The sequence below is a fragment of the Lithobates pipiens genome, unplaced genomic scaffold, assembly GCF_037356315.1.
Source record: "Lithobates pipiens isolate NorthernLeopardFrog02 unplaced genomic scaffold, aLitPip1_a1.2 Scaffold_27, whole genome shotgun sequence".
Taxonomy (NCBI): Eukaryota; Metazoa; Chordata; class Amphibia; order Anura; family Ranidae; genus Lithobates; species Lithobates pipiens.
In genome coordinates, this window is record NW_027507788.1 from 41,189,949 (window position 1) to 41,459,948 (window position 270,000).

The 270,000-nt window shown below is 42.4% G+C and overlaps 2 protein-coding genes across 5 annotated transcripts; both read right to left on the reverse strand.

Moving 5' to 3' along the window:
- Positions 1 to 26,574: 26,574 nt before the first annotated feature.
- On the reverse strand, positions 26,575 to 153,930 carry SCN4B (sodium voltage-gated channel beta subunit 4). 3 transcript variants are annotated; one of them, XM_077456870.1, is made up of 6 exons: positions 153,908 to 153,930; positions 151,689 to 151,785; positions 67,772 to 67,950; positions 53,754 to 53,997; positions 47,875 to 48,004; positions 26,575 to 27,271 (listed from the first exon to the last, which is right to left on the reverse strand). In XM_077456870.1, the coding sequence occupies exons 2-6, from the start codon at positions 151,780 to 151,782 to the stop codon at positions 27,196 to 27,198; spliced, it is 723 nt and encodes a 240-aa protein (XP_077312996.1). In that variant the 5' UTR covers positions 151,783 to 151,785; positions 153,908 to 153,930; the 3' UTR covers positions 26,575 to 27,195. The 3 variants fall into 3 exon arrangements, with proteins under 3 accessions (XP_077312996.1, XP_077312994.1, XP_077312995.1); XM_077456868.1 differs by lacking the exon at positions 153,908 to 153,930 and adding an exon at positions 152,933 to 153,095; XM_077456869.1 differs by lacking the exon at positions 153,908 to 153,930 and adding an exon at positions 152,874 to 152,991.
- A 39,488-nt stretch (positions 153,931 to 193,418) lies between these two features.
- Positions 193,419 to 245,380, reverse strand: SCN2B (sodium voltage-gated channel beta subunit 2). 2 transcript variants are annotated; one of them, XM_077456871.1, is made up of 5 exons: positions 245,181 to 245,380; positions 232,459 to 232,622; positions 205,852 to 206,062; positions 205,451 to 205,647; positions 193,419 to 197,623 (listed from the first exon to the last, which is right to left on the reverse strand). In XM_077456871.1, the coding sequence occupies exons 1-5, from the start codon at positions 245,245 to 245,247 to the stop codon at positions 197,600 to 197,602; spliced, it is 663 nt and encodes a 220-aa protein (XP_077312997.1). In that variant the 5' UTR covers positions 245,248 to 245,380; the 3' UTR covers positions 193,419 to 197,599. The 2 variants fall into 2 exon arrangements, with proteins under 2 accessions (XP_077312997.1, XP_077312998.1); XM_077456872.1 differs by having other exon boundaries at positions 205,411 to 205,647.
- Between the last annotated feature and the right edge of the window lie 24,620 nt (positions 245,381 to 270,000).

Sequence of the window (270,000 nt, forward strand, 5' to 3'; positions counted from 1 at the left end):
CATTTTATCCAAAAATGAGTCCAAAATGACCAAAATATCAGCCCCGGCCCTTTTATTCCAAAATAGGCTAGAAATGACCAAAATTCCACCCAAGGCCCTTTTATCTAAAAATGAGTCCAAAATGACCAAAATTGCACCCCCGGCCCTTTTATCCAAAAATGAGTCCAAAATTACCAAAATTGCACCCCCGGCCCTTTTATCCAAAAAATGGGTCCAAAATTACCAAAATTGCACCCCCGGCCCTTTTATCCAAAAAGGGGTCCAAAATTACCAAAATTGCACCCCCGGCCCTTTTATCCAAAAAGGGGTCCAAAATGACCAAAATTGCACCCCCGGCCCTTTTATCCAAAAATGAGTCCAAAATGACCAAAATATCAGCCCCGGCCCTGTTATTCCAAAATAGGCTAAAAATTACCAAAATTGCACCCATGCCCTTTTATGCAAAAAGGGGTCCAAAATTACCAAAATTGCACCCCCCGGCCCTTTTATCCAAAAAGTGGTCCAAAATGACCAAAATTGCACCCCCGGCCCTTTTATCCAAAAATGAGTCCAAAATGACCAAAATATCAGCCCCGGCCCTTTTATTCCAAAATAGGCTAAAAATTACCAAAATTGCACCCATGCCCTTTTATGCAAAAAGGGGTCCAAAATTACCAAAATTGCACCCCCCCCGGCCCTTTTATCCAAATAGTGGTCCAAAATGACCAAAATTGCACCCCCGGCCCTTTTATCCAAAAATGAGTCCAAAATGACCAAAATATCAGCCCCGGCCCTTTTATTCCAAAATAGGCTAGAAATGACCAAAATTGCACCCCCGGCCCTTTTATTCAAAAATGAGTCCAAAATTACCAAAATTGCACCCCCGGCCCTTTTATTCCAAAATAGGCTAAAAATGACCAAAATTGAACCCCCGGCCCTTTTCTCCAAAAATGAGTCCAAAATGACCAAAATATCAGCCCCGGCCCTTTTATTCCAAAATAGGCTAGAAATTACCAAAATTGCACCCCCGGCCCTTTTATTCAAAAATGAGTCCAAAATTACCAAAATTGCACCCCCGGCCCTTTTATCCAAAAAGGGGTCCAAAATTACCAAAATTGCACCCCCGGCCCTTTTATCCAAAAAGGGGTCCAAAATGACCAAAATTGAACCCCCGGCCCTTTTATCCAAAAATGAGTCCAAAATGACCAAAATATCAGCCCGGCCCTTTTATTCCAAAATAGGCTAAAAATGACCAAAATTGCACTTCCGGTCCTTTTATCCAAAAATGAGTTCGAAAAGACCAAAATATCAGCCCTGGACCTTTTATCCAAAAATGGGTCCAAAATGACCAAAATTGCACGGGGGGTGCAATTTTGGTCATTTTGGACCCATTTTTGGATGGACCCAATTTTGGTCATTTTGGACTCATTTTTGGATAAAAGGGCCGGGGGGGCCCTTTTATCCAAAAATGAGTCCAAAATGACCAAAATTGCCCCCCCGGCCCTTTTATCCAAAAAGGGGTCCAAAATGACCAAAATTGCACCCCCGGCCCTTTTATCCAAAATAGGCTAAAAATGACCAAAATTGAACCCCCGGCCCTTTTATTCCAAAATAGGCTAGAAATGACCAAAATTGCACCCCCGGCCCTTTTATTCAAAAATGAGTCCAAAATGACCAAAATTGCACCCCCGGCCCTTTTATCCAAAAAGGGGTCCAAAATTACCAAAATTGCACCCCCGGCCCTTTTATCCAAAAATGAGTCCAAAATGACCAAAATATCAGCCCCGGCCCTTTTATTCCAAAATAGGCTAAAAATGACCAAAATTGCACTTCCGGCCCTTTTATCCAAAAATGAGTCCAAAATGACCAAGATATCAGCCCCGGCCCTTTTATTCCAAAATAGGCTAGAAATGACCAAAATTGCACCCCCGGCTCTTTTATTCAAAAATGAGTCCAAAATGACCAAAATTGCACCCCCGGCCCTTTTATCCAAAAAGGGGTCCAAAATTACCAAAATTGCACCCCCGGCCCTTTTATCCAAAAATGAGTCCAAAATGACCAAAATATCAGCCCCGGCCCTTTTATTCCAAAATAGGCTAAAAATGACCAAAATTGCACTTCCGGCCCCTTTATCCAAAAAATGAGTCAAAAATGACCAAAATTGCACCCCACCGGCCCTTTTATCCAAAAAGGGTCCAAATGACCAAAATTGCACCCCCGGCCCTTTTATCTAAAAATGAGTCCAAAATGACCAAAATTGCACCCCGGCCGTTTTTTCCAAAAATGATTCCAAAATTACCAAAATTGCACCCCCAGCCCTTTTATCGAAAAAGGGGTCCAAAATGACCAAATTGCACCCCCGGCCCTTTTATCCAAAAATGAGTCCAAAATTACCAAAATTGCACCCTTTTATCGAAAAAGGGGTCCAAAATGACCAAAATTGCACCCCGGCCCTTTTATCCAAAAATGGACTAAATATGATCAAAATTGCACCCCAGCCCTTTTATCCAAAAATGAGTCCAAAATGACCAAAATATCAGCCCCGGCCCTTTTATTCCAAAATAGGCTAGAAATGACCAAAATTGCACCCCCGGCCCTTTTATCTAAAAATGAGTCCAAAATGACCAAAATTGCACCCCCGGCCGTTTTTTCCAAAAATGATTCCAAAATTACCAAAATTGCACCTCCGACCCTTTTATCCAAAAAGGGGTCCAAAATGACCAAAATTGCACCCCCGGCCCTTTTATCCAAAAATGAGTCCAAAATTACCAAAATTGCACCCTTTTATCCAAAAAGGGGTCCAAATTTACCAAAATTGCACCCCGGCCCTTTGATCCAAAAATGGACTAAATATGATCAAAATTGCACCCTGGCCATTTTATCCAAAAATGAGTCCAAAATGACCAAAATATCAGCCCCGGCCCTTTTATTCCAAAATAGGCTAGAAATGACCAAAATTCCACCCAAGGCCCTTTTATCTAAAAATGAGTCCAAAATGACCAAAATTGCACCCCCGGCCCTTTTATCCAAAAATGAGTCCAAAATTACCAAAATTGCACCCCCGGCCCTTTTATCCAAAAAATGGGTCCAAAATTACCAAAATTGCACCCCCGGCCCTTTTATCCAAAAAGGGGTCCAAAATTACCAAAATTGCACCCCCGGCCCTTTTATCCAAAAAGGGGTCCAAAATTACCAAAATTGCACCCCCGGCCCTTTTATCCAAAAAGGGGTCCAAAATTACCAAAATTGCACCCCCGGCCCTTTTATCCAAAAATGAGTCCAAAATGACCAAAATATCAGCCCCGGCCCTTTTATTCCAAAATAGGCTAAAAATGACCAAAATTGCACTTCCGGCCCCTTTATCCAAAAATGAGTCCAAAATGACCAAAATTGCACCCACCGGCCCTTTTATCCAAAAAGGGTCCAAATGACCAAAATTGCACCCCCGGCCCTTTTATCTAAAAATGAGTCCAAAATGACCAAAATTGCACCCCGGCCGTTTTTTCCAAAAATGATTCCAAAATTACCAAAATTGCACCCCCAGCCCTTTTATCGAAAAAGGGGTCCAAAATGACCAAAATTGCACCCCAGGCCCTTTTATCCAAAAATGAGTCCAAAATTACCAAAATTGCACCCTTTTATCGAAAAAGGGGTCCAAAATGACCAAAATTGCACCCCGGCCCTTTTATCCAAAAATGGACTAAATATGATCAAAATTGCACCCCAGCCCTTTTATCCAAAAATGAGTCCAAAATGACCAAAATATCAGCCCCGGCCCTTTTATTCCAAAATAGGCTAGAAATGACCAAAATTGCACCCCCGGCCCTTTTATCTAAAAATGAGTCCAAAAATGACCAAAATTGCACCCCCGGCCGTTTTTTCCAAAAATGATTCCAAAATTACCAAAATTGCACCTCCGACCCTTTTATCCAAAAAGGGGTCCAAAATGACCAAAATTGCACCCCCGGCCCTTTTATCCAAAAATGAGTCCAAAATTACCAATATTGCACCCTTTTATCCAAAAAGGGGTCCAAATTTACCAAAATTGCACCCCGGCCCTTTGATCCAAAAATGGACTAAATATGATCAAAATTGCACCCTGGCCATTTTATCCAAAATGAGTCCAAAATGACCAAAATATCAGCCCCGGCCCTTTTATTCCAAAATAGGCTAGAAATGACCAAAATTCCACCCAAGGCCCTTTTATCTAAGAATGAGTCCAAAATGACCAAAATTGCACCCCCGGCCCTTTTATCCAAAAATGAGTCCAAAATTACCAAAATTGCACCCCCGGCCCTTTTATCCAAAAAATGGGTCCAAAATTACCAAAATTGCACCCCCGGCCCTTTTATCCAAAAAGGGGTCCAAAATTACCAAAATTGCACCCCCGGCCCTTTTATCCAAAAAGGGGTCCAAAATGACCAAAATTGCACCCCCGGCCCTTTTATCCAAAAATGAGTCCAAAATGACCAAAATATCAGCCCCGGCCCTGTTATTCCAAAAATAGGCTAAAAATTACCAAAATTGCACCCATGCCCTTTTATGCAAAAAGGGGTCCAAAATTACCAAAATTGCACCCCCCGGCCCTTTTATCCAAAAAGTGGTCCAAAATGACCAAAATTGCACCCCCGGCCCTTTTATCCAAAAATGAGTCCAAAATGACCAAAATATCAGCCCCGGCCTTTTATTCCAAAATAGGCTAGAAATGACCAAAATTGCACCCCCGGCCCTTTTATTCAAAAATGAGTCCAAAATTACCAAAATTGCACCCCCGGCCCTTTTATTCCAAAATAGGCTAAAAATGACCAAAATTGAACCCCCGGCCCTTTTCTCCAAAAATGAGTCCAAAATGACCAAAATATCAGCCCCGGCCCTTTTATTCCAAAATAGGCTAGAAATTACCAAAATTGCACCCCCGGCCCTTTTATTCAAAAATGAGTCCAAAATTACCAAAATTGCACCCCCGGCCCTTTTATCCAAAAAGGGGTCCAAAATTACCAAAATTGCACCCCCGGCCCTATTATCCAAAAAGGGGTCCAAAATGACCAAAATTGAACCCCCGGCCCTTTTATCCAAAAATGAGTCCAAAATGACCAAAATATCAGCCCCGGCCCTTTTATTCCAAAAAAGGCTAAAAATGACCAAAATTGCACTTCCGGTCCTTTTATCCAAAAATGGGTCCAAAATGACCAAAATTGCACCCCCGGCCCTTTTATTCAAAAATGAGTCCAAAATGACCAAAATTGCACCCCCGGCCCTTTTATCCAAAAAGGGGTCCAAAATTACCAAAATTGCACCCCCGGCCCTTTTATCCAAAAATGAGTCCAAAATGACCAAAATATCAGCCCCGGCCCTTTTATTCCAAAATAGGCTAAAAATGACCAAAATTGCACTTCCGGCCCCTTTATCCAAAAAATGAGTCCAAAATGACCAAAATTGCACCCACCGGCCCTTTTATCCAAAAAGGGTCCAAATGACCAAAATTGCACCCCCGGCCCTTTTATCTAAAAATGAGTCCAAAATGACCAAAATTGCACCCCGGCCGTTTTTTCCAAAAATGATTCCAAAATTACCAAAATTGCACCCCCAGCCCTTTTATCGAAAAAGGGGTCCAAAATGACCAAAATTGCACCCCCGGCCCTTTTATCCAAAAATGAGTCCAAAATTACCAAAATTGCACCCTTTTATCGAAAAAGGGGTCCAAAATGACCAAAATTGCACCCCGGCCCTTTTATCCAAAAATGGACTAAATATGATCAAAATTGCACCCCGGCCCTTTTATCCAAAAATGAGTCCAAAATGACCAAAATATCAGCCCCCGGCCCTTTTATTCCAAAATAGGCTAGAAATGACCAAAATTGCACCCCCGGCCCTTTTATGCAAAAATTAGTCCAAAATTACCAAAATTGCACCCCGGCCCTTTTATCCAAAAAGGGTCCAAAATTACCAAAATTGCACCTCCGACCCTTTTATCCAAAAATGAGTCCAAAATTACCAAAATTGCACCCCCGCCCCTTTTATCCAAAAAGGGGTCCAAAATGACCAAAATTGCACCCCGGCCCTTTTATCCAAAAATGGACTAAATATGATCAAAATTGCACCCCGGCCCTTTTATCCAAAAATCAGTCCAAAATGACCAAAATTGCACCCCCGGCCCTTTTATCCAAAAAGGGGTCCAAAATGACCAAAATTGCACCCCCGGCCCTTTTATCCAAAAATGAGTCCAAAATTACCAAAATTGCACCCTTTTATCCAAAAAGGGGTCCAAATTTACCAAAATTGCACCCCGGCCCTTTGATCCAAAAATGGACTAAATATGATCAAAATTGCACCCTGGCCATTTTATCCAAAAATGAGTCCAAAATGACCAAAATATCAGCCCCGGCCCTTTTATTCCAAAATAGGCTAGAAATGACCAAAATTCCACCCAAGGCCCTTTTATCTAAAAATGAGTCCAAAATGACCAAAATTGCACCCCCGGCCCTTTTATCCAAAAATGAGTCCAAAATTACCAAAATTGCACCCCCGGCCCTTTTATCCAAAAAATGGGTCCAAAATTACCAAAATTGCACCCCCGGCCCTTTTATCCAAAAAGGGGTCCAAAATTACCAAAATTGCACCCCCGGCCCTTTTATCCAAAAAGGGGTCCAAAATGACCAAAAATTGCACCCCCGGCCCTTTTATCCAAAAATGAGTCCAAAATGACCAAAATATCAGCCCCGGCCCTGTTATTCCAAAATAGGCTAAAAATTACCAAAATTGCACCCATGCCCTTTTATGCAAAAAGGGGTCCAAAATTACCAAAATTGCACCCCCCGGCCCTTTTATCCAAAAAGTGGTCCAAAATGACCAAAATTGCACCCCCGGCCCTTTTATCCAAAAATGAGTCCAAAATGACCAAAATATCAGCCCCGGCCCTTTTATTCCAAAATAGGCTAGAAATGACCAAAAATTGCACCCCCGGCCCTTTTATTCAAAATGAGTCCAAAATTACCAAAATTGCACCCCCGGCCCTTTTATTCCAAAATAGGCTAAAAATGACCAAAATTGAACCCCCGGCCCTTTTCTCCAAAAATGAGTCCAAAATGACCAAAATATCAGCCCCGGCCCTTTTATTCCAAAATAGGCTAGAAATTACCAAAATTGCACCCCCGGCCCTTTTATTCAAAAATGAGTCCAAAATTACCAAAATTGCACCCCCGGCCCTTTTATCCAAAAAGGGGTCCAAAATTACCAAAATTGCACCCCCGGCCCTTTTATCCAAAAAGGGGTCCAAAATGACCAAAATTGAACCCCCGGCCCTTTTATCCAAAAATGAGTCCAAAATGACCAAAATATCAGCCCCGCCCTTTTATTCCAAAAAAGGCTAAAAATGACCAAAATTGCACTTCCGGTCCTTTTATCCAAAAATGGGTCCAAAATGACCAAAATTGCACCCCCGGCCCTTTTATCCAAAAATGAGTCCAAAATGACCAAAATTGCCCCCCCGGCCCTTTTATCCAAAAAGGGGTCCAAAATGACCAAAATTGCACCCCCAGCCCTTTTATCCAAAATAGGCTAAAAATGACCAAAATTGAACCCCCGGCCCTTTTATTCCAAAATAGGCTAGAAATGACCAAAATTGCACCCCCAGCCCTTTTATTCAAAATTGAGTCCAAAATGACCAAAATTGCACCCCCGGCCCTTTTATTCCAAAATAGGCTAAAAATGACCAAAATTGAACCCCCGGCCCTTTTCTCCAAAAATGAGTCCAAAATGACCAAAATATCAGCCCCGGCCCTTTTATTCCAAAATAGGCTAGAAATGACCAAAATTGCACCCCCGGCCCTTTTATTCAAAAATGAGTCCAAAATTACCAAAATTGCACCCCCGGCCCTTTTATCCAAAAAGGGGTCCAAAATTACCAAAATTGCACCCCCGGCCCTTTTATCCAAAAATGAGTCCAAAATGACCAAAATATCAGCCCCGGCCCTTTTATTCCAAAATAGGCTAAAAATGACCAAAATTGCACTTCTGGCCCTTTTATCCAAAAATGAGTCCAAAATGACCAAGATATCAGCCCCGGCCCTTTTATTCCAAAATATGCTAGAAATTACCAAAATTGCACCCCCGGCCCCTTTATCCAAAAATGAGTCCAAAATGACCAAAATTGCACCCACCGGCCCTTTTATCCAAAAAGGGGTCCAAATGACCAAAATTGCACCCCCGGCCCTTTTATCTAAAAATGTGTCCAAAATGACCAAAATTGCACCCCCGGCCGTTTTTTCCAAAAATGATTCCAAAATGACCAAAATTGCACCCCCAGCCCTTTTATCGAAAAAGGGGTCCAAAATGACCAAAATTGCACCCCCGGCCCTTTTATCCAAAAATGGACTAAATATGATCAAAATTGCACCCCGGCCCTTTTATCCAAAAATGAGTCCAAAATGACCAAAATATCAGCCCCGGCCCTTTTATTCCAAAATAGGCTAGAAATGACCAAAATTGCACCCCCGGCCCTTTTATCCAAAAAGGGGTCCAAAATGACCAAAATTGCACCTCCGACCCTTTTATCCAAAAATGAGTCCAAAATTACCAAAATTGCACCCCCGCCCCTTTTATCCAAAAAGGGGTCCAAAATGACCAAAATTGCACCCCGGCCCTTTTATCCAAAAATGGACTAAATATGATCAAAATTGCACCCCGGCCCTTTTATCCAAAAATGAGTCCAAAATGACCAAAATATCAGCCCCGGCCCTTTTATTCCAAAATAGGCTAGAAATGACCAAAATTCCACCCCCGGCCCTTTTATCTAAAAATGAGTCCAAAATGACCAAAATTGCACCCCCGGCCGTTTTGTCCAAAAATGATTTCAAAATTACCAAAATTGCACCCCCAGCCCTTTTATCCAAAAAGGGGTCCAAAATGACCAAAATTGCACCCCCGGCCCTTTTATCCAAAAATGAGTCCAAAATTACCAAAATTGCACCCTTTTATCCAAAAAGGGGTCCAAAATGACCAAAATTGCACCCCGGCCCTTTTATCCAAAAATGGACTAAATATGATCAAAATTGCACCCTGGCCCTTTTATCCAAAAATGAGTCCAAAATGACCAAAATATCAGCCCCGGCCCTTTTATTCCAAAATAGGCTAGAAATGACCAAAATTCCACCCAAGGCCCTTTTATCTAAAAATGAGTCCAAAATGACCAAAATTGCACCCCCGGCCCTTTTATCCAAAAAATGGGTCCAAAATTACCAAAATTGCACCCCCGGCCCTTTTATCCAAAAAGGGGTCCAAAATGACCAAAATTGCACCCCGGCCCTTTTATCCAAAAAGGGGTCCAAAATGACCAAAATTGCACCCCCGGCCCTTTTATCCAAAAATGAGTCCAAAATGACCAAAATATCAGCCCCGGCCCTGTTATTCCAAAATAGGCTAAAAATTACCAAAATTGCACCCATGCCCTTTTATGCAAAAAGGGGTCCAAAATGACCAAAATTGCACCCCCGGCCCTTTTATCCAAAAATGAGTCCAAAATGACCAAAATATCAGCCCCGGCCCTTTTATTCCAAAATAGGCTAGAAATGACCACAATTGCACCTTTTTATCCAAAAATGAGTCCAGAATTAACAAAATTGCACCCCCGGCCCTTTTATCCAAAAAGGGGTCCAAAATGACCAAAATTGCACCCCCGGCCCTTTTATCCAAAAATGAGTCCAAAATTACCAAAATTGCACCCCTGGCCCTTTTATCCAAAAATGAGTCCAAAATGACCAAAATATCAGCCCCGGCCCTTTTATTCCAAAATAGGCTAGAAATGACCAAAATTGCACCCCCGGCCCTTTTATTCAAAAATGAGTCCAAAATGACCAAAATTGCACCCCCGGCCCTTTTATTCCAAAATAGGCTAAAAATGACCAAAATTGAACCCCCGGCCCTTTTCTCCAAAAATGAGTCCAAAATGACCAAAATATCAGCCCCGGCCCTTTTATTCCAAAATAGGCTAGAAATTACCAAAATTGCACCCCCGGCCCTTTTATCCAAAAATGAGTCCAAAATGACCAAAATATCAGCCCCGGCCCTTTTATTCCAAAATAGGCTAAAAATGACCAAAATTGCACTTCCGGTCCTTTTATCCAAAAATGGGTCCAAAATGACCAAAATTGCACCCCCGGCCCTTTTATCCAAAAATGAGTCCAAAATGACCAAAATTGCCCCCCCGGCCCTTTTATCCAAAAAGGGGTCCAAAATGACCAAAATTGCACCCCCAGCCCTTTTATCCAAAATAGGCTAAAAATGACCAAAATTGAACCCCCGGCCCTTTTATTCCAAAATAGGCTAGAAATGACCAAAATTGCACCCCCGGCCCTTTTATTCAAAAATGAGTCCAAAATGACCAAAATTGCACCCCCGGCCCTTTTATTCCAAAATAGGCTAAAAATGACCAAAATTGAACCCCCGGCCCTTTTCTCCAAAAATGAGTCCAAAATGACCAAAATATCAGCCCCGGCCCTTTTATTCCAAAATAGGCTAGAAATGACCAAAATTGCACCCCCGGCCCTTTTATTCAAAAATGAGTCCAAAATTACCAAAATTGCACCCCCGGCCCTTTTATCCAAAAAGGGGTCCAAAATTACCAAAATTGCACCCCCCGGCCCTTTTATCCAAAAAGGGGTCCAAAATGACCAAAATTGAACCCCCGGCCCTTTTATCCAAAAATGAGTCCAAAATGACCAAAATATTAGCCCCGGCCCTTTTATTCCAAAATAGGCTAAAAATGACCAAAATTGCACTTCCGGCCCTTTTATCCAAAAATGAGTTCGAAATGACCAAAATATCAGCCCTGCACCTTTTATCCAAAAATGGGTCCAAAATGACCAAAATTGCACCCCCGGCCCTTTTATCCAAAAATGAGTCCAAAATGACCAAGATATCAGCCCCGGCCCTTTAATTCCAAAATATGCTAGAAATTACCAAAATTGCACCCCCGGCCCCTTTATCCAAAAATGAGTCCAAAATGACCAAAATTGCACCCCCGGCCCTTTTATCCAAAAAGGGGTCCAAAATGACCAAAATTGCACCCCTGGCCCTTTTATCTAAAAATGAGTCCAAAATGACCAAAATTGCACCCCCGGCCATTTTTTCCAAAAATGATTCCAAAATTACCAAAATTGCACCCCCAGCCCTTTTATCCAAAAAGGGGTCCAAAATGACCAAAATTGCACCCCGGCCCTTTTATCCAAAAAGGGGTCCAAAATTACCAAAATTGCACCCCCTCCCTTTTATTCCAAAATAGGCTAAAAATGACCAAAATTGCACCCCCGGCCCTTTTATCCAAAAATGAGTTCAAAATGACCAAAATATCAGCCCCGGACCTTTTATCCAAAAATGGGTCCAAAATGACCAAAATTGCACCCCCGACCTTTTATCCAAAAAGGGGTCCAAAATTACCAAAATTGCACCCCCCGGCCCTTTTATCCAAAAAGGGGTCCAAAATGACCAAAATTGCAACCCCGGCCCTTTTATCTAAAAATGAGTCAAAAATGACCAAAATTGCACCCCCGGCCCTTTTATCCAAAAATGATTACAAAATTACCAAAATTGCACCCCCGGCCCTTTTATCCAAAAATGAGTCCAAAATGACCAAAATATCAGCCCCGGCCCTTTTATTCCAAAATAGGCTAGAAATGACCAAAATTGCACCCCCGGCCCTTTTATTCAAAAATGAGTCCAAAATTACCAAAATTGCACCCCCGGCCCTTTTATCCAAAAAGGCGTCCAAAATGACCAGTATTGCACCCCCGGCCCTTTTATCCAAAATAGGCTAAAAATGACCAAAATTGAACCCCCGGCCCTTTTATTCCAAAATAGGCTAGAAATGACCAAAATTGCACCCCCGGCCCTTTTATTCAAAAATGAGTCCAAAATGACAAAAATTGCACCCCCGGCCCTTTTATTCCAAAATAGGCTAAAAATTACCAAAATTGAACCCCCGGCCCTTTTCTCCAAAAATGAGTCCAAAGTGACCAAAATATCAGCCCCGGCCCTTTTATTCCAAAATAGGCTAGAAATGACCAAAATTGCACCCCCGGCCCTTTTATTCAAAAATGAGTCCAAAATTACCAAAATTGCACCCCCGGCCCTTTTATCCAAAAAGGGGTCCAAAATTACCAAAATTGCACCCCCGGCCCTTTTATCCAAAAAGGGGTCCAAAATGACCAAAATTGCACCCCCGGCCCTTTTATCCAAAAATGAGTCCAAAATTACCAAAATTGCACCCTTTTATCCAAAAAGGGGTCCAAAATTACCAAAATTGCACCCCCGGCCCTTTTATCCAAAAATGGACTAAATATGATCAAAATTGCACCCCGGCCCTTTTATCCAAAAATGAGTCCAAAATGACCAAAATATCAGCCCCAGCCCTTTTATTCCAAAATAGGCTAGAAATGACCAAACTTCCACCCCCTGCCCTTTTATCTAAAAATGAGTCCAAAATGACCAAAATTGCACCCCCGGCCCTTTTATCCAAAAATGAGTCCAAAATTACCAAAATTGCACCCCCGGCCCTTTTATCCAAAAAATGGGTCCAAAATTACCAAAATTGCACCCCCAGCCCTTTTATCCAAAAAGGGGTCCAAAATGACCAAAATTGCACCCCCCGGCCCTTTTATCCAAAAAGGGGTCCAAAATGACCAAAATTGCACCCCCGGCCCTTTTATCCAAAAATGAGTCCAAAATGACCTTTTATTCCAAAATAGGCTAAAAATTACCAAAATTGCACCCCTGCCCTTTTATGCAAAAAGGGGTCCAAAATTACCAAAATTGCACCCCCCGGCCCTTTTATCCAAAAAGTGGTCCAAAATGACCAAAATTGCACCCCCCGGCCCTTTTATCCAAAAATGAGTCCAAAATTACCAAAATTGCACCCTTTTATCCAAAAAGGGTCCAAAATTACCAAAATTGCACCCCGGCCCTTTTATCCAAAAATGGACTAAATATGATCAAAATTGCACCCCGGCCCTTTTATCCAAAAATGAGTCCAAAATGACCAAAATATCAGCCCCAGCCCTTTTATTCCAAAATAGGCTAGAAATGACCAAAATTGCACCCCCGGCCCTTTTATGCAAAAATTAGTCCAAAATTACCAAAATTGCACCCCGGCCCTTTTATCCAAAAAGGGGTCCAAATGACCAAAATTGCACCCCTGGCCCTTTTATCCAAAAATGAGTCCATAATTACCAAAATTGCACCCCCGACCCTTTTATCCAAAAATGAGTCCAAAATTACCAAAATTGCACCCCCGTCCCTTTTATCCAAAAAGGGGTCCAAAATTACCAAAATTGCACCCCGGCCCTTTTATCCCAAAATGGGCTAAATATGATCAAAATTGCACCCCCGGCCCTTTTATCCCAAAAAGGGGTTCAAAATGACCAAAATTGCACCCCCGGCCCTTTTATTCCAAAATAGGCTAAAAATGAGCAAAATTGATCCCCCGGCTCTTTTCTCCCAAAAATGGGTCCAAAATGACCAAAATTGCACCCCCGGCCCTTTTATCCAAAAATGAGTCCAAAATGACCAAAATTGCACCCCCGGCCCTTTTATCCAGAAATGAGTCCAAAATGACCAAAATATCAGCCCCGGCCCTTTTATTCCAAAATAGACTAGAAATTACCAAAATTGCACCCCCGGCCCTTTTATCCAAAAATGAGTCCAAAATTACCAAAATTGCACCCCCGGCCCTTTTATCCAAAAAGGGGTCCAAAATGACCAAAATTGCACCCCCGGCCCTTTTATCCAAAAATGGGTCCAAAATGACCAAAATTGAACCCCCGGCCCTTTTATCCAAAAATGAGTCCAAAATGACCAAAATTGAACCCCCGGCCCTTTTATCCAAAAATGAGTCCAAAATGACCAAAATTGCACCCCCGGCTCTTTTATTCCAAAATAGGCTAAAAATGACCAAAATTGCACCCCGGCCCTTTTATCCAGAAATGAGTCCAAAATGACCAAAATATCAGCCCCGGCCCTTTTATTCCAAAATAGACTAGAAATTACCAAAATTGCACCCCCGGCCCTTTTATCCAAAAATGAGTCCAAAATTACCAAAATTGCACCCCCGGCCCTTTTATCCAAAAAGGGGTCCAAAATGACCAAAATTGCACCCCCGGCCCTTTTATCCAAAAATGGGTCCAAAATGACCAAAATTGCACCCCCGGCCCTTTTATCCTGAAAATGGGTTTAAAATTACCAAAATTGCACCCCCGGCCCTTTTATCCTGAAAATGGGTTTAAAATTACCAAAATTGCACCCCCGGCCCTTTTATTCCAAAATAGGCTAAAAATGACCAAAATTGCACCCCGACCCTTTTCTCCAAAAATGGGCCCAAAATGACCAAAATTGCACCCCCGGCCCTTTTATCCAAAAATGAGTCCAAAATTACTAAAATTGCACCCCGCCCCTTTTATCCCAAAAAGGGGTTCAAAATGACCAAAATTGCACCCCCGGACCTTTTATCCCAAAATGGGCTAAAAATGACCAAAATTGCACCCCCGGCCCTTTTATCCCAAAATAGGCGAAATATGACCAAAATTGCACCCCCGGCCCTTTTATCCCAAAAAGGGGTTCAAAAGGACCAAAATTGAACCCCTGGCCCTTTTATGGAAAAATGGGCCCAAAATGACCAAAATTGCACCCCCGGCTCCTTTATCCCAAAATGGGTCCAAAATTACCAAAATTGCAACCCTGGACCTTTTATCCCAAAATGGGCTAAAAATGACCAAAATTTAAGCCCGGCCCTTTTATCCCAAAATGGGCTAAAAATTACCAAAATCGCAACCTTGGCCCTTTTATCCCAAACTGAGCTAAAAATGACCCAAACTGCACCCCCGGTCCTTTTATCCCAAAAAGGGGTTCAAAATGACCAAAATTGCACCCCAGTCCTTTTATCCCAAAAAGGGTTTCAAAATCACCAAAATTGCAACCCCGGCCCTTTTATCTCAAAATGGGCCCAAAATGACCAAAATTTCACCCCCGGCCCTTTTATTCCAAAATAGGCTAAAAATGACCAAAATTGAACCCCCAGCCCTTTTCTCCAAAAATGGGTCCAAAATGACCAAAATTGCACCCCCGGCCCTTTTATCCAAAAATGGGTCCAAAATGACCAAAATTGCACCCCCGGCCCTTTTATCCAAAAATGAGTCCAAAATATCAGCCCCGGCCCTTTTATTCCAAAATCGGCTAAAAATGACCAAAATTGCACCCCCGGCCCTTTTATCCAAAAATGAGTCCAAAATTACAAAAATTTCACCCCCAGGCCCTTTTATCCAAAAATAAGTCCAAAATGACCAAAATATCAGCCCCGGCCCTTTTATTCCAAAATAGGCTAAAAATGACCAAAATTGCACCCCCGGCCCTTTTATCCAAAAATGAGTCCAAAATGACCAAAATTGCACCCCCGGCCCTTTTATCCAAAAATTGGGTCCAAAATTACCAAAATTGCACCCCTGGCCCTTTTATCCAAAAAGGGGTCCAAAATTACCAAAAAAATTGCACCCCCGGACCTTTTATCCCAAATTGGGGTTCAAAATGACCAAAATTGCACCCCCGGACCTTTTATCCCAAAATGGGCTTAAAATGACCAGAATTGCACCCCCGGCCCTTTTATCCGAAAATGGGTCCAAAATGACCAAAATTGCACCCCCAGCCCTTTTTATCCCAAAATGGGTCCAAAATGACCAAAATTGCACCCCCGGCCCTTTTATCCCAAAATGGTTCCAAAAGGACCAAAATTGCACCCCCGGCCCTTTTATCCCAAAATGGTTCCAAAAGGACCAAAATTGCACCCCCGGCCCATTTGTCCCAAAATGGGCTAAAAATGACCAAAATTGCACCCAGGCCCCTTTATCCCAAAATGGGCTAAAAATGACCAAAATTGCATCCCCGGCCCTTTTATCTCAAAATGGGCCCAAAATGACCAAAATTGGACCCCCAGGCCCTTTTATCCCAAAATGGGCTAACAATGACCAAAATTGCACCCCCGGCCCTTTTATCCCAAAATGGTTCCAAAAGGACCAAAATTGCACCCCCGGCCCTTTTATCCCAAAAGGTTTCAAAATGACCAAAATTGCACCCCCGGCCCTTTTATCCCGAAATGGGTCCAAAATGACCAAAATTGCACCCCCGGCCCTTTTATCCCAAATTGGGGTTCAAAATGACCAAAATTGCACCCCCGGACCTTTTATCCGAAAATGGGCTTAAAATGACCAGAATTGCACCCCCGGCCCGTTTATCCGAAAATGGGTCCAAAATGACCAAAATTGCACCCCCAGCCCTTTTTATCCCAAAATGGGTCCAAAATGACCAAAATTGCACTCCCGTCCCTTTTATCCCAAAATGGTTCCAAAAGGACCAAAATTGCACCCCCGGCCCTTTTATCCCAAAATGGGCTAAAAATGACCAAAATTGCACCCCCGGCCCTTTTATCCCAAAATGGGTCCAAAATGACCAAAATTGCACCCCGGCCCTTTTATCCGAAAATGGGCTTAAAATGACCAGAATTGCACCCCCGGCCCTTTTATCCGAAAATGGGTCCAAAATGACCAAAATTGCACCCCCGGCCCTTTTATCCCAAAATGGTTCCAAAAGGACCAAAATTGCACCCCCGGCCCTTTTATCCCAAAATGGGCTAAAAATGACCAAAATTGCACCCCCGGCCCTTTTATCCCAAAATGGGTCCAAAATGACCAAAATTGCACCCCGGCCCTTTTATCCCAAAATGGGCTAAAAATGACCAAAATTGCACCCCCGGCCCTTTTATCCCAAAATGGTTCCAAAAGGACCAAAATTGCACCCCCGGCCCATTTGTCCCAAAATGGGCTAAAAATTACCAAAATTGCACCCAGGCCCCTTTATCCCAAAATGGGCTAAAATTACCAAAATTGCACCCCCGGCCCTTTTATCTCAAAATGGGCCCAAAATGACCAAAATTGGACCCCCAGGCCCTTTTATCCCAAAATGGGCTAACAATGACCAAAATTGCACCCCCGGCCCTTTTACCCCAAAATGGTTCCAAAATGACCAAAATTGCACCCCCGACCCTTTTATCCCAAAATGGGCTAAAAATGACCAAAATTGCACCCCCGGCCCTTTTATCCCAAAATGGGGTTCAAAATGACCAAAATTTCACCCCCGGACCTTTTATCCCAAAATGGGCTTAAAATGACCAGAATTGCTCCCCCGGACCCTTTATCCCAAAATGGGTCCAAAATGACCAAAATTGCACCCACGGCCCTTTTATCCCAAAATGAGCTAAAAATTACCAAAATGGCACCCCGGCCCTTTTATCCCAAAATGGGCTAAAAATGACCAAAATTGCACCCCCGGCCCTTTTATCCCAAAATTGGTCGAAAATCACCAAAATTGCACATTGCAATTTTGGTCATTTTTAGCCCATTTTGGGATAAAAGGTCCGGGGTGCAATTTTGGTCATTTTGGACCCATTTTGGAATAAAAGGGCCAAAATGTGCTAAAAATTACCAAAATTGCCCTTTTATCCCAAAATGGGTCCAAAATGACCAAAATTGCACTCCCGGCTCTATTATCTCAAAATGGGCTAAAAATTACCAAAATGGCACCCCCGGCCCTTTTATCCCAAAATGGGTCCAAAATGACCAAAATTGCACCCCCGGCCCTTTTATCCCAAAATGGGTCCAAAATGACCAAAATTGCTCCCCCGAACCCTTTATCCCAAAATGGGTCCAAAATGACCAAAATTGCACCCACGGCCCTTTTATCCCAAAATGAGCTAAAAATTACCAAAATGGCACCCCGGCCCTTTTATCCCAAAATGGGCTAAAAATGACCAAAATTGCACCCCTGCCCTTTTATCCCAAAATGGGTCCAAAATGACTAAAATTGCTCCCCCGTCCCTTTTATCCCAAAATGGGTCCAAAATGACCAAAATTGCACCCCCGGCCCTTTTATCCCAAAATGGGTCCAAAATGACCAAATTGCACCCCCAGACTTTTTATCCCAAAAAGGGTTAAAATGACCAAAATTGCACCCCCCGACCTTTTATCCCGAAATGGGTCCAAAATGACCAAAATTGCACCCCGGCCCTTTTATCCCAAAATGGGTCCAAAATGACCAAAACTGCACCCCGGCCCTTTTATCCCAAAATGGGCTAAAAATGACCAAAATTGCACCCCTGCCCTTTTATCCCAAAATGGGTCCAAAATTACAAAAATTGCACCCTGGCCCTTTTTTCCCAAAATGGGTCCAAAATGACCAAAATTGCACCCCCCGGCCCTTTTATCCCAAAATGGATTAAAAATTACTAAAATAGCACCCCCTGCCTTTTTATCCCAAAATGGGCTAAAAATGACCAAATTTGCACCCCTGGCTCTTTTATTCCAAAATGGGTTAAAAATGACCAAAATTGCACCCCTGGACCTTTTGTCCCAAAATGGGTTAAAAATGACCAAAATTGCACCCCCGGCGCTTTTACTCCGAAATGGGTCCCAAATGACCAAAATTTCACCCCTGTCCCTTTTACCCCGACATGGGTCCAAAATTACCAAAATTGCACCCCCCGGACCTTTTATCCCGAAATGGGTCCAAAATGACCAAAATTGCACCCCTGGCCCTTTTATCCCAAAATGGGTCCAAATTGACCAAAATTGCAAAATTGGCTAAAAATGACCAAAATTGCACCCCCGGATCTTTTATACCAAAATGGGTCCAAAATGACCAAAATTGCACCCCCAACACTTTTATTCCAAAATGGGTCCAAAATGACCAAAATTGCACCCCCAGACCTTTTATCCCAAAATGGGTTAAAAATGACCAAAATTGCACCCCCGGCCCCTTTATCCCAAAATGGGTCCAAAATTACCAAAATTGCACCCCCGGCCCTTTTATCCCAAAATGGGTCCAAAATTACCAAAATTGCACACTGTCATGGTTATGCAGTGATCTTCCTCTGGTTGCTTACCTCCCCTCATGTGTTCTGACTAAGAGGCCAGACACTTCCACCTGGTGGTTTTTATAACCTCTCCTCTAAGCATGGCTCCACCCCAGGCCCTATCAGGGAACCCTATATTAACCTGTGCAGTGCAAGCCAACAGTGCTGATCAACCATTGTGTATTTATTGTGTGTTTGGCTTCCTGGTTCCTGCTTGCCATGTGCTCTATGTTTGACTCTGTTTCCGACCTTGGCGTGTTCTCAATGATTCCTGTCTGCTTGTGACCTTGACCTTTTTGCCTGTCCCTGACCATCCCTGTCTGCCTGTGACCCTGAACCTTTGGCGTGTACTCTGTTGTTCCTGTCTGCTAGTTGCCCTGACCTCTACCGTATCCCCTTACTATCCTTGTCGTTCCAGCCTGCTGCTTCCTTCTCCTGTAGTCTACTGTGAGCATGAGCTGTGAGACCCTAGGGGCCGCGACCTGGAGCTAGACTGCAGCAAAGTCCATCCTCACCACTGGAGGCTCTGGCGAACACCCACTGGCTCTTAGACTCCGAGCCCTGCGGAATCTATGCTTCAGCTCCCATTGGGATCTGTGTTAGTGATTCTGTAGACCTGTGTCCTGAATCTCCCTGGGTACAATCCGCAGCAGTCAGTCCTAAGGTCCACTACCTAGCGGTGTACTTCTGACTCCTACGGAGTGCATATGTCACCTGGTCTCAGGTGACCTGACAGTTTGATCAGCCATGGACCCAGCTGATGTGCCGCTACCCGCAGATGATCCATTGCAGGGCTTAGTTCGCAGACTTGAGACCCAAGAATCGCATCAAACCCAGGTGATGCAATTCCTTCAGGATTTGGCATCCCGTGTTGAACAGGTTCAGGCCTCATTAGGACCCCCGGTTCAACAACCTCAACCGCTATCTGCTGCTGCACCTATCTCATCAGTCATGCCCACACATTCATTACAACTACCAGCTCCGGCCCCTTTCTCTGGGGACTCCAAGGCTTGCAGGGGGTTCCTTAGCCAGTGCACAATTCATTTTGAACTTTAGCCCCAACACTTCCTGTCCCATCAGCTGCCCCTCTGTGGGAACTAAATGATCCAGTGGTTTCTAGCCTGTTTGATTTCTTGAAACTTTTTCGGAATATCTTCAAGGAACCGGGTTGTGTCTCCTCAGTGGCTATCGCTCTTTTACATCACAGTGAAGAGTCCGCTTCTGTGGGACAGTATGCTCCTCAGTTCCGTATCCGCACAGCTGAATTGAGCTGGAATAAGGAGGCCCTAGTTGCAACCTTTTTACATGGCCTCTCTGATAGAGTGAAGGATGAATTAGCAGGAAGATCCCTTCCTTCTGATCTGGACAGTGTCATCATCTTGTGTAACCAGATCGATATTCGCTTTCAGGAGAGGGCCATGGAAAAGACACCAGCACTCCCCATTCTTTAGGCAGCCTGAGCTCCCAGTCCCTTCTCTTCGATCCGAGGAGCACCCCCTGCCTGCTGAGGAACCTATGCAGTTGGGCTGGACAAAGTTATCTCCCGAAGAACGCGCTAGGCGCAGAACTCTGGGCCTATGCCTCTATTGTGGGGCCAAAGGTCATTTCCGTGACACTTGTTCTCTTCGTCTGGAAAAATGCTCAGGGCAAATACATCTGGAAGGTGGAGTATTAGACCCTGAAATATCACCTTCACCTTCTTGTTTTCTCCTTTCTGCGTTGCTTCATGTCGGTGCTTCCTCTCGTTCGGTCTCAGCACATCTGGATTCTGGAGCCACTGCCAATTTCATGGATTGGGAAACTGCATCCTCCATGAGACTTACCCTTTTGCCCCTTACAACGCCATTGGTGGTCTTGGCGATTGATGGCACTGTTCTCCCAGGGGGCCCTATCCGCTTCCAGACCCTTCCTGTTAAGATGTCAGTAGGGACACTCCACCAGGAGTGGATATCCTTCCGTGTCTTACCTAAGGCTTCATCTCCTATCATATTAGGTCTTCCTTGGTTACGGCTCCATTCTCCACACGTTGACTGGTCTGCTGGACAGATCCTGGCTTGGGGTTCCTCCTGTTCCTCTTCCTGCCTACTCAAGGGTACCCCAAAAGAGAAACTTCCTGTTTCCACCATCCTAGTATCTTCTGCTTTTCCCGCTGTATATAGCGATCTCTGGGATGTGTCCTGCAATAGTCGGACTGGTGCACTCTCTGGGTCATGTGGTACTCTGGATGAGGGGCTCACCTGTGAACCTGAGTCGATCTTTCACTCCAGTTTGCATGGCCATTTACCTTTGCCTGTCCCTAATCTCCCTTGGATGCACAGCCAGGCTAACTTGTCTGCAAGTTCCAGAGTCGCTATGCCTTGTGATGCGATTGAGATGGTCGCTACACCTGACAATACTATTCAGTCGGCCCCTTGCACCAGTTATGCCAGTTCAGCCCATGCCCAATGAGCTTCCTGCTTCTTGTTCAGGACCTTCTGTAACCTGGCCTCACCCTACTGCTACTATGTCCATTCAAACCCGTTTAAGAGGCTCAATCCATCCTTTGGATAGACTGCCTCATTTGGCCAGGCGGGGTTTTCAATCTTTTTCTCAGGGCTCTCTGCATTCTGTTTGTGTTTCAGCTATCCAGCTTGACTCTTGTGACATGTCACCTTCTAACCAACCTGACCTCAGGGATCCACTGACCCCTGCCCAGTCTGGTGGTCCTGTGCTGGATGTTCAGCTCATCTTTAAGGGTCTGAGGGACCCTGCTCAGACTCCTGATCTTCTCATGCCCTTACCCCTTCCTAAAAAGCCTTTAGTCTTCAAGTCCTCTCGTCCTCTCCCTACCTCGGTTCCGGTCTCTGAGGATAATCTAAAATATGAGGTTAGTCAAGTTTTGGATTCCCGGCTCCGTAAAGGCATTCTTCAGTACCTCGTACATTGGAAAGGGTTTGGCCCTGAGGAGAAGTCTTGGATCGCTGCATCTGAGGTCTTTGCTCCTCGTCTGTTGAGGAGGTTCCATCTGGAGTTTCCCTTTAAGCCTGGACCCAGGCGGGGGAGGGGGAGGCCTCGTAAGAGGGAGGGTACTGTCATGGTTATGCAGTGATCTTCTTCTGGTTGCTTACCTCCCCTCATGTGTTCTGACTAAGAGGCCAGCCACTTCCACCTGGTGGTTTTTATAACCTCTCCTCTAAGCATGGCTCCACCCCAGGCCCTATCAGGGAACCCTATATTAACCTGTGCACTGCAAGCCAACAGTGCTGATCAACCATTGTGTATTCATTGTGTGTTTGGCTTCCTGGTTCCTGCTTGCCGTGTGCTCTATGTTTGACTCTGTTACCGACCTTGGCGTGTTCTCAACGATTCCTGTCTGCTTGTGACCTTGACCTTTTTGCATGTCCCTGACCATCCCTGTCTGCCTGTGACCCTGAACCTTTGGTGTGTACTCTGTTGTTCCTGTCTGGTAGTTGCCCTGACCTCTACCGTATCCCCTTACTATCCTTGTCATTCCAGCCTGCTGCTTCCTTCTCCTGTAGTCTACTGTGAGCGTGAGATGTGAGACCCTAGGGGCCGCGACCTGGAGCCAGACTGCAGCGAAGTCCATCCTCACCTCTGGAGGCTCTGGTGAACACCCGCTGGCTCTTAGACTCCGCGCCCTGGGGAATCTACGCTCCAGCTTCCATTGGGATCTGTGTTAGTGATCCTGTAGACCTGTGTCCTGACTCTCCCTGGGTACAATCCGCAGCAGTCAGTCCTAAGGTCCACTACCTAGCGGTGCACTTCCGACTCCTACGGAGTGCATCTGTCACCTGGTCTCAGGTGACTTGACACACACCCGGCCCTTTTATCCCAAAATGGGTCCAAAATTACCAAAATTGCACACCTGGCCCTTTTATCCCAAAATGGGCTACAATGACCAAAATTGCACTCCCGGCCCTTTTATCCCAAAACGGGTCCAAAATGACCAAAATTGCACACCCGGCCCTTTTATCCTAAAATGAGTCCAAAATGACCAAGATTGCACCCCCAGCCCTTTTATCCCGAAATGGGTTAAAAAATTACCAAAGATTGCACCCCTGGCCCTTTTATCCCGAAATGGGTCCAAAATGACCAAAATTGCACCCCCGGCCCTTTTATCCCTATCATTTTGTAAGCTGCAATTAAAGTGTTACTAAACCCAGAACCCTGCATTCACTATATCTGCTCTCCCACAGTACAGCTAAAAACTGCAAAATACCCTTTCTCATCAGCAGTCTTGTGACTTTTATCAGTGTCTGGTTAAAGCTTGTAGGGGGAGTTTTCATTCCCCCTGATTGTCCTATGAGGCTGAAGGACCCCTGAACCTCCGTTCAGACAGAGCTGATTGGCCCTGTGCTGATCACACGCACTCTCCCAAGAAAATTAAGCATCTTCAGTGTGACTCCAAAGGCTTTGTCTTATCAGGAGATGGATTGGGGACAGTGGAAGAAGGGGAAGATCATAGAAGACAGGATTAAACAACTTTTCTTTTCTTTTTCTTACGGTGTATTAACCCCTTGGGTCCCACTGTGAGCATAACAAGCATGCTTTACTACATATACAGACTGATTTTACTGCTGTGGGTTTAGTAACACTTCAAATATTCAACTGCTGCAAGTATGTATGGAATCTAGTTGGTCCTGGATGTGAACCTAAAGTAAAACTAAAAGCAAAACCTTCTTTTCATTTTGGCTAAAGTATGGAAGGATTATAACCTCTGTTAGATCTTCTTTTGCCATTGGTGTCCCATTGGGGACATTCCTCTTCACATCCTTTCCCATAACCAAAACAGGAAGAAGTGAGTGGGAATCCTTTCAAATGGAGGGAATCCCTGGTATTCACCAGAACTAGTGTCCCCATATGAAAATTTCCCCTCTACTCCTGTTCAGGTAAAACCCAACATTTAGAATTTTCTTTTACTTTTACTCTTAGTGACAATAGTAAACATAACTACTACGAGAGGGCAAATACAGTACTGGGAATGCAGCAATAAAATAAGTGACCAGTTTTCTAAACCCTCCACACTCTTTCCAAAACTAAAGAAACGTTTTTGTAACTGATTTGTAATTCCTCAACCACAGGCACACACTATAAAGAGGAGGAAGGAGAATGGAGAAGGAGAATCTGGAGACTTTAGGTTAATCATTCAGCTTTCTTTCTGATTTCTTTCACAAAATTACTTATTATCAGGACTGGAAATCTGAGGTGGCTCTAGGCTTTGTGAGGCCTTAGGCAAAACGTAGGCATGAGGCCCTACTCACACCAATAATGGGAAAAGCAAGCTCCAGAGCTCTAGAAGTCTTGGATTATGTGAGAGGTGAGTGTGACGGGGCTCTTAATGCTACCTGAACATAGCAGCGTTAAGGTCCCCTGTCCCTCAAAACTGGGGTAATGCGTTAGGTGACCACGAGGCCCCAGGCGACCGTCTAAAGAGCCACCTTTGCTGGAATAGTAGAAAGTTTTAATTATGCAATGTAATACAATCATGTCAACCAAATAATAAGGTTTCTGATATAAATATTTTCAAGTATCATTGCAGTGTTTTATGACTACACCTTTGGTGCCAGATCATTACTGTTGATTATGCACTGTTGGTACATCATCTGTCCAAAGACGCTACAATGACAGCAACCAATCGTGAAAACCACTTCATCTAGGTTTATCTGTTCTGATTCTTAACCGCTCGACCTCTGGAAGGTTTTACCCTCTTCATGACCAGGGCATTTTTTAGCTATTTAACACTGCTCAGTCTTGCAACACTGTACTCAAATTAAATGTATATATATTTTTTCACATGAATAGTGCTTTTTTTGGTGGTATTTAATCACCAGTGGCTTTTTTTATTTGTTGCTATTGCTATGCTGTTTCTGTTATAACATTTTTCAAATAATCTTTCTTCATAAATTTATGCCAAAAAGTGGTCTGCTACATTTTTTTGGTAAAAATGACAAATCAGGTTCAGACTATTTTATTAATCCCTCAAGAGATTATTTAGTCTGTGTGAAGGTTATAGAGTCTATAAACTATGGTATATGTACCGTATTTGAAAATTGAACAGTCCTGATATACTGAAGACCTATCATTTCTTGAGGCCCTAAAAAGGCCAGGACAGAACAAAAACCAACCAAATGACTCATTTTTTGTAAAACAGTGATATTTAGTAAGATGCATGGAAGGTTTTTTGAAGATGTAATTTCTTGTCACAAGAAATTTCATTAAGAAATTAAATAAAAAATGTTTTCCCACTATTTTTTTCTGTGCTGTCACCAGTGCAGTACAGTGTTGTCATATGACTGGTGCGGTGGTGATCTGAGATACCGACTGGTGACATTATGTAAAGAAAAGGAAAAAGCTTTTAACTTTTTTTTTTTTTACATACTCTCATCACATCTCACCATAGTGACACTGTACTACTCTGAGAGGAGTGATCAGAGATTTTTTATTTTTTTTACACTGTGATTACTTGTTACAGTGATCACTGTAACAGCAATTGTTTGAACTGTCATGGATGGCTTTCTTTCATGGCTCATTGTTTACTATTGTGATGCTATCACATGGTACAGGGTGCTGTGATTGGCGCAAGTACCATGTGATCACTGGTGACCAATCACACTTAGTAGTAAACAATGATGTCATTAATGGATTCACATGGTATCTGAGCAATCATAGCGGCCAGACACCAAGCACCACAATCCCGGTTGCAGAGTGCAATTCTGCATGCCCCAGGGGAGGCGCATGTGCACTGAGACATACTTGTGAGCCACCTATGAGCTGTAAATGTTCTGCTGGCGGTCACCAAGTGGTTAATGACCATACTTCCTGTTCTAGTTAATGCACATCATACTACTTAAGTGGTTCTTTAGGTTAAAGGATAGGTTCATATTTACCAACATGTTACACTCATATTTAGGACTGAACCCCCTCAGCCTCAGAGACCCTCCCTCCCTCCATGTGACACCACGTGGCGGTTCCTCCCTGTTGCAGCTGCTGTCATATTTAAAATTGGACTGGATGTGCAGGGCTCAATGCATGTAGCTGTATCATTCATTTTGAGATTTGTGAATGAATAAACTACAAGCCCATCTTCCACAGCAGCACACAGCTTGTAGTTCTCAATGGGCTATGAGTGTGCTTGATCAGTGCATCCATGCTCTATTGAATATTCTTCCAGCTTTCTAACAGCCCATATGGAGGTATGAGCATAAAGCTAGAGGGAGAGTGTGCAGGTGCCTGACACTGCACCTGCAAAACACTGATCATGGGTGCAATACTCTTGTGTAACAAAAAAAGAAATGCACTTTTTACCTGCAAAAATATGCTTTTTTTCTACTTAAAGGTGAGCTTAAAACAAAGTCCCTGAGACACTGAGTCCAGTACCTCCATTGAGAACAATGAAAATGAACTAATATTACACCTTTAACCAGCAGCACTAAATCGTGAATGAGCTGCAAAACCAGATTTCATCTCTCAGATTAAATGGCACTCTAAATATTTCTAAAGTGAAAGGCAATAGCCCACTAACGAACTTCCCATCAAACCGAGAAGACCTAGCGTGATTTCTTATTATTCTCAGGGGGGCGTTAAAAATCAGTCAGGAGATTTTAGTTTACAAATGACCATAATTACATGCAATTAATAAATACAGCAACAACTTTTAGTAAAGGCTAAGCCTTTATTACATTCATAGAGAAAGCAGCAATAATGCCCAGGCAGTTACTGCAGTGTAGACAGTCATTAGTTATAAGGCCAAGACAATTTTAAAGGCTTTCTGTTGCATGGGAAAGTATTATATGGGAGGTGGCAAGTGCCAACTGAGCGGTCCAAGAGTGCAGGAGGCTTGTTCATCATAAATGCTATATATATAAATGCTCTTATTTTCATGTTTTGTGCACACATGTGCTTAAGATAGAAATGTACATATATATTTACACTTGTCCCCAATCCCCCATGCATAGAAAAAAGTAGAGATTTGTTTTGTTTTTTTACACACTGCACCTTTTGCTTTGGATTTTCAGGAAACAACATGCCTCTATTTAGCAATACATTTACATATAACCAATTAAACTGCTTATTTTCTCATGACCTAAGAGGAGGCAATATTTTATTGTGCTATGCAAGTTAAAATAATTACTATGCAATGGAGAAAGTGCTCATCCTCGTTATATATTGTGACCTCTCTGTCAAATTCCTGTACTTTCAGGGCTCTGTGCTGTGGGCTCCATGGTCCATTCATTCAGCCAGTTCTGTGATTTTCCAGGAAATAGTGTAGAGTGTCATGCTTTTGGCTTTTCTGGCTTTGAGGCATTGTCTGTGTTATCATTCACTGAAGAACTCACAAGGCAGTCTTTCCTGAAGACACAAAAAGGTTTAAAACATGAAAACACATATCCAAACACCTACTTTGAATTTAGCCGATACCAAACATAGAATGAACCAAACTCTGTTACATGCAAAGATGGAAGCTTTAGATGAAAACAGTCTAAAAAAGTTTATTAATCTATTGAAACCATGAATTAAACATTGCTACTAGACTTTGAAGACCAAGTACTTTTACCATGGTAGATGAGTATTTAATGTGTTGATGTATCATTACTCTCTGGGAGTAACCTACCTTCGGGGACCTCCTATCCCTCTCTCTTCCTACTTGCTTTCTTTCTGTAAACCCCTTCCCCACCTTATTTTTCATAGTACCTTTTTTTTTAATTCAGGTAAACTCCACTATAGTTGGTTGACATACTATAACGGTGATGGCGAACCTTGGCACCCCAGATGTTTTGCAACTACATTTCCCATGATGCTCATGCACTCTGCAGTACAGTGGAGCATCATGGGAAATGTAGTTCCAAAACATCTGGAGTGCCAAGGTTCGCCATCACTGTACTATAATATTATGCTGATATTAGGCCACAAATCAGCGGCATATTAACCATAATGTTCCACTATTGAAAAGAGCATCAAACATACTGGTGACTCTACATACATTTTTATTTTATGTAGAGTCATAAAAAGTATGCAAAAAAGTATTTAGCCAGCCACCAATTGTGCAAGTTCTCCCACTTAAAAAAATGAGAGAGGCCTGTAATTGTCATCATAGGTATACCTCAACTATGAGAGACAAAATGTGGAAACAAATCCAGACAATCACATTGTCTGATCTTTGAAATAATTTATTTGCAAATTATGGTGGAAAATAAGTATTTGGTCACCTACAAACAAGCAAGATTTCTGGCTCTAACAGACCTGTATCTTCTTTAGGAGGCTCCTCTGTCCTCCACTAATTACCTGTATTAATGGCACCTGTTTGAACTTATCAGTATAAAAGACACCTGTCCACAACCTCAAACAGTCACACTCCAAACTCCACTATGGTGAAGACCAAAGAGCTGTCAAAGGAAACCAGAAACAAAATTGTAGACCTGCACCAGGCTGGGAAGACTGAATCTGCAATAGGCAAGCCGCTTGGTGTGAAGAAATCAACTGTGGGAGCAATAATTAGAAAATGGAAGACATACAAGACCACTGATAATCTCCCTCAATCTGGGGCTCCACGCAAGATCTCCCCCCCGGGGTCAAAATGATCACAAGAACAGTGAGCAAAAATCCCAGAACCACACGGGGGACCTAGTGAATTACCTGCAGAGAGCTGGGACCAACGTAACAAAGGCTACAATCAGTAACACTCTATGCCGCCAGGGACTCAGATCCTGCAGTGCCAGACATGTCCCCATGTTTAAGCCAGTAAATGTCAGGGCCCATCTGAGGTTTGCTAGAGAGCATTTGGATGATCCAGAAGAGGATTGGGAGAATGTCATATGGTCAGATGAAACCAAAGAAGAACTGTTTGGTAGAAACACAACTCGTGTTTGGAGGAGATAGAATGCTGAGTTGCAACCAAAGACCACCATACCTACTGTGAAGCATTGGGGGTGGCAACATCATGCTTTGGGGCTGTTTCTCTGCAAAGGCTACAGGACGACTGATCTGTGTACATGAAAGAATGAATGGGGCCATGTATTGTGAGATTTTGAGTGAAAACCTGCTCCCATCAGCAAGGGCATTGAAGGTGAAACATGACTGGGTCTTTCAGCATGACAATGATCCCAAACACACCGCCCAGGCAACAAAGAAGTGGCTTTGTAAGAAGCATTTCAAGGTCCTGGGGTGACCTAGCCAGTCTCCAAATCTGAACCCCATAGAAAACCTTTGGAGGGAGTTGAAAGTCTGTGTTGCCCAGCGACAGCCCCAAAACATCACTGCTCTAGAGGAGATCTGCATGGAGGAATGGGCCAACATACCAGCAACAGTGTGTGACAACATTGTGAAGACTTACAGAAAACGTTTGACCTCTGTCATTGCCAACAAAGGATATATAACAAAGTATTGAGATGAACTTTTGATATTGACAAAATACTTATTTTCCACCATAATTTGCAAATAAATTCTTTCAAAAATCAGACAATGTGATTGTCTGGATTTGTTTCCACATTTTGTCTCTCATAGTTGAGGTATACCTATGATGACAATTACAGGCCTCTCTCATCTTTTTAAGTGGGAGAACTTGCACAATTGGTGGCTGACAAATACTTTTTTGCCCCACTGTATATAATGTTGTTTAAATAGCTAACTACTACTATTACTTTCCTGTAATAAGATTATCTTAATGTTATCATGTAATTTTTTTCTCTTTACTGATTACATTCAATGTTTTCTGATGATCTTTAATAAAACACTTGAACAAGGAAAATACATATCCAATAAAGAGAAACTCAACTCTAGGGCTGAAACAACGAATCGATTAACTAATAGATTATGAAAATAGTAATCGATTAATTTAATAATCGATTAATCAGTCAGTAATATAATGGGGTTAAAAAATAAAATAAAATGAGCTCTTTATAGTACAAAAATATAATCACTACTGTAAATATTACTTTCACTGTTGTACAGTAAACAAATGAACCCCTTACAGTAGTGATTATCTTCTTTTTTGTACTATAAAGGGCTAATTTTAGTCTTTTTAACCCCATTATGTTACTTAACGTCTTAGGCCTGGTTCACATCTATGTGTTTATTGGTGCTTTTTGCAGAAACGCACAACAGTTCATTTACATGGTTTCCTATAGGACACGTTCAGATCTGTGCTTTTTTCAGCATATTTGGAAAGGGTCAGGGACTTTTAACGCAAAATGGTGCTTTTTTGGTTCAATATGCTTCAATGGAGAAGCTGCAGAAAAGACCATAATGTGTTTTTGTGGCAATTTGTGTTTTTTAATCTGCCCAAAAAAACGCAAAAAACGCCAATTGCAGTAAAATCACGTGCGCAAAAATCAAAATGCACAGCAAAAAAAGCACAGCAGAAACAGATCATGGGGCAAAAACTGCATAGGTGTGTACCGAGCCTTATGCTGGCCTCACGGATCAATTTTTAGGTGAGAATATTCAGATGAAAAATCATTGTACATTCGCTGAATGAAAGAATTTTGTTTGAAATTTTCACTTCATTTCTGAACAAAATACACATATACTGTCTGAAAATTCCTTTGACCGAGAAGTTTTCTATTATTTCCAAACTTTCCCTTCACTGTGGTTGAAAATGAACATCAATTTGACCCACTTTTTTTTTTAAGGTTATTAACCGATTAATCGAAACAATAATCGGCCAACTAATCGATTATGAAAATAATCGTTAGTTGCAGCCCTACTCAACTCAAGCACCAGATAAAGTGGTTCTAAAGCCTTCAGGTGCTGAACCTTTATGCATTCTATGCATTAAGATAAAAATCCTTCTGTTGCATAGGGTCATTCCCCCAGCCCCCTTGTGCTTACCTCAGCCTGATCTTGATCCAGCGATGTGCATGAGAGCAGCGGCTATACTGGCTTTGTCCCTCCTTACTGGGCAGATTGATAACAGTGGGAGCCATTGGCTCTTGCTCCTGTCAATCAAATCCTATGACAAGAGAGCAAGGGGCAAGGCTGAGCCGTGCTGTCTGTGTCAATAGACACAGACAGCAGGGCTTGGCATGGAGCCTGCATGTGTGCCACTATAAGAAGCGGCTTCCTATGGTGGCACAAGAAGAGGAGGAGCCCAGAGGGCTGGCAGGAGATCCCAAAGAGGATGGCCAGGGCTGCTCTTCATAAGACCATTGCACAGAGCAGGTAAGTAGAACATGTTTATTTTAATTGTAAAAGATGAAAAGCTTTAATATCACCTTCAAGCCTAAAGCTGGGTACACAGCAGGTTGAATGAAAATAAAAAGACAGATCCCTATACCTTGCAACTAGCAATCGAATGCTAGTTTTTCAGCATGCCCAGTCAACAGACGCCAGACATTAGAAATAAGTTCAAGGGACATTACTTACCTTGTGTGACATGTCCCTTGTGCTGCTGTGTCCAACTTTAGCAAAAAACCTCCTCCTATGCACTCCCACCATCCAACCCCACTGCCGAAGTGTAACATGCTCCCCAAAAAATTTGGAGTCAGCAGCAGCCGGTGGCAGTCTCAGACCAAAATTAGGTCAGTGTATGATCTTAATGATGCCCATCATAAAAATAATTGGATATCAGGGTGCAGAAACACAAATATGATTAACAAGTCCTCATTACACTGTGCAATAGTTCAAAGAAAGAACCTGTATTAAGGTAAGTAGACATATACAACGGGTATAGAAAAGAATCAACCCCTCTTTAAAATAATTACATTTTGTTGCTTTGCAGACTGATATGAAGACAGACACCTGTGAAACATACAACATACAAGTAAAAAATATAACACCAACATGTAAACAAAAACAAAAAAGTCACTGAATTGGAAAAAGGATCACCTATCAAAAATGACTTGTAAACTCAATCAGGTCTAGCTAATCACCTTCTCAATGGCACACAAAGCCATCCGAATTTCAACTGTGATCATGAAAAGAGCATGAAAAGAGCTATCCTGGAGCAATTAAATCCTTGGTAGTGAAACCGAAGCAAACAATCAACTATTGGTGGCAGGGCACTGTCAAAAGTTCTCTGGAATAAAGTCATGGACAGGCACAAGTCAGGAGATGGATACAAAAACATTTCAAAGGCTTTATTAATGCCTACAAACACAGTGAAGTCTATTATTAAGAAGTGGACGGTATTTGATACAACACCGACCCTTCCTGGAGCAGGACATCACTCAATACTGAATGAAATAGCCAGGGGGAAACTGATCAGAGAAGCTACCAAGAGGCCTACAGCAACTCTGAAGTAGTTGCATGAATTTATGACAAAACAGTGATCATTGTGTGCATGTGACAACAATATCACAAATTCTCCACAAATGTGGCTTCTATGGGAGGGCTGCAAGAAAAAAGCCAATGCTCAAAAAAGGCCATATGCAGTCAAGACTGAACTTTGCCAAAATGTACCTTGAAGATTCTGAGGCCACATGGAAAAAGGTGTTCTGGTCAGATGAGATTAAAATTTAATTATTTGGCCTCAACAACAAACAATATGTTTGGCGGAAATCCAATACAGCTCACCATCCAAGTATCACCATTCCTAGAGTAAAGCATGGAGGTGGTCATATCCTGCTGTTATGGGGGTGTTTCCCTGCAGCAGGGACTGGAGCACTTGTCAGGATAGAAAGAAAAATGGATGGGGCAAAATACCATCAAATTCTTGTGGAAAAGCTGCTGTCCTCTGCCAAAAAGTTGTCAATGGGATGGTTTACCTTTCAACATGACAATGACCGAAAGCATACAACAAAAACGACCACACAGTGGTTGAAAGAGAAAAAAGGTGAATGTCCTAGCATGGCCAGTCAGAGCCCAGACTTAAACTCCATTGAAAATCTGTGGAATGACTTGAAGACTGCAGTCCACAAACAGTCACCATCAAATTTAACTATTTGCCCACTGCAAATAAGAGTGGGCAAATATTGCAGTATAGATGTGCAAAGTTAGTAGAGACATATCACAACAGACTAAAGGTTGGAATTAAAGCAAAAGGTGCTTCATCAAAATACTGACACAAGGGGGGGATCCTTTTTCCAACTTAGTGACTTTGTTTTTGAATTATTTTCTTTCCTGACATGTTGATGTTATATCTTTCACTTGAATAAAAGGTGGTACTCTCACACTGTCAGCTGGAACTTCATAACTAATAATAAAAACATACTGCAGCAGACACCGTTTGGCTGATCCGTAGAAGATAAATAGAAAATGTAAAAATTATGGTGCTGCACTGCAAAGATGATCAAATACCACCAAAAGAAAGCTCTATTTGTGGGAAAAAAAGGACGTCAATTTTGTTTGGGTACAGCGTCACATGGCCGCGCAGTTGAAGCGACGCAGTGCCATATTGCAAAAAATGCTCCGGTCATTGAACAGCCAAATCTTCCGGGGCTGAATTGGTTAAAAGAGAAGTAAAGGAAACATTTTTTTTCCTGATTAATACTTTCCTAGGTGGATGCAGAATCGGTCCGATGTCCCCCGGTGCTTTTACACTGAGAACCGAGCAATAGAACATCACAGATCACTCGGTTTTCAGAGCTCTGTGAGCACAGAGCTGCAGACTGTCAGTCACAGCTCTCTGTTCTTCTCTCTCCTCGCTCATTGGAGTGCTGGGCTGTGGAGGGGATGGAGCGGCTGTCTCAGGCTCTCAGCACTGCTGCACAGTGCATTGGAAGCCCTGACTGGCTGAAGAAATTAAAGCTTTGCCCAATTAAAGAACAGAGCACTGTCAAAGCCATGATTAGAGAAAGTAATGATGACTCTTTCCAATCATTGCTCATTGCTCTTAGTCCTGCCCCACACTAGTGGCCATTTGCAGTGTGATATTGGTGTGGAGTGAGATAAAACAGGGCTCTGTTCAGTGCTACTAGCGAGTTAGTGTGCTATAGTATGTTATTGTGCTCCTATTGTCAGTGTAGAATATCAGTTTAGTGTGAATCTAGTGATAGTTCAGTGTGAGTGTAGTATGACCATTCATTTTTTACTTTAGTGTCAGTTAAATTTGTCAGGGCAGGTTTCCTGCAGCATATATCAGTGTGTTACTGAACATTTAACGCAGTATATATCAGAACGTTACTGCACATTTAACGCAGTATATATATATCAGTTCCTTACTGCACTTGTAACGCAGTATATTTGAGTGCGTAACTGCACGTTTAACACAGTATATATCAGTGTATTACTGCATGTTTAACGCAGTATATATCAGTGCGTTACTGCATGTTTAATGCAGTATATATCAGTGCATTACTGTACGTTTAACACAGTATATATCAGTGTGTTACTGCACATTTTACCAGTATATATCAGTGCATTACTGCACTTTTAACGCAGTATATATCGGTGCGTTACTGCACATTTAATGCAGCATATTTGAGTGAGTTACTGCACGTTTAATGCAGTATATTTCAGAGTGTTACTACACGTTTAACGCAGTATATATCAGTGCATTACTGCACGTTTAATACAGTATATTTCAGTGCATTACTGCATGTTCAACACAGTATATTTCAGTGTGTTATTGCACGTTTAATGCAGTACATATCAGTTTGTTACTGCACATTTAACGCAGTATATATCGGTGCATTACTGCATGTTTAATGTGGTATATAATCGGTGCTTTACTGCACGTTTAACGCAGTATGTGCCGATGCGTTAGTGCAGGTTTAACACAGTATATATCAGTGCGTTACTGCATGTTTTACACAGTAAATTTCCGTGTGTTACTGCATGTTTTACACAGCATATATCAGAGCGTTACTGCACATGTAGCGCAGTATATAATAGTACATTAGTGCACGTTTAATACAGTATATTTCACTGCATTACTGCATGTTCAACACAGTATATTTCAGTGTGTTATTGCACGTTTAATGCAGTACATATCAGTTTGTTACTGCAAGTTTAACGTAGTATATATTGGTGCATTACTGCATGTTTAATGTGATATATAATCAGTGCTTTACCACACGTTTAACACAGTATGTGCAAATGCGTTACTTTGCGTTTAACGCAATATATATCAGTGCGTTACTGCACATTTAACGCAGAATATTTCAGTGCGTTACTGCATGTTTAATGCACTACATATCAGTGTGTTACTGCACGTTTAACACAGTATATTTGCGTGAGTTACTGTACGTTTAACACAGCATATATCAGTGTGTTACTGCACGTTTAACACAGTATATATCAGTGTGAAAGGACCCAAGAATGCGTGGCATCAAGGAGAAGGATCACAATTGGTTGGCAACCCACCTTGACCACCGTTACAAGGGGAAAGTCTCGCAGCGACACTTTGCGGGTGGTTTTAACTCTTTTTGGGCCACTAGCAGGGGTTAAAACTGCCCTGCTAGCAGCCGCAGACCGCCGCTAAAACGACGGTAAAGCTAAAAATAGCGGCGTTTTGCCGCAGACGCCCGCACCGCCCCAGTGTGAAAGGGGCCATGCTGCAGCTGCTGACTTTTAATAATAGGACACTTGTGCAGCGATGTTGGCACTGCAGCTGATATTTCCATCAGCTGTCAGGTGCCTTAGTTGCCACTGCGGGTAAAGGAACCTGTCACTGTAGCCTTACGGCTTCATGCTGGGAACCCTACTGTGCATGCGCGATCCTCCGCTACTCTCTCCTACTCACCCAGCGGCAGGGGAAGCAGGAGGGAGCTGAGCTGCTGGCGTAATTCACCGTGGTGAGATCTCCCAGAAGTGGGGATAGATACTTGTTTAAAGACAGGTATCCGCTCCCCCCGAAACAAATATGACACCGGACAGGGTGAGACAAATGAGCGGAACTCTGCTTGAAAGAAGAGTTTATGCAATGCCTTTCCCGACTTTGGTAGGGTAAAGTCTGGTGGAAAACTTAGTTTTGAGGCTCCTGTTGGTCAAGAGAAGAGCGGTGAAAAAGGGGGCCGCCTCAGTGATGCAAAATGCTAATTTTTTTAGTCCTCGGCGCCCAGGGCTGCCAGCTTCCACATACCATGGGCAGCCTCAGCATATGGTGGGAGATTATCTAGGGGTGAAAACAGATATGGAGAGCTTTCCAGGTAACAATCCACTGGGCTACTGGGTCATGAAAATAGACCACTGGCCAGAACTTGCCCAGTATGCAATAGAGCTGCTGGGCTGCCCTGCATCCAGTGTGCTTTCTGAACATGCATTTAGTGCTGCCGGAGGTTTTGTGACAGATAAGAGAGCGCATCTGTCCACAACTCCATGGACTGCCTGACATTTATCAAGATGAATCAGTCCTGGATTAGCAGAAGCTATAAAGCCCCTGATGCTGATTTTGTTGATTAAGTGCTTTCTAATCTTGAATCTCTGAAAGACTATCTAGGCTGCCTGTGGGTGTTGATTTCATCTGGAAGAAATTTTTTGGTGTAAGTTTCATGGGCACAATTAATACCCAAGGACCAATTTTTCACAATTAACACCCAATAAAATTTTTGACAGCAAGGTAAATTCTTGCTTTCATCAAGAGCACTTCTATAGGGTTATGGTGTGAAAGCACCACCAACACCCAAAGTCCAATTTTTCTGCACCTGTTTGCCCGGTGCATATCATTGCAATTTTTGACAGCAAGGCCAATTCTTGCTTTCATTAAGAGTACCTGTATAGCACTTGTCAAGCACAAAGCCTGCGGGCTGAATCCGGCCATCCAGGCCATTTCATGTGGCCCTCGCACCTCTCCTGCAGCCATGATACCCCCCTTATGCAGCCATGGAGAGGCTCGTCTCTGCCCTCCCGTCCAGAGGATTGAACTCCTCCTACAGATCCTGCTCCTCTAACTGCAGCTGCAGCACCTACTTTCCAATGCACCAGGTACTGTATGCAAGACAGAACCTATGTCAACAATGGACTGTACTTCATATTCCTCATGGTTCTCAACCAGTACGGGGTGAGGACCTGGCACCGAGGTGGTAAAGCGGTTGCAGACCAAAGGATTAAATAAGGAAACATGAAATACATTTCAGATATGCATATTAGAAGGAAGGTCTAACGTGTAACCCACTGGGTTAATTCTGTGGAAAATACGGAAAGGCCGAATAAACCAAGGTGCAAACTTCAGAGAGGGAACACGAAGTCAGAGGTTGCGAGATGACAGCCAGACCCTGTCCCCAGCCTGGTAGGAAGGTGTAGGCAGGTGTCAGCGGTCAGCATGGAGTCTGTACCTATCATTAGCATGTCACAAAGCCTGCTGGACTTGGGCCCAAGTGGAACGATACCACGGAGATGCTCCTCTAACACAGGAATACTCTGCAGAACAAAAGAGTCAGGCAACATGGCAGGTGCGAAGCCATAGTTCGCCATAACGGGGACAATTGGGAAGCAGAATTCAAGGCACTATTGTGAGCAAACTCTGTCCACGGTAAGAGGTCTGACCAGTTGTTAAGATGGGCAGAAATATAGCAATGCGGGAAATGCACCAAGTACTAAACTGTGCACAAAAGGCTCGCCAGAACTAGGACACAAACTACCCCTGTCCGAGATGATCACCTTGGGTAGCCCATGTAAGCGAAGGATCTCCCAAGCAAAAATGGAAGCCAGTTCCTTAGAAGTGGGCAACTTCTGAAGTGGAATACAATGAGACATTTTCGAGAACCGGTCAACCACCATAAGGATAACTGTGTTGCCCTGGGAGTTGGGTAACTCTACAATGAAATTCATAGACAGGTGTGTCCAGGGCCTCTCTCCATTGGGTAAGGGTTGTAGTAGGCCCACTGGAAAGTGTCGTGGAGTCTTACTGAGCAAACACAGAACAGGCAGAAAAGGCTGTTACATCAGCGCGTAGACTAGGCCAACAGAATTGTTGGAAAATGGCCCAAAAGAGTTGATTCTTCCCAGGGTGGCCAGCAACCTTGGGAGAATGGTAATTCTGGAGCACGGCAGTATGGAGACTCTCTGGGACAAAGCAGCGATCACAAGGTTTCTAAGGAGCAGCGTGGACCTGAGCGGCAAAAATGAGAAGTGAGACTGGTGTGAATCGTAACCAGAATACGATCAGGGGGAATCACAGGAACCGAAACCGATGCCATCTTGGAAGTGGAGGAAAATTGTCATGACAAAGTGCCAGCCCTTACATTCTTAGTACCGGGTAAGAATGAGACAATATAATTGAGACTTGACAAGAAAAGAGCCCATCGTGCTCTTCTGGGAGAGAGGTGTTTAGCCTCAGACAAGAATGTGAGATTCTTATGGTAAGTAATAATGAGAACCGGCACAGTGGTACCTTCGAGGAGATGTCTCCATTCTTTCAGGGCTAAAATGATTGCTAACAGCTATCTGTCTCCAATCTCGTAATTGCACTCCGCAGGTGACAATTTCTTGGAAAAGTAGTCAAAAGGATGCATAGTGCTCTCAGAGGTAGGACGTTGAGACAGAAGGGTGCCAACTCCAGTCTCAGGAGTATTAACCTCAAGGATAAAAGGTAAGGTAGGATCAGGATGTGCCAACACAGAAGCAGAAACAAAGCAGCCTTGAGACTCTCAAAGGCCTTAATGGACTCCAGAGACCAACTATGTGGGTTACCATCCTTTCTGGTTATATCAGTCAGGGGCTTGACCAGAGACAAGAAGTTACATATAAATTGCCGATAATAGTTGGCAAACCCATGAAAACTCTGCAGAGGACATAAATCCATGGGTCGGGGCCACTGTACGACTTCTAAAACTTTCTCTGGGTAACTCAGGACAATGGGTTTTTGCATCTCCCATAGTGGGTTTGCCCAGGCCAAAGCTCTCTCAGAGAGCAAAGATATCACGAAACTTAGTTTGCTTCTGTCCATGGCAAACGCTTAGGGCAGCATCACAAAGTATATCTCAACCTGGTTGACAAACCCTCTGCATTGGACTGGATCGCCCCCAAATCACTGGGGAAGCGCAACAGAACCAGACATAACTCTTAGAGGTAATACTCAAGGTGGGTGCCTGCACAGAGACTGGAGCAGCAGCAGGGATGGCCTGCAACACAGGTTTTACAGTAGCAGCCAGGTGAGCCATGCGACTCGCGATCATTGGTAACGCCATGGCAAACTGATCCTGCTCATCCAATCTGGAAAAAATATTACCAACCAGTGGATTGACTGCATCTTCTGAATTCATGGCCTTTGCCTACTGTCAGAAACTGAAACAGAAGTAGAGTTAAATCACACTTGTTTAATAATAAAAATAAATAGAACAAACGTAGTCAAAACATAGCCAAAGTTCGGTAACCGGAACGGATAGTCAGACCAGCCAGAAAGTCAGGAAGCCCGGAATCAGCGTAGTGGAACAGCAAGCAGGATCTGGAGTCAGAAGGAATGTCAGCCAAGCAAGTCTTTAACAGGAGTGCAGGTGAAAGTCTCTCTGATGTTGACCAAGGTGAAGGCAGAGATCATCTGGGCTGGACGGCTTAAGTAAGCAGGACTGACAAGCAGGATATCATCAACAGGTCAGTCACTGTGGAGAGATAGGAGCTGGCAATTAGCTGACAGCTGTGCGGCCAGCTCAGAGAAGGAAGGGCTGAGCCCAGCCCCTACAGGTGCAAGGGAGGGTCAAAACTCCTGATTTCTGATGTTGGGGGGCTCTTGACTCGTCCACATTAAGGATACACTAAGAAGGGGTAAAGCAGACATGTTGTTACACCCACCGGAGTTTTGCATTTTAGACGTATTTATAACATTAAAGTTAGTATATAGTGTAAGGGATCTTCCCGGGGTAGGGTGTGTTTGGACACAGTTCACAGCAGACTTGGAATTTGATAAAGCAGATCTTGGCGTTTATTCGTGGTACAAACAGTCCAGCAAACAAAATATACAGCAACACCGTGCTTTCTAAGTACAACAAAAATAAAAGTCCTAGCCCGGCTGGGCGCTTACTAACAGGTTCTGCTCACCTATCTGACACTTACAAACACAGCGTCTTTCGCCTGGATATCGCAGGGTGAGTTTTAGCTCCAGCAGTGGCTGTGCTTGCAGCTTCCTTCAACACACAGATTGTTCATTCCCTGGCTGAGAAGCAATCACCTGCAGACCCTACAGAGCCTTTAGCTTCCCAGGCTAATTAGGATCCAAGCTCACCTGATCCCAAACCCAGAACTGGATCGGGGGATGTGGAATGACAGGTCCCTCTACCAAACCTACCTGCCATTCCATATAAACCCAGGCCCGGCAAAATTTAAATAACAACTCAGCAGCATATCGCTGCTGAGAAACTGATCCATCCTGGATTTACCATCTCACACTGTGTAGCAACCTAGGTGAGATGTACACCCCCTCAACCACTTCTCCAGTGACATGTCTACATATCCCCCCCCTCTTTTTCAGACCGGAGGGCTGAGCCTTTTGTCCCCACAGACAACTTACCCTTGACAATGCGTCAGCATTTGCCTGTAATTTCCCTGGCCTGTGTTCCACAGTGAAATTAAAGTTTTGTAGGGAGAGAAACCATCTAGTCACTCTTGCATTTCTCTCCTTGTTTAACTTCATCCATGTTAGGGGGGCATGGTCTGTCACCAACTTGAATTTCCTGCCTAGCAAGTAATACTTTAACGATTCTAGGGCCCACTTTACTGCCAAACATTCTCGCTCCACAATGGCATAATTTTTCTCGGCCGGGGTTAGTTTTCTACTCAAGTACGTCACCGGATGCTCCTCACCATTCACTACTTGTGAGAGTACTGCACCTAAGCCTGTGCTAGAGGCATCTGTCTGGACCAGAAATTCTCGCCTGAAATCGGGGGTGACTAACACAGGTGGTTGGCACAAGGCAGACTTAAGGCTTTGGAAAGCCTCCTCGGCCTCTGGGGTCCACGTGACCATTGCTGTCTTTCCGCCCTTTGTCAAGTCAGTTAGCGGAGCAGCAACTGAGGCAAAGTTCGGCACAAATCTACGGTAATAACCCGTAATACCCAGGAAAGCTCTAACCTGTTTCCTTGTCAGGGGTCTAGGCCAATTCTGTATTGCCTCAATTTTATTTAGCTGTGGCCTAACCAATCCTCTTCCAACAATGTAGCCCAGATATTTGGCCTCTTCTAGGGCTAGAGCACACTTCTCGGCATTTATGGTCAACCCTGCATCACTTATGGCATCCAACACGGCCTGTACCTTACAGAGGTGACTTTCCCAATCAGGGCTAAAAATGACCACATCATCGAGGTAGGCAGCTGAGTAATCACGATGTGGTCGCAGAATCAAGTCCATCAACCTCTGGAAAGTTGCAGGCGCTCCATGTAACCCGAACGGCATCACTACATACTGGAATAGCCCATCAGGGGTGGAGAAAGCAGTTTTCTCTTTAGCCTCATCAGAAAGTGGAATCTGCCAATAGCCCTTTGTGAGATCGAGGGTGGTTATGTACCTGGCGTTACCCAACTTCTCAATCAACTCATCTACCCTGGGCATAGGATACGCATCGAACTTGGAGATCTCATTCAACTTTCTGAAATCGTTACAGAACCTCCAAGTTCCATTGGGCTTTGGGATTAGCACAATTGGGCTGGACCATTCACTCTGTGACACCTCAATTACCCCCAGAGCAAGCATACGTTTTACCTCGGCAGATACGGCTTCCCTACGTGCCTCGGGTATCCTATAGGGCTTAAGGTTTACTCTGCTTCTAGGCTCAGTTTCAATGTGATGATGGATGAGGTGTGTACGCCCTGGGAGGTCAGAGAACTTGTTTTTGTTTTTCTGTAAAAATTCCTGAGCCTCCTGTTTCTGTGACACTGATAGAGTATCACCTACCTTGACTGGAGGGATTGGTGGTGACAAATTATTAACAGTATTTGTCGCCACCAAGGATTCCCTGTCTTTCCAGGGCTTGATCAAGTTTATGTGATAAACTTGGAAAGGCTTCCTTCTACCTGGTTGGTGCACCTTGTAGTTCACCTCACTGACCTTTTCAACAATTTCATAGGGACCTTGCCACTTCGCCAAGAATTTACTCTCAACAGTGGGGACTAGTATAAGGACCCTATCGCCTGGGTTGAATGTCCTGATTCTTGCGGACCGGTTGTAAATTCTACTTTGGGCCTCTTGAGCCCTCTGGAGGTGTTCCCTTACCAGGGGCATTACAGTGGCTATACGGTCCTGCATTTGTGCTACATGCTCAATAACACTCTTGTATGGGGTGGACTCATTCTCCCATGTCTCTTTTGCAATGTCTAGTAGACCCCTAGGGTGATGACCATAGACCAACTCGAATGGTGAGAACCCTGTGGACGCTTGGGGCACCTCCCTAATAGCAAACATGAGGTAGGGTAATAAATGATCCCAGTCACGCCCATCTTTTGCCACCACTTTCTTCAACATATGTTTCAAAGTTTTATTAAATCTCTCCACCAATCCGTCCGTCTGGGGGTGGTACACAGAGGTACGGATGTGTGAGATTTTAAATAGTCTGCATAATTCCTTCATTACTTTCGACATAAACGGCGTACCTTGGTCAGTTAGGATTTCTTTGGGGATCCCAGTCCTAGAGAACATATAAAACAACTCACGTGCAATTGTTTTAGATGCAGTGTTTCTTAAGGGTACAGCCTCAGGATAGCGGGTCGCATAATCCAGGACTACCAAAATATACTGGTGTCCTCTAGCTGACTTTACAATGGGACCCACTAAATCCATGGCAATACGCTCAAAAGGCACCTCTATAATAGGGAGCGAAACCAAAGGACTGCGAAAATGTGACACTGGGGCACTAACCTGACATGTGGGGCACGACTCACAGTATTTTTTAATGTCATCATATATGGCCGGCCAAAAAAACCTCTGGAGAACCCTCTCTCGCGTTTTGTCAGTCCCCAAGTGTCCCCCAAGAACATGGTTATGTGCCATGTCAAGCACCTGACGCCGGTACGGCTTAGGTACCAGAAGCTGTTCCACAATCTCATCCTTAACCTTATTAACTCTATAGAAAAGATCATTAGTCACCGAAAAATGTGGAAATCTTTTTTCAGCATCTGGTTCCTGAGGTACCCCGTTCATAACAGCAACCTGCTCTCTCGCATTTTTGAGAGTGGGGTCCTGTAATTGTGCAGTCCCAAAATTATCGCTAGACACCTCTAAGTCTAGTATATTTTGCTCAGTGGGAGGAGCCTCCTCCTCCCCAGCCAGGACCTGCAAAGGAAAACAATCATTTTCATCCTGCACACTTTTATCATTCACAGTGGACAAGGCAACCACCTTAGAGGTATCCTCACTCCTTTTGGGGATTTTTCTTTTTTCCCAGAGAGCCCAGAATAAAGGAAAATCGCGCCCCAATATTACATTATGCATGAGGTTTTTAACCACACCCACTTCATATTGTACTGTGCCTTGTTCAGTCCCGACTTTAGCCAGCACTATAGGGTACACTTTTGTATCACCATGTATACACACAACGCTCATATGCTTTTTAGACTCTAAGTCCCCAGTCACCAGGCTAGCATGCACCAAGGTTACAAGGCTTCCTGAGTCCATTAACGCTTTAACAGGAAAGTCATTGATTGTAATATCGCAGATTTGCGGTTCAGTCTCTAGTCCAGGAACTGCAGCACAAGATGGTTCCGCAAATAGCGACTGACGCCGGCTAGCGTCACATTCCATGGGTTCAGAGGTAAGAGGGCAATGGGCCGACACGTGTCCCGCCTCATGGCATCTCCAACACTGGATAGGGCCTGGTCTCTTTGGCAAGGAGTCCTTTTCAGAGCCCCTTAGCCACCCGGGACCATCACCAGTCTTTTGTCCCTGAGACACCACTTGAGCCCTTTTCCCCCCATCAGCACCCCTCCACACTCCCCCAATAGATGGAAGTCTCTTACCAGCCGACGGCACAGATCTGGCGCTCCGGGGAGGTGAAGATGCTGCAGGAACATCACGGAGGTAGTCCTCAGTCGCCTGGAACCTCTCCACAAGGTTGACAAGTTCGTTTGCATTCTTAGGATCACCTTGTCCCACCCAGCGTTGCAAGTCAGTAGGAAGGGCTCGGAGGTAGCGATCCATCACGACCTTCTCTAGGATTTGTGCAGGAGTAGAAGTGTCTGGCTCCAACCACTTTCTTGCCAAATGGATTAGGTCATACATCTGGGACCTCGCTGATTTGTCCAGACTGTAGCTCCAGTTGCGTACCCTCCGGGCACGGACTGCAGTAGTAACTCCTAGTCGGGCAAGTATCTCCTCTTTTAGCCGAGTATAGTCCTTAACCTCTTGCTCACTGAGGTCATAGTAGGCCTTTTGGGGTTCACCTGTTAAATAGGGCGCAATTACCTCTGCCCACTCAGCGGCTGGTAACTTCTCTCGCTCAGCCACGCGCTCAAATACTGTTAGATAGGCCTCAACATCGTCCTCAGCAGTCATCTTTTGCAGCGCTTTCTGCACAGTCCTTCTCCCAGAAAAAATCTCTGGAGCGGCTCCCATCACCACAGGCGCCTCTCGATTTGCTATCAGGTGCTCAATAAGTTGTTGTTGTGCAGCCATGGACTGTTCATGTCGTCTATTGGCCTCTATCTGAGCCTGCTGTTGTGCAGCGATCATCTGCTGTTGTTCAGCCATGGACTGTTCATGTCGTCTATTGGCCTCTGTTTGAGCCTGCTGTTGTTGCAAACTCACTTGCATAAACTGCTTCAGCATCTCCTCCATGTTGCTGGACTGTTTTTGGAGTGTAGTTGCAGCTTTCACCCAGGACATCAGCAGCTGTAGCCAAGTCTGTCCACACCGTTGCCCCTAGCAACCGCGTTGCCCGCTACCTCCACCAATTGTAAGGGATCTTCCCGGGGTAGGGTGTGTTTGGACACAGTTCACAGCAGACTTGGAATTTGATAAAGCAGATCTTGGCGTTTATTCGTGGTACAAACAGTCCAGCAAACAAAATATACAGCAACACCGTGCTTTCTAAGTACAACAAAAATAAAAGTCCTAGCCCGGCTGGGCGCTTACTAACAGGTTCTGCTCACCTATCTGACACTTACAAACACAGCGTCTTTCGCCTGGATATCGCAGGGTGAGTTTTAGCTCCAGCAGTGGCTGTGCTTGCAGCTTCCTTCAACACACAGATTGTTCATTCCCTGGCTGAGAAGCAATCACCTGCAGACCCTACAGAGCCTTTAGCTTCCCAGGCTAATTAGGATCCAAGCTCACCTGATCCCAAACCCAGAACTGGATCGGGGGATGTGGAATGACAGGTCCCTCTACCAAACCTACCTGCCATTCCATATAAACCCAGGCCCGGCAAAATTTAAATAACAACTCAGCAGCATATCGCTGCTGAGAAACTGATCCATCCTGGATTTACCATCTCACACTGTGTAGCAACCTAGGTGAGATGTACACCCCCTCAACCACTTCTCCAGTGACATGTCTACAATAGTAAAATACAGGACTTACAACTCAGTCTGACTACTTAGATGTTGAATTTTAAAAGCAGCGAACTTCTGTCAGATTAGCAAACTTGTGAGATGAGCAGGGTTGCCGCTGCTTTTAAAATTCAAGATCTAAGTAGTCAGGAGTTGTAAGTCCTGTATTTCACTATATAAATTGACTTTACTGTTATAAATACATGTAAAATGAAAAACTCTGGTGGGTGTAACAACATGTCCGCTTTACCCCTTCTTAGTGTATCCTTACTGTGGACGAGTGTGGGGTGTGGAAAGATGGCGGCAACGGAACGCCCCTTCCATAGGGAACTGCGTTGGGTCACCAAATATGTCGTTACACTGCCGAGAGGACCCGACAGCCACCGAGATACACAGGACTCTGTATCTTGGCGGCACCATTTTTAAACTTCAAGACTGCAATGACAAGGCTGCAAATGACACTGGACAAGGCTGCAGAAGGATGGGCAAGGCTGCAGATGGACACTAATAAGGCTGCATTGATGGGCATTTAAATGTAAGTTTTTCCCTTAAACTTCTCTCCTAAAAGTTTTTTTTCCTTAAAATTCCCTCCTAAATTTGGGGTGCGTGTTATACGTCGGCACGTGTTATACGCTGATAAATACTGTAATGTATGGAAGGTAGGGCCCGAAAGTGACTCAAGCCCAGGGGCCCCCACCACCCTAAGTCCTGCCCTGGGTGCATATCATTGCAATTTTTGACAGCAAGGCCGATTCTTGCTTTCATCAAGAGTACCTGTATAGGGTTACAGTGTGAAGGCCCCACTGACACCCAAAGACCAATTTATTCGCACCTGTTACTTCTATCCAAAGTCTGCGAAAGACACACCAGAATCTGTCCAAAAAATCTCGAATCTTGCTCCGAGTGCACTAAATTGTGGCCTCATCATACAGACATTAAAATAACGAAAGCTTGAATGGAAAATTTAATTTTTTTGGTTTTATAAATGTCATTGTTGCTGCAGCAGGCTCTATACCAGTGATGGCGAACCTCGGCACCCCAGATGTTTTGGAACTACATTTCCCATGATGCTCATGCCTCTCTGCAGTGTTGTTGAGCATCATGGGAAATGTAGTTCCAAAACATCTGGGGTGTCAAGGTTCGCCATCACTGCTCTATACACTGTACAGATGTGCCACGTTACAGGCAGATTAAGGGGACCCCCCAGGCACTATATTTAAAGGAATTTTTCATTTTTATTGTTATTTCTCATTTTCATGGTTTCACTTTAAGCATCAGTAAATCACTGCTCATTTAAAAATGATATTTTCACAAACTTTGTTTTATTTATACATATCCCCCGGAGCAGTACCCGGACCCCCATAACCATTGTATGCCCAGTTACTTGCATATATGCCTTTAAAATGAGCACTTTATATTTTTCCAGTTTGGGTCCCAAAGATTTTAATGGGTTTCGTTATTTGGTTCCAAACTTTTACGATGTTCGAATGTTCTGCCGTGAACTGAATAGGGGGGTCATTCGGCCAATCTTTATTTTACATGAACATTAATGAACATGCTCACTAAAAAGATTGTTTGCTTGCAAAAGTATTGGTGTTGAATGACATTGCAATAATGCTTTCAGAAGCAAAAAGAGTTCCTCGTGTGGCTTATGATAGTTCCAATTTCTTAGATGGTAAAATAGACATGCAAATACATTATTTACCCGATAGGAAAGGGGTGCAATTTTTTTTTAGCTCTACATGCTGATTTTTATAGCAACATTTGTCTTTTAAATTAATATTTCATAGATGAAAATACTTTTAAAGCGGTGTTCCACCCCAAAAAAAAAAAAAAAAATGCTGGCTTTTAACAATAGGACACTTACCTGTCCTGGAGTCCAGTGATGTCGGCACTGCAGCTGATGTTTCCATCAACTGTCGGGTGCTGCCATTGCGGGTCAGGTAACCCGGCAGTGTAGCCTTACGGCTTCATGCCGGGAACCCTACTGCGCATACATGAGGCCCCTCCTCTCTCCTATTGGCCCGGCGACAGGGAGAGGAGGAGGGAGCCCCACCACTTCGGGACTCCTGGAAGTGGGAACAGGATATGTCCCCCTCCCCCTCGAAAGGTGCCAATTGTGGCACCGGAGGGGGAGAGGAGACAAATGAGCGGAAGTTCCACTTTTGGGTGGAACTCTGCTTTAACTCAAAGTCCTCCACTTTTTTTTTAGGTTGCTATGAAATGTCTAGCTGGACCTAAGGATAGCTATACCTGGGCACATGTCTTACTGAAAATGATAGAGAGTTACCTCTCCATCCTTCAGTGCACTGCTACAACAAAGGATTTTCTCTCCTAATTGGCAGATAGGTGTCAGAAGCACGCAAGTGGTAAAACAGACTTTAGGGACAACATTTGTGGACACCTGACACCCACCAGATGGAAAAACTTTGAATTATCCCATAAAGGGGACCATGAAGGCCTATTCATTGCCAAATGTTTGCAAGCCAAGCTCATAGATACCTTACAGGGACATGTATGGATACCATAAGAATTTAAAGTTTGTAAGTGGTGAGATGTTTTTATGATGTCACTCTTATAAAAGCTTAGCTGGAATCAGAAGAAACCCCTTTATTGCTACAGTTCAAAATGAGCCTCCCAACAATCTCCCCAGAGCGCACACTCACTTTTTGTCACGATTCCGGTTAATGATGAAACTAACTGTCTTCTTGATGATAAGGATTAATATGAGCAATCCAATCACACCCCCAACAACAGCCACAATAATCAGAGTCAAAGTGTTATCCACAACTTCAACTGTGGAGAAAAATAGTACCAATGTTAGAAAAAATACTGGTAGAAGAAACAGACATATGTAACAGCGCTTGTATTATAACACTCCCAATCCAAGCAAGTATTTTATTTGCATTTAAGAATAAAGCTGTCAAGAATAAAGAGTTATTGTAAATGGATACGCACTCATATTTTCATTCTTTCTGTCTTTGGAAAGAAAAATAAAAAGATAAACCTAAGGAAAAGCATATAAATCCCATTGTCCCTTTAGTAGCTCCAAATGCATTTAATCAGAGGTGTATATTGCATCCAGTTATTTTCAACTGCTCATATTAAGCAATTTTACTGATTGGCGTTTTGTAATAAAGTGTAATTAAACATCTGTGAATAAACTTAAGAGTTGGAATGAAGCATATCCAGTCTGCATATTCATTCTGAAATCTTACTTTAAAAAAAAAAAACTGTAATAATACAATTTTTTTAAGGATTATAGCTGCTTGGAAAATAATAAAGATATTTTTACTCTCATCTTTCACATTGTGTCTCCACTGTTCATAGTAGCAGATGGTGCCATAAGATGAGGTGAGTTTCTGGTTTCAACTCAGCACTAGAAGGCACAACTAAAAGATTGTCATCTTACCATGATCAATCCAAAACGTCCTCATTATTTCCAGGGCCAATCTTTTTGATGGGCATAAAGCAGGCAGGAGATCCTTTGTTACACCACTTTACAGGTGGACAGTATTACACTGTATATTAACTTATAACAAAACATGAGCTGACTGGCTTTAATAACATCTGTGAATGAGTGTCCATCTTGTGGCCATTGATAATAACATTTAGCCCAAGTTCACTAGGGTATTCTGCATAGGGACTGATCGGCGGGTCTAAATTTTAGATACCCTGCTACCTTTTGTTCTTTTCTAATTCATGAAATAAACATTTATTTATAATAAAATGTTGATTATGATTCTATTCAGGATAAATAACTAGTTTTTGAATGTGTACATAATACCCCTGCGTCTCATTCCCAGTGTTCTATGATCACATAAGACAAGGATTTCAATACAACACCATACTTCTTCTCTAAAGTTTTTTCCTGTGATCTGGATTGGTAGTTGACCATTTTAGCAAACCAACACAGTTCATTGCCCTCTGTAAATTACCCTCTGCTGATATATTGGCCTAGCTCTTTATAGCTCATATTTTTAAACTTCATGACTTTCCCAATAATGTGGCCTTAAACTGCAGAATACCATTTTTATTACAATTTGAGAGGGTTTTTTCCCAAGTTGGGAATATCTTTCTTCTATTGAAACTATCAGTTGTAAACGCATGTTCAAACAGTGCATTTATTAAAGTGTTTTGATTTTAGTAATTATACTGTGTAGACTTCTTTACCTTGCCCCCCATGGAATTTGCCAGTAATGATGCCACAACCTGGCTGTGCATTGAACCTCTCTGGCACAGCCTGTTGACGTGTCCCCCTCTGATGTGATTTTTAAAAGTGAATTTCCTGGTTCCACAGATCTTCAGCTCTTTCTACTGTATCCACCCACAAAACAGACTCACCTCCAGTATTAACTCTCGCAAGCATCCTGTCCACCTGCAGGGGTGTGGCAGAGCAAACCTGTATATCAATGGACAGTCCATCCGGAAAATATTCACAGCACTTTACTTTTTTCACATTTTGTAATTTTACAGCCTTATTCCAAAATGGATTAAATTCATTATTTTCCTCAAAATTCTACAAACAATACCCCATAATGACATGGAGAAAAAAGTTTTGTTTGAAAACTTTGCAAATTTCTTAAAAATAAAAAATAAAAAAAATAACATGTTCGCAAGTATTCACAGCCTCTGCCATGACACCCAAAACTGAGCTCAGGTGCATCCTGTTTCCACGGGTCATCCTACCTGTGGTAAATCCAGTTGATTGGATATGTTTTGGAAAAGCACACACCTGTCTATATAAGGCCCCACAGTTAACAGTGCATGTCAGAGCACAAACCAAGCCATGAAGTCCAAGGAATTGTGTGTAGACCTCCGAGACAGGATAGTATCGAAGGCACAGATCTGGGGAAGGGTACACAAAAATTTCTGCAGCATTGAAGGTCCCAATGAACACAGTGGCCTCCATCACCCGTAAATGAAAAAAGTTTGGAACCACCAGGACTCTTCCTAGAGGGCCGCCTGGCCAAATGGAGGGATTGGGTGGGAGAAGGACCTTAGTCAGGGAGGTGACCAAGAACCCAATGGTCACTCTGACAGAGCTCCAGCGTATCTCTGTGGAGAGAGGAGAACCTTCCAGAACAACAACCATTTCTGCAGAACTCCACCACTCAGGCCTGTATGGTACAGTGGCCAAATTGAAGCCACTCCTAAGTAAAAGGCACATGACAGCCCATCTGGAGTTTGCCAAAAGACACCTGAAGGACTCACAGACCACAAGAAACAAATATCTCTGGTGTCATGAAACAAAGATTGAACTCTTTGGCCTGAAAGGAAGGTGTCATGTCTGGAGGAAACCAGGCACTGCTCATCACTAGGCCAATACCATCCCTACAGTGAAGAATTGTGGGGGTGGAATCATGCTGTGGAGATATTTTTCAGTGGCAGGAACTGGGAGACTAGTCAGGACCGAGGGAAAGATGACTGCAGCAATGTACAGAGACATCCTTGATGAAAACCTGCTCTAGAGGGCTCTGGACCTCAGACTGGGGCTTCCAACAGGACAATGACCCTAAGCACACAGCCAAAATAACAAAGCAGTGGCTACAGGACAACTCATTGAGTGGCCCAGCCAGAACCCTGACTTGAACCGATTGAATATCTTGGGAAAGATCTGAAAGTGCACCGACGCTCCCCATCCAACCTGATGGAGCTTGAGAGGTCCTGCAAAGAAGAATGGGAGACACTGCCAAAAAATAGGTGTGCCAAGCTCATAGCATCCTACTCAAAAAGACTGGAGGCTGTAATTGATGCCAAAGGTGCTTCAACAAAGTATTGTGCAAAGGCTGTGAATACTTTACTGTACATGTGATTTTTTTTTTCATTTTTTATTTATTTATGGGGTATTGTTTGCAGAATTTTGCGTAAAATAATGAATTTAATCCATTTTGGAAAAAGGCTGTAACATAATAAATTGTGAAAAAAGTGAAGCGCTGTGAATACTTTCCAGATGCACTGTATCCTAATCAGTCCAGGTCTTGAAGAGAAGCCAGTGCCGCTTTTAAAGTTGCCAGTCTTAAGGTGTCTTGTTTTCCTGTCGATTAAACTCTTTTCTGCATCTCATCCCTTGCTGTGTTGTCTGGCTACATCTCTTCTTGTTCTGGTTTTAGGGTTTGTCTCTGGTTATCACTGGCCCTGTCATCAGCCTGTGCACTCTAGCAAAACACTCCTGTCTTAACTTTTAGCACCATCTTCACCTGGCTAGACATCTTTTGCCTAAAACCTGAATGTCTGTAATGCTGGTTATGGCCACCAACAAGCCCCACCTAAGGTTTCAACTGCATCACCAATGACTCCAGTAAAAACCAGATCCTCCCCATGCCTCCACCTTGGCAAGAGCCTATTATGATCCTGTTGGTGGCTCTCTGAATCCTTGCAAATTCTGACTAGTTTGCACATATCTTACCTGTCATCCAAAATCTTAAAAAGGACAGGAATGAGGCGGGTGTGTACAATGCACTGTACATTCGTACATTCACTGCAGCACTGTACACCAGAAAGTAAAAGGCTAGGTTGTTTGATAGAAGAAACATGTAAAGTCCCATTTGCAAAAAGCTCTAGCTTACTTCAAACTATAGTTCAGTTTTAACACTTCACCATCCCATAAAATTAACTCTTAACATTTAACTAACCCAAGTTAAAGAAAGCACCTTAATCGCTGACCGGGACAAGAAACCCAACAACCCATAAAATAACCACTTACACTAAATCTCCTTCTGCAGTATGATAGTATGATCTTCTTATCCCCTTCTAGGAGCAGCTGCGCTAAAACTACGTAGGTTCTGGGAGGAAAAATTCTTGCACCCTACTGCAGGAGCCAAGAATAACTGATGCATTTTATTACACTGATTCTGCAACCATGTTCATATATCTGCATTGAGTGGTGCATCCCCTGGATAGATTTACAATTCAAATTATTCTATTTTCCATCACCTTCAGCATGAGAAGGTGCTTTAAGACACCAACTGAAATAATGTTTTTTTCTTTCAAAGCATTAGCAAAGTAGTAGTGACCACTGGGATCGTCCTCATTTAGTGCACAATGCAGTGGTGTAGTGTAAGAATACAGTTGTTGAAGAATTCTTAGTCTGCTTACCTTTTGTGGTCTGAAGTCAAGAGACTCACTACCTCAGGCTTTTTCTTGGGGTATCTGCTGGACTGTACTTGTTCAATTTGGTGGCCGGCCCTACCATGACAGTCTGCACTGGTGGGCACTGATAAGTATATAATTATCATGATATAAAATAATGGATGTGGGGGCCTTTTGGTGGCATGATTTTTTTTATGGGGGGGCAGAATATCATTGTTGGACCCAGGCAGCACGTTGTCTTTGGCCAGCCCTGGCTTGGATTGTTAAAGTAAGTTGACAAATAACAGACTTACCAGCAGGATCAACAGGTGAAAATAAATGAAAGCCTAAAAAAGAAAATGGGTGGAGCCACCACATCTAAAATTTGGTAAGCTGCAATGTAGTGAATCATTTTTTGGATTGAGTACTGCTTTAATTCTAGTTTATGCTGTTAGCAACATGTCCTTCTCCTTGACTTGTTCACTATACTCACCTGCTACCTGCCCAGACCTCTGGTCAGACTCTGTCTCCTACTCCACTTTGGCATGGTCTGAATGGTCAAATCTTGCCTGCCCAAAAATTCCAAAGACCACAATCTGGGAAATGATGTGCTACTCATTTCCAATCCCACCAGGAGATGTTCTCAAGAGCACCAGATAGTTTCAGAGCCTGGAACTTGATCCTAGCCCTCTGCCATCTGACATGGTAGCCAAAGATTCTGGTGACATCACATTGTATGACAGCAACAAAATTACCCACTCAGCATGCAGAAAGCTAACTATGACTGCACTACCAAGTACTTGAAAGGCCCCATAATGCCTTATTCACACCTATGCATTCTAAGGTTGGATTCACACCTATGCAGTTTTAGTGCTTTTTTCATTTTGTGTCCCATATGAAACCATTTTAAATGGACTGTAGTGCAAATCTGCAAAATGCAAAAAACACTATAAATAAATAGATGTGAATCCAGCCTTAGAGGGAATTCACAAAAGCATTTTAAATTTTACCAGCTACTTTGCGCTCATTTCAAAAATGATGTTGGACAAATGTAATTTTTATTACCCCCTAACCTGATTCAATATTTCACACAAAGAGGTTTGCTGGTCCACAACATTACAAAATCTGCCCTCTAACTGAGCTAAGGCCAGTCACACACAGATCAAAATTCTGGCAGTTCAGCAAGGACCGGTCAAATTTTTATCCATGTATGGGTAGGCTGGTTGTACATAAGTTAATCTATTGATCATCTGATCTGTACAACTAGCCTATCAGGTTTTGCCCAAACAACTGATCAGTGTATTAATAAGTCTCCCTGCTATCAGAATACATTAACACAGCAGAAGTGATTCCCTCAGCCACATGGAATGTGTGAATGGGGGATCAGGTCATTTTTATTTATTTTTTTGTTTAACCTGCTGGTTAAATGAAAAAACAATTGCCCCACCATAAAGCACTATACTGTGACACTCACACTTGTCCACCACTGTGAGAAAAATTGTAGCATTGCTTTGTGTGTCTTTTTCCTTTTTATTTTTCACAATACAAGTGTATCTTCCTGCATCATCAAAATCCACATCGCTCAATCGCAGTGTTAAATTGTAATCTTTGGTTTCATTGCTGGGTACCAGAGTAACTCGAGATTGGCGAAAACTTTTGTCGGCTATCTCAATGATTTTAGGGGCTGACTTCTTGTTCTTCAGAGTTCCCTTTTGAAGCTATGAATAAAACAGAGAGAAAAGACTAAATGTAAAACAATTCAATGAGTAGAATATCATACATATCTAATACTGTAGGCCTAAATGTGGCATAGATAACCTGCAGTAGGTTGTAACTATATATAAAGAGACACTGTCACCAGATATTTCTTTCAACAAAAATCTTCCCATAAGATTATGTGCACATTTAACATTTTATGCTGACTATTTACCTGTACAAGCCTCCCTTGTGTAGACATGTAAGGAGGTTAGGACTGCTGCTAGGTGCCGCCATCTTGGATGTAAGTAGCCCCAGCAGACTCAAGTGACAATCAATATAATTCCCCTTTGCACCTCCCCCAGCAGCTGCATGAAAGTTATGTAGGGAGGTGAGGGTATAACCAGCACATTTACACACTACAAGAAGAGGAAAGGGCTATGATATACAAATGAAAGGGGGTTATGCTGGGGAATTGGCATTTCCAGGAGTAGTCATTTTTTTTAACACGTTCAAAGGCGCTTTGCAAGTGAATACAACATAGTTTATGGAAAGCTAAAACACTGCAAGTAGGCACTTAAAATAAAAATGTCTATGTGTGGAGGTATTAACCTGTGCAAATGACAAAAATATTCAATAATGATGATAATAGTGTTAATGATAATAGGAGCAGCTCATTGTAAATACATGAGTAAAAAGAAAGAATTAATTAAAAGTTAATGAATTAGAACTGCGCTCTCTCAAAAAATATATTTTTAAAGTGCAAGTGCTTAAAGTGCATCAACCAATGTCAGCAAACACAATCATATACATATAGTGTAACAATTATGTGTAACGTCCACAAAATATGTAATCGAGTGTCCAATCAAAGTGAATGACATTTTTTGATCATTCACTTTGATTGGACACTCAATTACATATTTTGTGGACATTAGACATAATTTTTACACTATATGTATACAGGGCTCAAGTCCTGCGGGAACGCATGGGAACGGAGTTCCTGTACTTTATCCACAACAGGAACTCTGTTCCCGTTAGCAGCCATGTCCTGCAAGACTTTGAAGTATGCAAGCTGTGTGGCAGGTGCTACACTAGCAGCCACCGACACAGCTCGCAATAGTAAGTGCCGCACACCAAGGGTGGACTGACCATTCAGGCATTGCCAGTAGGGGGCCCCATGACAGCATTCCGCTTTGATCTACCTGTCAATCACAGCCAACTGATGGGTAGATCAGGTCCCTGCTGCTAAGAGATTGTATTTAGTCAGACCTCTTGTGATGCGCTCCTCCCCGTCAGCTCCTCCTGATTTTCTGTTTCCTCATCCCCCCCCCCCAGTCTCCTGCATACTTGCTCTGTGTGTCCCGCTGAACCCCCCCCCCCCCCCCCTCCTCTATCTTCAGTGCCATATGATGAGAGAACCCAGAGGAGGAGCACATCTATTCTGCTCACAGGACATGCAGGGAGAGAGGTGAGCTGAGGGAGGAACATCAGTTTGGGGTGGTAAGCTGAGCACAATACCTTGCAAAGTTTAATGCCAGGAGGGAAGTTTATGTGGAAATATGTGAAGGTTTGGAATAGCAGCGAGTGTGTGTTGGAGCCCTGCAGAGTTTGCAGCCCCCCAAGGTAACATACATCTCCTAAGCAGGAACACATCACTATCTCCCCAAGCATTCTGTCCAGATAATGTGCAGTTAATTTATGACCTTTCGGTTTTAACCTATGTTATCCAAACTATGTTCAATGAAAAGTGTAAACTCACCACATAAACACTCAATATACAAAATAAAATTCCCCAATAAAGATCAGAACATGATGTTCACATTTGCATGGAAGCACAATTGAATGAATGCTGATTATTTGGAGAATTACCGTATTTATGTTTATCGAGGCTTGTTTTTCTTTATGTACTAACAGTTAAGCTTCATACACACAATACAAAAATTGGATGGAAAATGCCACTTTTGAAGTGTTTGTGCATATGAGCATATCATTTTTTTTTTTCATGGAGGAGTGGATCTTGGATGGGAGTTCCCACACTTTTTTCCCTAGGACTTGACCCCTGTATGTATATGATTGTGTTTGCTGACATTGGTTTAGGCATTTAAAATACTTGATGTTTCTGTGCTTTTACCTGCAGTTTTTTACGTTAGTGACAGGGTCCATTTAACAGGGCCCAACATCAACATTTTTATAGGATCCTTTTGCTTCATAAGCCTGATTGTCAATTCACACTGTGGCATTTAATAATAATTACAACACAGCCTACTAGCAGCTTTGACATCAAAATGATAGAGATACTTGGACTTTATATGCATTTACTATAACCTAATTATATCTCAAACATTATTCTGCCTGAATACTGGTCTCTCTACAATGCTTGAATCCACAGTGATCATCAAGTTTGCTAGCAGATTGAGCTCTTGCTCACACTTTAGAGGTTCTCCCAGGCCGAATTAAACCCTGTTGTCCCCAGTGAATCAGAAACTCAGTGCAGAAATAAAATTCAAGTAATTAGCTTCATTCACATCACTACATATAAATGACATGTTTATTTTATAAAACCATCACTGTTGCATTTCAGTGTATTTTGTATTTGTGTGTTACTATCCCACAGGAAAGGATGGTGAGTTTTTTTTTTTGTTTTTGTTTTTTTTACCAAACCTGATCCCACAGGAATTAATAACTTTTTTTTACCAAACCTATATATTGGGAACGTTAACTCTTGAAAAAAACTCAACACTATATAATGAAGCGTTAAATTGCAGTAAATGGAATTTGATGTGAATAGGCCTGCAACCTATTAAAAGCAGAATGCCAGGCGCATATTATATAACAAAAAAAGTTATTGCAGTTATATGCTAAAAAATAAATAAATAGTGTGCTGTCCCTTTAAATAATTGAGTTAGAGTGTGACATCATCAAATAGTTGCGTTTTGGCTGGTTAATGCGGCCAAAATTTTTTTGTTGTACTGCTTGATTCCATTCACCTACATATAAGTGCAATACTTTTTTAATAAAGAATGTCTGATGGTACTGCACTGTGAGGTTTCTCCCTTTTTGTGCTTCACATATATGATTGCGGTTGAGTTGCATTTTGGAACAGGGGCTGTGACATGCTTTGTTCCATAAAAAGATTATACCAACACACTTCATTGATGAGATGATTTAGCCATCCGGGGGTCTGACAGTGAGAGTGCCCACCTTGCTCTTGGATATAATAAGCGCTTTTGATCTCTGTAGTTTGAGATCATCTTGGTTTGATAAAAGGCCCACTGGAGCACTTTTTTTAATGGAAGTTTATGAGCACAGAGCATTTTACTCTGATTTATCATGGACTATATGTTTATATGATTTTTTTTTTTTAAAAAGTACTATTTCACTTGGGTTATTTATTGTGCATATGAATTTTTTGAAATTGGGTTGTATTTATTATTTGTGTACGAGCACTGAGTTATGAATTAGTCAATTTCTTTGTATATGTATTATTTAAAGGGACAGCACACTTTTTTAATACCGTATAGCATGTGAACAGAGTCCAGTATTCAGGACATGTAAGTTACAGTGGTCCTGTTATCATCCTTGGAGCCAAACGCAGGGATCTATTTTATTTTTAGCATTGCAATTATATGTTCACATAAAATATTAAATATATTTTTAAGTGCATCTAGTGTAAGTACCTGTTTTTTTTTCTTATCAGCCTCATGTACTCCTCTCTACAGCAACATATAGGGAGAGAAAGGGTCAGTACTAAGGCCAGGTTCACAGAATGCACTTCAGTTTTTGTGCAATGCAATTATATGAACATTTTACAAATGTCTTTCCGGTGTGCTCCCATTGACTTCTATTAGACCATTTTCTGAAAGTGCATCAGAGATGCAGCACACAGGACTCTGAAGCCCTTTCATGAAAATGCATAATCTAATAGAAGACAATGGAAGCGTACCTAAAACTGTGTATAAAATGCAATACAAGTGTGCTTCACCCACACCACTGTGAACCTGGCCTTAAGGGCCAACCAGCAGTGCCATCTTAATAGCATCATGGGCCTCTGGGCAAAGTAATGCACTAGGGCCCCTCCAGCCTTCACCAGGTGTCCCCATCACGTACCCCCTTACATCAGGTTCCCCTATCAGAGTGCCCATATATATCAGGTTCCCCCATTACAGTGCCCATATACTGTACATTGACATGACATCTCCATGACAGTGTCCCCTTATACATCAGGTGTTCCCATGATAGTGCCCCCTTACCTCAGGTTCCCCCATCATAGTGTTCCCTTACATCAGGTCCCCCCCATCACAGTGTCCCCTACATCAGGTTCCCCTTGAGATTTTCCACATTTTGTCATGTTACAACCAAAAACATAAATGTATTTTATTGGGATTTTATGTGATAGACCAACACAAAGTGTCACATAATTGTGAATCGGAAGGAAAATTATAAATCGTTTTTAAAATGTTTACAAATAAATATCTGAAAAGTATGGCATCCATTTGTATTCAGCCCCCTTTAATATCCCTAAGGCTTCATGTACACTTGAACTACTTTGACCGCCGGACCTGGGATAATGCAAAATGCGGGAAAATCATGCCGGAATTTTACGTGTTTTGTGGCCGGTGGTCAAAACGTACCAATCCTGAGCGTGATCCTTCTGCGCTCAGGAGAGGGAGGTTAGGGGAGGTTGAACCTCCCTTAACTGCAGCAGCTCCTAAACAATCCCAAAAGCCTATGTGCACCTGGACACATAGGCTTTTTAGTAGTTGAGTTTAGAAGCTTTGGCAAAAAAAAAAACACCAAAAGCTCCAGCTGCTAGTGTACATGGATAGGAAAAAGAGGGCGCCAACCTGTAGTAACTGATAATGTAAAGTGGAAAATAGAAGTAGGGGGAGTGGGGGAAGGGAAAGTGAATATATAAAACCTAAAACACTAAAAACACAAATAAAATTCTAAAAAACAAACTCACTTTGGATGTGAAGGAGAGAGCAGCTAGTCATTCATGGGGAACGGTGGGTCTTGGACCGATGCAGTATAGAGCAGCTGGTGGAAGCCAAGTATGGTTGGTGAAGTTGCAGAAGGTTGGGATGAATGACTGCAGCTGGGGGGGGGGGTGGGTTTGAGACTAAGCTGGGGCTGATGGATAGTGTGAGCAGTGCGGTGGATGGCAGGCAACACCGATTGGACTTAGAGTAGGCTTAACGGTGGAGTATCAGGCTGAGTGATATGGTCGAGTGGTCAGGTAAGAGCCAGAGAGCTGTTTGTTTACCGGCTCTGTATGGAAAGGATGGTTCCAGACAGGAACGACAGTGCTCTGTAACAAGGTGGAGGCTGAGCAAGGCTGTGTATTGACAAAAATCAGGGGTGCCAGATACCTTGCATGCGAACGTGCAATAAAAAACAATGGAAAAATGTATTGAAACTTTGTTGGTCTATCATATAAAATCCCATACAAAATGGAAAATTTCAAGGGGTATGAATACTTTTTCAAGGCACTGTATTTTGAATATTTTGTGAATAATTAGGACTGTGGTTGTGAAGTGTTATTCTGTTCTCTGTATTGACATTATTTTAAACCCAATACACTGTGGTAATGTGAAAAAAAAGATCACAAAATATACTATTAAACTGGTATGTCACTGGCCACTTCAACCAGTGCAGCCTGCTTTAAATGAAGTTGAGGGCTTTAGCTTTATTTTAAAGAGTAAACTTTTTATAGCTTTTAGATCTGTTGTGGCTGCTATTTCCACCAATTCATGTGTATTACTGCTGCATAAGAAAAAAAAAAATCAGGCGCCAAGACACCAAAAAATGCCTGATTTAAGATTTAAGCCAAAATTAATTTAGTTAACTTAAAAAATCAAATACATTATTTCAAATTTTTACTAAAATATATTTCACATGCTACAAGTCACTTTTTGTATAAACGCTCAGTGGGGTTGATTTACTAAAACTGGAGAGTGCAAAATCTGGTGCAGCGCTGCATGCAAACCAATCAGTTTGAGCCCTGGTTCACATTGGTGTGATTTGACATGTGCAGAAACCTGCAGATGTTTGTGAAATCGCAGCCAAAATCTGGACAGACATGTAGGAGTGACATTTTTCAGCTGTACTCGCACGGCTTCATTCCCGCAGCTCAGTGTGAACCTGGGCTCCAGGTTGTTTTTTTTTTTTTGTCAAAGCTTAAAGTGGTTGTAAACCCTTACAAACCACTTTGACCTACAGGTAAGCCTAGATTAAGGCTTACCTGTAGGTCCAAGCAATATCTCCTAAACCTATATGGTTTAGGAGATATTTGTCCGAAAACGGGCACCGCTGTCTACGGCGCATGCGCCGTAGACAGCGGCGCGCAGGCGCACTGAGCGCGGCATTTCCAAGAATGGAGCTGCCGCGCGAGTCAACTCCCGTGCGCATGCGCGGGAGTGACGTCATCGCGGCTTCGCCGAATGACAGCGGCGGAGCTGCGAGACGCCACCAGCAAGATGGATGCGGCGGACTACAGGGGACAGCGGTGACTTCGCTGGCTCCTGTGTCAGGTAAGTGGCACATAATGGGCTACTATGCGATGCATAGTAGTCCATTATGCTTTGCCTTTGCAGGGAATGAAAGAGGAAGTAAACCCATCAGGGTTTACTTCCTCTTTAATTGAACAAGTTGACGTTAGAAGCTGATGGGCTACCATGCACAGCTGCATGACATCTTGCACTCTCCAGTTTTAGTAAATCAACCCCAGTGTGCCATAAAGACTTGTATTATCTATCAGCAGTTATAGAATATGCTTTCTCTTATATGGTTATTACATTATATCTATTGCATCCTTATCCATATGATGTAACATCTATGCAATCTGATACAGAGAACACTTACCCTTGTGACCTAAATTATCGCTTTAGTTATCAACTAACGTTGTTATACATACTGTACACTCACATGGGGATAGAGGTCTGATTTCTTTAATACTCAGTTTGGTGATCAATAATGTGAACAACAGTATGAGTGAAACCATGAGTGAGGTGAATTTTCGTTTTATCAAAGGACTGGGCTGGGATGAAAGACCTCTTGAAATATTATGCGCTCTCTTGTTAATACTTTGTATATGAAAATTTAAGACAAAAATAGCCTGTAATAACACAGAAAGACCAGGCAAAAACCATATAGTAGCCTCTGCAGATGTTCCTGGCTTTCAAATTATGACTATATCTGTGCCAAATACTAGCAGTTCTGGATGTACCAATGCTCAAAAGGGGTAAAAAGGAATGATTTGAAGTTCTCCACCCACTTACCTATAAGCAGAGACTGAACGCCTTGTTTTTGTTTTTTTATGCTGGAAGTGAAGATGTATAAATCTCTTCTATTGAAAGAAGGCAATGCTTTATCCCACAATATTTTATAAGTAGGCTTTACAGTTCTCCTGGACTCACAAGCATTATATCATAAAGCCAGTTTACACTGATGGGGGCTGTAAAATGATCTGGATACACTGATGGCCAAAAGCAAATGATCTACATGACTCCACTCCCTCATCCATAAACCGAGACCAAGCTCCTTAATTTTTGGGTCTGGTGCTGGAAGGTGCTGGTGCTATTTTTAAGATGGCAATGCTCTCAATCTTGTAGAAGTGGGCTTTTTGGTTCCTTTTGTACTGCCTCACAGTGATCTTAATCGTTGTACTGTTCCTCCATAAACAGTATATGAAAAAAACGAAAATACAAGTTTTGTAGGATTGATCCTCAATCTCTCCTAGTTCAGAAGCAGAACAGATGAGGTGGGGAAGTGTGGCGACTATGGGGTTTTCATGCACACGTTAAAGAGGAAATTCGCCTTTATCAAAAAAAATATAAAGGCACCTTTAACCACTTTCAGACCGGACCATTTTGCTGGCTTAAGACCAGACCACTTTTTGCGATTCGGCACTGTGTCGCTTTAACTGACAATTGCGCGGTTGTGCAACGTGGCTCCCAAACAAAATAGACGTCTTTTTTTTTTCCACAAATAGGGCTTTCGTTTGGTGGTATTTGATCACCCCTGCGGTTTTTATTTTTTACGCTATAAACAAAAAAGAGCGACAATTTTGAAAAAAACGCATTCTTTTTTACTTTTTGCAACAATAAATATTCCCTAAAAATATATAAAAAAACATTGTTTTTCCTCTGTTTAGGCCGATTCGTATTCTTCTACATATTTTTGGTAAAAAAAATACGCAATTATTGATTGGTTTGCGAAAATTTATAGCGTTTACAATATAGGGGATAATTTTATGGAATTTTTATTAATATTTTTTTTTATTAGTAATGGCGGCGATCAGCGATTTTTATTGTGACTGTGACTTTATGGTGGACACATCGGACATTTTTGACACATTTTTGGGACCATTGTCATTTATACAGAAATCAGTGCTATACAAATGCACTGATTCCTGTGTAAATGACACTGGCAGTGAAGGGGTTAACCAGGGTGTGGCAGTGTAGGGGTTAAGTGTGTCCTAGGGGCGTGTTACTAACTGTGGGGGGCGTGGCTGTGTGTTAGTGAACATTGATCTCTGCTCCAATCACCGGGAGCAGAGATCAGTGTCATTTGTTGCTAGGCAGAACGGGGAGATGCTGTTTACTTCCGCATCTCCCTGTTCAGCCTCCCCGTGAGACGATCGCGGGTATCCCTGTGGCGATCAAGTCTGCATGACCTGCGACCGGACCAGTGGCGCGCACACGATGGCACGGCAGCATTCTTAAAGGGATGTACCTGTACGCCCATATGCCTGCCCGTGCCATTCTGCTGACGTACATCGGCGTGTGCCGGTCGGGAAGTGGTTAAAAATGTTTACTAATGGCAATTTATAAACAGAAACTTTTGCAACCCCTGAAAAAAAGTATGGAATAATCATTATTGTAAAATGTTCATTCAATTGCTTAATTCTGTAGAAAAAATACTGATCAAAGACATGCCTCAAAACTATTTTCATTTAACATTCCAACCTTCTGGCTTTGAGAAACAGTTAAAAAAAAAGAAAGAAAACTCTAGTCAGTTGCAACTGTTTTTGCAAATCAAGCAGAGGAAAATAATATGAAATCACTCAATTATAAGGAAAATATTATGGAATCACCATATACCTTGCAGTTCTAAAACAAACATCTGCATCAGATTACATCCTGAAAAAATGACGTCATCACCAATCAACATTTCAATTGATGGAATAAGAAAAGTGTCCAAAATCTCAATATAAACTTGTGGATTTGTTGAATATTTAATGACCGTCATCTCCCCCATGCCTTTATCACGTGTCTAAATTTAAAGTCATCATTGAAGTATTGAAATATGGTATTTTGTAATAAGAACTTGTGGTAAAAATGTATTATCATCTGTATTTCCAATATATATTTGAAGTTATATATTTTTTTGTATTATCACCAAATACTGTATATCTGATATTATTTAACACTGAATTTTTATCTAATAAATATATATATATTTGGCACATCGTTGCAATCTCTTGTCTTCAAAATAGCACGGATAAACAAACTTGATTTGTTTGTTTTGTTGAAACATTTTAAAATTTCCAAAAATGTTTGCATAATTTCATAAATATAATACTGTTTTAATATTTGACAATACATTTTATTGAAACAGCACCAAACTAAAGTTCCAACATCATCACCCTGCACAATGCAGATTGGTGATTCATCGCTGAATATCACTTTTATCGAGTCATCCACAGTCCATTAATGCTTTTCTTTAGCCCACTGTAACCATTTTTTTTCTGCTTAGATGTTAATGATGGTTTTCGTTTGGCTTTTCTGTATGTAAATACCATTTACTTTAGGCAATGTCATAAAGTTCAGTCACAGACATTGACTCCAGTTTCTGACCATTTGTTCCTCATTTATTTAGCATTTTCTGTTTTTAAGGCATATTGCTTTAAGTTTTCTAACTTGATGCTTTGATGTCTTCCTTGGTCTACCAGTACACTTCCCTTTAACAACCTTTCCATTTAATTTGTACTAACAAAAACCTTCATCAACACCTAAACAGAAAAATGCAAGGTTACAGTGGGCTAAAGAAAAGTGACTGGATGAAAGTGTTATCCAGCGACGAATCACCAATCTGCATTGGCCAGGGTGATGATGCTGGGACTTTTGTTTGGTGCCGTTCCAATGAAATATATGAAGATGACTGCCTGAAGAAAACATGCAAATTTCCACAATCATTGATAATACCAGGTTACACGTAAGGTAAAGGCATGGGGGAGATGACAGTCATTAAATCTTCAATAAATGTAAAAGTTTATATTGTGATTTATATTGCGATTTTGGATATTTTTCTTATTTCATAATTTGAAAGGATGTTTGGTAATGATGACTACATCATTTTTCAGGATGTAATCTGGTACGGATCTTTGTTTTAGAACTGCAAAGCACATGGTGATTCCAGAATATTTTCCTCAGAAATTAGTGATTCCTTATTTTTGTCTTGTACTTGATCTGCAAAAAAAACTGGTGGCCATTTTCTCTAAGGGCAGATGAATTAATCTCCCTTTAGTTCCTGGAACAATGTATATAATTCTAGATCTGCCCCCTGGAAAATGTAACAGGAACTTCACAGGATAAAGTTGGGAAGCCATGGTTACATCATCAGTGCCTCACAGAATCAGGATAATAAGAAAAACTGTCATTGTAGGTAAAAGGAAAAAAAGTTCAACTGATGAATATAAGATAATTTCATATCAGCATGCAGAGCTGTATGGGATTTTTAGTGATATTGGGGAAAGTTGTCACAAAACTGTGTTGTGATAGGACCACCACTGGAAAGTCATTCTTACTTTGAAGAAGTGGAGAAAACCTTTTCCTCAACAGTAATCAGTACACAACGCTACTGTCACAGTTCTACTTTGTCTTTCAACTCTAATCTACTAGACACCATGCAATTTATACAAATGGGTTGTTGAATTAAGACAAGTGCCACAGATGTGACTTTGATCAACCCACTGCAAAGCATGTCTTCAGCCTTGACCTGTAATCAACATACACTGGCAGCAAATACACTCTGTACTTACTTCATAAAATGAACCTTATTATACTGCTTTATCTGGGAACATGCTACTTGCCATTATACAAGTAGATATACAAAGAACATGCTCACAAACATTACTGCTTTTGTTTATGACTGGGGAGAAATCCTGCCATGGTAAAAGACTGTGACGCCAACATTTTGACTATACACAGGGCTTTTTTCAGCAGGAATGCAGGGAACGCAGTTCCGGCACCTCCAGAGCTGAATGTACAGTATGTAATGGCAGGAGGTGTTCCGGTGTGCTGGAGGGTCTATTGATGCTGGCTGCTGGGGATTTAATGTCACTGGATGGGATACATTTTTGCAGGGTGGGTCTATTGTTGCGGGGGTGGAGATCTTATGTTGCTGAGGGGTCAATTGTTGCTGGGAGGGATCTACAGAAAAGGGAGAGATCTAATGATGCTGGAGGGTCTATTGATGCTGACTGTTGGAGGGTCTGTTGATGTTGGCTGCTGGGCGATCTGTTGCTGCTACTGGGGGTCTATTGCCTGTTGCTGGGGTTGTATTTTGTTGCAGGGGGTCCATTGTTGCTGGGGGGGTCTTATGTTGTGAGGAGGATCTGCTGATAGTGGAGAGAGGGGTGCCCATTGCTGCTGGAGGGGGGATATTGTTGCTGCAAGGTCTATAATTGCTGGGGGCATCTATTATTGCTGGCGGCAGGGGATCTATTTCACTGCCTTTCTAGCTATCAATAACAAACTCCATAAAAAATTTCTTAGCACCACAAAATGATATTTGGTTCTGTAGTCTCTAAAAGGGGCGGTACTGAGAGGTAGGTAGGGTGGAAACAAGGGACGGTGCTCCAAGGTGGGTAGGGGGCAGAGACAAGGGGTGACTCAGAATTCCTTTGAGAAAAAAGCCCTGACTATACATGTTTGTGGTCAACAATGTTATACCCAAATACAAACATAGATACATCAACCAGACATAACCCTCCAAATTTGATCATGTTTGGCACCCATCGCTGGATACATTAATGACCTTAATTTGTTCTACGCTTGAGTTTTGTTCTTTCTTTTAATTACTTACTGATGACAGCCACAAGCACCTCCTTGGCAGCTGATTCTGCTAAGGTGTGTAATAAATCTATCTCAGTGTAGCTGCATCACTTCTGCACACTGTGCTTATTTGGGAATTAAAGGCAATTCCACCTCAGAGGTAACAGGATTTTCTTTAAGATCCAAGCAGCCAACTTGGAGATGAGTTATCCTCTTCTGATTCCCCTCTTCTTGCTGATACCAGTAAGCAATACATCTCTAGTTGCAGAGGAGCATGGGAGAGGGGGTTGGATCAAATCTCTACAAACCTGTTCTCTTCCCTCCAGTGTGTAATGTAAATGGGGTCCAGAGGTGGGGGAGCTGTGTAAAGGGGTCTAGCAGTGCCGTTGTGGTACACAGTAGTGACAAAGAGATATTGGGGAGTGCAGAGGGGAGTTTTTACATTTTAAAGTTTGGGGGATGTCAGATATAGGATCCAGCTCAGGTGCCAAATGCTCTAGGTACGCCCTTGCATTCCTCCTTACGCATGATGGAATATGTCCTAATAAAAATAAGGGGGAACATTTAGTAATGCAATTGCATCTCAAATCAGCAGTTTGCATAAATATATTGCGTGCAAATGTGCAGCATTAACCATTAGACGCAATGGTTCTGCAACCAAAGGAACTATCCACCTATTTTCTCTGTTCTGATGCAACTTTGATGCATTATCTAGTGATGAAATTCAACCTCACAACTGTAGTAGAACGTAGAAGTGCTATGGAGCACTTTAGAGACAAGTATAGTTAAAGAGGAAGTAAACCCTGATGGGTTTATTTCCTCTTTGATTCCCTGCAAAGGTAAAGCATAATGGACTACTATGCATCGCATAGTAGTCCATTATGTGTCACTTACCTGACACAGGAGCCAGCGAAGTCACCGCTGTCCCCTGTATTTCCGAGCGTCCATCTTCTTGGTGGGTCTCCGTGGGTCTCGCTGCTCCGGCACTGTGATTCGCCGGAGCAGCGATGACATCACTCCCGCGCATGCACACGGGAACCGACACTCGCAGCATATCGCCGCGATCTGCGGCTTACCCAGTGCGCCTGCGCGCCGCTGTCTACGGCGCATGCGCCGTAGACAGCAGTGGCTGTCTTCAGGTAAATATCTCCTATACCGTATAGGTTTAGGAGATATTTCTTGGACCTACAGGTAAGCCTTAATCTAGGCTTACCTGTAGGTCAAAGTGGTTTGTAAGGGTTTACAACCACTTTAAGTTCATTTTCATAGCAGATAGTGTATTCTATGAAATGCATACAAAAAATAAGTCTGACTATAAATTGTGTTTAACATAAAAAGCAACAAATTCATAACTACAACAAAAAAGTCCTCCACTGTATGCTCTGCTATTGGCACCATTTCCAAAGGATAGAATAATAGAGCCTATTTTTAGTTACAATATAATATAATATAAGGGACCAGTACTCTTAATAATTTGTGTAAATGTAAAGCTCTGCATGCAACAGAAAATATTACTCTCCTTCATTCTATAATTCTAAACAGTTATTTTTAAACACCTAAATCTTTGTTTTTGTGTAAATTGAGAAAATTACAATTTGTAGTCAATACTGGTATTTCATGCTGTACTAAATGTGTAGTGATGCAAATAATAATATGCTATATGTATAAATCTCCTTACAAAATTTTTTTGAATGTGATTAGCAACATTAAAAGAAATATTCCTCTATTTTAGAATGCTCACTTCCTCTGGCTTTGACGATTCATTGAATCTGTATTCCCATTTGAAAGTCACATCCTCGAACCCGATGCAGGTGGTAAATATGCAAAGCAGGTTGATATCCGTTCCATTCCGAGCTTTAACGTGAGGGTTCTTGCCTACGGATACTTCTAGTGTGAAGCAGGTATGAGCAAGTAGAATAGCTGTGGGTAGACATTAAGTGTTAATTAACATCTTTTATACAATGTGTTTAAGTAACAATATATATGTATTCAATTGTGTTTTTTAATTATGATGTCAAAGGTATCAAATTAATAGGCATAGTTCTTTTTTTCAGTAAAATTCAGTATGTTAAAATGAAAATAGTCAGAAATCAATAACCATATAATACCTTGTATGCTCTTGTGCACCGATATACAAATTTTATTAGTGGCAAAAAGATATTAGCATTACATGATTTAAACTGGACGTGTTACAAAAATAGCCTTACCATTTATAACAGTGGTCTCCAACCTGCAGCCCGAGAACAGGATGCCTGCATTTATCCGGCCCATGGTGCACTACTCATTCAGCTGATACCACTGATGGGACATCCCAATGATGGGACACTGACAGCATCAAAGGGTCACTATTCCTCCCATTAAAACCAATGATGGAACATTGCTTCCACTGGCCACAGTCCGGCCCACTTAAAGCCTTAAAGGGGCTGTAAACACTCGTGTTTTTTCACCTTAATGTATCCTATGCACTAAGATGAAAAAACTATCACTGTTTTTACTCACTTGAGCCTGTTCGCTCCCATGCCGTAGACCAGTGATGGCGAACCTTGGCACTCCAGATGTTTTGTAACTACATTTCCCATGATGCTCTGGTACCTTGCATTGTAGTGGAGCATCATGGGAAATGTAGTTCCAAAACATCTGGGGTGCCAAGGTTCGCCATCACTGCCGTAGACACACAAACCCTCTCTGGCCGGGGTCTTGGCTCTTGATTGGGTAGATTGATAGCAGCACAGCCATTGGCTCCCACTACTGTCAATCAAATCCAATGACACGGGCACTGGTGGGCAGGGCCAAGTCCAGCAAATGCTGGACTTGAGAGCACACCCGCATGGTAACCCCTGGGGAGAGCGCTTCTCCTAGGGGGTTTTCCGCTGTGGGGAGGAGCCTCAAGAGCCGTTGGGGGACCCCAAAAGACAACGATTGGGCCCACTCTGTGCAAAACGAACTGCACAGTGGAAGTAAGTATATGTTTTTTCTTTTTTTTTTCTTTTAAACAAGGGTTTACAACCCCTTTAAGGACAGTAAAGCTTAGTACACACTATCAGTTTTTTTCATTCAACCCAGGGGATTGAACAAAAAAAACTGGCAGCTTAGGTCAGAGCTGCTGTACTAACTATCCACTGTTAGTACAGCAATCTCCTCTGCTAAGCTATTGTGTTCTCCTAGGGGGTGCCCCCTGTCAGAACACTCTGGTCAGCGCTTTCTGGTAAGATCGCTGATCAGGAGCCAATCAGCTGCTGGTTTTCCAGCATGCACGCTCATCAGAAACAATGTCTCCTGGTATTTGGCCCGTTACTAGGCTTTAGCTGGCCCTTAGCTTAGAAAGTTTGGAGACCCTTGATTTATAGTACAGGGTCAAGATACGTTTCTTTCAACGAGTGTAAAAACACTTTTATAAATGGTGGTGGGAAAAAACATTTTGCAACCTATTTACTGAAGGGAGATGAGGAGAGTGGCGAGATGAGGACTGAAAGTTCTAAAACATGAAGTTAGGAAGGGTGAAAAACATACCCTGCATTTCATGGTTGATTGAAATATCCCCTCACTTTCTGATGACAGTTTCCAGGACCGTGAAACTGAAAGTGCCACCCAGACAGAAATTTTGATGAAACCTCTCAACAGGAACATGGGCAACAATGAAAACAAAAAAAAACTAACAAAAGTTATGACTTCTCCCCACTCAAAAAGGTTTAAATGGATTTTTGTGTTTCTATTTGGGAGATCACATTTTCTTTTCACATTTTTAGGCCTATTGTTTTTTTTTCTAACAGGCTCCTATCTACAGATGAATCAGATGAATCAGTACACGGAAACCACTCTGTGCTGGATGTGAAAGACTATAAACACTGTTTAAATCATACTGAAATACCAATCCCTCTAGAATATTTCACTTCCTAAAAGCACTCCAAGCAAGGTCTTATTTACAGTGAGTCACCATTCCCTTGCTTAAAACTGTGCAAAGGTTGAGGGGTTTAACATGTTCAAGTGCAGACACCTCCTGGCCAGCTCTGCATAATTGTCATTAACCTAAACCCCCTTTAGCAAGATGTCTACATGGTCCAAGAGTGGACTTAAAGCATTTGTTACCCTACAAAAAGGGGATCCTGTCTCTTTAAGGCATGTTATACAGCACAGTGCTTGTGCTGTGTCATTTGGCCCCCTGTAAGGGCCGGTTCACACTGCAGGCGAGGCGAGGCGACTCCGACTTGCCTCGCCGCGACCTGCCGCGGCCTCAGCGGCGACTTGCAAATGACTTCTGTATAGAAGTCAATGCAAGTCGCCCCGAGGTCGCCCAAAAGTAGTACAGGAACCTTTTTTCTGAGTCGGAGCAACTCGAGTCGCTCCTCTCAGAACGGTTCCATTGTACAGAACGGGGGCGACTTGCGAGAGCGAGGCGAGGCGAGTCATGTCGCCTCGCATCGCCCGCTGTGTGAACCGGCTCTAACACCTGAAATACCTGGCTGATCTTGCCTGGTTCTGCCCTCCCCCCTGTAAACTGACCACGGTTTATCATGGCTGCTGAGCCCTGACACCGTGGTCAGTTTACGTGCCTCTATAATCCACAGCTCTCTGTCCTCTTCATCCCCTTCCCTCCCTGTCTGTCAGTTAGTGACAGTGCCTTCCAATCCCCTCCTGCTGCTAAAATAAGTTTTACATTTCCATAGAGTCCTCTGTGTTTTCTAATGTTAGGTGCCATGTGTGTGTGCTTTATAAAAAAAAAGTCATCTATACATTTCAGAGTGCTGCTCGCCGCTCATGTGCTCCGCTGCCTCTCTCCTCCTCTCCTCCCAACTGACATCAGCCGGGGATTCTTGGCCCCTCCCGCTGTAGCTGCCAGATTGAGAGAGGAGAGAGGCAGCTGGATGCGTGAGCGTCAAGCACCTCCCTGAAATAAGGTATAGATGGCATTTTTTTATAAAGCACACACACATGGGCATCTATCATTAGGAAACACAGAGGACTGTATGAAGAGGACACAGTGGCTTAACAACCACTTTAAGCACACTAGTGGGTCGTCGGTTAATATGCTATGTATGTCACTTTAAATCTGTCTATATACATAGTTGCTGCTGGAGAGTCACGTAATTGGAGATTTTGACGAGTTGGCTCTTTTGACAGAACATCGGCGGTACCTATAGGCAAGGTAAGTGCTGGCCTAGAGCACACATCAGTTACGGGCACCACGCCAGGGCCCCCCGCCCCCCGTGTGAAGCAGGGACAGCACTCATTTTCCCTGCTCGGTCTGCCAAAGAACTGCCAGCAGCGCTGACAAAGGGCAGGGTGAGGCAGGCTGCGGGTTGTCAAGAGTGTTTCTCCCGCTCACCCCCTCACTTTCTCCTGTTAGCAGTGCAGAAGAAGATAGAGCGGCTTGAATGTTGCACCAGTTTCCAAGAAAATCAATTACTACTCACTCTTTGACTGAACCTGGAGCTTCTGCTGCCCTTGTAATTGATTGTTGGATTGATAAGATGGTAGCAGTCATTAAAAGGGTGGGGTATACATGGGCAGGGCGAAGGGGGGACCAGGGGGGTGACCGAGGGAGGGGGCAAAATTAGGTTTTACCTAGGGTGTCAAAAATCCTTGCACCAGACCTGAGTAAAAGGTAACTATGTGATCTCACAAGAAAGAGAAACATGTGGTACAACGTGATTGCACAATTGCTCTACAAATGAATGAGATTGTTCAAGCAGATTACAATAACTGTAGCGAATACTAGAAGACCTAATAGCAAGCAGGTCAGTGGTTTAAATTCTGCAGAGTTGTGAATTATTAAGTGTTGTCATCTTTCCTTTGCCACGTAGGCAAGAGTACAGCAGGAATGGGTGGATTACAAGAGCATCTGCATTAATTTACAATTTGATTATAAAGTAAAAATAGTTCCAATATGTGTGTCATCTGTGCTTTTAGATGTTTTGGCTGAAATAGCCCTTAAATAATAAAAGGACAAATGTGCACCTGGCAAATGTGGCTGCCATTGAAAATCACTCAATTGTCACATTTAATTTGGTTGGTAAATGTGAAGGTTAGAGCCTTCCATAATGCTGACACAATGTTTTACACAGCTTCTGTAAAAGAAGGGCTCGTTAATTCCTTTTCCCCTTTTATTTTTATTTTTTTCCATTTCTTTTTTCATTTAAAGTGAAATAAATGTGTGACCCCCCTCCTTCCAGACTATACTATCCTGAAACTACAAACATGCAGCCCATGCCAGGTTGATACCTATCTGCATGTCCTTCACCAATGGGGGAGTGACTTGACAGGAATCCCTCAAAAAAGGTGGTACCTCCAGGGCCCAACAGAGAGTTCTGACAAAAGGTGGGTTTATGTGCCATGCGAATAATGAAGGCCTCTCCAGATGAAATGTGTTAAGAGTTTCAGTTTAGGGATATTAATTAACATTTACTTTCCTGGTTGCATCAGACTCTAAAAATGCTCCCTACAGGTCTCCTCCACAATGGTGCCAGTGGAGCCTGCATAGCTGAAAAAGCCAGCCCACAAATGTTCTGGGGTCGACGCCTGCGCAGTTGACTGGTTGGCACTTGCACAGTTGCAAAGCTGCCCCCCCCCCCCACCTGCTATACATTGGGGTGGTGCTTGCGCAGTTACAAAATTTTGTATTTTGCACAGGAAAGAGAAGGAGGGTGAGGGACAAACGCACATTGGCCATTTGGCACTAAAGAACCATGTCCGTTCAGGGGCAGGGGCAAGGAATATATAATTTATGTATTTATATGCAGGGTGTATGGGGATTCTGGAGGAATGGGGAGAGGGGGAATTCTTGTGGGTTCATGGTTTATGAGGGGATTCTGGAGGGTGTAGAGTGTATAGAGGGCGTGCAGGAGGGGGGGGAGTGGCCGGATGCGGAAGGTGTGGGAGGTGCGGAGACGGCGAGGTGATGTGAGGTGAATGACGCGCCGGCGGGTTCTCTCCCTGTGCTCCGACGTCTAGTGCACCCTGGCTGGGAAGGCAGAGCGGCGAGGCGGCCCTATACGAACGCTTGAGGAGCTCCGGAGAACTTATTAAGGTCTGAGATTTCCGAAGGTACCCGCATGCACCCGGAAATAGCCGGAGATTGCCGAGGTACGCCGAAGGCCGCCGAGAGAAGCCGAGGACTGTCGAAGAGCAGTGCAAAGACCGCGAGAATACAGCGAGACGCGGCACGGACGGAGGCGAATTGAATATCGTTTTGAGAGACGCCCCAGCAGCTGAGCCCGGAGGAAGCAAGAAGGCTCCCGAGGTATGTGAAGTGGAGGTGGGGGAGGCCTGACAGAAAGCAGAGCGCTGAGCAGCTGGGACCAGGACTGGAGTAAGCACTTATTCTCCCTCCTGGTAGGAAAACTTTTGCTTCTATCTGTGGAAATAAGCTGTCTATTTGAGGAGACTCTTAAAGGATACCCCAGGCTGGCTAATATCTCTGTAATCCTGACTGGGAGGTACAATGACTGTGTGAATATCAGTGTTTTGATACCCGGGCAAAAAGAATCCTGAAAGGACAGCTGCTTAAAGGTTAAATGTTATAAGCCCTCCGCAGGCGCGGTATAATAACAAGACACTTGACGTACGCTCTCGCTGAAGGAAAACTGACTGGTCTATATACACTTGGTTGACTCAGTACAGGGATTCACTCCTCCCCCCCCCCCCCCTCTTGTTATATTTTTTAGCTGCTTTGAGCTATTATTCTATTACTATTACTATCCCCCACTTTTTTTTTTTTGGGGTCAGGCCTAGACTCTTTGTACCATTCCTGAATAATAAAGATGTCAAGGAGGAGAGGAGAGGATCAGGCACTGGAGGAGAACGAAGGGACACAACACCTCCGCTCCTCAAAGGAAAAAAACGCTCAGGTTGCACGATCAGCTGCAGCAAAATTAGAGCGGTATACCCGTACATCGGGTCAGTCTCCAACAAAGGGGGAGCAAACGGAACAACAAGCCCAGCCTATTCAAGTAAAAATACAACAGGGGGGATCAGTGGATAGAAAAAGCCAAGGTCCTTCAGGCTCAAAAATTGCAGCAGCACCCAGCTCAAAGAATGCAAGCAAACATCAAGGGACAACCCAAAACGAGACCGAATTAGGTACCAAAGGTAATCCCCCTATTGAAGAGGAACCAACATTAAGAGAGGTCCTTCAAGCTGTTAATGCATGTAAAAACTCGCTGGGAGATCTATGCGGCCAATTTAAAAATATGAAGGAAGAGCTACTATTGATTAGACAGGACATACATAACGCAGCGGAAAGAACGGCAGCATTAGAAATAAGGATAAGTCAAATGGAAGATGTTTTACACCCACTACATCAGGAGGTTAACAGTTTGAGAAAACAACTAACCAGCCAAACCGCCAGAATGGATGAAGTAGAAAATAGACTTCGAAGAGACAATATTAGGGTGCTGGGACTGCCTGAGAGATGCGAAGGCTCTGACCCTATAAAATTTTTAGAGACATGGTTCATAGAACTATTTGGCAGAGAAAAATTTTCACCTTTTTTCTCAATAGAAAGGGCCCATCGGGTCCCTTTTAAAGCCCCGCCTCCTGGAGGTCGTCCTAGACCAATGATTTTGAAATTTTTTAATTATAATGATAAAGGGACGTTGATGCGTAAGGCTAGGGATATGGGGAGTGTTATGTATGATGGTGTAAAGATTTCTTTTTATTCAGATTACTCACCAGAACTGCAGAGGCGCAGGGCCGATTTCTTAGAGGTTAAACGTACCTTAAGAACCCATAAGATTACATATGCCCTTTTATACCCAGCACGCTTGCGAATAGCGACACTGGGGGGAATACGGGTGTTTGACGCCCCGGGAGATGTAACCTTATGGCTCGAGGCTAACAAGGAGTCATTAGAGACGCATTAAGGGGGTGGGAGAGGGGAATCGGGGTCTCTTTTTTTTTTTGAATAATTTTTTTTTTTTTTTTTTATATGGAGTACAGGGAGAGAGTTGCGGGAGATTTAAATGAGGTATGAAACAATGATAGTAGGGGAGATAGGGATTAAGGTTTCACTTTTTCTTCTTTATATCTGTTTTATTTTACCTGTGGTGTTTGTCTCCCCTAGGGTGGAAGTAGAGTGTAATAAGTGTGGGGAAGTGAAGGGAAGGAAGGATGGAAGGGAGGAGTGTGTAAGGGCCATGTATACCCCCTTAAGGGAGTACCTAGATAGGTGGCGGTGGGTTGGGGGGATGGGGAGGGAGGGGGTGGGTCGGGGGGATAGGGCGGGAGGGGGGGGGCTGGGAGGGGTTGGAAAAGGAGGGAGGGTAGAAGGGGACAAATAATTTTGAATACAGAAGATCACAGAAGGTTGAAAGCTGTATATTGTATATTTTGCACACAAACAGTAGCTCAACTGGAAGCTACTATTATAAAGATGACACACCTGCATGGATTTTGTAAATTAGGTGGATTTGGGGGAAATACGGGTAGAATGAGATATTATAGGATATTTTTCACAAAATTTGAAGTTCCACCCCCTTTTTGCTTATTTATTTTAATTTTGTTCCGTTATATGCTGAATAATGTTGGATAAGGTACTTAATGTTGCCTCTTGGAATGTAAGAGGCTTGGGGAGCCCGATTAAACGAGCAGCAGTTTTTTCGATGCTGGATAGACATGCGATTGGCCTGGCCTGTCTGCAGGAGACACATTTAACAAAATCAACTATTTCCCAATTTAAAAATAGGAGGTATCAAAATCAATACCACTCCACCCACACATCCTACTCGAGGGGAGTGTGTGTGATGATAGGAACAGGGGTGAGATTCATCTGCAGACAGGCCAGTTTAGACGAACTGGGCCGTTATATTTTTTTATATTGTGTTTTGGAGGATAGGCCATGTGTTCTGGCGTGTGTCTATGTGCCACCCCCGTTTAAGATGGAGGTGGTGTATAGACTAATGGATTTTCTGGCAGACAAAGAGGAGGTACCGGTAATAATTTTGGGGGATTTCAATGAAGTGCTTGATAGAGGGGCTGACAGGTTCCCCAGTAAACTCCAATCAGGAGAAACGGGGTTAACAAGATTAAGTTATTTCCTGAAGGAAGTAGGACTGCTGGATATGTGGAGGGTGAGGAATATGAATGTAAGGCAATATTCTTGTTTTTCAAGTTCTCACTCAACACTATCCAGAATAGACCTAGCCCTGGGCAATGAGGAAGCGCTGCAAGATGTAAGAAATATAGAGTACCTACCTAGGGGAATATCTGACCACTCATTTTTGAAAATAGTACTGAGAACAGGGGAAAAAAGAAAAATACCGGGGGGTTGGAGAATAAGCCCATTTTGGCTTGAACTAATGAAAGATGTAGAAGAAATTCCAAAAAGATGAAAAGAGTTTTTAGTATTCAATATAGACACTGCCCCAACTAATACAATATGGGATACATTAAAAGCATATACTAGAGGTATTCTGATCCACCAGGTGACTAAAATTAAACAAAAATCTAGGAGTTGGGAGGGGAAAATTAGGAAGGAAGTAATAGAAGCAGAGGAGAACTATGTCCAGGATCCCACCTATGAAAAACAAAGAATATGGTTAAATAAACAGCATGGGTATAGGTCGGCAATTATAAAAAGGGAAGAAAATAAGCGATTATTTCAGAAGCAACGCTATTTTGGGGAGGGAGAGAGTGTCGGGAGAACATTAGCCCAGCTAGTAAAAACTAATTCCCCCTCAGCTATAATCCCAGCGATTAAGTCCATGAATGGGACAGTTCTTACAAGTGAAAAGGAGATTGTAGAGGCCTTCAGGGTTTTCTATGAGGAACTATACAGAACTCGAGGCCAGAGGAACGAAGAAGGCATGGGCGCATTTTTGGAAAAAGTGAAACTTCCAACCCTCACTCAAGAGGAAAGGGATGACCTGGAAGCCCCTATAACCCTTAGCGAGATACAGCAGGCAGTGACTGGTATGGCTAACCAAAAGTCCCCTGGGCCAGATGGCCTACCGGTGGAACTATACAAGAAATACAGTGAAATTTTACTCCCAGAACTACTTAGGACTTTGAAAGGGGCAAAGGTAGAGGGGAAGCTGCCAGCATCTATGTTGGAGGCGACCATTATTGTAATACCTAAAGAAGGAAAAGATCCTCAAGAGGTAGCTTCGTATAGGCCGATATCACTTTTATGTTCTGATGCTAAAATTTTGGCGAAGGTATTGTCAAATAGGCTAAATAAAGTCATTAATAGGCTGATACACATAGATCAGACAGGTTTTATTGCCGGACGATCAACCAGTATGAATATAAGAAGGGCATTTTTAAACATTCAGACCCCCCCGATGAACGCGGGCTCGAGGGCCATCCTATCTTTGGACATGACAAAGGCTTTTGATAGTCTAGAATGGGGATATTTATGGCGTGTCCTGGAGGGGTGCGGGGTCGGCCCCGCGTTCATCGGATGGATTAAAATGATGTACAGTGACCCCAGCGCAAAAGTAAGAATAAATAAAGAACAATCTGAAAGAATAGAGATGAGCAGGGGGACAAGGCAGGGGTGCCCTCTTTCCCCTCTGCTCTTCGCTATTGCAATGGAGCCGTTGGCGATCGCTATTAGGTCAGACCCTGAGATATCTGGTTTTCAAAGGGAAGAGGACAGAGAGGAGAGAATTGCACTTTATGCAGATGATGTTCTTCTCTTTCTAGGAGACACTGGTCAATCTCTGGCAAAGGCAATTAAACTTGTTGAGGACTTTGGAGGTTTCACAGGTTTGACAATAAACTGGGGGAAGTCAGAGCTGCTTCAAGTGGATACCCCAGCCGCAGTGACTGCGACTGGGATACCGCAACTGGAAATGGTAGACTCAATGAAATACCTAGGTATATACCTAACAGTAAACTTAGAGCAATACGTTAATAAAAATATGCTTCCGCTACTGGTTAAATTCAAGCGAAGCTGCGACGTCTGGAGTCGACTCCCCTTGTCGGTAGCGGGTCGTTGCAGCTTGATAAAAATGATATGGCTGCCACAATTGTTGTATGTTCTGCACAATGCCCCGGTGTGGATAGGGAAAAAATGGTTTAAAAAATTTGAAACTCTCTTTCGGGAGTTAATCTGGAAAAAGGGACAAGCGAGAATTCGACTCCAGGCGTTACAGCAGCCAATGGATAGGGGGGGATTAGCCGTGCCCAACCCTAGGAATTATTACTTAGCAGCGCAACTGCAACATCTGGTGGGATGTAATCAGGAGGGGGAGGGTAACCCAAATGGCAGAGCAATGCTGATCGGAGCCCCACACAAAAAACTGGTAGATGCACTGGAAGCAAGTTCCTTTCAGCGCAAGGACCCCATAATAAATATGCTGAGTAAAGTATGGAGAACAGTAAAAAAGATGTTGGGATGTACAGGTTGGTCAGAATATACACCCCTGTGGGATAATAAGAACTTGCAGGAAATATTGTCAATTGGGAGAATTAACACATGGGAGAAGAAAGGAATAGTCAGGTTGGGTCAAATTTACGATGGTAGAATTTTGAAAACATTTACGGATTTAAAAAAGGAATATGACCTACCGCAACAGACATTCTTTCAATATCTACAGCTCCGGCATGCTCTGAAAGCGCAGTTTGGACCACAGATCCCTGAGTGGGATAAGATATCCATACCCCAGGAGATAATTAAAGTAGATAAATCTAGGGGAGCTATATCCACCCTTTATGGGTTACTAGGTAGGGGTCTCAAAATAGAACCTGGCTTAGCCAAGCAAAGGAAGAAGTGGGAAGAGGACATAGGAGAGATCACGGAGGAACAGTGGAAGAGAATACTGGAACTGGGGCCTCTATTATCAGTTTCTCCATCACAGAAAGTGTCACACTTGATGCTGTTATACAGGGCCTACTATACTCCCAAGAGACTGTTTTTGTTTGGAAGGAGGACGGACGCCAACTGTCCTAGATGCCGAGGCTATGGGGACCTTCTACATATGATGTGGAAGTGCCCAAAGCTGTTTCGATACTGGGAAGGAATAGCAGAAACTATAAATAAAACATTTGGGATTAATCTGGACCTAGATCCTAAAACCTGTATACTAGGACACAGGAAAATGCCGGGCGAACAGAAAAGTACTACGCTTGCAGTTACACGCTGCTTATTTCAAGCGCGGAAACTGATAGCACAGAAATGGCAGTCCGAGAGTGCACCTCTTGTGAGTGAGTGGTCCCGGGTTATCAACGATTTAATTTGGAAGGAGAAAACTGTATATATACGTAGAGGAAACCTTATAGGGTTTGAGAAAATCTGGAGACCGTGGCTGAATGAAATAGGGTACCCACCTAATCAACAATAGTGGTAGAAAGAAAAGAAGGGAGGAAGAAAAGGAAGGAAGGAAAAGAAGAAGGATAAGGGTAAATGAAGTACAAAGTAGCTTGAAAACCATGAAATACAGGCTTAAAAATTAGTCTAGAGATAACAAAGATAAATCTAGAAAAGAGGGATACTAGGAGAGGGAGGGTGAGGGGGAGGATGGGGTAAGGGAGGAGGGATGGGATGGGAGAAGAGGGGGGGGGGGGGGTAATAGAATGTGGGATAAATCGATATCAAAGGAAGTGTGAATATGTATAGTGGATAAGCTTAATTGTTGTGTATATAAGCTGTTTGTTATGATATTTTGTATAACGAGGAAAAAAAATAAATAAATAAAGAGGAAAAAAAAAAGAGTGTATAGAGGGATCCTTGAGGATGCAGGGTGTGTGGAGGAGGGATATTGACAGATGCAGAATGTATGGGAGGGGGTTCAAAAGGATGCAGGGTGTATGCAAATTGATTCTGGAAGATGCAGGGTAGATGGTAGGGATTGGGAAAGATGCAGAATGTGTGCGGTGAAAGGATTCTAGAAGATGCATGGGGAAGGGTGTTCTGGAAAATACATGGTGTATGTTGGAGAGGAAGGGCAATTCTGGAGGACATAGGGGTGCATGGTAGGGGTTCTTGAAGATGCAGAGTGTGCAGTGAAAAGAATTCTAGAGGATGTATTGGGGAAGGGGGTTCAGGAGGATACATGGTGTATGCAGGAGAGGAAGCGCAATTCTGGAGGATGCAGGGTGTATGGTGGGGGATTCTGGAGGGTTCAGGGTATATGGGGGGACACCAGAAAGAAAACATGAATGTTGCCAATGACGCTAATGATGGGATTTATTTCACTTCTGCACTACAAACCCATAACACCAACTTTATTGGCTATACTTCCAGGCCTGCAAAGAGGGAGCGCCACAATTATCTTCTACGTGGTTTTATAGTATTTCTCCAGTTTATTTGATATTTTTACCTTATATGTCTGCCTCTTGTTGCAAAAGTCAGTGACCAGCTGTTTGAGGGCATGTTAAAAAAATTGTGGGTGTGGCTAAAAGTGGGCATGGTTAGCAGAATTTACCCATATTTAATTTTGTAAAATCTGGTAACCTTGGGGAGATGCCCACAAAATGGTAATGTGCATGTAGCACCCACTAGTATGCTACTAGTGTGAGTGTGAGTGTAGGTAAATTAAAGTTTTTGGCTCATAGTTAAAAGTGTTAATTGGGTCATGGATTTACTGCAGGTTAGGTTGGATGACTCATATGGGCAGGTCTTTTCTGACACTCCCTGTTTCTGGAAGTTTGGAGAAATTTCTAGAAGCTAGATTGTGGGGGCCAGGAGGGTTGATCTGCATACTTAGGGGAGCTTGGCCAATGACAGGGTGGCTGAGCCAACCCTTAAATATGGTTGAGTCATGCCAGCAAGGGGGGTCTGGTGGAAGATGGGGTGCAGGGGAGACTATTGGCGATCCTGGAAGGGAGCCTCTAGTCTGGGGGGGGGCTCTACATCAGGCCATATTGGGAGGATCCTAATAGCAGTGTGGTTTGAAAGGAATCTTACCCAAGAAGCAGCGGGAGCAAGGAGGACGGTGTGAGTACATTAGCACGTTCAGGGACTTAGAAGGAAAGATATTGCCGCATGTAGCAAGTCTTTATGGAAGACAGACAGAGTTGTGCTTAATCTTTTCCTCCCTTTCCCTGGGAGATCTTCAGAACATCTGGGTGGGCTGGTGAACAAGCAGCTGGGTGGGCTGGTGAGGAAACAGCCAGGTGGGCTGGTATTTCCTGCAGTTAGTAGAGCTTGGATCAATGTCTACAGGGGAGTTGGAAATACTCTGGAATGCAGTCTACAACACTTTGTGCTACTTTCTAAGAGACTGAGAGTTCCTAGCCCTTAAGGGGCTTTTGCATCTTCAATAATCAGAGGCTGTCAGTGTTCGGGAGAAAGACAGTTCTGGAGTGTGTACATAGTGAAGAAGTTATCCCTGTTTCTTTTGCATTCAAGTTGGCCATCCCATAATTCCTATTACCCATCCAAGTTATTACCCCTAATAAAACAACAAAAACCAAGATCAAAAGAGGGTTCTTGTATCTGGAGAACGTGTGGAAAACGTTTTTTGCCTTGCTGTGCAGGTGTGTGGAACCCAATCATCTGCAACCCCTGCGGAAACCACTATGTCCATATTAGTTATTATCACATTTTGTCTAAAACCAAGCCAAGGGGAGACACTTTACCAGAGTCCCCTGAAAAATGTAACCACCACAGTGCCAGAATCCAGCGAACTTCTCAACTAAAGGTTAAGATATGAGGAGGGAGGAAACTTTTATTTTCTCTTTTGGGATCCTGGAAAGCAATAGAGCCAACAGAGAACTTTTTGGATATCTTTGGATTCTGTAAGGAAAGTATTATCTTAATAATATTAACATAAATTTATAATTGTCTCAATATGTCGTTACTGTTTACGTGCACAGTGCACTTGTTCATTTCCCCTTGACAGCCTTGCAATATGTAGATAGTAATTATGTCTGGGAGTTGACATCATGGTTTTTTAATTAAAAAAATGGCTCATCTCTGCCTGCAAAATTAAAACATGTCTGGTGAATGTGCAGAGAATGTACAATGTAACAAGTATTTTTCTTCATTAAACAGTCCATAGGTGGACTGTTGAGGAAATTTTTTCTCACTTGTGAATGTGGTTTATACAAACGGTACATTCTCCCAGGGAATTTTCTGCAATGGCGAAGTGAACGCACTTCCAAAATTTTGTAAATATAGTAAGTATGTCCCTTTGTGAAATGTTTCTGATTTACGGAAACAGAGGCGACTTCAAGCAAAAATAAGTTTTTTCCACACTATTCAATATTTGTGAATTGTCTCTTTTAGCTGAAGCATTACAAATTATTTTCTTTGGTGCAAACACATTGGTTCCATTGACTTTTTGGGCTCAAACAAAGTGATGTAACATATTGCAAAGAACTCCGTTATATGCATTATATAATTATAAATTCAGTGTGGTCACTTTGAGAGGTTCCTTTCTTTGCTCTCTGTCTGTAAACCTAGCGTGGTCAGCACAACATGTCAGCATATAATGTACCTTTGCCCTTAATGAGCTGGTTGTTAACAGGTCTATTCATTAATAATATAGTTTCCTGTAGCCTCAGGAAAGAAGCAAATGTAAGTAATTTCCATCCTCTTATAGGGAAAAGGGTCACTTTATGCCTTTCCAATGCTGCTGAAGCACAATATAGGATTAAAGAACAACATTAAAACAAAATATTATAGCCACCATGAACCGACTGAAGGTCAAGTGAAATTAGTGTTCACAGGCATAGTTTTCATCCAGTCATTCAATATATATAGTTATTATACCAAAATGAGATACTATTTCACAACCACATAATGTCTACAAAGGTTCTTATGTCTCCGGGTTATGGTGTAGCTAGTAGTAATTAGCCACATTCTACCAGACCTGCTACAATGTAAAGTAGTGAATGTACAGCTTGTATAAGTGTAAATGTGCTGTCCCTCAAAAAAACTCAACACACAGCTATTAATGTCTATACCGCTGACAACAAGAGTACACCCCTATGTGAAAATGTCCAAATTGGGCCCAATTAGCATGTCAAGTGATTCGTTAGTGTTACAGCATCTCACATGTGAATGGGGAGCAGGTGTGTTAAATTTAGTGTTATCGCTCTCACTCTCATACTGGTCACTGGATTTTCAGCACCTCATGGCAAAGAACTCTCTGGGGGTATAAAAAAAGAATTGTTGCTCTACATAAAGATGGCCTAGGCTATCTGAAGATTGCCAAGACCCTGAAACTGAACTGCAGCACGGTGGCCAAGACCATACATTGGTTTAACAGGACAGGTTCCACTCAGTACAGACCTTGTCAGCCGAAGAAGTTGAGTGCACATGCTCAGCGTCATATCCAGAGGTTGTCTTTGGGAAATAGACGTATGAGTGCTGCCAGCATTGCTGCAGAGGTTAAATGGGGTGGGGGGTCAGCCTGTCAATGCTCAGACCATACGCTGCACACTGCATCAAATTGGTCTGCATGGCTGCCTCCCCAGAAGGAAGCCTCTTCTAAAGATGATGCATAAAAATATCCACAGTTTGCTGAAGACAAGCAGACTAAGTACATGGATTACGGGAAATTGTCCTGTGGTCTAATGAGACCAAGATAAATGTATTTGGTTCAGATGGTGCCAAGCATGTGTGGTAGCAACCAGGTGAGGAGTACAGGCAAGCATGGTGGTGGGAGTGTCATGGTCTGGGGCTGCATGATTGCTAACAGCACTGGGGAGCTACAGTTCATTGAGGGAACCTAGAATACCAACATGTTCTGTGACATACTGAAGCAGAGCATGATCCACTCCCTTCAAAAACTGGGCCACAGGGCAGTATTCCAACATGATAATGACCTCAAACACACCTCCAAGAAGACCACTGCCTTGCTAAAGAAGTTTTGGGTTAAGGTGATGGACTGGCCAAGCATGTCTCCAGTTCATTGAGGGAACCTTGAATGCCAATATGTTCTGTGACATACTGAAGCAGAGCATGATCCACTCCCTTTAAAAACTGGGCCACAGGGCAGTATTCCGACATGATAATGACCTCAAACACACCTCCAAGAAGACCACTACCTTGCTAAAGAAGTTTTCGGTAAAGGTGATGGACTGGCCAAGCATGTCTCCAGACTTAAACCCTATTGAGCATCTGTGGGGCATCCTCAAACGGAAGGTGGAGGAGCGCAAGGTCTCTAACATCCAGCAGCTCCGTGATGTCATCATGGAGGAGTGGAAGAGGATGTCCAAGAGGGATAAGGCAGTGCTGGAAAATAATGTTGGCCACACAAAATATTGACACTTTGGGCCCAATTTGGACATTTTCACTTAGGCGTGTACTCACTTTTGTTGACAACAGTTCAGACATTAATGGGTGTGTGTTGAGTTATTTTAAAGGGGACAACAAATTTACACTGTTATACAAGCTGTACACTCACTACTTTACATTGTAGAAAAGTGTAATTTTTTCAGTGTTGTCACATGAAAAGATATAATAAAATATTTACAAAAATGTGAGGGGTGTACTCACTTTTGTGGGATACTGTATATGTTGTAAGTTAAATTGTACATAAAGACAAAGACAAAACTTTGGGTAGGGTTAGAACCCATGTCAAGCTTTTATTGTGTTATAAAAAAATAGATGCACTGTCCCTTTAAATCATTATCGTCCAAGAAATTAGGAATGAAATTGAATTCATAGTGACATATACACCCAGTGCAACATTAATCAACATACAAATAAATCAAATCATCAATATAGTCCGTGAACTACACATGCCCCCAGTCATAGTGCAGATCTAGTGCTCAAACTGCGCAGAAACATTCCACAGGTTTGCAGGAGAACTTGACCCCCAAAAAATAAGAGGTCAGTAGCGTTTATGTAAAGGACACTGCCTCACAGCTAGCCCCAAGAAGAAATGTGAGGTTCGCAATCTCCCAACCGCAGGCAAAGCCACAATAGCCGTGGATGAAAAATGCCTCAGGGTAACAACCAAAGCACATAAGTAATGGCTCCAGTAAATCCTCCGGTATAAAGAAGAGCAAAGAGACTATAGTGCATTACCTTAAAAAACATTCTTTATGTAGCAGGTATGTTGTAATGCAATTTCTCTTTTTGGCCACAAGATGGAGAAAGAGAGATGCTGACTGGTCCTTCCAGTAAAACTCAGACTGGGAAAAAGGGCAGTTTCAGGAAGTGCTGAGGGGATGGAAGAGAAGGAAGTACTGAGGTTTAAGGAAAGATAGAGTGCTGACAGGAGACAGAGGAGAGGAGATTGCTTAAAAGAGAGGAAGATACCAATGCTCAAAATGTCCTTTTCTGGGACACAGCGACACTTAACAGTGAGGAGAGGAGGAGTGTGTGAGGGGAAGGAACTGAGGTGCCAGAGTGAGGAGAGAGACACACTCTGACACCAGGGACTGTGTGTCCCAACAGAGAAGAAGGGATATCCTGAAGCCCAGGAAAGCTAAGATATGAGGAGAGTGAGAGAAAAACGCTGTGAGATGAATTTTTGGAGCTGAGGGGAGAGAGAGAGACACACACTGACACCAGAGAGTGTGTGACCTATTATTAAGGAGGGAGAGCTGTCTGAGGAGAGTGGGCCAAGGTACCAGCATCAGGCCAAAAGAGAAAGAGAGAGATCTAAAGGAGAGAGAGAGCAATCTAAAGGGGGGAGAGCTGTCTGAGGAGAGCAGGCTGAGGTATCAGCATCAGGCTAAAGGAGAGAGAGAGACACACGCTGACACCAGAGTGTGTGTGACCTATTATAGAGAGAGAAAGCCAAGCCTTTCCAGAGATTGCTAAGAGAGAGAGAGTGTGGTGAGGTGACTAGACTGTGTGGTGGACCTCCACCAGAGATTGAGAGACACATTTTTCCTGAGACGACCAGGATAGCGCTGCAAGAAGACAGAGGGGAGCCAGGATCGGTGTCACCCACACGTTCCGCCACCATTAAGCTCAAGAACCCTGATCGGTGAACCAAGCAGCACCCAGCTCAGCGGAGACGACCCGTTTCAGGGATCGCAATATCCATCCAGGTATCGGGTCGGCCACTGCCTCTTCACCTTGCGAGTTTTGCTACCAGTCATCTCGATTGGCCCTCAGAAGGGGATCTAGTGCCTTACAACATCGCTAGAAACATTAGGAGCCTGAACCAGCACCTGGGATTATTGCTGTGTCATCACACAGAGGATTGGTGACAGGATGCAAACCCAAAATCTTTCTTCACACTATACTGACACTGCATGTAGACACCAATTTCCCTTTTCAGTGTCACGTGATGCTTGTTTGGAGCTACCATCTCTAGCCGTTTGCCCTTTTAAATCTCTACCTAATGGAACATTCTAGAGGATTACTGCTCCATGCAAGCTTGTTTAAACCTACTCTTTTAAAACAAGGGCCCCAGTGTTTGCTAGCAGAAGACACTAGTATTCTTCACCTCAGGACCTGCAACATTACAGAACTGTGCTTACTGTACTTGTGTAACCCTTTACTTTTTGTCGTGTGTTTGCCTTTCAAAGGTGTTTGCGGCCCAAAAGGATCTGAGAAGTTGACAAGTCTTCTCTGCTCCCACTCAGTACCTGTGTTGAGGGCATATAGATTACTGCCCTTTCTATACCTGCAGTTGCTAAATATTGAAGGTTGTTTTTTCTAATGTATTAGTTATTTGTAGCAAGGTTTAACTGTGTTGTAAGTTTCCATATACTTTAAACCGTGCTAATATATTCAACTTGTTTATTACAACCAGGTGTGTGTCTATTTTTGGTGATAATCCACAGCCAAGATAACGGTATTTAACGCATGTGTCCTTAAATGTGTTTGCAGTAATTTTATTTAACCAGGTGTGTCGGAGGGACTGAGGTCATTCTTGGAGTTGAGGCGGAGATCAGAGAATCCAAATTCACCAAGCTGCTCCTTCGGGGGTGATGCTACATTTATTTAATACAATTATTCTCACAAAGGACTAAACTATGAACAGCATGAAAACAAAACGCTGCTCTACCAGGCGCGCGTGCGTGATGATGTCCGCCCCAGAGCTTACCTCGGTAGGCTAAAGAAACCCTGTCTAGTCTCTAATTTGCCTTATAAGTGCAGGTGAGTGTTCATGCTCACATACAGTATAAGGTGTACTTAGAAGAGAATGGTAGCTCCTAAAGTTGTGGGATGATGTGACAATAGTTATGAAGCCTGAGCTATTACCCACATCTTATACTATCATGGCCCATACATCATCACCATAACCACACAGAAATGTCTGGTTAAAATTTAGACCCTCCCTATTACTGTACAGTAGATGAGTCAGAAAAGTACAGTAGCTGCTCAGAAAAGCAATCTAGAAGGAATCAGCAGCCTTAAAGTGATTGTAAAGGCTAGTTTTGTTAAAAAAAATAAACATGTTATACTTACCTCTTCCATACAGTTGGTTTTGCACAGAGCAGACCAGATCCTCCTCTTCTCTGGTCTCTCTTTGCTGCTCCTGGCCCCTCCCTCCTATCTAGTGCCCCCACAGTCAGCAGATTCCTATTGGGACACTGGAGCTGAGTCACAGCTCTGTGTGTCCATTCAGCCATGGAGACCCGACCTGGCCCGGCCCCTCTCTTCCGATTGACTGACTGACTTTGATTGACAGCCGCAGGAATCAATGGCGCCGCTTCTGTGTCTCAGCCAATCAGGAGGAGTGTCCCGAACGGCTTAGACATTCATGGACATCGCTGGAGACTTCGCTGGAGAAAGAAGGGGCTCAGGTAAGTAATTAGGGGAGAATGCATTAAGATAAAAAAGAACTTCTGCCTTTGCAACTCCTTTAAGCCAGCCATACATGGATCAAAAATCGGACAGTTCAGCAGGAACCGGCCCAGATTTGAATAATGTATGGGCGGGCTGGTGGTTGAACTGTATGAACTATTTTCAATGAGATTGACTATGAAACTGTACAAAATTCAATCAACTTGGGTACAACAAGCCTGTTGGATTTTTTACATGCAATTACTGCCAGCGGCTAGCAGTAATCATTGGGGTTGATTTACTAAAGGCAAATATACTGTGCACTGCAAGTGCACTTGCGCCAGAGCTTGGTAAATGAGGTAAAGCTTCACTTTGCAAAGAATACCCAAGAATACCCAGATCTAGAGCAGTTGAAGTGCACTTGCAGCGCACAGTATATTGCCTTAAGTAAATCAACCTCCCTGCCGATAGAACACAATATCTCTGAAGGAGGCATTCCCCCATCAACACTGGTTATGTTGAAGGGAGAATGAAGTGATTTTATTTCTTTTCACCCGTGATGGAAGAAAAGAAAATCAAATCGCAGGCATGTCCAAAGTCCGGCCCACGGGCCAATCGCAGCCCATGTGATGGTTTCGGACGATCCGCCTGGTAATTTTGACAGGTATATCTTTTGTGGCCCCCAACGAATCCCCGATTGCCGGGGGCCACAAAAGATATATACACTGGCTGCCTTGGAGGGGATGGGGTGGGGGCGGGATGAGTGCCGTACATACAGGAGTATTTCCTGTTTACATGGTGGCCTCTGTAAAAGCAAGTCCCATCTCCTGCACTGCCATTGGACAACTGTCATGAATGGGACATTCTATTAAAGCAGCCACTGATAAAACAGGAGTTTCTCCTGTATGTCTGTTGGTGCTCGACCTGCCCCCTCCCTGTCCCCTCCAAGGCTGCAGATGGGCATGAATCAGGCTGCACTGATGGCAATGATGAGTCTACATTAATGTCAATTGGGGTGCTGGATTCAGGACAATGTGGGTGCTGCATTCAGGACAATGGGGATGCTGCATTCAGGACAACGGGGGTGCTGCATTCAGGGCAACGGGGGTGCTGCATTCAGGGCAACGGGGGTGCTGCATTCAGGGCAATGGGGGTGCTGCATTCAGGGCAATGGGGGTGCTGCATTCAGGGCAACGGGGGTGCTGCATTCAGGACAATGGGGGTGCTGCATTCAGGGCACCCAGGGTGCAGCATTCATGGCAATGGGGCTGCTGCCTTTATGGCAAGTGCCCATCAGTGCAGCCTTACCTGTGTCCAACAATGCAGTCTACTTGTGCCCATCAATGCAGCTTACCTGTGTCCAACAATGCAGCCTACCTGTGTCCAATAATGCAGCCTACCTGTGCCCATCAATGCAGCCTATCTGTGTCCATCAATGCAGCCTACCTTTGTCCAACAATGCAGCCTACCTGTGTCCAACAATGCAGTCTACCTGTGCCCATCAAAGCAGCCTACTTGTGTCCACCAATGCACCCTACCTGTGCCCAACAATGCAGCCTCGCATGTGCAGGGGAAGAGAGGAGAGGAAGAGGATTGCCGGCCAGATCATCAAAGAGTGGGGAACATCGCTGTAACAGCTTTATTTTAAATTGACGAGTGTTCCTGCAGCTCGCTGTCACATACAGCCCTGCCTCCGGGCCGGGGTACTTTGATATACATCACATGTCCCAGCATTGGAGGGGTGATCTGTCTATCAAAGTACCCCAGCCAGGAGGCTGGGCTGTATGCGACGGCAGGAACACACAACAATGCAAATAAAAGCTGTTGTTATAGCGATATTCCCCGCTCTCTGATAATCCGGCCGCCTGCTCTCCTCTCTCTTCCCCTCGGTGATTGAAGGAAGAAAGGCTCCATTCAAACCAGCTTGTCAGCGGTGCAAAACCCCCGCTCCCAGCCAGCCCACACTCGGCAGCCATCATTTTCCACTCACAAGTGAGTAGGTGAGTGAAAAATTTGAGGGCTGCCTTAAGCTGTACTTCTAAAAAAAAAGTCCTGTGGAAACACTTATCACTATAGCAGTTTTCAAGGATGCTTGCAGACAGTATCCTTGCCTAAGACAGGTACTAAAGAGGAGAAAGTGGGGATGATAATATCCTTTTGATGGTGAGGCTAAACGTAACCATTTCTTTTGCGTGAATAGTGAAAAGACTGGGGTTGATTTACTAAAGACAAATAGACTGTGCCCCATTTTGCAAGTGCAGTTGCACAAATTTTCCCCAGAGCATAGTGAATGTGATAAAGCTCTGCTGAGTTCCATCATCCAATCATGTGCAAGCAAAAATGCTGTGTTTTTTATTTATTTTTATTTTTCTTACACCTAGTTGGATATTCTTTACAAAGTGAAGCTTGACCACATTCACTAAACTTTGGAGAAAATGAGTGCAACTGCACTTGCAAAGTTACGAGATGACACTCCCAAAACTGTACTATATAATCCAGTTAGTGTTAAAATCTAAATGATAAAAAAGTGGCTGCAAGTGAAGCTTCACCACATTCACTAAGCTCTGAGGAAAATGAGTTAAACTGCACTTGCAAAGTGCACAGGCTATTTGCCTCTAGTAAATCAACCCCACTGCCTTACATGCAGAAAAAACAATCACATTTTCATATAAACTCTACTCATAAAAAATAAATACGCTTTCCAAATGGTCTGTGTTATACAGATGGCCACTAGGGGGAGTGTAGGGATGCAGATTCTGTGTACCAACACTGCAACTTTAGTGCCCATAAAATAAAAAAGCAGCCATGAGAGCTATGAGCATGCAGCTTAGACTTAGTAAAAATGACCTTGAGGTACCTTGGTGACAGACTATTAGCAACATCTCATTTTGTTTGTCTAGGTCAGGGGTCTCCAAACGTTTCACTTCGGTTGGCGAAAAATAAATAATTTTATAAATGAATCTGCAGCAGAATAAACTAGAATTTGACAGGCTGGCAGCAGTACAGCTTGATGAGGAGTATCCTCCGCCCGCACCTTAAAGCAGTAACCTCATGCACGGGGGCTAAACTTCCAGTGAGCACAGGGACTTACATCTGTGCTACCATCACACACACACCTCCATACATGTGGTGCTCATCAGACCCCTCGCTGCACATTTGTGTCCTCATCAGAGACCCCTGCATATTTGTGTCACCCTTAGAGCCCCATTCCATATTTGTGTCCCTCATCAGACCCCCCCCCCCCACATATTTCTGTTCCCATCAGAGTCCCCTGAAACATTTGTGTCCCCACCAGAGCCCCCTTCTATATTTGTGACCCCATCAGAGCCCCCCTGCATATTTGTGTTCCTATCAGAGCCACCCTGCATATTTGTGTTCCTATCAGAGCCACCCTGCATATTTGTGTTCCTATCAGAGCCACCCTGCATATTTGTGTCCCCATCAGAGCCACCCTGCATATTTGTGTGCTCATCAGAGCCACCCTGCATATCTGTGTGCTCATCAGAGGCCCCCCTGCATATCTGTATGCTCATCAGAGGCCCCCCTGCATATCTGTATGCTCATCTGAGCCCCCCTGCATATATATGTACCCATCAGAGCCCCCCCTGCATATTTATGTCCCCATCAGAGCCCTCCATGCATATTTGTGTCCCAATCAGAGCCCCCACCCCATGCATATTTGTGTCCCAATCAGAGCCCCCACCCCATGCATATTTGTGTCCCAATCAGAGCTTCCTATGCATATTTGTGTCCACATCAGAGCCCCCTTGCACATTTGTGCCCCCATTGAAGTCCCCCTATTTATACTATGTATAAATAGTTCAATCTCTGTGTTTGCTCACAATACGAAGCTAAGCAGGGTAATAACTTCACAGCAGGATATATAAACTTTACAAGAAGACCTCAACAAATTAGAGTGGTCCTTTCATACCATCAGTCACACCAGCAGGATGATTGTTTTTAGTGATCATCTTGATTGTATCCTCTAACGTCAGTACTGGCTGTGTATGCATAATCGAATACACAGTGTGTACATACTTTTTACTTGTCGGTGTATATTTTATACAGTCTTTCCCTACCACTTCCAAGTTTATGAGCTCCGCCTTTTGAGCTTTCCACCCCCTCAAGCCTCATCGCCGTCCACTTCATCTTATGATAAGCATTTGATTGGTGTGTACTATTCTATATGTACAGTATCTCACGAAAGTGAGTACACCCCTCACATTTTTGTAAATATTTAATTATATCTTTTCATGCGACAACTGAAGAAATTACACTTTGCTACAATGTAAAGTATTGCGTGTGCAGCTTGTATAACAGTGTAAATTTGCTGTGCCCTCAACATAGCTCAACACACAGCCATTAATGTCTAAACTGCTGGCAACAAAAGTGAGTACACCCCTAAGTGAAAATGTCCAAATTGGGCCCAAAGTGTCAATATTTTGTGTGGCCATCATTATTTTACAGCACTGCCTTAACCATCTTGGGCATGGAGTACATCAGAGCTTCACAGGTTGCCACATATTACTTTTTCATATCTTTATAAATGATATAGGGTCTGGGATTAAAAGTAAAAATGTTGTCTGACACTAAGCTATGCAGTGGAATAAGGTCCTTACAGAATGTCTCCAGTTTACAAGCTGACCTCAATGCACTGTCTAATTGGGCAACTAAGTGTCAAATGAGGTTTAATGTTGATAAATGTAAAGTTATGCACTTGGGGGCTAAGAATATGCATCATACATACTAGGGGGAGTATAACTGGGGGAATCAATGGTAGAGAAGGATCTGGGGGTTTTGGTAGACCACAATCTCAATAATAGCATGCAATGCCAAGCTGCTGTTTCCAAAGCGAGCAAAGTCTTTTCCTGTATTATGAGAGGTATGGACACCAGAGAGTGAGATATCAATTTGCCCCTGTACACATCATTAGTAAGATCTTATCTGGAATATGCAGTTCAGTTTTGGGCACCAGTTAACAAAAAGGATATCGGGGAACTGGAGAAAGTGCAGAGAAGGGCAACCAAACTGATAAGAAGCATGGAAGAGCTCAGCTATGAGGAAAGATTAGAGGAACTGAATATATTCCCTCTTAAAAAGAAGAGATTAAGGGGGGATATGATCAACATGTACAAATACATAAGTGGTCCATATAGTGAACTTTGTGTCGAGGTCATCACAGAGGACAAGGGGGCACTCTTTATGTCTGGAGGAATAAAGATTTCATCTCCAAATACGGAAAGGTTTCTTCACAGTAAGAGCTGTGAAAATGTGGAAAATCTGGCCAGCTCAGTAGATTGCTTTAAAAAAAGGCCTGGATTCTTTACATAATATAACTGAGTACTGACATTTATAGGTAAAGTTGATCCAGGGAAAATCGGATTGCCTCAGGATCAGGAAGGAATTTTTTTTCACTGCTGTAGCAAATTGGCTCATGCTTTGCTGGGGTTTTTCGCCTTCCTCTGGATCAACTGTGGGTGAAGGATTGTGTATATGGGATTGTTTTTTTGTTTTTTTTTTGGTTGAACTAGATGGACTTGTGTCTTTTTTCAACCTGACTAACTATGTAACCATCTTAGTGTAACCAATATACAGGAATAAATGCAAGAGACATAAATGCACACACATACACCCACACAGGTTGAACTGGATGTATTGATGTCTTTTTTCAACCTTACGAACTATGTAACTATGTAATGCAGCTACCACATCTAAGGACTGGGTAAGCTGGAATATATTACCTTTTTGTTGGATACACTGGTGGCTGTAATGTCCCATGCTGCCAGTGTTATATGCATTGTACTCGCCAATACACAGCCCCAGAGTTAATATTCATCATAATGCTCACAATGGCAAGCACTCATTGGTCAGTGTAACCACGTGACCACTGAGAGCGCTTCTCATTGGTCAGTGAGGTCATGCTAACCAATGTGCACATGCCATTGTGAGCTTTATGATGGATACTCACTCTTGGGCTGTGTATTGCAGTGTAGAGTGTATGGACCACTACACTGGCAGCACGGGGCACTACAGCTGCTATGTGCAGAGCAAGGCCTGGCAACACACTAATATGCATTGTGCTGCCAGAAGAGGAGCTGGCTAATGAGGTTGTTGGAATGTTGAGGTGCACTGCCAGCCCATTCATTTTGAATAAGCTGCCTAGCACAATAGACATTAACATGTAAAAACTGCCCAAACCTTAAGGCAGCGCACTTCAGTGGTTAGGTCTGAACTTTCCAGCAGGGTCAGCTCCACCAAACGTTTCACCATCAGAAAATCCATTACAGGGATTACGATTCAATTCCCTCTTTTTGTCAATGTAAAACGAAATGTGACCCTGATAGTTCAAGCTTTGGACACTAAATTAAAAGTTTGGTGACCCCTCCCCCTATGTTTAGTGGGATGCATACATAAAATGGTCTATCGCCCAAAATTGCTATTTGTCCTATGTCAGATATATTCCAAACAACAATTTTTCCTCTATTTTTTCTGTGGAATGGAAAGGTGCCACAAATCAACACAACCTGCCACCTCTATAAATAGCACTGGTTTCCTCTGAACCTGACAGATAACTCATCAACCATGATTTTTATAGATACCTTACTCTACAGTACAAAACAAGCATAATTTAGGTCACAGGCCTTGGATGCACAAGTGTATTCTCTTGAAAAACTACTATGCCCGACATCTGTTTCTAAACATGTGAAGACCATATATCATTTTCTACAATTGCAGATTCCTGCACCCTTTTCAAGAGCTTGGTCTCACAATTCAGCAGTCTGCTATAAAAGCTTCAAAGTATAAAGGACCTTGAATAAGTGGAAGATACCTTCTTACCTACGGTTTTTATGGTTGGTGGCTGTTTTGAACCTAGTTTAAGCTGTTTCAAATTGGTACTAACTTGTACTCAGGCCTTTTTTTCATCAGGAATGCAGGGAAACACAGTTCCAGTACCTCCAGCATTGAATTTATATAATGGCAAAGGGTGCTGGGGTATGTTGGAGGATCCACCGATGCTGCTGTTGGATCTATTGTTGCTGGGGGATCTATTGTTGAGGGAGCAGTCTATTGTTGCTGGGGCAGTTGCTGGAGGACCTATTGATGTTGGTTGCCAGGAGATCTATTATTGCTGGTGGGAGGTCAATTGTTTTTGGGATGGATCTAGTGTTGCTGGGGATGGAGGATACAGTATTTTGTTGCAGGGGCTCTATTGTTGGTGGGGGGAATCTCTTGTTGCTGAGGATGGCTAATATTGCTGGCTGCAGGAAATATTTTTTATTGCTTTTGTTATTAACAAATTACATACAAATTACTTTACACCAAAAAACGATCACTGGTTCTGTTTAAAATAGGAAGTACCGAGAGGTGGTAAGGGGTGGAACCAAGGAACAGTGCTTGGAGGTGGGTAGAGGGCAGATACAAGGGGGGGGCAGAAGGGGGGAGTACCTGCACCTATTCTCTGGAAAAAAGTCCTGCTTGTACTTTAATAGATGTAAATTCCTATACCTCTACCTCTGTAAAACTGAGGGTTACATTAGGAGTTTGCAAAATACTATTGTGTGAATGTGAGAGTGAAAGCAGAGAATAAATACAATGAAATGGGACTTAGAAGCAGCCGGCAGGAGAACGTGGGTAGGACAGATTGAAAGAAGGAGCGGACTCACTCTGTGAGCACTGGGGGTATCATTTGGAGTACTGGGAGTAATACCTGAAGTGACTCGGGGAGTAATACCTGAAGTGACTCGGGGAGTTATACCTGAAGTGACTCGGGGAGTAATACCTGAAGTGACTCGGGGAGTAATACCTGAAATGACTCTGGGAGTAATACCTGAAGTAACTTGGAGTACTGAGCGTAATATCTGAAGCAACTTGAAGTATTGGGGGGAACTGAGTAATTTAAAACAACATGGAACTTTAGCACAGGGCATAACCAAGACTAGAGTAGAGTACTTAGAGTAACCATTTCATTATCCCCATTAGAGTAGCAGGTAAAATGTCCAACAGGATTGGTGATGCGACCCAGTGAATATCCTGTTCCATGTATGCGTTCCTTGATGAGCCAATTGAGGGCGAATACTACTATGTGAGATGTCAGCTAGTTGTTTCTCTGGAAGCCCAGATCCTGGATCTAGAAAACAAGGTGGCAACACTGCACAGCATTCTCAACCTGGAAAGGAGTTTGGACATTACCCAGTAGGTGCTGGCAGGGGTCAGTGTAGACAAGGGTGGAGACATGGAGGCACAAGAGACAGAGGTAGGTAGCTGGGTGACAGCTAGAAGGAGGGGTAGAGGGAATAGTCCTAGGGAGACCAGTACTGAATCGGTAAACCCCAACAATTATGCCAAGCTGCATGATGTTGGGGATATCAGCTCAGGGGTGGCAGTCCCGGAGCAGGAGCCTTCCCCTAGCTGCCAGGGGAGCGACTGCTCCGGTAAGGAGGGGGCCAGGGATACAGGAAAGGCTAGGCAGGTACTGCTAGTAGGGGACTGAATTATTAGAAGGACAGAGAAGACAATCTGTCAAAAAGACAGAGGTTGCCGAACAGTATGTTGTTTAACGAACGTTTGGATTCAGCACATCGCGGATTGGGTGGACAGATTATTGGGTGGGGCTGGGGTGAACCCAGCCGTCATGGTACACATTAGCACCAATGACAAAGTAAGAGGAAGGTGGCAAGTCCTAAAAAAATATTTCAGGGACTTAGGGAAAAGATTGAAGAGAAGGACCTCCAAGGTGGTTTTCTCTGAAATACTACTTGTGCCTCGAGCCACACCAGAGAGGCAGCAGGTGCTTTAGGGAACTGAACAAGTGGGGATTTGGGTTCCTGGGGAACTGGGCTGACTTCTCAGTTGGTTACTGGCTATTTAGTTAGGATGGGCTACACCTTAATGGGGATGGTACAGCTCTATTGGGAAGAAAGATGACTACAAAGTTGGAGGGGCTTTTAAACTAGGTGTGGAGGGGAGAGGGTTTAGAGGTAGCGATAACCAGCAGTGAGCATAGGACAGAGGGGAATAGTGGAGACATTAGTGATATTATATCCATAACATTTAATCCCGGGGGTTAATGAGTTACCAAGTCAAAAATGAATCCTGAGAAATCATATGGAAAAAAATATGCACCAGTACAAAACTTAGGGAAATGTTCACAAATGCCAGGAGCATAGTCAATAATTGGAGGAACTGGAGCTGCTATTACACAAGGAGGATGTGGACTTCATGGGACTAACAGAAACTTGGTTTGACAGCTCACTGTCAGGGCTCTCACATGAAAACATCCAGGGGTATTCCTTGTATTGGAGGGACAGGGGGGAGAGAAGGGGGGGTGTGTCTATATGTCATGATTTACGAGTAGAAGAGCGGAATGACATCAGTGATGAGTCAAGGAGGGAGGTGGAGTCCATATGGGTGGAACCCAAAGGGTGGAAGTAAGTGGGAAATTACTAGTGGAGGCATGTTATAGGCCCCCTAACCTGAAGGAAGAGGTGGAGTTGGATCTCCTTTCACAGTTAGAAATGGCAGCAAGACTGGGAAATGTCATCATAATGGGGGACTTCAACTATCTTGACTTTGACTGGGCAGAAGGGACAGCCCACTCTTTAACCACTTACAGGCCGCCCGCCGTCGTTATAAGTCGGTACTTTATAGAGGGATATATCGTTGTTATGGCAGCAGCTAGCTACCATAACCCTGGTATCCTCTTCTTCAGCGGGCGGTCCACTTTTAGATAAAAGTGGTCTGTGCAGTGGATTCACTGCAAGATCAATTTTATCGGTGGCGGGAGAGGGCTCCCCCTCCTGCCATGCTCCGGTGCCCTCTGCTGCTTATCGGAGTCACCTGCAGCGATTGGGTCCTTCTTCCTATTAGGTATAGAGACGAGTGAGGGAAAGATGGCCACCACCCGTCTCCAAACTATTGCAGGGTAGAAGCTATGTCAAAACGTCACTTCCGCCCTTAGCTCTTAACCACTTTCCGCCCGGCCTTTGTCGAAGTTTGGCCGGGCGGTGGTTCAGTTATCCTGACTGGGCGTCATATGATGTCCAGAAGGATAACTGCTGCTGCGCCTGTGGGGTCACGCATAGCAGCGATTACATCCCTACACAGATCTCAGTAAAGAGCCTCTGACGGAGGTTCTTTACCACAGGATCAGCCATGTCCAATCACAGCTGATCACGATGTAAACAGAAAGAGACGTTGATCGGCTTTTCCTCACTCACATCTGACAGACGCGAGTAGAGGAGAGCCGATAGGCAGCACTCCTAATGGGGGGGGGGGTCTGCACTGATTGTCTATCAGTGCAGCCCCTCCACGGATGCCCACCCAGGACCACTAGGGATGCCGCCCGACCACCAGGAAGATGACAGTCAGTGCCCAGGCAGATGGCAATCAGTGCCCATCAGCAATGCCTGCCAGTGCCAGTGGCATCAGTAATGCCTATCAGTGCCATCTATCAGTGCTGCGTATCAGTGCCGATCAGTGCCACGTATTAGTGCCCATCAGTGCTGCCTATCAGTGCCCATCAGTGCCCCCTATCAGTGCCCATCAGTGCTGCCTATCAGTTCCACCCATAAGTACCCATCACTGCAGCCTTTTAGTGCCAATCAGTGTCGCCTATCAGTGCCCACCAATGCCACCCATGAGTGCCCATCAGTGCCGCCTATCAATGCTCATCAGTGCTGCATATCAGTGCCCATCATCGGTGCCCGTCAGTGCCACCTCATTGGTGCCAGATCATCGGTGCCGCCTTATCACTACCCATCAGTGCCTCCTTATCAGTCAAGGAGGAAACTTACTTATTTACAACATTTTAGAACAGAAACAAAAGAAAACGTATTTTTTTTCCAAAATTTTGGTCTTTTTTTAGCAAAAAATTAAAACCGCAGAGGTGATCAAATACCAAAAAAAGAAAGCTCTATTTGTGGGAACAAAATTTTGTTTGGTTACAGTATAGCATGACCACGCAATTGTCATTTAAACAGTGACAGCGCTGAAAGCTGGAAATTGGCTTGGGCATAAGTGTCTGGTATTGAAGTGGTTAAAGAGACATTTTCTTTTTTTTCTTTTTTTTTATTACTTTCTTTTTGACCCCAGATCTCATATTCAAGAGGTCCTGTCATGCTTTTTTTCTATTACAAGGGATGTTTACATTCCTTGTAATAGGAATAAAAGTGACATTTTCTTTTTTAAAGAACAGTGTAAAAATAAAATAAAAAGGTAAAATAAATAAAAAATAATAATAATTTTTTTAAACGCGCCCCATCCCACCAAGCTCACATCAGGTTATAGCCAGACCGCTATTCCTAATCTTTATGTACAGCATAGTGACAGGACTGGTACCAGCTGATTGACGAAAAGCCCTCTTGGTACCAATATTCAAAAAAGGGCAGAGATATATTCCTGCGAACTATAGGACTTTCAGTCTGAGGTCTAAAGTAGCCTGCTTTGTTATGAACTGTTACGCTTTTATCAGTGGACAGCTAGGTAAGCCTCCAGCTATTTTTATACTGTTACGAGTACTTGATGTAGCTCCACCAGCCCATGGTCCCTTCTATTGGATGTGGGTCCAGCACACCATATAATATACTTATCATGCCTTTCCTTCCTCTGCATTTCACAGAGCCCGTTTTTCAGTTTTTGGCTCCTGCACTAGTCCACAGATGCTCTGCTTGGCCTTGAAATTTGCAGAGGACCATATATACTGTCCACACTCCTGTTTTTCTGCCCCCTGGAGATTTGAAATTATATCTTGTGAATAAGGGTAGTTAGCAAGGTAGTTAACAAGGTACTACCCCCCCCCCCTTTTCTTTGTTTTTCAACTTATTCCCCCCCCTCCTCTTCCTCAACCTTCCCTTCCCCCTTTCTCTCCCTCCTTTTTCCCCCTTCTCCTCCCCCCGCCCCTTCTTCCCTTCCCTCTTTCCCCCTTTCTTTTTCCTTGTCCTTCATTTTCCTTCTGTGTCCCTTCTTTGATTTTTCTTTTACCTCATCCCTTATTTTGTTTCTAGGCCATTATCTCAACAATACTATCCATCCATTTGTATGCCACCTCCACATCCGCTGTAGGGAAACATTGGCGATGCTCCAACCACGGCTGTGTGAGGATTTATTTGTAAGTGGCAGGGTTTTTTTTCCCCTTTCTCCCCCCTATGTATTGGAATCAGTATTGTATACCATTGTATTTCATTGTTACCACCTTGATTACTATACACTTTATTAATTAATTTCAGATATTATTCCCCTGATGCAGAAACATGTTGAAGAATACATAATTTATGGGGGCCCATTATACCTCTGTTCACCCCAGTGGGGTACATCAAGTATTAGTGACACACATGTATTGTTTGTTTATAATCATTAGCAAATGTCTTGGTATGAATTGTGTTCAATATGCTATAGTGCATTGGGAAACCTATTTATCTTTTTTGTATAAATAAAAATTCTACTTTTTATATAACTGTAATGGAAATTTGTAAGTTCTGTATATACCGTAATTGTATTCTATTTTATATGTATTGCACAATGCCCTCACTGTGCACACGGCCCTAATAATGTTCAGTTGTTCAATTCAGGACATGTTTTGCATTCTTTCGAGTCCTGATTAGAATTAGCCTGCCTATGTAACGCCCCTTGTTACCATAAACGTACAATTGTAATATTAATGTGATACCTACGTAATCATGTGTATAAAAACCTTCAAACGTGTCATAATAAAGCAGAACAGTTATTTAGAAAGATGCTGAGCGTATCTTTTGTGTCTGTTCCCTACTGCAGTAGTTATTATTAATTTGGAACCACTAATCAATACGAGGATAGGAGTTGCCTATCTATAAAACATCTAAGTCAATAACCTTTCTGTGTATACTGTTTGAACTGGTACCGAGCTAGTCCATAGTTTTTTAGTCTATGGGGGACCAGTAGGGGTCTGGTCTCTCTTCTAAATTCTCTTTCAATATTTCCTGGATGATGGTACCCCCATTTTTTCTATGTAATTAAGCCTATTAGAGGCCAATTTTTGACACACCTACACAGGTTGAACTGGATGGACTGTTGTCTTTATTCAATCTTACCTACTATGTAACTATGAAAGCTTGTTGTTTCAGTATGTAATTTTTATTGTTTGTTTTGCATGACAATGTCAAAATTAATTCATAAAACACCTTTCAATAAAAAAACTATTTAATAAAGAATATACCAAAATATCAGTGTTTAGAAACAAAAGCTAAATTAAGTACTGTCTTTTTAAATAAACAGAGCAACAAACGAGGCTCTCTTTTTTGTATGAAGGTTAGACTACAAAGATAAAATAGAACAGTAAGTGAATAACACAATTGATTTAAGTGCATGATATGGGAACTAAAGGATATAAGTGGCAGTACTATATATTTAGAGACTATTGATTGATATGGAATGGAATGCTTTATCTTAGGCTTCACTCTTTCATGTTTTGCGCTTTAATTATTTACCAGAATCCCCTCATATAGAAAGCAATACACATTTTTTTTGCTGACAACATCAAACTATAAAAAGTAGGAAAAACAATCAACTGTTAGTTTTGACTAATGTGCCTGCCTAATACATACCCACCCACAACTGAAGGAATAAGCAAGTCGCTGGGGTTGATTTACTAAAGGCAACAAGACTGCACTTAGCAAAGGCATTTGCTCCAGAGCTTAGGTAGGTCATAGACAGTGCAAATTTCTGTGGTTGCAGGCAACAAATTTGCACGATCCCCCCCATGAACACAGACAGTGTTGACAGGGGAATCCTTCCTGCTGAGCAGTTGTCTGCTGCCAGTGGGGGAAAGCCATCCCCACTAAGAAGACCGTGAGTATTTCTAGTGGCTACAGCAGCCACTAGCGATAATCGCAAGTGAATCCGGCAGACTGGTTGTATTAATCAACTTGGTACAGGCATACCCCAGTTTTAAGTACACAATGGGGTTTATTTACTAAAGCTGGAAAGTGCAAAATCAGGCTCACTTCTGCATAGAAACCAATGAGCTCCTAACCCCAGCTTGTTCAATTAAGCTTTGGTAATAAAACCTGGAAGCTCATTGGTTTCTATGCAGAAATTAGCCTGATTTTGCACTTCCCAGCTTTAGTAAATAAACCCCATTGCGTACTTAAAAGTGGGGTATGCCTGCACATTTAGCCTGCCCACACACGTTTCAAAAGGTTCAACAGGAACCAGCCAAGATTTAAATCGTCTATGGCGGTTGTAAATGAGGTGAAGCTTTACTTTGTAAAGATGCAAGGAAAATTTAAAAAAAACAGCATTTTTGCTGGCAAATGCTTGTGATGGAAATCAGCAGTGCTCCCCCTCATTTACTAAGCTCTGGAGCAAATGCCCTTGCAGAGCGCAATTGCAATAAGCACATTGCCTTTGGTAAATTACTCCCTATATCTAATGTCCTAAAAAGCACAGTTGTATAGGTTGGGTCTTAGAGATGGGTCTTAGGTTGTTAAGATTGGCGGGGTCCAGTGAGGCCTTTTTTGGTATGTGAGTAACTAGCGCAGTCACTAGGGCCGGGGAAGATGCCAGTAGAGAGGGAGAAGTTGAAGATATATGTTAAAGAGTGTAAGATGGTGACCGTAGTATTTGAGAAGGAACAAGGTCCAGGGGGCAGGAGGTTAGGTGGGCATTAGAAAAAACTTTAGTGACTTCCTCCATAGTAGTTGGGTTAAAAGAGAGAACTATTGATTGTGCAGGAGGACAAGGAGTGTAAAATGAGGGAGATAACTGTAAAGTGGAGATCTTAAAACAAATTGTCTCAATCTTACTTTGGAAGTGATTAGCAATCTCCTGGGTAGTGAGTAAGTTAGTGGGTGGAGGCAATGGAGGATGAAGTAAAGTGGTAAAGGTAGAAAAGAGTTGATGGGGACTGCGTAAGAGGGTGTTAATGAAAGTTATAAAGCAGGGCCACCACGCTATAATGTGCAAGAGCACTGATATAAATATAAAGGGGACTGCAGTGTAATGATTACAGTGCCCCTTTACAGTGCAGTCCCCTTTATATTAGTATCCCTGCAATCATGCCCCCCCATTTTACTCTCTCTACTTACTGTGCAGATCTCCAGCTCCTCCCGCTCCCTGCTTCCTTACATTAGGGTCCGCACAAAGGTCCCTTACATCAGAGTCCGCACAGAGCCCCCTTACATCAGAGTCCGCGCAGAGCCCCCTTACATCAGAGTCCGCGCAGAGCCCCCTTACATCAGAGTCCGCGCAGAGCCCCCTTAAAACAGATTCCGCACAGAGCCCCCTTACATCAGAGTCCGCACAGAGGTCCCTTACATCAGAGTCCGCACAGAGCCCCCTTACATCAGAGTCCGCACAGAGCCCCCTTACACCAGAGTCCGCACAGAGACCCCTTACACCAGAGTCCGCACTGAGCCCTCTTACACCAGAGTCCGCACTGAGCCCCCCTTACACCAGAGTCCGCACTGAGCCCCCCTTACACCAGAGTCCGCACAGAGCCCTCTTACACCAGAGTTCGCACAGAGCCCCCTTACACCAGAGTCCGCACAGAGCACCCTTACATCAGAGTCCGCAGTGAGCCCCCTTACATCAGAGTCCGCAGTGAGCCCCCTTACATCAGAGTCCACACAGAGCCCCCTTACATCAGAGTCCGCACAGAGCCCCCTTACACCAGAGTCCGCACAGAGCCCCCTTACACCAGAGTCCGCACAGAGCCCCCTTACACCAGAGTCCGCAGTGAGCCCCCTTACACCAGAGTCCGCAGTGAGCCCCCTTACACCAGAGTCCGCAGTGAGCCCCCTTACATCAGAGTCCGCAGTGAGCCCCTTACATCAGAGTCCACACAGAGCCCCCTTACATCAGAGTCTGCACAGAGCCCCCTTACACCAGAGTCCGCACTGAGCCCCCTTACACCAGAGTCCGCACAGAGCCCCCTTACACCAGAGTCCGCACAGAGCCCCCTTACACCAGAGTCCGCAGTGAGCCCCCTTACATCAGAGTCCGCACAGAGGTCCCTTACATCAGAGTCCGCACAGAGGTCACTTACATCAGAGTCCACACAGAGGTCACTTACATCAGAGTCCACACAGAGGTCCCTTACATCAGAGTCCGCACAGAGCCACCTTACATCAGAGTCCGCACTGAGCCCCCTTACATCAGAGTCCGCACTGAGCCCCCACTTAAGGGGGAGCTCTGTGGACTCTAATGTAAAGGGGAACACTGATTTAAGGGGGTCTCTGCTCACCAAAGCCCCCTTCTTGCATCGGAGTCCACTGAACACCCCTTAAATTTGTTTTCTATACACACTAGAAGGCAGGAGAGAGGGTGAGCTTACTCACCCCAGGATGAGGCTCAGGAGCAGGCTGCCTGCAGCTTTTAAATCTTTCTTCCTTCACATCCCCCCGGGGATGTGTGGGCGGGGCAGACGCAGGGGGTGTGGGCGGGGCAGACAGAGTAGAGGGGCGGGAAGAAGAGGAGCAGTGGAACTGTCAGCGTTGGCTGAGCTGTGTGCGAGAGAGACACACAGCTCAGCCTATTGTAGTTGCGCCAGAGCGCTCCCTCTTCCTCCAGCATCTGAAGCTGACACAGGAGGGAGAGGGAGATGAGACTCTCCCCATCCCCTATCAGCGGCTCTGCAGTGCCAGCAGCAAGCAGCAGTGCTTGGCGCCACCGCCACCAGCCCACCTCTGCGCTACAGTGCTGAAGCCTGTGACTGTCCCTGCTGAAGTGATTGGGACAGTGCCACCCCTCGGCATGCGCCCCCGGCGGGCGCCGGTCTCGCCACCAGCACGGTACAGCCCTGCAAGAGCGCGGCTACAATTTTTGAGGCTTCTGGTATTGTCTGTCTGCCAGGGTTGTAGCGGTCAGGGCCTAATTCTGTGTGTAGTGAGGGGGGGCAAAGGTATCCCAGGGTGGATGACAGTGAACTTTTGTAGACAGGAGTGGCCAGGTTGGGGCAGGACAAGGATGAGATTTTGTCGTAGAGACAATCTGTAGCAGAAAAAAGAAGAGAAGGGTTAAGATGGCGAAGATTTCTACGGGTAATAGTTTGGTAGTTGGAAGGCAAGGAGGAGGAAGATAAGGAGAGAGTGGAACTTATAAGGTGGTGATCCTAGAGAGGAAAAGGAATGTTGGAGAGGTTGTGCATAGGTAGGAGAATATGAGGTCAAGGCAGTTGCCAACAGAGTAGAAGCGTGGGTCCATTGTTTTAGGTCAAAAGAGGAGGTTAGGCTCAGCAGCTTAGAAGCAGTGGGAGTGTTAAGATTAACAGGAATGTTGAAGTCACCAATAGAATGATTGTTGGAATTTCAGAAGAGAAGTCGTCAAGGGAGCTTGATACCAGCCCAGTTGGCCGATAGATCACAGCAATTCTCAATGAAACTGGAGAAAATAGACTAATACAGTGAGCTTCAAATGAGAGGGACAGAAAGGGGAGTGGATGAAGAACCTTAAAAGTGCTTTGAGGTGATATTAGGATTGCAGGACCACCTGCTTTCCGTCCACTAGGACTGGGAGAGTGAGTCCACAGTAGGCCAAAATAGGAGAGGGCAGCAGGAGAAGGAAAGTCAGATTCTTGAATCCAGGTCTCAGTAACTGCAAGTAGGTTCAGGGAGTTTGTGATAAATAGGTCATGGATGATAGTGAGTTTGTTACAGTTTGTTACAAAACAGAGCAGTTCTAGGCAGAAGAGGAATAGAAATGAGATTGTGTAGATTTCGGCTGCTATCAGAGGATGGGTGGGTGACAGGTATGTTGGCCGTAGGTAAATGATGGTGGTCCAGGATTTGGGGAAATATCTCCAGAAGTGAGGAGAAGCAGAAGGGTGAGAGAGGTTTTTTCCTCCTGCTCTTTCACTGCATATCCAAAATACATGTTCACTTTAACCACTTCAGCTCCTGAAGGTTTACCCCCCTTCATGACCAGGTCATTTTTTGCGATACAGCGCTGCGACACTGTACCCAAATAAAAAGTTTTATTTTTTTCCCACAAACAGAGCTTTCTCTTGGTGGTATTTAATCACCTCTGCGTTTTTTTTTTGTTTTTTTTTGCACTTTAACCACTTTCAGACCGGACCATTTTGCTGGCTTAAGACCAGACCACTTTTTGCGATTCGGCACTGCATCGCTTTAACTGACAATTGTGCGGTCGTGCGACGTGGCTCCCAAACAAAATTTACATCCTTTTTTTCCCACAAATAGGGCTTTACCGCTAACGCACGGGCGGCCCCAGTGTAAAAGAAAGATCTGTGTACAGACAGAAATATTCCCCACATTTTTTATGACAGGTTGCGTACCATTTCAATAGTTGACTAAACCCTACTCAGATGTTAATAAAACTATTCTACTATCTATTTTTGACTATTAATACCAAATTAACTGCACTATAAAGGGATCTTCTGTCTCTCTTCGCCTCTTTTGTTTTTTCCACCCTCATTTTGTTCTGAGTGACAATAATACAGTGAATACAGGCAAGGACAGAGAATTGTCCTCTATAATGGGTATTGCCTGAACAAAGACCATTATGGAAGAAGCTCAAGGTCAGCGATTGCGAACCTTGGCACCCCAGATGTTTTGGAACTACATTTCCCATGATGCTCATGCACTCTGCAGTGTAGCTGAGCATCCTGGAAAATGTAGTTCCAAAACATCTGGGGTGCCAAGGTTCGCCATCACTGCTCTAGGTATTATTAATGAAAGAGCTAAAAAAAATGAAAATTACTTTTGAGATTTTTGTGATACGTTTTACATCCACTTAAAGATAAATAAGAGAGGGAAAGCATGACAGCCAGGCACCTACCAATATCAGAACGAGACGTTAGCGATGGTAAGCTCCATTCATTTAAGCACTGGAAGGATAGTGGTTGAGATCAAGCTTGATACTGGAGCAGAGATTAATGCAATGCCAGTTGCACATAATCACTGTCCAATGCTGTGAAAGCTGATCCTGCTACTAGAGTGTTGGTGTCATATGATGATGCTAAGCTGAAATCCAAAGGATGTACAAAGTGGTGATTAAAGGTCAGAAATACAGCTTACGTTTTTTTATTACATGTGTGTAAACTACATCTATTCTATGGAGAATTTATGCTACAGAGGATTGATACAGTTAACTGAGATACCTGAAAACATGCCATGCAGCCTACTATTTATTTATTTATTTGCTATTTTTTTTTATATATAACGCCATCTTGCCACATGGTTCTCAACAAGGTAATAGATATAACAATGGAGTGCAATATGAGTAATGTAATATATAAAACACTTCAAAGAGAACCACATACGGCAGTAGACCCACTGACGTGCCTCTTGGGCAGTCTCAATGAGAATCTGTATACCCCTTTGGTGTGCATTGCGCGCACGAGACTCCTATATTTGGCCAGAAAATTGGTTGGCCGTCTGTGGCTCTCGACAAATGCACCAGGGTATACACAGTGGATCCAGCAGGTTAACAATACCCTTGTGAGGGAAAAAAATACATATCAGCACAGGAAATCACCCAATAAGTTTTATGGCATATGGCAGTGTTGGTTGGGATCGCCAGATGTGGCACCCCCACAACTGGCATTAGATAGATTGCTAATGGGCTGATTGGCCTTGCGCAAAGTACGGTAGGAAAAAGGCAAAGTACTTGGCGAGGTACGCCAGATAAGACCTACTATGTTACACATACCCTTCTCAATGACGGGATTGGCGGTGCGACTAGAGAGAGCTATTTTGTATTAGTTTACTTTAGTTTAGTTTTTTTTTTTCTTTGTTTTGTTTTTTTTCATCTGTTTTGGGGCATGTTTTAGCTTCCCTCAAACCTGATATGTTTGTTACCACGTTTGCGCCCTCCTTGGATAGGGGAGCAGTAAGAATGTCGGGTCCCTTGCAGTGATTCTTAATATATGGGTTGGAGGTCAATGGCTATACATTGTCAAATTTCTGTAAAATGTTGGAAATGTAACAAATATTACTGTTCATTGACTGTATACCCCTGTAACTACTCCATATGGTACCTTAAGTTCTCATCAATAAAAACTTTTGTTGATTAAAAAAAAAAAAAAGAGAACCACATACAGTTGCTTAGCAAACTGTAACAACAAAACACAAAAGAGAGGGTCCTGCCTAGCCTAAGGCCCCTTTTACACTGAGGCGCTTCTAAACTGCCAGTAAAATACTGAGCGCTTTTGAAGAGCTTTCCATTCATTTCAATGGAGAGGGCGTTTTTTCGCCCCAGTGTGGAAGCATTCACTGACTTCAACAGAAATAGGTTTTCGTGAGCTTATCAGGAGCTTTTTTTTAGCATGAAAGTGCCTGAAAAGCGCCTCAGTGTGAAAGGAGTCTAAATCTAGATAGAAAAGTTGTAGAAACAAGAGGTAATTAAGGCGAGTATGCTATTTAGGAGGTGACAGAATGTCCCCCGCCAGACAATAAAATGATGATAGATCAGTGATTTCAGAGAATAACAGTTATACACTGTCCGAAGAAGCAGGTTTTGAAGGTGCATGAACATAAGGAAATAACTTAATTAGGAATAGAAGAAAAAAAAGGTGCAAATGTGAAAACTCAGGTTTTTGTTTTTGGGATAGCATGGTTCACATTGATGCTACTTTGAAATCGCACTACTTCACTTGAAGTAGCACGATTTAAAACAAGCAAGGTCAGTGCGATTTCAGGTGCTACTTGATAGACATCTGTGTGGCTTCATGCACAGATGTCTATTGAAGTCGCAACCTGAAATCTGCAAAAGTAGCACAGGAACTACTTTTGAAAACCAGTAGGGAACCGCAAAATCTGTGTCGCATCAATTGGAACAGTGCCATTGCCTCCAATAGGCTGAGACTTGATCTCCCAAATTGCATGAAAATCGCTCCAATGTGAACCTAGGCTGAAATGTGAAGAGAAAATGTATGGAATAGCTAGATTGAAGAGACATGCAGCCTTCAGCTCTCAACACTTGCTAGGTTTTATTCAGCACTGCAGCTCAAGTCTTGCTGCAGAGCACACCTGCTCTAATCAAGAGTGCTTAAACAGACTGATGGATGCACAGCCTGCACCTGGCAAGCAGATTTCTGTTTGACTTCTGTCTTTCTGCATTGCTCAGGATCACCCCTGATTTGGACTGTACTGGAACCCTGTTTTGTATCTGTTCTGATCGTCTGCCTGTATGCCTTGGCTCTGCTGTTGACTGCTGAAGAGCAATGGCCTTAGGACTATGCTTCTTCTCATTGTATCTGTTGAGCATCTGTCCAGCCTGCTAGATAGCTGTGACTTCTTGTGTGTCCACTGAACTCTGTGACATTTGTAGATTAGTATTAGAAGACTAGCATTTAAGGAGAGAAAAGAAGATTGAATGAGTTGAGCAAATTCCAAAAAATAACCCTCCATGGAATCCCCTATCAGCTCCGAAGGCCTGTCCTCTTTTATTTTAAGCTGAACTCAAGGCAAAACCTATTAGCACAAAAACATTGTAAACATTTTTAAACAGTGAAGCAGCAGCCAGATATGAGGCAGACTGCATTAGGGGTAATTTATTGTTGAAGTGCAAATTTACAAAAATAGATTTTGGCTGGAGGTGACAGCTTTGTGATATTCCTATTGGAAAATCCCTTGGACCAAATACGTTCACTTTAACATACCATACAATATTTTTTCCCCAGTTGATATTTCAGTTTGTTAACCACTTGCTTACTGGGCACTTAAACCCCCCTCAGTCCCAGACCAATTTTCAGCTTTCAGCGCTGATGCACTTTGAATGACAATTGCGCGGGCATACAACACTGTACCCAAATGACATTTTTATCATTTTTTTCCCACAAATAGAGCTTTCTTTTGGTGGTATTTAATTACAGCTGGGAGTTTTATTTTTTGCTAAACAAACAAAAAAAGATGCAAAATAAAAATAAAAAATCATGTTTAATAGTTTGTTATAAAATTTTGCAAACAGGTCATTTTTCTCCTTCATTGAAATGCGCTGATGAGGCGGCACTGGTGGGCACTGATGGGCGGCACTGGTAGGCACTGATGGGCGGCACTGGTGGGCACTAATAGGCACAGTTAAGGCGACACTAATAGGCACAGATAAGGTGGCACCGATAGGCACAGATAAGGCAGTACTGATGGGCACAGATAAGGCGGCACTGATGGGCACTGATAGGTGGCACGGATGGGTGGGATGGGTGGCACGGATGGGTGACACTAAGGGGCACTGATAGGTACCACTGATAGATGGGACTGATGGGCACTGATAGGTGGCTCTGATAGGTGGCTCTGATAGGTGGCTCTGATAGGTGGCTCTGATAGGTGGCTCTGCTGGGCACTGATGGGCGGCACTGATGGGCACTGGTAGATGACACTGATGGGCACGGATATGTGGCACTGAGGTGCAGCAATGTTGTTGAGGCAGATTGTGGGCACTGATAGGTGGCACTGTGGGTACTGATGTATGGCACTGTGGGTACTAATGTATGGCACTGCGGGCACTGATTATGGCACTGTGGGCACTGATGTATGGCACTGCTGGGTGGCATTATGGGCACTGATGGGGGGCACTGCTGGGTGGCACTTTATTAAGGCTCTGGGGGTTACTGGCAGGGGGCAGGTCGGTCCTGATACACTGGCCGTGATCGGGACTGATGTCCCGATCACGGCCGGCGGTGATCGGCTTTTTTTTTCCTCCTCGCGCTGAGCCGATTACCGGCTCTGTTTTGGCACATGATCAGCTGTCATTGGCTGACAGCTGATCACGTGGTAAGGGGTCGGGATCGACCCCTTGCTCGGATCGGTGATCAGGCTAGTCTCATTGACTCGCCGATCACAGAGCGAGCCGCGCGCCGCAGGCCGCTCGTGCACGGGACGACGTCAATAAACGTAGTCCCGGCAAAGGAGGTCCGCGCTGTAGCCGTCATTCGGCTATAGCGCGGATCTCAAGAGGTTAAGGCATGCGTGACAGGTGACAACCACCAAGGCATATACACCACATTGCGGTATATGTTTTCACACTAGGATCTGAAACGATTCACAAAATCATTGGTCGCCCATACTATTTCCCATCTTCATACATTATGTATCAATAGGGCATAAGTCAACCACAGAGGCAAGGACCAACAATATTAGGTTAATTAAACTAAACTCAGCTTATCCAAAGGCCATGCTTTTTACTGCTCTCTACAGAAGCAAAGAAGGTTTTTGGTAGAGATCTTAAAGTGACTGTAAAGGCAGAATGTTTTTGTATCATAATATATTAAAATAAAAAGCCTTCTGTGTACAACAGCCCCCCTCATACATACCTGAGCCGCATCTCTATCCAGCGATGTCCACAAGTGCCTCGGCTATTCCAGGACTCTCCCTCCTAATTGGCTGAGACACAGCAATGACGTCATTGGCTCCTGCTGCTGTCAATCAAACTCAGTTAGCCAATCAAGAGAGGGGGCAAACCAAAACCGTGGCTCCATATCGGAATGGATACACAGAGCTGCAGCTCTTCTCGGGTGCCCCATAGCAAGCCGCTTGCTGTGGGGGCACTCAACAGGAGGGAGGGGCCAGGAGCTCCAGCCACAAATGGAATAATCCCAGTGCACACATTCCTGCACAAACGGCTGTATTTTAAATTGGGTGCTGAAATGACCACTGGCTGGAACCGAATGCAATCATGAAAAACGAAATGTCACCAGCACACCAGGACCTCCAAAAAACTTTAATCACATAGTATCAAAAAGTAAAAGCGAAGTTTCGGAGCCACGCAGGACCCCTTTGGTCACATGCCTGAAGTAGGGGTCCTGTGTGGCTCCAAAATGTCACTTTGACTTTTTGATAAAGTTTTGGACCTATTTTTGGAGATCCTGGTGTACTGGTAACATTTCTTTCTTCAGGAGCTGCAGTCAGGGACCCAAGAAGAGGAGGATTCGGGCTGCCCAGTGCAAAACCACTGCACAGAGCAGGTAAGTATAACACGTTTGTTATTTTAATAGAAAAAAAATGAGACTTTACAATCACTTTAAATTTACAGTATATTAAGTCTTGAAATGCAATCTACCCTTTCCCTTTTTAGAGAACTGTACAATTCCCCCACCAAGTGTCACAAAAGCAGAAACTATGGGGTTGATTTACTAAAGGCAAACAGACTGTTCACTGATGTTCTCCTCATTTATTTTCCCCACAGTAACACTCTGTCCTCTTTCTTTCATCAAGGGGAGAAGGAGCTTTAAATACCTGTTTCTTTGGAACAGATGGAAAAGATCCTATGCTTTATTCAAAATCTTCCATTAAAGGAGAATTACAGCCAAAGTTCAAAGAGCAGAGAGGGGTGACTGACAGTACGCTCAGGGAGCTGTAGGAACCGAGTGATCAGCAGTGTTTGATCGCTCAGTTCTCAGTCTTAGAGCCGCCAGGGGACAGATGCAGCATCGGACTTAAGTAAGAATGATTCTACAAAAAAAAAAAAAAAAAAAAAAACATACTTCTCTTGTAACCTCCCTGGCGGTATGATTATTTCAGATTTTAGGTGCTGAAAGCGGTACCATTATTTTGCATGGAAATTTGGCGTTTTATATTGTAGGCCTGTAATTCTTAGAAATAATTCACTTAAATCTGTCCAAACAAGAGTCTAATAGACATCCCGGGTATGATAAAATTTGAAATATGAAATCATAAATTATAATATATATATATATATATATATATATATATATATATATATAAAATAAAATAAATAACTATAAATAATTATAACAAATAATAATATAATAATAATAAAAATTATTCAATAATGTAATCAAATCAAAAACACTGAAATATGCTGAGTAGGGATGAGCTTTGTGTTCGAGTCGAACATACGTTCGACTCGAACATCGGCTGTTCACCCGTTCGGCGAATTCCGAACGTTATGGGCCGTTCGCGCCAAATTCGTGTGGCGCTCACGGCCCACAATGCACTGCGATGGCACAGTGCATTGCAGGCTCATGATTGGCCAAGCATGCACTGTGACCCCGCATGCTTGGCCAATCACCGCGCCAGCAGCGAGGAGAGCCATGATTGGCCACAGGCAGGATGCCTGTGGCCAATCATAGCTCAGGCTGTGTAGTACACACCCCACACTATATAAGGCCGCCAGCGCGGCGGCCTTGTGTAGTGTGTTGGCATCTGTAGCAGTTAGTGGGTGTTCTGTGTACCTTCAACACAGTATACACCGATCGTTATCGGCCGATTTTTCGTTCTTGCTCTTCTGTAGTTGTCTGCGTGCCCTGACCGCAGTATACACCGCTATAGTCACCTATATAGCTAGCGATATATCTATCTTTTATAATAGAGCTTGCAGTCAGTGTTAGGAGATTGTGCGTGCTGTTTGCGTGCTCTGAACCCAGTATACACCGCTATATACACCTACATAGCTAACTATCTTGCTCGTTTTATTTTTCTCAATGATTTTCAACCATATTGCAGGAACCAGATATAACATTAAAACCGCAAGCAGTTTTAAATGACGTTATTTCCGTTAAATGTAATTTTGTGCAGGGACTGTTCTAAACACGGGAAACACGTGGCACTTCACAGGCATACTACAGACACCCCCCAGGCACAATATTTAAAGGAATATTTCACTTTTTTTTTCACTTTAATCGTCATTAAAATCAGTGCTCCCGCCAAAACGGCAGTTTTTAAAAGTTTTTTTTACATTGACCCATGTCCCCAAACCCTTTTTAGGACAGTATCTTGCATATTAGCCGTTAAAATTAGCACTTTTAATTTAGAACGTTCGAGTACCATAGACTTCAATGGGGTTCTAACGTTCGTACGAATTTGGGGTCCGTTCGAAAGTTCTGGTGCGAACCGAACCGGGGGGTGTTCGGCTCATCCCTAATGCTGAGTTGCAGAATTGTCGCTGTCATTATTTTTAGTGTTTGATGATGAATTTCCCCACAAATTACTATTGCTCAATTCTGAAAGTGATTCTAATTTATTATCGCTGTTTTCTAGCTGGTCTATAACCACTTTTGATATAAACTGACATTTTAGGGTTGCTATGAGCAATCTCCAGTTTCCTGGCATAAAGAACAGTATTTATAATATAAAACTGTATGCAGGACACTGGACAAACCACTAAGAACAAAGGGGATGTGTAATTATTTGATACAGTACTGTAATCTGTAAGATTACAGTATACTGTATCTATACTGTGTATTTTACTTTTTGAATTTGGCGCCGAACTCTGTCCCCGTGCGTCGCAACGCTTGCAGGGAACGGAGCCTGGCGATGTGACAGATCGAGTGGAGGACGGCTCGCTGATCACAGCGGGGAGACATTGCTGGATCCAGGGGACAAGATAAGTAAACCCCTCCATGGATCCAGCGATGCGATCCTGAGTCTGGCTCTGGAATACCGCTTATTGTATTTAAATCTTACCCCAAAGCCAGACTCGGGAATACCGCCAGGGAAGCTACCAGCAAATATGAGGACAGTGGCTCTAGGGCTGCATTCTTACTTTTTTGCCCCAAAGTAGCTCCTGCACCTTTTTTGCCAGTGAGCCAAGTATGTTTTTGGATGTGCATTTCTCTTGCAACAGCTACCAGTGTTTAGGGTACCATTAGTAAATAATGGCATCACAAGAACGATACTCAATTTTGGCACATTTTTCGTGCATTTCAGGGAATGTGGTCATAAATCGCATTTCTCACTGCATTCTCGAAGACGAAGGTGTAAATGCAGCCTAAAATTGTACTCAATCATTCTGGACACTGGAGAATTTATGCTAGAGATGTGGCAGGAAGGAGAAAACAATCTTGCAAATATTCCAGAAAGTGATGGAAAATCAAAAATTTTCACCAGAACCAGAAGTGAGGGTAATGCCGCGTACACACGGTCGAATTGTATGACGTACTTAGTCCGTCATACAATCCGGCGGACAATCCGGCGTACTTTCTACCGAACGGACTTGGCCACACACGGATACACAAACAGTCCGCCGAAAGCTTGCGCGATGACGTACAGCACGTACGACGGGACTAGAAATAGGAAGTACAAGACACAGCAAAGCCCTGTAAATCCTTTCTGGGCATGCGCCATTCTTAGTCCGTCGGACTAGCATACTGACGACCGTATTGTCCGCTGAAACCAAAGTACGACGGAAAGATTGTTGTGCAAACCGAAATTCTTAGTACTCCGGACTGCACGCTGAAAAAGTCAGATGAAGCCCACACACGAGCGGATTGTCCGTTGAAATGTGTTTCAACGGACTAAGTACGTCATACAATTCGACCGTGTGTACGTGGCATAAGTCTACCAATGGGAACACCTGCACTGGTCTGGTGATAACTGTTTACTTGAGAGATTTACTCTGACTTGTTTTTTTTGTGCCCCCGTGTCAGAAAACAAAGGGAAAGCTTCCAAATGGGACACAGAAAGCAAAAAAATTAAAAATAACTGACAGGGGTTTATTTTTTTTCCTATTTTATCCAAAAGTATATATATATATATATATATATATATATATATATATATATATATATATATATATATATATATATATATATATATATATATATATATATATATATATATATATATATATATACATACAAACACACACACATACACACACACACTTTAATTTAGAAAGTAGGGGCAAGTTGTGGTATTTCCAGAATTTTTTTGGGGGGTTTTATTGGTTTAAAAAAGTTATCCACGGAATATTTAGATGTTCTTGTTGATAGAATGTACCAATCGATATAGAAGATGTTTCACTGAGGACCAGTGTCAGATTTACCATTCCTCCATAAAATATATTTTATGGCTTTAAATCTGTTATGGAAGAAATATTTATTTTATAAAGGAACATCACACAACAAAAACATAAACCTTTCTTGGAAATTCAAGGTTCTTTTTTAACCACGAGAAGACTGTCATGCTTATTTATATGACTGTGATCTATATAGCTAAGCTTCTGTATGCTTGTTCAATAAAGGGAGTGAAGTTTACAGAGGAGGCTAGGGGAAGGGTTTGGGTTGACACTTTCAGTACCAAGTAGGCATTTTGCATGTTGTCTATTCTTTTTTTTCCTTAATGAAATGTGTAACAAAGTCTTCAAATTATAAGCAAGTTATGATAAAAGGAGGCAGAAGGAGGAGGAAAAAAATTTAAGAAATTGAAAAGAAACAATGCCATATACTCTGTCCATTGGACAAGCTTAGTGGAGGATTCCTGCTCTTACATGGAGTGGACCATTTCCCTTAAATTGGTTTCCATTGGTCAAAGTAATTGACTCTCCTCTTGTTATGTATAAGGGCTGAATATTGTTGATTGTCTATCTGAGAAAACCTTGCTATTAAAATCACTCAAAAGGAGGACCACATGAATCAGAACCTTTAGTATATACACATAACTTACATCTGATCCCAGTCACTAAAATCTCATGTAAACTAATGGTTACAGTAAATTAAAATCTAATTTCAAAACCTGATTTATTTCAAATCTGCAGCATTCGTTAAATATTGACCCCGCCATGAATGAATGCTCCTAGTGGATACTTCAAACAACCATGCAAACACACATTGCGCAGGCATGGTCTACCATTAGACAGGATGTCTCCAATTTACAAGCCAACCTCAATGCACTGCACTGTTTATTTGGGCAACTATGTGGCAGATGAGGTTTAATGTTTGATAAATGTAAAGTTATGTACTTGGGGGCTAAGAATACACACGCATGTTACATGTTACTAGGAGTACAACTAGGGGACTCAATGGTGGCAAAGGATCTGGGTGTTTTGGTAGATCATGAACTTAATTGTAGCATGCAATGCCAAGCTGTGGTTTCCAAAGCGAGCAAAGTCCTTTCTTGTATTAACCTCCCTAGCGGTATTCCAGAGTCTGGCTCAGGCTGGGATTTCAGTACCACGAGCGGTAACCCCGAGCCAGACTAGGGATCGCATCGCTGGATACAGGGAGGATACAGGGAGAGTTACTTACCTTGTCCCCTGGATCCAGCCATGTCCTCCGCGATGTGTGATCGAGCCGTCCTCCGCTCGATTCACACAGTGCACGAGTGCCGCCGAGCTCCGTTCCCTGCGAAGTTCCGACGCACGGGAGCGGAGATTGGCGCCAAATTCAAAAAAGTAAAAACACACAAAACACATACAGAACTGTAATCTTACAGATTACAGTACTGTATAAAAAAAAATACACACCCCCCTTTGTCCCTAGTGGTCTGTCCAGTGCCCTGCATGCACTTTTATATTATAAATACTGTTTTTTTCTGCCTGGAATTTGGAGATTGTCCATAGCAACCAAAAACTGTCCCTTTATGTCAAAAGTGATTTTAGACCAACTAGAAAACAGCGATGATAAATTAGAATCACTTGCAGAATTGAGCGATAGCGATTTGTGGGAAAATTCGTCATCAAACACTAAATCGAATGACAGCGACATTCTAATGACATTCTGCAAATGAGCAAATTTCAGTGTTTTTGGATTTGATTACATTATTGAATAATTTGTATTATTATTTATTATCATTATTTATTATATTATAAATTTTATCATACCCGGGATGTCTGCTAGACTCTGGTTTGAACAGATTTAAGAGAGTTATTCCTAAGCATTGCAGGCCTACAATATAAAACGCCAAATTTCCATGCAAAATAATGGTACCGCTTTCAGCCCCTAAAATCAGAACTAATCATACCGCCAGGGAGGTTAAGAGAGGTATGGACTCCAGAGAGAGAGAGTGATAGAATTTTTCCCCCTGTACAAATCATTAGTAAGACCTCATCTGGAATATGCAGCTCAGTTTTGGGCACCAGTTCTCAAAAAGGATATCGGGGGAAATGGAGAAAGTGCAGACAAGAGCAGCCAAATTGATAAGAAGCATAGAGGAGCTCAGCTATGAGGAAAGATTAGAGGAACTGAATTTATTCCTTTTTAAGAAGAGGAGATTAAGGGGGGGATGTGATCAACCTGTAAAAATGTATAAGTGGTCCATATAGTGAACTTGGTGTAGAGTTATTCACTTTAAGGTCATCACAGAGGACAATAGGGACTCTTTAGGTCTAGAGGAAAAGAGATTTAATTTCCAAATATGGAAAGGCTTCTTCACAGTAAGAGCTGTGAAAAAGTGGAATAGACTCCCTCAAAAGCTGGTTCTGGTAGCTTGCCATAAAAAGGCCTGGATTTTTTCCTAAATGTACATAATAAAACTGGATACTAATTATAGGTAAAGCTGATCCATGGAATATCTGATTGCCTCTCGGGGGATCAGGAAGCAATTTTTTCCCCTGCTGGAGCAAATTGGTTCATGCTTTGCTGGGGTTTTTTGCCTTCCTCTGGATTAACTGTGGGTTTAGGATTGTGTATATAGGATTGTATGTTTCCCCCCCCCCTTTTATTGGCTGAACATGATAGACTTGTATCTTTTTGCAACCTGACTAACTATATGTAACTATTAGGAAGGTGGTCCAGAACAATAATGTACAGCCTTCCACTTCCGCTTTCCGGGAACGCCAGTGATTGCTTTCTAAATCCATTTATATATAGCAAGACTCTGCTATATATAAATCTCTACATATGTGATTAAATTTTTTGCCTCTTTCCTAATTTCTAAAAAGTTTTTTCTGTCCCCATAGCGCAAACCTTACCCCCCCCCCCTTTTTACTTGTATACGTGGCCAGGCCCCTGATGATGTCTGGTTATGACGAAACTCAGTGTGAGGAGTTGGGTTACGTGACATTGTCAAGCTCGACAGCTGGCCAGCACACTGGATTGAAACATTGATCGTTTTTATTGGCTTAAAATGCGCTTTTTACTGCACTTTATGTGAGTGTTCTGGCCTTTGTTGTATTCTTCATAAATGTACTTGTCAGTAATACTGTGCAATGAAGTTTTGTTTATACCTATTTACATTATGTCTTGATGTGATGAGAGTCTGTCTAAGGAGGATACTATTGGTGTTCATGCAATCTATCTCCCCATGTGTATTGGAAAATCTAAGTAGATGATTTTCATGCGTGTTTGACTGCTTTTGATTAAGTAGTCCACTCATTGGGGTAAGAGTCAGTGTGAACCTTTCCTTCTTGGTGACGGATTCTTCTCAGCACTTTCCTTTGTGTGGACCTACACCTATTGGACTGTTTTATTGAGATGTCATATTTTCTCAACATTGGGACTTTTTATTAATTCTTAGCACTGTTATTTTGTCTTTTTGCCAGGAGGATAGGGGCCGCAGCTGTGTTGTTATTATTAACACTATCATTCATTAGCACAGATATTTTTGTTTTTTATTTCTTATATATAACTATTAGGAAGGTGGTCCAGAACAATAATGTAACAGCCAGTGCTAAAGCAAGATATAGACAGACAGTAAGCAAAAAAGGTTGGAAGAATCATCAGCAGTGAGATGCATGCTGCTAAAGCACACTAAACATTATCGTTAGTTTTTATATCTACTTTAATTCTGTAGACATGTAACTAATTATATTTTCATTTAAATTCATGGCGCACTGTGATTGTGATTTGTACATACATTTGGTACATCTGCTGCTTGTCTTTATAAAAAAAAAATAGGAGTATTTAAAAATAACTGCTAATCAATTACTTTGTTCTTTGATGTGTATTTGGCCACATGGCAAAGCAGGATTACTAGTTAGGCCATCCATAATATTGATCTATTTTTGAAAACACTTACTCAGCAAAAAAAGCTGCGGCAAGTACACAGCGTATCACACAAAGTACTACCCACAGAATAGCACTAAGCATTTGAGACTTACAAGCAACTAACTTGCCTATTAACTTACTTACATATATGTTAAATTACTAACATCGTTACTGGAAATCTGTCTTTGTACAAACTTCCCATATATTTTTTGGAACATCAGGATGAGTCTGGGAGAGGAAAAGACGGCAATGTGTGATACAATTAGGGCTCCACGGCACTGCATTGCACAGGGCTGTCCGTCCAACACTGGGAACCTGCGTATTGCAGAAGAACAAACAAGGGTGATTGTATGAATGTCCTTGATGGCCATTTTTCAGCAAATTAAATACAAAATAAGGGGCTAAGTAATTCCACCCATGCAGATGTCATCCATGTATTTTGGGGTTGTATGGAGATACATCAATTTTGTTGAATAATGTGTCAATTCTGTTACAACATTAACCACTTCAGCCCCGGAAGATATGGCTGCTCAATTACTTTTTCCAATTTGGCACTGCGCTGCTTTAACTGGTAATTGCGTGGTCATGCAATGCTGTACCCACAAATAGAGTTTTCTTTTGATGGTATTTGATTGCCTCTGTGATTTTTATTTTTTGCGCTATAAATGGAAAAAAAACTAAAATTTTGAAAAAATATATATATATTTTCTACTTCTTGTTATAAAAAAAATCCAATAAAACGTAATTTTACTCCAAAATGGCCAAAGTATATTCAACCACATGTCTTTGGTAAAAAAAAATGTCAATAAGAGTATATTTATTGCTTTGCGCAAAAGTTCTAGCGTCTACAAACTAGGGTACATTTTTGGGAATTTACGCAGATTTTAGTCATTTCTTTAGGTGCTAAAATGGCAGGGCATTTGGAAAGTAGATACCCCAAGGAAATTGCTGAGGAGCATGTTCATTCCATTGAATATTTAATTTTTTTGTCACAAGTGATTGAAAAATGGTAAAAAAAAAATTACACAAAGTTGTCATTAAATGACATATTGCTCACACATGGCATGGTTATATGTGGAATTACACCCCAAAATACATTCTACTGCTTCTCCTGAGTATGGGGATACCTCATGTGTGGGATTTTTTTGGGAGCCTAGCCGCTTACAGGACCCCGAAAAACAATTTTTTTTGCACTTTTATATAAACTGTAAAGGTTCCAGATTAGGGTCCCTGTGTAAGTGTATCCTAGGACTGTGTAGTGCTGTACCCTACGCTAATACTTCACTAGTGTGTGGTAGCGTTTGAAACAGTCACTGATGCAGAGACCGGGTTGGTCAGGACAGGAGGGACAATAAAAGTGGATGTCATGCCTAAATCTGCATTTTCTGCAGACACAACATCTTCTTTGGGATGTTCTGTGGGCAGGGGTACCAGAGAGGACATACGGAAAGTGCCTCTCATGCAGCTGGTTCACTGTATTTGCGTTGGGAAGGTGGGCCATAGCACCGTCTGGAAACAGAAGGGCTGTGATTATCCCTTTCTGGAATTTAAGGAAGGATCCAATTTGTCCTGAAGCTTTGTATAGCACAAAAGCATTCAGAAAGCGAATTGGAATAAATATACAGACACTTTTTTATACCAGCGTCCGGCCATCTAGGTACGGCACCAACAACTGGTGATTGAGGTCCACCCCTCCCATGTTAAGGTTGTATTCGTGGACACAGAGTGATTTCTCCACAACACCAGTCGCCGTAGGAATTTGGACTGTCGTATCTGCTAACAAATTATTAAATTTCAAGCAGGCTCTCTCCAACGTCTAAGTCGGGACTCTACGAGCAGTTGGTGGAAGTCCCGGCGATTAGATCGCACAGTGCCACAAGCGTCAATTTCACAATCAAAAAGTTGACCAAAAAGTGGTACGCTTATGTAATAATTGTCCACGTACAATTGATACCCCTTTCCGAATAAGGGTGACACAATGTCCCACACAAGTGCTCCCTATGTAGTCTGGGCAGTTCCCCGGCTCCACGTTCCCTCGTAAACCATAAAACTATATGTATAGCCTGTTGCCCTGTCACAGAGCTTATACATCTTGACCCCATAGCTGGCACGCTTGCTGGGAAGATACTGTTTGATAGACAAGCGGCCAGAAAACGTAATCAGGGACTCATCAGCGCAGACAACTTGATCGGGAGTAAACAAGGCTGCAAACTGCTGGTTGAAGTGGATTACTAGGGGCCGAATTTTGTGGAGCCGATCGTATCCAGGGTCACCCGAGGACGACAGAGTTCATTGTAATCGAAATACATGAACTGCAAGATCTGCTCATAATGGTGTCCTGGTCATGGAGGATGAGAACACTGGCATATGGTGAATTGGGTCATTTTGTTTCCTAAATTGCCCAGTATTTCCACATCCGTGATCAGGTCTGTATTGTTGGTAATCAGTAGATCCAGTAATGCTTTATTTCCAGTTGGTGCATCTACCATCTGAACCATGAAATTGTTCTTCAAGACATTTAGGAACTGGGGAGCCTTAGCCCTTGTACACACGGTCGGAGATTCCGACAACCAAATCCGTCGGATTTTGTCCGTCAGATTTTGTCCGACGGATTATGTCCGAAACTGTTGTATACACATGGTCGGACGAAGTTGTCGGAAAATCCAATCGTTCAGAACGTGATGACGTTATTTCGTTACGACGGGACTATGTTCAGGCTAGTAGCCAATAGCTTTGATGTAGGAATTTGATCTGAGCATGCGTGGCACTTTGTCCGATCGGAATTCTCTACACATGATCGGAGTATGTCCGATCGGAGCATTTTGTCGGAAAATATTTCCGGCAAGTTGGAAAATTTGGTCCGACGGATATTCCGACGGAAACAGTCCGATGCAGACCACACACAGTCGGAATATCCGACAAAACGCTCTGATCAGACACATTCCGTCGGAATCTCCGATCGTGTGTACAAGGGCTAAGACGAACGCATGGTTCCCTCTGCCCAGTCTATGTCTGGATAATTAAAATCCCCCATTATGATAATACTTCCCATCCTTGCTGCTAATCCAACTTGTGATAGGAGATCCATCTCCCCCTTCTCCCTCAGGTTAGGGGGCCTATAGCATACTTCCAGTAATATTTCCCCCTTTTATCCCTTTGGAGCTCTCTACCCATAAGGATTCCGCCTCCCCCCTAGGCCCGTTAGTAATGTCATCTCTCACATTTACTTGTACATTATTCTTGATATACAGGCATACCTCTACTCCTATTTTTACCCTCTATCCCTGCGATAAAGGGTATACTCTTGAATGGTTGAAAGCCAATCATGAGCCTACCTGAGTATTGTTGCTGACCATGTCCATCCTTTTATGACTACAGTGTACCCATCTTCTGATGGCTACTTTCAGCAAGATAATGCAACATGTCACAAAGCTCAAATCATCTCAAACTGGTTTCTTGAACATGACAATGAGTTCCCTGTACTCCAATGGCCTCCATAGTCACCAGATCACAATCCACCCTGTTTCAAATTATTATGCCAATGATATTTTTCTCATTTACCTAAATAATTGATGTAAACAACAGTCAGCATAATTCTCATGTTATCAACTATTAAGAGTACAATTCAAATTTTATTGAACATACCTCCAGTGTGAAAGTGCCCTTTCAAGAATCACAGTAAGAACATTATTATTTTTGTTATTTCCTGCTGCGATTATTTGGACTATGATTATTTGCACCAGCACTTTATTTATGTTTTTTACTTTATGAATTCATTTGTTGGTATTAATTGGTGGTCACTTGTGTATTAAGCATATTACACCTGATATCAGCCCTATATATGGATCAGGTTTGATGAATTTTGTATGAAGTCATTAGGATTTTGTTTTGGTTTGACATTTTTGGTGTCACATACACATTTTTCAATCACTGGCAGCGCAATTTACCCTCCCGCAATTATAATCTTTACCACCGATTCGCCTTGTGGAGTTTCTCGGGGTAGGCAACAGCTACTTCTTTCCTAAGCGCGGAACTAAACAAAATGATATATTCATCGGCAATCAAAGCATCACTTTATAAATGTGACTGCAAGCTTTCTATACATAATATATATAAAATCCATCGATCTACTTTACTCCTTAAATTTTTATAATGATGGATTTACAATGATACAGATGTAACTTCCAATGTAAACAGCACTTTGTTATGATTCTATACATGCTCATAAGATATTAATATATAGTATAAATATATGGATCCAAGGCTGCAGTAAAACAAAAGACACATTAAAGGAGTGCGGCAGTCCAATCCAACCAAATGCTGCTCTGATGGTTTTCACTAGATGAAGTATATCTTGTGAAACTGGCAGATAGAGCCAAGTCCAGGCAGCATGATAATTGCAGCAGAAAATACATCTGACAGTGCGGTAACATAGGTCCAGAATCCTTATTCGTGTCTTTCCCTTATTGTACCTGCAGTCATCTTATTTCCTCTGTATCTGAATTTATGTTTTCCCTTCTATTTGGTAGCTCTAAAATGATGCAGCATTTTTCATAAAGCCAGGGTGACATATTAAACTGTGCAACTGGCTCACAAATGCAAGATTTCAATCATGCCTAGGAGTACAATGGCAAGGAAATATTTAGGAGCAATACACCCTTTGCTGAGAATGTGTATTTTCCACACTGAATCTCATTTCATTTTTATTTGGTTTACCCACAACACTAGTAGCCTTCAGCTTAGAATAATACAATCATCAGGCATGCAGTCATAACTATTAAGATCTTATTATGTTTGAATTCCTAAAAAAAATGCCATAATAGGTACAAATGCCACAAATACATTATATTGTCAAAAGTATTGAGACACCTGCCTTTACCTAAACTTTAAAGGCACCCCAGTCTTAGTCCATAGGGTTTGATAGTAGACACCCTTTGCAGCTATAACAGCTTCAACTCTTCTGGGAAGGTTGTCCACAGGGTTTAGGAGTGTGTCTATGGAAATGTTTGACCATTCTTCCAGAAGCGCATTTGTGAGGTCAGGCACTGATGTTGGACAAGAAGACCTGGCTCGCAGTCTCCACTCAAATTCATCCCAAATGTTTTCTAGCGGGTTGAAGTCAAGACTCTGTGCAGGCCTGTCAAGTTCCTCCACCCCAAACTCGCTCATCCATGTCTTTATGGACATTGCTATGGGCACTGTTCCAAATCATTTGGTGGAGGGGGGATTATGGTGTGGGGTTGTTTTTCATGGGTCTGGGCTTGGCCCCTTAGTTCCAGTGAAGGGTTCTCTTAAGGCATCAACATACCAAGACATTTTGGACAATTTCATGCTTCCAACTTGTGGGAACCGTTTTGGGTTGGCCCCTTCCTGTTCCAACATGACTGCGCACCAGTGCACAAAACAAGGTCTATATAGACATAGATGAGCAAGTTTGGGGTGGAGAAACTTGACTGGCCTGCACGGAGTCCTGACCTTAAAAGATAGAACACCTTTGGGAGGAATTAGAGCACATACTGCAAGCCAGGGCTTCTCGCCCAACATCGGTGCCTGACCTCACAAATACTCTTCTGGAAGAATGGTCAAACATTCCCATAGACACACTTCTAAACATTGTGGACAGCCTTCCTAGAAGAGCTGAAGCTGTTATAGATTCAAAGGGAGGGCCAACTTAATATTGAACCCTACAAACTAAGACTGGGATGCCATTAAAGTTCACGTGCCTATAAAGGCAGGTGTCCCAATAGTTGTGACAATATAGTGTATGTCTTTTTGGTCCAAAGAGCTCAACTGCCAAACACAGAAAAAAAAACATACTTTTTTTATGAGAGCAAGTTCTATTGTTATTGTTGCACATATAAGATTCTTCTAGTCGTGTGCTCTGGGTGGTTTTATCATCCAAAAGGAGATTCCAAACAATGTAAAATTCCATAAACATCGAAGAAATAGAAGACCAAATGTTTGAAACTTCATGAAATGCCTAAAAAATTCTCACTCAGCTCATAATTCTGTACTTTACTCATACCTTATGCCAGTCACCAGACATACATTCTATTTTGCTTAAAGATTAATGAAGGAAAAATCTGTTGAACAGTCTTTGATAAACATAGATCAGTTTGCTCGATCCTTCCTTGGAAACTCTTTCCTTTTCGCTAACACACTTGTCAACTCTATAAAGAGCTTTTAAATGCTATTTTTTTTTCCTTAAACCTGGCTGGGTATATTAATGGAACATGGGTCATGGTAAATGTTCCCCCAGTGTGTACAAGCATTCACAATCTTCCTAACAAAGCCACGTGGTTGTTGGCGTAACGCCTGGAGGTGTAACCAAGTGACGTCAAACGTGGACCAGAGTTATCGAGACAGACTATAGTAGGATTTTAACTGGATTCAGAGCTTTTTAATATATTGAGCATATTACACTATTTGCGCCCATTTCTCTTTTTTATATGCCATGGAGAGATGCCGCTACTCATAGTCAACTGTAATCAGAGATCGCATTGGGGTGAATGACTGATTCGGGTGAAGCATCGCACCATTGTTTTTTCAAGCGTGTTTGACCTATATTAAGTTATGGTCTGTTATTGAGGTGAGCGCAGGGATATGCAATTAGCGGACCTCCAGCTGTTGCAGAACTACAATTCCCATGAGGCATAGTAAGACTCTGACAGCCACAAGCATGACACCCAGAGGCAGAGGCATGATGGGACTTGTAGTTTTGCAACAGCTGGAGGTCCGCTAATTGCATATCCCTGGAATAGATGGACTGGTGGAGGATCACAGTCTGTGTGGTGGAGCACAAAATTTATGATGGTGAAGAAAGTTCACAAATTGAAGATCCTGTGTGTATTTTTTCTCATCACTACTAAATTAGAACTTTGGGAACTTTATACACTTGGAGGACTACCTTTATATATATATATATATATATATATATATATATATATATATATATATATATATATATATATATATATATATATATATATATATATATATATATATATATATATATATATATATATATATATATATATATATATATTGCATTATATATTTTATTGTGCAATACTTTTCATTTAAATCTCTGATATCACTGATCGAGGTTTCACAACATAATTATTTATGTTTATCATTAGCCTCATGGATTTATTGCAACATTTTATTTTATTTTTATGCTTGATACATTTCTTTTTCATTTTGTTTCACAGTGTTAAGGTTTCAAACATGCTTGGGATAATCATAAATCTATAGTCAGACAACGAGGTTAACGGAAAAAAAAAACACAAAACAACAAAGCAAACAAAATGGGCAAACTCGATGGACTACTCAGTCTTTTTCTACCATCACTTTTCTATGTTTCTATTATGCTTTACATGGATTGTCGGCTCTACATGTGACACTTTGATAGTAGAATTTAGCAGCGCAAGCACATATACTTTTTTTGTGGTTACATAGCTGTGGGAATACATTTAGTGGTTGCAGCAGCTAATAGGTATGGTTTTCATTTTTCATTTTGTTTCTGTTAAAGGGGCAGCACACAATTATTATCTGTTATGCCCCATACACACGGTCGGATTTTCTGAAGGAAAATGTGCGATCGGATCATATTGTCGGAAAATCTGACCATGTGTGGGCTCCATCTGACTTTTTCCATCGGATTTTCTGACGCACAAAGTTTGAGAGCAGGAATCTAAAATTTTACGACAACAAAATCCGATCGTGTGTAGACAATTCCGACGGACAAAGTGCCATGCATGCTCAGAATAGACTAGTGCCGCATACACACGATCGGAATTCTCGCCGGAAAAAGCTCTTATGGTTTTCCCGACGAAATTCCACTCAAGCTGTCTTGCCTACGCACGGTCACACCAAATTCTGATCGTTTATAACGTGGTGACGTACAATACGTACGACGCGACTAGAAAAAGGAAGTTCAAAAGCCAGTAGCCGATAGCTTCTGTCTTGTAGTTGAATCTGAGCATGCGTGATTTTTCGTAATTGCATACACACGATCGGAATTACTGATAGAAAGTTTTTCCGTCTGGAAAATTGAGAACATGCTATCAATTTTTGGCTGGCGGGAATTCGGACAGCTAAATTCCGATGGAGCATACACACGGTCACATTTTCCGATGAAAAGCTCTCATCTGTCTTTTTCTGGCTGGAATTCCGATCATGTGTATGCGGCATAAGAGACGAAAACTATTAGCTAGTGGCCTCTTTATAGTCCCGTTGTACGTGTTATACGTCATCGCGTTCAGAATGATTGTTTTTTTCCGACAACTTTGTGCGACCGTGTGTATGCAAGACAAGTTTGGGCCAACATCCTTTGGAAAAAAATCAGACAGATTTTGTTGTCGGAATGTCCTACCGTCTGTATGAGGCATTAGTAAATCACAATCTCACAGACCCTCTGCTGCCTGCTGTTCTTAGGCAAAACAGTAAAAAGGGCATATGAGGTAAGTATCTGACTAGCAAAAGATCAATGTGGCAAGAACATTACAAGTTCTTATTCCAACAAGTGAGGTCAGTATGGACACTGAACCTTCTACTGGACACAAACCATTGAGAAAATGAACCAGATAAAACAAAAGTACAATTTAAAGTGTGCCTGCACTCAGACTATGGACATTAACATTTTACAAATTCCTATACATCAGTAACGGACCTTTTAAACAAGCCCTCACCACTGTAGCCACCTGTATTGTGGAGCAAGTCATCCTCAAAAATCACATCAATGAAAGTTAGGTTTTAGTCTGGTTTCAAGTTTACACAGGCAGCAAATGGTGGTAAAAAAAGGGGTGGCTGATGTGTGTTTTTACCGCCCCTTACCATTTATATTCAAATTAACATGACAGCTGCTCATGTCTAGCAAATTAAACCCAACATGTCGCATTTGGCAGGTGGTACTGCTTGGCAAATGTGCTCATTGATGTAAGTAGAACCGAACAGCAAATGATTGACACACATTTTCAGCTTGGTATCTCAATGTAAACTCCTTATTGGGATTTAAAATGCATTCAGAAAGCAGCAGTAATGCCTCCTGATTACCTGTAAACAACGACTTATTTACCTTTTAAAAAGATCCACTGCAGATCGCTATTACGAGGGGCAGTAAAGTCCACCCATGGGAAGGGGCCTAAGGCTCCTATCACACCGGATGCAAAATGCCTTGTCTCCTGTGTGCCTGATTGCATTGCGGTGGCTGTTGTTAATGGACCCTTAAAGTTTACAGCACCTGCTGTTTGCTTACATTAGAGGGCTGGCGGGCTACTGAGTTTCTGCTGTGGTTTCAGTGCTTCTGTTCTGAAACTTAAAGATGATTTTCTCTACAATGCCTATAGCTACATGGGTGAATGAACGCTTTTTATTATCGTTACGGTTTGTATATAATATTTTTTATAATTATTTTATTTTATAATATGTAAATATTCTAATAAGCATTGTCAAGGCACTGGTTCACTTTACCAAACATTGAAATTGAGGGCTACGGTTCAAATCCAAAAATAAAACCGCATTGTTTGCATGATCGTCAGCATATTTTAGGAAATAAATAAATGTTCAGAGCATAAGAGATGTTTTAAATGAAAGTAAATATTTTTCAAATTAGATGAGTTTTTTCTTTCTATATATAACATTTGCTCTTGTACAAATTTCAGTCCTTTTCTGTACTGAGCCCACCTAAATATAACCTTGTTGAGTATTTTTAACTACAAAGTATATATATCCCATCTCTAATTGTACACATTCATCCATCATATCTCTCTTTGGACCCATTACTGAAACCTTGACCCCCAATTAAAATTCCTTCTCCTCAATGTTACACAAGGACTGGCCTCCAGCTTTCAAATCCCTTCCATTTTCTTCCCTAGCAGGCCGTGTTTACAGTTCTAAATTCACTTTGATGTTACCACTATACAAAAACGATGTAACCTTGTTAATAAGATTCAGACCATATCAATGTTACCGCGCCTCTGTGGGATTCTCTGTGTTCTGTTTGCCCTTGAAAGTCTCCCTGTTTTACCAACAGTCATATGTTCCTTAGCACTACCACCATGGGAAGTAGCATAAATAATGAGTCATAATATTCAGCAAATAACTATTATAAGGAATAGATTCAGTATCTCACAAAAGTGAGTACGCCCCTCACATTTTTGTAAATATTTTATTATATCTTTTCATGTGACAACTTTGAAGAAATGACACTTTGCTACAATGTAAAGTAGTGAGTTTACAGCTTGTATAACAGTGTAAATTTGCTGTACCCTCAAAATAACTCAACACACAGCTATTAAAGTGTTACTAAACCCGCAACAGTAAAATCTGTCTGTATATGCAGCATAGCATTCTTGTTCTACTCACTGCGGAATGTAAGGGGTTAATCCAATGCATTGTTTAAAGGCTGTTTTGCACAATGCAGATCCTTCCCCTCCTGCAGTGTCTATCTGGGGAAAGCCAGCTAACACAGGCAGGGTAGCCAACCTGCACATGCTCAGTTGTGTCTTTTATGCTGGAAAGAATAATTAATTGTTCTCAGAGATAGCCAGGTCACATGATATTGACATCACACATGTGGGCATGTATACAGGAGGAAGAGAAAATCACCTGCTACCTGAACTCTCTGCACTGGAGAAAATCTGTAGTTTATCACTCACGTGGTATACAGATCATGCAAAAAGGAATATAGTGACAATATGTTAATGTCAAAAGAAGATTTATAAGCTGTAGGCACTGTGGGAGGGGGGCAGATAAACTATTTTCATATTACTGGGTTTAGTAACACTTTTTAATGTCTAAACCGCTGGCAACAAAAGTGAGTACACCCCTAAGTGAAAGTGTCCAAACTGGGCCCAATTAGCCATTTCCCTCCCCGATGTCATGTGACTCGTTAGTGTTACAAGGTCTCAGGTGTGTTAAATTTGGTGTTATCGCTCATACTGGTCAATGAAAGTGCAACATGGCACCTCATGGCAAGGACCTCTCTGAGGATATGAAAAAAAGCATTGTTGCTCTACATAAAAATGGCCTAGGCCTGTAAGAAGATTGCCTAGACCCTGAAACTGAGTTACAGCATGGTGGCCAAGACCATACAGCGGTTTAACAGGACAGGCTCCACTCAGAAAAGGCCTTGCCATAGTCAACCAAAGAAGTTGAGTGCACGTGCTCAGTTTCATATCCAGAGGTTGTCTTTGGGAAATATGAGTCCTGCCAGCATTGCTGCAGAGAAGGGGTTGGTGATGGGTAAGCCTGTCAGTGCTCACACCAAACGCCACACACTACATTAAATTGGTCTGCATGGCTGTCCTCCCAGAAGGAAGCTTCTTCTGAAGATGATGCACAAGAAAGCCCCCAAACAGTTTGCTGAAGACAAGCAGACTAAGGACATGGATTACTGGAACCATGTCCTGTGGTCTGATGAGACCAAAATAAACGTATTTGGTTCAGATGGTGTCAAGCGTGTGTGGCGGCAACCAGGTGAGGAGTACAAAGACAAGTGTGCCTTGCCTACAGTCAAGCATGGTGGTGGGAGTGTTATGGTCTGGGGCTGTATGAGTCCTGCCGGCACTGGGGAGCTACAGATCATTGAGGGAACAATGAATGCCAACATGTACTGTGACATACTGAAGCAGAGCATGATCCCCTTCCTTTGGATACTAGGCCACAGGACAGTATTCCAACATGATAATGACCCCAAAACACACCTCCAAGATGACCACTGCCTTGCTAAAGAAGCTAAGGGTAAAAGTGATGGACTGGCCATGCATGTCTCCAGACCCAAACCCTATTGAGCATCTGTGGGGCATCCTCAAATGGAAGGTGGAGGAATGCAAGATCTCTAACATCGATGTCACCTTGGAGGAGTGGAAGAGGACTCCAGTGGCAACCTGTGAAGCTCTGAACTCCATGCACAAGAGGGTTAAGGAAGTGCTGGAAAATAATGGTGGCCACACAAAATATTGACACTTTGGGCCCAATTTGGACATTATCACTTAGGGGTGTACCTACTTTTGCAGTTTAGACATTAATGGCTGTGTGTTGAGTTATTTTGAGGAGACAGCAAATGTACACTGATATACAAGCTGTACACTCACTACTTTACATTGTAGCAAAGTGTAATTTCTTCAGTGTTGTCACATGAAAAGATATAATAAAATATTTACAAAAATGTGAGGGGCATACACACTTTTGTGAGATACTGTGTATATATAATTTTTTATTTTTTTATGTCAGATTTTTATAGCCTCTCTTCTCTTTACCAAACTGCAAATGTAACTTCTTGTTTGTCCTGTGTGAAACTATTTCCACCATATTATATCTCCATTTTATAACTTGCATCCTGCTTCGAAGTAACTATGAAATCAATCTGATAAATATGCCACTTAAAGTTATACACATCATCGTTACTCCTAAAACTCAACTATGTATGTATTATAAAGAAAAGAAAATGTACAGAGGAAACCTCTTAGGGCTCCCACTCAAAACCTTCCTGTGTTTATCAGCAATGGATATTATAGCAGACCTTGAATATAAATCATAGTCTTATTCATAACTATTCTTTGAATTATAAAGGAAAATATAAGTTGACAAAAGCAATATTAAAGCTCCTTCTCACCACCCCCTGACATTTAGCAGTAACGGATGCTATGTTCTGTTGTTTCCACCATAAAAACAAATGGCTTCTACTGTGCCGCAATGTTTACCACGGGCATTTGATTGTCACCTTTGCGGTGATGTGTTGCTTTATCACCGCCAGTGTTAACCACTGAAAGCCCACCATACTGTGTCTGCAACCACATGCTTTACACATTGTTGTATCACAGAGCGGTGTTGCGATGCAGTGCCATGAATAGTTGGTATCATTTTCACCATGCCACAATTGTGTCAATGTGTATTAACATGGCCACTCAACAAGAAACAAACAGAGGGCACCAATCTGGGTGTCGCATAAAATACAAATTTATTAATACTGTGTAAATGGCAACTCACATTTGGGAGAACTACACTATATTACCAAAAGTATTGGGACACCTGCCTTTACACACGAGAACTTTAATGGCATCCCATGGGACTGTTTGGCCATTCTTCCAGAAGCGCATTTGCGAGGTCAGGCACTGATGTTGGATAAGAAGGCCTGGCTCGCAGTCTCCGCTCGAATTCATCCCAGGTGTTCTATCTGGTTGAGGTTCCATAGGCACGCTCCTAAACTTGTGGACAGCCTTCCTAGAAGAGCTGAAGCTGTTATAGCTGCAAAGAGTGGGCCAACTCAATATTGAACCCTATGGATGAAGACTGGGATGCCATTAAAGTTCATGTGCTTGTAAAGGCAGGTGTCCCGATACTTTTTGGCAATATAGTATATGTGCTCACAGCATAATGGGGCCACTGTGGTATCCCTGCATCCCGGAGAGTGTGCACATATCTCCCCCAAATGTGAGTTGTCATTTGCACATAATTAATACATTTGTTTATAAAACTGCAATGAACTCCGCGCCAAAAAAAATAAAATAAATTCTACAACCTAAAAAATATTCTAATACTGCTCCTCTGTAAAAGAGAATGATATACTCCTCATTTATGATTTAAATAGCATGTAGGGGGCACTAGTTAGCAAAAAAAGATTATCAACGTGATTATTCCCCTCTCATTAACAATCAAAGTTTTGCCACTCTTCACCAAATATCATGTGTAAAACTACCCATGATAAATTCACCATATGTAAAAAATATACAACATCTCACACATAATATGTGATAACAGCCATGTTATAATCACGTTGATAATCATTTTTTTGCTAACTAGCGCCCCCTACATGCTATTTAAATAAATTTGTATATATCTATATATACACAAAGTATTGGGACACCTAAATTTACATGCACATGATCTTTATTGGCATCCCAGTTTTAGTCTGTAGGGTTCAATATTGAGTTGGCCCTCCCTTTACAGCTATAACAGCTTCAGCTCTTCTGGGAAGGCTGTCCACAAGGTTTAGGAGTGTGTCTATGGGAATGTTTGACCATTCTTCCAGAAGTGCTTGTGAGGTCAGGCACCAATGTTGGGCAAGAAGTCCTGGCTTGCGGTCTGCACTCCAATTCCTCCCAAAGGTGTTCTAGCGGGTTTATGGAGTCCAAACTCGCTCATATATGTCTTTATGGACGTTGCTTTGTGCACTGGTGCGCAGTCATGTTAGGACAGGAAGGGTCCATCCCTAAACTGTTCCTTCAAAGTTGAGAGCATGAAATTGTCCAAAATATCTTGGTATATTGACACCTTAAGAGTTCCCTTCACTGGAACTAAGGAACCAAGCCCAATCCCTAAAAAACAACCACACACCATAATCCCCATCCACCAAATGATTTGGACCAGTGCACATAGCAAGGTCTATAAAGACATGGATGAGCACATTTTGGGGTGGAGGAACTTGACTGGCCTGCATAGAGTACTGAACTCAACCCAATAGAACACCTTTGGGATGAATGAGATCGGGGACTGCGAGCCAGGCCTTCTCGTCCAACATCACTGCCTGACCTCACAAATGCGCTTCAGGAACAATAGTCAAACATTCCCATAGACACACTCCTAAACCTTGTGCACAGCTTTCCCAGAAGAGCAGAAGCTGTTATAGCTGCAAAGATTGGGCTAACTCTATATTGAACCCTACGGACTAAGACTGGGATGTCACTAAAGTTCATGTGCGTGTAAAGGCATATGTCCCAATACTTTTGACAATATAGTGTATGTGGGCATGAGAGCTGTGCGTGTGAACATAAAGGACACCAGCCCCTGGTCATATATGTTCAAATAGAAGTGCAACAAAAAAACTCCAAGCTGCCAAACAGCAGATTTGAGTTGCGGGGATGTAATAAGTGTCACTCAAAACAAAACATAAAAGTAAAAATAACTTTATTGATACAATAAAAAACTTGAAAAGGATGAAACCAAATCCATATTATGGATCCTGATGAAGCACTTTATCTATGCGAAACACGTTGATCCGCAAAGCTCTGTAATCTTAATACTTGTACAGTATAATCAGGATATGGTTTTTGGTTTTAACCTTTTTCAGAGTTTTTATTGTGTCAATAAAGTTATTTGTAATATTATGTTTTGTGTGGAGTGACACTTTTTACATCCTCCCATTCCAATTTCCTGTTTGGAAGCTTGGAGGTTTTTTGTTTCACTTCTACTATTAAATTTGTATTTTATGCTGAGAAGTTCATTCTTAAGGGATCTATTTAAAAACATTTCTTTGACAAATGTCACATACTTTGTGTAAGAGATAAAAGCGGGGTTCCACCCTAAAGTGGAACTTCCGCTCAACGGTACCCCCCTGGTGTCACAGTTGGCACCTTCCAGGGGGGAGGGGGGTGCAGATACCTATCTAGAACAGGTATTTGCACCCAATTCCGGGCATAGACTCCCACGGGAGTCTATGCTGTTTCCTGTCTCGGCGCGCTGTCTGCTGGGACACACACGGGTCCCAAAGACAGCGCTGACCACTCCTATTGCGCAGTAGGGAACTGGGAAGTGAAGCCGCAATGCTTCACTTCCTGATTCCCTCACAGAGAATGGCGGCGGCAGCAGCCGAGAGATCATCCGGTCTCGGCTGCTGACATCGCTGGACTCTGGGACAGGTGTGTGTCCATTTATTAAAAGTCAGCAGCTGCAGTATTTATAGCTGCTGGCTTTTAATATTTTTTTTGTAGGTGGAATCCCTCTTTAATTCCTATGATCGTCAGCTCCATCTAGTGCCCAGAATGCGCCATCGTTTTCTAAACTGCCTCAAGGGGAAAATATAATACATTATGGCCACTAGATGGAGCTGATGATCATAGGCATAAATCTATTACAGAAAATACAGGAAAAATTCATGCAGCCTGCACAAATGTGTGACATTCGTCCAACAAATGTGTTATAAATAGGCCCCATAAAGTTTACATTAACACACTGTTACACTGTTTTACTTTTTAACATCTTTATAAATGACATTGGGTCTGGCATCAAAAGTAATATTTCTGTCTTTGCAGATGACACCAAGATATGCAGTGGAATAACGTCTTTACAGGATGTCTCCAATTTACAAGCCGACCTCAATACACTGTCTAATTGGGCGACTATGTGGCAGATGAGGTTTAATGTTGATAAATGTAAAGTTATGCACTTGGGGCCTAAGAATATGCATGCATCATACATGCTAGGGGGAGTACAACTGGGGGAATCCATAGTGGAGAAGGATCTGGGGGTTTTGGTAGACCATAAGCTCAATAACAACATGCAATGCCAAGCTGCTGTTTGCAAAGCGAGCAAAGTCCTTTCTTGTATTAAGAGAGGTATGGACTCCAGAGAAAGAGATATCATTTTGCCCCTGTTCAAATCATTAGTAAGACCTCACCTGGAATATGCCGTTCAGTTTTGGGCACCAGTTCTCAAAAAGGACATCGGGGAACTGGAGAAAGTGCAGAGAAGGGCAACCAAACTGATAAGAGGCATGGAGGAACTCAGCTATGAGGAGAGATTAGAGGAACTAAATTTATTCACTCTTGAGAAGAGGAGATTAAGGGGGGATATGATTAACATGTTCAAATATATTAGGGGTCCATATAGTGAACTTGGTGTTGAGTTGTTCTCTGTACGGTCAACCCAGAGGACACGGGGGCACTCTTTACGTCTAGAGGAAAAGAGATTTCAGCTTCAAGTACGGAAAGGTTTCTTCACAGTTAGAGCAGTGAAAATGTGGAATAGACTCCCACCAGAGGTGGTTCTGGCCAGTTCAGTAGATTGCTTTAAGAAAGGCTTGGATACTTTCCTGATGGTACATAATATAACTAGGTACTAACATAGGTAAAGTTGATCCAGGGAAAATCCGATCGCCTATTGGGGGATCAGGAAGGAATTTTTTTCCCCTGCTGTAGTAAATTGGAGCATGCTCTGCTGGGTTTTTTTTTCGCCTTCCTCTGGATCAATTGTGGGCATAAAATTGGGTATCTGGATTGTACGATTATTTTTTATTTTATTTATTTGTTTTTAAGGTTGAACTGGATGGACTTGTGTCTTTTTTCAACCTGGCTAACTATGTAACTATATGTAACTATGTAACTATGTAACACTGCTTCCTGAGACAGCATGGTGTCCGAAAAGGAAATAGATAATACTTTAACAAGTACGCAGTTATATAAGTGAAATGAAAGCTGCAAACACTTAAGAGAAAGTATCACTTCCAATAAACATATACAAAAATAATAAAAATAAAAATAATTACTGCGCTAAGTGAGCAATAGAAATAAAAAAAAAAATTAAAAAAAAAAAAACAGCTCATTATGGGATACACATATAGAAAAGCAAAGATAGAAATGGAGCTGGGCTTAAAAATAATAATAAATATATTAACCAAAGATCGATAAAGCACACGAAAAATGCAAATGCTGTGCATATATGTTGAAATTGCTCCCAACACCACAAAAGACTGTAGATGAGTCCATGATCTTAAACATGTGAAATCATAATATAACTTGTGAGAACATCTGTTTTGCAGACCCTGTGTTTACATGTAAATAACCGGAATTCATATGTAAATAGCGGCGGCATTACTAAGTAAATAGCTGCGGCCGGCAGCATTGATATGTAAATAAAGGTGGCATTCATATGTATATCATGCTCTCCTGCAGTGAGGAGATGATGTGCTGTAATCTCTAATAATCAATCAGTGAGCAGTATTACTGTACAGTAATCTCTAGCAACCAATTAACAAGCAGAAATCATTTGCTGTAACCTCTAGCAACTAATCAGTGAGCCGTAATGTGTGCTGTAACCTCTAGCAACCAGTCAGTAAGCAGTAATGATATGCTGTAACCGCTGGCAACCAATCGCAATTGCTGCCTGATCTGATACAGTGAACTGATTTGGAGTCTAACTGCTATTTATTATATGTCTCAGAGCAGGCAGAGAGTGAAACTGCATGGGGGGAGGGGCCCAAGAAAATGTTTGCCCAGGGTCTAATCAATATTAAAGATGGGCCTGGACAGCTCATATATGCTTGATGTAATGAAGCAGGAACACACAGCAAACAGCCAAGGGGACTCCCAACTAAATGTTTGAAATACAATGAATTGTAATACCATTCATATGTTATTATTATTATTTCAGGTATTTATATAGCGACGTCAATTTACGCATCGCTTTTACATATACATTGTACATTCACATCAGTCCCTACCCTCAAGGAGCTTACAATCTAAGGTCCCTAACTCACATTCATACATACTAGGGACAATTTAGACAGGATCCAATTAACCTACCAGCATGTCTTTGGAGTATATGTTAAACACAAATGAAAATTCTAAACTATAGAAAGTCCACAAAAAGTGTATCTGTGATGTGGTGCTCCTCAGATAAAATTCAACACCAAAAACTGTCATCAGCAGCCAAAGCAAAGAAGCACCTCTCCATAGTGCAGTAAAAGACTAAAATCACATTCAATAAATAAGCAAATACACTCACAATGGTTAAAAATGTATGTGCATATACACACACATACAGACCGGCAGGGACCTCTGATTCCGGGTACGTGGTGACGTCGACACGGGCCTCTTGCCGGTGCGTTTCGTCATCTAAGAAAGTCCTCTACGGGCGAATTTCATTTGATTGGGACTTTTTGTGGACTTTATATTGTTTTGTCATTTCAATTTGTGCTTAACATATGAAAGGTGTTACAATTTATTGTATTTTCACACATTTAGTTACAGCACAGCACTATTTTAAATTAAGTATGGTGTCAGAGAACAGCCCTTGTGAAATTGTGCTGATCATACTGTAATAATGTGGTACATTTCCAGAACGCAAAGAAAAGCAAGCTTGTTTTTGAAATTGATTAATGGAACATGGTTTTGCTGCAATAATACATGGAACAGAATCACATATCAGCTTCTCAGTGGCTTCCCTTGTGTTTTGGAAAGTGTGTATGTTGCATAAAGCTGAGCTCTCGCTTTTTATTAGGGATGGCAAAGAACCTCATGTTGGTGATATGACAAAATCCAGTATGTCTTAAAATCCACAGGGCCTGCTCGGGTTTGCACTCTTTCTCTCTCAACAACAGGCTGCATTTGACCCGTTTTGCCTGCAGAGTAAATGCATCTCAATAGGACCTGCTGTGTCCAGTCATATAAAGCACGTCAAACCCAGCATGAGAACCATCGTCCATATTGCACCAATGAACAAAGCAGGAATCTGCTAATGTGTGCTTCAAATACATGTCAAAACAGGAAAACAACCAAGGCCTTCATTTCCTTCTAGTGTAAAACTGCCAAAATACTGTATATGCAGTAAGTGCGATGCAAGGTAAAATGATAAAATGTCTTCTTGGGTTGCTAACATTCTAGCTGTGTGCTTCTTGTGGACTCCTTCAGAAGAACAGAAAGTGTCAAACCCAATACCTGGGAGGTACCACTGCTGAACATGACCCATTCTATATCTGCCTGGAGTTTGCCTGTTCTCTGTGTGCCCTTGTGAGTTTCCTCTGGGTACTCCGGTCTCCTCCCACACTCCAAAGATATGCTAGTAGGTTAATTGGCTCCTGTCTAAATTGGCCGTTGTATGTTTATGTATGAATGTGAGTTAGGGACCTTAGATTGTAAGCTCTTTGAGGGCAGGGAGTGATGTGAATGTACAATATATATGTAAAGTGTTGCGTTACTTGACAGTGCTATATAGGTACCGGTAATAAAAATTAAAATTAAAAATTCAAGTGAGAGGGGCTGCGCCATCACTGCCCTGCAACCACATGCGATGCACCTAGTTGCAACATGGTGGGTTGGCATTTTCAGGCTTCAAGATAGGCAGTGAGAAGGCAAAATATTGTCTTCTCATCGCCTGTGAAACAACTCTGAAAAGTGATCCACTACGGAGGGTGACAAGGGCTGCCTTAAAGTGGGGTACCACCTAGAAAAAAAAAAATTAACAGTCAGCAGCTACAAATACTGCAGCTGCTGACTTTTAATAATTGGACACTTACCTGTCCCAGGGTCCTACGATGCGGGGGAACGATGCCCACCCTCATTCCCCGCTACGTCATGTGTACTGTGGGCACCCGGCTGTGGCTTCACAGCCGGGCACCCACTGCGCATGCGCAAGCGGCGCAGGGCGCCGTGATACGCCGTACAGTCACCTGGGACATGTGACAGGTCCCTGGTGAATGTGCGGCGCGAGGGGAAGTGATTTCACCAGCCCGGGCAAGGAAGGCAGACTACGAGGGACCCCCTAGCAACAGGTATTTAGAGGTGAGTAAAAAAAATATTTTTGCCAATTATTATTATTTTTTTAAACTAATTTTAAGCAGCTTTTTATTTTTTGGTGGCAACACCACTTTAAGTATGAATGATCCTCAAAATAGTAACTTTTACTACCTTGGACAAGTGAGTAACTTGTCTTGGAGAAGTAAATCTGTGTTTTATTCAAGCAAAGCGCGGACGTTGGTGTGCGTTGTGTAGGAGCGGTGGGGGCAGTGCACTGTGAAAACTTTTTTTTTTTTTCAAAAAAGGACTATTCATTCAAGTCTCTGCACAGCAGCATATTGAGATGTGCTCCGGTGCTGTGACATGCGATGCTATGCGATACGCTGTGATGAGACGATGACTACACTGTTTTATCACAGCACATTGATGTGAACAGGTCCTATTCAATGTAAGGCTTTGTAACTGCTCTATGCATTCTGCCTGCTTGAGTAACATGGCCCAAAACACCACAGCCATCCTAATGTGAACCTGCCCTAATTAGATATACAGTGCCTTGAAAAAGTGTTCATACCCCTTTTTCCACATTTTGCCATGTTACAACCAAAAATGTACCGTAAATGTATTTTATTGGGATTTTATGTGACAGACCAACACAAAGTGTAACATAATTGTGAAGTGTAAGGAAGATGATAAATGGTTTTCAAAATGTTTTACAAATAAATATCTCAAAAGTGTGGTGTTCATTTGTGTTCAGCCCCCTTTACTCTGATACCCCCTAACTAAAATCTAGTGGAACCTATTGCCTTCAGAAGTCACCTAATTAGTACATAGAGTCCACCTGTGTGTAATTTAATCTCAGTATAAATTCAGCTGTTCTCAGGTGTTTGTTAGAGAACCTTAAGGCTGGGTTCACACCGCTGCGGGGGGAGAACCGGATGTGATTCGCACAGCAAATCACATCCGATCTCCGTAGCGCTGCGAGTTCAGCCATACAGATAGTATGGCTGAACTCGCAGCGGTCCCGCAGCAAACTCGCACGGGACCCTTTTTTGGGTCCGCAACGGAATCGGATCGCATGGGGGTTCACACCATGCGATCCGATTCCTGTGCGAGTCGGCAGATCGCACTGCGATATGCCGACGGATCTGGGGGTGTCATTAACATAACATTGACACCTCCAGCCGTCCGCATAGGGCAGTGTGAACTGCCGGCGGGAGGTATGCGATGCGGGAAAACGCCGCGGATTCGCGGCGTTCCCGCATCGCAGCAATGTGAACCTAGCCTAAAGAACAGCATCATGAAGGCCAATGAAAGAACATGGCATAACTGTAAAGCTACCAAGACATGGCCGTCCACCTAAACTCAAAGGCCGGGCAAGGAGAGCATTAATCAGAGAAGCAGCCAAGATGCCCATGAGGTAACTCTGGAGGAGCTGTAGAGATCCATAGCTTAGGTGGGAGAATCTGTCCACAGGACAACTATTAGTCGTGCACTCCACAAATCTGGCCTTTACGGAAGAGGTGCAAGAAGAAAGCCATTGTTGAAAGAAAGCCATAAGAATTTCCATTTGCGGTTTTTGAGAAGCCATATGGGGGACACAACAATCATGTGTAAAAACTACTTCCTGTAATGTGAACAAGAGCCTCGGCTTTCTGGGGACCTTCCTCATTGGCTTAAACAGTAGCTCCCGCTGCCGTCAGCCAGCCAGCCAATGAAGAGAGAGAGGGGACAGGGCTGAGCCACGGCTCTGTTTGTGAATGGACCGTGGCTTGGGAAGGAGCCTGTTTGGGTGCCCCCCATAGCAAGCAGCTTGGGAGGAGGAGGGGGGGCAAAGAGTGCTGACGAGGGGGACCTGAGAAGAGGAGGACTGGGCTCGCTGTACAAAACCATTGCACAGTGCACGTGAGTATGACATGTTTTTTTTTTTTTAAAGAAAGTCTTTAATATTACTTTAAGCTTGTCTCCACCCCCTCCACACAACTCACAGGAACAGAACTGAAGCTGTCAATATGCTGGAGATCCCACCCGTCCCCATTTTTCTCTTGGTGTCAGGAAAACTTGTCATAAATGACTCATGCTGATAGCAGAGGAATGAAGCAGCAGACAGAAATGACACTTAGGGGTTGATTTACTAAAGGCAGAAAGACTGTGCACTTTGCAAAGTTGAGAGCAAGAGCAGTTGCTCCAGAGCTTAGTAAATGAGCAAAAGCTCTGCTGACTTTTTTTTCCTTGCACCTGATTGGGTACTTTACGCAAAGTGAAGCTTTTACCTAATTTACTAAGCTTTGGAGCAACTGCACTTGCAGAGTGCACAGTCTATTTGCCTTTAGTAAATCAACCCCTTAGTGCTTTAAATTGAGTCAAGTAGACACTATAGATGGATATGCTTTTTTCATATTTCATGTCTGAGGTTTACAACCAGCTATTGTAACACATCACATCTGAGGGAAATATAACTGGTGTATGGTCAAATTAATATCTTATGTGTTATCAACTAAAACCACAAAAAATACATTTGCATGTGTCATCATAGCTCTAAACACTATGAACATACTTCCCAAAATTTTCAGATGGGAATGAGGGACACCTACTAGCAAACGTATGTAGGCATAGGACACGCCCCCTGCCACACCCCCTTAAAGGAGAATTAACCCCAAAAAAATTCAATAAATCCACACAGCCTTTTTTTTTACTACTACTATTTCTTTATGTTGCGTTTTAAAATGTACAAATGCAGCAATTTAGAGTTTGGATGAAAGGTTTAGCACTGGGGAACACTTTTTGAAAGATAAAAAGTGCATTTTATATAAAACTATATAGATCAGACCAAAATGAGGGACAAATGAGGGGGGGGGGGGGGGGGAGAGGGACAGAGGAACATTGCTCCAAATCAGGGACAGTTGGGAGCCATGTATGAACACTATTTAAAGCGGAGTTCCACCCACTTTTTTATCTGCACATCATCTGCTTCTGAAATAACCATAATAACTGCATTGGTCAATTTTTTTTATTTTATCTTTGCTTATGTAGCAGGGAGCTGGCTATCTTACCTGCAGTATCAAAAGACACTCTGCAACATTGTTGCAATTACACCGTTTCCCTCTAGTGCCAGCTGAGACTCTGTGTCATCACATCCTGTCAGCAGAGTGATTAGCATCAGGGAGCAAAGCATACAGGGAATTGTAGTTCCAGGACTCAAATTTCACATTCAGATTTACATGTATGGAACTACAAAAGACCAGCATGCTCTGAGGGCAGAAACTCCATTTTGATTTCCTGAGGAGAATTCAGACAGCACAGGCCAGAGGAAGAGATCAGACCTAAGGGAGAGATGCTGTCTCTCAGGTGATTTCACAGCACGATTTAGGCCTCCACCACCATTCAGGACATCCAGCCTGAGTGAGGGGAATCCCAGGTGCACATCCAGACACACCTGTATCGACTGTGAAGCGTTCCAGTGTGAGGTGACTGGTCCGGTCACCAGGAGAGCCTGCTGTTCCAGGACATTTGTTTGGGCCTTGGCCGCAGGATTGGGTGAGGGGGCTTTTGCCCATTTGCAGGAAACAGGGACACTGCACCACAGAAGAAGTTAAATGGACACTTTATACAGACATCTTGCTGACACTTGTAGTTCCACAGGGCTAAACGATAAGGTTATCCATTCCCAGGGACACTGTATACAGACACCATTGTCCTCTCACCTTGCTGAGAGAGATCTTGCCTGCTTCATTTGATAATCTGGGCCAGTTGTGTTGTTTGGCCCTGCTATTCAGGAGTTTAAGTGCACCAACGAAAGTGGCTAGCTGAAGATACAAAGTTTTATCTTTTCTTCAAAAGGGCCGAGGCTACTAGTGCCATACGGGGTCTGTATATGCATTGGATGTGTGTGGACAGCTTATCTAGAAAGTTAAGCCATTACATATTTATTTGAATAAAGAATTTACAGTTGGGGCGTCTGGTGTCTGAGGACAGAAGAGACCTGACACAAAGAGGGCCCTTCCTCTGCTCTCCTCCTGCCTGGACTCATAGAGCCAACCTAAATGTCCGTGCAAAACACTGCAAAAAATATAAAGTGCAAACTTCTAGTGGCCCAATATAACACATATAAAGTGCTGGTGATAATAATTGCAATGATAATAATGTCAGTTCAAATGAATTGAAAATGTGCAAACTTAAAGTGACCAAGGATATCACAAATAAAGTGCTGGTGCTGATAGGTTTTTCTTGTAGCGCATTGCTGGTGATAGGTGATTTTCTTACCTTTTCCATAATTAAATGGATGGGTGTCCCCTTACCTTACTGCTGTAAGGTTACATCATGAAAATAGGTCTTGTGTGTCCCCAGAAGGGGCATCCCCAAAATGGTCTCACGGGTATCTGGTCATTTGGTGTCCCTTTAAGTTCACTTGGAGCGAGTATGTAGTCTCCCTTTTACAATCGCTGGAGTAGGTGAACCTCCTGTCAGTGTGTATTATAACCCTCTTACCAAGCTACTTGGGAAGAAAATCACCTATCACCAGCATTGCACTACAGAAAAACCTATCAGCACCAGCACTTTATTTGTGATATCCTTGGTCACTTTAAGTTTGCACATTTTCAAATTGTTTGCACGGACATTATTATCATTGCAATTATTATCACCAGCACTTTATATGTGTTATATTGGGCCACTAGAAGTTTGCACTTTATATTTTTTGCAATGTTTTGCACAGACATTTATGTTGATCTTTTTATGGAATTTTTTCATGATTTACTGTAATCAAATGCTCCTCAATAACATTTATAGAAAAGGGCAATAATATTTATTAGCACTTTATATATTTTGGAATAATATTTGAAAACATTTTTATGTTATTTTTGATCATCTCTGCACTAGAAGAGGTACTTTCATATAGATAGATCGGGACCTCTTTTATCCAATCTTCAGATATATTAGGAAATACTACAGTCATTTTATTCATTATTTATATACAGTGGTGTGAAAAAGTGTTTGCCCCCTTCCTCATTTCCTGTTCCTTTGCATGTTTGTCACACTTAAGTGTTTCGGAACATCAAACCAATTTAAACAATAGTCAAGGACAACACAAGTAAACACAAAATGCAATTTGTAAATGAAGGTGTTTATTATTAAAGGTGAAAAAAAATCCAAACCATCATGGCCCTGTGTGAAAAAGTGATTGCCCCCCTTGTTAAAACATACTATAACTGTGGTTGTCCACACCTGAGTTCAATTTCTCTAGCCACACCCAGGCCTGATTATTGCCACACCTGTTCACAATCAAGGCATCACTTAAATAGGAGCTGCTTGACACAGTAAGGTCCACCAGAAGATCCTTAAAAGCTACACATCATGCCGAGACCCAAAGAAATTCAGGAACAATTGAGAAAGAAAGTAATTGAGATCTATCAGTCCGGAAAGGGTTATAAAGCCATTTCCAAAGCTTTGGGAATCCAGCGAACCACAGTGAGTGCCATTATCCACAAATGGCGAAGACATGGAACAGTGGTGAACCTTCCCAGGAGTGGCCGGCCGCCCAAAATTACCCCAAGAGCGCAGCGACGACTCATCCAAGAGGTCACAAAAGACCCCACAACAACGTCCAAGGAACTGCAGGCCTCACTTGCCTCAGTTAAGGTCAGCGTTCATGCCTCCACCATCAGGAAAAGACTGGGCAAAAATGGCCTGCATGGCAGAGTTCCAAGGAGAAAACCACTGCTGAGCAAAAAGAACATCAAAGCTCGTCTCAATTTCTCCACAACACATCTTGATGATCCCCAAGACTTTTGGGACAACATTCTGTGGACCGATGAGACAAAAGTGGAACTCTTTGGAAGGTGTGTGTCCAAGTATATCTGGCGTAGAAGGAACACTGCATTTCATAAAAAGAACATTATACCAACAGTAAAATATGGTGGTGGTAGTGTGATGGTCTGGGGCTGTTTTACTGCTTCAGGACCTGGAAGACTTGCCGTGATAAAAGGAACTATGAATTCTGCTGTCTACCAAGAGATCCTGAAGGAGAATGTCCGACCATCTGTTCGTGTACTCAAGCTGAAACGAACTTGGGTTCTGCAGCAGGACAATGATCCTAAACACACCAGCAAGTCCACCACCGAATGGCTGAAGAAAAACAAAATGAAGACTTTGGAGTGGCCTAGCCAAAGTCCTGACCTGAATCCTATTGAGATGTTGTGGTATGACCTTAAAAAGGCCGTTCATGCTCGAAAACCCTCTAATGTAACTGAATTAGGACAATTCTGCAAAGATGAGTGGGCCAAAATTCCTCCAGGACGCTGTAAAAGCCTCATTGCACGTTATCGCAAACGCTTGGTTGCAGTTGTTGCTGCTAAGGGTGGCCCAACCAGTTATTAGGTTTAGGGGGCAATCACTTTTTCACACAGGGCCATGATGGTTTGGATTTTTTTTCACCTTTAATAATAAACACCTTCATTTACAAATTGCATTTTGTGTTTACTTGTGTTGTCCTTGACTATTGTTTAAATTGGTTTGATGTTCCGAAACACTTAAGTGTGACAAACATGCAAAGGAACAGGAAATGAGGAAGGGGGCAAACACTTTTTCACACCACTGTATACTTCTGCTTGTGTCAAATAGCCTCATATTTCCTCACTCCCACTTATATAGCGCAGCACTACTCTATTCATTGATCTAGTGCAGGGGTGCCCAATCAGTGGCCCGCGGAGCCCTCTGATGTGGCCCTCTGATGTGGCCCGCGACCTCCTGCTCTGGGATAGAAAAGAAAGAAGACTATTATTAAAGCTCAGTTTATTACTAAAATCACAGTGTATATATGGGCATATCATTTCTGCAGTGGTTACTGGGCTGCTTTCAAACTGATCCGCAGGTGCAGAGCCATAGACTTCTATTATTACCTACAAGTTTGGTGAGCTTTCTGAAAGTGCACCAAACCTGCAGAATATAATAAAAATCTATTGCAAACTGCAGGACAGCCAATAGGTACACTGCGTTGCACACGTGGTGTGGGTAAACCGCAGCGCATCAGTGTGAAAGCAGCCTTGGACCCCTTTCACACAGTCAGTCCGACAGTCCGACCAATTGGACCCTCCATTCACCTCTAACTAGTGGCAGACATAAACCGACTTGTGTTCTACCTCCAATACGATCTGCTGAAAAGTATCATGGGCTGCGCCTGTGTCCGCTCTGCAAATGCAGAGTGGACACTGACATGCCATCCACCCGCTCCGCTCATTGTGGCCTGCGACTGGTTACCAAGTCGCTTAAGTGGCCCTCGCTCTTCAAAAGGTTGGGCACCCCTGATCTAGTGCCTTATGTTATCTCCTGGATTCTCTCTCTTCTCTCCCTTATGGACAGCCTGTGAATTTCAGCACTACAGTTTCTGTCCTCTCTAGCTGAGCCAAGACATACAATTAGACTCCGTTCACATTAGCGCATCTCCAAAGTTGCACAATTTGCAGTGTGACTTTGATGCAGCTTTCGGTGCGGCTTCACTCCAACTTAAGACTCAATGGGATTGATTTACTAAAGGCAAATAGACTGTGCACTTTGTAAGTTGCTCCAGAGCTTAGTAAATTAAGTGAAGCTTCACTTTGCAAACAATATCCAATCACATGCAAGGAAAATAAAAAAACTGCTTGCACATGATTGGATGATGGAAGTCAGCAGAGCTCCCCCTCATTTACTAAGCACTGGAGCAACTGCAGAGATGCAACTGCACTTGCAAAGTGCACAGTCTATTTGCCTTTAGTAAATCAACCCCACTGGATCGAATTTGCCTAAAAAGTCACATCAAAGCAGTGCAGGTACCTTTTCAAAGTCACTTTAACTTTGAGTCACACTGATTGGAACAGTTGCCATTGAAAAAATGAAGTGTGACTTGTCATGCAACTTTTTTGCCCAGAATTGCATGACAATTCACACAAGTGTGAATGGAGCTTCAAGGCTGGAAATGTTCATATTTTAATAGCAGAAAGTGACATACACGGGTTGATTTTATAATACTGCAGAGTGCAAAATCTGGTGCAGTTGCGAATGGCAGCCAATCAGCTTCTAACTTCCGCTTGTTCAATTAAGCTTTGACCAAACAAAAAAAATGGAAGTTGATTGGTTTCTCTGCAGAGCTGCGCCAGATTTGTCACTCTCCCGTTTTAGTAAATGAACTTCATAGTGTTTGAGACCAAGGAGACGGGCAGAATTTCCAATACAGAAGTGACTGCTCTGGGCTTCAACAAAATGGCAGCCTCCAGCAAGAAGAAACAGGAGCGATGCTGGAGGCAATTTACAGCACACATTCATTTTGGTGGCATAATTATTAATGTGGAATGCTTTTTTTTTTTTTGTTAAAGGACATTAATTGTTATCAAACTGTTATGAGAAAAGTTCTACTTTAAAAAGAACAAACTTAGGTGGATCTGCAACATAATTAACAAGCAAAACTGACTGTTTTAGAGCTCATTTTTTATTTTTTTTTTAAGTTCATACACCTCTTCTGAGGCTGTAGCTGTGTAGCAGAAAAAAGACATTGCTGAATGTATAGATGAAGTATGTACAAAATCATTTCAACCATACTTCAGCAATATCAATTTTTCTTTCTCAGAAGAGGTGTATGGGCTATTTTTGAAGCTTCATGATGCAACTAAATGAACATTTTAGCTTTAAAGTGTTACTAAACCCAGGACCCTTCATTCACTATATCCGGTCTGCCACAGTACACAGAACATGGAAATGCAATTATTTTCATAAATATAAACTGCTAAATACCTTTTCTCATCAGCATTATACAGCAGTCTTGTGACTTCTATCAGTGTCTGGTTAAAGCTTGTAGGAGGAGTTTTCATTCTCTCCTGATTGTCCTATGAGGCTGCAGGACCCCTGACCCTCTGTCTGGTCAGTGCTAATTGGCCCTGTGCTGATCACATGCTCCCTCCAAAACAAAACAAACAAAAAAAAAACTCTCTAATGCCAAGTACACAGGACCGGACTTTCTGGCAGACTAGGTCCGACGTTTTTCCTGATGGACTTTCCGAACACACGAATGGACTAAGTCCGTTCGTTTTGAACGTGATGACGTAAGACGTGACTAAAAAAAGGAATTTCAATAGCCAGTAGCCAATAGCTTCCCTTGCGTCGTATTTGGTCCGTCGGACCAGCATACAGACAAACGGAAAGTCCGGTCGTGTGTACGCGGCATTACAATACACACCAGACTGAAGATAGTACAGAGCCTTTGAGAGCCTCAAGGGCTCTGTACTATCAAGAGATGGATTGGAGACTGTGGAAGAACGGGAGGATCAGAGAAGACAGGATAAAACAGACTTTTTACACAATGAACCCCTTAGGTTCCACAGTGAGTAGAACAAGCATGCTTTACTGTATATACACACTGATTTTACTGTTGTGGGTTTAGTTACACCTTAATGAGTTGAGCTGTAATGAAAGCAGGCCTGTATAGCTATGCAGAGTGAAATGCATACATGAGTACTAAAGTCCCATTCATTACATAAAATTTTATAAAAGAGCATTAACCCCCCTAGCGGTAATCCCGAGTCTGGCTCGGGTTGAGATTTTAATTACAGGAGCGGTAACCCCGAGCCAGACTCGGGATCGCTTCGCTCGATGCAAGGGAGGACACAGGGAGAGTTACTCACCTTGTCCCCTGGATCCAGCGATGTCCGCCGCGCTGTGTGATCGAGCCGTCCTGCGCTCGATTCACAGTGCCGAATGCCGCCGAGCTCCGTTCCCTGCGACGTTACGGCGCACGGGAGCGGAGAACGGCGGCAAATTCAAAAAAGTAAAAGTACACAAAACACACACAGCACTGTAATCTTACAGATTACAGTGCTGTATTAAAAAATACACACACCCTTTGTCCCTAGTGGTCTGTGCAATGCCCTGCATGCACTTTTATTTTATAAATACTGTTTTTTTCTGCCTGAAATTTGGAGATTGTCCATAGCAACCAAAAAGTGTCCCTTTTTCAGTGTTTTAGGATTTGATTACATTATTGAATATTTTTTATTATTCTTTATTATATTATAAACTTTATCATACCCGGGATGTCTGCTAGACTCTGGTTTGAACAGATTTAAGAGCGTTATTCCTAAGAATTACAGGACTACAAAATAAAACGCCAGATTTCCATGCAAAATAATTGTACCGCTTTCAGCACCTTATTCCACACTGAATCATACCGCCAGGGAGGTTAATCACTGACATAGAACATTGGATTAGTGTTATTAAAATATTCGTTCTTACTTTGAAAATGTGTGCACATCCTTAATTAGTAGCTGCAGCTGCTGTTTTTTGACTCTTCTTAACTGCCATAGGAGGGTGGGGGAGGGGTGTGAGTGTTACCTCAATTTTCTATGGATTCCAAAGTAAGAGAACACATCCCTGGACTCCCTTTAGACATACACTATATTACCAAAAGTATAGGGACATCTGTTTTTACACACACATGAACTTTAATGGTATCCCAGTCTTAATCCGTAGAGTTAAATATTGAGTTGGCCCACCCTTTGCAGCTATAACAGCTTCAATTCTTCTGGGAAGGCTGTCCACAAGGTTTAGGAGTGTGTCTATGGGAATGTTTGACCATTCTTCCAGAAGTGTATTGTGAGGTCAGGCACTGATGTTGGAGGAGAAGGCCTGGCTTGTGGTCTCCTCTCTAATTCATCCCAAAGGTGTTCTATCTGGTTAAGTTCAGGACTCTGTGCAGGCCAGTTAACTTCCTCCACCCCAAACTCGCTCACCCGTGTCTTTATGGACCTTGCTTGCCTTGCAAGTGCAGTTTCTCCAGAGTATAGTAAATGAGGTAAATCTTCACTTTGCAAAGAATACCAGATCATATGCAAGGAAAATTTCTAAAAATGCATTTTTGCTTGCACACGATTGGATTATGGAAGTCAGCTGAGATTTTGCTCATTTAAGTGGTAATAAACTCTGTTACACCACTTGTACCTACAGGTAAGCCTATAATAAGGCTTACCTGCAGGTACTGTGAATATCGCCTAAACTTGCACCGTTTAGGAGATATTCAGAGTTCATGCAGCCAATGACATCATCAGAAGCTGCGAACCTGGAAGGACAACCGGGGTAAGATGTCAGACCTCTAAGCAGTGACATCGCGGCACTGGAGGGCTCAATTCTAAGGAAAGTTTCTCATAGTGTACTAGTATGTGATGCATACTAGCACATTATGACATTGTCTTGAAGCTGTTTTTTTTTTTTTTAATCACATGCAGTTTACTACCGCTTTTAAGTTCTGGAGCAACTGCACTTGAAGATTGCAAAGTTCACAGTCTATTTGCCTTTAGTAAATCATCCCCTAAATGTGTTGATGGGGGAATCTAGCATTTTTCTTTCTGTGGTCGAAAGAGAGAAAATTGGTAATGTATGGCCTGTCTATCACTATCCCCCCCCCCCCCCCCCCCAAACCTGACAAAGCTTCCATCTAAAGGTATCTCATTTGCTCCTTCATGCAAAAAATTGGCACAGCTGATGTAATACTGGCCAGATCACCAGGTGAAAGCAGAGGGGGAAAAAGCCTACAAAAAGAAAACAAATTCAGCCACCACATCTAAGTGTTGATAAGCTGCAATGTATTACATATTTGGTTTTAGGTTTAATACAACTTTAATGGATGCAGTGCATGCAGGAAGAATCAAACTTCTAATTATTACTTTTGTGTGATTTGTGTATATAGCTCAACACCAGAAAATAGATTTTAGGATATTAGAAGGGCATGCAGTAGATGGAGCATGGTCGGGGGGGATTCATGTAGGGATCCCTATGATAAAGAACAGAAGTGGCCTGTTGCTGACTCAGCCTGCAGATACCGGTGCTGAGTCATGGACAGAGAATCCAATTTTGTGTTTTGTAGTAGTATATCTCTCATATGATCCAATGCATAGCCCTGTATCCTTATAGTTCTCACCACACCCTGGCTCTCTCTTATCCCTGCAGTACCTCTGCAGTCTTTTTGGCTGGCATTAAGTTTTCCTTGTGTGTGTAAGGCGGTGAAGGTGGTGGTGAAGGTGGTGGTGGTGGGGGGGTTACTATTGTCACGCTTCTCTAAATTTAGATTCCCAAAGTGCAGCTAATCACAGGATAGATAAAGCTAGAAGCGCACTCCTCATAGGAGAAATCCACTGAAACTGCAGAAGCATGCAACTTTCCTACCGTCTCCTCCGTCCACAGCAGATAGGGAATTGTTGCTAAGCAGTAGAGAAAGCTCATTTATCAGCTCACTCACCCAGGATGACGATGAAGAGCCATGAATGCCGGTGACACCGCGGGCCGCGGATATCAGAGGAGACGTCTCCGAGCCAAGGGGGTCCCAGCTGCATTTTCTGGAGGAGAGACATAAAGAGCACTGATTACCATGGAAGCTTTCTTCATAGGTGACCACAACAGAAGCCTTCTTCATAGGTGACCCCAACAGACGCTTTCCTTATAGGTGACCACTATAGAAACCTTCTTCATAGGTGACCACAATAGAAGCCTTCTTCATAGGTGACCCTAACAGAAGCTTTCTTCATAGTGACCACAATAAAAGCCTTCTTCATAGGTAACCTCAACAGAAGCTCTCTTCATAGGTGACCCCAATAGAAGCTTTCCGTAGATGTGACCCCAACAGAAGCTTTCCTTATAGGTGACCTCAATAGGAGCATACTTCATAGGTGACCACAACAGAAGCCTTCTTCATAGGTGACCCCAATAGAAGCTTTCCTTATATGTGACCCCAACAGAAGCTTTCCTTATAGGTGACCCCAATAGGAGCATTCTTCACAGGTGACCACAATAGAAGCCTTCTTAGTAGGTGACCACAATAGAAGCCTTCTTCATAGGTGACCCCAATAGAAGCCTTCTTCATAGGTGACCCCAACAGAAGCTTTCCTTTTAGGTGACCCCAAAAGAAGCTTTCCTTATAGGTGACCCCAACAGAAGCTTTCCTTATAGGTGACCCCCAACAGGAGCTTTCCTTATAGGTAACCACAACAGAAGATTTCCTTATAGGTGACCCCAATAGAAGCCTTCTTCATAGATGACCACAATAGAAGCCTTCTTCATAGGTGACCACAATAGAAGCCTTCTTCATAGGTAACCATAATAGAAGCATTCTTTATAGGTGACCACAATAGAAGCCTTCTTCATAGGTGACCCCAACAGAAGCTTTCCTTATAGGTGACCACAACAGAAGATTTCCTTATAGGTGACCCCAATAGAAGCCTTCTTCATAGGTAACCATAATAGAAGCTTTCCTTATAGGTGACCACAATAGAAGCCTTCTTCATAGGTGACCCCCAACAGAAGCTTTTCTTATAGGTGACCCCAATAGAAGCCTTCTTCATAGGTGACCCACCCCTAGACACTTTCAATGAGTGTTTGTGAGCCTGCCCTGAGGTGACCCCCCCCCCCCTATGTTTCTTCTCCCTACCTGTGTCCCCAGTCAGCAGCCTGTGCTGTGATGTTGTCCCCTCAGTGATCTCCTCTTACCTCTCCCCTCTGGTCTCCTTCCTTCCCATGTGCACACACTCACTTCTGCTGACTTCTCAGCACTGCAGTTCCAATGTGGGCGGGGCCAGCGGCAGACCCCGCCCCGTGGCAGCTGTCTGCAGATCGCCGGTGTGATGAGTGCAGGGAGCTCCCTCCATCATTACAAAGCGCAGGGTGACAGCATGCCGCACTTCTACTACAATGACACATGTGCGATCCCCAGCCCTGCACAGCCCCGCCTGTCACCATACTGATACATACTCAGCATGGGAGGAGGGATGGAATCAGATTGCACAGTCGGGATGGAGGGGGTTAACTGCTTCGTGTAAGATCGGCGATGTGTGTATGGAGAGAAGTTTTGTGAGATGAGATGTGGAGGGCAGAGGGGGGAGGAGGAGGGGGTAGAGGGACACATAGGGGGGGGGGGGGGGGGGAGTCCTGGAGTCAGATAAGGAAAGTGACACTAGAAAGGTTAGATGAAGAAAATCATATAGAGCAGAGATGACATCAGGGAGACTTTGGGAGGACTGTGCTGGAGGACTGCAGAGAGGACAGGATCCCTCCAGAGGGAGAGCCTGGGGAGGACAGATCTACAGACATATTGGAGGAAATGCAGCAGAGGAGAGATGAAGGATCACACCAGTGAGTACACAAGATCTATACTGCAAAATCTCATTCAGGGAAACTTTAAATTGCAGGCAGCACAGGAAAGATGAAGCAGCACACCCCTGCAGCAGGACTAGCCTGGGGAGGACAGATCCAGACAACTTCAAATTGGAGGTAGCACAGAAGAGTTGAAGGATCACACCAGTGCAGCAGGACTAGCCTGGGGAGGACAGATCCAGAGAACTTTGAATAGAAGGCAGCACAGAAGAGATTAAGGATCCTACCAGTGAGTGCAGCAGGACTAGCCTAGAAAAGCAGATCCAAAGAACTTTAAATTAGAGGCAGCCCAGGAAAGATGAAGGATCCTACCAGTGCAGCAGGACTAGCCTGGAAAAGCAGATCCAGAGAACTTTGGATGGAAGGCAGCACAGAAGAGATGAAGGATCCTACCAGTGAGTACAGCAGGACTAGCTTGGGGAGGACAGATCCAAAGAACTGAACTGAAATGCAGCACTGGAGACGTGAAGGATCACACAAGTAATTATAGCAGGGCTAGCCTGAAAAAAAAAAAACTGATCCAGAGAACTTTAAATTAGAGGCAGCACATGAGATGTAAATTATTCTACCAGTGCAGCAGGGCTAGTCTAGGGAGGACAGACCCAGGGAACTTTGGATGAATGACACCACAGGAGACATGAAGGATCCCACCAGTAAATACAGCAGGGATAGACTAAGCAAAGATGTGAATGACCCCACCAGTACAGCAGGGCTAGACTAAGAAAAGATGCGAATGATCCCACCAGTACAGCAATGCTAGACTAAGAAAAGATGTCAATGATCCCACCAGTACAGCAATGCTAGACTAAGAAAAGATGTGAATGATCCCACCAGTACAGCAATTCTAGACAAAGAAAAGATGTGAATGATCCCACCAGTACAGCAATTCTAGACAAAGAAAAGATGTGAATGATCCCACCAGTACAGCAGGGCTAGACTAAGAAAAGATGTGAATGATCCCACCAGTACAGCAATTCTAGACAAAGAAAAAGATGTGAATGATCCCACCAGTACAGCAGGGCTAGATTGGGGAGAACAGATCGGAGAAACTTTCAGTTAGATGCAGTACAGGAGATGTGAATGATTCCCGCAGTATGCAGCTAGCCCTGGGTGTACAGAACCAGGAGACTTTAAAAGCAGCACAGGGGAGATGAAGGATCTCACCAGCACAGGAGGGCTATCCTGGGATGGACATAACCAGAGAACTTTCTATTAATGGCACACAAGAGATGTGAAGGATCCCACCAGTACAGCAGGGTAAATCCCTGTACACACGATCAGAAAATCAAACACAAAATACTGCTTTCAAAACGATCGTACGCTAATCTTATCTGATCGTTAGTACACAGCTTTCTTTCAAATTATAAGAAAGGAAAAACGTGAAAACTGTTCTTATATGATACCAGATCATATGATTTTCATTTAATCAGTACAGTTCAGTTTTTGTCCAAAAATACAATACAAATACATTACCTCACTTCCAAGTTTTTATTCTGTTGTACAAGAATTTTCACACTTTAGTAACCTATTCATTTTCGATGTGGAGACTAGCATGCAAAATAAAAAGGACGATCATTCTTTCGATAATCTCATTGTGTGTACTAGGCTTTAGCCTGGGCGGAAAAAAAAATGGATCCAGGGAACTTTGTGTGAAAATCAGCACAGGGGATGTGAAGATCTTACCAATATAAAGCAGAATACCTGGGGAAAACAGATTCAGGGAATCTTTAAATTCAGGGCATCACAGGAGATGTGAAAGATTTTCCCATTATACAGCAGGGTAGCCTTGGGTGAACAGACTCAGGAAACTTTAGGGCATCAAAATAGATGCAGTAGGGTTAGGCTCCAGGGGACCAACCCTGAACACTTTTAATTAAAGGCAACACAGTAAATGTGAATTATCGTACCACAAGCCTGGGCTATCCTGGGGAAACACCAGATATAGGGAGCTTTGGGTGAAAGGCAGAACAGGAGAGATGAAGGTTGCCACCAAGCTAGCCCTGGGTGAGGAGACTCAGGGAACACTAAGGGCAGTAGAGGAGATGCAGAACAGCTAGTTTGTGGAGGACAGACCCAGAAAACTTTTAAGTAAAAGCAGCAGAAGAGATATGAAGTATCCTCCCAGAACAGCAGGACTAGTCTGGAAAAGAACAGATCCAGAGAACTTTAGATGAAAGGCAGCCTTGGAGAGGTGAAAGATCCCTCCAGTACAACAGGGCTATACTGGGCTGGATAGAGCTAAGAGATCTGGGGCCATAAGGGCAGCTCAGGATGTGTAAAGGATCCTACTAGTACAGAAAGGCAATCCTGAGATGAACAGACCCATGACGTTTTCAATGAAAGGACATTACAGAAAATGTAAAGATCTCACCAGTACAGCAGGGCTAGCTTTGTGTGAACAGACCCAGGAAGCTTTAAATTGAAAGCAGCAGAGGAGAAATTGAATTGATAGGCTGCAATGAACAAACCCAAGAAACATTAAATGAAATGCAGCAAACGTGATGCAGTAGGTCTAAGCTGCAATGGACGGACTCAGGAAACTTTAAATTAAAGGCAGCAGAGGAGAAGCAGCAGGCCTAGGCTGCAATGAACATACCCAGGAAACTTTAAAATTAAAGAATAACTAAAGTCAAAACTTTTCTTTTAGGTTTGGATAGAGTAGAGAGGGGTTAGTTCATCTGTCAGTTTTTATTGCTCTCTGTGTCCCCATTATGGAGATTCACCCTCTATATTTGTCCTGTTTACCATTATCATTGAAAGTAAAATGGCACATTTTAGGTTGTTCCCAGAGAAGTAATAAGGGGAAAATATTCCAATGGAGACACTAGTTCAGGTGACCTGGGGGTCCCAGAGGAATTACCTTAATTTGCAGGGATTTCTTCTCATTTACTGTTTGGCTATGGGGCAGGAAGTGAACGGAAATCTTCACAATAGGACAGATAGTGAAATAAATCTGACAGGGGTTATAACCCTCCTTTACGTGGGGCTGATATCTATTTCCCTCTGCCCTAGGTAAAGAATTGCTTCTAGGCCGGGTCAGCTCCCTACAGATGCCAGTTGTCCGATTCCCAGGGGGCCTAGGTTTGGCAAGCTGTGGGAGGGGGTCTGATGGAGGCCTCTCAGGCCCCCCCTCTCCCGCATGATCCAACAGGGTCACCGGGTAGCTGAGTTAGCTCTTCAGTCATACCTGCGGGGCCAGACTAGCCTAGGTTTATTTGTTTGAATACTCAAAAGTATTGGCCAGTATGTGTTACCCTCTTGGGCTTCCTTTATCCTGTTTTTGCGATTGCTCTAAGCCCCCGTTTTGTTATTTCTGGTATCGTTGTCTTTTTGTACAAGTTTTCATGTTTCTACTATTTTGCAAATATGACTGTGCTCAAATGTGCATATTGTGTTGCCTTAACCACTTCAATACTGGGCACATGCGCCCCTTTCCTTCCCAGGCCGAATTTCAGATGTCAGCGCTCTTGCAATTTCAATAAGAATTGGGCGGTCATGCCACACTGTAACCAAATGAAATTTTTATCATTTTGTTCACATAAATAGATAATTCTTTTGGTGGTATTTATTCACAAATCAGTTAATTTTTTGCGATATAAGCGAAAAAAAGAGCGGATATTAAAAAAAATATATATATATTTTCTACTTTCTGTTTTAAAAGAAATCCACTAAAATCTAATTTTGTCATAAATTTAAGCCAAAATGTATTCTGCTACATGTCTTTGGTAAAAAAAAAATTCCGTTAAGTGTATAATAATTGGTTTGTGTGATCACGGACATATGTGCGCAGATGATTATGTACAGATGTGCGCTGATGATCACGGACATATGTCTGCAGATGAATATTGGGACAGATGATTCAGCTGTTACATATGTGGGGGACAGGTGTTTTTACTGTGTGGGGACAGTGTTTTGGGGACACTATTTTGGGGACATTGTGATTTTACAATGTGTGGGGACACTGGGCCGGTGATCAGTGTGTAAAAAGCTGTAAAAAGAGCTCATACTCACTGATCACTGGCCGGATTCAGCGATCCGCTCTCCTCTCCTCTCTCTATTTACATAACATGACGGCTGTGATTGGACACAACTGTCATGTGATCAGCGGGGCCAGTCACAAATTCCTCCTGCCAATCAAAGATGTGGCGTGTCCGGGTGACACGAGCGCATTGGGATTGCCCCTCTGCACGATCCCCCTCCTTCTGAGGGACGTTCCTGAACATCCACTTAGAAGGAAGAAGCAAAGCACCCACCCGGCCATATATGTGCAGTGGCCTTACTCTATCTATAATTTTTAAAAAAAGTTTGTCCTATAGTTCTACTTTAAGGCAGCAGTGGAGATGCAGTAGGGTCAGTCTGCATTGAACAGACCAAAGAAACTTTTAACTAAAAACAGCAGATGCAGTAGGGCTAGGCTGCAATGTACAGGCCCAGGAATCTTTAAATTGAAGGAGGAAGAGGAGATGCAGTAGGGCTAGGCTGCAATAGACAGTCCCAGAAAACATTGTACTAAAAGAAAAGCAGGGGATACGAATGATCCCCTTTGCACAGACTTCTTGCAGTTCTAGTGGGATAAGAGGCGATTGCTGCTGCAGCTATTGGCAGTTTTGCAGAGGTTTCATGGCACTCTGCCCATCAGAGGTTTGATACTCAGAATCTGGAAGCTGCGGAGCTCATAGCAGCAGAGCACACACAGCACCTGGTAACCCTCTAATGTACAATCTCCCGGGAAGGCTGAGAACTTGAGAGAAGAAGAACTAGCAGGGTGTTTGCCTGTGTCCAGCCCTTCATGTATTTATTTGATAGCTCCAGTCCATGAATATATTAGGGAAACTAGCCTGTGGTCCTCTGAGATAAGCGTAGTCAGATATCTAAGGTAACCAAAAAGAAGCTGTGAGTTCATTAGTCACCAGAAGGAAATGGGATGCTGGAGCAGCAGGAGGTTGGCAATAGGGCATCAAGGTGCCCCAACGAGGATAGAAGAGGTAGGATTCCCCGACAGTGTGTTCCAGTGCCTGCAATGGGTGAGTCAATTGATTTTTCAAACTTTTCTAGTCATCAGAGATTATTTGTTGGGCAGAGTACAAAGTAACTTTTAATGTGTATATATTATACAATTTCAAGTATATTTAAAGTCAAAGGTTTTTTTTCTGTTTTGGATGGATAGGTGAAGGGTTAGACAGGTTTTATTGCTATCTTTAGCAGGGTGCTGGGGGGGGGGGGGTTAACTCTCCCTGTATGTCCTGGTAACCACTGTCACTGGGACTAAAGTGAAGGACGATGCAAAACTTAAAACTGCCATTGAAACAGAAAAAGAGGGAAAATTTGTCAATGGAGACACTTGCTCAAGTGACAACTGTCTAAAGTTGGCCATATTTTGTACGATTTCTCACGTTTAGCCCTGTGGATTGCACAAATAGAATCTGTCGATTCCCCCATACAAACTAAACAGCGTGGATGGAGGAATCTCCTCTGCCAGCTATTGTATTCTTACAGCTGCCACCCGTCAGAATACCCAAACAGTGGCTACATGTGATTGGATGCAGCCACTGTTTGGCCGACAATATTTTACCCAGCGCCTTTAACTTTCAGATTGAAGGATATCAGACAGGAGGGTGCCAGCAGAGCCACCTACAGCTTGAATCTTGGTAGGTTAATCAGGAACCAGCCAAACTTCTTCCCAGGTACGGCCAGCTTAACAGGCGATTACCCTTATTTTGGAGAGATTTGCCCTTATTTTCTGTTGGGTCTTTGGGACAGGAAGTAAATAAGTAAATATAATTCTCCAAAATGGCTGACTATTATCAGACAGGAAATGGCATATGGCATGAAATCCTAGATTTTGAGTTGTTACCAGAACAAGAACAGATTGGAAATCTTTTAATGGGAAAAGGGGTATTTACCTCATTATGAAGATATTTCATCTAACTTCCTGTTGTATCTACACAAATGCCAACAAACCCCCCCCCCCCCCTGAGATTTTAACCATTTCATACCAGATCCAAGGAGTTCAACGTTAAAGCCTTAAAGCCTTTTTGGACAGACTTCTCTTGTTTTGCCCTTAGTTATATTTTAAAGTCTATCTATAGCCAAAACTTTATTTCTAATACCCCTGGAAGTCATAAAGTTTTTTTGTTGCCATCTGTGTCCCTTTTGGGAGGATCCCCTTTCATTGCCTGTCCTGTGGCCACAGACCAAAATGAAATGAAAACTCTCCAAATTACATTTAGTTCTAAGAGAAGTATGGTTAAAGCTTTTTTTGGCCACTTACGTTTGTAGTCCTGTGACCCAGAATCAGCTGACAGAGGGCTAAAGCCTGCCACTCCAGGCTCCTGGAAGGATCCTAACCAAATTATCCCCTCACCAGACTGGCAGTCTAGTGTTTGAGGAGCAGAGCAGAGAGGGGTGACTGACAATCATTGGCAGTCAATTAACCACTTGACCACTGGGCACTTAAACACCCTTAATAACCAGACCAATTTTCAGCTTTCGGTGCTCTTGCATTTTGAATGACAATTACTCAGTCATGCAACACTGGACCTATATGAAATTTTAGTCCTTTTTTTCACACAAATAGAGCTTTCTTTTGGTGGTATTTAATCACCGCTGGTTTTTTTTTTTTTTTGTGCTATAAAAGAAAAAATACCGAAAATTCTGTAAAAAAACGAATTTTTCTTTGTTTCTGTTAGAAAATTTAGCAGATTAGTAATTTTTTCTTCATAAATTTTGGCCAAAATTTATACTACTACATATCTTTGGTAAAAATAAGTACAAATTGGTGGATATTATTTGGTCTTTGTGAAAGTTATAGAGTCCACAAGCTATGGTGCCAATATCTGAAAATTGATCACACCTGAAGGACTGACGGCCTATTTCAATTCTTGAGACCCTAACATGCCAGAAAAGTACAACTACCCCCCAAATGACCCCTTTTTGGAAAGAAGACATTCCAAGGTATTTAGTAAGAGGCATGATGAGTTTTTTGAAGTTGTCATTTTTTCCCACAATTCTTTGCAAAATCAAGATTCTTTTTACTTTTTTTTTTTTTTTCACAAAATTGTCATATTATCAGGTTATTTCTCACACACAGCATATGCATACCACAAATTACACCCCAAAACACATTCTGCTATTACTCCCGAGTACAGCGATACCACATGTGTGAGACTTTTACACAGCGTGGCCACATACAGAGGCCCAACATGCATGGAGCGCCATCAGGTGTTCTGGAGCACCCAGGACAATTCAGACATTTCTCTCCTACATGTAAAAATCATAATTTATTTGCTAGAAAATTACATAGAACTCCAAAACATTATATATGTTTTTTTAGCAAACACCCTGGAGAATACAATGGTGGTCTTTGCAACTTTTTATCTCGCACGGTATTTGCGCAGTAATTTTTCGAATGCTTTTTTTTTGGAAAAAAAACTGTTTTGTGCTTAAAAAAAAAAAAAACACAGTAAAGTTAGCCCAATTTTTGCATAATGTGAAAGATGAAGTTACGCTGAGTAAATAGATACCTAATATGTCACTCTTCAAAATTGCACACGCTCGTGGAATGGCGGCAAACGTCGCTACTTAAAAATCCCCATAGGCGACGATTTACATTTTTTTTACTGGTTATATGTTTTGAGTTACAGAGGAGGTCTAGGGCTAGAATTATTTCTCTCGCTCTAACGTTCGCAGCGATACCTCACATGTGTGGTTTGAACACCGTTTTCATATGTGGGCGGGACTTACGCATGCGTTCGCTTCTGCATGCGAGCACATGGGGACAGGGGCGCTTTAAAAAAAACATTTTTTTTTATTGTTCATTTTACTTTATTTATTTTAGTTTGACATTTTTTTCCCCAAAAATAATTTTTTTGTTCACTTTTATTCCTATTACAAGGAATGTAAACATCCCTTGTAATAGGAATATGGCATGACAGGTCCTCTTTACAGTGAGATGTGGGGTCAATAAGACCCACATCTCACCTCTAAGCTGGGAAGCCTGAAAAAAAAAAAAGATTCTGGCTTTGATCGTATTAGCGATTCGGTAGAAGCACCGGAGGGCGGAGGGCGGCGGGAGATGTCTATGGCTGGGTATTGCAGGGTATCACCGACTATGGCTGGGTATCTCAGAGCATGGTGTTGCAGAGTACTGCGTTGCAGAGCATTGCAGGGTATTGGCGGGTGTTGCAGAGCATTGCAGAGTGTTGCAGGGTATTGGCGGGTGTTGCAGAGCATTGCAGAGTGTTGCAGGGTATCGGCGGGGGTTGCAGAGCATTGCAGAGTGTTGCAGGGTATCGGCGGGGGTTACAGAGCATTGCAGAGTGTTGCAGAGCATTGCAGAGTGTTGCAGGGTATTGGCGGGTGTTGCAGAGTGTTGCAGGGTATTGCAGAGCGTTGCGGAGTGTTGCAGGGCATTGCGGAGTGTTGCAGGGCATTGCAGAGTGTTGCAGGGCATTGCGGAGTGTTGCAGGGCATTGCGGAGTGTTGCAGGGCATTGCGGAGTGTTGCAGGGCATTGCGGAGTGTTGCAGGGCATTGCAGAGTGTTGCAGGGCATTGCAGAGTGTTGCAGGGCATTGCAGAGTATTTGCAGGGAATTGCAGAGTAATGCAGAGTATTTGCAGGGAATTGCAGAGTATTTGCAGGGAATTGCAGAGTATTTGCAGGGCATTGCAGAGTATTTGCAGGGAATTGCAGAGTAATGCAGAGTATTTGCAGGGAATTGCAGAGTATTTGCAGGGAATTGCAGAGTATTTGCAGGGAATTGCAGAGTAATGCAGAGTATTTGCAGGGAATTGTAGAGTAATGCAGAGTATTTGCAGGGAATTGCAGAGTAATGCAGAGTATTTGCAGGGAATTGCGGAGTAATGCAGAGTATTTGCAGGGATTTGAGGGGTTAATTTTCAGTGAGCAGCGATGTGGGCACTGCAGATGCAGCCCACATCGCTGCTGACACCGATCTCTTCCCCCTCCGCTGTACCGATCGGTACAGAGAGGGGGAGGGAGGAACCGGCGTCATAACATGACGCCGGCTTGTTTACAAGTGATCACTCCGTCATTTGACGGAGCGATCACGTGGTAAACGGCCGCGATGAGCGGCCGTTTACCGTGATTCGTGATGCGCCGGGTCCACTGGACCCAGCGGTCACGGATGCTCTCGTGTGCGCGCCCCAGGGGGCGCGCGAGAGCAGAATTCTGGGAGGCCGTTAATTAACGGCCTCTTAGAGTTAAACAACCGCCCTGATGCCGTTAATCGGCAATGGGCGGTTGTTAAGTGGTTAAAAAAACGTAATGCCGGCTTTTCTTTTGTTTACATTCTGCTGTCAGCGGGATCCCCCATGGTTGTTAATAATTTGGTGGGTGCTGGCTCCTTAACAACTGGTTCTTAAGGACGCTGGCAAGTGTCATCATTAAAATAACACAAGTTTTCATAACTAATACCACACTACATAGTTAGTTTGAGACCGCAACCATATAATAGGGCTAATAGACTCCTTATAATACAAATCCCAATAGGAACTGTGCAGTAGAAGGAGTGGAGAGATGATTTTTTCATTAAACTACCCAGGAAAGCTCTTTCTCTTGGCACCAAGGCAATTAAAGAGAGAGGACCTCTGTCTGGATATTCACTTTCCAGCAGGAAACTATACCAGTGGAGATTCGAGCCTGAGACTGGGAGTGTAGATAACTGGGGGCAGTGCAACACTGCCCACATCATAGCACCTGCACCGCTGCAGCAGGGAGACTGGTTCACCCACTTACCCCCTGCTTCCCACCACTGATCACCAGAGGTTTTCGGAGAGAGACCAAGTCGGCCCTCCTAGAGCAAGAGGCAACCACAACATACCGGAAACTGATGAGAGGGCTTTTCACCCATTACTGATACTGCTAGCAGGAAATGGGCCACTGAGAGCAGACATACCAAGTGTACCCAATCCATACCACACCCATACTGATCTCTATACCACACTTATTCCACACCTAGACTGCACCTATACCAGCCCTATACAGCACTATACCGAATCTTTCCCACATCTGAACCACATCTACCTTGCAGCAATGCTGAGACTACATGGTACCTATACTGTACTGTACCTATACTGCATGCAGGTTAACTGGTACTATTGTTAAGTGCAAAGATGCTCTTAAAGGGCCCCAGCGATAGCCGGCAGAAGAACATCTGAAAGGATTGCCCCTCCCATAATTATTATTCTGTAAGCCCCCCTTTGTTCCCCTGTTCCTCCACTACTATCCTCCTTTTCTTTTGTACTGTTCATACCCAGTCGGCCTAGGAGGAGCATCGCTGCCATAAATTTGTATGGTAAATTGTGCTATTACCATTGTTAATCCATTTTATGCTTACCGAGTTACCCACCCTATTGAGTTTGGTGCCTGCTTTCTTTAATACAGCACAACTATTGGGTACTAAGTATTACTTTCAGTGATTTCCTGTGGTATTGCATGTTTGTACACTCAACCTGGTGTGTCAGAGGGACTGAGATTCCTGAGAAGGCTGAGACAAAGAACAGAGAACCCATCCTATCCAGCGCCTCCTACGAGGGGGTAGCACTACAAGCCTTTACAAGAAAGAGTTAACAATGAACAGTGCCGTTTCTAACCAGTCTATTAACTCGGGAAGCGAAGGAGCAAGGGACAGGGAAGTGCCATGCCATCCCAGGCTATGTGGTGTGTTTCTATTGATGCACACAGTGTACTAAGATACAACTCTAGTCCCTGCATGCGAGGGTGGCTTCATAGGATGCTGCAAGACAAAGGAGCCATCCAAAACTGTTTTGTTTTTTCTCTTGCCTGGAGTTCAGCTTCAATGTGTCCAGTGTATATAACAAGATATTTATTTTGTTCAAATGTACAAGTTTTTTAAAACGTCTTAGAGTCATGGGTTCCATACCTGCACTAATGAGTTTGAAAAAAAACTCTATGCAAGTTTCAACAAAGTGTTTGAAATTGTAATCTCTAATTGTGTGATAAATCATACAGTTGGCCACTATAGGCATAAATAATAAATTATATGGCTCCCCCCATGCCTTTACCTAATTTGCAATGTTTGCTGGATATTTTTTTTTACTCGCCATTTGGTTTAACATCCTGGTGTTCACAATGCAGCAGGGCAGCATCCGGCATGGTATCAAGAAGCTAGCAGCAATCGCTGTAGTAGCTGTGCCTACTTCAGTGATTTTTGGCTTACATTGGGATCCCACAGGTATGGCACATACTGTTCATATTACTTGCATTGAACCAAGTGGGACCAATGCAACCATACCTATCAACTTTCTAAAATGTTAAAGAGGAACACGTTTTAACACACAGTATTCAGGCAAAAAAAAGGTCTCTGCCATGGCCGCAGTTAAAAAGACCACAAAGATCTTATGTGCAGAAAATAAATGACTTAACCACACAAGTGCTTTTTTGACCTCTATTTTTCCTTTATATTGACATTTCAAAATAAAAAATGCAGTAATAAAGAGGTTGGATAAAAAGTTTAGTGCAGTATGACACTTTGGAAGTACATTTTGTATCGAGATGTACACATCAGACCAAAAAGAGAGACAATTGAGGCTGCACAAGGAACAGAGGGATTTCGTCTCAAAAGTAGTGGCAGCTGGTGCTCAATTTTTTTTGAGGGGGTAGCAAATCTGGACCCCTCACACCCCCCCTTCCACCCCATCACTTGATTGATTGCCACTTCGCTCACCCGTCACCCTCCAAGCCGCCCGCCAGCCCTGCACTTACCCCATCCAGGTCGCTTCCCCCCCCCCCCCCCCGAATCTCCACCAAGTCCCGGTGGTCGCTTCTCCTCCCAGCCAATTGGGTCTTAGCACTCCCGACCAATTGGGTCTCAGGACCCGCTTCCTGATTGGCCAAGAGGAGAAGCAAGAAGAAATTAGCAAATAATAATTCGCTAACTTCACACAAGTGGCTGGGCTCGGGGCGCAGTGAAGTCTCTAATTATGTGCTTCTAGGAAAAAACAAACAAACATTGAAATCCGTTTGTCCGGCGCCCTGCATGGAGATTAGCAGCCAGGGGTATGGATTAGGGGGGTGCGCCCCTGCACCCCTTGTGAACGGCTGCCACTGCTCAAAAGAGGGGCAGTCCTTCTAAATGGGGGATAGTTGGGAGCTATTATTTAACTTTATAAAAATCGCCATACCTGAAGTTCATGATTAACTATTTGTTACACAGCATATTTTTTTTAAATAATGTGGTTGTTTATTCGAGAAGAGTTCACATTTACAGAATATGGACATTGGTAACACAATCAAGAAGTAATATAAAAAAAAGGGGGGGGGGTAGGGGTCAGGTAGACAACATTTTCAGTAAGGCACATACAGGGGCGGACTGACTATTTGGCCACTCGGGCACTGCCCGAGGGCCCCGGGCCACTGGGGGGCCCCATCAGGGTTGCCAGCCTCAGTAAAACCAGGGACAGTATGTAAAACTCTGTGTTTTTTTCACATCTGTCTCTGAAATGTCCCTTACTGACATCCGTTTGATCAAAAAATCCTGAGATTATAGCTGCCCCACCTCTCCAGTACCTTCTCAGCCAATAGAAACGTGTATGTGTATACTGTGTGATTGTATACTGTGTGTGTGTATACTTTGTGGCCGTATAATCTCTGATTGCCTGGGGGGCCCATAATCTCATATTGCCCGGGGGCCCCATAATCTCCTATTGCCCGGGGGCCCCATGAGTTGTCAGTCCGCCCCTGGGCACATACATGCCTACACATATCATACAGGTACACGAATTACATCCAACTAATGGGTGTATTATATGGGGAGCTTGCCCGTTGAGTTAGATATTCAGTGTTCAGGGGCACATTCGGTTGTGTCATTGCATGTTGTGTCGTTGCATTTTATAACCAGGTGTTCCAAATTTTCCCATATTTGTAATATACTATAAGTAATCTGGCTGTGAACAGAGATTCTTGCAGGAATAGAATGTGGAATTTGTCTGAGTCTGGGTCAGGGAACACTCCCAGTAAGCATTGTTTGGGGCATAATGTCAGAGGGGACCCCATCTCATCAGTTACACAGCATATTTAAAAAAAAAAAATGCCTAAAGTACTCTTTTAATTTTGTGACAGGGTCTTTTTATTTATTTTATTAGTATCGTTTTTTTTAAAGCAGTATTTAAACCAAAAACAAACAAATTCTTAAATTTGCATGTATAACAGTGTAAATTTGCTGTCCCCTCAAAATAACGCAACACACAGCCATTAATATCTAAACCGCTGACAACAAAAGTGAGTACACCCCTAAGTGAAAATGGCCAAATTGGGCCCAAAGTGTCAATATTTTGTGTGGCCACCATTATTTTCCAGCATTGCCTTAACCCTCTTGGGCATGGAGTTCACCAGAGCTTCACAGGTTGCCACTGGAATCCTCTTCCACTCCTCCATGATGACATCACAAAGCTGGTGAATGTTAGAGACCTTGCGCTCCTCCACCTTCTGTTTGAGGATGCCCCACAGATGCTCAATAGGGTTTAGGTCTGGAGACATGCTTGGCCAGTCCATCACCTTTACCCTCAGCTTCTTTAGCAAGGCAGTGGTCGTCTTGGAGGTGTGTTTTTGGTGTCGTTATCATGTTGGAATACTGTCCTGCGGCCCAGTCTCTGAAAGGAGGGGATCATGCTCTGCTTCAGTGTGTCACATGTTGGCATTCATGGTTCCCTCAATGAACTGTAGCTCCCCAGTGCTGGTAGCACTCATGCAGCCTCAGACCATGACAATCCCACCACCCTGCTTGACTGTAGGCAAGACACACTTGTCTTTGTACTACTCACCTGGTTGCCACCACACACGCTTGACACCATCTGAACTAAATCATTTTATCTTGGTCTCATCAGACCACAGGACATGATTCCAGTAATCCATGTCCTTAGTCTGCTTGTCTTCAGAAAGCTTATTGCGGGCTTTCTTGTGCATCCTCTTTAGAAGAGGCTTCCTTCTGGGACGACAGCCATACAGACCAATTTGATGCATCATACGGCGTATGGTCTGAGCACTGACAGGCTGACCCCCACCCCTTCAACCTCTGCAGCAATGCTGGCAGCACTCATACATCTATTTCGCAAAGACAACCTCTAGATATGACACTGAGCACGTGCACTCAACTTCTTTGGCGAGGCCTGTTCTAAGTGGAACCTGTCCTGTTAAACCGCTGTATGGTCTTGGCCACCATACTGCAGCTCCATTTCAGGGTCTTGACAATCTTCTTATAGCCTAGGCCATCTTTATGTAGAGAAACAATTCTTTTTTTCAGATCCTCAGAGAGTTCTTTGCCATGAGGTGCCATGTGGAACTTCCAGTGACCAGTATGAGAGAGTGAGAGTGATAACACCAAATTTAACACATCTGCTCCCCTCTCACCCCTGAGACCTTGTAACACTTACTAGTCACATGAGATCGGGGGGGGGGGGGCTAATTGGGCCTAATTTGGACATTTTCACTTAGGGGTGTACTCACTTTTGTTGGCAACGGTTTAGACATTAATAGCTGTGTGTTGAATTATTTTGAGGGGCAGCAAATTTACACTGTTATACAAGCTGTACACTCACTACTTTACATTGTAGCAAAGTGTCATTTCTTCAGTGTTGTCACATGAAAAGATAGAATAAAATATTTACAGAAATGGGAGGGGTGTACTCACTTTTGTGAGATACTGTAACTGTTGTAACTGCTTATAAAGTGTTAGCTGGAGGTTGGCTTCAATTTGTTACTGTATATAAATCTGCTAGTACATTAAAAACTACCCTCCCCCAGAGTACCAAAGCCACTGTCCAAAGCTCCCCCCTGTGCTCTAATAAAGGAAGTGTGTTACTGGAAAGATCACAAAAAACAGGAAAAAAGGCAAAAAAAAATAAAATGAATGCAGCTACCACATCTAATGATTGGTAAGCTGTACTATATTACATTTTTGGCTTTGTGTTTAATACTACTTTAAACTTGTCTGATATTTCCTGAACATAAAGTAGCACGAGTTACAATCAGTACATGTGATTTCCTTATCATAAACACCAGTTTAGGTGACGTTTTATTCTTGCTTTTCTTTGACATTTTATCATGAGGATTTACTATACAAATCTTTTTTTTTTTTGGTTTCTCTGCTGTGCACAGTATTAGCATGAATGTGACGTATTATATCAGAAACATTAGATACAAACCTTTACATCACACTATCCATAATGCAGGATCTGTTATATGCTTTCCACAAATTCTGTAAAAAAAACATGCTCAAAGGGAGGATAGTGAGTATGTGTACTTACCTATTTGTGTACTATTCATTCTATGCATTACTGTTAAAGTGGTTGTAAACCCTTACAGACCACTTTGACCTACAGGTAAGCCTAGATTAAGGCTTACCCGTAGGTCCAAGAAATATCTCCTAAACCTACACGGTTTAGGAGATATTTGCAAAAAGATAGGCACTGCTGTCTACGGCACATGACAGTGGCGTGCAGGCGTACTGAGCATGCCGCAGCTAACGGCTATATGCCGTTAGTGGCGGCTCCCGTGCCCATGCGCGGGAGTGACATAATTGCGGCTCCGGCTAATCACAGCGCCAGAGCCATGATACCCGAAAAGATGGACGCTCCGTGGAAGAGGGGACATCGCTGACATCGCTGGCTCCTGTGTCAGGTAAGTGATGCATAGTAGTCCATTATGCTTTACCTTTGCGGGGAAACAAAGAGGAAGTAAAACCCGTCAGGGTTTACTTCCTCTTTAATGTGACACATGACAGCACTATAATGGTGCTCTGTGCCTTTATTTTGTGTATTCTAATAAAACCCTTCTGCCTGCTCAGGTTGCTTAAAGAGGAAGTAACCCCTGATGGGTTTACTTCCTCTTTGATTCCCTGCAAAGGTAAAGCATAATGGACTACTATGCATCGCATAATAGTCCATCATGTGTCACTTACCTGACACAGGAGCCAGCAAAGTCACCGCTGTCCCCTTGTGTACGGAGCTTACATCTTCTCGGTGGGTCTCGCTCCTCTGGCGCTGTCATTCGATGAAGCCACGATTACGTCACTCCCACGCATGCGCACGGGAGCCGCCACTCGCGGCATATCATCGTTGACAGCGGTGCGCCTGCGTGTAGACAGCGGTGCCTGTGTTTTGGCAAATAGGTTGGTTTAGGAGATATTTCTTGGACCTACAGGTAAGCCTTAATCTAGGCTTACCTGTAGGTCAAAGTGGTTTGTAAGGGTTTACAACCACTTTAAAAGGATAGTTCACCTTTACAAATAACCTGCCTATTCAGGTAAGGGATGTTTATAGTTTAATGTAAACTGTGCAGTTCTGACTAAAGATGAATAATACCCTTGCTATAGGTGTAGTACATTTACATACCTTATGAAGCCTGACTGGAACACTCTCAGGACGTTGCCAAGTACTCCCAGGACATTGCCAAGTGCTCCCAGGACGTTGCCAAGTGAGGCCTAGTCATCACTGCTCACCTCCACCATCACAGGGGTGAGCTCTTTCTGTGATTCAAACCCCCTCACATACTTTTCTCTCCCCAATGCAGTAGCTGTGAGCTCAGCATTTGAGCATAGGCAGTTTTGTGGTAAGGGTGAACTATCCCTTTAAACATGTTCTAATCTCCGTGGTCTGGTTTGTGTGTGTCGTCTGTTAATGTAATAGCTGGTCTGAGTTATATTAAGATTTCCAGGCTTCCTGTGAGAAGTGTGGATGCTAGCTTGTGGGAGCGATAGTATCCTGTGTAGGTGACAATCTGGGAATCCTGCCCAAGCACATGCTATTCCCTAAGCAAAGCCTTATCTGGTCACCTGGGGAGGTGGGAACCAAGCCAACCTGTTACTGAGATGCTTTGCTATATAACACCTCTGAGAGGTCACATAATACAGATAGTAAACAACATAACCCCTTCTCTTCCAAGACAAAAGTAGATGTCAATAACTGCCATGAAATGAAACGCATTTAACTAAGTATCTCTACAGCAGCTTCCGCAAGGCCAAATGCTGCTATGCTTATTACTAAGTACCGAAATTAATTAACCTGTGACTTTGCTTGCAAACAGAAAACACAAGAGCAATTAAGTTAAAAAAACGTTCCATGATGGCATTAACACTGGAATTTCCCAGTGGTAAAAATCAGGACATAGGCCCAGCAAACCTTTATAGAAACATGCTGGCCTCATGTACATTGCAGCTGATAAACGGACGTTAGTCTTAATGTACACAGGACGCTGAGGCAACCTCCTCTGAACGAATTTTTTGACAGCTTGAAACCGATGTTTAAAAACGCCTGTTTTGCCGCATTTACGTCTATGAGCGTTTATTTAAGATAACATCATAGGACCCTCCGAAAGCCCCAAAAAAGTATTATTTAACCACTTAAGGACAAGGCCTCTTTTTCAGACTCGGTGTTTACATGTTTAAAACAGGGTTTTTTTTGCTAGAAAATTACTTAGAACCCCCAAACATTTTATATTGTTTTTTTTCTAACACCCTAGAGAATAACATGGCGGTCATTGCAATACTTTTTTCTCACACCATATTTGCGCAGCGGTCTTACAAGTGCACTTTTTTTGGAAAAAATTCACTTTTTTGAATAAAAAAATAAGACAACAGTAAAATTAGCCCATTTTTTTTTATATTGTGAAAGATAATGTTACACCGAGTAAATTGATACCCAACATGTCACGCTTCAAAATTGCGCCCGCTCGTGGAATGGCGTCAAACTTTTAGCCTCAAAAATCTCCATAAGCGACATTTAAAAAATTCTACAGGTTGCATTTTTTGCGGTACAGAGGAGGTCTAGGGCTAGCATTATTGCTTTCGCTCTACCGATCGCGGCAATACCTCACATGTGTGGTTTGACTGCCATTTTCATATGCGGGCGCTACTCACGTATGTGCTCGCTTCTGCGCGCAAGCTCGTCAGGACAGGGTGTTTTTAAAAAACTGTTTTTTTCTTATTTATTTTAATTGATTTTATTTATTTTTACACTGTTTAAAAAAAAAAATTTGATCACTTTTATTCCTATTACAAGGAATGTAAACATCCCTTGTAATAGAAAAAAGCATGACAGGTCCTCTTAAATATGAGATCTGGGGTCAAAAAGTCCTCAGTTCTCATATTTGGACTTAAATGCATTAAACAAAAAAAAAGAAAAAAAAATGTGCCTTTAAGAGGCATTTTGACGTCGCTTCCGCCCTCCTATGGTATAGAGACGAGTGGGGGCCATCTTACCCTAACTCGTCTCTATACCCAGCACAGGAAAAGACCCAATCGCCTCCACCGCACCAACGGCTCCGGTAAGCGGCGGGAGGGGGGCGGCACCTATCCCGCCGCCGATAGCGGTGATCTCGCAGCGAACCCGCTGCAGAGACCTCCATTATTGCACACACGACCGGCACCTGAAGAGATGGATATCTCGGTTGTAGCAGCAGCTGCTCTTCAAAAAATGGACATACATCGGCGTGCGACAGTCGTAAAGTGGTTAACTATTTCAGACATGCTGTGAGACCAGAGTGAGTAGCAGCAGCTGAGTGAGCAGCAGTGTACTTGTATCTACCTCAATTTTGGTGCTTTTACTATAGATCCCATAATGAGCATATGTGAGAAAAAAATGCAATTGATTAGTATATTGTTTGTTTATTTTTTATTATAAGCTGTATATGTAATTTCATGTTTTTTATTTATTTAGTCTTTTTTATGCAAAATTTAATTGCATTTTTTAAATATATTAAATTTTTAAATTGCAATTGATCATTAGAATTTTTTGTTTCTTTTTTTTTTTTTTAAAGCTATATGTGTAATAACATTTTGTATTTATTTATTTATTTATCTTGTCTTTTCTATGCAAATTTTAATTGCAATTGTTAAAATATTTTTAATTAACCCTAGCCCTAACCCTTGGAGCAGTTGGACATTTTTTAGCAGCCCCCGAATTCTCCTCTATGTTATCTTATCTGTACATGTACACTCAGTCTTTTATAGGAGTTTAGAGGCAGTTGAGGTTAGTGGCATTTTTTGAAAGCCGATAAATCATGTTCAGGATGGTAGTTTACTGGCATTTCAAATGCTTGTACCTGCTTGTAAACTCGTGTAAAAGCTGTAACCCGAGTTTATCCAAGTTTTCGTTTAAAGGGAACATTTTACTAAAGGAGAGAAATGATTTAAAAAATATATATTTAAAGAATGTTACCCCTCTATTTCATATTCCTTATATATGTTTGTTGTACCATGTACTTGTACTAAACAATATCATGTTCTATTTGCATTCATTGTCTCCTTTGTGTAAAATACCTGGTGAGAAATTCAAGTTTTTTAAAAATTGTATTAGATTTTTTTTGTAGCAAAAAATGGCCTGGTCACAAAGGGAGTTGTGGATCGCCGTCTTCCCGTCCATCTCCCGGGGGTCGGAATCAACGCTTTCCCGTCCGTCTCCCACGGGGCGGAGGGGGAGATCGCCACCTTCCTGTCTGTCTCCTGGGGAGGGGATTGCCCCCTTCCAGTCTGTCTCTCACGGGGGGGGGGGTCGCCACCTTCCTGTCTGTCTCCTGGGGGGGATTGCCCCCTTCCAGTCCGCCTCCCACGGGGGGGGGGGGGAATCGCCACCTTCCTGTCTGTCTGGATTTCCCCCATCCAGTCCATCTCCCACAGGGGGGAGGTCACCACCCTCCCATTCGTCTACCACGGGGGGATCGCCACCTTCCGTCTGTCTCCTGAGGGGAGGATTGCCCCCTTCCAGCCCATCTCCCACGGGGGGGAGATCGCCACCTTCCTGTCTGTCTCCCACGGGGGGGATTGCCCCCTTCCAGTCCATCTCCCATGGGGGGGGGATCGCCACCTCCCTGTCCATCTCCCACAGGAGGGGGAGATCAGCATCTTCCCATCTGTCTCCCGGGGGGGGGGATTGATCCCTTCCACTCCTTCTCCCACAGGGGGGAGATCGCCACCTTCCCGTCTGTGTCCTTGGGGAGAGGGTATTGCCACCTTCCTGTCCATCTCCCACAGGGGGGTGGCATTAGTGCAAGTGAGGGTGGCAGGTTTTTTTACTGCCCCCCCCCCCCAAAATATTTAGCACCAGCTGCCACTGGTGCAGTGCATAGTAACATGCGAAGTTAGAAAAAGGTCTGTGCTTTTTGACACATTGCAGCTCAGTGCATGTTCAAACACACACCACAGTAATGCGTTATGCCGTGGTGTGAATGGGTCCTAAAAATAGTCATTCGCGATATTTTCTTGGACTCTATCTCAGTACTTAATATTTAGTAAAAGGCTTACAATATCTTTTGCAATTTACTACTGGGTCATACTTTTCTGGGGTTCCTGTGTATCAACTGTGGGTATAGGATTGTGTATATGGGATTGTATGGTTTTTATTTTATTTTATTTTATTTGTTACTTTTTATTGGTTGAACAGGATGGACTCGATTTCCCATCCACTGGTATTTGAGGTGGATGAGGGGTTCCTCCCTGCTAAGCTATTGGATTCTGACTGTGGGGAGACTTCCCCTCCATAAGAATACACTGGTCAGCACTTCCAGCTGTAGCACTTCTGTACAGCCACCCTGCCCATAAATGGATCGAAATTCAGCCAGTTCAGCAGGAACCAGCTGAATTTCAATCCATGTATGACTGGCTTAAAGTGGTTGTGAAAGCAGAAGGTTTTTTTTACCTTAATGCATTCTATGTCATGGGACTCTCCCTTCTCATTAGCTGAGACAGCAGCAGCTTTTTCTTTCAACCAGCTGGTTCAACGGAAAAAAATGACCGATCCCCACATTAATACAAATGATGTGTGATGCTGGGATCTCTTTCTCTGTGCCTTTATATTCTGATTGCTCCCCCATCAGAATACACAGATTAGCGTTGAGGCCATTGGCTGAAAGCACTGATCAAATGCTGGTTTTCCAGCATAACCATTCGACAGACCAGTCAGCTGTACACACAGATCCCTTTGAACTGGTCAGATTTTCGGTTCGTGTACACCCCGCTTAAGTGTTTTTTTACTTATGGGGAGGGTGAAGTTCCTCTTTAGGCAGCATAAAAAGTGTTGACATAGCGTACACCCTTGAGCAGTGTAGTGTCAATATGTAGAGAACATCATTTTTTAAAGTGGAACTCCACCCAACACTTTTTTTGTTCTAGATAATGTGGCAGGGTTAGATGTTCTGTCTGACATTTACTTACATATTAAAATACGTCCCTATTAAAAGTTATTAGTCTTAGAGCTGATGTGGGACAGCTGCAGCATAGAGATGAGTGAGTATAAGTGTTTGTTTTTTCATGACCCCATACTTCTCCTTTTTTAAAGTGGTTGTTTACCTTAGACATGAAATATGAACAAAGCATATCCCTCTATAGTGTGTACCTGTCTTAATTAAAAGCACTAAGTGCCATTTCTGTCTGCTGCTTTGTACCTCTGCTATCAGCATGACTCACTTTCCTGACACCAAGAGAAAAAAGATGACTGGGGAGGGACCTCCAGCAGATTGAATACCTCAGCTCTGTTCCTGTGGGCAGTGTGAAGGGGGATATGTCTCTTCCTTCCAATCAGCTCTCAGCTCTCTCCTCACTGAGCTCTGTAGTGTGTAACTTCAGCTCTCCACCCCCTGCTTACTGACAGCTCCAGCAAACTTTATAAATTCAGAACTTTGAATGGCTGTAGAGAAGAGATGACTGCAGATAAACAGGTACTTATGTAGGAGGATTTGTTTCATCCCTTTGTATCACTTGAGGATAAGCCAGTCACTGGGTATATGTAGGGGTCCAGGCTCCCCCCAAAAAAGCTAAAACTTAGCAGGTACTACGCTAGTTGCTGTGTTTAATATAAGGACATTTGCCTGTCCAGAGATGTCCTTCAATTGGCTTTGGTTGCAGGCACAGAAATATCTAGTAAGGGAAACAGGAAGTGAAGCCTTGCGGCTTCACAGCCAGTTTCCTATTGCACATGCTCAAGCTTTGTGAATGGTCTCTGTGATGTGTCCAAAAAAGACTGCTGGGGAAGGAGGGGCGGCCAGAACTTCCAGCTCAGATTTCCAAGGTCACTGTCACAGCCAGGCACCCGCACCCCCCTCCACCCCACCCAAAGAGTGCCAAATTTGGCAGTTCAGGGGCGGAGGGTGCAAACAAGCGAGCCTCTCCTTTTGGGTGGAGCTCCACTTTAAGCTCACCAGACACCTTACAATACAATTGTACAATCTGCTTTAGATCAACCAAGGGCCTGTCTGATTGGATACAGATGGATTGAATAGATTAGGTAGGTCCAAATATTACATAGTTTTGGCCAATCCAAAACTGATTGTACAGCCATATTGTAAGTTGTATGGTACCCATTAGGGAGATTTTTTGTTGTTGAGGCTAGTGCAATGGTGACCATTTTTTAAAGTGTACTTCTTATATAACTCGAGTTCACTTCAAAGACTAACAATGAGCAGCAAAGGAATAACATATCATGTACCGCTACGAATAATGTCCTGGAATTAAAAGCTATCTCCCCAGTTATTGGTGTTGTAATTTAATAGACATAAAGTGCACCTAAATTAACCCTTACATTTTTGCCACTTCCATTGACATATTCATCGGTTACCAGTTTATCATTTTATTTATATATGTATTTTATGCTTTACTGGGTAAACTTGGGGATATTATTTTGCCAATGTTTTGCCTTAGCATATTGTCAGATGCATGCTTTCTTTAGCACTTAAACCCCAGCTTCTCAGTCTTAAAAAGTTTACATTTTCTTTCTTTTTTGTCCATGAGGCGTAAAGCAGCATCTGAAGACGTGAATAACTTTGGTGTGTCTGATTTATGGACAGTGATATTTAAGAGATGATCTCAAGTTTCATTCTAACCTGATAGCCACTGGAGGATCTTAAAATTTGCACATCCGGAAGTAAAAACGAATACGAGCATCCCATGTGGTATAGCTATTTTTACAGGGTAAATCCAGATGATACCCAGATAGTGTTTCATAAGGTCACAGGGTCTTAGCATATACTGTACATACAATTTACTGTTAACATAAATGTAATTGAGACTTTTTTTTTCCTTTTCTTTTCCCTTCTTCCCTTACATTTTCTTTTCTTTATCCTCTTTCTTTCTTTTCTGTTTCTTTCTTTCTTTTCCTTTCCTTTCTTTCTTCTATCTATCTATCTATCTATCTATCTATCTATCTATCTATCTATCTATCTATCTATCTATCTATCTATCTATCTATCTATCTCCATCTATCTATCTATCTATCTATCTCTCTCTCTCTCTCTCTCTCTCTCTCTCTCTCTCTCTCTCTCTCTCTCTCTATATATATATATATATATATATATATATATATATAAATATATATATACAGTGGTGTGAAAAAGTGTTTGCCCCCTTCCTCATTTCCTGTTCCTTTGCATGTTTGTCACACTTAAGTGTTTCGGAACATCAAACCAATTTAAACAATAGTCAAGGACAACACAAGTAAACACAAAATGCAATTTGTAAATGAAGGTGTTTATTATTAAAGGTGAAAAAAAATCCAAACCATCATGGCCCTGTGTAAAAAAGTGATTGCCCCCTAAACCTAATAACTGGTTGGGCCACCCTTAGCAGCAACAACTGCAACCAAGCGTTTGCGATAACGTGCAATGAGGCTTTTACAGCATCCTGGAGGAATTTTGGCCCACTCATCTTTGCAGAATTGTCCTAATTCAGTTACATTAGAGGGTTTTCGAGCATTAACGGCCTTTTTAAGGTCATACCACAACATCTGGCTAGGCCACTCCAAAGTCTTCATTTTGTTTTTCTTCAGCCATTCGGTGGTGGACTTGCTGGTGTGTTTAGGATCATTGTCCTGCTGCAGAACCCAAGTTCGTTTCAGCTTGAGTACACGAACAGATGGTCGGACATTCTCCTTCAGGATCTCTTGGTAGACAGCAGAATTCATAGTTCCTTTTATCAAGGCAAGTCTTCCAGGTCCTGAAGCAGCAAAACAGCCCCAGACCATCACACTACCACCACCATATTTTACTGTTGGTATAATGTTCTTTTTATGAAATGCAGTGTTCCTTCTACGCCAGATATACTTGGACACACACCTTCCAAAGAGTTCCACTTTTGTCTCATCGGTCCACACAATGTTGTCCCAAAAGTCTTGGGGATCATCAAGATGTGTTGTGGAGAAATTGAGACGAGCTTTGATGTTCTTTTTGCTCAGCAGTGGTTTTCTCCTTGGAACTCTGCCATGCAGGCCATTTTTGCCCCGTCTTTTCCTGGTGGTGGAGGCATGAACGCTGACCTTAACTGAGGCAAGTGAGGCCTGCAGTTCCTTGGACGTTGTTGTGGGGTCTTTTGTGACCTCTTGGATGAGTCGTCGCTGCGCTCTTGGGGTAATTTTGGGCGGCCGGCCACTCCTGGGAAGGTTCACCACTGTTCCATGTCTTCGCCATTTGTGGATAATGGCTCTCACTGTGGTTCGCTGGATTCCCAAAGCTTTGGAAATGGCTTTATAACCCTTTCCAGACTGATAGATCTCAATTACTTTCTTTCTCAATTGTTCCTGAATTTCTTTGGGTCTCGGCATGATGTGTAGCTTTTAAGGATCTTCTGGTGGACCTTACTGTGTCAAGCAGCTCCTATTTAAGTGATGCCTTGATTGTGAACAGGTGTGGCAATAATCAGGCCTGGGTGTGGCTAGAGAAATTGAACTCAGGTGTGGACAACCACAGTTATAGTATGTTTTAACAAGGGGGGCAATCACTTTTTCACACAGGGCCATGATGGTTTGGATTTTTTTCACCTTTAATAATAAACACCTTCATTTACAAATTGCATTTTGTGTTTACTTGTGTTGTCCTTGACTATTGTTTAAATTGGTTTGATGTTCCGAAACACTTAAGTGTGACAAACATGCAAAGGAACAGGAAATGAGGAAGGGGGCAAACACTTTTTCACACCACTGTATATATATATATATATATATATATATATATATATATATATAATATATATATATACATATATATATATATATATATATATATATATATATATATATATATATATATATATATATATATATATATACATATATATATATATATATATATATATATACATATATACATATATATATATATATATATACATATATATATATATATAGTGTATATAGCATACTTTTTGGTTTACTGTTATTCACGGCGGCTGAATGGAGTGGTGGGGAGCAAGTGAAACTCCACGGAAGTCTGCTGTAGCCACCCTGGCGGTATCATTATGTCAGATTTTTTATTTTTATTTTTTCAAATTCTTTATTTATATAGAAAAGCATAGTCGTCACAACACATAGCAGCCAAAAGCACAAAGGTTGCCATTTCAAAACAGACATAGGTATAAGCTATCATAACATTGTCTGAGATTGAGTAGGTTGATAGTAGATTAGTGTAACAATTTTAGCAGTCAGGTAAGTTTCTCCCTTCAACAGATGAGGTGGTAATCCTTTACATTCCATTCGCGTTATGTGAGCGGACATTTCAGTTCCGTGTAGGGGAGAGCTGTATTGTAAAGACGTAGAGTTACCCATAAGGGTGTCAATGTGGGTAGTAGTGGAACTGGGGGAAGAGGAGAGAAAGGAGGGAACAGAGGGAAAAAAGGGGTGGGGAGAGAAGTGCCAGGGTGATGGAATGCACAGTTGTCGCAGTGCAAATGATGGGGAGACTTTACTTCTCAGAGCAATTCTCCAGGAGGGACTTCCCTTCGTCCGAATATACGAATATGTTCCAGCGTGTCCACGTCTTCGAATATCTTCCCTTTTATTTTGGGCAGTAAGTACCAGATCTTCCAAGGTATTGATACTCCTAACCCTATTAAGCCACAGGGCAATAGAAGGAGGATTTGGGTCTTTCCAACACAAAGCGACACAGGCTTTGGCGGCATTAGTTAAGTGTCGAAGGATTGATTTTTTTTGTATGTTCGAAATGCCATTATTGCACAGTGGAGTGGAAAGAAGGCAGGATCCCTTAGAATGGGGAAGTCCGTAAATTGCTGGGAAATCCTCTGTAACACTGACCAATATTGTTGGAGCTATGTCAGATTTTTGCATCTCAAAACAGTACATTGTTTTGCATAGAAATTTGGCGTTTTATATTGTAGGCCTGTAATCCTTAGCAATAACACACTTAAATCTGTCCAAACAAGAGTCTAGTAGACATCCCGGGTATGAGGATAAAGTTTGAAACACAAAACTATAAATTATAACATAATAAATAACTATAATTACAAAAAATATATATATATATATATATATATATATATATATATATATATATATATATATATATAATGAATTTCCCCACAATCAACTATTGCTCAATTCTGCAAGTGTTCTAATTTACTATCGCTGATTTGTAGCTGGTCTAAAACCATTTTTGACGTAAAAAGGGAGACTTTTTGGTTGCTAAGTTTCCAGACAGAAAGAACAGTATTGCAAAAAGAAGGCCGACAACTCGATTGCTTCTTCTTAAATCTTTATTGAGCACAAATAGCAGTGCGACATCAAAACGCTAACATGTTTCGGCAAAAGCCTTCCTCATAGCATACAGATTTACAATAAAATCAAGTTTATATAGGAAAAGGTGTCCATTCCTCAAAAAAAAGGGGGCGGTACAATCCAATTTAAAATAAATTAACAATGAAAATCATGTGAGGTTGGTAGAACCAGAGAAAAAGGGGGAAGGAAAGAATGGAAACACAGATTTATTATTTTAAAAACAAGTTCACATCCATTCTACTGTTCATTCCACTAGAAAATCGAGTATTCAATCTGTGTATCCACCACACCTCCCACTGAAGTAAGGTATGGTGTGTATCCCCGTCCCCAAAAAACTGTGAATGAATAACTATAACTATGTCCTGTGTACATCAGATACCTAGGGCCACCTTTTTATAAAGGGGACTTCCAGATTCACAGGGTGAGGGGATGATACCCTTTTTCCCTCAACTTGGAGACACGATTTCAAAGGGGAAAGGGTTTAATGCCCCCCTTGCAAGTTACCTGCCCAATGTGGAAAGCAGATGGCCCAGTAAGGTTCAGGAGGAGGGAGGTAGTTAAACAGCTGGTTGGTGCAGTAGTTATTCAGTCTGAATTTTTTTTTAAGCCATATTAAAGAGGAAGTAAACCCTGATGAGTTTACTTCCTCTTTCATTCCCTGCAAATGCAAAGCATAATGGACTACTATGCATCGCATAGTAGCCCATTATGTGTCACTTACCTGACACAGGAGCCAGCAAAGTCACCGCTGTCCCCTGTAGTCCGCCGCATCCATCTTGTTGGTGGGGTCTCGCAGCTCCGCCGCTGTCATTCGGCGAAGCCGCGATGACGTCACTCCCGTGCATGCGCACAGGAGCCGACATGCACGGCAGCTCTGTCGCTGAGAATGCCGCGCTCAGTGCGCCTGCGCGCCGCTGTCTACGGCGCATGCGCTGTAGACAGCGGTGCCCGTTTTCGGGCAAATATCTCCTAAACCATATAGGTTTAGGAGATATTGCTTGGACCTACAGGTAAGCCTTAATCTAGGCTTACCTGTAGGTCAAAGTGGTTTGTAAGGGTTTACAACCACTTTAAGTGTAGCAATAATAAATAAACAATGCCTCCTGATGAAAATCCAACATCAATCATGTTTTACCGCAGTGTACATCTTCGAAAAGCACAATGACCCACAAACTAGTGTTGATAATGTTCACATGTCGCACTACCGCCTCAAAATGACAGATCCCTGATTGGCTGCTGTATGTAAGCAAGCCAGCCAAGAATGATGGGTGACAATATTGATGAAATATGATCATGACCATATCTGGTCAATCACGTCACTCAGGATCCCCAACTGCCACAAAATTACACACTTTCAGCTGATGTTAGTTTTTGAAAACATGAGCAGGGGATTTAGATGGCAAATTGGCCTAATTTGAAAAGTCATATTCAGTCCAAACCCAAAGCTCATCTCTATATACCAGCTGTATCTTTCTGTGGGCAGCAATGTGAGGAAAAGGGATGATGGAATCAATGTGAGTGACACTGGGGGTTGATTTATTAAGAAGAAGGCACTGCACCAGTTCATACATTAATTGGTACGCCATAAAAGTCATTAATTGAACGTGCGAACCAGCACACATTGAAGCGCAAATAGAGATAATAAATACCTGCATATGTAGCTAGGGTAACTGCGGTTTTCTCATTGATAATAGCGCACACCCAATACAATTGGTCAATTTCATCTCATTGGATGTGTCTTTTTAGGGAATTAGTAGGAGTTCTCAGTTAATTAACCCTTTTGATGCTAATCTCATTCCTATCACTTCTAAAATATCTTTGAAGTGTTTTTTTTTTCTTTTTATACCCAAATCTTTCAATAAATTACAAAGAACAGAGAAGAGTTTCTAAACCCAATAAATTCATATTTTCAGATCTTGATCTTTAAAGGTAAACATTACACTGCAATCAGTAAGATCTTTAATAAATTAGATATAGTGCAAGAGCCTGATTGATTTCCTATAATTTTAATTAATTGTTCAAGTGCGTCTTACTATTACCTATTTTGCCTAAATATCGAGTTGTACAGAGATTGGCCAGTCAGATTGCATATTGCATGACCATCTTAAGTGCCTAATTTGGAATGTAGATGTGCCATGACTCACTTGTATTTTCCTATTGATAGCTCTTGGGCATTATACAAGATATACAAATTGGAAGCAGTGCAAGCAAGTTCCTGGAGGGGCGTGATGTAATTCCTGTGTGCTGGCCACCGCTTCCAGGTACCAGATATACATACCTCTGCGCACACAGCAGTTGTGCATCTCACATACACAGAGGTCACGCATCTAGATGCATTTGGCGCATCTAGCTGCAGGAACTTAATTTTGATGGAAATTAATAGTAAAGCAGATACAGATTTCCAGGACTGGACTAACAAATGTTTATAGTAAAAGGCAACTGGTGTTTTCTATTAACCGATTCCCGACCAGCGCACGCCGATGTACGTCGGCAGAATGGCACGGGCAGGCATATTGGCGTACAGGTACATCCAATATTCAATGCCGCCCTGCCATTGCCAGCGCGGCAGCGTGCTAGCGTGCCGGTCGGGAACCCCGTGAGTCCGGTCGCGGGTCCCGCGGACTCGATCGCCACGGGCATACCCGCGATCGTCTCACGGGACGGCTGAATGGAGGAAATGCTGTGTAAACAGCATTTCTCCATTCTGCCTAGCAACTAGTGACACTGATCTCTGCTCCATGTGATTGGAGCAGAGATCAGTGTTCACTAAATGAAAGCCCAACCGCCTCACAGTTAGTAACACACCCCTAGGAACACTTAAAGTGGTTGTATAATCTTTTTTTTTACTTTAACCTACAGGAAAGCCTATAATAAGGCTTACCTGTAGGTAAAAAAAAATCTCCTAAACCTGTATGGTTAAGGAGATATTCCCCTCGGTATGCGCTGCTGACTGCAGCGGCGCATGTGCACAAGGGGATTCTCAGCTGAAAATCCGGCAGTGGCCGACCGGCCGGAAAGAAATCTCCCGCGCGCATGCGTGGGAGTGACGATATCGCGGCTCTGGCCACTCACAGCGCCAGAGCCGCGATACCCGGAAGAAACGCAGAGAGAGCTGACATGGATCGGGCCAGATGTCGGGGCCTCGTTCTAAGGTAAGTATTTCATAATGAGCTAGTATGCGGTGTATACTAGCTCATTATGCCTTTTGCTTTGCAGGTGGTAAAAAAAAAAAACATTAGCGCGTTTACTACCGCTTTAACCCCTACACTGCCACCCACTGGTTAACCCCTTCACTGCCAGTGTCATTTACACAGGAATCACTGCATTTATATAGCAGTGATTACTGTATAAATGACAATGGTCCCAAAAATGTCCGATGTGTCCGCCACAATGTCGCAGTCACAATAAAAATCACTGATCGCCGCCATTACTAGTAAAAAAAAAATAATAATAAAAAATTATTAATAAAAAGGGCATAAAACTATCCCTATTTTGTAAACGCTATAACTTTTGCGCAAACCAATCAATAATCGCTTATTGCAATTTTTTTTTACCAAAAATATGTAGAAGAATACGTATCGGCCTAAACTGAGGGAAAAAAACGTTTTTTTATATATTTTTGGGGGATATTTATTATAACAAAAAGTAAAAAATGATTCTTTTTTTTCAAAATTGTCGCTCTATTTTTGTTTATAGCGCAAAAAATAAAAACCGCAGGGGTGATCAAATACCACCAAAAGAAAGCTCTATTTGTTGGAAAAAAAGGACGTCAATTTTGTTTGGGAGCCACGTCGCACAACCGCGCAATAGTCAGTTAAAGCGGCGCAGTGCCGAATCGCAAAAAGTGGTCTGGTCTTTGACCAGCAAAATGGTCCGGTCTGTAAGTGGTTAAACAAGGTCTAAATGGGCCATCGACAGGCATCACAGTTGAACTTAGGAATGTGTGTTTGTAAAGTTAAACTTTCTTATTTTTGCTTGGGGATAGAGTGCAGAGGGATTAGAAGTTTTGTCAGTTTTTGGGGATGTCTGCACCCCTGGTAGGGTGAAGACACCACAAATTTTGCCACTTTCTCCTTCAAATGTATTCACTTCCTGTCACATAGCCAAACAGGATGTGAGAGTAAAACCCTACCAATGACACACAGGTCAATCTAAATAGTTTCCCCATTAGGTAAATTGCACTCTAGCATTTTACTGTGTACACCTCAAATGTGAGGCCGCGTACACACGGGCGGACTGTTCGTCCAACTTTGTCCGCTGAACAGTGTTTCAGCGGACAGTCCGCTCGTGTGTGGGCTTCAGCGGACAGTTTCAGCGGACAGTCTGACGAACAAAGTTTTTCGGAATTTCCGTAAGACTGTCCGCTGAAACTTGGTTTGAGCGGACAGTCCGCTCGTGTGTAGGCTTGTTCGGCAAACTAAGTCTCGCGCATGCTCAGAAAGAATTTACACGGCGAAGGTTGCATTGCAGTGTATCGGACGCCGAATTTCTCGTCCCGTCGTACGTGCCGTTCACGTCATCGCGCAAGTTTTCAGCGGACTGTTCGTTCGTCGTGTGTGGTCAAGTCCGTTCATGCTAATTTTGAACGGACTGTTTGTCAAACTGTTTGACGAACCTAGTTGGGCGGACAGTCCGCCCGTGTGTACGCGGCCTCACAGGAAGTGAGGCCAATTTTCAGAAAATACCTAAAAACGACAAATAGGGGTTCTAACACTCACTTGGTTTCCCTCAAATGCCACAATTAGAATAGGATGTTCACTACATCAGTGGTTCTCAACCCTGTCCTCAAGTACCACCAACAGGCCATGTTTGCAGGTTTTCCTTCATCTTGCACAGGTGCTTTAAATCACAGTCAATGGCTTGGTATTTTGGACAGCTATTTTAGCTAAGATAAATTCCCAAAACCTGTCCTATCAGGGTACTTGAGGACTAAGGCTGAGAACCACTGTGCTAAAATAGAAAATTGAATACTTACCTCTCTGTTATTTTCCTTTCCTGGTGCCTTATCCATGGCAGCATATGCACAATCCATGCATATGCTACCATGAAGGCACCAGGAAAGTACATTTTAGACAAATCACACCTTTTTTGTTTTGCAAAGCCAATCAGCCTAGTTGCGGCTGGAAAATATGTTAAAATGCATTACTTGGATTGAGCGTGCATGTGCAAAACAAATTATTAACAAAACACATAAAACATAAAAATTTGCTACAAATTTTATTGGTCAGCAAACTAGGACTTTGAATAGAGCAAGGAAAGCAAAAACACATGTATGTTAAATTGAGACACTAAAAGAATATGGTTTTGAGGTCTGACCATTTTGCAGAGGAAATTAACAGGAGTTAAAAGGACTGCGCCCGCAAACGGACAGTCTCTTAAGGATTTAAACATTTAGTATTTACAACAGCTTGAGGAATATTTTGCAAAAAAAATGCATCATAGACAATTAAATGAAAGTAAAACAACACAGATTGACAACATCAAAAATATTTCAGTGGAAAAAAAAAAAAAAAATATATATATATATATATATATATATATATGCTCTAAAACAAAATACAAAGAGAAAATACATGTGTTATAAACTGTATAAAAACACTCAAATGTAACACACACACACACACAAAATAAGCCACCCCCCTGTCCAAAACTAAGCATATCATCCAGCATTCTACAAAATTACAGATGGGACAAACACCCCCCCCCCCCCCCCCTCGGTCCAGAGGGGCAAACAAAGAGCCTAACATGGCCAAAAGTTATACAACAAATACCATTGCAGTCTATGGGAACTGACTTGTTAGTTTTGCTAGTCCCCCACTTAGCTAGCAACTTGGGAGGGGGTTACTCTGCCTGTAAAGTGGTGCATCTGTAGCACATGTATCTTAAATGCTGCTTCAAAGATGTACGGCTTTAGAGAAAACTTTTAACCCAAAACAAAAAATAGCCTGCCCCTCAATAGATACAGGACCTTTTGTGTTTGTTAAGGCTTATAATGAAAACCCCCAAGTGAAAAATACCACCCCAAACTAAGCCAGCCTATGAAAGGGGGTGGATGCTTGGGGGCAGGAGGGGCTCGGGCACCCCAAAAGTCAACCACCTTGTTCCCATATTCAGGGGGACAAGGGTCTCTTCCACACAACCCTAGGCCAGAGTTTTGGGGGGCTGCAGACAGGGGGCTTTATGAAATGTGGAAAACCCTTTTAAACCAGTGGGTACAAGGTGCTCTGTGGTTGGTATTGGGCTGAGCCCAACATGCCCCAAAGGCAGCCAGCTATGTTGAGTGCATGTGGCCTTATATGGTTCAGGAGGGTGTTGGGAAATCGCTCTTCTTGCCCCTTTCCTAGCTGGCCCTGTTGCCTGTTGTATGCTCTGAAAAAGGATGTGGTTTGGATCGGTGAAGGCAGCTCACAGTCTTTGGAGTGTGGAGTTCACCTTTAAAAGCAAAAGCTAGCCCATGGAAATCATATGCATTAGAGGGGGATGGTTAAATGCCCTTTTGAGAGGAGCGAGAGTCTTTTTACATAATTTTAACAAGGTGCAGGTCACATGTTGGCAACGTAACATGCTCACATGACCTGTGTGCAAATCTCCAAAATACATAGAGGTGAACCAGCGTAAAAAAAAAAGTGTCAAGTTTAGAGTTGCGCCCGTTCAACCCATGCAATTGCATGTACGTTGCTTGACATTTACTAAGATTTTAGCCACGCAGTGAACAAAGGCATATGAACTAGTGCAACAGCTGCTTGTGCATGCGTAGTGCTTATATTGATCTCATGCAGTTCTAAACATACTTGCGGGAACAGCAGGCTTTACATCACCCCAAAATATTGGCACCTCCATCTTCTGTCTGTATTGATTTGGAGATGCCATGCACCATCTCCATAGTGGCGCACAGATTGCATTCTCCCGTGCGCTGAGATCACTATTAAATGGGGGATTCACACTCTGTTACCAGAGCACCATTTCGTAAATATGAATTTAGGAATGAATCTCTTTCCCTCCACTGACACCAACAACGATGCACTGTTTACTTATCCCTCTGACACCAGTGATAGAACACTTTTCATCCCCCTGCTACCAATGATGGGGCATTATTTCTCCTTCCACTAACCATAGCAACTAAGCAGTGGTGTAACTAGAACCTTCAGGGTCCCGATGCAAGAAACCATGAAGGACCCCCGGACAGGGCTCTTTTCTCCGAGCTCGGAGGCGGAACAACAGGGCTCGGTCGCGTGTGGCTGCATATAAAGGAACCGATTTCTCCATTTTCCCACTACTTTGCCTCCTCTCCCTCCCGCAGGAATTCAGCGGCTGCAGGAGGAAAATTAAGAGATCGGTTCCTCTATGCCAGTGTTTCTCAATCTTTTTCTGGTCAGGGCACCCTTGAAGTATACCCCTAGGTGAATGGGGCTGCACTATAACCACCCTGCAACTGTGTGCATTGCATGCAGTTGCAGCACAGTGATGATGCATTTAAGGGGTTAAAACAGGCGGTCAGGAGGCAACATATTGCCTCTTTACTGGTTGTCAAATGCCTCTGAAAAGCAATCTGAGCATGGAACGCTTTCCAAAGGAACACCATTTTTTTTCTGGTACTATGAACAAGCAAGAAAAAAAAATTGTTCTGATTGTAGACATATAGGGGGTCGGGATTAAACATGCATACATAAAATGTGCATATATACATGTAAACACACACACATATAAACAATATATACACACACATATATAACCACACACATATATATAAATGCACACACATATAAACACATGCATACACACATACATGCACACATACATGCATGCACATAGACATACACACATGTAAACACACATACATACAGATAGCCTTTTAAAAAACGCAAGTGCTTTACCTTACCTCTTCCTGCCGGGTACTGCACTGTAGGGGGAGACAAAGAGCACAGCACACGCTGCTTTCACTTTAGGTCTAATCAGTGTAAGGAGCTCCACGCAGTGCCGATTACAGTCCGGCTAAGGATCGGGGAGCTCAATCTGAGCCGCCCTTGTCGCTCCTCCTATCAAGGTATACAGGAGGCCCTTGTCATGCGACCTCAGCGACCCCTATACTTTCGCCACTGAAGCTAAACCAAAGTAGCATAAATGAAGGAAGAGGTAAAAATAGTATATTTTTCTGTGGAGATTCGAACTTAGTCACTAACACTAGGTTGGACAAGTTCAAATCACATTCTTAACCTTTGGACCATATGCAATTTTGTGATTTATTCACTAATCACATAGATACATGGCAAGAACGAAACCCTCGTCTTAGAGATTATATTTACTATCTCCACCACATGATCTTTATACTCATATTAACCATATTTGGGTCTCCTGCTTTCTTCTACTAGAAGTCAGTAAAACAATGATTTTGCCTATTCCTTGGTCGGACCATGACCCTGACAGTCATTTATTGTTGTTCTCCACAACTGAAATCTCAATGTCCCTCCTGATCCTTCAGTGACTCGATTGTCCATTCAACTCAGGTCCATCACCACTGAATACTTTCTAACTAATAAGGATTCTGTATCCTCCCTGGCCATGGTGTACCCTCACAACAAGCTGCAGACAATATACAATATGTTTTCAAATGATTACATCTCGCAAAATCCAGATCTCTTGAAACTACGTATTAGTCACTTGATGTATTAAAGGCTTTTTATTCGTTGTCTTGCCCATACTTATACTTTGTTCTCCACAAATGGGGGTTTGAAAATTAATTCATGGCATCGATACAGGCATTGTATGCCAATCCAACTGCCTCTATTAAATATGTGGGCCTTTCATCTACTTCCTTTGACATTCTTTGTGGCACCCATCAAAATTGCCCTTTATCCTCAATCTTTTTTATACTAGCCTTGGAACCCTTGAGGATTGCAATCCAATCCAACCATCTATTCGCGGTTGAGGTTTGTAGATACACATCATAAAGTACTGATGTTTGCCGACAATATCCTCTTATATTTAATCTCCTCGCATATTAATAATGAATCTTTTTGATACCTTATCAACATTTGCTGATATCTCTGGTTTGAAGGTAATGAAGAGAAATCTAAAGCGCTTAATATCACCTTGAATTTCCATACTTGTTCCCAATTAAAAAGTAATTACCATTTTTTTGCTCCCCCACTTTACCTTATTTGGGAATTTATATGTCATCTTCTCTTGACAAGATGTACAAAGCTTACTATCCAGTTTCATTTAAAGAACTTTACTTATTTCTACATGGCGTATGCACACCTTACAATGGTTTGGCAAAACTTGTGCCATTAAAATGACATATCTTCCTAAACTACTATATTTTTTAGGGCCCTATCTGTTCATATCCTCCGAAATTAACAATGTAAAATACTGAAATTCATATCAGGAGCCAAGAAATCATGTATAGTGGCCCATTTATTATATAAGAAAAAATTATTTGGTGGTCTTAATGTACCCAACATCACCAAATACTATCAAGCAGCTTAAATAGCACCCTTAGCAGTTCTTTATGCTATCACTGGAATTAACGATTTGGACCCATCTTAAAGCGGTGTTCCACCCACCGCTGCAAAAATTAAAAGCCAGCAGCTACACATATTGCAGCTGCTGGCTTTTAATAATAGGACACTTACCTGTCCTCGAGTCCAGTGATGTCAGCACTGCAGTTGATGTTTCCATCAGCTGTTGGGAACCCGGCAGTGTAGCCTTATGGCGCATGCGTGAGGCTCCGCTCCTCTTTCCCACTGGCCCTGCGGCAGGGGGAGAAGAAGGGAGCCGAGCGGTGACGTCATGGGCTGCGGCCCAGACTCCCGGAAGTGCGAACAGGATACCTGTCAAAGATACCGCTACTCCCCCCCCCCCCCCCCGAAAGATGCCAACTGTGGCAACTGAGGGGAGTAGGAGACAAATCAGTGGAAGTTCCACTTTTGGGTGGAACTCTGCTTTAACATTTTAAATTGCTCTCCCATACCAATCTACAATTTCATTTGACTACCCCCAAAACTTCACCCTCCTATTGCTGATTTTTCTTTACAATTATTTCTAAAACAATGGAACTCTACTAAATATTCCAGCCAACTAATATCCCCACATCTTTCACTCTTAGGCCTACTTTATAATCCTATGTTCCCTACTGTGTTTGAAGATCCCTCTGCTTTTAAATAGTGATCAAACAGAGGTATAAAGTATATATACACAAACTATTACATTTGGATTGAATTATATCATTTTCATGCCTTCAGAAACATTGGAAACTTCTTCTCATTTTGTTGTTACATCAGACTTTATCCACAAACTTCTTAACAACATTCAGGCTTGCCCTACCATCCTAACCCCCTTTGAAAATAAATGTCAAAATGCTCCACACTCCACTGGCCTGATTTCTTATTTATATTCAACTTAAGTCTGCCAGGCAACTATCTCTAATGCCGCATACACACAATTGGACTATCTGGTGGACTTAGTCCGGTGGACAAACCTCTGGACTTTGAAGCAGAGGTCCGCTGGACTTCAAAACAAATGGACCTGCCCACACATCACCGGACTTTTCCGGCAGACTAGGTGCGGCGGACAAACCGCCGGGACTATGGCCAGACTTTTGAAATGAACGGACTTGCCCACACACTGAGGAAAGTCCGTTCATTTTGAAAGCAGCTCCAGGTAGACGGGACTAGCGAAGGAAGTCAATGTCGCCACCTCCGGTGGCGAGATTGACACCTCGCTGTCCCTGTCACCTGGTATGGACTTAAAGGGGAAGCCCTACGCTGAAAAAACAGCATGGTTCCCCCCCAAAGTCAATATCAGCCCCTTATCCGAGCACGCAGCCCGGCCGGTCAGGAAAGGGGGTGGGGAAGAGTGAGCACCCCCCCTCCTGAGCCGTCCCAGGCCGGGACAAGGTGCTTTGGGGAAGGGGGGGGTCGCAGGGCCCCCCTTCCCCAGAGCACCTCCCCATGTTGAGGGCACGCGGCCTGGTACGGCTTGGGCGCTCGCTCGTCCCCACCCCCTTTCCTGACCGGCTGGGCTGCATGCTCGGATAAGGGTCTGATATGGGCTTTGGGGGGGACCCCCATGCTGTTTTTTCGGTGTAGGGCTTCCCCTTTAAGTCCATACCAGGTGACGGGGCTAGCGAGGTGTCAATCTCGCCGCCAAAGGCGGTGACATTGACCTCCTTCGCTAGTCCCGTCTACCTGGAGCCACGTTCAAAATGAACAGACTTTCCGTTCATTTAAAAAGTCTGGCGGACTAGCGCACATACGGCCGGATTGTCCGCCGACTGCCGAGTCCAGCGGACAATTTTGAGTCAAAACTTCTAAGTCCGCCGGACTTTTGGAAAGAAAAAGCCTGTCGGAGCCCACACACGGGCGGATTGTCCGGCGGACTCTGGTCCTCCGGACCAAGTCCGCCGGATAGTCTGATCGTGTGTACGTAGCATAAGCCTCAGTATGTTCTCAATTAGGAACTTGATTTAGGAGAATCTTTGGATATCTCTGAATGGAGAATTTGGGCCACAATAGCCCGTTATTTCATCAATGTCCTAGCCTAGGGAAATGCCTACAAAATATTATTCCACTCTTCTAGCTAAATTTACACTGTTTGTTTCCCCTTTGTGCTTCGGTGACTGCAGTTCTCGTGGTACACTAATTCATATATAGTAGCAATGCCCCATTGTTCAGTCATCATGGCTGTACACATATAATTTTGATAAATGCACTTTAAAAAAAAAAAAATGGATCCATTAACCACGGGATGCTCTTTTTCATAGACTGATTTCTGGTTTTACCAAATCGGAAAGGAAATTATTGTCCTTCATATTTTTGGCAACATTCCAGGTTATTGAGAAAGCTTGGAGGGAACCAAACTTGACGTGAAACAGCATATGGGAATCATAGTTCACGGAAAACGTACCTTTCTTGAATTAGATATAGACACCATTGTTGCAATATAATAATGCACTTAATCTTGATTCCGCATTATTTTATTAATGTTTACACATTTACAAGACTCCAATCTTCCTACCCCCCACCCCCCCCTTCTTCTCACTCTCCCCCTACCCCCTTTTTATTTTTTCTACCCCTTGATTTTAATTTATCTTTATTATTTGAAAACCCGCCTGTTTATGGGTAATCTTTACCTATAAATTCATTTTAATATAATTTACTGCCCCCTTTATTAAATTTTTAATTTCATTCTACTGAACACTTCTTTATATCATTATAAACTTTTTTTTTTTTTTGAACAATATGATCATTCAGGGCTGTTTTCTATTTTTCCTGGTGAAGTGCACATAGTATAACATTTCATTCAACATTTTGGATAGAGTATCTTGACATCAGCATAACCACCTGTTATATGACAGCCATAAATTCAAACCAAGCAGCGCAACCTTCAATGCTGACATTACTGCCGGTGACAAGGAAAAAATGAAACTGCTGTGATGTATGTAACCCGGTATTCTATGCTAAAAATTAGGTTAAACATCCAAAGAAAAGGGTTTTGGCAGTGCTGGATACAGTGATATGATATGGTGTCATTGTTAGATAAATCCTCTGATGTTTGATAGGTTGATGGGAGGCTGCTCTCTGGCATACTGGAGCAATTGGGGGCTCAGTGTTGGTTGCCAAACCCATGACTGGAGCAGATTTTTTTCTCTACAAATCTGTGTACTCAATAGATATACTTCCAAAGTCTAGCCTTGTAGAGCTCAAAAATACTTTGACTGCTATATAGAGAGTATTACTAAACTATGTTTGAACCTTTACACTTGTGTCACTCCCCTTTCTATCTTTCTGAAAAATTATACAGAGATGTGAGTTTAAAAGTGGAAGACTTCTAGATTGCAAAGAATTTTTTTTGTCTAGCTCATTCATACATTTTCTGTATTTAAATGATATTAAAAGTTAATTATTTTAATTTTAAAAGAAGTTATACTTACCTGCTCTGTGCAATGACATTGTGCAGAGCAGTCCCTTACCTCCTCTTTGGCAGTCCCTCTCCGGCACTGCCCACTTCTCTCTGCTCCTGGTGCCTCCTTAGCAAGCTGGGTGCTCGTGATCCTGAGGCTGTATGTCTCAATAGACACACACAGCACCAGAAAGACATGTCCGTTTGTTTTTTAGCTTAATGCATGGAATACATTAAGGTAAAAAAAAAATTGAGTTTATAACCACTTTAATGTAGACAGTATAGAACTGTTATTTATATAATTCATTATGTGGAGCTGTTTTCTGAAGTGCTTGGGATTAACTATGCAGCAATCTGCCAACAAATGAGAAAGCATACAAAACACATCAGGACAAAGTTTAGACTTAAATATTTTATTATCTCTGAAATAATGGTAATATTGTGAACAGCTAAGTACTGTGTCAAACAGTGCAAAGCTTAAAAGACGAGCAAACATAAGTTAATGTTTTAATTGGCATTGGCTTCTCATTGTCCTGTTTTGCATCAGCCATCTACAAGACACCCTTGCAGCTTTATCATAAATACACAGTGTAAACCCTTTTACCCATAGCTTAGGCATGCAGTACTTATATACGATGTGTTGCCAGACCCTTCTGCTGTGTATAACGTGTTATGGCTCGAACATAAATATCTTGGTCTGTATTTGTGATTAGTGCGTCTGTGACTGGCTTCAAATGTCCTATAGGAGTCTATGTTATTTGGTGCATTAGTGTTTAACATACTGTACCGAATACAAGCAAACTCATTTGACTATAGTTACAAAAACAGATATGGTGTCACACTTTATTTCATAGAATAATGAAGTGCAGTAACATACCAACCAAGCAGAAATGTTATATTGATAAAAGCTAACATTTGATTGGTTATGATAGGTTACATACAAATCACTGCTCTTGGCACCTTCTTTTTTAATAAATCTTCAAGGGTGTCATTTAATAACATGGGGCAAAGAGGAATAAAATATACTACTCCACAGCATCAAAATAAAATAGCATATAGCTAGTGTAGTCAGATTAAAGCAGACCTTGCATCTAAATAGCAAAGTCAATATGTTTTAGTGTGTGTCTCCCCCTCCACTTTCCGCAAATGCAGCATTAAATTTAGAAAAAAAAAACTTGTGGGGGAAAATTTTTAGATAAGATACTTACCTTCCCCCAGCTTCTGGCAAGGGTGATATCATCTTTCCAGCTGGATCCCTGGGAATGTTGAGTAGTCCATATCTCAGTGTGAAGGTTATTCTGCACTGTGCTTAGCATTCCCAGAGATCTGGTCAGCAGGATGGTGACTTCCCTGCGCTATGATAGCCAGCGAGAATGTGTATGTCAAGTAACTTTTTATTTTTTTATTTAATATAGCTTTGAAGTGCAAGGTCCACTTTAAAGAATACCGGCCTCTGAGTACTGCACAACATTACTCTTTACACTCTGGTATTGAATAAAGGCCACAGTGTACACGTCAACCCTCATGAACTCCTACTGACTCACACATATACATTAAACATGTGTGCTGATAATTGGCCATTATTGCACATACATAAGAGCTCAGTAAATCCCTATAAAAAGGTATAGAAGGTTTTCATTATTTAGTATTGCACATACAATAGGCATTTTTCTGTAGGAATGCCACTTTTGAAAATATCTTTAAAAAAAATGCTAAACTTGAGATACCCTTATTATCGTTATTGGCAGTGTATTTGCATTCATGGGACATGTACTTTAACATGTCGTAGAACATATTTTATTTATTAACAGTGCATCTTATTGTTAATGCAAGCAAACAATTGTTTTGTCCATACAGGAAGCAAATAGAAATACCCTGTACTTCCAGGGTATAGGGCAGAATGTGTATCTCTCCACTTTCTTCAATATGTGAGTGCTGGAGTTGGATGATTGGCCCAGCTCTATCATATGGTGATTGAGAGAGAGTCCTCATACATGTTTAAAGTGAAAGTAAACCCTTCTATAATTTTCAGTCAAGTTAGCTGCCATCTTAGCCTCTAATGATTCTTCAACTGCCATAATGCTGCACATGTGATCAGCCATTGGATGGTTTGAAAGTTTGGTTGAGATCACAACCAATGTGAAAGTTAGCATTTCCGGCATGCCGGGAATGTAAGTGTTTTTTGAAACTGGGTTTACTCCCGCTTTAAGCTCCAAGTTGTGAATTGGAGCATACGCAGGACTTCCTGTTTTCACCTTCAGCTGCTAAACAGAGGGGTAGGGCAAGGGAAGAGAAGGAAAGTATGTTCTGTTTGAAAGGGGGGAAGTAAGTGAACCTTTTGTTGTGCCCTGCACAAGCAAAGCACAGATTCTCTTTAGGCTTCTATGAGACAGATAAAAAAAACCTGGAATAATGATAAAGATATAAGCACCAAAGTAAAGTTGTTGCCAATGACAGCCAAATAGAATTCATGTTTTTTCTTTTCCATAAAATGGAAAACCTTATTGATTGCTGTTGGCAACAGTTTTCCCTGTGTTATCGTTTTCTTTTTCAGTGGAAATTAGAAAATATATATTTCAACAACAAATGCAGGCACGATCCAAAAATGAAATGTTTGAAATATAAAGAAAACGATCTTTTACTTTGTGTTAAATCAGGGAAGGCTGTTTTTGAATGTACTCAGTTCACACGTGCAGCCAGGGGAAGGAGGAGGTATCAGGTGATTGATCTACATTGTTACCAACCACCGACTGTGACATGACAGGCTCTTGGGTCTGTTCACTTTGCCATGGATGCGATGCTTCAATTTTAACTCAGTGTTAAATGTTTGGCAAGTGGCACCACTGCAAAACTTGCCAATTGAAGTCAATAGGACCATGGTTGAACCGCACACCAAATGCTTGGCACACAGTTGTGAGAAGGTATATCAATGTAAAAAACCCCCTTTGAATTGAAAAAGAAAAGGCATTAAGGTGGTGGAATAATTGTTTACTGAATGCCTGTAATCCGACTGAACAGTCTCTGGATTGGTTTTCAGAGGGGTGATAGAGCCCGCTGTCTATGTGACAGAGGCCTAAAGGAGGACCTAATGTCCACACTTAGGAAACCTATTTAACAACAGCTTTTGTGTAACTTACTAGAGGTTCCCTATTTTCAATGATTCTTGCATTACAGCAGGGGTGTCAAATTCAATTTTATTGCGGGCCGCATCAGCCTCATGATTGTCCTCAAAAGGGCCGGTTGTATCTGTAAGATTAGATGTCCAGTGCACCCCCTCCCCTTATATTAGATGTCAAGAGCCACCCCACCATCAGAAGTTGAGTCCCCTAATCTACCTAACATCTCAGTTCAGAAACTGGATGCATTGCTTGAAAGCAAAAAGTAGGGTTCTGGAGGAGGACCAGAGGAGGGCTGGAGCTCTCCTGCAGCTGCAGGAGAGGTGTAAGGGCCACATGAAATGGCCTGGAGGGCCGGATTCGGCCTGTGGGGCTTGTATTTGACACCTGTGCATTACAGGAAAACAGAATAACTGCTTTCACTGATAACACTGTTGAAATTCATTCATCTGTCAGCATCATGTACACATAATAAACCCGTACTGAGAGAAATACAGAGCCTGCCATTTCTGATCTTCTTATAAACATACCATTGCCTTGTTTCTGGCTCCAGTACTTTATGAGTCAGTTGGGTTGATTTACTAAAGATAAGTAGGCTGTTTGCTTTGCAAGAGAGTTTTCCCTTAGCTTGGTGAATATGGTTAAATTTCACTTTGTAAAGAATACCCATTCACATGCAAGGATAATAAAAGAAAACCAACAGTATTTTTGCTTGCATGTGAATGGATGTTGGAAGGTAGGAGAGCTTCAGCTCATTAACTAAGCTAAGGGAAAATTTGCTTGCAAAGTGAAACAGCTTATTTGCTTTTAGTACATGAACCTCAATGACTCTGAACAAGTAATTATTAATAATTCAGGCAAAAGTCAGGAGTCCTGAACTGCACAATTGTTCTAGGTCTGCGACAATTTTTACATTCAGTGGATCAGCTTGACAGCCAGGCAACAAGTACTTTCAAAAGGAGAGGTCAGAAATTATAGTCTACTTGGGGTTGATTTACTAAAACTGGAAAGTGCAAAATCTGATGCAGCTCCAATCAGCTTCCAGGTTTTATTGTCAAAGCTTGAACAAGCTGAGGTTAAAAGCTGATTGGCTACCATGCACAGCTGCACAAATTGTTGCACACTCCAGTTTTAGTAAATCAACTCCTATAGGATTTCTTATGACCTTATAGTGATTGCTATCAGTTCTGGCTTTCAATTAAGTTTCCACCTGGCAAGTAACCAAATATAGTGCATTCAAACCATCAGAGGTAAAAAAAAAAAGAGTGCTCCTGTGTATGTTGGGATCATACACAGGAGAAGGGTTCCCATAGTCTGTCTGGTAAAGGTGCAAATCATGTATTCCATATTCCCTGGAGCTGGATAATGTTCAGAATGAATTCCAGAGTAACAATTTTTTGAAGAATTCCAGAGTATTCTCAATGTTTTGTCTCTGGGAATCTGCTTCGGTGTGTATGACAGGTCATAGAACTTCAGGAATTGTCGCCTGTGGAGATAGGCAATAAACAGGGTCAGAAAGAAGAAGAGACAGAATATCAGTCATTAACTGTAATGCCCTGTACACACGGTCGGAAATTCAGATGGAAAAGGTCCGATCGGATTATATTGTCGGAAAATCCGATCGTGTGTGGGCTCTGACTTTTTCCGTCGGAAATTCTGAAGGAAAAAATTTGACAGCAGGATCTAAAATTTTCCGACAAAAAAATCCGATCTGACTTTTTCCGATCGTTTGTAGAGAATTCCGACGGACAAAGTGCCACGCGTGCTCAGATCAAATTACGAGACCAAAGCTATTGGCTACTAGCCTCTACATAGTCCCATAATATGCAATGAACGTCACCATGTTCCGAACGATCCGATTTTCAGACAACTTTGTCCGACCGTGTGTATGCAACACCAGTTTCGGACAAAATCCGTCGGAAAAAATCAGACGGATTTTGTGGTCGGAATTTTTGACCGTGTATACAAGGCATTAGAGATAGTATAGACAAATAAATGCCACATGCATGTATGGCAGTATGGTTATTGATAAGTACAGTTTATTGAGACACATACAGTACATTTAATTTTACTAGGTCAATGGTCAATGGCCAAGGTAAATGTTGCATTGCTTAGATTCAGCATGTCTGCAGTCTTCACTATAACAGTGAACCAGGGTTTAGAACAATGACACTAGGAAAGCTAGAATGAGGGTGCATAGTGCATTATTACCGCTATAAGCTCTGTATTAATAAAAAAGCAAAATGGACGTTTACTCACAAACAACTGTGTTTCACAAGCTAATTTAAAACAACTAAAGACTATGTAGCCCTATCCACTGCACATGTTCCTTATATAGGGAAGATGTTGTCTAGATCCAATTGGCATATGCATTTCAAGGGGGTTCCCCTCTTTCTCAGAGCCAAACTGTAACGTGTAAGCCAGTTGGATCTGGACCACATTTTCTGAGATAAGGAATGTGTGCAGTTGATCAGGCTGCATAGTCTTTGGTTGTTTTTCATGAGCTTGTGACACACAGTCATTTGTGAATATACTACCATTTTGTTTTTTATAATTGGGAAGGTATCCATTAACTTCCAATCCTGATGGCCGAGGTCAGAGGAAAGGAATTTCTCCTGTTAGAAGCTGATTGGTTACTATGAACAGATTCTATATGCACCAGTTTTAGTAAATCCCCCTATAATGTTGACATTCATGCATGTCATAATGTCCACCTTGGCCTCCAATTTTGTTTATTTTATAGAATTTTACACAGACCATTGTTTGTGTTTAATTATGATATTTAACACATTTAAAGCAAATGAAAGAAACCCCTGGTGAAGCTTACTTCACTTGGAAACCAATCTCCCTAGTTTGCATCATGGGGTCTAAAAGTAATCGGGTCTGTAGGAGTGTAGAAGGTACGTTGGACCAAAATTAATGTAAGTGGTCTTCATGACCAAATCATGCTCTAGCAACTAAGTATTGCACCTAGAAAAGGTAGAGATTGACCCCAAAAAACAATCGCATTATATTGGATAGATGAAACAAATGTATTTGTTATTTATGGCTGAATAAACTAATGTGTGAAACTTTCAGGACTTTACTTCACTTTAAATCTTGGAGCTATAAAACTAAATTTAGTAAGCCTGAAGTTTAAAGTAATGACAACGTGTTTGTGCCATGTGATTAAAATGCATTTTGCCATTCTCCCTTAGTAGTACTATATACCTGTTTTTTTCTAAATAATTTTCCCCAAATTAAAACATATTCTTTTAGTTGCTTATCAGCTCCAAATGTCTGATCATCTTAAGTAAACCTTTCTAATGATGTGTAAGAACCATGGGAGAGACTCTAAGATTATTATCTCTAATTATTATTATTATGCATTAAAGCTTACTACTTTCCCTTATTATTCTTGCCCCGTCATAGTGTCAGCTGATTTCTGAAAGCAGTTACTGCGTGCAAGCAATCACCTGCAATTTATTCTGCAAGCATTGCATTGTCAGCTTGGCTATTGTTGGAGTGAATAGTAGATCTTAAAGGGAGAGAACTTATGCCACGTACACACGATCGGAATTCCGGCCAGAAAAAGACAGATGAGAGCTTTTCATCGGAAAGTGCGACCGTGTGTATGCTCCATCGGAATTTAGCTGTCCGAATTCCCACCAGCCAAAAATTTATAGCATGTTCTCAATTTTCCCGACGGATAAACGTTCTTTCGGTAATTCCGATCGTGTGTATGCAATTCCGACAGGCCAAAAATCACGCATGCTCAGATTCAACTACGAGACAGAAGCAATTGGCTACTGGTTATTGAACTTCCTTTTTCTAGTCGCGTCATATGTGTTGTACGTCACCGCGTTATAAATGATTGGAATTTGGTGTGACTGTGTGTAGGCAAGACAGCTTGAGCCGAATTCCATCGGGAAAACCATCAGGGCTTTTTCCGACAAGAATTCCGATCGTGTGTACGCGGCATCAGACTTTCTTCCCTTCTTAGCACTACTGCCCCTGTAGCAATTCCCAAATCTGCTGATACCAACACTGTAGCCCATCCTTCTGAGGATCCATGTGCGCTGGGCTTAAAAAAAGCCAGTTCTTTTGGCTGAAAAAAAAAAACGCTCATATAGAGCTAATATATGATATCATCAGATCAGAAATACTAGGTAATCCTGAACCCAGCGCTCAAATTGGAAATAAAATTCACTGCACTTACAGCCGCTTTTATATGAATACAAACATAAACAATATATATGCCTAATTAAAACCAAGCATTAACAGCGCTTAAAATGAATAAAACATGATTATCCCCCAATATGATGTCTCATACAGTGCAAGAGTCAGAAATTCTCATATCCTACTGAATGTAGGAAAAATGAAAAATAAAAAATGAAGAAGAGTTCTAACTTCTATTGGGACTGTCCAACACCACACTCATATAGTGTATATCCAGTGATGAGAGGGAACAACTCCACCATTCGATAATTCATTTTAAGATAGATACATAAATCCAGGGGAAAAAACGCTTCTGTTCCACCAGTAATTGAAGTGCACGTGCCCTTGTGCCCCTGCTATACCATCAACGATCCACCTTGTGCACACCCCTTTGTGTAACTCCTTACCAGAAGTGATTCTTAACCAGGCCTGTATAATCAGTACACCTTGCTTCAGCAGATCTCTAAGTGGACACTTCAGTCCTCCATATAAGGTACGGCTCATGGGGGTAGATATTTACATGCAAGGATACAAGACGCCCTCTGAAGATGGATTTACGAAACGCGTCACGCGACTTACCCACGTGTCCACGTGACTTATCCTGGGACTCATCATGACGGACATTTCGTTTGGAATGCCAATCGGTGGTGAGAGTGATGCTGACCTGTGACATGCTGATATTTTATTTGTTTTTAGTAAGTGCAACTTGTATTAGAGGGCAAAGTTTTTTGTAATAAAAGGTATAACACTATGGATAGCATCCTCTTGCATCCTTGCATGTAAACATCTACCCCTATGAGCCATACCTTATATTGAGGACTGAAGTGACCAGTCAGAGATCTGCTGAAGCAAGGTGTACCGGTGGACCAGAAGCGTTTCTTCTTTTTTCCCCTGGATTTATGTATCTATCTTAAACTGAATTATCAAATGGTGGAGTTGTTTCCTCTCATCACTGGATATACACAATATGAGTGTAACAATGAAATAATGCTTCTAAACTCAATTGCCTAGAAATTACTATAAGGCCCCTTGCACACTGGGGTGGCCAGTGCATCGCTAAAAATAGCAACGCTTTACCGTCAATTTTGCGGCGCTGTTCGGCCGCTAGTGGGGCCCATTTACCCCCGCTAGTGGCTGAGAAAGCGTTAAAACCACCCGCAAAGCGCTGCTGTAGCAGCGCTTTGACGGCGGTATAGCCGCGCTGCCCATTGATTTCAATGGGCAGGAGAGGTGGAGGAGCAGTATACACACTGCTCCTTCACCGCTCCAAAGATGCTGCTAGCAGGACTTTTTTTAGCGTCCTGCCAGCGCAACGCACCAGTGTGAAAGCCCTCAGGCTTTCACATTGGAGACATAGGACCGGCTCTTTCAGGGCGCTTTACAGGCACTATTTTTAGCACTGTAGCGCCTGCAAAGTGCCCCAGTGTGAAAGGGGTCTAAATGACCCTGTGTACATGTACTGATTGGATAACATAGAGGAGAGTTCAGGGGCAGCTGAAATAAATGTCTGTTTACCAGCAGCAGTGTACATTAAGCCTTAGTCTTATTCAATTACACAGGATGTATCCACAAAGTTCTCAGTAACTACTTGTGCAAAGCATGCATCTGATTTCATCAGATCTATTAGTCAAGTAGAATGCATTATGCTTTGTAAGTTATGGTAAACCATGTATTGACCATGCAATATTTGTAACATTTTATTCTACCCTACTTTCTATTTCCTGTACATACAGTATCTCACAGAGTACACCCCTCACATTATTGTAAATATTTTATTATTTCTTTTCATGTGACAACACTGAAGAAATTACACTTTGCTTCAATGTAAAGTAGTGAGCGTCCAGCTTGTATAACAGTGTAAATGTGCTGTCCCTTAAAATAACAACACACAGCCAAGGTCTCAGGTGTGAATAGGAAGCAGGTGTGTTATGCCGTGTACACGCGACTGGACTTTTCGACGGGCTGAATTCCATCTGACTTTTCAAAGGAGTTTCGAGGGACTTCCATTGAATCGGACCTGTCTACACATAATCATACCAAATTCCAATTGGTTCTCAACTCCTGCCCTCAGGACCCACTAACAGGCCAGGTTTGCAAGATAACTGAAATACATCACAGGTGATATCATTTACTGCTGAGTGATTGCAGAATTCTAATCTGCATCTCCCCAAGGTAATACTTAAAATCTGGCCTGTTAGTGGGTCCTGGGGACAGGAGTTGAGAACCACTGGCCTAGGCTATAAGAAGATTGCCAAGACCCTGAAACTGAGCTGCAACATGGTGGCCAAAACCATACAGTCGGTTAACAGGACAGGTTCCACTCAGAACAGGCCTCGCCATGGTCGACCAAAAGAAGTTGAGTGCACATGCTCATCATCATAACCAGAGGTTGTCTTTGGGAAATAGACATATGAGTGCTGCCAGGATTGCTGCAAAGGTTGAAGGGGTGGGGGGGTCAGCCTGTCAGTGCTCAGACCATACACTGCACACTGCACTGTCGGTCTGCATGGCTGTCATCCCAGAAGGAAGCCTTTACTAAAGATGATGCATAAGAAAGCCCGCAGTTTGCTGAAGACAAGGAGACTAATGACATGGATTACTGGAACCATGTCCTGTGGTCTGATGAGACCAGGATAAACTTATTTGGTTCAGATGGTGTCAAGCGCATGTGGCAGCAACCAGGTGATGACTAGAAAGGCAAGTGTGTCTTGCGTAGAGTCAAGCATGGTGGTGGGAGTGTCATGGTCTGGGGCTGCATGAGTGCTGCCAGCACTGAGGAGCTACAGTTCATTGAGGGAAGCATGAATGCCAACATGTACTGTGACATACTGAAGCAGAGCATGATCCCCTCTCTTCAAGGACTGGGTCACAGGGTATTCCAACAGTATAATGGCCCCAAACACACCTCCAAGATGACTACTGTCTTGCTAAAGAAGCTAAGGGTAATGGACTGGCCAAGCATGTCTCCAGACCTAAACCCTATTGAGCATTTGTGGGGCATCCTTAAACAGAAGGTGGAAGAGTGCAAGGTCTCTAACATCCACCAGCTCCATTATGTCATCATGGAGGAGTGGAAGAGGACTCCAGTGGCAACCTGTGAAGCTCTGGTGAACTCTGTGCCCAAGAGGGTTAAGGCAGTGCTGGAAAATAATAGTGGTCATATCAAATATTGACACTTTGAGCCCAATCTGGACATTTTCACTTAGAGATGTACACACTTTTTTGCCAGTGGTTTAGACATTAATGGTTGTGTGTTGAATTATTTTGAGAGGACAGCAAATTTACACTGTTATACAAGCTGTGCACTCACTACTTTACATTGTAGCAAAGTGTGATTTATTCAGTGTTGTCACATGAAAAGACAGAATAAAATATTTTCAAAAATGTGAGGAGTGTACTCATTTTTGTGAGATACTGTAAAAGAGAAAGGTTTTAGTGGATGTCCGTAATTGCGGGGAGCTAACTGAGTTTAACTATCTGAAGTCTAATACAAGTACCATAAGCACTTTTAGACCAGGTTTAATGTAAGCTACTCACATAACTTAGAGGGATGGAAGCAGAAAATTAACAGCCTGAGAATTTCCACCACTTTTGAATGTACTCCACAACCTATCCAGTTGTAAAACTTAAAAAAAACGATAGTGCTGAAAAAGAAGATTCATTTTTTCTCCATGTTTAAGGGTCCATGCTTCCATAGAGAAATGTGTCTATTAGTTGCCACAAACGCTGCATTTACCTTTTTTGTTTCCACAGTGAAGCTGTAGTGTTAGAGGACTGTACTTCCCATCAGCTACTGTTATATTCCATACTATATCAGCTTCTTCTAATGAATGTACCCACAAGGAAAAACACAAATACAAAACACGCCACCCTGCCCTTCTACATGCTGATCTTTAAGTGTCTTATTATGTCATCTCATAAATATATCATTAAAAAAAATATATGTTATGTCTGTTTGACGAAATATACTGTGAAAATTGTGTGATGCCTCTATAAATTCTAATTTATTTTGTAAGGAAATTGACCCTGGGCTATAATTTTAGCCCAAAAAAAGATAATTAAAGACAAGTACTTGGTGATCGGATATGGTCTTAAACAAAATACGTGTACAAGCTACTGTATATTACATCAACCTTTGAATGCTGATTTGGTGGTATGTTTATTTCTATAAGAAATTAGTAAAGGAGGCTGTTTATAAAATACCCATTTACCGTCTATGGGAAGAATATCATATAGCCCTTTATTGATAAAGAATATAATATATATGTAATATATATTATTTCCTGGTACATACAATATAAAATCAGTGGAAAGTAAATGTAGAGCTATTGTTCATATTATCTTTAAGAAGCTTTTACTCTATATGAAGACATCCAAGGTTTTGTAGCAGGATGTGCCTTGACTTCCTAGTAAAGCCACTTGATTACATATCTTCACAATTCTGAACCTGCATCAGTCTTCAATAGATTGGCATACCAGCATCACTGACATATTGGTAGCTTGAACTTTCTCTCTGCCTATTAACCTCAATTAGGAAGTAAGTCCTACCTCCATGGCTGATATTCAGGATAATAAACTCTGCCATCTCTAGGGCTATATGTACAGTAATGTGGCTGTGTGCATGTTGAAAATAGTTTTCTCCTTTTTCATTGCAATTCAGATTTTATCACTGTGACAATGTAACTTGGATACAATTTCTGTTATTGTTGACCATCAAAGATACTACTCCCATTTACTTATGTTCCCTTCTCCTGTGACTAGCAAAGTAACACTGCTCAACCTAAATAAGGAATGGCAAATAACCATATATATTATTTTTAAATAGTAGATTTCCCACAAAAATATGCACCAAAAGACATTTTACTGTAAATATGTGATCGATGCTTGCCAGCTACTTTTTTTTCTCAGGCATGAAAGCAGCTACCAGTAGTCATGAGTCAACAGGGAAGCAATCACTGGCCTCTTGATCTCAGGAGGTGTATAATATGTCTAGTTAGAAATTTGTGTTCTACTTTTATATTCTTTTATGTTTCCTTGATCTCAATCTGTATATGAGACCCCCATCTCCTTACTCACCCTCTCCCTCCTTTCCCCAAGCTTCTCATTGTTCACATACTTTCAGTTCACCTTCGGGGTTTCCCTCCCCATCAGTTTTCACTTCTTCCTCTGTTTTTTGGTCCTCTGAGTTAAGATTTAGCATTTTCTTTTTTCGAACACATTTTAGGATGACCAGGAGTAGAATGACAAGGGCTAAGAAACCTCCAACTGAAGCTCCAACCAAAACGGCAACTGTTGAATCCCTTTCTGGAGGAACTGAAAGGGGAGAACACAGAAGAGGTAAAAACACACTAGTCATAAGGCGCAGAGGAAGGAGAAGACCTATCAGACTAAATAATTGAATGCTTATGGAGACTGGTATGTGCATGCAGCTAATTTTATAGAGCAACACAACTCTGTTTCTTTAGGTTTTCTAAGCCCAAAAGAATATAATGTCTATAAAAACTTAGACTGACGAACCTTCTGTTAGGACTTCTAGACGAATCTTTCCTGTGCCTTTGTGTCGGTCTGGGGGATTCAGTACATAACAATGATATTCCCCTTCATCTTGCAATTGAACATTGTGAATTGTCACAGTTAGGTCATTTTTGCTGGGGTTTCCTGTAAATTCCACTCGGTTCTGAAATCGCTCAAGACGCTGGCTGATAATCTTCTTATCATACTGAATGAACTGTTAGTGGAAATTGTTAGTGGAAAAAGGTTATCAAAAGAAAAGTCAATGAGGTACAAGGACACAGATAGAGGGGTATGTAGTAGTAAAAACAGTGGTAAATTTTACAGACAAATTGCCCACTCTTGGTTCTGGTAAATGCATTGGGGTTAAATTTTGTCCTCTTGAGGGTTTACAGTAATATGATGGCACAATTTATTTTTTTTGCATACATGCTTTTTGACACTAAATGTCTATAAATCACAATAATAATGTTTTTGTTTTTTTCTAGTAAGTTGAATGAGTAGACTTAAATTTGCAAGCCCCAGGGTTTGGAAAGGCCTCAAAGGATTGAAATACCAGCTTAGAAAAGATTTCTCCCAGCAGCTTGATCTTGTTGGTAACTAGGTGCCCTGGATAGTGAGTTATTAAACAGCGGAACTCGCTAGGTGCAGTAAATTGCTATTTTCTTAACACTGTATATCTGCAGAGGACAGCCAAGGCTTGTTTATAGAGACACTATCACCTTGTCTATGCAGGGTTAGCCACACAGATGCAAATCAGACTGTCAGTTAGCAAAGCCTGTTTTTTCTGTATAATTGCTACCTACTTGCCTCTAATCCTGGTAAGCGAACTTTGAGAGATCTAAGACAGACATTTCACTGGAGATGAGACACATTATTACTGTAAACAGATTCAAGCTGTAACTTTGTAGTAAATCAGTTGCATAATTGATCTCACTGGCTCTTGTTTAACATTGCCTAGCTGCAGAACTGATAAATGTCACTCAGTGCTTCTTTAAAGGCCATACACCCCCACTCACCCTGCCTACACTCCCTTGTCACTGCTTCCTCTGTCACAGCTGGCACTTTAATCAGCAGCATCAGCAAACTGGGGTTGTGGTGATTTAACTCCCTTGGTCATGTGTGAGTTCTTGGACTTAGCAATTGGCTGCTAGACGAAAACTGTCACAGGCGAGGTCAGGAGGTGCCTTTTCAGAGACACTTTTACTTTGGTGACATTGGGGGTTATTTACTAAAGGCAAATCCACTTTGCGATACAAATGCAAACTACAAGTGCAAAGTGAACTTGAAATTGCACTGAAAGTGCATGTGGAAGTGCATTTACTGTAGATCTGAGGGGGACATGCAAGGAAAATAAAAAACAGCATTTTAGCATGCACATGATGGGATAATAAAAACAGCAGTGCTTCCCCTGATTTCAGATCTACCCCTCAGATTTACAGCAACTGCACTTCAAAGTGCACTTTCAGTGCAATTTCAACTGCACTTTTCAATTGTAGTTTGCACTTGTAGTGCAAAGTGGATTTGCCTTTTAGTAAATAATCCCCATTGTCTCTTTAAAGTGCTTTAATTGCTTGTTCAGTATATGCAAATATGTTAATATGTATAGTCTGGGCACAAGAACACTTTAAGACCACTCAAACTGAGTATTAATTTTATATAAAAATAAAACATAGATGACCACCATTATTTTCTGTAAAACCAAAAGCTGGAGATTGTACTTGAAAGTGAACCTATGTTTGCTGTAACAGCTCTAAACTGAAGGTAGCCATGTATAGAAGACAACTAGAGCTGGCAAACTGCTTGCTAAGATATCCTGTAGAACATCCAGGAGCCCTAAAACCCAGGGGGGCTCTAATAATGGATTAATGGTTGCCTCACCTACTTCCCACTTCTTAGCCCTTGTACACATGATCGGACATTCCGACAACAAAATTAGTCGGATTTTATCCGACTGATTTTGTCCAAAACTGGTGTTGCATACACATGGTCGGACAAAGTTGTCGGAAAATCCGATCGTATGTAACGTGATGACGTTATTTAGTTACGACGGGACTACGTTCAGGCTAGTAGCCAATAGCTTTGGTCTAGGAATTTGATCTGAGCATGCATGGCACTTTGTCTGATCGGAATTCTCTACACATGATCGGACAAAGTCCGATCGGATCATGTTGTCGGAAAATTTTATAGCCCAGCTGGAAAACTTGGTCCGTCGGATACTCCGACGGAAACAGTCCGATGGAGCCCACACACTGTCGGATTATCCGACAACACGGTCCTATCGGACATTGTCCATCGGAATATCCGACCGTGTGTACAAGGGCTTACTGTTGGTCGATCTTTGTAATGCAGAAAAAAAGGGGGAAAACACTGCGCTATAATTTGTGAAGAAATGGCCACAACAGCCACAACAGCAGCCAACACCAAAAACAAACAAAGTTCAACAGATAAAATAATAAAAACAGTGTAGCGCTTCAATAATAATAAATGTGATGAACATAAATTGTAAAAATAATAATGTAATAGAAATCGCATAGATATAAATGCCTAGAGATAAAAGTCCAACATTAGGCGCTAGAGATAAAAGTCCAACATTAGGCGCTCATTCCACTATGTAGCTGGCATAGGAGTGACCAAGCCGTCACAAAGAAGGAAAATGGTGTACTAGGCGAAATGTATCCATATGGGTCTACTTGATTGTAAACATCAGAAAAAAGTAGATAAATACTTCTTACCGGAACAGTTGGACTCACACAGTCGTATGACGGTTGAGTCTAGAAGGCTTGAGGTCACAATCTGGGACCAAGGAGTGTGAGGAGAGAGGTCTGTTGAGCTGATAGAAGAGCTCCGGGCGGTTGAAGGCTCAGTGATGAATCCTTTCAGATGGAACGTCAAAGTAATCAAGCTCAAACGCAGCCCGTTGTACCAATACTCCAACCTCCCCCGGATGCGGAGGGGGGTGTTGTGAAGTTTTACACCAAAAAAATGGAGAAAAAGAAAGAAAGGCTCCACATGGTGCGGGTCAAACGATATAAAAAATGTAGGTTTATTGAAGTCAAAAGATAATTAATGACTTGGTGATCACATAAAAAACGAAATAAAATTAAAAGCAATGTGGGGTGCCAACAGCTCGCCAATGCTGTCTTTAATTGGCAGAAAAAAATTGGTTTAGAACCAGGTAACGATCCGGCATCAGACATTATGCAACCTGAGGCTATGGAGACGGAAAGAAGGTTAATATATGAACCTCCTCCACCCCCGCCGAGGCCTAGTGGACCTCCTAGAACAAATGACTATGTATATAGATCCCCTGCCCAAGTCCAATACCCCAACCACCAAGGGAAAGGCTCTAAACCCCGGTATAAGGGTAAAGGTAGAAACAATCAGAGTCACGGCCCAGATAGACACCATGGAAATAACAATGGTGGCTACCAACATACCCCCCGTGAACACAGTAGAACTCGGAGGGATGATAATTATAGTCGCAGTAGGGAGGATTACCCACATAGCACTCCAATTTGTACCTACAATCGTTACCTACCCCTTAGGGATGAGGATCATCATGATTTCCAACGCGACCCTCCCCCTTACATGACTTACAATGATGAGCCTCCATTCAGACCCCCATATAACCGTAACTATCCATCAGGGCCCCCCTATCATCAGGATTTTCACAGGGATACCCCCACACGTGGAGGAAACCAAAAACCAAACGAGGCACCAGAGGGGGGAGGCGCATCCAGCATAAAAAGAAAAAGGACACAGTAGGTGCGGGCATTTTTAATTTAAGCACAGCAACATTATCAGCGAGTGAAAAATGTATTCTAGATAAGGGTCTTAAATTTGTCCCACCTAGAAAACTTAACAAATTTAACACATTTATTGATGTGCATAAGTTCATTCGCAAGTTACATATTCAGAGACATTTTTTGTCTCTTCCGAGTACAACTAATAAGATCTCTAGCTCTACATCAGTTAGACACTCCGGTTTGAGCAATCCATCCTTGTTCAACCCAGGTATCTTACCTCCATCTATCAACGTTTTTAAAAATCTTGTTTTAAACAATTTAGACAAGCTACCCATAAAAAGGACACATCAAGACCCTTCTATAGCACAGGGCCTTAAATCTTTATGTGAAAGGAAAAATCTTATCATCCGCCCTGCAGACAAGGGGGGGGGTATAGTGGTTTTAGACAAATCTCGCTACATAGGGGAAATGAACAGATTATTGAGCGATGTCACCACCTATAGCCCCCTACCAGGGGACCCTACCCTCAAATACAAAAAAGCACTCATACAGATCTTAGACGAAGGTTTTTCTCTGAGTATTCTAAATAAGAAAGAAAGAGAATTTATGATCCCACTGGCTCCACGCATTCCGACAATATACCAACTCCCTAAGATACACAAGGACTCTGTGAATCCACCCGGCCGCCCTATTGTGAGCGGTATAAACTCCATCACCTCGCGAATAGGGAAATATATAGATTCCTATCTACAGCCCCTAGTAAGGAATATACCTTCCTACTTACAGGACACAGGTGATACAATCCGACTACTTGAAAATATAGAGTACCATGACGATCTTATTCTAGTCACAGCAGATGTTTCTGCACTATATACTTGTATCCCACAGGATTTAGGCCTGAGAGCTGCTGAACTGTTTCTTTCCAGGGATTCTACACTTTCCGTGATACATAGGAATTTCCTTATGCAATTATTAGAGTTCGCTATGTCTCACAATTATTTCTGGTTCCAGGGCACTTTTTATACCCAGAACAGAGGGGTTGCCATGGGGGCCAAATATGCACCCAGCTTGGCCAATTTGTTCATGACCCAGTGGGAGGAGGATGTCGTCTATGCCCTTAACAGGCCTGAATTGGTACTGTGGGCTAGGTATATAGACGACATCCTCCTCCTATGGAAGGGTAGCCGGCCTTCTCTTGACTCCTTCATGGCAACCCTTAACGCCAATGACCGAGGCATTCAGCTGACCTTTGAGGCCAGCACAACCAACATCCATTTTCTTGACTTAGAGGTCACGGTAGTGCAGAAACGCCTGGTCCTGAAAACTTTCTTTAAACCAACGGATCGGAACGGTTATATTCCTGTTGACAGCTGCCATCATCGCCAATGGCTCAATTCCATCCCACGCAGTCAGTTTCTCAGGCTCAGGCGCAACTGCACGAATGTCAGTGATTATATTTCCCAATCCTATACCATTCGCAAGAGGTTCCAGGACAAGGGCTATGATCTACACACCCTCGATGTTGAAATTCAAGCAGCTTTATACACCGACAGGGCCTCCCTTACACAAAAAAAAGTCAAAACAGGAACAAGTGACAAATACAAATGGTCCTTTTTCACAACTTTTTCTGCACAACACAATGACATAAAGAAAATTATTAATAGGCACTGGAAGGTACTACAAAGTGATAAAGTTTTGGGTGGGATTATTCCAGACAAAGCTGGAACCATCTACAGGGGAGCTCGATCTATACAAAATGATATCGCTCCTAATGTAATAGACATCCCCAAACCGATACAATTCTTCCCACAGAGCAAGGGTTATTTTCCCTGCAGAAAATGTAACGTCTGCCTACATAACATGCTGGGTAAGGGGAAAAGTGACTCCTTTACATCCTCAACCACTGCACGTAGATACCTTATGAAACACTTCACTACTTGTGTCACTAGATACATTGTCTATTTGATTACTTGTCCCTGCAACCAACAATATGTTGGTCGCACTATTCGCAATTTCTCCATTAGAGTCAACGAACATCTCAGTAAAATCAAAAAAGGGTGCGATAAACACCCAGTTCCGAGACATTATCTTGAAAAACACAATAGAGATCCCACGGGTACCCGCTTTCAAGTCATTGACAAATTTGTCCCAAGCTGGAGAGGTGATTCATGCCTGAGGGGGGTTTCGCGCCTCGAGACATTCTGGATTTATGAATTGAGGTGCTACTCCCCCTTTGGCATGAATACAGATTGGGACATCAACAGCTTTATTAATCAGGCCTAATTTATCTTACTATGGATCATTAGTGCCTTATATTATTTCTGTTATTTATTCGATTCATATTTTCATCATTTCTTTATTTCCTCATTTTGGTCTTTATACACCAACATACCCAATATTTATTTTTAGGTCACTTTAATTATATTTTTTATTCCATTCCCCAATCCGTGTTCCCTGTGACACTATGTTCAATTTTCCTTATACACTGCATTTCCAGCATAGTTTTCCTTTTCACATACCCACTTCTTAAATTTCTGTCCCTTGCCTGAATCTGGATACATGCATTTATTATGCATTTTTTCTAGAACACGTGGGATAGGGGACAGACATCCCTTCACATACTCACTCTACACTAATGTTTAGTCTTACTTTTGGCATTAGTTGTGAATATGCCATATTTATCTTATTTAAGCTCACCCCCGGGTTTCAGGTACCTCAAAATATTTTTTAGGTTTATACGTGCGTAATTTGTATGCACTACACCTGACCCATGTCACTATTCTTCATATATATTTTTTTACTATATATGACTTTTTCCTTATTAGTTGTAAAATCTCCTGAGTAAGATGTACAGTCTGATTGTGGAGCAATATTTGTTTTTCTTTTTAAATCTTTTCTGTTTTATTCTTGTATGTGCGTCCCTTTACTTGCGGCATCTTTTTGATTTCAAATGTCATGACGCCTTTGTGGTTGTCATGGTTGCGTCGGGTTGAGTATTGGACGTGACGTGATGTTGTCACATCTTTTATATTCCCCGTGATCACCTTGTTTCATTTGCCCTCGATCCACCACTGCGCATGACAGGATGTAATTACGTCACTGGTCGTGGCGCATGTGCGGAGGGACGCACTCTCGGATTGGCCCTTCCGCTGCCGGCCACGCCTCGTGGCGTGTGACGTTCACCATGCGCGAAATTGGCGCCAAGTTCAGAGGCCTTCACCTCTCCTACACTTTTGCGGAGAGACGTAGAGCGTGACGTTCACGCTTACACGCCCCCTTTACACTTCTGTATAACCACGCAACACGTGACGTTTATACATATACGCCCCACTTCGTCATCATGCACTTGGTATGCGCTCACGCTGCTCGTTTTGATCCGCAGCGTGGAGCGCATAGCAAGGAGAAATTGGCGCCAAGTTTTGAATGTCGCCTCCTCCTTTCATTCTTGCATAATGATGTGCAAATATATACGCCCCCACTCCATAGATGTGAGCTTCTTCCAACCACTCCCACATTTAGTCACATGACATACACACTGAGTGATTGGTGTAGTCTTCCCTGTGTCATTGTACGTCATGACACTTTAGATCATCTGATCTAAACTTAAAAAGACTGATCACCACGTACGAACTGTCACCATGGCTACTCATGCATACTTTCAGGTTATACACTGCCAGTACAACAAGTAAGAGATATCTACATTACATAATGATAGATCTCTATTGGACATCATTACTGAGACTCTTATAGCTCTATTTACGATATAATACAAATAAATTAGTCTGTTTATGGGTTAGTACAACGCAGCCTATGTACATTTGATAATGCATGTCTGATCTTGTGTTTTAGAACTAGATGTGCTTTTTGTACACGCTTTATATGTGCATTGAATCTTCCAGCATTTTTTGAGTCTGATGAGGCTATGAATAATGCAAATATAAACTGGAAGTTTCAGGTGAAGGTACAATGTAATTCATGTATAATTAACAACGCATGTCTGATCTTTTTGCATTGGTGCTGGATATGTTCTCTGTATATGCTTTATAGGTGAATTAAATCTTTCTGCATCTATATACCCGATCAGGCTATGAACAATGCAATCTATGTAGTGCTATCCACGCGTGAGCATGGTGGCATATTTTTTACATATTTTCTAGATTTTATTGTTATCAATACCCATCTAACAGCCTGTATGAGTGACATTTATAGACGTTATTTGTATTTGTTTATATGGTCTGAATAAGTATACTCTGATTTGACTAAACTGTTCACTGTAGCTTTAAGAGGTTGTCTGAGATTGGATTCCCCGCCTCCAGTTAGGTGGAACCTCTGTCTCATTCTCTATATATTTGTCAGCAATGTGGTGGGTTCCAACATGCCCCAGTTGAAGACACATATGTCGAAACGCGTCGGGCGAGCTGTTGGCACCCCACATTGCTTTTAATTTTATTTCGTTTTTTATGTGATCACCAAGTCATTAATTATCTTTTGACTTCAATAAACCTACATTTTTTATATCGTTTGACCCGCACCATGTGGAGCCTTTCTTTCTTTTTCTCCATTTTTTTGGTTTAAAACTTCACAACACCCCCCTCCGCATCCGGGGGAGGTTGGAGTATTGGTACAACGGGCTGCGTTTGAGCTTGATTACTTTGACGTTCCATCTGAAAGGATTCATCACTGAGCCTTCAACCGCCCGGAGCTCTTCTATCAGCTCAACAGACCTCTTTCCTCACACTCCTTGGTCCCAGATTGTGACCTCAAGCCTTCTAGACTCAACCGTCATACGACTGTGTGAGTCCAACTGTTCCGGTAAGAAGTATTTATCTACTTTTTTCTGATGTTTACAATCAAGTAGACCCATATGGATACATTTCGCCTAGTACACCATTTTCCTTCTTTGTGACGGCTTGGTCACTCCTATGCCAGCTATATAGTGGAATGAGCGCCTAATGTTGGACTTTTATCTCTAGCGCCTAATGTTGGACTTTTATCTCTAGGCATTTATATCTATGCGATTTCTATTACATTATTATTTTTACAATTTATGTTCATCACATTTATTATTATTGAAGCGCTACACTGTTTTTATTATTTGATCTTTGTAATGAACAGCCTGGCTAACCAATAGAGGGGAGCTTGTGTGTCCTCTGAAGTCATCGCTTACAGATCCCAGAACTTGCATTCTTTTTTTACTCAAATTAACTGGGGGTTGGGTCAGAGGTTAAATGTTTACTCAGAAAAAGTACATTAAACACTAACAATAGCCTTAAACATAAGTGTACAGACCGATTATGCTATCTGACGTGAAGGATGTAGGTTAATTGTGTTCATCTCACAGCTCTTCCCTTGTACATTATCCTTTCTTATTGTGACCCTGAAAGCAAACATTTTATATGATCAGATTCTGTTCGTTATGCCATTATTTTCTTTCACCCAGTAGTTCTCCTGTGTTTTCCATTTCATTTCCAGCTCTAGCGTCATTCACACCCACATCTACACTTCTGCACCTGCTCTGCTAATTGACTGAGGAGGCCATCTCACCCACCTGCTCCATGTCCTTGTGCTCTATAAAACTAAACATCATAGAAGAAATTTATGGTGTTATAGATGAATATGCCATGCTGACTAATTCAATACCCAATTCTTCCTTTCAGTGCTAGACACCATGCTAAGTTCCTTATGTTCCTTCCCACACTTTCATCTATTCTCTGCAGGTCTTTGTAGCCCACTCCAGTAACATGGTGCGTTCTACTTACTGATGTATTGTTATTCTTTCATTACTTTCTGCCCACCCTTTACTGAAAATGTTCCCTTTTTTTTTTTGTAAACTGTTGCCTCTATTTACTATAGCCTCATTAAATGTGTTTAAAGAAAACTTGACTTCTGTTGTAATCAAATAATTTCCATTTCCCACCTTTAAAATTTCAGCCACCAAAATAAATGTTTTTACTGTGAGGAAGAGGAAATAAAACATTTGTTCATGTAAACTGTACTGGATAAATAGCGTAAATGTGATACAGCATTACTCAAACATTTTAGGTATAGAGAATAAAATCAAATAGGAAGCCTTCATCATGTAGTTTATGTAATTATATTCTAATTAGGAAATGACCATGCCTGTGAATTCTCAAGATGCATCATCTGGAATCTTTCATGGTTATATTTATGAATCATATATGAGAAAAGCTGTACATTAGAGTTGGCTGGGTTTCACCTATTACATCAGAGTGGCTCTAGCAGATAAACTCCATTTCCAAGCTTTCTCTAGAGCAGTCATTCTTAACAGAGAATATACATGGCCCTTGGGGTATGGGAACCAAATGATGGGGGTAGGAGGCTGGATCTCTAAAAATTTAAACATTATTCTCTGTATTACTGAACCTAAAAAAATCTAAGTGGAGAAAGTGACTTGATGGGTCAGATGACATGCGACTAACATTATCAGTGGATGGACCTCAATTCCATGTTTTGATGCACAAAAATAACAGAAAAAATCTCACTAGTTGTATCCAGCTTTTGTAAAGTAGCTTTTGTATACATAAATATAACAGTTTATCATTTTCTTTCAGCTGTTCTGTTCCAAGCTATACATAGGTTATAGTCAGAAAAAATAAGTCCTGGACGGCCGCACACTGATGCAACACTTTTATCTTAAAAATATTAAAATCCAAAATCAATCCATATGGTACAGAGGCAACGCTGAATGGCTAACGCGTTTCACACCATATATTGGTGCTTAGTCATATACATAGGTAATACTGGAACCTAATAGGACCTATGATGATAATTTTTTTGACAGTTTGTTGATGGCGAGCCATTGGCAATCCAATATTGTAAAATGGTTAAGACCATGCTCTAGACTGAGCCTAAGCAAATAATCAGATCCATCAGCTCCTGGAACCCCTTTACTTCCCACATTGCAGCTCCATAAATCAATAGTCTATCTCCGCAATTGCTACAGAGTAGGTCTGCTCTGCTACACCAAATATTTGGTTCTCTAGCTGACAAAAGGAATCTGAGGTATACTAAAAAAATATTATCTTTTAGTGAGGTATAAAATACATTTAAGGTTGAATTTACATCTTAGCAGTTCCCATAGATATAGTGTAGTCAGTTAACAGAAGAAAACTACACGAATCATAGAATTATCATAAAAATTAATCAGACTCATTCACACATTTACGCTGCAGTGCAGGGCATTATGAAACTACAGCCTGCATGAAAGTTACTGCCCTCAACATTTTAGTGCCCATAAAATAGAAACGAGTGGTAATGCAATAAAATGTACATGTAGCATAATATTTCATGACAAGCAGTTTTTTTTTGCAGACAAAAATGTTCAAGACATATGCAGAAAAACACTTTAATATGCATGAATGCACAGAAATGTTTTTCATAATTTGCAATAAAAATACACAGAGCTACATGCATTTTCACAAGGGAAACGGTGAATCCAGACTTATACAATGTAGGACAATAAATCTACATGACCACAATTTACCATCTTCATATTTTCTATTTTTAAGCAGGCATGACAATGAACCAAATATGAGGATATAAGCAGAAATGCAATACCCTGATTGAATGAAAAAAGAAAATTCATTAATATATTACTTTTCTCTATAGACAAACAATGTTTATTTAGTTTGCATTTGTCTTGCTGCTTTCTACTGGACACCTGCAGCATACAGCTCCAGTTCTGCTCCAGGTGCTGGATTTATTTCATAATCTTCTGTGGCTCCAACCCATGGATCCAACTCAGAGCCCTGGAGAAGAATTTTTGGCAACTCTACTGCACAGTGGATGTGCAGATAAAACCACAAACAATGAGGGGTGTGATCTGGACATGGCCAAGTGAGGACGTGTGCATATTGAGCTCCCGGCCTTCATCTTCATCAGATAACACATGATTGTACCCGTTATGTACTCAGCAAAGAAGCAGACGGGTAAAGGAAGCAAGAAAACCACCTGTACTCCACAGACCGACGATGACATCCAGCGATACTTTATTCAGGTACAGGAGGCCTCTCTGCCCACGAAGATGGTGGACCCTGCTACCTCCCACAACGAGGGAATATATCTGCAAGACCCCTCTGCTTCACCAGCGGCATCCGATGCCTCGGAGGCATATTCAGATACCCCAGCAGTGTTCAATCCCGATCCACAACATTCCCAACAACAACCCCTCGCTTTGAAGGCAGACGCTGAGCTAAGGTTGCTGCTTCAGGCCCTCCCCACAAGAACAGACATTGAAGCCCTCATCAGCAAGCTGGAAGCCACTCACCTTAAAGAACTGCTAACGGTCAATATAGACATAAAAGCTCTCTCAGAACGTATGGACGTTGGTGAATCCTTGTTGGCTGATCTGGAGCGATGGATGTTAGTGGTGGAAACTCAGCAGGAATCCCACGTGGCTTCCACGATCACTCTACAACTCCAACTCGAGGAACTAGAAGACCGGGGCAGACGTAACGATTTGCAGATCCGAGGCCTCCCGGCCACGTGCAGCGAGGACTTGCCAGAATCCACCCTGGCCACCTTCTGTCATTTAGCAGGAGACACCTACTCCTCCACTCTGACTTTTGATCATATCCACTGGGTTCTGGGCACCCACTTCCCCAACCCAGATAAGCCTAGAGACGTGGTGTGTCGGATACACCACTATGCCCACAAAAAAATTATTCTACGGAAGGCCTGGGAGAAGGGTGACGCTGAGTTTGATGGCACCTAAATAAAGATACTACCAGATCTCTCAAGGGCGACACTACAATAAAGGGCAATGACCGATATTGGAAGCCGCCAGACAGACTTGAATCACGCACCGATGGGGCTTCCCCCTCTCTGCAACCTTCTGGAAAGCACAACGATCCTTTACCCTTCGCACAAAAGCAGACCTCCCTGCCCTATTTAACTTCATGGGGATAGCTCCTATTATGGTACAAGACTGGCTTCAACTGATCCCACAATCGACTGCCGGACCCTCCATTTCAGGACAACAGAGGAACTGGTCTCCTAGACTGCAATGGAGTCAACATCGTTCCCGCATTACTTCTCCTGAAGATCACAGGGAAGCCTGAACGGCTACCCCGGACAAAGGTTTGCTGTCAATACGTTTTTAGATTTTGTTTTCTCCCCATTTGAAACACCTGACTGAGCCAATTTGTCCAGTTGCCTACAGGTCTTTACAATCCTACTAAGCCTCCGGAGCTCTGTTTGATCCACAATATGCATATACTCTGAACTACAGAAACACACTTAGCCCTTGTACACATGATCGGAGATTCCGATGGAATGTGTCCGATCGGAGCGTTTTGTCGAATATTCCGACTGTGTGTGGTATGCATCGGATTGTTTCCGTCGGACCAAATTTTCCAACTTGCCGGAAATATTTTCCGACAAAATGCTCCGATCGGACATACTCCGATCATGTGTAGAGAATTCCAATCGGACAAAGTGCCACGCAAGCTCAGATCAAATTCCTACATCAAAGCTATTGGCTACTAGCCTGAACGTAGTCCCGTCATAACAAAATAACATCATCACGTTCTGAACGATCGGAGTATCCGACAACTTCGTCTGACCATGCGTATACAACAGTTTCGGACAAAATCCGTCGGACAAAATCCGTCGGATTTGGTTGTCGGAATCTCCGATCGTGTGTACAAGGGCTAAGCCTGTTATGCTCTGAACACCTGCAGATTAATCTGAGGACAGTGAGACAATATCAGGGTATTGGTCCCTTACATCTCTGGGACTCCGATGACAGGGACCCCTGGGTACGTACAATGTCTTAGAGCCTTAATTTTTCAGGACGTGCCTTCAGTACAAGGCTAATCTTTTCCTATGTATGTCTGTGGTGAAGCAGAAGCTACTCATCCTAGCCAGACAAGATGAGACGTACTGCTGCTGTGGGGGTAAACTATGTTAATTGCTATGGTGTATGTATCTATAGTGTTGGGGGCCTGGTGCAGACGGGAAGAGACGAACCAATGCATTTACAGGTTTTGATGCCTTCATTTTTTGTTCCAGCTAGGAAATCTATAGACCCTGCAGGGTGGCAGACATACTCATATGTCACTCTTGGTACTCGTCTCTACTCGCTGGTACCGTGATCCCTATTTTTTGTTTTGCATTTTATGTTTATATGCAATTATGAGGGGCTGAGGTTATACTATGGGGTCGGGCCTCTTTTCTGTCAGAGCATTGCATGATTGGCGGGGGTCGCCTTCCCTGCTCCCCACCCTCCATGAGTTATCTGAGAGGGGATGGGGGTGGGGAAGGGACCATACCGGATGGCCCCAGAGACCCGGGGTGGGGAATACAAGCCCTGTGGCTAAACTGTTGCCCTTTGTGGCTGCTTGGAGCTGGGCCCATGGTATATATTTTATAAAGGATATGGGGGTCACCTACACTTGCTCTGTGCTGTTCACGGAACGAAGATGCAAAAAGGCTTGTGGGCTGCGAGGAAACACCTGGCACTAAATAATCCAAAGAGTCCTCCCTTTGAGGGAAGAGATTCAAGGGGAATTTTCCACTGTGATGATCAAATGGATTCCTGTGGACCTCCATATATTTCCATACTGTAGGGGTTTTACCTAGTTAAATATTACTGAATTTAGTTATATACCTTTTTCTTGTTATACATGTTATCTATTGTGTTTTTTTGCTGTGGGGGCTGAGTGGAGCTGAGGATGCTCCCCTTGGCTCGGTCCAACCTCTCCCCCACATAGGTTGAAGCACTAACTTTCCGGCAATAGCCGAGGAGTGCTTTTGTACACATTGTTAATTTAGTTAAGTGCAGAGGCAGCATTATACTGCCTATTCTGTCTCTCTTTTTCTATTAATCTTTCTTCTTTTCTGTCCGCCTATTCTCCTTAAATTGGAAGCAGTGAGTGACTCTACTGTAGGTAATATTATGTGGTCAGAACACGCTCCCATTACCATCCGGTACACACTTTCAATGGTCTCAACCACCAGATCACAATTCTGTAGACTGAATGAAAGTCTTTTCCAAAAGTGGAAGTTTTGGCAGACGTTACCAACAAACTGAAACATTATTTTCATACGAATGACCAATCAGATTGTGAACCGGGTATCTGATGGGAAGCCCACAAGACAGTTATAAGGGATGTACTGATCAAGCACGGCGCACTAATTAAAAGAGAGAGGGAAAAACAGCTTCTCACAGTCCTTCACAAAATACAGGGAGTAGAATCACAACACAAAAAAAACCCACACCCTCCTTAGAAAATGACCTATTGTCTCTCAGAAGAAAAACAGGAGGACCTACTGCACTATAAAGCTATGAATCTGGCAATAAATGTGGGAAACCAGTAGCTAGAAAGGTTATAGATTATAAGGCTACCACATATATACCTTAAATTATATCTCCCTCGGGTCAAAAGATAGCTCTTCCTACTAAAATAGCACAGGAGTTAAGAGACTATTATGCCTTTATATACTGTATAACCTGAAAGAAGGGTCACCATCCGGGTTGGCGACAGAAGAGTACGTTGCTGCATCCTGACTTTCCCAGCTTTCTGCTGAGATTAGAGATGAACTAGAAGCCCCATCACTATGGAGAAGCTGCAGAGGGCAGTGGGGGAGATGAAACCGGGGAGAGAACAACCACCACTTGATCCATCTACATTACTGGTGAGTGTAAATTTACCGCTGCCGGATCCCCGCTCCTCCACCTGTCACCACCTAAATACATTTAAAAAAATACTACCTGGAATAGAAGGCTTTTCCTAATTATCTGCCCCATGGTCTGCACTGCTGATCTTCGCTTTCTTCAAGTGATGATGCTGCCAAAGAATCTTCTGCATGGGGCACACTTCTGGGTGCATCTGATGCCTTGTCTCCTACTGTGCACTGTGGTTCTATCCACCAGACCATACATCACTGCTGTGTCCTGGAGAGAAGTAGGGATCAGTGGCTGGAACCACAGAATACATAGGGAGACAGTAGACCAAGCACCCAGGTCTCCCAGAGTTGCCAGATGCTGAGGGAACTTCTGTAGTGGCATCCCTTGAAAGTAGGGAAAACTTGTGGTGCAAGCAGTGGGACAGGTAACTGTTAAATGCCAAATTTTTCTGTTAACTTTTTTTTATTTTTATAGGTAGCTAGCAGCTATAGTTAAAGCAACCCCATTCATTCCCTGGTGCCATAATGCTTCTACCAGCAGGAACTATGTGTGCACAGCAGCCCCACCGAAAACCCAGTCTTTCCACCAAACAAACCATTGCTGGAGCATGGACTAATGGTCACCTGCTCTAAACTTCCATGAGGTTTGCAACAAATAAAAATATATCTTCATCAATGAACAGCGTACAGCTATACTGCTGGATTGTAGCCATGATTGACTATACCAACCCACTGGGCATGGATCATTTATATCTATAAATACCAATGTCTACACTATTGACAACTCTTCTAACTACACATATCACCTACCCTCACAACCCCTTAGTTTGTAAACACCTATCTGTCTACCCCACTGGTGTACCTTTGATACTTCCTACACTCAACCCCACATATAAGCTACAATTCACCTCACTTTTGACTACTGTTGTTCCATTTGGCAAGCAGCCAGCAGCACCCTATCAAAACTTTGGATTGCTTGATATTGTATCATCTACACCTTGCATACATGAATTTCATGTCTTTGTGATCCACCTCCACAGTGTTTATTGTGATACTTGCTATTGGACCGTTTGTATTTCCCTTTCTTCCTTCCTTAAAAAACAATAAACTTCTTGTACAACGTAAAAAGAAGCCCAGTCTTTCCTGGTTATCCAACTGTAGTTTAAGCTAGTCTCTGAAATAGCTCCTGGATGAGTCAATCCGAATCAAGAGTCAGAGACAGTCTATTGACAGTTATCTCACTGCTGACAAATAGACAAGTCAATAGACCATTCCCCTGATTCAGATCAACTGATCCAGTAGTTATTTCCCAATCCACTTGATATTCAGAAATATGTTAAAGAAATTTGAGTTTTTTTGGCCCCTGAAATGTGTTGGCTGCCTGTTGTGTTCTTGAGGACATTTACAGAAACAATTAAATCTCCTAATGGACTCTAAGCACCCTTTTTCTTTGCGCTTTTGGTAAATTGAAATTGAAAACATGTATTGTCTGCTCATTTCAGGCCACCCCCTTTTTGCTATATACAGGGGAGTTTCTCTACTTGTGGAAAGCTGCCAAACACTAGCCATCTGGTGCCTTGAAGGACTTTCAATGTCATGAATCGGGATCATGTAAGCAGCTCCTTCTTTCCACTTTCCCCTAATCTGTAAAAATCCAACACTATTTCTAACTCCCTACCATTCTGTCTCATTTTCCATGTTTTGCTTTAAGTTATGCTTTAAGTGGGCAATTAACAGGCCTGTGGGCTTTTATATAGGGGAGATATCTAGAAGTATGTAGACAAATGTAGACCTTCAGTAAAGTTGATCTTTGCATAGTATCTTTGTGGGACTAGGGGCTGCTGCGTGAACCAAAGTGGGGGTCGCAAGCTATAACAATAAGTGCACAGAGTTTTTGCCAATAAGAACTGTAATGGCATAAACCTATTGTGCATTTTTTTTAATTAGGCAAGCCCCCACACTGGCAAATCTAACGAGATTGCATAATTACAGCATAACATACTGTATGTGGCCAGTTTAAATGCCAACCTAAAATCCAGCTCTTTTCCTTGACAGAATCATACATAGATAGACAGACAGACAGACAGGACAGCAGACAGATGGACGAATGGACAGATGGCAGACAATCGAATAGGTAGAAAGCTTGAGTGATTATTAATAGGTGAACTCTCTTTCTCTGACTGCTTAATTCATTTTGTCAAGCAAAATGTTCAATAGATAGAAGAAATTTACAAGAAGAGCACATTCATCAGCATTCAGTTTTGCAAGGTATAAAAAATGCAATTTAAAGAAAAATTGGAAGTCTTGGTTATATTCACAAGATATTTTTTGCATCTACAGGCTGCCGGTACCTTCTTCGGTATAACATACTGGAGAATTGTCCAGCTTGCAAGCAAACCTTAACAGAATGGTAAAATAACCATCCTGAAATGAACTACAACCCATGTGTAAACTAGTTCTACTGCTAGAAAAAATTCACAGTAAAAAAGTGGACTGCAAAATCAAAGACTTAAAAATATTGAAAAGGAAAGGACCCTGAGTCCACTGTTGGATCCTGGTGTCTGCAAATCTTAACAGCAGTTCCTGTTAAACAAGGGAAGTACAACCAAGCCAAATATTCAAAATGAAAACTTTTAATAGTATTTAAATTTTTTTTAACATTTTTATTTATTTTCGATTTGTGTGGTTTATAACTGCTGTATTTCTGTCTAGTTCAGCCCTTTGGGTCAATTTTATGCTCATTTATTTTTAGATAAGCTAAAGCTAAAGTATGACTTTGCTGACAGAATTTCTGAGACCAAAGGTGAAAAATATTACAAAGTACCTTTACATATAGCAACAATTAGGCAAATGTATCTGCATAATACAATGTGTATTTTATTAATTTACACGGGTAACTGTTTAACCACTTGCTTGAGTATACATTTTTGGAAGACTGCAAAAAACACACAGGAGGGCGAAAACTCCTTGTTTATTATTTTTATTGAATCCACCAAGTCAACTACATACTCACATGCATATGAAAACAGCAAGCATATAAATGGAGCTCTGAGGAAGGGGGCTTGTCCCTCGAAACACATCAGCCCTCCAATCGTTTGGTCCCAGGACAGGTTATACCACGTTCGGCTGAAGTACACCAGGTATATGCTTGCTTTTTTTATCTGCTTATGAGTATTGATATGTCTTGGTGGATTTAATACATTTGTCTATGGTAATGCACACTCCTATGTGTTTTTGCACTCGATTGAAGATTTCCCAGTCTGTGGATGGCTGCACCCAGAGAGGTATTGTGGACTCAAATTGTGTTGAAGAAAACCCCTGGATTTAGTGCTGGAGTCTTTTTGAAGAATACATTTTCGATAGCATAAGACCATGTGAAAACTCTGTTGTATTCTTCTAGAAATTAACAAAGGCCTTTGTGTTGCAATTTTCAGTTAGTGAAGCCTGGCTCCAAATGATATCGCCCATACTGAACTGGCTGTGAAGAATAAAAAAAAGCCAAGGTCCACAATTTTTAGGCTACATTCACACGGTCATAAAAATTTTATTACACATGTTTTTTTCTAGCACAAAAGTTCCTGCATAATGATCAACCAATACTTGTTTAAACCTGTCCTTTTTATTTTTCCCAATACTATCAGGGGTCAGAATTGCGACCCGGCCTCTGCAGCAGGGCTTCCCTGTCACATTAGGTTTTGTGGCAGGGCAGTTAGAGGAACCAATCCCCTGTATGCAGTAGCTGAAAGCTAGCTTCTCCTCCTCTCCCTCCAGCTGCTTTCAGCTGCTGCATACAGGGAATCAGTTCCTCTAATTGCCCCCCCGCCACACTGATCACACTCTCTGTGCCTGCTTCCCATTTGTGTGTCTCTGCCTGCTGTACAAATCTGCCACCCCACCATATGCCCCCCTACAGCTCCACTGGCTTTTCCCCTCCCCTATCCCACAAGCTGCTGCAGGGGATCTTTTCAGTCACTTACCGGTCCTTTTTTTTTTTTAACAACCGGGATTGTTCTTTATTGAGAAAATGGCATGTTACATTTACAGCAAGGTACATGTGTTTCGAGGGACATGTCAATGCAAACCAAAGTAGTAAGCAATCAAAAATTTAACATAATCTGCAGAGGGTTCAAAATGGGTAGCCTACAAAGTACACAGGTAAACAAACAAAAAAAGACATAGTGAAACAGGGAGACTGAAAATAGACAGAGCAACGAAAATACTAAGTTGATGCAGTAAGTAAATATAAGAAGTATATATAAATATATTTATATATTATATAAATAAATATATTTATATAAATATAAATATATATATAAAAAGAAAAATACTCATTGCGTCGTCCATGTCTGCCAAACCTTATCATATTTCCTAGGGCATCCCCTATTAATATAAGTCAGTTTGTACATGGGTAACACAGCATTAATGGAAGACTCCCATGAGGCCACCAAAAGAGGAATGGGGGCGGTTCATTTACTAAGTATTTCTTTTTTAGCATAATACAGTAAAAAGGAAACCAGTATTTTCCTGTAGTGAGGACTCTGTTTATCGTCCTGGATGCCCAACAATGCTAGCTCAGATGAGGGCGGGAGCGACAGCTGTAGACGGGTATCGACACATTCAAGCACCACCACCTAAAACTGCGCCACTCTAGGGTAGGACCAAAACATGTGATAATGGGTTCCAACACTGGAGTAACAGTGGGGACATTTGAGAAACCTTGTGGATAAATTATGTGCAGTCTCTCCCTTCCCTTTCTGAATGAGTACAGTGAGTAATCAGCATTGATCACTCACTGTGTTCATAACTGAAGCATAGTACACACCGTTTACTAGTGTTTAGCTTATGAATGAACAGGAAGGCTGTACAGATCTCTTCTTGTTCATTCATTCATTCTGCTCTCCGCTGACGTCACTGATATCCGTTCGAGGCAGCGTGTCATCCTGACTTCCTAAGTCTGGATCTGCCAGCTGCCTGGAACACTGAGCCAGCCGCTCCCCGCCCCTCCATAGCTCATCTCCCCAATGAGCTTGGAGAATCAGAGCAGGAGAGATGCTTACTGACAGGCAGCATCTCTCTGCTCAGGGAGGGGAGAGAACCAAGCCATCGGCAGTGTTCGGTGGCTCAGTTCTCACTGCAGAGATGCCGGGGGACAGCTGCAGCATCAGTCTGAATAAGTATGAATAAGAAAAAAAAACACCAGCAAAAAAAAAACCCATACTTCTCTTTTAACCAGCTCCCGACCGGCGCACGCCGATGTACGTCGGCAGAATGGCACGAGCAGGCATATTGGAGTACAGGTACGTCCATTTCTATATGCCGCCCTGCCATCGCGTGGCTCGCATGCCAGTCGGGACCCCCGTGAGTCCGGTCGCGGGTCCCGCGGACTCGATCGCCGCGGGGATACCCGCGATCATCTCACGGGAAGCTGAACGTCTAGCAACAAGTGACACTGATCTCTGCTCCATGTGATTGGAGCAGAGATCAGTGTTCACTAACACAAAGCCCAGCCCCCCACAGTTAGTAACATGCCCCTAGGAACACTTAACCCCTACACTGCCACCCCCTGGTTAACCCCTTCACTGCCAATGTCATTTACACAGAAATCAGTGCATTTGTATAGCACTGATTGCTGTATAAATGACAATGGTCCCAAAAATGTGTCAAAAATGTCTGATGTGTCCGCCATAATGTCGCACTCACAATAAAAATCGCTGATTGCCACCATTACTAGTAAAAAAAAAAAATTATAAAAATGCCATAAAACTATCCCCTATTTTGTAAACGCTATAACTTTTGTGCAAACCAATCAATAATCGCTTATTGTGATTTTTTTACCAAAAATATGTAGAAGAATACGTATCGGTCTAAACTGAGGGAAAAAAATGTTTTTTTATATATTTTTGGGGGATATTTATTATAACAAAAAGTAAAAAATAATGCTTTTTTTTTTTTAAATTGTCGCTCTATTTTTGTTTATAGCGCAAAAAACAAAAACCGTAGGCGTGATCAAATACCACCAAAAGAAAGCTCTATTTGTGGGGAAAAAAGGACGTCAATTTTGTTTCGGAGCCACATCGCACGACCGCGCAATTGTCAGTTAAAGCGACGCAGTGCCAAATCGCAAAAAGTGGTCTGGTCTTAAGCCAGCAAAATGGTCCGGTCTGAAAGTGGTTAAATAAACAACACAGACTAATAACATTAAAATATAACCTACAGCCCAACTTAAAACTCCACTCTGACCACCCTGTCTATTTGTTACAATAAATGGTAAAAAAAAGGTTTGTAATTCTTGTCTTATAGAAAATACTGAAGGTTGCCATACGTGAGCTTGTTCAGCTGAGATCCCATGACCTAGGATTCATTCATATGACTGGTCACTATGGCAGCTCAAACCTGAAATACAGGCAAGTATTGTTTTGTTCATTATTATAGGAGACTGGCCATGATGAGGAGTAGTTTGGCTATAGGTCCACTTAAATATTGCTTATTGCTTATTTGGTTTGAAAAAATGGTTGTGGAATGTACCTTAATTAACATTGTTCTGAATTCATACATTTGTTTCAGTGTCTGCAGCTGTTAAGCCTCGTACACACGATCGGATTGTTGGCCAACAAAACCGTGGACTTTTGTCCAAAGGGCGTTGACCCAAACTTGTCTTGCATACAAATGGCCACACAATTGTTTGCCAACAATCATGAACGTAGTGATGTATTAGAAGTACTACATGGTTTTTCAGCTCTTTAGCACCACCCTTTGGGCTCCTTCTGCTAATTTTGTGTTAGTAGATGTTTGGTGAGTGTTGATTTGCGCTTTTCATTTTGCTCTTTTCATTTCACACCTTTCAGTTAGTTTCTGAATAGCCGTTTGTCAACCAGACATGTTGCGAAATCGGAGGAGATAAAGCGTTATTTATTATTGGCCTTGGAGTTATGCTTTGACATAATTTTTTGGGTTGATTAATGATTTGATTTGGTATATTTTTTTTTATATTTTTGGATGCATAGAATGCACTCTTTGGTTAAGTTCTATTGGTAGATAGCATGTCTAATTTTAGTTGTTTTCTTTTTTTAATGCACAATAAAAAAATTGTGTAGAATAATACTTGGCTTTGTGTTTTACTTCAAATGACAGTTTGTATTTTTTTAAATGTAACTGCCTACTAGACTTGTGTACAACGGAAAATTTTGTTTAGTTTCGGTTCGTTGTCATTCGTAAAATACATAATTTCGTTCTGTTATATTCGTTATGTTACATTAGTACGTGTTCAGATAATTTGTTGAGTGTTGATATTCGTTATACTGAATCTCGAATCATGTCGAATTAATTTGTTATATGTGCTATAATTTCGTTCGTATTCGTTGAAATTCGATATTTATGTATGTATATACATTCGTGATAATGATTCGTAGTTTGGAAAGTCGTTTGTTTATTGAATCTTTTAACACACACAATGACAACGTCTCTTATTCTCGGCTCAAATACAATACAACACCCTTCTAACTCAGTTCTCAGGAATGCACTTTGCTAGTAATCCAACCTCCGGCACAAAATGAATGAGCTGATTGGACTATAAGATTTACTTTGAGCTGACCTTTTGTTTCAATGGATCTTTAAAGAATTACCGAATCATGTCTAATTAATTCGTTATATATCTTTCCTATTCCTTGTAATTCGTTATTTTTTTATTCGGACATTCGGATGCATCCGAATGTCCGAAAGATGCAAAACTCAGCCAAATTTTGATTCCTTACGAAACGAATTGCACAAGCCTACTGCCTACTCCCAATGTAAAATTGACAAGGAACACCAACATAGTTGTATCTTTGATCTTAAAAACTACGGGATAATGGTTTTGTGGTAACTTGCCCCCCAAAAGATGTATATGTGTATATATATGTATATATATATATATATATATATATATATATATATATACATTATTCTTGATATCACTAGAAAAAAAGCCTTTGAAAATTTGTTTGCAATGACTCCATCAGTATCACCAGCAAAGCAGCTTCATTATTATCCCATTAAAGAAGAAGAGAATGTGCGCTGCATTTCAAGATTTCATAATGTGCCACGTCACGAATGTTAATTCTCCATTACGAACACTAGTTTACAAGACCGACCGCTTCTGGCTCGTTCTTGCTACCGAGCATGTGTGTGTGTGTGTACTTTGGACTTTTGTCCGATGGACTTGTGTACACACGCTCGGAAAATCCAACAACAGATATTTGTCCACAGAAAATCCGACAACAATTGCCGGATGGAGCATACACACGTTGGATTTTCCACCAACAACCTATCATCAGACATTTCCCGTCGGAAAATCCAATCATGTGTATAACTCTCCTGCAAATCCCATCATACTTTTCTTAAATATGTTGCAATTTCTGAATTGATGCAGGAGCTACCCAATTCTTGATTGTTTTAATCATCATATGGGGCTCTAAACATCTCCAACATTTTTTTCAGCACATTTTATATTCCTACACTGCCAATGTAATATTGTTTATCATTTGTATTTTTTTTCACAACGCGCAGTCTTCCCTGCTTTTTTTTTATTTTTTATATTTGCCTGATTAGAAAAATTGCAACATTGTTCATGTTTACCTTTTCACATTTGTATTACTACACTACAAGTGCCTTTCCTCACTTCTTTGCCCTTTCTTTTCTTCCATACGTACGTTTTCGATATGCCTCATGACAAAATTGTGAAAAGTGTGCGCAGCGATGGATTTTCATAAGTCATAGACCAATTGTGAGGTAAGACCTGCAGGTAAGGTAACGCTGTTAAATAATTAAAATTTTTGATGTTAAAGAAGTAGAACAGGCCATTGTCATGCTTAAAGTGATACTAAAGTCTCGTTTTTTTTGTTTCTGTTTAAAAATAACAAACATGTTATACTTACCTGCTCTGTGCAGTGGTTTTGCACAGAGCAGCCCAGATCCTCTTCTTCTCGGGCCCCTTGTCGGCGCTCCTGGCCCCTCCACCCCCTGCCGAGGGCCCCCACAGCAAACGGCAAACAGCTATGGAGGGAATCCAAGCCGCTGCTCTATGTGTCCATTCAGACACGGAGCTGTGGCTCGGCCCTGCCCCTCTCTCTTCCTATTGTTTCAATGACTTTGATTAACAGCAGCCAGAGCCAATGGGGCCCCACCGCTGTCTCAGCCAATGAGGAGGGAGAGTCCCAGACAGCCGAGACTCTCGGCTCAGGTAAGTATGGGGGGAGCCGAGGGGGGCTGCTGCACACAGAAGGTTTTTTAAATTAATGCATTCTATGTATTAAGATAAAAACCTTCTGACTTTAGAATAAACTCTACATTCAAAATTGAATAACTCTAACTGGGTAGATACCAGAGGGTTACAGAAAAAGTATAACTTCAATGTAAAAATATTTATTTAAACCCCATAGGGAATCCAGTATACATTGTACTTGCCCTGTTCTGAATTTTGATGTGGTTCGGAAATATATTAACATATATTTTTCTGTTTATGATGGCTGTAGCTTCACCCCTGGCTGAAGCCCAAATTATGGCCATTCTTATGGGGGAGACACAGCTAGCACTGAACCCTTGCTCCCTCTCCTCTGTGTTTCCTATTCAGAGTATTGTGCCCCTAATCAGGTAGTCCAGAACAGTTCATTCTGGATTACCTAAACAAACATAGACACATTATTCTGTGCCTGTGATCAAGTAATTCAGATATATAGCATGTATACAGCCTCAGGAGCCTCCGGGCAGGGCTCTGAGGAAGAAGGTCATCCTTTGAAATGCATCAGCCAGCAGTGACTCCTGCAATCTCTTCTGTTACGATGGGGAGTCTGTTACCATCTTCAATAATTGCTGTCATCTGGAGACTACTTATACCATGAGTTTTTCCTTTATAAGTTTGTGAGTAATTTTCTATTTTATTTTTAAATAAAATATTTACCTAAGGATAATGCACAAGGTCAGTGCGCCCTTGTTTTCTTTCTTTTCCCTTTGACTGTTAGGATACCCTATCCTTGAGGGCAGAAAGACCAGAGACATTATCCATTACAAGATCTAGTCCATCTTGTACTCACGTGTGCGCAGGAGTGTTTTGTTTTCTGCTATGTATACAGCCTCACCTGAGTACTTTTCCTTTATCCTTTCGTCTCTCCTGCATTGCTCTGTGTCTCAGTACTGACTGCATGCACCTCCCCCTTCCTTCTGTCCCGCACAGCTCTGTATAACCTGGGTGACTTCACTCACACGCAGAGATCCTACCCCCAGCTCTGACATTACCCCTTAAACTGGACAAACAGACAGATTTTGTTTCCCAAAATTTACCAACCACTATGTTGTGTAAGGGTATTTATTAGCCATTCTCAACTAGGGTTCCTCCAGAGGTTGCTGGGGGTTCCTTACGCTGTATCCAAGTAACCTCTTATGTGATGTTGGCTGCATGATCCCAGGTCCAACCCACATGGCAGAACTTTTTAACTGTCTGAAAAGGTGGCATTTTGACCACCACTGACCACCAATATAAGAGGCATACTTCCTACTGACTCCCATGAGGGGTTCCAAGAGACCTGAAAAATGCTTCAAGGGTTCCTCTGAGGTGAAAACATTGAGAAAGGCTGGTCTACATACTTTTAGATATTTTACTTTTTATATGGCATACCAAAATCTGACTGTTTAGATACTTTACAGCTTAGTGGGAAGGTAAATCATTTTTTAGATTGTTTTCCTTTGTAAAATGTTAACTTTTTAACAAACAAGCATATTGCTTGAACCAGTGTGGCTTAGATATACATTTCAGCACAAAAGACACAAAGGCTGAGCATATAAATTGATTCTGTGATGCAAGTTTAGACCTGTATGTTGTTGGTGACACATTTTAATGATACACCAATGGTCAACAAGAGGACAAGATGAAACGACACCTATCCGTGGATGCATATTTTCTTTACTTGGGTTAAAAAAAATAAAAAAAATAAACAGAAATTAAAAGAATAATAGGACATTAATGAGGTTGTGAGGACCAGTGAAAGGCAAAATGTCAACATGGCGAAGACAAAATGAACAGGGAATCTGGGCCATGAATGTTTTCATAGAGGACTACAGATGTGAACTGACAAACACTTTGTACAGTGGTAGCTCAGAAATGGTATACTGGAACACACTGAATTGGTACAGTTCCATGACATCTAGATGGTGTAAGAAATATACAGGGATCAACATCTCTCACCATTTCTTCTGTACAGTTGTCACAGCCCCGGTATGTCCAGTTCATAGAAAACTGTTTAGTATCCATCTTATAACAGGAGTTGAAGTTGCAGGGTAGTCGTATGTCAGTTCCATTTAAAGCATAGACAACTGCAGGAACAGTGATCTCCATACCGGAAGCAGGAACTGGACACATAAATCATTAGTGGCATAAACCTATTTGTATCTGTACATTTATAGCATTATCACATAAAACAATAAATCCTATACAGGCTATGGAGTTTCTGCAGTGAAGATGTGCTATTACTTACTCTGCCTAAAAATACATTTACTGTCTAGTACTAAAGTATATCCAAAAATGAGATAAATGATTAATGCAATAATCTGCCAAGATAATATTCTGAATTAGTTATGAATTGAATTAACAGCATTTTAAAGGATTGGTCAACTTAGAACTGGCATATCAGTTTTGCACGTGTCAAGAGGTTAAAGCCCAACTCCAGAAAACTTAAAAATGATGCCTTGACATGGGGCTGCGCCAATGTAAAGACAAACAAATGAACAGTATAATTTGCTGAAATGCAGCATAACAGCCTGCACAGTAAAAACGGTTTTACTATGTGGGTTAGTGTGTGATTGTAGCAGTTGACTTGTACATATTTGCTACATGTAGCTGCTGAAATGGACACCATTGTAACAACTGTACAAAATTAGCTGGATATCAAGAACTGCATTCTGAAGAGAATCAACTGTAGCTGTTCTCAACCAGGGTCCCTACTGAGGTTGCTAGGGATTCCTTTTTAGCCCCCATTCACACTATAACCCACATGTGAATCACACAAGAACCGCTCCACATTCCTGTGCAATTCACATGCTATTCACTGTGGTGTGATTTGAGCCCATTCATTTTGTGATTGCTATGCGGTGCCAGAAACATGCATGGATTACTGCATTTCCCATACCGAATATGTGTGAACCTAGGCATAATAAAAATACCAAACATGTTATACTTACCTGCCCTCGTCTACTGGGGTCCCCTGCTGGCGATTGGCTTCTCCTCTTCTGTGTCTGCAAGCCGCTTGCTATGGGGGCAGATGTGTGGGCTCACTCCCGAACCGGGCTTTGTGTGCCCATTGTGTGCACACCGCTTGATCGTAAGAAGAGCCAGATAAGTATTTTGTGGGGAGGGGGAGCTAATAATGGGAGCTTATTTTACCTTATAAAAATAATAAACATCTTATACTTATCTGCTCTGTTGCAGTGGATTTGCTCTCTCCCCTGATTGGCTAGGTGACTTTGATTGACAGCAACCGGAGTCAATGGCGCCACTGCTGTGTCTCAGCCAATCAGGAAGGATAATCTCAGATGGCTGAGACACTTGTGGCCATCGCTGCACAGAGAGGGACCTCAGGTAAGTGTTAGGGGGGGCTGCTGCACAAAGACTTTTTATCATAATGCATTCTATAAAAAACCTTCTGCCTTTACAGCCTCTTTATTGCATACAGTATATTGCATTAAGGTAAAAAAAAAAAAAAAAAAAAAAAAACCTTAGGCCTTTAGAACTAGAGCTAAATTGTCGCAGTCTCAAAAAATTACACATTAACTATTTTTAATCCATATTATGCTAACATTAGTAAAAAGATAGGAAGGTATATTATATTTACTTGCTTTAAACTTCTTTTTTTTTTGGGCTTACACCAAAATGTCATACATCCCATGAATTTTCAGGAAGGAAGAAGTTTTCTCAGTTGAGCATGTTCTCATGTCTTAGCTTAGGGCAGCTGGATTCCAGGAAGTAAATTCTACATGAATCATCTCCCTTACTCAAGATGGCCATGGCTATAAATGCTAGGGGGTGTTTTTGAAAGTGATTTCTCAAATAAATAAAGCACATGAATGGAATGGAGGTGTGAGTTTGCGTTGACTATTAAAAATCAATTAAATATTGAGATCGTTTAATATAGTTGTATAGCGCAGGGGGTATTAAAAAATCATCTGCCCAGGGTGGTTCTAGATACACCACATTTTATATTCTTTTCTTTAAAGCCCAATGCTGGGCAGGAGACATTTTCTAGCTTTAGATCAGTTAATATGGCTTACCCTTAACTGTGAACCTCCATTCTTGCAAGCTCTCAAGCACTGCATGGGTTAATAGCTAATTTTGTCTGGGGAAGAGGAGAAACAGTATTACTTAGCTGATACTCCGCTACTCCGGCAGATGGCGCTCCCCATAATGCAGCAGTGGACTGTGGCTATAGACCCTGCTCTGGTCTTAATGATGTCAGAACTGCAAGGTGAACTAGAAGGTTGTGTAAATATATCTCCTGTTATTGTTCCCTTAGACAAAAATGAGAAATTAACAGGCACAGCCGCACTGCAAAAAAAATTTTTTAGTTGCCTGGAGTTGGGCTTTAAAAAACATAATATGTAGTCATGTTATAACTAAGTACTTCCTGAGTGAAATGCGTTAACATCTACTGCTGTCATCCTATACTTGGGAGTTGTGCTTGCTCTGTGCATAGATTTTTATCCAGTAAAGTTCATGTTTTCCATTACGTTGGAGTACAGTCAACCTACATTTTCTCCATATGTGGAGTGCCACAATCAAGGATTGGACCAGCACCTGCAAGCAAACAATATTTATTCCATAGCTTTGGGCTTTAAAAAGGAATTTCTTCACATGCATGATCAAGAGCTGTACTTTCAGGTAGCTCCAGTCCCAAGTGCTACAAGTCTTATAGACCCTAGCTCTGAACTTGCATCTATGATCCCCTCTACTCCTTGCCAGTCGCAAAGCAAATGGCCTCAGGTTATGTTTTGTGATTGACCATAAAATGGAAGGTATGGAAATACAACTGCAGCCCTGGGGTCTATGAGGCTTGCAATGCTTAGAGATGGAGCAACCAGTAAGTACATCAAGAGCTGTGCTAATGAGGAATGCGAGCAAACTTTTTTTTACAATGGAAATAAAGCCTTATGCTACCTATTCTGAAACAACCCCTCCCCCTTCTCCTACCTATCCTGCATACCCTGTGTAAAAAAAAAACGTTGTACTTACTTTTTCATCTACTTTGGTCCTGTGATCCCACAGCTCTTTCTCCGTTACAGTATGTTAGTGAGAAGCTTACTGCAAGGGCGAGTAAAGAACGCCCACAATGGCAGGGCCATGGAAGCCTATAGGTGACATCATGACTGCCAGAATTCACAGCCATTGTTGAGCACTCCCTTACACAGGAGAGACAGAGCTGAATTTTTTTTTCACTGGACCGTTCTAGATAAAGAAAAAAACCTACACAGATCTTTTTAACACAGGGTATGCAGGGTAGGTAGGAGGAAGGGGAGGGCAGTGTCGTCTTAATGATTGGGCACACCCAGGCACTGCCCAGGGACCCCAGGCACATGGGGACCCTATGATCAGGACGGAGACAAGGGGTGGTGGCAGGTGTAATTTTGGGGGGTTCACAGATGATTTGGATACTTGTGCCACTCTTCTTTGATAGGAGAAACTGCAATGTCACTCCTGTTAGAAGGAGCAGTGGCTAGCTTCTGCAGGAGAGAGGATTCAGGTTTTTCCTCCCTGCTGCAGGGAATGGAAGAGAGCCAGCACTGAGACTGAGAACTCATCAGGGGTAAGGGAGGGCAAAACTCTGATTTATGGGGGCACTATGATGAAGGAATCTGATGTATGGGGACACTATGATGGGGGAACCATGATGTATGGGGACATTGTGATTGGAACACCTGATATAAGGGGGCACTGTGATGGGGACACCAGATGTAGGGGGGCACTGTGATGGGGATACCTGATGTATGAGGACACTGTAATGGAGACAACTGATGTAAGGGGGCATGGTGATAGGGACACCTGCTGTATGGGGACACCTGATGTAGTAGGCCACTGTAATGGGGACACCTGATGTAAGAGGCCACTGTGATGGGGAAACCTAATGTATATGGCCACTGTGATAGGGGAACCTGATATATGGGGACACCTGATGCAAGCTGGTAAGGGCCCTAAGTGCATTACTTTGCCCAGGGGCCCATGATGCTATTAGGATGGCACTGGGGGAGGGAATATTTTTAAGAATAGATAGTGCTAGGCTTTTCTTCCACTTAAAGATACTGTAGCAAGCCTGCATAAATGGAGGTTTGCTGTTAAGGCTGAGGCATATTTACTGATCCAAAGTTGGAGAAAATCTGGGGCTTTGAACCGCGCAAAAATTTATTGATCACGCTAATGTACCATAAGCTGTAGGTTTATTCAGTTTCTTCCAAGGTAAAAAGGTTGAGAAAGGCTGCTCTATATCTATATAGTAAATGCTTTGGCCACTATATATTCAGAATTGTATGCCATTTCGTGTCTTAGGTGTAGAGGCACTATCTGTAAGAGCGGAGTGCAGTATGCAGGTGGCAAGGGAAAAAGAATGCGGGAGGCGAGTTACTTATGGAGTTGAGAGGGGGGACCTGAGGAAGGGTTTGCGAGAGTGGAGTACAGGGGTCAATGTAGAAAGGGGGGGCACTAATAGAAGAGAGAAAGTGTTTGTGAAGGCTGAGTGCGGTATGCAGGTGGCAGGGCACAGATGATACAATGGTTGATACTTTTGAAAGAGACATGCCTTTTGTGGTGGGTCCATGTATGGGTGAAAGGTGGAGATTTGGAGTAGTCAGTGTGTGAGTGGTTGTAAGCGTATGTACTCTGAAACATAGGGAGAGATTTACTAAAACTGGTGCACATAGAATCTGGTGCAGTTGTGCATGGTAGCCAATCAGCTTCTAACTTCAGGTTGCTCAATGAAGCTTTGACAATAAAACCTGGAAGCAAATTGGTTTCTATGCAGAGCCGCACCGGATTTTGTATCATGCCGTTTTAGTAAAATAAAATAAAAAACTCACTGAACCTGTGCTGTGATTCCAGTTAGTGGATGCATTTTCATTAACTTTCTTTTTATAACCAGAGGATTATAGAAAATGTATTGAGATAAGGATGACTCCCTCTCCTGTAGCAGTAAACCCTGGTGGGAAATTTCATTGCTGGAGTATTCAAGAAGCCTAAGATACCAGTGGCTGAGTGAGGTATTTACTAATGGAAAGGAGCAGCATGCATTGTGTACTAATCCACAGCAGTCACTGGGAAATCAATTTTGTTGCTATGGGCTTTTTCACATTGGTGCACCTGTGTAAGTAAAAATATCCCATAGTTTTACAATAAATGTACTTATTTAGCCCATCATTTTGCTAAATAAATCATGGACTACAGCAGTGTTTCTCAACCTTTTTTCAGTCAAGGCACCCTTTAAAAATGATGGACTGTCTAGAACAGGGATATGCAATTAGCGGACCTCCTGCTGTTGCAAAACTACAAGTCCCATCATGCTCTGCCTCTGGGTGTCATGCTTGTGGCTCTCAGAGTCTTGCTATGCCTCATGGGACTTGTAGTTTTGCAACAGCTGGAGGTCTGCTAATTGCATATCCCCAGTCTAGAAGCACCCATTCTAAAATATAAAAGCTATTCTAATAATTTTACATAATGCAGCAACATCTACAAGTCCAAGTAGGACACCCAACATTAGAGGTGATTTATTCTTCCAAAGCAAATATACTTTTGCAAACTGGAACTGACTAATACCCCAATGTTTCTCTTCTCCCTTTGTTTTTATCCATCACTCAGCTAATGTGACCCCAACACTGATGGAGAGGGGCAGCAGAGAGTCAAACAAGGATGCTACGCAGGCAACTGACATCCTCCTTGTGTAATGGTAACTGAAAAGCCAGCCTTCATACACACGCCGGCTTGTATAGAATTTTTGGGCAATTTTGCAGCATTTTGCCTAAGCACCTTGGTTGAAAAAGGCTCGGCTATAGTATCACACAATACTATAGGACTTCAGGACCATGGACAGCATAGGCATTCCTAACTGTTGAATGGTATTCTAGTAGTAGTAATAGTAGTAGTAGAGTACTTTAGTTTGGTACTCAACAATGGTGTTTTATATGTGGTGATTGTGTAGATGCCTAAAGTGAGCCTGTATGTTCCCCTTGCAGAGTAAAACAATATATTCACTTAAAGAGTTAGTTTACCTTTAGCAAAAGACTGCCTATGCAAATAAGGGATGTGTGTAAAGAAAAACAAGCTGTGTAGATTTGACAAAAGTTGAATAATAACCTTGCTATAGGTGTAGGCCATTTACATACCTCTTGGAGCCTGACTGGAAAACTCCTATAATGTTACTAAGGATATTGCTAAGAGACTAGCTGTTACTGTTCACCTTCACCATTACAGAATGTGAGCTCTTTCTCTACTTCATATTTCCTCACATGTACATTCTCTCCTTATGCAGTAGCTCTGAGCCCATTGTTTGAGAGCTCACTCCTGTGATGGTGGAGGTGACCAGTAACAGCAATGTCCTTATCAATGTCCAGTTTTCCAGTTAACATATGAGGTACATATGTACATGGTCTACACCTCTGACAAGTGCATTATCTAACTTTGGTCAAAGTTTGTTTTAATCTACAGACACCTCTTATCTGCATAGGCAGTTTTTGGTGAAGGCGAACTAACCCTTTAAAGCCCAAAGCATACAGAGATTTTTTTCCACCAACTCCAGAAAATTCTAGTGGTCGGAAGAATAGATTGGGAACCTAAAGTGTGCGACAAAGAGAGAACATACATGTATGCTGGGTGTTCACAGGGATGGTGCCCTTAGAGAAATGAAAGGATGGTTTCGCCTGTAAGTTAGGAAGTAACCTTTAAAGCCCAACTCCAGTCATTTCATTTTGGATAGAGCATGAATAGATTACAACTTCTGTCATGTCTTAGGCTGGGTTCACACTGCTGCGGTGACCAGATCGGATGTGATTCGCACCGCACTGCAGTGCAAATCACATCCGATCTCTGTGCGATGCGAGTTCAGCCATACAGATAGTATGGCTGAATTTGCATCGCATCCGGCCGAAACTCGCACAGGACCCTTTTTTTCGGTCCGCAGCAGAATTGGATCGCATGAGTGTTCACACCATGCGATCCGATTCCTGTCCGAGTTTGCAGATCGCACTGCAAAACTGACGTTAACGTTTCACTGACACTCCCAGCAGTTCGCATAGGGCAGTGTGAACTGCCGCCGGGAGGCATGCGATGTGGGAACCCGCAGCGGATTCGCAGCGTTCCCGCATCGCTGCAATGTGAACCCAGCCTTAAAGTGATTTTAAAGCGGAGGTCCACCCTAAAGTGGACCTTCCACTCATTGGAATCCTCCCCTCCTCCGGCGCCACAATTGGCACCTTTTAGGGGGGAGGGGGGTGCAGGTACCTGTACAGTACAGGTATTTGCACCCACTTCCGGGATAGCTCTCTGCGGAAAGGGGCGTAGATTACGCCCCTTTCCGAAAGTCCCCCGCTGCCTGCTGGGAAACACACAGATCCCAGAGGCAGCAGGTCCATCCTTATTGCGCAGCTCGACTCGCGCATGCGCAGTAGGGAACTGGGAAATGAAGCCGAAAGGCTCCACTTCCTGATTCCCATACCCAAGATGGCGGCGGCAGCACCCGAGAGACGATCGAGAGATCGGCTTCGGGTGCCGACATCGTGGGCGCGCTGGACAGGTAAGTCTCACTATTTTAAAAGTCAGCAGCTGCAGTATTTGTAGCTGCTGACTTTAAAAAAAAAAAAATGCGGACTCCCGGCGGACTCCCGCTTTAAAGTATATATATATATTGTTTTTTAAATAGCAAACATGTTATACTTACCTGTTCTGTGCAATAGAATACCACCGAGCGACCCCAATCCACCTCTTCTGGGGTCCCCCACTGGCACTCCTTGCTTCTCCTCTTCTCGTGTGCCGCCATAGGAAGCCGCTTCCTATTGTCGTACACCTGCGGACTTGATCCCAAGCCGCGCTGCCTGTGTTCATAGACACAGACAATGAGGCTTAGCCCTGCCCCTGTGTAACAGGATTTGACTGGCAGCAGCAGCAGCCAATGGCTCCCACTTCCTGTGAGGGCTTCTACAAGGGGTACAGCACTGGATTGAGTGAGGGCTCAGGTAAGAATAAGAGGGGGAAAGTGGGGGGTCATAATAATGCCCAAACATTTTATTTTTTACTTTACACAAACATTTTATTTTTTACTTTATTGCATTCCCTACATTAAGGTAAAAAATGTTTAGGCTTTAGAGCCACTTTAACTGCTATCTGTTTTCCCATTAGGGGGATTCTTTCCAATGGGGATGCTGACAAAAATAAAAACACGTTTAGCAGAATGAGCACGGCTTAGAAGCTCTGACAATGATTTATTGCTGTCCTTGATCTGCTGTCCTGGTGACAGCCCCGTCCTTCTACTGTATATTATGTATAGGTTTTGCAAGGACAGGAATTGAGGTGAAATCTCCAAAATGGGGACATAGACAGCAATAAAAAAGTACACAAATTATACCCACCCCCCCCCCCCCCCAACCCCGGAGCTAAAAGCTGAAGTTAGGCTGCCACCCTTCCCAGCTGTTTATACTCACCTTCCATTCACTCCCCATCAACCCCTTTAAGCAGCAGGGAGTGACAAAAAAATACCAGATATTTCCAGTGAATCTGGGTCAGAGTTTTGCTCTGATTTACCATTCTTCTGTGTTAATAAACAAGACCTTCTTTAGTTTTGCTATTGCAGTTTTTTTTTGTTTTTTTAATCCTTTTTTACAACTCAAAGGCACTAGTTTTATGCTTGTTTTCCACTCAATTTCTTTAATATTTTTTCCTTTCCTAAGTATTTTTTTCAGGCATAAAGCGGTATTAAGCAAAAAAGCAAACATTTATTATATTGCAGCTTAGCAATTCTTATGCCCTGTACACACGGTCAGAAATTCCAACAGAAGCGGTCCGATCGGATTATATTGTCAGAAAATCAGATCGTGTGTGGGCTCTATCTGACTTTTTTCGTCGGAATTTACGACGGAAAGAATTTGAGAGCAGGACCTCAAATTTTTCGACAACAAAATCCGATCTGACTTTTTCCGATCGTTTGTAGAGAATTCCGATCGGACAAAGTGCCACGCATGCTCAGATCAAATTACGAGACCAAAGCTATTGGCTACTAGCCGCAACGTAGTCCCGTCACAACGAACGAATGTCATCACGCTCCGAACGATCGGATTTCCTGACAACTTTGTCCAACCGCGTGTATGCAACACCAGTTTCGGACAAAATCCGTCAGAAAAAAATCAGACGGATTTAGTTGTCGGAATGTCCCATCGTGTGTATGGGGGCATAGATGTGGTGGCTGCATTCATTTTCTTTTTTAGGCTTACTTTCCTTTATTTTCACTGTGATCTGGCCAGTAAGTCCGATTTTCAACAAAACAAGCTCTCTTACACATGTAGCAGCTACAGGGTTGAGACAAACTGTTTATAACACACAGGGGTGCTTACAGTGATCAGCTTTTATTTATTTATGTAAAACCTTTATCCCAAAAGGAAAAAAACTGTAACTGTTTATAAAGTGTGAGCTGGATTTGGCTTCAGTTTGTTGGTGTAACTAAATCTGCTAGTCCATTGAACACTGTCCTACCCCCAGATTAACAATGCCGTGGTCCAAAGGAGCTCTCTGTGCTCTTTTATCCAGAGTGGGGGCACTCTAATACAGGAGGTGTGTTACTGGCCAGATCACCAGGTGAAAACTGAGGGGAAAAATGGCAAAAAAAAAAAGAAAACAAATGCAGCCACCATATCTAAAGATTGTTCAGCATTTTTGGTTTTGAGTTTAATACCGCTTGGCTGATATTTCCTGAACATAAAGTAACGCCAGTTCCAATCAGTACATTTGATTTCCGTATCTTAACCACTTGCCAACCGGCCACCGCCGTTTTACTGCAGCAGAATGGCACGGCTGGGCGAAACAACGTTATGTTACGTCGCTTCGCCCTGTGGCCACTATTATTTTATTAATAAAAATGCTATAAATCTATCCCCTATTTTGTAGACCAGTGATTCTCAACCAGGGTTCCGTGGAACCCTGGGGTTCCTCCAGAGGTTGCTAGGGGTTCCTTTAGCATTGGGCAATTTCTACCTCTCGGATAAGTTCCCACTGATACCATTGATCTTTTTAACTATCTGTAAGGAGGTAATTCTTTCCAATGACCATCATACTAATGTATCATGAGTTGTAGAGTTGTAGTTGTAGTTCAAATTTTTAGAAGGGGTTCCCTGAGACCGGAGAACTATTTCAAGGGTTCCTCTGTGTTGAAAAGGTTGAGAAAGGCTGTTGTAGATGTTGTAGACGCTATAACTTTTGTGCAAACTAATCAATATAAGCTTATTGCGATATTTTTTTACCACAAATTTGTAGAAGTATACATATTGGCCTAAACTGAGAAAAAATTAGCTTTTTTTTTTTTTAAAAAAAGGAAATATTTATTATAGCAAAATGTACAAAATATTGTGTTTTTTTTTTTTTTAATTGTTGCTCGTTTTTTGTTTATATCACAAAAAAATAAAAAAACGCAGAGATGATCAAATACCACCAAAAGAAAGCTCTATTTGTGGGAAAAAAAGGACGTCAATTGACGCGCAACTGTCAGTTAAAGCGACGCAGTGCCGAATCGCAAAAAAATGGTATGGTGATTCAGCAGCCAAATCTTCTGGGGCTGAAGCGGTTAAACACCAGTTTAGGTGAAGTTTTAACTCTATTTTATTTTTTGTAACATTTTATGATGGGGATTGGTGCTATCAGAATCAATATATTGCCAAGTTAGAAAGCTATGTCAAATTTAAGGCAATTGTGTTTTTTAATACAGATTATTTTTTACTATACTCCATGGTGTTTAAATATAAAGTTGATTTGTGCATTCCCAAGACTGAGAATACTGTGTGTATTTCTTGCTTCAATGTTTTAATCCCCCTGTAGCCTAGATCCTTACTTACTGCATTGTCAGTGATCCTGTCCCTGCGCAAGTAAGGAAATCTGCAGCATCAGCCTCTACTCCACTTTTATTAAAGTACAGCATCAGTGTGACCTTGCAGCACTTCCAGGAACACTGAATCAGTCAGACCTGTACAAGTAAGAGCCTAGTCCCGCCAAGTCCTGCAAGATCAGCATATTAGCAATGTACCACATATTTATAATTCAGGGCCAAATGCTCAGACATGTTTATTGTATTTGCAGTAACTTGCTTTTTTACTAGGAAAAAATTACAAACGTTATTAGATTTCCAAAGCTGGCACATTAACATTTTCAGTAAATGGATTAATCAGTGTTAGCTAAATGTAGTTTGTCTCTTGTGTATTGTATTGATTGGAGAGGGCCATTTTGGATAGTGTATTGTACTTTTTATAATAAGAAACTTTGTCTTCTCTTATGCAGGATCCCGGTCCGTCTCCAGTGCTCCCCTCCCATGTACTCTGTCCCAATGCTTGGTGCACTGCGGGTTTATTCTGGTTCTTTTCTCTTCTTTTTTTTTTTGCTGCACATTGCAGATTGGTTATCTGGCGCGAAAGGGGTTAAGAGCCCTCTAGTGGAGCCTCATTATATTGATGTCCCTTCTGCATGCTCTAGAATTGGAAGGATAACTGTAACAGATACTCCATTATTAAAAAATCAATATCTACTCTCTGATGAGTCAAGTTAAAAAGGGGAGGAAACTGCATTACGGTAGAAGGTGGGGTAGAAGGTCACGTATGCAGCATGGGGCCCATGTCATAAAACTCGTTTACATTAAACAGGGAGGGTTGGGTCTATTGGCATTTCTTATTGTAATGACCAGGATGTTACATATTGCTTGCATTGTAAATCATTTTTACAGGTTTATATAGGCTACTTTGTTAAGGTTATATAATCTTCTACACCCCTGGTCATTGAAATTGGGATCTTTGTGGGTGTGTTGTGTTTGCGCATGCCTAAATGCATGCACACCTACACGATCCCACATATGTACAGACATACAAAGACACACGCAATGTCCACACGAACGTCATGTGCTGGATGGCAGTCTGCACTTGCAATTGCTGAATTTTAAAAACAGAGGTGACCTTGTGTTACAGCATGGAGAATAGTGGATCTGAAGCTTGGGATACACCGTGAGCAATGTATAGTTAATGTCTATCTTCATTTACAACACTTAGCAATGGCTGATATGATTTCTATACAAATTCCAATATTATGTGTATAGCGGTATTAGCTATATGTCCTGCAGAACTGAGCAGAACTGTGTTTTGCCTCTACCTGTCCATATAGTCCTCCTTCCCCTCCCCCCTAAAAAAAAAAAATCCCAAATTCCCTTCGTCACTGCCTCCCCTAACTGTCATTGTGTATTCACCCTTCGCTGGACCACTCCTACATCCCCATCAGTTTATTTTTATTATTTTACACCAATTTGTGCAGGAAATAAACCGTAGGTATTGATATTTCTGAAATGACTTAAGATATATATTGAAATACAGCTTAATTTTTGCAGAAAATATTAAGATAGTCCAATGAATTTTACATGTACAAAAATAATTATAAGCTGTTAATTACATCTTTTTTTTTTTTGTAATCTTCCTAATTAACTGCATGCTGTATGTGAATTAACGTCATTTATTTGTTTATTTATTTATTTATTAAAATCCATGTCAAAATAACGGACGGCGTGATAACATGACACAGCTTGCGGCATATTATAATACCCCTCCTGGCAGTTAAAGGGTTAACGGAAAAGTGTCTAGAGGGTGGAAGTGCATTGCGGCAGATGTACATCCAGCTGTGCATGCAGAACTAGCCATAAAACTTACCCAGGAGGCTGAGTGCCAGTGTTACCAAACTTAACCCAGGGGGTGTTGGGCGCTCTCTCCTGCCCATGGCCTGGGAGGGGTGAGGGGGGTCTCCGACTCCTGTCCTGGAATATATCTATTTATATAATGTGATTTTGCCTCGATGGTGCAGCTCTGACAGCACAGTAAAGTCAATATGGCCGTATCTCTGGCTACAGCAGAGATGCAGGAGGGTTGGGGGTGGTGGGTGGTGGGAACACTTGATTTTATGGTTGGTAGATTTTCTGGAATGATGCAGGAGGGTGAGAAATATTTTTGATTTCTTAAATCCTTATAACTATGCTTTGATCTTGATTTTTTTTTTTTCAGTTTTAAATGACTGCATATAAAATGTTTAAAATGTCTGTTAGTAAAAAAAAAAAAAAAACGTTTAAGGTATTAGAAATTGTATACTGATTATGTTTATCAACCCCGTAAGCGTTGCAAGATTTTCTTTATCTCTCGTCGGTGCAGAAGTTTACATCAGTGCACGATGCTATCCAATGTTATAAAGAGAAATGGGTAAAATGGAAAAATGACCATGAATGTGAGGTAAGAGTGTAATAGAAATAAAAAGAAGTGCCTTGTTTTTGTTTAATAAAGACAGATGTATTAATCCCTTGGATAAATGAAGTGTGATTCTTAATAAATTATAAGTAACAAATGCACAGCAGTACTAATTCCTCTCTAAAAATATCAAGTGTACATTTATCTGTTACAGGTATATGAAATATTCAGTTTGCAAAGATAATCTGCAGACATATCAATATTTTGCAAATGAGATGCACTTAAGGAAATCTCAGACCATGCTTGATTCCCTCATGGGACAACATATGCCCTTGTAGTTGTCTAGTTGTTGCATTCTACTTTAGCAAATAGAAAGACACAATTAGGCTTTATGCACATGGGCACAAAAAAAATGCAGCGTCTGTTTTTTGTTACGCCTCTGAAAGCAGCTCTAGGTTGCACATGCACGCTATGTAATTTACCAGTGTAATGGGGTTGCAGCATTCAGGGGCATAAAAAAAGTGCCCCAAGCCTACATTAAGAGAGCAGTTTATCAGTGCATTTTTTTATACCCATACATGCATAAATGTGCGTAAATCCGCATAAGCATGTGCATATGAGCATAAATGTATTCTAATAGCTAGAATAAATGGATATTCTAGCGAATAGTTCTTGCGCTGTTTTCTAGCACCGTTTGTTAACAAGGTTTTTGGCATGCTTGTCGTGCGACAGCATAGGGTAGCCCATTTGTTTGAATGGGCTGTCCTACGCACAATAAACGTGCCAAAGTAGCTCATATATATTTTATTTTGGGCACTGAGACAAGTGCGTTCTGAGTGGCACATTTTGCTACATTTTGTTGCATGTCAAACACACAACAAAACACCGTTTGGGGTGCCATTAAGAAATAATTGCACCGTAAGCAGAATGCACATTTTGCTGCCATTTTTGCGCATTTTTCTCTGTCCATGTTTCCAGAAATGTACATGAACGTGGAATACTTGGGTGTGAATACGGATTAAAGGTTATAGTTCTTCAAAGGTGCAGGGTGTTTTTAAGACATTTGTGGTTCCAGGACAGCCCCCATCTCAAGCATCAATCCATATCAATGCAAAAATGGGACTAGTTTAATTAAAGTAGAAATTCAGACAAACAGCTAAATTACAACAGAAACTAACAATTACACAGAGTGTACAGAACAAGAGAAGTGCTACTGTGCAGTGTCTATGCATGCAACATAAAGAGCAGATAGTGAGAATTAATCTGGCATACCAAAGAAAATAAGTGGTGCTCTGTAGTGTCTATATACACATAATAGGAAGGTATAAATGTGATATACTAAATAACAGAAGTAATATTGCAGCAGTCATACACACACACAGAACACCAGATACCGAGAATTACTTCCAGCATGCAGAACAAGAGAAGTGCTACTGAGCAGACTCCATATGGAATACAGCTGGCCATAGATCGCTCTTTTTTTTTTTAATCAGATTCCTCAATCCACACAAGCGAGGTGAATGGAAGAATCCCCCCTGCTGCGCTATTGTATTTTGACAACAGGGACTCCTCCATTGTCAGAATACACTGATCAGCGCTGCAGCTAATTTACCAACACTCTCATTCGAGAGGAGCCAATCATGAGATCGACTCCTTTCTAATGGGAATGGCCAGAGATGGATTCAAATTTGGCCAGTCCCTGCTGAACCGTCTGAATTTGGATCCATTAATGGTTTAGCTTAAAGACGACCTTCACTTTGTGTAAAAAAAAAAAAAGATTCAGCAGCTAAAAATATTGTCGCTGCTGGCTTTTAGTAAAAAGGACAATATTACTGTTCCAAGTGAAAGAGTCCCTTCATTCTTTCAACACAAGCCACACATATAAGACCCTGGATAACAGGGGTAACAGGAAATGCTGAGTCCAGCGTGGTTGTACGGTGAGTCTGATTAGTGCAGATCAGACTGGGGTTCTAGGTCACACTGTACCCCTATTGGACACGGGTAACTTACACATAGGAGGGGTCGGGGGAGCTGGACAAGGAGTTTCCAGAGCTCTCCAAGGTAAGCTGGGTTTCACAAGCCCCCCCCCCCCGCCCAAAGTGACTCCCGTCACAGGGTGGTTACTATGTAATCACCCCCTGTGATGAAGTTGGATATGACAAAACGTGCCGGGAGTGGTTACTCAGCAACCGGATGTGACTTGTTGACGTCAGGAAAACATGTGCCAAGGTTCCAACAGTAGTCATAACCAGAGTGGAGGTGGTGAGATTACAAAATTCTAAGAAATACACACCGAATACAGAACAAGAGAAGTGGTACTGTGCACACACATGCAGAATAAGAGCACACATCAAGAATTAAACACAGCATACAAAACAAAAGAAGTGCTACTGTACAGTGCTCATACATTAGGAAAAAAAGACAGATACAAAGAATTCAACCAAGCATACAGAACAAGAAAGATGGTAGTATGCAGTGATTATACATTAATAAAAAATACCATACTGAGGATTCAACCAGGCATACAGAGCACAGGCCATACACAGATTTTTTTCATTCAACCTGCAGCCTGAATGAAAGAAATCTAAAGCTGGCCATACATTATACAATTTTCTTATTCAATTTCCTTTAGAATTACCCTCAACTATGTAGTGCAAGGGCCTGCCTGATTGCATACAAATTGAACATGTTTAGGTCTGACCTCATATTATATAGTTTTGGTAAATCTAAAGATGGTGCTGAAAGGGCGTATAGCCAGCTTTAGGACAGATACTCAGAATAACACCAAGAAAACAGAACAAAATAAATAATACAGTGTGGTATCCATATAGAGTACATATTATTAATAGATACTAAGAATTACACCCAACATACAGACCAAGAGAAGTGATACTGTCCATTGCCAATACATGCATACAAAGCAAGAAAAGTGCTATGACATATGCTCTTTAAAATGTGATCAACTGTGTTAAATCACAGCTGATCACAGTGTAAATAGGAAGTGTCGGTTATCGGCATTCCTCTCCTCACACTGACAGCACGTGAGGAGAAGAGGGCCGATAAGCAGCTTTTCTTAGTGGGGACATCGCCACTAATAATCAGTGCAATGATTATCAGTGTAACTCCATCAGTGGTGCCTTTCAGTGCCCACCAAAGATGCACACCAGTGATGCCAATCAGTGCCAGAGATGCTAATCAGTGCTCAGTGCTTCCTTTAAGTGCCCATCAGTGATGCCTGTCAGTACCTACTCATCAGTGCCCATTATTGCTGCCTATCAGTGCCCATAAATGCTGCCTATCAGTGCCCCTCAGTGCTTCATATCATTGCCGTCTATCAGTGACCATCAGTGCCTCCTCATCAGTGCCTATCAGTGCTGTCTCATCAGTGCAGCCTATCAGTGCCCATCAGCCCCGCTTATCAGTGCCCAAAAATACTGCCCATCAGTGCTGCATATCAGTGACTATCAGTGCTGCATATTAGTGCCTCCTCATCAGTGCAGCCTATCAGAGCCCATCATTGCCGCCTATCAGTGCCCATAATGCTGCCTGTCAGTACCCATCAGTGCTGCATATCAGTGCTGCATATTAGTGCCTCCTCATCAGTGCCTATCAGTGCCGCCTCATCGGTGCAGCCTATTAGTGCCCATCATTGCTGCCCATCAGTCCTGAATATTAGTGCCTCCTTCCCAAATTCATCTATCTATTCAGGAACTCCCCCATTTTGATCCCGGGCATATTTTTTGCTGATCTAGATAGTTGTGTTGGGTCATTTATTTGGGGGGGCTCCACCCCTAGACTTGCACGAACCACCCTGTGTCTACCCGTGCGTTGCGGAGGGCTGGCCCTACCTAACTTTAGGGTCAATTACTGGGCAGCGATCCTCGTGTCGGCCGTTGGTGGTTTGCCCGTTCTAGGGCTAATGCCGCGGTCTGCCTTGAGGCAGCTGGAGTGGGTTCTTTGGACGACCTTAGCAACTTAGTGTACAGAGGGCCTTGAGCATGCCCCGGGCTTCCACTGCCAACTAGGACGACACTTAGGGTGTGGGGGTTGGCCAGGAGACGGTTTATTAGGCCAGGTGTCTGGTCACCCCGGCAGCCACTGTGGGGGAACCCTGCGTTCCCGCATTTTCGGACTGTACCAGACCCGATGGTGTGGGTGCGCTACGGAGTGAAGACGGTAAGGGACATTATAATAGATGAAAGATTGGGGTCGTATGGGGAACTCGCCACCAAATTTTATTTACCCAGGTGGATGTACTTCCGCTACCACCAATTACGACATGCAGCCAGGGCGCAGCTTCCAGAAATCACGAGCCTCTCTGTGGACCCCATAGAGGAGCTGTTGACTCAGGACCTGCTCTCCAAGCCTCTCTCGTCCTTATACATCTCGTTAATTAGTGTGGAATATCCTAAGATGGAGAAATTGTGGGAGGCCTGGAAGAGGGATATTCCTACCCTGGAGAGATAGGATTGGAACGACTGCTTTGAGGATAGCCTGGGCCTGGTGATCTCATCTAGGGATAAGGTAATACAGACTAAGTTTCTACATAGAGTTTATTATACCCCACAGCAGCTGCACAGACTGTAAAAGCAAAGAGACCCTACCTGTACCAGGTGCAAAAAGGATATGGGAACGTTCTACCATATGTTGTGGCCGGCTTCTGGACTGAAGTGTTCGACACCATCAATGAGCGTCTTGGCTTGTCCCTACCCCGGTCCCCGGAGCTGGCTCTTCTTGGCATTCAGGAGGAGGACCAGCGGTCTCGCTACTCCAAACTCCTGGCAGCATTTTTGCTTTATTATGCCAAGAAGGCCATTCTCCTTCGCTGGACTTCTGCGTCCCCCCCGTCGGTGGCTTTGTGGGAAGACATCATAAATAAGGCCTTACCATTATACAAAATGACATATATAAGCAGGAAGTGTCCTAAGAAATTTGACGGCATATGGATGCCCTGGACGGGAGGGGATAGAGAGGATACATAGAAACCAGAGTTGCTACTGCTGGGTCCGCAGGTGATGGTCTCCCTCCCTCCCCCCTTTCTTCCCCCCTTTCCCTTTTTTTTCTGTTGTTATGTTCCCCCTCTTTTTCCCCTCCACCCTTCGTCTTCCCCTTTCCTGCCCCGCCCTCTCCCCCCCTCCCCCCCTCTTCCCCCTTGGGGGGGTCTGATGGGGGGTACTGTGGTTACCTTGCTACATTGACTGTTTTACCGTACCTGGATATCCACTGGTCTCACCTTGATAATGTCGGAGAAGAGTGTACAAAAATCTTTTATTTCACATGATGTATACTGTATTCCTTTTTCTCGTTGTACATTTTAATACTGTTTTTCTGGCTTGTAAACTGTGTGTCAATTCTCAATAAAGCAAACATTATTCACCATGAATATTAGTGCCTCCCCATCAGTGGCGCATCATCAGTGCAGCCTATCAGTGCCCGTCAGTGCAGCCTCATCAACGCACATAAGTGAAGGTGAAAAATGACTTATTTACAAAATTTTATAACAGTAGTTTCTGTTATAAAATTTTGTGAATAAGTAATTATTCTCCTTCACTTATGTGCGCTGATGAGGCTGCACTGATGGGCACTGATAGACTGCACCGATTAACTTTTTTTTTTCAAAATTCTGTCTTTTTTTATTTGTTTAGCAAAAGATGAAAACCCAGTGAAGATTAAATACCACCAAAATAAAGCTCTATCTGTCTGAAAAAAGTGATTATAAATTTATTTGGGTACAGCGCTGCATGACTGCGCAATTGTCATTCAAATTCACAGCACTGAAAATTGAAAGTTGGCCTGGGCAGGAAGGAGGTAAAAGTGCCCTGTATTGAAGTGGTTAATAAGATGAGGTACTGAGAATTACACAATGCATGCAGAACAAAAGACGTGGTATTGTGCACTGTCCATACTTACAAAATAACAAAAATTGATGACAGGACAAGAGAAGTGTTAATGTGAACTAAGCACAGACACAAAAGGAGACCACATATTGTGAATTACACTCAATGTACAAAACAAGAAAAGTGTTAGTATGCCATGTCCATACACGCAGAGTAAGAACAGATATTGACAATTACAGTACACCAGAATAAGACACGTACTACTGTGCAATGTCCATATATAAAGAAAAGACCAGAGACTAGAGAGACAAAGATTTCACTTGACTTACAATAGGAGTAATAAGAGTTACATCCTACATACAGGTCAAGAGTATCTTATTCCATAATACAGAATAAGAACAAATACTGAGAATTATATCTGGTATATTATACAAAACAAGATAAGTAGTACTGTGCAGTGTTCACAATACAGAATAAGGCCAAATACTGAGTTTCGAAAGTGGCACTTTGCAGTGTCCTTACGAACTTCATATTGACATACAAATTTGGCATGCAGACCAGAAGAAGTGGTTCTGTGTAGTGTTCATGAGTAGAGAACAAGAATAGATAAATACACCCTGCATACAAAACACCAGAAGTACTACTTTGCTGTGTTCATACATTTATAAGTGTTACTGCACAATACATACAGCATAAGAACATATACTGAGAATTCCACCTAGTATACAAAATGATGCATAATATGGTGGAAGAAAACTGGACAGCAGGGGCCTTGGAAGGGGGAGCTGGGGGGCTGAAGCCCAGAGTCTCGAGTCACACAGCTCTCCATTGATAGCCCCAAGAGGCTAGTGCTGGGACCAATCTGATCCCGAGCGCCACCGACTGTGGCCAAGTGCCACCGAGTGCGGCGATTACCATAGCAGGTCCACCTTCTGGAGCTTGCAACGCCTATGATGGACGTCCCACTGGTCCAATGCCGGGACTGGGGGACATCCATCATAGGCGCTGCAGACTCCAGAAGGTGGGAATTACAATGCGGCTGCTGCGCAACATACCCTCTCAGCGCTCGGGCGGCTCTCCTTGGCTCCTCCTCTGACGACTGACTGAATGCCTGCTGTGACAACACACACCACCGCTGAGCTGAGGTAGGTCAAACAGTGTATGTAAATGTCAGTGTATGTAGGTCAGGCAGGTCAATGTAGGTAGGTCAGTGTATGTAGGTCAGTGTAGGCAGGTCAGTGTAGGCAGGTCAGTGTAGGTAGGTCACTACCATCAGTGTATGTAGGTCAGTGTAGGTAGGTCAGTATAGGTAGGTCAATGTATGTAGGTCAGTGTAGGCAGGTCACTACCGTCAGTGTATGTAGGTCACTACCGTCAGTGTATGTAGGTCAGTGTATGTCACTACCGTCAGTGTATGTAGGTCAGTGTATGTAGGTCACTACCGTCAGTGTATGCAGGTCATGTAGATCATGTAGGTCAGTGTATGTAGGTCACTACCATCAGTTTATGTAGGTCAGTGTTTGTAGGTCAGTGCATGTAGGTTACTAACGTGTCTGTAGGTCAGGTAGGTCAGTGTATGTAGGTCAGGTAGGTCACAGCCCAGCGAAAAAAAAGCCTGAATCACATACATCACATGAAAGACTAGAAGGGACTAAAGTCTATGGGAAAAAAACTGCTGGCAGGTAGACCTTTATTGCAGAACTCTCGGGATGTCTGAAAAAAAAAAAAAAAATGAAAAAAAATAGCTGCTCTTCTGTGCGCCAACAATTATTCTTTTTCATGTACAGTACACTTTCAGCATGCTTTTGGTACCAGGACAAATTGACTCCCTTGTGCATGTGAAAAAGCTACATTGTCAAACGTGTGCCAATCAAGATGGCCACTGACATCAAACCCGGAAGAAGATCAAGCGAAAATGTCCACGGTGGTAAAGGAGTAATGAGGTAAACTGCATCCACTGCATCGATGCAGGGGGGCATTTTGGCATGTTAATCTGCTATAATGTTCATATAATAATAAATATTATTCAAATACTTTCACATTAGGGCAGGAACTAGATCATGGCCACTGTGTGTGTTAAAGCTGAAGTTTAGAGAAAAAAAATTCACATAACCTTAGTGACCTAACTTATCTATAATGAAGTGAAAAAAAAGGGGAAAAATAAATAAATAAAAGGACTTCATCGATTGTCACCTATAACCCCAAAAGAAGGAAATGTGTACTCAAAAAATATATATTTTTTTTAATTACACACATAAAAACATATCCAATATTTATCAGACAGTGTAAAGTACATTCCCCATGTGGATGTAAGCATACTGTAGGTATAACTATACTGAAACCTGTCCTGACTTAGCCCACCTGTAAGTATATTACATATTCAGATAAATACAATATAAATAAATATCTTATTCACAGAGTACAGACAATAATCATAGAGAAAATCAGTACACGTGTGATAGATATTGACAACTCTCATACATAGAACCAGAGCCAGAACCATAAAGTTCCGGATCAAACCAAAAGTATGGAAGCAACATATCAGGGCCACTAGAGCTGAGAGAGGAACCCTCTAGGGCAGCTCATTGCCTATCAAATAATTATATTTAATAGATAACAGAACACCATTTTTTATAAATTCTTTATTTAAGAAGTACAAGCATGTGGAAATACAGAGACCACCACAATGTTATGCATAAAAGTAAAAATTAACATTCCCAAAACATAATCAATGATACATACATCACAGTGTGATAATGGATATTCTCCTATCTGTAGGATCTGTACCTATCTTCAGGGGACCAGGAAGGCTCTGTACCCCGTACAACCAGTTTTTTTCACAGCAAACACTGTTTTTGTATATAGAAGTAAAGACAAAACCAAACTGACCCTTAGGTCATAGCAAGTTTAGAAATGTATTAGAAGAATAGCAAAGGGAAGAAAGTGGAAAAATAAGAGAAAGAGAGGCAGAGGGAAGAGAAAAAAAAAGGGGGGGGGGGGTTTGGGAGAGGGAAAAAGATAATGCCACCAAACAGATCACATCAACACTGTCTGGGGAGCCTCTAGAGTCGTCACATCTCGGGGAAGCTAAGCCACCAGCCCCCCTATTCCTCAGAGTAGGGAAGCTAGGCCTTTCTCCGTAGCCACCAAGTCTTCCATTGTGTTAATTTCCGTTACTTTCTTCAACCAGACGGCCCTTGTTGGGCTTGCTGAATTTAATTGTAATCTAAGAAGTGAGCAATGATAAAACACTAAATGCTAGTAGAAAATGAAAAGGTATTTACACAAATGCTAGACATTTGTCTATAAAATTGGAAGAGCTAGAACCTCTATTACTTTAGGAGGATTTTGACCTTATGGAAGTAATAGAAATGTGATTAGACAGCTCACAGGGTACACTATGTTTCGGAGGACACGGTAGGTAGAAGCCTGTAAGTCAAGGACGATCTAACAACAAATGTGAAAGGCGGCATCACGAACAGGACTTCTAAATGGAGCAGAGGAAACTTCAACTATCCCAAAGAGGGATCTACACATTCAACTAGGCCTCATCATTTCAATAATTTCAAATGATGGAAACCCCAACTAGAAATAATGCACTGTTGGATCTACTAATTTTAAATAACATGAAGCTGATTGTAGATATGGAAATTAAGGATAACTTTGGTTTGCTGAACAGGAAAGGATACGTTGATATAACAAGAATACTACATTTAAAAATAGGCAACTTTAAAAAGCTACTCCCTTTACTGTATAGTGCTAAATGGAACCAAATTCTCTCAACACAGAATGCTGAAGACAAGTAAACCAGTAAGGACAGAATATGTATCCTATTTAATTTGTTCATAAACGACCTGGAGGATGGGGTAAACAGTCCAATCTCTGTATTTGCGGACGATACTAAGCTAAGCAGGGCAATAACTTCTCCGCAGGATGTGGAAACCTTGCAAGTAGATCTGAACAAATTAATGGGGTGGGCAACTACATGGCAAATGAGGTTTAATGTAGAAAAATGTAAAATAATGCATTTGGGTGGCAAAAATATGAATGCAATCTACTCACTGGGGGGAGAACCACTAGGGGAATCTAGGATGGAAAAGGACTTGGGAGTCCTAGTAGATAATAGGCTCAGCAATGGCATGCAATGCATTATAAAGGGGATCAACTCCAGAGATAAAACAATAATTCTACAGCTCTACAACACTCTGGTCCGGCCGCACCTGGAGTATGCTGTCCAGTTCTGGGCACCAGTCCTCAGGAAGGATGTACTGGAAATGGAGCAAGTACAGAGAAGGGCAACTAAGCTAATAAAGGGTCTGGAGGATATTAGTTATGAGGAAAGGTTGTGAGCACTGAACTTATTCTCTCTGGAGAAGAGACAATTGAGAGGGGATATGATTTAAATTTGCAAATACCATAGTGGTGACCCCACAATAGGGATAAAACTTTTTCAAGGAAGAGAGTTTAATAAGACACGTGGCCACTCATTAATATTAGAAGAAAAGAGGTTTAACTTGAAACTACGTAGACGGTTCTTTACTGTAAGAATGGCAAGGATGTGGAATTCCCTTCCACAGGCGGTCGTCTCAGCAGGGGGCATCGATAGTTTAAAAAAACGATTAGCTAAGCAACTGAACTACCACAACATACAGGGATATTCAATGTAATGCTGACATATAATCACACACATAAGTTGGACTTGATGGACTTGTGTCTTTTTTCAACCTCACCAACTATGTAACTAAAAGATAAAAAGATAGTCACATAAAAGATGAACCGGCAAAGTTGGCTAAAAGTGATAGTGAGAAGGCAGATGTATTAAATACATTCTATTCAATTTATACAAAAGAAAAGACAGGTTGAAAGCAGTATTAAACCTCAAAACAAAAATTTACTTTATTGAAGCTTAACAATCTTAAATGTGGTAGCTGCATTCGTTTTCTTTTTAAGCTTTTGTCCTTAAGTTTCATCTGGTGATCCAACCAGAAACACACTTCCTGTCTTAGGGTGTCTCGACCCTGGATGGAAGAGCAGTGGAGACACCTTTGGACAACAGCCAATCTGGGGTAGTATTATGCCATATACACACGATCGGAATTTCGGGCCAGCAAAAGACCGGTGAGAGCTTTTCCTCGGAAAATGCGACCGTGTGTAGGCTCCATCGGAATTTAGTTGGCCGAATTCCTGCCAGCGAAAATTTGAGAGCATGTTCTCAATTTTTCAGATGGAAATTCCGATCGTCTGTAGCAATTCTGACTCGCAAAATTCCTACGCATGCTTGGAAACAATTCGACGCATGCTCGGAAGCATTGAACTTGATTTTTTCTCGGCTCGTCGTAGTGTTGTACGTCACCGCGTTCTTGACGGTCGGAATTTGGTGTGACCATGTGTAGGCAAGACAGCTTGAGCGAAATTCCGTCAGAATTCCGTCAGGAAAACCATCAGAACTTTTTCCGACCATAATTTCAATCATGTGTACGCGGCATTAGGTGTACTAACAGATTTAAATGGATCTGACTAATGAAATAAAGTGGTTGTACAGTCAAAAGTTTTTTTTTACCTTAATGTATTCTCTGCATTAAGGTCAAAAACCTCTGAATAGTAGCATCCCCCTCACCCAATGCTTACCAGAGACAGATCTTGATCCAGAGTTGTGTATGTCTGCAGTTATTTGCTCCTCTCCTTTGTCTCACAGGCTTGACTGAGAACAGCGGGAGCCATTGGCAGCTGCTGCTGTCAGTCAAAACATGTGAGCAGAGAGTAGGGGGTGGGGCCAAGCCAGGCTGTGTGTCTGAATAGAAGCAAATAGCCTGGCTCTGTTTCAAGCTCACAGGAGTGTTCCCCAAGAAGGAAGGAAGAGACAGGATCGCTGATGAAGGACCCAAGAAGAGGAGGATCGGGGCTGCTCTGTGCAAAACCATTGCACAGAGCAGATAAACTACAATCTAACAATCACTTTAAAGCGGAACTCAAGCTAACACTTTTTAAGCAGTTACAGAAACAGTTTTTACAGAAATAAATATAAGCCGACCATTGTAAGCACCACTGTCAATCATACCCTCTCTCCACCCTCTCACTCGGGGCCGATCCAAGACATTGTGCTGCCCCCCCCCCCAAAAAAAAATCACGCCCACCAAAAGGCCCCCACATCCATTATTTTATATCATGATAACTAAAGAGGACCGGTCATGCTGGTCTACATGTATAGGAGTATAAGGAGGACTTGTTATGGCTCTATACAGGTATATAGGAATATAAAGAGGACCTGCCATGTCACTATACATGTATATAGGAATATAAAGAGAAACTGTCATGGCACTATACATGTATAGGACTAAAAAGAGGACCTGTCTTGGCACTATAAATGTATGTAGGAATATAAAGAGGACCTGTCATGGCTCTCTACATGTATATAGGAGTATAAAGGGTACCTATCAAGGGTCTATACATGTATATAGGAGTATATAGAGAGGACCTGTCATGACACTATACATGTATATAGGAATATAAAGAGGACCTATCATGGCACTCTACATGTATAGGAGTAAAAAGAGGACCTGAAATGGCTCTATACATGTATAAAGGAGAATAAAGAGGACCTGTCATGGCTCTATACATGTAAAGGAGTATAAAGGGGACCTGACATGGCACTATACGTGTATATTGGAGTATAAGGAGGACCTGTCATATCTCTATACATGTATAGGAGTAAATAGAAGGACCTGAAATGGCTCTATACACGTATATAGGAATATAAAGAGGACCTGTCATGGCACTATACGTGTATATAGGAGTATAAGGAGGACCTGTCATATCTCTATACATGTATAGGAGTAAATAGAAGGACCTGAAATGGCTCTATACATGTGTAATGGAGAATAAAGAGGACCTGTCATGGCTCTATACATCTATATAGGAGTATAAATAGGACCTGTCATGGCTCTATACATGTATATAGGAATATAAAGAGGACCTGTCATAGCATTATACACGACTATAGGAGTAAAAAAAAGACCTGTCATGGCTCTATAAATGTATAAAGGAGTATAAAGAGAACCTGTCCTGCCTCTATACATGTATAAATGAGTATAAAGAGGAACGGTCATGGCACTATACATGTATATATAAGTATAAAGAGAACCCGTCATGGCTCTATACATGTACAGTGGTGTGAAAAAGTGTTTGCCCCCTTCCTCATTTCCTGTTCCTTTGCATGTTTGTCACACTTAAGTGTTTCGGAACATCAAACCAATTTAAACAATAGTCAAGGACAACACAAGTAAACACAAAATGCAATTTGTAAATGAAAGTGTTTATTATTAAAGGTGAAAAAAATCCAAACCATCATGGCCCTGTGTGAAAAAGTGATTGCCCCCTAAATCTAATAACTAGTTGGGCCACCCTTAGCAGCAACAACTGCAACCAAGCGTTTGCGATAACGTGCAATGAGGCTTTTACAGCGTCCTAGAGGAATTTTGGCCCACTCATCTTTGCAGAATTGTCCTAATTCAGTTACATTAGAGGGTTTTCGAGCATGAACGGCCTTTTTAAGGTCATACCACAACATCTCAATAGGATTCAGGTCAGGACTTTGGCTAGGCCACTCCAAAGTCTTCATTTTGTTTTTCTTCAGCCATTCGGTGGTGGACTTGCTGGTGTGTTTAGGATCATTGTCCTGCTGCAGAACCCAAGTTCGTTTCAGCTTGAGTACACGAACAGATGGTCGGACATTCTCCTTCAGGATCTCTTGGTAGACAGCAGAATTCATAGTTCCTTTTATCACGGCAAGTCTTCCAGGTCCTGATGCAGCAAAACAGCCCCAGACCATCACACTACCACCACCATATTTTACTGTTGGTATAATGTTCTTTTTATGAAATGCAGTGTTCCTTCTACGCCAGATATACTTGGACACACACCTTCCAAAGAGTTCCACTTTTGTCTCATCGGTCCACAGAATGTTGTCCCAAAAGTCTTGGGGATCATCAAGATGTGTTGTGGAGAAATTGAGACGAGCTTTGATGTTCTTTTTGCTCAGCAGTGGTTTTCTCCTTGGAACTCTGCCATGCATGCCATTTTTGCCCAGTCTTTTCCTGATGGTGGAGGCATGAACGCTGACCTTAACTGAGGCAAGTGAGGCCTGCAGTTCCTTGGACGTTGTTGTGGGGTCTTTTGTGACCTCTTGGATGAGTCGTCGCTGCGCTCTTGGGGTAATTTTGGGCGGCCAGCCACTCCTGGGAAGGTTCACCACTGTTCCATGTCTTCGCCATTTGTGGATAATGGCTCTCACTGTGGTTCGCTGGATTCCCAAAGCTTTGGAAATGGCTTTATAACCCATTCCAGACTGATAGATCTCAATTACTTTCTTTCTCAATTGTTCCTGAATTTCTTTGGGTCTCGGCATGATGTGTAGCTTTTAAGGATCTTCTGGTGGACCTTACTGTGTCAAGCAGCTCCTATTTAAGTGATGCCTTGATTGTGAACAGGTGTGGCAATAATCAGGCCTGGGTGTGGCTAGAGAAATTGAACTCAGGTGTGGACAACCACAGTTATAGTATGTTTTAACAAGGGGGGCAATCACTTTTTCACACAGGGCCATGATGGTTTGGATTTTTTTTCACCTTTAATAATAAACACCTTCATTTACAAATTGCATTTTGTGTTTACTTGTGTTGTCCTTGACTATTGTTTAAATTGGTTTGATGTCCTGAAACAGTGACAAGTGTGACAAACATGCAAAGGAACAGGAAATGAGGAAGGGGGCAAACACTTTTTCACACTACTGTATATGGGGTAGAAAGAGAACCTGTCATGGCTCTATACATGTAAAGGACTATAAAGAGGACTGGTCATGGCTCTATACATGTATAAACAAGTATAAAGAGGACCTGTCGTGACTCCTTACCTATGTATAGGAGTATAAAGAGTATCTGTCATGGCACTATACACGTATATAGGAGTATAAAGAGGACCTGTCATGGCTCTATACATGTATAGCAGTATAAAGAGGACCTGTCATGGCTCTATACATGTATATAGAAGAATAAAGAGGACCTGTCATGGCTCTTTACATGTATAAAGGAGTATAAAGAGCACCTGCCATTGCTCTATACATGTATAGGAGTATAAAAAGGACCTGTCATGGCTCTATACATGTATATCAGAGTATAAAAAGGACCTGTCATGGCTCTATATATATATGTATATAGGAGTATAAAATGACCTGTCATGGCCCTATACATGTGTATAGGAGTGTAAAAGGACATGTCATGGCTCAATACATGTATATAGGAGTAGGATGAGCCGAACACTCCCCCTTGGTTCGGTTCGCAGCAGAACATGCAAAAAGCTTGTTCGAACGTGCGAACACCGTCAAAGTCTATGAGACACGAACCTGAAAAATCAAAAGTGCTAATTTTAAAGGCTGATATGCAAGTTATTGCCATAAAAAGTGTTTGGGGACCCGGGTCCTGCCCCAAGGGAAATGTATCAATGCAAAAAAAAGTTTTAAAAACAGAAGTTTTTTCGTGAGCAGTGATTTTAATAATGCCTAAAGTGAAACAATAAAAATAAAATATTCCTTTAAATATCATGCCTAGGGGGTGTCTATAGTATGAATGTAAAGTGGTACAGTTTTCCCGTGTTTATAACAATACCACAGCAAAATTACATTTCTAAAGGAAAAAAGGTAATTTAAAACTGCTTGCAGCTGTAATGTATTGTCTTGTCCCAGGCACTATATACTCTGAACAGAAGTATATATACTATACGGCCTGTTCTATATACTCTGCAGGAAATTGGGCCTTAAATGTTGGTGGTACCAGAACACTGTAAGCCCTCACAGTTACTCTTGGTGGGTGCAGGAAAGGGCCCTGCTGTGAAATATTAGATCAAATATTGTAATTAAAAAATTGGGACTTGGGTGGTGGTTCCACAATAATGTAAACCCTCACAGTTACTCTTGGTGGGTGCAGGAACAGGCCCTGCTGTGAAATATTAGATCAACAATTGTAATTACATGCCCCTGTTAAAAAGGGTTAGAAAAATTGGGCCTTTGGTGGTGGTGGTGGTGGTGGTGCCACAATACTGTAAGCCCTCACAGTTACTCTTGGTGTGCGCAGGAACAGGCCCTGCTGTGAAATATTAGATCAAAAATTTTAATTACATGCCCCTGTTAAACAGGGGAAGAAAATTGGGCCTTTGATGGTGGTGGTGCCACAACACTGTAACCCCTCACAGATACTCTTGTTGGGTGCAGGAACAGGCCCTGCTGTGAAATATTAGATCAAAAATTGTTAAACAGGGACAGACAAATTTGGCCTTAGGCAGTGGTGGTGGTGCCCTAAACCAAAAATATTTTTGGAAGCTAGCATCATCAAGTTTGAAGAGGAATAGGATAGTCTATCAGCATAAGCAGTCTTCAAGGGATCCCACATCCATAGAAGGGTGGAGGAGAGAGCTGTGGCAGAATCACCACTAGCATTTCGAAGGCGTGGTAGCAGAACAAGCTTCAACCATACTGAACCCTGTCCTTCATCCGTCCCAGATGCCAGCTAGACCATGAGTCAGCAGTAATATGCACCTTACTGCTGACAGCCCTGTCCAACGAGACCAAAGCATTGCCTTCCACATGCTGGTAGAGAGCCGGAATGGTTTTCCATGAAAAGAAATGGCGTTTTGGAACCTGCCACTGAGGTACAGCACATTCCACAAATTCACAAAAGGAGGCAGAGTCTACCATCTGAAAAGGCAACAGTTGCAGTGCTAGCAATTTTGCCAAGCCAGCATTCAGACACTGAGCATGTGGATGGCTGGGAACAAATTTCTTTTTAGGGTTTAGCAACTGGGGTAGGGAAATTTGCCTGCTAAAATCAGATGGTGCTGTACTGATAGCAGATTGGCTGCAAGTACTTTGGACACCAATTGCTATACCTTCATTCCTCTCAGTGCAGATTTTTCAGAGGACTGGAGGTATAGTGGGGTTGGAGATCCCAGATGAGGAGCAGGGAGAAGTCCACTTTTTTCTTTGATGTGGGTCTTTCAAGTGCTGTTAGCAATGGACTGCATGACATCATATGTCTGGTCAAGCATGTGCTGCCCAAGAGGCTGCTGTTCTGGCCATACTTGATCCACTTCAGACATAGGTTGCAAACAGCAACAGTGCGATCTGCTGCACACCTGTCAAAAAAGGCCCTCACCAAGGAACTTTTCAAAATCAGCGGGGAGTCAGCAGTGCCCTGCACCTGCGGAGCTCTGCGGTGTGATGAAGTAGGGTGGCTGCCCTTAAGCTACTCCCTAGAGGACATCCTGCCTCGTTGGAGTTGTGCTGCCTCCTCCTCCTCCCTTCTCTCAGGTATCCAAGTAGAGTCAGTGACCTCATCATCCCCTCCCTCCTTATCACTGGAGCAAACTTGGCAGTATGTTGCAACTGGGGGAACATGACTGTCAGTTTCTTGTCCTTCTAGGGCACCACCTCTGTCTTGGCTCATGTTACTCCCTTCCTCAACCTGGGAACCAACATTGGAGCCTTCAAATTGCTGCGCATCCTCCAGCAGCATGTATCCGACACTGTGGTTGAATAGTTCGGGGGACTCCTCCGTGCATGATGGTGGTGCTACAGAAGGAGTGACTGTGGACAAGGAGTCGGTGGAATAGGCCACTTTGGCAGCTGCATTGGAAGGCAAATTACTCTGAGCCTGGGTGACAGAGGATGAGGAGGATGAGGACGGCTTTTGTTATCCATTCCAACAACTTTTATGCAATAAAACGGCCAGCAGCAGAAAAAAAGACAAGCGTGCCCCATGACCACCTGCAGAGGATGCACCATGTCCATGACCAGCACTGTTAGCCCTTGTACACATGGTCGGAGAATCCGTCGGAATGTGTCCTATCGGACCGCGTCGTCGGATAATCCGACTGTGTGTGTGTCACGATCTGGAGTCAGGCTCAGAGGCCAGTAGCTATAGCAGCAGAGCAGATATTCACACAGGTCATCCTGGCTGATGACACGGGTTCACCTGAGGTGCGGGGTCTAAGCACTAACCGGTATTCACCAGAACTCCCAAAGGTGGAGATGGGCTTGGCTGCATGTTAGTGCCAGGTCGCAGTCCTCAGGATAGCCCCACCAGGAGGTGAGCAAGCCGGGGGTCTGGTAGCAGATATAGCAGGTAGGGATCAAGCAGAAGCGTATTTGAGAAACAAGCCAAAAGTCGGAAACAAATAGTTGCAGGTTGGGATTCAGCAGAAGCGTAGTCCAGGAACAAGCCAAATGTCGGTAACGAATTGTAGCGAGTATACGGTCGGCAGCTGGAGAGATAGGAGCAAGATATTGGCTGGTGAAGGCACAATATTCTGGCAACCAGGAAGTGCAGAGACATGGATTAAATCAGGAAGTTCATGGGAGGAACAAAGGGTTCAAGGTTCAAGGCAAACAAGATTCAAGACAAGATCATTCAAGGAATTGTCCAAGGAGCTGTCCAGCATTCCAGATGGCTCAGAAAGTCACTGCCAGACACACCAGAGGTCCCAGGTTCAAGCCCAGGTCCTAACAGTACTCCCCTCCTCCCAGGATGTCCCCTGGATGTCTTAGGGCCAGGTTTCTGAGGAAACCTCTGGTGGAATTCCCTTGTTAATCTAGGGGCATGAACATTCTTTTCAGGCTCCCAAGAATTTTCTTCTGGCCCATATCCTTCCCATTGAACCAAATATTGCAATTTGTTCCTAGAGATTCTGGAGTCAAGAATTTTTCCCACCACAAATTCTTCTTCACCCTGTACCTCAACAGGTGGAGGAGGAGGATGAATTCTTCCAGAAAAAGTATTTTCATGAAATGGTTTGAGTAGTGATATATGAAACACAGGATGAATCTTCATATTGTCAGGAAGTTTTAGGCGAAAAGTGACTGGGTTGATTTGAGCAGAAATCTCAAAAGGTCCCATAAACTTTTGACCCAACTTAGCACATGGAACTTGAACTTTTAAATTTTTGGTAGATAACCAAACTTTCTCACCTACTTGAAAAGTGGGAAAAGACCTACGATGTCTGTCGGCAGCCTTCTTGTAATATTCCTGCGCCTCCTTCAATGTATCAGTCAATTTCTCCTGGACCTCATGTAATGAAGTTAGTCTGTTGGTAACAGCAGGAATTGAAGTTGAGACGGGGAGATCAGGAATAAAAACTGGATGATACCCGGTGTTTAAGAAAAATGGGCTTTGGGATGTGGAACTATGTTTAGAGTTATTATAAGCAAACTCTGCCGTAGGAAGGTAGTCCACCCAGTCATCCTGAAGATAACTCACGAAACATCGAAGGTATTGCTACAGAGTTTGATTGGTCCTCTCGGCCTGACCATTAGACTGCGGATGAAAAGCCGAGGACAGATTAACTGTTACACCCAAAGCTCAGGCAAAAACTTCTCCAAAATTTTGAGGTAAACTGTACCCCTCTGTCAGACACCATCCCCCCTTTAACTGGAATAAAATGAGCCATCTTAGTGAGACGGTCAACGACTACCTGAATGGTGGTCATCCCTTTTGAAAGAGGAAGGTCAACCACAAAGTCCATAGAAATTGACCCCCATGGTCTTGATGGAACAGGTAGTGGTAGAAGTAACCCCAGAGGAGAAGATCGAGGTGTCTTATTGCGAGCACAGGTTAGACATGAAGCCACATAACTCTTTACATCTTTCTTGTACCCAGGCCACCAAAAGGAACGTGATAAGAGTTCTTCTGTCTTAGAAACCCCAAAATGACCAGCAAGCTTAGAGTCATGTACCAACCTGAGGGCTTCTACCCGAACTGATTCAGGTACATAGAGGCAATGCGCTTGAGTCCAAAAACCATTGTTGTACTTGAGGTTAATGTCCTTAGGAGGATTATTAAGAAGTGGGTCATTCTCATACACCTCCTTGAGAAGATTAAGAAATGTCTTCGAACTCATGGCCCCTAGAAAGTTCTTTTGAGGCAGGATTGTACATTCAGAGGTGCTTTCCTGGAGAGGCCCAGACAACATCCGTGATAGGGCATCAACCTTACCATTCCTTGACCCAGGGCGGTATGAAATAACAAAATTAAACCTGGAAAAGAAAAGGGTCCAACAGGCTTGTCTAGATGACAACCTTTTAGCAGACCTAATAAATTCTAAATTTTTATGATCGGTGAGAACGGTTACAGGGTGCTTAGCTCCTTCCAGCAGATGCCTCCACTCAGAAAATGCTTCCTTAATTGCCAGCAGCTCCTTGTTTCCAATGTCATAATTCATCTCGGCTGAAGACATCAGTTGAGAGAAATAAGCACAAGGATGAAGCTGCATTTTTTCTCCCATTCGCTGAGAAAGGATAGCTCCCACAGCAGAATTAGAAGCATCAACTTCTACGATGAAAGGTAGTTCTGGATCTGGATGTACCAGTATTGGTGCAGAAGTGAAGAGAGTTTTCAGTTTACTAAAGGCAGCCTGTGCCTCAGGTGACCACAAAAATGGCACCCCTTTCTTTGTCAACTGTGTGATTGGAGCAATTACCTTAGAGAAATTCCTTATAAATCTTCTGTAAAAGTTTGCAAATCCAACAAATCGCTGTATCTCTTTAACATTCTTAGGGGCGGGCCAATCCACCACAGGTTTGATCTTATCGGGATCCATGCTTACCCCTTCAGAAGAGATTATGTATCCCAAGAACTGGATCTGAGTCTGTTCAAACTCGCATTTCTCTAATTTTATGTAAAGTTGATTTCGCCTTAATCTCTCGAAAACAATACAGACATGCTTGCGGTGTTCTTCCAAAGTATCAGAGAAAATGAGAATGTCATCCAAATATGCTATTACAAACTGATCAAGCAAATCTCGAAAAGCATCATTAATAAAATGTTGAAAAGTTGCAGGAGCATTGCAAAGCCCAAAGGGCATGACCAAAGACTCAAAATGTCCATATCTGGTGCTGAAAGCAGTTTTCCATTCATCTCCGGGACAAATGCGGACAAGGTTGTATGCCCCCCCCCGTAAATCTAATTTGGTAAAGAGCTTGGCAGAGCGGAGTCTCTCAAGCATTTCTGGAATCAGTGGGAGTGGATAGCGATTCTTAATTGTGATCTTATTTAAATCTCTGTAGTCAATACACGGACGCAGGGTAGAGTCCTTTTTCGTCATGAAGAATAAGGCTGCGCCAGCAGGAGAGGTTGAGTGTCTGATAAAACCCTTCTCATTAATCCACTCCCTGAGCACTTTCAGTTCAGGTTCTGATAAAGAATAAAGGCGACCAAATGGTATTTCTGCCCCTGGAAGCAATTCAATGGGACAATCATAAGAGCGATGAGGAGGCAGCTGATCTGCGTTCTTTTTATCACAAACGTCCCAAAACTCAAGATATTGTGGAGGTAGCTTGTCGTATGACTGGATAGTTGCCAAAACTGCTTGTAAATCTTGGGTTGGTGGAGGGCTTATTTGATAAGATTCTTTGCAATGTTTCTTGCAATGGTCAGATGTAAAGCTTAAAGAACGTGTCTCCCAGTTGGTGGAGGGATTATGGATAGAGAACCAAGGAATGCCCAGGATAATAGGGAACTTGGGTGATGTAATCAGCTCAAAGCTGATAGTCTCCTGATGGTCAGTTTCAATTAGGAGTTTAAGTGGGATTGTCTCGTTGGTAACAGGGCCTGAAGTCAAAGGTGAGCCATCCACAGTTTCCATATCAATTGGGGAGAGTTTATTTCTTATATGAATGTTATTACTTTGGGCAAATTCGATGTCGATGAAGTTTCCCCCAGCCCCTGAGTCCAGCATAGCAGAGCAAGGTATTTCATTGCTTTTTAACAATAAGCTTTATAGGGATGACAAAATGAGTTGATAAAGAATTAACTTTATTTGCTTCCTGAATCAAAGGAGAGATGGACTGAGAAATTGAGTTTATTTGTTCAGATACTGTAACATCCGTTGCTGCAATTGTTCTTTTAAATTTATTGGGACAATTAACTGCGTAATGTCCAGAGTCTCCACAATAAAGACATACGTTTTCTGAACGTCGTCTTTCTTTCTCCTGAGTAATAGATCTTTTAATAGCATCCACCTGCATAGGTTCAGGAGTGTCAGAATCAGGAAAAACTCTTGGACCCTTATGAGGATACTGAGTAGTAGAAAAACGCATGCCACCATTACTGCCTAGGATTCCCAGTCTCTCCTTTCTTCTTTCAGTAAGTCTCTGATCAATTCGAATACATAATTTAATAAAAGCTTCAAGGTCATCAGGACTTTCTACTCTGGCAAGCTCATCTTTTACTTGTTCCGAGAGTCCTTGACGGAACTGACTCTTTTGTGCTGCTGGATTCCAATTGGTATCTGAGATCCAACGTCGGAATTCAGTTGTGTACTCTGCAACAGAGCATCTTCCCTGCCGTAAATTGTGCAATTTTGCCTCAGCAGTAGCACAGCGGTTAGGATCATCAAAAACTTGGTTCGTCGCAGTCACAAAAGAATCAAAATTATCCAGGATGACATCATCTTTCTCCACATAAGGGGAGGCCCAGGCTAAGGCTTCCTCAGTCAGAAGGTTGATAATAAACAGCACCTTTTTCCTGTCAGAAGTGAATGCAGCAGGTTGCATCTGAAAGTATATACGACATTGATTAAGGAATCCTCTATAATGGCGGCGGTCTCCGCTAAACTTGAGTGGTAGGGGCATTCGTGCATTAGTTTCTATGGCAGCAGTATCTCGGGCATGAAAATCCCGCAATTGTTTGTGTAGATCAAGGATTTCCTCTTGTAGACCTTTCACTTCAATTTGTAACTCAGAAAATTTTTCCTGGTAGTCAACACCAAATACCTGTAACTCAGCGATTTGAACCCTGAGAGGAGCCACGGCAGCTGCTACAACGGCCTCCATGTTTTTGGGCCAGAATATTCTGTCACGATCTGAAGTCAGGCTCAGAGGCCAGTAGCTATAGCAGCAGAGCAGATATTCACACAGGTCACCCTGGCTGATGACACGGGTTCACCTGAGGTGCGGGGTCTAAGCACTAACCGGTATTCACCAGAGCTCCCAAAGGTGGAGATGGGCTTGGCTGCGTGTTAGTGCCAGGTCGCGGTCCTCAGGATAGCCCCACCAGGAGGTGAGCAAGCCGGGGGTCTGGTAGCAGATATAGCAGGTAGGGATTAAGCAGAAGCGTAGTTGAGAAACAAGCCAAAAGTCGGTAACAAATAGTTGCAGGTTGGGATTCAGCAGAAGCGTAGTCCAGGAGCAAGCCAAATGTCGGTAACGAATTGTAGCGAGGATACGGTCGGCAGCAGGAGAGATAGGAGCAAGATATTGGCTGGTGAAGGCACAATATTCTGGCAACCAGGAAGTGCAGAGACATGGCTTAAATCAGGAAGTTCATGGGAGGAGCAAAGGGTTCAAGGTTCAAGGCAAACAAGATTCAAGACAAGATCATTCAAGGAATTGTGCAAGGAGCTGTCCAGCATTCCAGGTGGCTCAGCAAGCAGAGTCACTGCCAGACACACCAGAGGTCCCAGGTTCAAGCCCAGGTCCTAACAGTGTGGTATGCATCGGACTGATTCCGTCGGACCCAATTTTCCAACATGTTGGAAATATTTCCCGACCAACTGGGCCGATCGGACATACTCCGATCATGTGTAGAGAATTTTGATCGGACCAAGTGCCACGCATGCTCAGATCAAATTCCTACATCAAAGCTATTTGCTACTAGCCTGAATGTAGTCCCATCGTAACGAAATTACGTCATCACGTTCTGAAAGATCGGATTTTTTGCCAACTTTGTCCGACCATGTGTATGCAACAGTTTCGGGCAAAATCCGACCGTGTGTACAGGGGCTTAGACTGTAGACACAGAGGCTGCTTGACCTCTTTTAGTGGCCTGTGAGCGTCTGCCTCTCCATGGTGGCCTTCCAGACATGATGTATATTTTGTTTTGCAACACCACACTACACTTTATTGTGTACTGTTTACACCACCAGAAGTGTAGTAGCAACTGTACTATGGTTGCACTGTATTGTGAACTGTGTATACCACCAGAAGTGTAGTAGCAACTGCACTACAGCTGCACTGTATTGTGTACTGTGTACACCACGAGAAAAGTAGCAACTGCACTATGGCTGCACTGTATTGTGTACTGTGTACATCACCAGAAGTGTAGCAGCAACTGCACTATGGCTGCACTGAATTGTGTAAGGTGTACACCACCAGAAATGTAGTAGCAACTGCACTACGGCTGCATTGTATTGTGTACTGTGTACACCCCCAGAAAAATAGTAAGCAACTACCTTACGGTTGCACTGTATTGTGTACTGTGTACACCACCAGAAAATTGGTAGCAACTGCACTATGGCTGCACTGTATTGTGCACCACCAGAAAAGTAGTAGCAACTACAGTACGGCTGCACTGTATTATGTACTATGTACACCAATAGAAGTGTAGTAGCAACTGCACTACAGCTGCACTGTATTGTGTACA

What these genes read in the sequence shown, in the direction of transcription:
- SCN4B (XM_077456870.1), bottom strand. Translation starts at nt 151,782, where the DNA reads ATGCAGCTGGGACCCCCTTGGCTCGGAGACGTCTCCTCTGATATCCGC. An exon ending in TCTCACAGTGGTGGACAAGT is followed by an intron (nt 48,005 to 53,753) that starts GTGAGTGTCACA and finishes TTTTCTCCACAG; the next exon opens with TTGAAGTTGTGGATAACACT. An exon ending in AACCGGAATCGTGACAAAAA is followed by an intron (nt 27,272 to 47,874) that starts GTGAGTGTGCGC and finishes TTGTGTCTTCAG; the next exon opens with GAAAGACTGCCTTGTGAGTT.
- SCN2B (XM_077456871.1), bottom strand. Translation starts at nt 245,247, where the DNA reads ATGGGCAGGAGAGAGCGCCCAACACCCCCTGGGTTAAGTTTGGTAACA. An exon ending in TCTAGAAGTCCTAACAGAAG is followed by an intron (nt 205,648 to 205,851) that starts GTTCGTCAGTCT and finishes CTCCCCTTTCAG; the next exon opens with TTCCTCCAGAAAGGGATTCA. An exon ending in ACCCCGAAGGTGAACTGAAA is followed by an intron (nt 197,624 to 205,450) that starts GTATGTGAACAA and finishes CTATCTCCACAG; the next exon opens with GCGACAATTCCTGAAGTTCT.